The sequence below is a fragment of the Trichosurus vulpecula genome, chromosome 1, assembly GCF_011100635.1.
Source record: "Trichosurus vulpecula isolate mTriVul1 chromosome 1, mTriVul1.pri, whole genome shotgun sequence".
Lineage (NCBI taxonomy): Eukaryota > Metazoa > Chordata > Mammalia > Diprotodontia > Phalangeridae > Trichosurus > Trichosurus vulpecula.
In genome coordinates, this window is record NC_050573.1 from 80,637,187 (window position 1) to 80,891,309 (window position 254,123).

Below are 254,123 nucleotides of genomic sequence, written 5' to 3' on the forward strand. Positions count from 1 at the left end.
ATATTACTACCCTGGTTATATATCTAGTGCATAGGACTGACCATGACACTCTTACTCAAAAACCTTCCAGGGCTCCCCCATTAGCTAAAAAATACAGACCCATTAGTCTGACAGTGAAGGCCCTCCCTCTTCTCTTCCAAAGACTTTTCCTAGCATATCTCACACTAGTTTCCTTCACACAGCTGATGTTGTAGCCAAGCTGGGCTACAAATTATTGCTCACTCTCATTCTTATCTACCCCTCGTCCCTCTCCATGCATCAAACAGACTCCAGCTTCGTCTTGGTCTACTGAAATCCTTTTGCTTCAGGTCCAGCTTTCTTCCCCCTCCCCAAACTGAAAGTGATCTCTCTTCTCACAAGTTTCATGTTACTTTTGCTGGATCTCTTCCTTGTCCCTAGTCATACCCTACCCTTATATCATACTTAGCTATGTCTGTGTGCCCTTGTATTAAAGAGTAAGCTCCTTGGAGGCAGTGACTTTGTGCTGTTTCATCTTTACATCTCTAACTCCCAGCACAGTGTTCCTGTTTCCTACTGTTACACATAGTAGGTGCTTAATAAACATTTGTTTAGTGGAATTGTTGAATCCTTCCCTGTTGAGAGACCCCCTTAATGGAGGAGTGTTGTGATGTTTGCTAATTAATGATGTTGTGTGTGGGGTTTTGCTGCTAATAATGGTGCATGTGGAGTTGACTTGTTAAGGGGGAACTCATTAAAGGCAGACGCTGGGAACCTTTTAGGAGCCCCATAAACATGACTGTGACTCCTGGGGTGGGGCACTGGGGGCCATACTTCCCATTCCTCTTACTAACAACTATCTTCCTCAAACCAGGGAAGTCACCCAGTCGTGTGAAAACTGCTGAGAATAGAAAACAACCCTTACCTTCTGTTCCAGATAAACCCGCTCCACCCAAAGGTAAGAAAAGTACAGAGTTATCACAAATGTGCCATGGCACCCTGAAGGCTCCGGGAGTGCTAGGCTGTGTGCTTACCCTTAGAGTGAGGGATCCCCAAGTGATTCACTGCTCACTGGACAGAAGAACTCAGTCTAGGTGAGGTAAATGGGAATTATGTAAAGGCAGATTCAGGAGAAGAAGTGTCAGGGTGCTTTGGGTCTGAAACTCAGTCTTCTGTTTATATATGTGCCTAGGTAGATATATATGTATATCAATGTCTGTGTCTCTGAGTATATGTCTGTAAGCATCTATGTCTTTATGTGCAGTCTCCCTCTCCTGGCTGGGGAGAGAAATAACCACCCAGCTCTGGGCTCCGGGGATCCATAAGACATATTGCCAAGTTTTCCCTAACTGCCTTACACCCCCTTTTAGCCCTCTACTCAGAGGCAGCTGGTGGTGCAGTAAATAGAGCCCTGGGCCTGGAATCAGGACGACCAGAGTTCAAATCCAGCCTCAGGCATGTACTAGCTATGTGAGCCCAGGAAAGTCATTTAATCTCTGTTTCCTCATCTGTAAAATGAAGATAACGATAACACTTAACTTTCAGGGTTGTTATGAGGCTCAAATGAGATAATATTGTTCAAGTGAGACAAAACAAAAGATACTTAGAACAGGGCCTGGCACACAGTAGGCACGATATCAATGATTATTCCCTTTTCCCCTTATACCCTACCCTGGGCATTGACATATCCATTCACTTCTTCCCTCTCCGTCCCTCTATATCCTGAGACCCTTTTCTCACTGAAGCTCAGGCATCATACTCTTCACATCTGGATTAACAGTGAAAGGATTTGTGCCTTTGCAGGGTTGAACCTGGACATTGGAGTAGAAGGAAAGCTTCCATATTTCAAGGAATAATGTTAGCAATAGAAGGGAATGAAGAGGTAAAATTGTCTTACCCCTTTATTTTAAAATAGAAAAATGACACTCAGAGTATCTCCTAGAGTTACCTAGGCCTAGTCTGGCCCATCATTTTTCCTGCTAGGCCAGGCCCATCTGGCCACCTAGCTCTTAACAGGAAAATGTCCTCTGCCCCAGAATCCTTCCCTTTCCCTGCTTTTCCTGGTTCCCTCTCATCCCCTCAAGATAAAACTGATTTGGAATTTGCTCACCTGGGCTCACTAGATCAAGCACATTGGCCAGTTCTAATTCCAGGCTCAGTGTCAGCCAATCAGGAGGTCTCCTGATGACATGGTGGGCTGTGGTGCTTCATCAGTAGCACTATAAAATCACTTGGCTAACTTCCCATCTAGTGGGAGGGGGGGAATGTGCTATTACATAATTTTCCCCTATTACCTCAAAAATCAGAATAATTAAGACACACAGGTTTACATCTCACTCCCCACGCCTACACGCACCCCCACCAAGGGTAATTTTATGTGTTCACAAAAGAACAACTCCTTTCACATCCTAGGTACTACAGGCTTCTATGGGATAGAATCACTTCATCTTCCTACTTCACCTCTGTCCTGATTGCCACGTGGCTATCAAGGATGCTTAGCTGCCATGTTCCTCACTTAGTAACTCTATAAGAATATTTAGCATGTGTTGTAGACTGGGCCTGTCTCAGCTTGATCCATGCTTCAGCTTCAGAATTGGAATAACATGTGACCTTTGTAGACTACCTAACAATAAAAGGAAGTTTACCTAGTTTAGCCAAAGCAGGGAAAGGATCTCAAGCAAGGAGACAGCATCAATTCACTTGGTTGCACCTTCCTTGCCTCTGCGTTGCTGATTTAAAGCCTAAGGGAGGAAATCCTGACTCCTTGTGTGGTGGCCACCAGGAAGCAATATCAATCGTTCAAAACTAATTCCCTTTGGTCAGTTAAGCCTCAAGGACATTTTCAAATACTTTAAATGAAAAATTAGCCTACTTATTTTATTCCTCATTATTTTATGTTTTTCTAAAATGAAATATCGAAGAATAAAATGAGCTGAACCAAGAGAATATTGTATACTGTAATAGCAATATTGTTCGAAGAACAACTGTGAATGACTAAGTTATTTTGAGTATTATAAATACTCAAACCAATTACAAAGGACCTATGAAAGAAGATGCTATCTACTTCCAGAGACACAACTGATAAATAGAAGTATGGTTTTATATGTATGTGTATGTGTCTGTATACATATATATATATATATATATATATATACATACACACACACACATCTGTATCACATGGTAGCCTTTTCTAGTGTGGGATGGGAGGGAGGGAGAAAAAAATAAAAAGTGCACAGCAGAGAACAAAAAAAAACTCATAAGGAAGCACAGAATAGCAGGGTAGTTTTGAAAACTATGTGTAGTATTTATTACATAGTTTGGTCTTTTTTAACTAAACAGTGTGAAATGGAGATTCATAGTTTCATACTAAATACTCTTTTGTGTTGTGCTTTTTTTGTCTTTTCATTCAAAATGAATAAAAAAATTTTTAAAAAGAAAGAAAGAAAAACTAGCTTAGCCTGTGTAGGGTAGGACCTTAGGATATTATTCTTTCCATAACAGGAGAAATAAAACTACGGCCACTTAGTAAAGAGATCTGACCATGGGGTCCCCTGAGGCTCTATCCTGGCACCTCTTCTCTTTTTCTTCTATACTATTTCACCTGATGATCTTATCGGCTCCCATGGCTACAACTATCACCTTTATGCAGATGACTCTCAGATCTTCTTTTCCAGCTCTAACTCTCTCTCATGCTCCAGTTTCCCATCTCCAACTGGCTATTAGACTTCTCAAACTTGATGTCCCATAGACATCTTAAACTCAACATGTCTAAAACTGAACTCATTAGTGTTAAACCCTTGCCTCCTCTTAATTTCTCTGTCACTTCTGAGGATACCACCAACCTCCCAGTTTCCTAGGCTCAAAGCCAAGGTGTCATCTTCAATTCCTCAGTCTCATCCCCCCACCTCCCCACCCATATCCAGGAGGTTGTCAAGTCCTGTCTTTCTACCTTCAAAATAGCTCTTCCAATATGTTCCATCTTCTCCTGTGACATACTGCCAGGCCCTCATATTGTTATTGGTCATCCTTCGTTCTCAAAGTGGATCAATGACATCATGAGCATGATGTCTTGACTTGCCTATGAATTGGATTTGAGTGAGGCAGAGCTGTGCAGAGTCATCAGCCTCACTCTCTCCTCCAGCGTCATCAAAGTCCAGCAGCAAGACAAAGGTCAAGGCCACTGGTGATGGCCCAGGATGCAGTAGGTGACCTTGGCTTTTTACATTAAGGTCTCTCCTAGGTTCCAGTTTGTCTGCCCTCATAACCCCATGCCTGGATTATTGCAACAGCTTGCTGATTGGTCTCCCTGCCTCAAGTCTTTCTTCACTCTAATACATAATAACAGCTAACATTTCTATGGTGCTTACTACGTGCCAGACACTGTGCTGACTGCTCTACATCTCATTTGACCCTCACAACAATCCTGGGAGGCAGGCACTATTATTATCCCACTTTACAGACGAGGAAACTAAAGCAAAGAGATTAAGTTACTCGTCCACGATCACATAGCTAGTAAGTGTCTGAGGTCAAATTTGAACTCAGGTCTTCCTGACTCCAGGAATACAGAATATCCTCCACTCAGCTATCCAATTTCCTAAAGTGCAAATCTGACCATATCACCTCCCTGTTCAGTAAACTCTCATGGCTCCTTATTACTTCCAGGATCAAATAAAAACCCCCTGTGTTTGGTTTTTAAAACCCTTCATAACCCTTCCTATCTTTCCAATCTTTTATACCTTCTTCCCCTCCACTTACTCTACAATCTAGTTACACTGGCCTAATTGCTGTTCCTTGTATGTGGCAGCCTGTCTCCCGGCTCCAAGCATTTTCACTGGCTGTCTTGCATTTCTGGAATATCTCTCTCTTCCTTTTCCTAGCTTCCCTGCCTTCCTTCAAATCTCAGTAAAAGTCCCATCTTCTACAAGAAGACTTTCTTAGACTCCCTTAATCTTAATGACTACCCTCTGAGACTGAAATAATATTTGTAAAGCACAGAGCCTGGCACATAGTAGGTGTTTAATAAATACCAGTTGACCAATTAACTGACCATGCCTCTTACATAAGATGTACAGTGAAGCTGGCTTGTTACCACTGAGCCAGCCAGGAGGAAAATGTAAGAAACAGCAATGGGCAGGAGATGGAATTATTCAAGAAGGAAGGAAGGAGAGAGGGAGGGAGGGAAGGAGGGAAGAAAAGGGAGGAAGGAAGAAGAAGAAGGAAGGAAAGAAGGAAGGAAGCACTATGGTGCTTGCTATGTGCTAGGCACTGTGCTAAACAAATATAAGCAATTTTTTTAAAGACACTCCCTGCCCTGTAGGAGTTTACATTCTTTTGGGAGAAGATACCACACAAAAAGAAGTTGAAAAGTAAGGGAGGGAAATTGGGGGGGAAGGAAAGTGCCCATTAGGAACATAGTTTTGAAGTTCAGAAAGCCAGGAACAGGGCTAGGAGAATGAAACTTCCCTTAGTACCTAGTGAAAATTGGAGGCTCCAGGAGGAACTCACTAGTCAGAGAAAAGGAGAGGCAGCCTTTCTGAAAGAAGAAAGGAAACAAGCATTTATTAAGTGCCTACTATGTGTCAGGAATGATGCTAAACACTATACAAATGTCAATTTATCTGATACACTGACCCTGGGAAGCAGGTGCTATTATTATCCCTGCTTTACCGCTGAGGAATCTAAGGCAGACAGGGGTGAAGTGCCTTGTCCAAGGTCATACAGCTAGTGTCTGAGGAGGGATTTGAACTCAGGTCTTCCTGACTCCAGGCCTACTCCTCTTTCCACTGCACCACCTAGCTAGGAAGGATAATTTCAAGGTGAGCCGACAATAGGAGTGGTAGGCTGTTCCTGATCAAGGTGGCCTCAGGTAGTGAGGGAAGTTTCAGGTTGAGTCAGTATGGCTGAGTAGAAGCTGCATGATTTTGAAATCCAGAAAGCCAGGAGCAGAACTGGGAGGAGAATGAAGGTACAAAGAATAAAGCAATACCAACTCACAGGAAGGTTCCATTCTCATGACATAAATAACTTTATATAGGATAAATGTAAAACAAATAAATAGCTACATCTGTACATGTATTCATTGTAAATATAAGGTGAATAAATACAATTATATACAAAACGGTCAAATACAAAGTAGTTTGGGAGGGAGGACACCAGCAGCTGGGATCAGCAAAGGCTTCATGCCGAAGATGATGCCCAAACTGAATCTTAAAAGAAGGGAGGGGTTCTCTGAGGCAGAATAAGAAAAAGACATGGGAGGTGGTCAGTGCAAAGGCCTGGAAATAGGAGATGGAATGCAGATGAGGAAGGCCAATCTGAATGACTTACAGCATGTAGGGGGCAGAGGTGTCCAGTGTAACTGGAAAAGATGGGCCGGGATCGGGTTATATAGAATTTTAGAGGTAAAATAGAGTTTAGAAGCAATAGGAAGCTGCTGGAGTCAATTAAGTAGAGGAGTCACATGGTCACACCCGCGCTTAAAGAAAAATATTCCTCCAGAAGTGTGTAGGATGGACTGAAATGGTGAGAGGCTAGAGGCAGGAAGACTAATTGGAAAGCTTTTGTAATGACCTGGGCAAGAGATGATCAGGTTCTGAACTAAGGTATGCAAGCAGAGAGGAGGGGTTGAATATGAGAGATGCTTAGAGTGTAGAAATGGCAAGATTTGGCAACTGATTAGATATGTAGAATGAAGGAAAGTGAGGAATCTAGGATAATGCCAAGGTGATGGTAGTGCCTTCAATAGACATAGGGAAGTTTGAAAGAGGGGAGGGTTTAAGGGAAAAGTTAAAGGAGTTAGATTTTAGACATGTTCAGTTTGGGATGACTCTGGGAGATCTAGTTTTGAAATTGTCCTGAAGCTCAGGGAGAGACTAGTGATAGAGAGTGTGTGTGTGTGTTTGTGTGTGTATGTTCACACATCCTCAGTGTATGTGTACATAATATGTATATACACACATCCTCTTCTCTGATTCATCTCCATGGCAGAGCTTTCCAAGGAAGATCGAGCAGCAATCACCATTCAGTGTGCCTACAGGAAGCATCTAGCACAGAAGGAACGAACCCGTAGAATAAAAGAGAAGGAAGAATACACAGCCTTGATGGACCAGTTACAAAAGGAGGTAGGACTCCACATGTGAGGGAGTTGGGTAAAGTAATACGGGGTGAATGGTCCACTTAGAAGGAGAGTGATGCATGACCAGGGTCAGTGACCTACACTCTTGTGTCTGCCACATCTCTCCTGAAATTGGCTTTTGGGGGCTGGTGTCACCCAGAGGTGAGAGGAAACCATACTTTGGCTCTCAGGCCTTCCTGGCTATGGTGAAGCGTGAGCAAGAGCAGGCTCGTCGGGAGCGCGAGAAGGAGGAAGAGCAGCGGCGAAGGCGGCTGGAGGAGCAGAAGCGTCGGAAGCAGATGTTGGAAGCTGCATTTGAGGGAGATGTAGAGGAAATGAAGGCTGTGCTGAAGGAGGTCAGCATGGGGCATTCCAAGCATGAGTGAGGGGTCTCATCCATGGGTCAATTCAAGATCAGCCAAGATTAACTGCTAGGTCATCCAGGTGTAAGAATGGGGTCCAAATGGTCAATAAGAGGCCATTAAAGATTCATCAAGAACCAGAAAAAAGTTAGAGTCTGCAATGAAGTCAGGTCCAGGGAATAGCAGCAGGGGCTTATCAGGAACCTGTTGAAACTTATTTCCCATATTCTTGTCTAGCTTATTCCAAGGAATATCTCATATTCCAAAGCAGAGCTCAGAGAGGTTATGACCATGGTTGTGTCTCCCTCACTTCCTGAGGTTCAGAAGTCTTCCCAAAGCCACCTAAGGGTGGTCTCCCATCCTCAGACCACAGTGTCCCAGCTTTTATATACTCTCATGGTACCCAATGTTCCACTATAAGAACAGGCAGAAGACATAAGATTATACTTACTGCTGGGACTGAGAGAGAACAGACATCAGAGATGAAACACTAAGAGAGACAGGATTATCTCTGCACTTGTCCCCTGCTTCCCCCTATACAAGTGCTCCCCTAGACCTGACCCCTGTATGTGTCATTCATACCTTTCTGTCCTTGTCCCCTCACACATACCCAGTGTATATCCCTGTCTGTGTGCCCATTGCAACTCCATTATCCATTAGTCCCTAGGCATGTCACTGAGGAATGTCCTTCTGTCACCCTGCTTGTGTGTCACCAGGCTGTGTCACATGAGCATTTATTCCCATGTGGCCCCTGGACATGTTTTCTCCTGGCACTCCCTTTGTGTCACTGGGCATGTTGTGGGTCTTTGTGGAGGTAGGGGACGTGCTGAGCCGGGAGGGCGTGGGCCATGATGACCGGGGGAAAGCAGTGAGGCTGAAGAGCCACGTAGCCATGGTGGAATGTACAGATGCCAATGGGAACACACCACTGTCAGAGGCTTCAGGAGGAGGCCATCCTGCTGCCATCAAGTTCCTCATAGAAAATGGTGCCCACCCCAACTGCAAGGTATGGAGGGAAAAAAAGGACTTAGAGGAAGAGAGGGAAGTAAATGCAAGAAGGGAAGTTATAGGCCCTAGTTTAGGGAGTTCTGGTGATGAGACGATAGGATGGGGTGGTGGATAGTTGTGTGGTAGACCTGGACCAAGGAGTCCTGGGAAAGAAGGAAAGAAGGAAGTATGGAGACAGGGTAGCCCCAACATGGGAAGGCCTAGGCCCTTTAAGGGCTTAGGGAGTCCTGGGAGGTAGGGAAAAGAGAGGCTGAAGAGCCATGGCTGGATGACAGGAAAGAGAAAAGAAGTTGAAGGGATCCTGCTCAGGGAGTCTCTTCCCACCTAGGGAGCCTTTGGTCGGACCCCTCTGTATAGAGCTGCCTTTGGTGGACATCTGGCTGCAGTGGAGATGCTTTTGCAGCATGGATCAGACCCACGGATCTATGCAGATGATGGACATACTCCAGAACAGGTGTGGATATAAAAAACCCCTTTGCTCCCCCTTCTCCCCTACCATGATGCCTACTCTCCCTATGGAATCATAGACTCGATTCTCCATACCCTCTTCCTCCTAGGAAGGGCCCTGACCTTCTGCATTGTTCATATGAAGACTGAGCAGCTCAGCCTCCAGGCTAGGTACAGTGCCAGCACCCCAAATGGCTGTATAAACAAGTGTTTATACGTGTTTATACAGTGTTCAACCACGAGTGTAGGCTCCCCCTCTAGACCCTTCTTTCTAAGCCCCAGCTGAGACTTCTTCTTATCCTGGATAAGACCCTGCCCTCATTTTAATTCCTCTAGTACCAGCCTCAGCCCCCTGCTGAACCTAGCCCTGTTTTGTTTTTTTTTAATTAACATTTTTTTTATTCAACGACAGTCTGCCTTCTCTTTCTCCCACCACCTCTCCCATAAATCCCCACTCTCCCCATCGAGGGAGAAAAAAAATTCCAAACCCTTATTTTACAAACAAGTGTAGTCAAGGAAGGAAGGAAACAAGCATCTATTAAGTACTTACTATGCACCAGACACTGTGCCAAGTGCTGAAAATAGAAATAGGGGAAGGGAATAGGCATTTATTAACTACCTACTATATGCCAGATACTGTACTAAGCACTTTATAAATGTCCCATTTAATCTTTGTAACAACGCTGTGAGGTAAATGTAATATCCCATTTTATAGTTGAGGAAACTGAAGTAGACAGGTTGAGTGACTTGTCCAAGGTTGTAAGTGTCTGAGGCTAGATTTGAACTCAAGTCTTCCTGAGTTCTTGCTCAGCACTCTATCCACTTTGCTATCTAGTTGCAAAGTACAAGAGGGGGAAGAAAAAAAAATTGCTTACCTCAAGGAGTTTACTTCCTAATAGCAAACAGAACAAACTCCTACACTGGCCAGTCTGTTTCCCCACCCCCACCCCCCCAAGTCTCATTCCGCACACTGAGCCTTTAACCCCTTTATCAGGAAGTAGTTAGCACATTTCATCCTAAGTCCTCCAGAATTTTGATTGGTCATCGTGTTAATCAGAGTTCCTAAATCTTTCAAAGTCGTGTGTCTTTACAACATTGTTGATACTATATAAATTGTTTTTCTGGTTCTACTCACTTTACTTTACATCAGTTCATACAAGTGTTACCAAATTTCTCTGAAACCATCTCCTTCATCATTTCTTACAGCACAACAGTATTCTATCATATAACATGTTCAACTATTCCTTTATTGAAGAGTACCCCCTCAGTTTCCAATTCTTTTGACACCACAAAAAGAGCTACTATAAATATTTTTGTACATATGGATCTTTTTCCTCTTCTTTCAATGTACAGTCTAATAATTATGGGGGCATAGTTCCAAATTGCTTTCCAGAATGACTAGATCAGTTCATAGCTCCATCAACAGTATATTAATGTACCTATTTCCCTAATTTTTTTTGGTAATTTTTTATGTTCACATGACTGATTCACATCACATAGTACATCCATAGTGGCTTGCCCTAACCCCATCCCTAGGTGAATTATCCTACTGTCCCCTAACTCACACTGTTCTTCAAAACTTTCATAACATCCCCTGTCCTCCATACACAGTATCTATGCCAAACATAAGCATATTAATATTATGTACATTAATATTTGCATTCACAACAACTGATATATAAGATTCTCCTCAGAATTAGACATAATTGGGCTTAATTCAGATTTCAACTCAAGTAATAAAACAAATAATAATTATGAAATTATAACAACAAAATCAATTTTTAAAACCCAGATCGTAAATAAACTCTGGAAATATTGATATCATGAGGTCTTATGCAGTATGGGGGGAAAAATGAAAAAGAGAGAGGAAAAAAATGTTGATCCTGGATGAGCTCCCATAATGTGACTTTGACTCAAATGTATAAGGTAGATTTTTAATATTGGGCCCAAATTCATAGCAGTTCTACACTTAGAAAGGAAGTTATGAAATGGCTCATACTTATGCCCCCAGATAAAGAGCAAAACTCTAACAATGAGTTGGAATTAGAGCATGCTCCTTCACTAGGAAAGGTCTCTTTCTCTTTCATGGCTCTGATTTCACCCTCATGCCACACCTAGTAACATACAAGCAGAGTTGACCACAAGTGTTTACAAAAAATAATGTTAAATCCAGCGAATGTGTTTTTAATAGAATAAATTTAAGAAAAACACAAAAGAAAGGCTGAGGCAGGGTAGGGTCTACCCCTGCTACCTTGTTTCTCTCAGATGAGGACCTGAGATGAAATATACACCTCTCAATTTATCCATGTAGAGGTCATCTCTCCGGGTTTTGAAGAAGAGAAATGCAGATGTGGCAGACACCAGCTGCTGTTACTATGACACACAGCTACTATGGGACAACTAATACCTCTCCTTGTTTTCCTTGGGAGTCCCCAAACTCTGGCCATTGTTGTATATGCAAAACCCCCACACCCGGCCTCCCCACTCACCAGCAGACCTTGTATTAGCTTCCTCTTCCCAGACTAGAAAGAGCTACAAGCCCCAGGGGCTTTTGTGGCCAGCCAACCCCTTTACAGATATTGTTACACAAATATTTGAAATGCTGGCATGTGGAAGAGAGATTAGAATTGTTCTGTTTTGCCTCAGAAAGTTGAAACAGGAGCAACTAGTGAAAGTAGTAAAGAGACAAATTTAGGCTTGATATTGGGAAAAACTTCCCCACAATTAGAGCTTCTCTCTCTATAGCTAGAATGGGTTGCCTCATAAAGTAATGGGTTTCCACTCATTGGAGTTCATCAGGACAAAGTTGGATGAGTGCTTGTCAGGAATATTGCAGTCCAGGATTCTTTAGGGTTTGCACTAGATGGTTACTGAGGTTCATTGCAATGCTTAAAATTCTGTGATTGTTTGTTACAAAGTAGAATTCTTCTGAGATTGGGAGGATTGAGAAATGATACAAATGTAAATGTCACCTATGGGTTCAGTTCTACCAAGGACTCTGGCCTCCAACAAATCAGGTTCATTTCTGAGGGCATGACCCCAAAAGGTTAGCTTCACTCTTTGACTTCTTATGCTCCTATCCCAGAATAAAACTTCAAGAAAGTCTCGAAAACAAAGCTTCAGTGTGCACTCCCCACATGCAGAATAACAGGTTGCCAATTTCTTCACAGGCCCTAAATGTATAATAGAGGCATAGGGTATGGGGTATGGAACAACATTTATTCTACTCACCAATGAAAATGCATAAAATACAAGGGTATACAGGAAGCCATGAACAAATATAGAAACATAAAAGATTCAAATAGCTCATTAGCCTGATTAGAAACACTATCCCCTTCCACTCCCAGAAAAAATGTTCCTTGTAGGCACTGCTAAATAAATATTCCCCTTTCATCTCAGACATACTAAGTGACTCATTAGAATGTCATAGATGGTTGGCAGGGTGCAGATCTCCACTTTCATGTCCTGGTTTTGATCTTCTAGCTGTAGGGTGATCCTACTGGAAGCACTTATCTTCCTCTGATAAAATCTCTGTTAGGGAAATCTCCCTCTGGGTGGACAGATCTTGGCTCAAATCCGTGAACTTTCAGACTTTAGAACACAAACTCAAGATTACTTATAAGGTAATCCTTAAGACTAGAAACATCCATTCTCAGGGTCACAAATCTTTAAACTGTGCTCAGAAAAAGAAACAGAAAAGTAGAAGGCATCTAGAAATTGGAGATCCAGGAATGCCCATCTTGGGCTCACCTAGGCAAGCCTAGTCTGGTTGCCATGTGCTTCTCTTGCAAGATATCCATTTCTGCTACTTCAAGGGGTGAAGGTCCCCTCTATTCTTCCTTGCTGCACTCTGGTCTACAAATCCAAGGAAGAAAAAGCACACAAAAAAGGAATAGGTAGGAAGGATAAGTTGTTTCACAACTTGCTTTTATAGACCACAGAACAGGGACAAGCCACTTTGACCAGAGTTTGTTTCTCCTGATTCTCAGTAACCAGTCATCTTTTAGCCATCCCCAGTCATTGAGAACCAATCAGAGGAATTCTTTATCACCTCACCAAGGAATTATAGTACTGGTCTGCCTTCATGAGTCACGCCCCATCCAACACAAGTCCACATGCTGAAGTCTCATCAAGCCAATTGAGGGATTCAGCAGATTGATCAGGGCCTCTCCTAAATAGCATTAACAAAACATCCTTCTTAGAAAAAAGGAAAAATGGGATTGAATAAGGTGAGGCCTGGAAGCAGGGACATCAATTAGGATCATAAAAGTTTGCTTAATTGAAGTTATTGTAATTGTTCAGATGAGATGTAACGTGAGATGCCAAAGTGTTCCATGAAATGGTGTTTCTTGTCTCTTTGGACCTATGATAAAACCAATTCCATCAATTCCTTTATTTGCTTCTCCAAGGAGAACCTGTACCTGTAAGTTCAATTTCACTACAATTTCCTCATATCTTTTGGGTTTATTTATATTGAGAGTTTAGGAATTGATATAATTCAATTCATTCTATAATATGGCTCACTGGTCATTAGATAAGAATCTCACATTTAGGGTACCATCAGGAAATTTAATATGTATAATCTAAAAACTGGGAGTATATTGGTGCTGAAAAGAAGAATTTTTGTTTCAAGGAATAACTTGTGATCATTGAAAGTATTATGCAAATACAGACCAAGCCAGTCTTCTTTTGTTGTTGTTCAGTCACTTCCAACTCTTCATGACCTTATTTGGGGTTTTGTTGGCAAATTTGTTCTCCAGCTCATTTTATAGATGAAAAAACTGAAGCAAACAGGGTTAAGTGACTTTCCCAGGGTCACATAACTAGTATCTGAGGCCAGATTTGAACTTACGAAGATGAGTCTTCCTGATTCCAAGCCCAGTGCTCTATCCACTCCACTACCTAACTGCCCAGCACAGTTTCAGATACAGGATTTATCCAAGACACATGATAAATTAATAACCTAGTGGGTTGCTGTCATAATCTGGTAAATATGTAATCTCCATCCACTTGACTTTTACTATATAGTTTGCTGGACCAATTTCTTTTAAATGCCAGTGGATCTCATTGGAGTGGCCATATAGTATTCTGGGGCATGATACCACTTACAAAGAGAAGTATTTTGTGGAAGAAAAAACACCCCCACCCCATATTTGAGCCGTATCTTTAAGGGGAACATTTTTATTAATGTGCAAGCATTCTGCTTGGATAATAATAGCTAGCATTTATATAGCATTTCAGCCTCTTTGAAAGTGTCCTCCGTATCCTGCGGCTCTCTTCAATTCTCTCTCCTGGAGTTCCTTTTCAGAGAGATTTTTTTTAAAAATGTGATGTAAAACTCCACCTTCCAATTTTGATACTAGGATAACTTTATCTCTTCCTGAACTGAGAAGAACTTCAACACCCAGGATCTTTAGCAACTTATGCCTCCTCAAAAAGCAGCCAGTCAATCCCAGTCTTGTTGATGTAATAGGGGCTTGAGAGGTTGTTGTTGTTTGTCCTTCGTTCTGGAAGAGGACCATGACATCAGGGAGGTGATGCCATGACATGCAAGTGAATTGGATTTAAGTGAGGGAGGGCTGTGCAAAGTCACTGGCCTCACTTTCTCTTCCAGAGCCATCTAGGTTCAGTGGCCAGATCAGGACAAGTGGAGTTGGCCCTCGAGGGGGAGTAGGGGTTTGAGAATTGAGAATATCAAAGTCTTTGATCCAGAAGGGAATTGAGTCATGTCCTGGAGTTCTTAAAGAGACACAGTCTGTAAGAGACAGACTGAGAGGAAGGAAGGGGACCTCAGCTGAACAGAAGAGGCAGTGGGGCTAGGAACCCCACGCAGGACTTGGGCTGAGCTAAAAAGAATCTGAGACAGAAGAACAATGGGCAAAAGAAAAAAAAAGTATGACTGACATGTGACAGAGAAGGGAAAAATCAAGAAAGGCTAAAGCCATCAGTTTTACCCATCCCTTCAAGGACTGAAGGAAATACCAAGAAAAGGTCTGCTCTTTCTCCAACTTCTAGTGAGCTCTCATCTATTAGTAGACATTGTAGTATACTCTTCTCACTTCTTTCTGGTTTGTCTCAATCAAAAAGAGGTCAGGACTTAGATAAAGATAAATTTAAATAAATACAGAGAGCCAAACCTTTACCTAAATGTTAGGAGCTTTCTAACTGGGGGCTCTGAGCTATTGTAGTCATTCTATTAACTTTCTGTTTAATAGAAACTTTATGAAGCAGCAGAAGAAGGAGACCATAAGGTGCTGTGGGGGCCTTTATATTGTCTCTATGTTAAACTATGAGCAAATTGTTTAAATCTCCAGAGATAGAGGAGGTGGGGAGGAGAAGGCAGTGAGGAGCATCTGTTACCAAGTGCATGCTCTACAGCAACACTATATACCTTTAACCACTAGTATTACACCAGAACAACTGTTACATTGGTGAACATATATGTCAAGGATATGTTTCCTTTCTTTATTCCTACCTTAATATTAATTATCAAGGATTATTTAACAAAATTATCTAATTTTTCTTGTACCAAGGAATCTTGTATGTTTTTAACACATCCATGGAAGACACCTTATTAGAGCTGCATTTTGCACCTTAAAAGTTGTATTTTGCTGTACTGAGCCAAATGCTTTTTCAACAAATTGAAATTAAAATTTCCATACTTTCATAGTCAATTGTGTGACAGTGAAGATGTCTGCTGTAGGAAGTGGTCTGAGAATACCTGTTGGTTCTCTTCTCATATTTTCCTAAAGAATATTCTCAATGTATGCATAGACTCTCATAAAAATTTTATAGAGATAGAAGTTGCTGATATCTTTGCAGATGCTTTCTTGGGAAATCAGAATACTGCCTGTTATTCTTTATGGGTAGGAAGGGATTTCTGACAAGTATTTATTAAGCATCTATTATGTTATATGCCAGGCACTGTTCTAGTTGCTGGAATTAAAGTATAATGAATGAAATAATCCCTACCCACAAGGAGCTTATAGTCTAATGGGGAAACAATGAGTATATTCAAAAGTATGTACAGGATAAATATGAAGAGAATAAATACAAAGTAATTAATATAAGGTAGTTTGGGAGGGAAGACATTAGCAGTTTGGATCAGAAAAGGCTTTATGGAAGGTAGCACTTGAACAGTCTTGAAGGAAGAAGAACTGAGATGGAGGTGAGGAAGAGAATGCATTCCAGGTGTTGAGAATAACCTGTTTAAAGCCATGGCAATAGGAAATGGAATGTTGTGTTGGAGGAACAATGAGTACATCTGTGACCAGTTATCCTGTATGTGTGTGTTAAAAATATGGGCATTTTCATTTTTCATTGTACTGTTCAGTGCTTATCATGTCCAGTTCCTTCTGACTCTCTCCCTGAAGAAAGTATGTGTGGGGGCAGCTAGGTGTTGTGGTGAATAGACTGCTGGGACTTGAATCAGGAAGACTCATCTTTGTAAGTTCAAATCTGGTTTCAGATACTTAGTAGCTATGTGGCCCTGGGCAAGTCACTTAGCCTCTACTTTCCTCAGGCCCTCTTCTGTAAAATGAGCTGGAAAAGGAAATGGCAAACCACTCCAGTACCTTTGTCAAGAAAACCCCAAATGGGGTCACAAAGAGTCTGACACGACTGAACAACAACATAGACAATGAAGTAAAATCATTTTTTTTAAAAGTATGTGTGGATATGCACCCATGATACTTAATAACCTACAAGATTTGGTTCCCTTTATTTCCTTAATCCTAACCCATATTTTCACTGCCCTTCTGTATACACACTTTCACTTTGGAGTTGTCAAGTATGTGTTGACTTAGTTTGGAAGACTCTATCAAGTTTTTCCCAGAATTTCTATACTTTTTTTGCTTATGTTTAGCTGGAATGTTGAAATATAAGATGACAAAGCATCTCATAAAATGATGTTGTCTATTGCCTCTGGATGCATGAGGAAAACAACTTTTCCAGTTGTCCAAGGACAACCTGTGAGCAACATTTCTATTTAGTTGCAAATTCTTTGTCTTCATCTGCAGCTAAAACATGGTTCATGTGGTTCAGTTCTCCCAATAGTGTCAGTGAGTTGGAAATGGAATTCACATTGATAGTACCAAGAGTTAAATTAATGTTTTTAAAGGGTCTAAACGCCATGTGATTCTTAGCCCTCTCTGCCCCCTTTTTTGGCTCTCTGCCCCCATCACTGTGTAAGCTGAAAGGGTCAGGGCATATCGACTGGGGTTCAGTGTGTAATTGATTTATGTTGTGGGCTACCATGGCCAAGGAATTTTTCAGCTTGCAACAAACCCTATACACGCTAGGCTGAGTTCTCAGCATACAGTCTGTCATTGGGATTGTCTTCAAAATCTCTTCCACTTGGTAGAACCTGCCAAGGCTTATGATCTACTACCATCATGTTAGAGGGCCCAGGATTACCTACATATCACCATGAAGTATCAGAGTAGAATGTTTCTGGAGTGAAAACATAAACAGTGATGATGCACACACTAATGACTATGATGATGCATGGTATGGTAGAAAGAGGATTGGATCTAGAATCCAGATGCCAGGGTTTTCATTCTGGATCACATACTAGTTTTGACAAGTTGCTTTGTTTCTTTAAGCCTGTTTCATTATCTATGACAGGGCTGTCCAAAACATGGCCTGTGCACCCCCATGCAACCCACCTGTATCCACCACAAGCGCAGAAATCGACATAAATGCTTTAGTTAAAGCATTTATGTCAATTTCCACGCCCTTAGTAAACACAGGCAGGCTGCATAAAATTGCACTGCAGGCCACACTTTGGACAGCCCTGATCTATGAAATGGAGATAAAAATGTCTGAGCTCTCTATCTTACAGGGTACCTAACATGGGCATGTATATCCACCTGCACGTATAGGCACCTTTGTGTATTCATGATGTCCTTTAATCTATTCTCCACATGTAGGTAGCCTCCTTGGATGCTGTGGTAGATGTCTTGAGGTCCTGGGACATTAGTCTCACAGATGCCATGCTGAAGAAGATGGAGGCTGAGCAGCAACGTCGGGCCCAAGAGGCCCAGAAGCAGAAGGAGGCAGAAACCAAGCGGTGCCCATGGGGAAGGGAAGGGTGGGGAGAGGGGGCCACTTCAGGTGTTACATGAGAGGCACTAGGGTGGGTTTTGGGGTGGCAAGTGAAGGCTGGAGTTAATGCATAGAGGTAATGACTAGGGAAAATCACCACCCTCACTTCCCCTATCCATTCCTACAGAATGGCTGCCAATGTGCGGGAGCTACAGAAGGAGCAGGAACGATGTCAAAAGGAGGCTAGTATGAATAGGACCCCAACCCCATGGTCCCTCAAAACCATGCCCCCCAAACAAACCCAGAGCCCAAGTTCCCATATGGGTTCCCAAACCCATTGAGTTCAAATGGAAGGGTCCTCAGAATGTATCTAGTACAACCCTTCTTTATCATGAATCCCCTCAACAGCAGCCCCAAGCATCCACTGTCTGCTCTGAGACTTCCTGAGAGGGAGAACCTGCTACCTCCTGAATTAGCCATTCTACTTCTGAACACTTCTAATTGCTAGGAAACTTTGTCATACATCAAGCCTGCATTAACCTATCGACAACTTCCATCCGTTATCCATAATTCTGCCTTCCTAGGGTCAAGAAGCTCATCTAACACCTCTTACACATGACAATCCTTCAGATACATGAAGGCAGATATCATAACCCTTTTGGGCAGCTAGATGGTACAGTGCATAGAGCACCAGGCCTAGAGTCAGGAAGAGCTGACCCGAGTTCAACTCTGACTTCAGACACATCCTAGCTATGTGACCCTGCGCAAGTCACTTAACCCTGTTTACCTCAGTTTACTCTTCTGTAAAATGAGCTGGAGAAAGAAATGGCAAACCGTTTCAGGATTGTCAAGAAAATCCCAAAATGGGATCATAAAGAGAAAAATGACTAAAGAAAAAAAATCGCATCCCTCCTAAGTCTCTTCTTCAGATTAAACATTCTCAGTCCACTGAACCAGAAGGACCTATTCTCCAGTGCTCTCACCACCCTTTTCTGGATGGTTTCCAATTAGGCAGTGTGGCATTAATCACAAGAGGTATTCTGGCCATGGAGACCAAAGCAGGACTATTCCTTTAGTCTGTATGCCAGAGCTCTCTTAATGCAGCTTGGGCAGGAGGGCATTAGCATAAGGGAGGCCATGTCTGCCATTCACTCCTATTGGTCACAAAGTCCACTAAGACCTCCATCCATAGCTTTTTCACAGGAACTCTAATATAGTCGTTGCTCCCCCACTCTGTACCTGTGACGTTGGCTTTTAAATCCAAATGTAGGAAATTACATTTGTCCCTGTTGCATTTTATCTTGATTCACCCCATTGTTCTAACCTATTGAGACCTTTATCAATCCTAATTTTATCATCAACCATAGAGATTCCTCTTAGTTCCCTGTCATCAGAAAATATAATAAGTATGCCTTTCCTGGTTTCAAGGCATTGATAAAAACATTGAATATCACAGGACCAAGAGTAGAACCCTCAGACTACCCTTCAAGCTGACATGAGGCCATTAACGATTACTCTTTGAGTCTAGTCATTCAGCCAATTCTGAACCTCCCTCATTGTATTATTATCAACAAGCCCACATTTCTCCATTTTGTTCACAAAGATAACATGAAATAATGCATTGAATGCTTTCTTAAGTATGCTATGTCTAGAATATTCCTCTTACCTACCAGTCTAGCTACTGTCAGAAAAAGAAATGAGGCTTGGTCTGGCATAACCTGTTCTCATTGAACCTGTTGTATTCTGATTGTGCATGCATATGTGTGTGATTTTTCTTCCATTTCTAAATGTTCTCAGACCATCTCTTTAGTAATGTCTTCCAGAATTTTGCCAGTAATAGAATCAAGTTCACTGATCCTATAATTTGCAGACTCCACACTTCTCTTTTTTGAAAATTGGGACAGCTTTTCCATTTTCCAGTTCTGTAGCAACCTTTACCATTCTCCAGGATCTTTCAAAGATCATGCACAGTACATCAGCAGTCACATCTGCCATTTGGATTTGGTTTTGGTTTTGTTGTTTTTTGGTTTTTTTTCCAGTACAATGGGATGAAGTCTGATCATTGGCTTGAACTTGAGGAAAACTGGATTCTCTTTTACCATCTCACTTATCTTGAATTTCTACTCCCTGCTATTCTTTTGTTTGTTCTTTTCCAACTAAGGAATGCTTTTCTTGGAAGAGGAAACAAAAGCAAAATAAGGGTTGAATAGTTCTGTCTTCTTGCTTTCATCCATTGTCATCCACTTAGATCAGCAATCCTTCCCAGTTTTTAATGCTCCTCTTGGGGACAAAATAGCTTAAAAGCCTGTTTTATTGTCCTTCACATTCCTTCCCAACTCCTTCTGTGCTTCATCCCTCTTGACATTCTTCTTATAGGACAGTACTGTCCTTTTGTATTCATCCTCAGTTATCTGTTCTTGCTTCCATTTTTCTATCCACATCTCTTTAGAATTTGAATCGGTTAGTGAGGTTACCTGTACAGTCACATTTGTTTCTTTAGTTCCCCCTCAGAATCATTATGCTTGTTTCTTCTCCCAAAAATGAGTCCTCCCCAAAGCTATGTGACCCATTCCATGCTTCTCAAGAACCCAGCTTTCCTCCCAAAACCCAGATCCACATATCCCAGGCCCTTTAAACACCAATGTAGCCCTCCACTCCCAGGTCCCCCTAACCAACAGTCCCACAAACTCAGATTTCCTGAACCTAGGATCCTTAAATCCAGAGCCCTCCAAACCCAGATCCCCACTATGAGCCTCCCATAGAGAGCAGGCCAAGACTCAACCAACCTTCTTCCCTTCCCCCAACAGCTGCAAAGAGCCTACTGTGAACTTAACAGGAGAATCACAGAGCATGACAAATGTGAAAGGAAAAAGATGGATAAAACAGAGATTACTCTGCAGGTAGGAGAGGTGCCATTGCTGGAGGAGAGGGTCACACTATATGAGGGACAAGTCACTGCAAAGAGGGGCGATGAGTCACTGTGGAGGCCTTGAGGGGTCGCCATGGGTAGGGAGGCATGAATGACATAAAAGGGAGGGCCATCGCATGGGAGGGGTAGCTGAAGCAAAAAAGGGCACACTAGAGGGACTGTCACAATGAAGAGGAGAGTCACACAGGAGAATCATGGATAAAGAATTCAAAAAAACCTTGGAGGTCATCTTGTCCAATGTTCTTATTTTACAGAGAAGCCCAAAGAGGCTAAGTGACTTTCCCTAGATTATGACAGAGCCGGGAATAATAAAACCCAGGGCCTCTGACTCCAAATCACAGGATTTGAGAATTAAAAGGGACCTCAATAGCCATCTAGCGCAACTCATACATGAAAGGGATGTCCATCTAACAAGTGAAGACCTCCAAGGAGGGGGAACTCACAACTTCTCTAGGTAACCCATTCCACTTTGGGACAGTACTAATTGTTAGGAAGCCTTTCCTGACATCATATGGTGTTTTGGGTCTAGATAGCTGCAATTTTAAGGAACTTTTTTCCATTGGATCTGAATCAAGGGTCTGAATATGGTTTTGTGGCAATCTCATTTCCCCCATCACTTTCCCTAAGCTAGATATGCCTGTCAGATCCATCAGTCACTGGAATAGACATTTATTGTTTACTATTGTGTACTAGGATTCTGCTAAATTCTGGGGATAAAAAGAAGCAAAGACTGTCCCTGCCCTCAAGGAGCTTGCATTCTTTTGGGGAGACAACATGTTCAAGATGCATACAGATAGAAGGCAGTCTTGGAGGGGAAAGCATTAGCCAGTCAGAGGAAGATACAAAATGAGCAGACCCAGTCCCTAATCTTGGGGAGTAGGGGTGGAGCTGGATGGAGATTAGACACAGAAAGCTTAACAATAACCCAAAACAATTCATGACTATTGCTGAAATGTATGAAACAGACTGGTTTTCTCTCACATAATATATCTTAGTTTGCCTGCCTTATTGAGGTCAATTATTCACATAGATTCCAAGTGCTTCAGGAATCTCCAGGATGGGGAGACCTCACTGTGGACTGGGGTGAAGGGTGCAGGGAGGATATGAGAGCGGAGATGGGCATTGGAGGATTGGGAGTTGGAGATATGAGGAGGGGCAGAAGAAGGGGGAATATCATAAGCTAAAGTACAAATCTAGGAATGAACCCACTGTCTGGTGTGGTTGGTCATTAGGAGAATGGGGATGAATAGTCTGCTTTGGCTGGAGCCAAGGGTGGGTGTGAGGGGAATAGGTGGAAATAGTTGTGGAATAAGACTGGAGAGGCAGATTGGGGTGAGAGGGAGAGGGAGTTTGAATACTAGGCTAAAGAGTGGGCATTTTATTCTATGGTCAGTGGGGCACCGTTGAAGTTATGAATGATGTGATCAGGGCTTTAGAAGGACTTTAGAAGCACTAATCAAGCAGACTGGATTGGAAGGGAGAGAGAGCAGAGGACAGGAGGCTATCTGGAGGACAGGAGGCCATTGTCCCAATGTAGGCTAGCAGACCTGAAGCCTGAGCTATGTTAGAGGTTGTTGGGGATATTGAAGAGCAGATTGTTGTGAGCACTATTGTAGAGGAAGAATAGATAAGGCTCAGTGATTAAATGGCTGTGGATAAAAATGGTGGGAATGGGACTGCACCCCAGGCTTTCCTTGGTTCTGATGCCTCAACCCAACTCACAGAATTATAGAAGTTTGGCATTGGAAGGGACCTCAGAGACTACCTAGCCCAACCTGAGCAAGCATCTGCTCTACAACAAGAGACCCAGACACTGAGCCTGGCATTAGGGATACAAAGACAAAAATAAAATGATCGCTCCCCTCAAGGATCTTACATTCTATTGGGAAAGATATAACATGATAATATCTCCTTTTGAGTTTTTTGTGTCTTCTCTCTTGCTTCTTCTCTTATCTGTCGGATCCCACCCAGTCTCTTTTCCTGGGTCTTCATTCAAATCACACCCATTGAGTGGGCATGTCCAAGTCTGTGTCTTGGACCCTTTTGTCTTCCTTTATTCTCTCACTTAGGGATCTCATCAACTCCCATAAATTTAATTGTCATCTCTATGCAGATGATTCCCAGATCTATATATCTATCCCTGATCTTTCTCCTGAGCCCCAGTCCTACATTACCAATTGCCTATTGGATATTTCACAACTGGATGTCCCAAGTGCATCTCAAGCTCAATATAGCCAAAACAGAATGTATTATCTTTCCTCCAAAACCTTCCCCTTTTCTGAATTTCCCTATTATTATTGAGGGCACCTCAACATAATCCTTCTAGTTACTCAGGTTCAAAACCTCAGTGTCATCCTTGATTCCTCCCTCTTGTGCACCTCATATAGCCAATCAGTTGCTAAATCTCATAATTTCTTTCCCTACAATATCTGTCACATATGTTCTCTGCTCTCTGCTCACACAGCTATCACCCTAATTCAGGTCCTCATCACCTCTTGCCCAGGCTATTGCAATGCCCTTCTAATTGGATTCCCCACCTCAAGTCTCTCACCCCACTCTAACCCATTTTCTCTTCCACTGCCAAAGTGATTCTCCTAAAGCATGAGTCTAGCCATGTTATTCCCCCTGCCAGCCAATATTTTTTAGTCTGTTAAGATCTTTTTGGATCTTAATGGGCTCACCTCCTTTCATTAACATCCATGTTCTTGATGATGTCTTTTATAATTGCTTCTCACTCACAAATTATCCCTGTTAATATGCAACTGCCTGCTAGTGTGCTAACAAACAGTTCACATCTTTCAAATGCCCTTCAGGTTACCGGAAATTTTAATTCTTCTGAGAACATGGTGCCATATTCCATGAATCACAATCATATAACACCACCAGGAAAATACTGGCATTAAAGAGAGTCTTTTAAGCATAAAGAAACTTGGAATCACTGAGCATGCTTCACAGTTTCCTATATTTGATAAAGCATAAGTTCTTGTGATTCTAGCTCATCATCCATTGACAGGGCCTATCCCAAAGGTGCGCAGTAATAGAGCAGCACAGAGGACTGCCTGGTCATTAACTTGACAATATGCATTCTTCATCTCCTTGTTTTTTTCCCCTGTGGTTTTCTACCTGAACACTTTTGAGTAGCCTTTAGATCTCATTGAGGAAACTCTAGTGTTTTGGGAGCCTGATAGAGTCAGCACAGTGTCATCTATAAACAGTATTTGGAAAACCTCATCATCTATAGAGAATCTCTCTTCCATTGGGACTCTGAACAGGACATTCTCCATGACTATGGTGAACACCTTAGGTGAGTTACAAACATCTCATTGATCTATTCCCTGCTTACTGTTAGTATTTAAGTGATCATTGAATAAAATTCAGCAATCACATTTGTCAGGTTTCTAATTAATATATGCATGGTAGATAATTTATTGGTAAAGGACCCTTAAAGCTAAATTTTGTTCTCCTGAATGATATGCTTTTTAAAAAAATAATCAACAATTAAGAAGTATAATGGGATTCTATATTCTCTAAACTCAGTCTTATCATATTAAGGAAAATCTCTATACCTGTGTTTAAAATTTTTAAAAGTTGTGAATGGATGATGCATCTTATCAAAGGCCTTTTCTTTTACACTTTTTATATTATTTTTATTATCACTAAGACTTATAGTGATCTTTTCCTACTATTGAATATACATTCATGGTATAAGTACCATTTGGGTTATGAACAACATTTTGATATGTTGTTTAATTCCATTTGTTATTGTTTTGTTTAGTATATTTGTGTTAATATTCTTTAACACCTCCACAAAATCCTACTCCAGTGCCTCAGTGTGGCACAGAGATGATCGTTCATTCTCAAAGTCTTTACCAGCAAAGCATAAACCTGATAGCAGGTTCCACCATGCTGGAAAACACATTAAGTACAGTCCTGCCAAAAATGTATGTCTGCTTTCTGGAGACCAACCTAGTTAAGTACATAGAAGCTCATCATCATTAGGCTGGCCATTAAGTGATGAAATATTTTTCCTCAGTAAAGAAAAATGCAAAATAGCCCTCAGCCCTATGTGGCCACCATATGCTTCTGTCATGACAGAGGCAGATGCTGCTCAGGATCATAAAGCTTTTAGGTCATCTAAAAACAATAACTTAGTTATTGGCATTCAAAGTATCTGACTCTGCTCCAAATGAGAAAACAAAAAATAATCCCACCATAAAGAACTATTATGATGACAGAGACACCCACTTTGATGATGAGAATGACTCCAAAATCTCTACATGCAAAGCCTCAGAGAAAAACACAGCTTGAGTACAAGTTCAAAGAAATGAAGCAAAAGTTTTAAATGATTTTATAAATGAAATGAGTGTGTTAGAGAAAAGAATTGGAAAAGAAATGAGTGATGTGAGAGAAAGACATGGAAAAAAGAATTAACTACTTAACACGAGTGGTACAAAATCTTACCCAAATTATGGATCCCTTGAAAATTAGAATGAACCAAACAGAAATTAATGATTCCATGAAGCAACAAGAAATATTAAAACAAAAGATTTTAAGAATAGAAGAAAATATAAGATATCTCATATCAAAAACAACCAATCTGGGAAACAGATCAAGGAAAAACAACTTAAAAATTATTGGACTACATGAAATACATGATCAAATGAATAGTCTAGATTTTAAGAAGTCATGGAAGAAAACTGCCCAGACATATTAGAACAAGAAGGTAAAATGAAAATAGAAATAACCACCAATCACTTCCTGAAGGAAACCTCAAAATTAAAACTCCCCGGAACATGAAAGCCAATATCTAGCACTTCAAAGTCAAAGGAAAATTCTGTAAAGCAGCTAGAAAGAAAGCTGAAGTTTTGAGGAACTAGTCAGGATTAGAGCTAATTAGAATTTTACTTCCTTTTAGTCTTGAATTTATTCATATTATTGTAGTAATTGTCAATAGGCAATAAATATTTATTAAGCACTTATTATGTGCCAAGCAATGAGCTTCAAGGAGCTTACAACCTAATGGGGGAAGATAATAGACAAAATAAAAGGGGGGAGGGGGAAAGTTACTTCGTATGGAGTGTGGGGTGGGGCTGGTGAAAAGATAAAGAATTCCAAAATGAGGGCAGCTGGGTGGGAAATGAGGAGATGTCTGTCCCCTTCCCTTTCCTTAAAAATGGGGGAGTTTATGACTCCACCCTCCAAGCAGAGGGCCAGAGGGTACTGATAAGGTGTGAGTGACAAGGCTGGTTGGATCTTGCAAGATGGTGAGATTTCTTAATGATGAGTTTGCTGGGGTCATGGTGAAGAAGTCAAAGAACTCCGAAATGGGGCATGGGGGTGGGAGGTGGTACGTATGTTGTAATTGTATATGTTGTTCTGATTTTGTTTACTTCATAAAAGTCTTTCCATTCTTCTCTGAATCCTCATATTCATAGTTTCTTATAGCATAATAATATTCTATTACAAGAAATAGATTATATTTTAATTGACAGGTATCATAGGAGTAATATCTATGTCACACAGGCTAGGCTAGTTTTTCTTTAAGAGGTAATAAAACCATGCCCAAAGACTTACTTGGTACAGGAGACCACTCAGACCACTGATGTAGTTTCCCACGTGCACAAGGAGGTTGGGGTTCTTCAAACTTGGCACATGCTTCCTACTAGTATGCTTCCTTAGCCAACATGGAGTCAGGGAAGTTATAGCCATCTGAATCAATTCTACATTCTTGCCAAACATTCTTTTCATGCTATTGTTAAGTCTGAAATGATCTGTGAGTATCTCATTTTGTTCTAGTTCTAAACAGGCCTCTCCAAAATAACAGGTCGCTGATATCTATGTAATTTAAGAATCAGCCATCTGTGTGTAGTCACACTGACTCATTAAAGCAAAGCTCAAAATCAATATCAACTTAAAGAAATAATAAAAATGAGAAAACTATATGGCACCCCAATTGAGGCAGCCTTAGTCACATCTACCTAAACAGTTAACCTACTTAAACAGCAGTTAACACTAAAAAAGAAAAAAAAAACAAAAATTAAAAGAAAGGCAATCAGAACAGGTTATTGCCATTTCCTAAGGAAGCTTAACCAATATAAATAACTCAGTTACTATATGAAGGAAAACAATATGTTTTCCACAAATTATTTCCCGGGTATATGTTAAAATCAAAACTTAAGCTTATGTATAAGCTTATTTGAAAGATAGAACATCATTTTGTTTGGCAACACTTTGGTTATTAATATCAAATGAGGCATGAATGAGGTAGACATATGCTCACCCAAGATCTTTGCCATTGTCTAGAGAATATCCAGCACAGAGTACAAGTAGCAGAGGGATTCCATATAAATTATGAGGTCCTCCAAAATGCTCCTGTTTTTGAATGACATTATGCTAATTGCTTCTAACCCAGAAATGTCTGCTGAGATCTATAATCACCCAAAAGAGTGTAATCAAACTATGCAGGAAAAAACAAGTAGATAAACAATGACTTTTGTACATATTACATTAGGCAGTTGGACAGTGTGTGGGATGAAAGACCCTCACCAATTAAAAAGTTAATTTATAGTAAGGAGCCATCTCAGGGTGGGAACAGAAATAAATTTTATTCAGTTCTCGAGAATAGGGCGTCCTCTGCCGGAACAGATCTAGCAAGGGAGGCAAATTACAAGGTCCAAAGCATCAATAATTATAACTAACACAAGAGAATTCCTGCCCACCTCTGACCCTTCTCACTTACAATCTGAGCATGAAAGCTAGACAAAGAACTGGGAAATTGAGGCACAGAAACTCCAATTCCTATTCCCTTAGTTAATGATTACAACTGAGGTGACATCTATAAATCTAAAGAAGGAGAATAGGATAAGGGGAGGGGGAGACCCTCTCCATTCTTCTACAGTACTTTTACAGTAAAGGAAAGCAGGTCACAGTGACCCTATTCTTACTGAGCAAATCTTTAAACCAGAACCATAAGAAAGAACAAAAAGTTTCAGGGTAAACTTTCCCAGAGGCTAAGCCATCAGACTCCCATGGCCTCAGAGTTTTTCCACTTCCCTATTTCCCTATTTCTTGATTTTTAAACATTTCTTAGTAAAGATATAGATATATATTTATACATATCTTCCCTGTGAAGTCTTCACATTTTATTTACCTCACACAGATAAGCAACCTATAAATCTGCTCAGTCAGAAAGTTTTGTGTGTATGTATGTGCACACACATGCATGTACATGTGTATTGGACACTCTGTGGACGTACAGTTATTTGAGTCTAGAATTGAAAAAGAGGAAGAAACTGAGCTAGATTTCCTTTGGGAAATGATGTAGAACTTTTAATGTCCCCAAGCTTCTCCCTGAAATAAAAGCCAGTCTCTTTTTAACACCAGTATTCTGCTGATATTGTATGGATTTGAGTCATGGACTACCAAAGTCCTGGAAGAAAGTTGAGAATGATGGTAAATGGAGAGTCATATGAACACAGTAGAGATTAAAAATTGCTCAAGAGGAGTGGTATAAAGGATATCATAAGAATGAATGTGACCAGAAAAGGTGGCCCATCTACAGGGAAAAGGAGAGAAGGCAGATGGATAGCCCATTCTCTTTCTCCTTTCACTTCATTGACAGGAAGCAGAATTGCTTTTCTCTCCTCCCTTTTTCTTTTACTCCATCCATTGCTACTGCTGATGGTGATGATGTCAACTTATAATGCTAATGATGGTGATGCTGATGACAATGACAGTAATGCTGATGGTGGTAGTGATCAGGGATACAGTAGATTAGTTCAAACTGATAAGCAGAGGGTAGCTCACCTGGGCAGGAATGGAGAAAGGGAAGTAAAGGGGTTAAGGGAGGGTATGTCCATCTCACCAGTCTCTGTAATCTGCTGGCTTCACTCACACCCAGGATTATCTGGTCCTCCCCACTCCTCACTCTGTTCTCATCCAGACCTCAAGGCTCCCTTGAGTCTGTCAGATGGATGGTGACCATGGAGAATTATTTAGCCCTCTGATCAGACAGTCCAGGGTGTGGTCCCATACAGGGTTCTGTTCAGATCCCGGATCTCCATCATAATTGCAACTCCTCCTTGGAAGACTGTCAGATTCAAAATCACAAGCATTTGGAGGATTTTGTATAATGTCTGTCCACCCATAAGACAGGCATTTCTGATGCCTTGTTTCCATGGCAATGCCTCTGGAAAAGGACAAGTTCAGGATTAAGCTTTTTAAAATTTTCCATTTTTTATTGATACATTTTGTTTTTACATCACCTTCTTCTCTAATTACTATCCCCACACACACACACACACACACACCCCGAAGAAAAAAAGAGAGGGGAAAAAACATCTCAGGAAAAATTGAATAAGCATATGGACCAAGTTTAACAATATATACAACGTCTTTTTTTTGGAGGGGGGGCGGGGAGTTAACTATAAAATAAAAATCATTTTATTTGCATCCAACTTATGTGTGCAAGAACTAACTAGATGTAAATTATAAACCTGCCAGGCAAGCTCAAGCTTTCTGAATTTAAGTAAGCAAATTAATTTACCTAGAATATGATATTCCTTTTCAAAGCCATTAAAGTAGGTCATAACTAAATTTAGAACTTCTCAGAAGGAAAAATGCTACATCTGCAGTTCAGTATTACAAATGACCCTTCAGCTAATAGTACAATCTGTTTCAAACTACAGTCCCACTCACTTACAACATCATAGCACAGACTGTATTAAGGAGAGAAAAGGGACATTTGCATCTGTAGCAAGTCGACTCTGGTGTCAGTCTCTCAGTCAGGGTGCTACATCTCTCCCTCCAGGTTTTTAAGAGCTTCCTATTTGGTATTATCATTGTGAGCCCCTTTCTGGGTGTGTTACCCCATTGTTAACCATCACTTACTAATACCCCAGCTTCATATAATAAATTAGCATCAATTAGCTTTTAGAAAGGGATGTTCAAAGATTTAGCAAAAAATAAGAGTATAGACGTATACCCTTATAGCCTCCTTAATCTCCAGGGAGAGTGAACTCAGACTTAACACAGTTTAAACACTGGTCCCCCCCAAGTCATATCCAAATGCAGTATCACTGCTGGATGAGTCTTCGTCTCCACTACTGATGGACTGGGTCCCTAAGGTCATTTGTCAAGATATTGATATCAGACTGGCTTCAAAATCTGTCATGGATTTGACCCCTGGACTCCCAGATGACCTGTTCTCTCGACCCTTCAAATTTGTAGTTATATCCTCCAACTTCCTTCATCTAAAACAAAAGGGGAAAAAATGCCAAGGCAAAGAACTGAGGGCCACATGTAGCCTCAGAGGAAGAGGGCCCAAGGCCTCTCCCTTTATAGGATTTTCTTTTACCAGAAGTCATCAGTGAAGGAGTCAAACTAAGAGAAAAGATCCAACTAGGAGGGACAGAGAGCCAAGTCCAACTGCAGTAATTAAAGGGACTGCTACTCAACATGTGCTTGGCAGACTAGAACCAGTTCTATAATGTCTGCACATTTCTAAATCTCTCCACAGCACTTCTGTTGTATGCTATCATAACTCACCTGGGAAAGAAAGCTTGTTGAAAGATACAGCTTAGCAAGGTCAGCCCAAGAGCATTCAGAGATGAAAGAGGGAGGAGGACAACACTCGAAATAAAAAATGGAAGAGCTCCACAAGGAATTTTTATAACAAATACTTTTCAATAGCAAGGAAAATGGGAACCATCACACTTGGCCCTTAATATGACAGAACTAGATGTCTTTACAGAAGAAGAATAAGAGAAGGAAGACAGGAAAAGCAGCTGCCCCAAAGGTTATACAGTTTTGAAGATGTTGAGGGATTGATTTACAAGGGACATGAAAGAGGATACCAAAGGCATCAGAAAATATCTCAGACACTATTAATACAAAAAGAAAAAAAAAGATGGCTGAGAACACCAATGACTACAAGCCTAAATGCTTGTCTTCTGAGTCTTATAAATTTTATGAGAATAATCTACACATGCATCAAGAAGGAGCTAGGTGGTGCAGTAGATAGAGCCCTGGCCCTGGAGTCAAGAAGATTTGAGCTCAAATCCGGTCTCAGATATCTACTAGCTATGTGACCCTGAGTAATGGAGATAATGATAGGGACTACCTCCCATAGCTGTTGTGAAGATAAAGTGAGATAATAATTGTAAAGTGCTTAGCGTAGTGCCTGGCGCACAGTAAGTACCATACAAATGTGAGCTATTATTTTTTTTGTTGTTTTTTTAATTTTTTTTAATTTTTTTTTATTTTAGTTTACAACACTCAGTTCTACATAATTTTGAGTTCCAGATTTTCCTCCCTCCCTCTGCCCCTCCCTCCCCAAGACAGCATGGAATTCCATAAATTTCCACATATAACTTCGCATTGAATTAATTTACACACTAGTCAAGTTGTGGAGAAGAATTATGACCAATGGAATGAATCATGAGAAAGAAGAAACAGAACCCCCCCCAAAAAAAACCAACCCAAAAACAAAAGAGAGGAAAAAAAAAAGCGGGGGTGGGGGGGGAAGGCGAGCATGAAGTATGCCTCAATCTGCATTCATACTTCATAGTTCTTTCTCTGGATGTAGATAGCATTCTCCATCATGAGTCCTTTGAAGTTGTCTTTGCACCTTGTGTTGCTGAGAAGAGCAAAGTCTATCAGGGTCAGTCCTCACGGAATCCATATATCTGTGGTTGTGTATAATGTTCTCCGCTCACTCAGTATGTATTCTCCCTCCCCCACTACTTAATAAACTCCACTGCCCCGCTATTTCCTCCAGAATCAAATATAATATCCCCTGTTTGACTTTTAAATCCCTTCACAAACTTGTCCCTTCCTATCTTTCTAGTCTTCTTACATTTCATTCCATTCCATGTAATCTTTGATCCAACAACACCTGCCTTCTTGCTGTCCCCCACACAGCACTCCATCTCTCAACTCTGTGCTTTTTTACTGGCTGTCCCCTCATGCTTGGCAAGCTCTCCCTCTTCACCTCTGTCTTCTGACTTCCCTTTCTTCTTTCAAGACTTGTTCAAATTCCACCTTCTGGAAGAAACCTTTGCCAGTCCACCCCGCCCCCCTGCCCCCACTGCTAGTTCCTTCCTTCTGAGATTTTATGCCCTTTACACTGTATATATGTTGTATGTACATAGATGTTTTACCTATTTTCTCCTCCATTGGAATATGAACTTCTTGAGAGCAAGAATTGTTTTTGCCCCTTTTGGTATCCCCAGCACTTAGCACAATTCCTAGAAATCTAATAAGATTTTAATAATGCTTGTTGACCAGTTTATATCCCATTGTGCTTGTTTTTTTGTTGATGATAAAAAAAAAACACCCTTTGATTCAGTAGAAAAAAGTACTGCCTTAAAGGCTCCCTTCTAACAAGGTGTCTTCCATGTGTTCATCAGAATTTCCTAAGATTCCTTGATAACTATAACAAGAAAAGTGACCTTAGTCAGTGGCCCTCTGGTCATTAATATTAGATTACCTATAAAAGATATAGACATATGTTCACCAAAGGTATTTGCCTATTTCATGTAGGAGATCCATGGCAGAGTCCAAGTTTAAGGGAGATTCCAGATATTGTTTGCAGATGACATTATTATGGTTGCATGAAGCCCCAAAACATTACAGAGACTCCTGGACCACTCAAAACAGTTAAGCCTAACCATCCATGCAGGGAAAAAATATTTATGAATGAAGAATGAATGGATAACCTATATGATGGATATGATGGATAACCTATAAGAATGAAGACGGATAACCTATAAAGTTTACCCATCAGTATACAGATCTAGGATAAATAGTGTAAATTGACAACAAATTGAGTTCAGAATTGAGGAGAGCCAGCTATACTGCCTTTGAGAAATTGCAGTGTTCCTTTAATGACCTTAACATTCTTCCAGAAACAAAGTTCTATCTTCTTACCATCTGTGCTTTTGAAGGTTATGTGGCTATAAGTCGTGAAATACTTTAGTCTCCAAAAACTTAAAAACAAGTGTCACTTGAAGGACAATGGTGGGTGTGAGCAGGCTGGATCATATAACCAATAAGGAACTATGAAGAAAAACCAGAGTAAAAGATGCCTTCCAAACAAGATCTGATCAAAAAAGATGAGCTGGTCAAGAGGTAGGAGCAAGAAATAAACAATGGACAGTCAATGAGCATCGCTGCTCTTCTACTGATGTAAAGAGAATAAGAACCCTGCTGCGCCTGCACAGTGGTTGGATCCCCTGTGCTGAACTTATGGGAGTTCATGAACACACACTGTGCAAGATGGGTAGGGCGTGAATGGGTGGCAATTTGCACAGTTGAGGGAACATCCCCTCAGCTGAGAGATCCATTTGAGTGTGGGGAGTCAAGTACCAGAGCAAAATTCTCATACTTCAACTTTGTGAATATGATTAACAAGAGATTGGCCTTAACCTGGGTATTCCTAGGCACACCCCCTATGTAATGTAGATTAAGATCACATGAGCTTTTGTGTTGCCAGGTCAAACTGTTGATTAATACGAAGCTTGCAAACTATAGTCTTTTTCTGAGACTAGGTTATTTAACTTCTCTTTTCTTATTTAGTTAAACTGGACATTTTATAGTTTCGTAAACATTCATTTTATTTAATTTGTTGGTTTTATTGGTATATAGGTGGGCAAAATAATTCCTTAAAATTTCCTTTGTTTCTTCATTTGTTGTGAATTTTTTTTTCCTTTTTGATGCTGTTAATATGGTTTTCCTCTTTGTTCAATCAAAGTAGCTAACGGTTTACCAATTTTATTGATTTTTTTTAATCTAGCTCTTATTTATTTTTCAAACTAGCTCTTACTTATTAATCCGTTCCTGTTGGCATTTGTCTTTTGTTTCGGTTTGGTTTGGTTTTTTGCTTTTACCATAATCTTTTCTCAAATTTAGACAATTTAGCCATAGCCAATTTTCTTTCCTTTGTCTCAACAACTTTACACCCACATTCTACTTCTCTTCCCTTTAACTAACCTCTTCACTCACCTTGGCAGCATACTTTCCAGGGATGTACACATAGATGATGAAGTCGATACATACATCACCAGAGCTAGCTCAGTGTTTGGGAAGCTCCAAAGGGAAGTATGGGAAAGAAGAAGTATTAGGCTGCCTACAAAACTGAAGGACTACAGAGTCATTGTGCCGACCTCATTGTTATATGACTGTGAAACCTTGACAGTATACCAATTGCTGGGAAATTGAACTGCTTCCATTTGAATTTTCTTAGGGAGATTCTGAAGGTCACCTGGCAAGATAAGGTACTAGAGACACTGAGGTCCTTTCTCAAGCTGAACTGCCAAGCATTCAAACTCTACTACAGAGTGCAACTCTGATGGGCTGGCCGTGTTGTTCGCGTGCCAAATGTACATTGCCTAAAAGACTATTTTGCAAGAACTCACACAGGGCAGGGGCTCACATGGTGGTCAGAAGAAGTGATATGAGGACATTCTCAAGGTCCCTCTTAAGAACTTTGGAACTGATTGTAAAACATGGGATACACTGGCACAGGGTCATCCAGCATGACATTTCTACACCAAAAAAGGCTCTTTGTTCTATAAGCAAAGCAGAATTGAAGTAGCTCAAAAGAAATGTGAGATATGCAAATTTAGAGACATCTCCACTCCAAAAGTTCATACGGACTATTTGTGCCCAACCTGTGCTAGAGCCTTCTGAAGTCATATTGGTCTGATCAGCCATAGTCTGACACGCTGTACCTTGATCCCAACATTGCAATGTCATTTTGGTCTTCTTCAAGCATGAAGGACTAACAACAACCTCTTATTTTTTCCACTTTACCCATTTGTTGCCTTACTAGCTACCGTGTTATCTCCTACTCCTTAATCCTGCTCTTTCTCCTATAATCTTTTCTTGCAAAAGCCTAAAGTAGAATCTAGATCTGACAACTGTTCTCCTTCAAATTCCTCATTTGTCCCAAATTTCTCCTCCAAATCAATCTCTGGCCTTCTTTACAAGGCCAGTTACCTCTTATCTTGCCCTTTCTCAGACAATTTTCTTCCAGAGAATCTGATAGTAGAATATGTCCCTATTGAATTTCATCTTATCTGATTAAGCCCAGCGTTTTAACCTTTTGAGATTTCCAGTACTGACTTTGTCATCCAGGGTGCTAGCTTTCCGTATTAGCATCATATCATTTGCGAATCTGATAACTGCGCCTTCATCTGAGTCATTAGCAAGCATGCTGAATAGCGCGTCTCTCAAAAAGATGTAACCTTGGAGCTCTCTTCAAGGGAACTTCCAAGCTGATGTTGAGCCGTTGATCTCTACTCTTTGGATCCTGTCCAAACTAGTTCCAAATTCATCTAACTATATTATCATCTATTCCTACTTCTCTCTGTAAGGACATAATGGAAAATCTTGTCATAAACGTGAGGTCCAGGAACACTATGTGTTTGGCATTTACCTCATTGACCATTATAATAAACCTATCAGAAAAGGAAATTAATTTAGTCTAGCACGTCTTTTTCTTGATGAAACCAGGCCAGATCTTTTTTTAAATTTTTTTTGATATTTTTTAGTTTTCAGCATTGATTTCCACAAGATTTTGAGTTACAAATTTTCTCCCCATTTCTACCCTCTCCCCTACTCCAAGATGGCATATATTCTGATTGCCCCATTCCCCAGTCAGCCCTCTCTTCTGTCACCCCCTTCCCCTCCCTGCCATACCTTTTCCCCTTACTTTCTTGTAGGACAAGATAGATTTCTATGCTCCATTGCCTGTACATCTTATTTTCCCGTTGCATGCAAAAACAACCTTTTTTTTTTGAGCTTCTGCTTTTAAAACTTTGAGTTCCAAATTCTCTCCCCTCCTCCCTCCCCACTCACTCTTCCTAAGAAGGCAAGCAATTCAACACAGGCCACACATGTATCATTGTGCAAAACACTCCCATAACTAGTCATGTTGTGAAAGACTGACTATATTTCCCTCCATGCTATCCTGTCCCCCTTTATTCAATTTTCTCCCTTGACCCTGTCCCTTTTCAAAAGTGTTTCCTTTTGATTACTTCTTCCCCCATCTGCCCTCCCTTCTATTGTCCCCCTTTTTTTAATCCCCTTCCCCCTACTTTCATGTGGCATAAAATACTCAATTGAGGTATATGTTATTCCCTCCTTAAGTCAAATCCAATGAGAGCAAGATTCACTCATTCCCCCTCACCCGCCCCCTCTTCCCTTCCAACAGAACTGCTTTTTCTTGCCACTTTTATGTGAGATAATTTACCCCATTCTATCTCTCCCTTTCTCCCTCTCTCAATATATTCCTCTCTCATCCCTTAATTTGATTCTATTTTTTTTAGATATCATCCCTTCATATTCAACTCACCCTGTGCCCTCTGTCTATATATACATATGTACATATATATACATATATATGTATATATGCATGTATATATATACATATTCCCTTCAGCTACCCTAATAGCGAGGTCTCATGAATTACATTCATCATCTTTCCATATAGGAATATAAACAAAACAGTTCAACTTTAGTAAATCCCTTATGATTTCTCTTTCTTGTTTACCTTTTCATGCTTCTCTTGATTCTTGTGTTTGAAAGTCAAATTTTCTATTCAGCTCTGGTCTTTTCACTGAGAAAACTTGAAAGTCCTCTATTTTATTGAAAATCCATATTTTGCCTTGGAGCATGATACTCAGTTTTACTGGGTAGGTGATTCTTGGTTTTAATCCTAGCTCCATTGACCTCTGGAATATCATATTCCAAGCCCTTCAGTCCCTTAATGTAGAAGCTGCTAGATCTTGGATTATTCTGATTGTGTTTCCACAATACTCAAATTGTTTCTTTCTGGCTGCTTATAGTATTTTCTCCTTGATCCTCTGGAATTAGGCTACAATATTCCTAGGAGTTTTTTTTTTTTTGGGGGGGGGGATCTTTTTCAGGAAGCAATTAGTGGATTCTTTCAATTTCTATTTTACCCTCTGGCTCTAGAATATCAGGGCAGTTCTCTTTGATCATTTCTTGAAAGATGATATCTAGGCTCTTTTTTTGATCATGGCTTTCAGATAGTCCAATAATTTTTAAATTATCTCTCCTGGATCTATTTTCCAGGTCAGTGGTTTTTCCAATGAGATATTTCACATTGTCTTCCATTTTTTCATTCCTTTGGTTCTGCTTTATAATATCCTGATTTCTCATGAAGTCATTAGTTTTCACTTGCTCCAATCTAATTTTTAAGGTAGTATTTTCTTCAGTGGTCTTTTGGACCTCCTTTTCCATTTCGCTAATTCTGCCTTTCAAGGCATTCTTCTCCTCATTGGCTTTTTGGAGCTCTTTTGCCATTTGAGTTAGTCTATTTTTTTAAGGTGTTATTTTCTTAAGTATTTTTTGGGTCTCCTTTAGCAAGTCATTGACTTGTTTTTCATGATTTTCTTGCATCACTCTCATTTCTCTTCCCAATTTTTCCTCTACTTCTCTAACTTGCTTTTCCAAATCCTTTTTGAGCTCTTCCATGGCCTGAGACCAATTCATATTTTTCTTGGAGGCTTTTGATGTAGGTTCTTTGACTTTCTTGACTTCTTTTGGCTGTATGTTTTGGTCTTCTTTGTCACCAAAGAAAGATTCCAAAGTCTGATTCTAAATCTGGGTCCGTTTTCACTGCCTGTTCATGTTTCCAGCCAACTACTTGACCCTTAAGTTTTTTTAAAGGTATGACTGCTTGTAGAGTAGAGAGTACTTTGTCCCAAGCTTTAGGGGCCTTGTGCTGCTGTTTTCAGAGCTACTTCTACACAGCAAGCTCTGCCACACCAGCACCCCTCCTCCCCCAAGAACCGCCAACATGGACTACAACTCAGATCCAAGAATGCTCTGCACTCCCACTCTGATCTGCCGCTTAATTCTTCCCACCTGGTGGACGTGGGGCTGGAAGCCACTGCAGCTGGAAGCAGCCCCAGAGCTGCACCACTTCCACGCCCCTCCAGGGCGGTCGCCGACCACGTACTCCTTTCACTCCATTCTAGCAGTTCTACCCACTAACTTTCTCTGTTGTCTTTGGTGTTTGTGGGTTGAGAAGTCTGGTAACTGCCACAGCTCAATGATTCAGGGTGATAGGGCCTGTTCTGCCCAGCTCCCAGGTCTGGTTGGTCCTGGCACGGGTCACACTGGGCTCTGCTCCACTCCGCTCCCAGCACCCTGCAATAGACCCTTCCCCGTGACCATCCAGGCTGTCCTGGGATGGAGCCCTGCTTCCCTCTGTTATTTCATGGGTTCTGCAGCTCTAAAATTTGTTCAGAGCCATTTTTATAGGTATTTGGAGGGACCTGGTGGGGAGCTCACACAAGTCCCTGCTTTCCAGCCACCATCTTGGCTCCACCACCTCCCCGCCCCATACTGGATCTCAATGATCATTGCTTTCCTAAGCAATCACAAACCATCCTTTTAATAATACTTTCTGAGAGCTTGCAAGAAACCAAAGCTGAGCTCATCAGTCTACAGTCTGAGGAATCTACAACTTCCATTCTGAAAGTCAGAACACCTGCCCTTCTCCAGCCCTGCAGCTTCTTTCTCCTTCTCCAGTTTTTCAAACTCACAGACAGTGGTTCAACACTCACATATTCCAGTAACACAGGATAGAGTTCACCTAAGCCTGGGACCAAATGAATTGAGGGCCACTAGGTTCTCTCTTACCATCTCTTCACCGATATTGTATTCCAATTCCCTGTTAATTGTACTTCTCTCTTTCCCCATATGAAGATCATCCTGGTTGGCAGAGAAAGCAAAAAAAAAAAAAATAACAGTTGACTCATTCTGCATTCTCTTCACTGTCTCTTACCATCATTCTGTTCCTTCCAAGGCATTGCCTTTTTCTTCTCTGATCATTCTCTTTCTCCCACAGAGGATCAGAGGCTATGGGTATAGTCACTTCAGTAAGCCAGAGGATACGTGGCTGGGGCAGTGGGGGTCACACAGCTGAAGTGTCACCCAGACGATAACGAGAAGTCACATTTGGGAATAATGCAGCAAAGGTCACAGTTTAAGTGGTCACTGAAGGAGGACACCCAGGGAGGTCAAAGGTAGTCATATTGGGAGATTCGTCATGCAAACTTTTTATCTTGAGGGTGGACAGAAGGTTACAATGGAAGGCTGGGGATTTGGTAGGAGAATGGGCCGAGGTAAGTATGGGCAAGTTTAGGGATTTCTGGGTCAGGGGAGTTTTAGGAATCACAGATATCACAAATCTTAGGCCATCAAAGATGCTGAGACTGTGGTAGATGAGTTGCGGCTAGCAGCAGAGAAGGCAGAAGAGAAGCTGGCACTGGCTCGGCTGGAGCTGAGAGAGCAGACCCAAGAGGGTGGGTACCTGGGCCTCAAGGCGCTATGAGCCTTGCACACTTGGGGACTTAAGACCCTGACTGTGCTGGGGCCCTTTGGCTCTCCCACTGACCCATCAGAAAGAACTGGAGGGAAAAGCTGGGGCCTCTAGAGGGAATGTTGGCATTCCGGGGTGGGGGGGTGTTGGGGCAAGGCCTTTGGATCTCCATTCTAATCATCCCCACAGAGGAAGGAGAGCTACCCGGGCTGAAGTGTCCAGTGGCTGAACTCCACGATGTGTTGCTCAAGGATGTGGGTGACCGGATCCAGAGTGATGGGAGGTCAGTGCAGGGTGGATAATGAGTCTTGGCATATTGGGGTGTTCAGAAGGGTTTGGGGAGTTGGGAAGTTATTTTAACTAAAGGGAGGTTAGTATGACTCGGTGATAGGGGGTAGAAAACAAGGTCAAGGGCCCGTCAAAACTATGTTGTCATTGGCCTCCCCAGGTGGCCCCTGGTTGTTGATCCCTCAAGCCAAGCAGCCACATTCCTTCGCTACCAGGACACCAACTATCTGGACACCCTCAACCCAGCCCATATGCAGCCTGACCGTGTGCGCCTGGCACTGCTTGGGGCCCTCAGGTGTGGCGAGAGGGAGGCACAAACCCATTCCTGTTCAAACGTGTATGCCCACACACAAACCCGTCCACATCCAAAAACCCAATTAGTTCCCAGGGCAGCTTCTCCTAAGGCTCGAATGACCCCTTCCCCACCTTGATTCTGGCCTCACCACTATGACTAGAGCCCCTTTGTTTTTTGCTATTCATTCTGATACCTCTCTTCAAGGGATCCCCTATTCCTTCTTCGTCCTTTCTTTCTCCTGATAGTAGCCCTCCCAGGTGCATAGGCTCCAGGGAAAGGGGTAGAGGAGACATCCATGATATATGCCTCCTCACCCCTAGTACTGGCACCTAGGTTTGGGAAGCCCCTGGTGTTTGATATGCGTGAGATTGACATGTTTGAGGTGGTGAAAAGGCAGCTAGACGCTATCCAGCCTGGACTGGCCCAGGAACTTCTCTCCAAGAACCTGCTAAAGAAGGACAAGTATGAGAGAAGGAGTCTTAGGGAAGCTATGATGGGAGGGACAGAGGGGAGAAGGGGCAGTCCTTCCATAGATTTTTGCTTATCCTCCCTCCCTCCCTGACCCCATTGACCCCAGAAACCCCCTAACCCAGCTAACCATCCCTTTCCTTACTGATCCTCTTTGACCCCCATAACCCCTCAACTCCGCTGACCATCCCTGACCGCACTGACCCCTTACCTCCAGATTCCTGTCCCTGCTTCGTCCAGGCGATGGTCCTGAGTATGACCGTAACCAGTTCCAGATCTCTAGGACCATTCACTTCAAGGTCTTCTTCCTGACAAAGACCCGAAGGCCACCAGACTCACAACTGCAGGTCCTACTCCCCATACAGGTGCTACTGCCCAAGGACAAATACTAGGCAACAGGCAATAAGAAGGGGAAGGGTGGGGCTGGACAATAAACTGTGTGTACAGGCCTTGGGCACCATCCGTGGCTAGAATTGGGAAGAGGAGATTCGTAGTAAGGAGGAGGATGGAAGATGCATGTATCTGGATCAAGATAGGTGCGTCATGGGGAAAAGTGTGTGTGTGTGTGTGTGTGTGTGTGTGTGTGTAGGGCACTATGTATATACATGTCAGAATGGGGGGCAGTGGAACATTGTGTCACATTCTGGTCCTGCTTTTATTTCAGGAGGGAGGGGGCTGCATTTGTGTGGGTATCTCTACATTTGGGGTTGAGGGGAGGAGGACACTATGTATGTGTAATGGGTTATTGGCAGCTCACTTACTTTGCCCAGCCCTTCCATGAACCTTAGTTACAAGACCAAATGGTTTTCCCTCTTAATTTCCTGCCCTAGGAAATCCTCTACTGGCCACTAGGTGGCAGGAGGCATGCACAAGCCAAACATACTGAAGGTGATGGTAGTCTTGAGAATTTCTCATTTAACTTGTGCCTAAGGAGCAGAGTCCTGCAGACCCTACCCTGGCTCTTAGAAAGACCCCCCCAAGCCCTGATTTCTCCATCCTCTCCACCCAACCCTTAGTGCTGGCAGCACCAGGGTAAATCAATCATACATGGTCACAGCAACAACTTTGAAATACAGAATTAGAAGCCATAACATGTTTTTGAGGGCACGAATAAGGAACATTTCATTGTTGACTCCACCAAAGGAGGTGCCATTGTGCCGTTACAGAGAGTCATCAATTCTGAGTTAGAAGGAAAGAAGCTAGATCACCTAGTTTAACTCATTTTACAACTGGAGAAAATTAGGGCCTAGAGAGGAGGAGTGACCTGCCCTAAGTCCCTAGCAGAAAAGGTTGAAGCCAAGTCCTCTTACTCCAAATCTAGTGTGTTTTTGACCGTTACACCAGCACAAAGCATTTCATTGCCAGTTTCCTCATCTGAAAAATGATGGGGTAGCTAGGTGGTACAGTGGATACAGTGCTGGCCCTGGCGTTAGGAGGACCTCAGTTCGCATCCCTCCTCAGATACTAGATGCGTGACCCTGGTCAAGTCACTTAACCCTGTTTGCCTAAGTTCCCTCTTCTGTAAAATACGCTAGAGAAGGAAATGGCAAACCCCTATAGTGCCTTTACCAAGAAAATCCCAGATGAGCTCACAAAGAGTCTGACATGACTAATCAACCAAAAAAAAAATTAAGAGGATGGGCTCTGGGATGCCTTCCAGTCCTAAATCTTGGGCACCATCCATGGCTGGGATTGGGAAGAGGAGATTCATAGTAAGGAGGAGGATGGAAGATGCCCAAAACTGATACTTATTGTAGCGTCAACAATCCAAGATGAAACCAATTACACAATAGAATCAATTTTATTTTCCCACAACAAACTAATCATTTATTGCAAAAAAGGTTCTGCCATAATTAGAAATGCTTTTGCCTGGGGAAAAAATGGTTGAATGGATTTGGTGTGATAGTAGACAGTCTGACAGAGTGCAGTCACCTGAGGGGTGGGCCACCGAGGACCCAACTGTGGAGATGTGGGGAAGACCGACTACCATGAGGAGCCCTGGGCCCTAACCCTTGGATGTAAATACCTTGGGGCAAAGTCCAGGTTGCCCTGATTCTGATTACAACTCTACTGAGATCATGCATTGGAGATACAAAAACAAGAACAAAATGATCCCTGCCTTTGAGGAGTTCATACTCCACAGATAAGTAAAACTAAGATGATTTGAGGAAGAAAATACTTGTAGGGATCAGAAAAAGGCTTTGCAGTTTAAAAAAGGGGGGCGGGGTGCGCCTGAGCTGAGCTTTGAAGGAAGCCAAGGATTCAGGGAGGTAATATGAAGGATGGATTGGAGAGGGAAACTACTGGAAACAAGAGCCCCAATTAGGCTATAACGATAGTCCCAGTGAGAGAAGAAAAGGGACTGAGGCAGGATGGGAAGAGAGGAGATATGAAGAATATTGATAGAGAATACACAAGTCTTATCAACTAAGCGGATATGGGGGTGGGAAGGTAGAACCCTGCCACGCAAAGGAAAGTGAAGACTGGGCAACTAGAAGAATGGCAATTCATTACCAACAAGGACTAAGTGTTGTACAGTGGCAGTGACAACCAAGGAGGTGATCAGCCTTTTCCAGTCTTAGAAGTGGATTGGGAAACTTAATTTCACAAGTGAGGCATGGCAAGACAACAGCCCATATGAAAAGACTTTAATGAACATATTCCCCTACTCCCCTTCCCCTGCCAAAAAGAAAAAAAAAAACCAACCACTTTCTGAGGATCCATTAATAGAAGTCTAGTTTTCTTAAGGGAAATGATGATCCTGCCATATATACTTTGCCTTGGTCAGACCACTTCTGGAGTATTCACTTCTGGCCACTATTTGGAATTGTAATTTTAGAGCTGGAAAGGCTTGTACAGTTCATCAAGTCTAACTCCCTCATTTTACAAATGAATTAAATAAGTCCCAGAGAAATCAACTGACTTGCCCAAAGTCACACATATAGTAAGTGATGGAGGTAGGCTTTGAACTCAGGATTTGTGATTCCAAAACCAATGATTGTTTCCATGTACATGTGTTTCAACAATCCGGCTAGCAGCTGCTGTGGGGGTGAAAAACCAACAACAACCAGCTCACAGGACACTGCAAGCCCAGGTTCTTTTGATCTGCTTTACCAAGGAAAGCAACATTAAGGGGTTGACGATCTTACTTTAATCCAGCATACAAATACCATTCACTTAGTTCAGGGGAAAAAGTCAGCACCCTGAACTTCAGAGCAAATACAAATTACAAGCATTGACAGACTGACCAAATACAATTCATAGTTACCAACATCTGAGTTCGGCCAGGGAGCTCATAGCAACTACTGGCCCAGAGTCACACGCACCACTACTGCTGTAGGTCAGAGCTCTGAAAAAGGAAAGCCAGCCCCTGGTTTTATATCTTTTTCAGGGTCAAGGGTGAGTCACACATGTGACACACCCATGTGACCTAAAGTCATCACAAAAAATGCAACTTAAACCCACGTGGTCTAAAAGCCTCTGATGTCACAAACATTTCACTCAAACCCATGTAAACTAGGCTTTCCCTTGAGGCAAGGAGGTCATCAAGGACTCCTAATTTAATCAAGGAAATAAAGGCCAAACTTCTCAAAGGCACTTGGTTGAATTAAGTGCTAAGAGCCCATTTTGATTGCCAATACTACATGTCACCTCATTTTCAAGAATATTGACAAGCTAGAGAGAGTGCAACCAGGATGGTGAGAGGTTTGGAGACCTCCCCCTACTACGATTATTGAAGGAACTGGGAAATGTTTAGCCTGGAGGCTTAAAGGGCAACATAATAGTATCTAAGTATTTGAAGGATGGTCAGGTGGAGAGATTAGACTTGTCCTTCTTGGGCCACAGAGAGCAAAACTAGGAAGAATGGATGAAGATTTCAGTCAGATTTAGGCTTTATATAAGGAATAACTTTCTAACAAAGCTAGCCAAAGTAGAATGGGATCCCTTGGCTGATCATGGGTTCTCTCACACTGGAGGTCTTCACCCAATGACTGGAAAAAGGTGAAACAGTTTATGGAGTCCATAACTGATGATTTCTTAAGTGTAGGAATTTTAACTTGACTCACTAGGTCGTAGTGGTCAACACAGCTTCCATGGTTAAACCAGCCCTGTTCTTAGGGTCCCTCACTTTTAAATCTCCCTCCCCCTGCAACATGTCTTCCCCGTACAGGGCTGCTATTTACCACATGACCTCAACCACTCCCACCACCCACACATGTACTCTAGAGCTATATCTACCCACTACTGGCTCTGTTTCCCTGCTTTCTACAATTCACCAACAGCAGCAGGTGATGTGGTTAACCAGCTAGTGGGATTGTAATAGATTATTTGGCCATCAAATAAGCTACTTCTTTCATCAATTTCTCTCAAGCCCATGAGTTGCTGTACCTGGCTCCCAAGGTTCAACAGTGATCCAGAGATATGACCTAGAATATGCCCCTCCCCAATTACCAAAAAACAAGAAATCCTTCATCTCTTTGAGCCCCATTCCAATTTTAGAATTATTCTTCATGAGAATTTGTAAATCCACTCAATGACCATGTGGTTTATTGAAATAGTCAAGCTGATACAGTCTAGGAGTGCTAAGAACCATGAAATTCAAGTTTACAGGGCAGGGGGTCTGCCTTGAAAGAATTTGACCACTCAAGCAGTCTTTCAGTCAGAGAGAAGGTTTATCGTATTTCCAAGAGAAGCGGGCCAGACTCCTAGTGAACCTGTGGTGTTTGTGATGCCAATACAAATGGGCCAGATTTTAAGAATCTGTACATTTGATTAGGGTAAGATTGATATTTTATACAGAAAGACTGTGGGAAGATCTGGATGGGATCTAGGAGTGGCAAGTAGCCTGGGATGGTCCAGAGATAACAAAGAATAGCTCTAGATGGGATTAAGGAGCATCAAGTAAGCTAATTAAGTATTCAAGGTGGGCTGGGGTGGGCCAGATGCCTTGGGCAGAGGCACCAGTGATCTGGGGTATTGAAATGTATGGGGAAATTCAGAGACTGGGTTGCTTTCAAAGACATGGTATTTTGCCTTTAGGCGTTCAAATCCCATCCGCATCAAAGTAGCCTAAAAACACAAACTGTATGAGGTTTTCAAATAAGTTGCAGAATGGCCCTTGGGATCTATTCCCCTTCCCCACCCCCCACCCCTGTCCTTTATCCCAGCTAGTAAAGGTGGCAGGGGAAGGGGAGGAGGTAATGCAAAAGAGAAGGGATTTGGCAAGTTTTAGAACTTGAAATTTCCTGAGTAAGCCCTCTAATGGAACAGGGAGAGGAAGCACTGCCTGGAATAGAGTCTGCATCTCACCATGGCTATGCTTCATGTTAGGTATGCCCTCCTCAAGTCAGTCAGTCTCAAATCCCACTCCATTGTGGTCCATCTGCCCCTTCTTCCCATCTATTATAGGTTCATAGTTCCTGAGGTCTCTGCATAGGTCTTCATTTCAGAGCACTCCAAGAACAAACTCAGCTCTTGCCATCACCCTAGCTGCTACTGGGCATTGGATATCCCTCTACTTCAGGGTTCAGAAGCAAAATCCAAGATGGAGCTTGAATGGATTTCTGGCCCGAAATCCACAAAACTCATTTCAGGGAGTCTCCTTAAGGACCAGAGAACTCTGGAAACATTTCCTTGTCTTCCCTAAACTACCTTAGCCACTTCCTGGAGGGCTTAGAAAAACCTGGTTACACATGATTTTCTCCTACAGCGAGGAAAGGGAGGTTCCAAGGGAGGTTTCCATTCCACCTAGTCAAAGGAGATCAGAGATAAGAGGAAGGAAATGATACTCTCCCCATGGTGTGATTCAATGAAATTAAACATTCTGTGCTATGGGAAAAATGGAAGATATTTATGAGATACCATCCCTGCCCTCATAAAGTTTGCAATCTAAGGAGGTGGGGGATGGGAGGGGCAATACAAAATATGCACAGATAATAGGAGAATTTGCCTCTGCCTTTATAGAAGCTAACCTCAAAGCAGCTTTGGTTTGCTCATAGTACCAACATTAACTCACTGATGAATTCTCTGACACAACATTCCCAGGGTACCTTATTCCTGTACACCGTGGGTTGTGTCAAAGATAACTATGTGGAGAGAGTCCCCGGTGTAGCCAATGACTCTAATGCAGATGTGGACTCTACCCCCAAACTGAACACTCTTGCCAGCTGCTGGCCAAAATGGAGAAGAAAGAAAAGAGACTACTTTAGACACCATACCATCTATTTGAATTCATATGGCCTTCTCTAGCTATGTTGGAAGGACAGGAAAATTAATTGGAGGAAATTTGCTACATGATTCACTTGTTATTATCTTGATACCACTTAATGCTTTTTCTTTAAGTGTGAGCATTATCTAGCTTGGTCTAGAAGAGATTCATGGCATGTAAGGCTCAGTGTTGCATTTTTTTTAATAAGTGAGGAACCCAAACAGGTTATCAGGAAGCTATGCATAAATAAGAATGCAACCACCTTTCTTAAGCTCTGCTTCTCCCCACATGCACCATTCATATCCTAGATAGCTAGGTGGCTGGAAAATTCTGACAAAATTGGTTGCGTAGAGAAGTTCATCATTTGTGTGACAGTTTCATAATGGCATGCTTGCCCAGGTTCTGGACAGTGGATGATGCTCTCATTGTTTTCCCAGGCACCATTGAAGTGAAGCAAAGCTGTGTGCTTGCTTCCATGCTTTTTAGCAAGATGTTTTCAGAGATATTGTCAGACGCCTTCAGTGACGATGAACACGCATCAAGGTTAGCTACTGCACTGATGGTAAATTACTTAACTTGAAAAGACTACAAACCAAGACTAAAGTTGAGGGAGTGTTGGTGCATGATTTTTTATTCACAGATGATTATGTGCTCAATGCAACCTCAGAAGTTGAGATGCAACAAAGTATGGATTGATTCTTTTCAGCTTGTACTAATTTTGGCCTAAAAATTAACACCAAGAAAACACAGGTTCTCCACCAGCCAGCACCATAATATCCATGCCTGAAACCATCACTTACAGCAAATGGAAAAGTTTTGAAAGCTATGGATAAGTTCACTTACCTTAGTAGTGCACTTTCCAGGGGTGTACTCATTGATAAGGAGGTTGCACACGCATTGCCAGGGCTAGCTCAGTATTTGGGAGGCTCCAAAAGAAAGTGTGGGAGAGAAGAGGTATTAGACTGTCTACCAAACTCGAAGTCTACATACCTTTTGTGCTGACCTCATTGTTATATGCCTATGAAACCTGGACCATACCATACCAGAGCCTTGCCAGGAAACTGAATTGCTTCCATTTGAATTGTCTTAGAAGATTCTGAAGATCACCTGGAAAGATAAGGTACCAGTCACTAAAGTCCTTTGTGGAGCTAAACTGCCAAGCATTCAAACTCCACTGCAGAGACTGCCATTCCAATGGGCTGGCCACATTGTTTGAGTGCCAAACATACATTTGCATAAAAGACAATTTTACAGAGAGTTCATGCAAGGAAAGTGCTCACATGGTGGTCAGAAGGAGCAATACAAGGACACTCTCAGGGTCTCTCTGAAGAACTTTGGGATCGATTGTGTGGCACTGCAGACACTGGCACAGGCTCTTCCAGTGTGGCATGCCTTCATCAAAGAAGGCTCTGTGGTCTATGAGTGAAGCAGAATTGCAGTAGCTAAAAAAAAATGAAATGCACAAATTTGGAAACACCTCCACCCCAAATGTTCATATGGACTATTTGTACTTGACCTGTGGTAGAGCATTCCAAGCTCATATTGGTCTGATCAGCCACAGTCAGACACAGTATACCTTGATTCTAATATAGTGATGTCATTTTGGTCCTCTTTGGAAAACAAAGAAAAACAACCAACCAACCAGCTAGTTGGCACAGTAGATAGAGCTCTGGGCCTGGAGTCAGGAAGACATCAGACACTTACTAGCTGTGTGACCCTGGGCAAGTCACTTAACCTCTGATTGCCGCAGTTTCCTCTTCTGTAAAATAGGGATAATAATAGCACCTACCTCCCAGGGTTGTTGTGAGAATCAAATGAATTAATAATTGTAAAGCCCTTAGCACAGTGCCTGGCACATAGTAAACTCTATATAAATGTTAACTGTTATTATTATCATCATTATTATTGTTAAAGGCACCAAAAAGAAAGTCAATGCAGAGTTGAATTTCCCGGGGCATTTTAACTCAAAGGGAGTTACCTAATTCTTTCTATAATAACCCATAATGGGCTATTTGAAAGCATCACTTCCTTTACAAGAAATACAGCAGACAACACAAATAACGATGGTACCCCCGCAGATTGTCTAGAAGACCATTCTACCCTAGATCTGGGGACAATATTTGGTAATGAAACTTCCTTATCTGATCATAATCTGCTGTCATTCTATTTCTTCCTTTCCCTTGCAACCCCAAAACCCTGTTCTTTGTCCTTACCACGTCCTCCAATCCCTATACCCATCAGTTCTTTTCCAAACTATCACCTGAGCACTGACTACACTCCTCTCCTTCCATCTTGACCCTTTGTGAAGCAGTTCACACCATCTTCTTCTCTTGCCCCCTAATGATGCTGGAGAAAATGATGAGACCATGCCAACTGCCTCTAGTTTAAGTCTGTTACATACTCAACAGGATCCTCACCACAGCAAGGCAATCCTTTCATATTCCCTAATGGAACCACTTTCCCACTTACCACAGTGGTTCTTCCAAACCTTTTCATCCTTCCTCTAGCCTCCCATAGCTCACCTTCCCTTTACTCTCTCAGCTGAAAATTTCACTTCATATTTCACTGAAAAATTGAAGTAATTCACCTTTTCTCCTCTCTTCCTCAACACACCATCCGCCACACAGATGTCTTCTGCCACTGTTTCCTCCTTCACTACTGTCTCACATAACAAAGTGGGCCCTCCTCCTTGCCAAGGCTAACCCCTCTGCTTTCCAGTGTGATCCCATTCCATCCCCATCTTCTACAACAGATTGTCCCCTTTATCATTCCCACTCTTTTATTCATCTTCAACCTCTCCCTGTCTAAAGGCTGCTTTCCTGCTGCCTATAAACATGCTATTTGTAAATATAGGTCAGGTTAGACATTGGGATGAAATGAGGCATCTGCTCAGGCAGTTACCAGGGCATGGTGACTCACATAGTCTCAGGCACCCATCATGTTTGAGAGGAATGGAGTCCTCATGGCTTAAGATTTTTAACCCCAGCAAGAAAGCTGTGTCAGGAAGCTGAAGTCAATCAGATTTCATAGGGGGAGGAAGCTTCACCAGGGAGGTCACTAGGGAAGGGGGCGATGAATGAAAGAAGTTGTGGGGTACAGGTTATGTGTGGAGAGGAAGCTATATCAGGAGTATGGGAAACTGTATCAGGAAACTGCTGTCCTACCACACATGTCTATGTCTCTCCTATCCTCAAAAAAAAAACATTCTCTTGATCCAGCCTTCCCCGCTAGCCATTATCACATTTCTCTCCTGCCTTTGTGCCTAAACTCCTTGACAAAGCCATCTGCAATTAGTGCCTCCGTTTTCTTTCCACTCACTTTCTTCTGAAATCTCTCTAGTCTGTGAGAGATAAAAATTAATATTACCTCTGATTTCTACTGTATTGATTCTGATTTTATGCTGTACTAACTTTATGATTGGGTCTGCATCCATCTGGTTTCAGTTTAGCTCAGAAATCCAGCTGAGCTAGCTCATAGTTTTGTTTAAAAGAAATGTTGTTATCTCTCCCCTCCTGCCAGTATCCCCTAGGATAGTTAATAGTTCATAGTCCTGCAAAATTACCATCCCCAAAAGATATGGTCCGTCCTTTACTGGTTTTTGTGTAGTTAAGAGAGTTTTTATATCTTCCAAGGAGAAAGCGATTCTGCCCCTATGGACCCCCCATAAAGTAATTAACATTCTTTAATTGTTAGAGAGAGGCAGTCTGACCCAATTTAGTATGAGTGACCCACTTTATTAACAGCTATATGAGTCACTGTTAATAAACTGTTATCTTGCCCAGAAAACTTGCCTCGGTGTCACTTTACCTGCCGCAAGTCTGATTTCCCACCTCCATCATTCAACTGAAACTGCTCTCTCCAGAGTTACCAGTGATCTCTTAATTACCAAATCCAATGACCTTTTCTCATTACTCATCCTTCTTAAGTACTCTGCTGCCTTTGACACTGTTGATCACCCTCTTTCCCTTGATATTCTCCTCTCCCTTGGTTTTCAGCACACCACTCTCCCCTGTTCTCCTCCTACCTATCTGACTGCTCCTTCTCTGTGTCCTTTGTTGGATTTTCATCCAGATCCCCCCACATCACTAACTGTGGATATTCCACAGTAGTCTGTTCATAGGCCCTCTTCTCTTCTTCCTCTACACCATTTTACTTCATGATTTCATGACTGCCCATGGATTCAATTATCTCTATGCTGATGATCCTCCAACCTACTTATCCATCCCCAACCTTTCTGTTGACCTCCATCCTCACATCTCCAACTATCTAATTGTACATCTCAAATTGGATGTCCCATAGACATTTTAAACTCACCATGTCTTAAACTGAACTTATCTTTTCTCCCAAACCCTCCTCCTTTCCTTACTTGCCTCTTACTGTAGAGGGTACCACATTCTCCTAGTCACCCAGGCTTACAATCTAAGTTTCATCCTTGCCTCCTTCCTCTCTTTCATTTCATATATCCAATCTATTGCCAAGGCCCAGAGTTAATTTAAAATATGGTCAGAGAAGGCTTGCCAGTGGGAAAACAGAGGCATGCTTGTGTAAAAACAAAGAGAGAGGGGCCCTATACCATCCCTCTTGACATAAGTGACTCCATCTTTAAACTAGTCAGCATTTTACTATAAATGAGCTGGCTCATCTTCTCCTTTCTGTTTAGATTTTCTCTCTACTCCAGTTCTTTTGTAAAGCTGACTCTCAGAAGAAACGGAAAATTCCTTCCTAACTCCCCTCCCTCCACCCCAGGCCAACACTGATTTACAATCCACTGTTCACCCTACACACACTGCAAAACAAAATGCCCTTCCCAAGGTCAGTTCAGAACACTTGTGATCCAAATCACTGATCCTCATTCCTTCTTGATACTTTATATATTCTGTTTAATCAGGGCTTGTGGACTGTGCTTGTTGTTTGTTCTTCCTTCTGCAGGAGGACCAATGGCATCAAGAGGGTGATATCTTGACTCTTAAGTGAATTGGATTTAAGTGAGGCAGAGCTGTGCAAAGTCATCAGCCTCACTCCCTCCTCCAGAGTCATCAAAGTCCATGGCAAGATAAAAGTCAAGACAACTGGTGATGGCCCAGGGAACAATGGAAGACCTTGGCCTTTCAAAATTAAAGTCTTTCCCAAGCCTAACATTTACATGGTGTTTACTGTGTGCCAGGCACTGTGTTAAGTACTTTACAATTATTGTCTTTTTTTTTATTAGATCTTGGTTTAGTTCTATTTTAAGGTAATTTTGTTCTAATTAGGAGGTATTGAAATTGAATTTTTGGGAAAACGTAACTGACTCCATTTTGTCCCGTATCTTCTATTTTTCTTATTCTTGTGGTGTGATGCCTTTTTGACAGTACTGAATGTCTCCTTCACTACTTCTCCTGTTCCTAATTGATTTATGATTATATAAAAAGACTCATAGGACCACAATAGTTTCAGGAACTCATCTATTTCTCATTTTACCTAATAGAACACTTAACATGTTTGATTAACTAACTGGCTGATAAAAAAAGGTACTGTTTCCTGTAGTCTAGACTAAATGGCTATGCTAACAAGGGCAGCATTTCCTTTGTAAAAATTTAAGCATCCTCCCTTTGTTTTAATAAGTACCTTCCCCTGCCTACAAACCCCACCTGAGGTTAATAAAACTGCTTTGTAAGAAGCTGTTATTTTCGTTTGAGTAGCTCAGGAAGAGAGAATATGACTATGTATGTATAGGTGTAAATGTAAGGTATAAGTGTAGGTGTATATATGCATAGATATACAGATATATACAATATACACATAGATATAGATACGTATTGTGAGACCCACTTGAACCCTCCATCACCCAAAGGAGACAACCACAAGACCAGATGAAACTCACTAGGATCATTCTTCTATGTATGACTGATAAAGATCAGAAGCTTTGAACTGGACACTATCTTGATTAATGGCATTTCTCTTGTTATCTCATTGTTTTATAGACACTAGGCTATTATGACACTCTCTTCTTGTTATTACATTCCCTTGTTTTAGAAACCAGACATCCTGAAGGCACTCTCTTGTTCTATGGGAACTGTAATTTTGGCTGACAAAAGACACAAGTCTCCTGAGTTAGGGGAAAGGGAGGAGGGATGGGTATATATTATCTGTGCAGCCTAACCCCAAAGTGAGCTCATTTCCAAGTGAACTCCTATGCATGGACACATGCATGTCTGCCACTTTGAGAGAAATAAACATTTAAACATATGAATACAACCTAATTTTGTTTGTCTTAGGAAAAACTCTGTAAGGTTGACAGTGTATATATATATGTATACGTATGTATATGTCTCCTGAGGAATTAAGACACACACATCCATCACCTACTGACAGTGTTTATCATACTCTTGAATAAGCAAGGACACTGAAAATTCTTGAAAAAGGGGGATGTTTAGTTTCACTTTTGTATGTGAAATCATTATATTGCTGTATTCTTTAAAGTTTGTATGTTAGTGTTGTTCATCCTTCATTCTTGAAAAGGACCAATGACATTACGAGGGTGATGTCTTGACTTGCATGTGGATTGGACATAAGTGAGGCAGAGCTGCACTCCTCCAGAGTCATCTAAGTCCAGTGGCAAGACAAAGATCAAGATGACTAGCAATGGTCTTGGATGTAGTAGGTGCCTTTGGTGTTTCTAAATTAAGGTCTTTCCCAGGACTCAGTTTGTCTGAGGCCACACCCATTCTATGAGTAAAGGCTAGGTAAGAGTTGAGACAAAAGATGGCTCAATTCAATTTGGAACTGTGCCATACACACACACACACACACACACGTGTGTGTATACATATATATAGAAATATACATGAATACACACACATATATATGTATATGTGTGTGTGTATGTGTATATACATAACTGTGCATACCCTTTGATGTGGGAATACCCACTACTAAATCTGTATTCCAGATATCATAAAAAAGGGAAAAGGACCCACATGTACAAAAATATTTATGGAAGCTCTCTTCATGGTGGCAAAGAATTGGAAATTGAGGGAATGCCCATCAACTGGGGAATGGCTGAACAAGTTGTAGTATATGAATGTAATGGAATACTATTGTGCCATGAGAAATGATGAGCAGGCAGACTTCAGAAAAACCTGGAAAGACTTATATGAACTGATGCTGAGTAAAGTGAGCAGAACCAGAACATTGTACACAGTTACGGTCACATTGTACGATAACCAACTCTGATAGACTTAACTCTTCTCAGGAATGCAGTGATCTAAGACAATTCCAAAAGATTCATGATGAAAAATGCTATCCACATCCAGAGAAAGAAAGTTGGGGTCTGAATGTAGATTGAAGCATACTATTTTCTCTTTTTTTTTTCTTTCTTGTGGTTTTCCCTTTTATTCTGATGCTTCTTTCACAACATGACTAATATGGAAGTATGATTAATATGATTGTACACATTTAGTCTATATCAGATTGCATCCAATCTTGGGGGAGAGGGGAAAAAATTTAGAACTTAAAATCTTTTAAAAATGAATGTTGAAAACAAAAAATTAATTAATGTTTTTAAAAAGATGGCTTAATTTACCATCACAAAACTATCTATCTGTGAGGAGAAGACCCTCAGAGTTTCTGGCCAGAATAGAAAACAATTGTTATTCACAGTAATTCTAAGCCATCAAAAGCTGAACAATGAGACACAGAGGCTTGGGTTGGGCCTATTATTGGCCATTCAGAGAAAGCCAGAGTGGTTTGGGCTTAAAGGGTAGTCAAGTAGCTCCATTTAAAACACAATGGGCTTTTTAAAGGCCTGTCTTCTCAGAGATATAACATACAGGTTTACGTGGTTTACACTCAGAAACAAACCTAGACATCTCCTCACAAAAGAGGAGAGGAGTGCTTCGCTACTATACTACAACTGCTACAAATTAAGCATGTGAGAGATGGAAACAAGGGAAGGGACATGTTACATTTTGAGGTTTTGAGAGGTTACCTTTTTACCTTGGCCCCTATAACATTTTTAACATCAAATACTCAACTATAGACCTTAGGTAATTGCCCATTTACCCAACTTATCTCTTATTTTGTTTCTGTATTATTAATAACATGATGAAATGTGAGAGGGGAATAATTAGTTCTAGACCAATTGAATGGATTATTGATTACTGATTGACTATTGTGTTCACTGAAGTTGGATTATTACCGAATCCTTGCATAATAACTGAATAATTATGGGATACTTATTTTTCCTTGTAATAATTGTTTTCCTCACTCTAAGGCAAGAAATTATAAGTTGCTTCATTGCCATCTGCTTATCATATGATGTTGAGAACTGAGTCAAAATAAGGAAATAGAAAATTACTGTTTTCCTTTGTATAATATTTTTTGATTGATATAATACATTTATTATTGTTAAGTGGTTTTTCATTCATGTTGTGAGAAACATACTTAGTCTAGAAAGAACAATATTCGTTGTGAAGCCAAGAAAGTTTTCATTTTATTTTAGCCAATTATTCTACATTCCTAGTGAATGATTACTTCCTGAATGGAGAGTACACTTACTCAGACAAATGCAAACCCTTTTATGCTGTTCCCAATTCAAATTTCCCTCCTGCCTCCCATTGTCTAGGTACTTGAGGGTTCCTAAATCCCACCCCCTGATTATGTGTTTCCACATTTCAATTACCCCCTTTTCATCCTCACATACATTTTTCTTTAAAAGGAAATGCCAATCCAAAATACTATTAGTCTCTTCCCCATTTGTCTGCATCAGATAGCATGAGAAAGGATCCCTCTCAAATGCTAAGAGAATTGCCAAAGGCAAGTTTGAAGATTAGAACCCAGGATATCAATGATAAAAGGTCCCATTATCTAAGACCCCATCTGGGCCAACAGACCTAATCTAAATCCTTTGTGAGTGACACCTGGCCTGGCAGTTCTTTAGATATACAGGAAAAGGGACTTCTTAGAACAAAGAAAAGGCTCTGCCTTTTAGATACATTAATTATCAGGTGGCCCACAACCCCTCACTGTCCCCTTACAAGCAGTTCTCTTACATTAGCCACCAGTGTGACTTCAAATTATATAATTTCTGTGGAAACAAAATTCAGTCATCTTTTACAATGTCCAACTCTCTATGACCCTATTTAGGGTTTTCTTGTCAGAGATACAGTAGTGGTTTGCCATTTCTTTCTCCAGTTCATTTTATTGATGAGGAAACTGAGGCAAACAGGGTGAGGTCACTTGCCCAGGGTCACACAGCTAATATGTGTCTGAGGCCAGATTTGAACTCACAACTTCCTGACTTTAGACCTGGCACTTTATTCACTGTGTCACCTACCTGCCCCATAATCCATTAATACGTGTTAAAGATTTCCATTCACACTCCTGTAATCTCCACTTCTAGGTCATTAAAAAGAGTAATTGTCTGAAGGCTTGCTGGGAAAAGATACCAGGTAACCCAGACCTTCAGCACTTCACATAAACATCAATTATGAATCTGCAGGTCCTAAGTTAAAAGACTCTTTTCTCTCTAGAGGTTAAAATTAAACAGAAGGGCAGGGTGACTGTGTCAATAACTCTCACCTTCTTAAGAATGAAATGAAAACAATGCCATCTTAGAGATATTAAACTATTTTTGCTTAGTCATAAGAAATGCCTTCCTGGTTTTGAAAGAGCCTCTATCACTTCTCTGAAAAAATCTCATGGAGTTATTGATTCATTTTGTGATCATTACCTATTTCCATTGATGTTGGCTTTATAATGTGCTAAGAATGATGGTGTTTAAAATATGAATGGGGAATAATGCAAGTAACACCAAAAGAAGAAGAAGCTGAAAGTACTTAAAACACTCTATTAAAAGCTCAGTAGACACAAAAGATGTGTCATTGTATTACCATGTATTGTGTTACAATGCAAAATAATTCCGATGCCTTGTTGAACCCCAATTTTAATTGTGAACCCCAAAACCCCAAACCAGAGTTTGTTCTAAGAAAGAGGCAATTAGGTGGGGTGCACATTTTTATTTCTTTCAAGCTGGCTTGACATGCATTGTGTGGGAGTTCAGTACAAAACTGGGCCCCACTAAGGGGGCCTGTTCAGAACTTTCTCGTTTTGGCATTTGGGGGTACAGGATTATACACCCTTCGAAGAGTAGGTGTTCCCAAGGGGTGCCAATCAATTGTGATTAGTCAAAACACTGGGAGGTGGGCTATATTAAAATGAGGTCTTGAGCATGTGACTAAGGTCACTTAATACCTTTTCAACAGGGGCTAATATCACCTGCCATCATTCTATATTCAGAGGAAATACTTATTCTATCAGACCAGCTGCCCCATCATGCCAGACCACTCCCAGTCTTAGGCTATCTAGGCAGAAGGATCTGTCTCCTCCTAAAGCTGAGCAGATTAAATCAATTCAGTACAATGTCATCATCAGTAATGTCCTGCTAAAGGAGAGACTGAATTCGTAAGGGGGAGGAGGCTAAGGGGAAACTCTTGAGTATCCAAGTTGATTGCTAAGATTTAAAATCATTTTTAAGAGCCTTGAGTTATCACTCTGGTAAGCAGTAGAACTTCCCTGTGTGAGGTGGACCATCTTTAGACTATTAATTTGGCTGGATTGATTTATGATCTCACTTGATTCAGGTGTAAATATTGATAGTGATAAATCAGCAACTCCTCACATAAGGGGAAATATGAGTCATCTCTAGTGGAATGCTGAGCAACATACCAAAATGAAATGAGTTTTGGGTAGATATTGTGAGAAATGTGGTTTTGGAGATCACTGGACTTCCTAGGCAGGGCCAAAGTATTGAGGAAGAACCCTATGATAATCCCTAGGGAAGGCTGTACAGACCACAGGACTTTCCTAGGAAGACCAAGTGGTAGCCCCCCTTAATCTGTGGGGATCACAGGGCCTCCTAGGGGTCAGACCCTAAGGAGGACCCAAACGATGGCCCCTTAAGAAGGCTGTGCAGGCTATAGTTCCCCAGGAAAATCCGGAGGGGTTGCCCTCTTAACACCGCAGTGGGGATCACAGAACTCCCCAAGGCAGGATCAGGAAGTAAGCCCAAAACAAGCTTCCACCACTCATTGCTTTCCTTTCCTTAACCTTAGAATCCATGTGATTTGCCCATTCTCACCCAAAAAGAACTCAGGACAAGAGTGGGAAGAGGAAGGCATTTTATTACACTCCTCAAGAGAGCAAGTGTAGTACTCTCCAGAACACTCACACTGATACAGCTGCAGGAGCAGGGGTAACCATTCACTCCACTGCTGCTAGAGTTATGGTTAATTTACAATCTTTACTTTTCACATAGTTTTCCTAGGTTATACAGTTTATATAGGTAGGATAATAAGGATACAGAAGCAAAAGTGAAGTTAATTAGATTTTCCTTGTCTTAGTTTAGGATTAAACTATATTCTTTTACTTCCCCTACTTTCCCTCTTTAACATATGCAAATTATGCAAATCAGTAGGCCTGCATTCTTAACCAAGACCAGACCCTAGATGAGCTTGAACTGGTTCAAGCGGTTTGGCCTCTCTAATTCCCCTGACTGCCTTCTCAAAAAGCATCTGCAGCATGTGTACAAGCCTCTGACCTCTCACCTGACCGGCCTTGAGGCCTGGTTTCTGCTAAAGATGGGGGAGGGGCAGGGGGGGGGAGTACACCTTTAGTTCTGTGGAAACAATATTCCTCCTCCCATTTCTTACAATATAGACCTGGGAAGACTGGGATGGGCAAATGTGTGAAGATAAGGGCAAGACCACCCTGATTCATCTCCCCATTACTTGCTTCTCCTGACTTTGAACCAGCTGTCATACCTTTTGAATATGTGAGAAACGTGGTCATTCTGGAAAGAATAATACTTGTTGTGAAGCCAGGGAAGCTCTTATTTTATTTTACATTCATCGTGAATGAGTAACTCCCTAAAGGAGCACACTTGCTAAGGCTAATACAAGGCTATTTACTTCCTGTTCCAGATTCAAATTTCCCCCTCTTGTTCCCCACTGGCTGAATGCAACTTCCTGAACAGCCTCTTCTATGTTCTTCTTGTTTCTCTTCCCTTGTCATGCATGGCATGTGCATTTAAATTGGCTTACTCTGCCCTGGGAGTATGTTGGATAATATTAAACAGTTCATTAAGCATGCATGCGACTTCTGACATTTTACTAGATCAGAAGTCTGGTTCTGCTAGGTCACAGCTCTGATTAGAATCAGTTACCTCTGACTTACATCTGGTTATCACTCCTGCTATCACTCCTGCAAGGCTGGGAGTAGTATTAATCCTGTGGAAACAGAATTCCTTCTTTTGTTTCTCACAAATATGTACCTTGAAAGTACAAATGTAGGCTTATCCAAAACTTTTTTTACCTTAACTCAAACTTAAAATGGTTGCTACAAGGTATTCATTCCAACAAGTTCACTTCCAAATTCAGCATGGCTAATAGCTAGGATCACTTTCTTGCTCTGTAGGCCCTTGGCATTCTGGCTGCAGTGGTCAATCCACTCTTGGGCTGGTTTCCAGTCATTCCTCATAGCTGCACAGGTGGACTGGGCTTAGCTGACCACAAACTCCAGCACAGACAGACTCCAGGTGGTCCTAGACCTTCTCACCATCTGCTGCTTCTTGTGTTGATCAAAGTTCCCAAAAGTTGTCTGTCTTCACAGTAGCATTGTATTATATAAATTGTTTCTCCTGCCTCTGCTCACTCCATTTTGCGTCAATTCATACAAGGCATTCTAGGCTTCTCTGAAACCATTTCTGATGGGGTATGGGCCCAAGCAGAAACCTTTACCTCTTACCTCAAAAGAATTTGAGTCCCATTTGTCTATGGGCCCAGGAAAACCCCACCTTGACCTCTCCTTGAATCTTCCCATTTGATCTGGCATTCACTTGAGGCCATAAGCTTTTCATTATCGCTATGCCCAAATCTCTGTTACCCTTAACCTAGCCTAGCCCTCCATTATTTGTACCTCTGGATTGCCCCCAGCTACTTCCCACCCTTGAACCTATCAAAATCCCATTCTCTTGATTCCTGGCGCCTGACCTCTAGTCACCCCAGTTACTGGCCACTCCCATCAAGACCCTTTGCTAAACCCCTCCTCTAGTTGCCCCAGACTACTTGGCCAACCCTAAATCCTTCCACAATCTTTCTGTATGTAAGACCCATCTTGGCCTCCATGAAAGTGCTCAGATTCCTTAAGAGTGTAGCCAATACTGAGATTTCTTAAGAGTCTGGCCAATATGGAGGATTTTCAATAAATTTTGTTTTTCTTTGACTGAAAGAAGGCTTGGGTTAAATTCATTTGGACAGGACCCATGTGTCACTATTTTGGGGCCCCAGCACCCCTAAATCTCAACATCCCCATCATCATTTATTTTTTTTAAGCACCTACTGTGCCAGGTCCTCAAGCACCATACTTTCTTTGGTTCTTTTATTTATTTTTGGTTTTCAACATTCACTTCCATATGATTTTGAATTCTAAATTTGTCCCCCTCCCTCCATTTGTCCATCCCCAAGACAGCATGCAAACTTACATGGGCTTTACATATACATTCATATGAAACATATTTTCACATTAGTCATGTTTTAAAGATAAATTAGTACCAATGGGAGGAACCATGAGAAAGAAGAAATAAAATTAAACAAAAATAGCAAAAAAGAGAGCAAGCAGTGTATTTTGATCTACATTCAGATTCCACAGTTCTTTTTCAATGGCCTGAATGCTTTTAGAATTGTTTCACTTCCAGCATACACTTTTTTGTATGTATGTGTTCAGGTCTACACTGTACGTATAAAGTCAGATCCTCTTTTCCCAAACTCCTCTTAGATCACAGCTTTCTTCACAAAGTAGTAGACAGCTAGGTAGCACCTGTACGTAAAACTGGACCTCTTAGACCTGGAGTCAGGAAGGTCTGGGTTAAAAATCTGGCCTCAGACACTTAATAGCTTTGTGCCCCTGGGCAAGTGACTCAGCTGTTGCCAGCTTCAGTTTCTTCATCTGTAAGGGCAACACTAGTTTAGAGAGCAGATCATTTGTAAAACATTATGGAGGAGAATGGACGATTCCAGTATTACTTCACACCACAATAAAAAGAAACCGAGGAAAAACAAGCTTGCAGAAAGGTCAGTAGGTGTAGTCTTAAGGATTTTTATAGATAAAAATGGGAGAACAACTTAATAGTAATAGAACAAATTGGTCAGCATTTTAATGACAATCTTTTCATAGCAACGATGATTATGTTACCATGGCATTTTGTTTTAATATCATTGTCCTGGTGCATAACAATAATAGCAGCCATAGCATTTATGTAGTGCTTTAAGGTTTGCAAAGTGCTTTAAAAATATTGACTCATTTTATCTTCCCCCAAGTCCTGGGAGTTATACTTTATTATTAAAGCCTAGGAGCAAGCATCTAAAAATTAAGAAAAAGAACTCCAGTTCCATCACTGAGAAGGCACCTCATTGTTGAGACAATGGCTGAAGTTTGAGCTATGTGATAGAAGATTGTACCAGACTAAATTATTCTACCCATGGAAGGAAGAACTTAGCGCTACCCTAGCTTTCCTGGCTCTCCTCCTAATTTATCCTGTCTATATCTCATTTGTGCATAATTTTTTCTTTGCTGCCTTCCCGATAGATTGAGGACAGGGACTGTCTTTCACCATTCTTTACATCCCTAGTGTTTGGCCAGTGCCTGGTAGATACTGTGCTTAATAAATTCTAGTTGATTGACTGATTGGCTACCCACTGCATATCACTCAAAGGCCAGGAAAGCTTTACGTGATGACTATGGACAAATGGATTAAGAGAAAAATGTCTCATAAGAAACAAGTTTTATTGGCCCAAAATGGTAGCAGATGTCACTACAAAGTGTGAGACTTTTGCCTGATAGAATCAAAGGAGAGTATTACCAACTCCTGTTGCATATGTGAAGAACATAAGTACCAGCAAACGTTTGGGATTTGTCTTCATTGACTTTTTAATCTCTGGAAGGAGATAGTAAGACCATAAACCACATCTTAGTGGTAACTGAACATTTCATCAGGCATACTCAGGTACATCCAGCTAGGATCCAGAAAACTTCCATGACTGCTAAACTATTGTGGGGGTATTTCTCCAGATATGGATTTCCCTGCCAGCATCCAATCAGAACAAGATAGAGACTTTGAGAGTATGCTACTCAAGGAAATGTTAGACTTGCCAGACATCAAAAAGTCTAGAACTATCCTTTGCCATCCTCTAAGGAGACTCACCATCTGAGCATTTCAGTCATATATTGATAAATAGTAATACTGAGGCCAGAACAAAAAACAGTAGAGTCAACCTATAACACTTCTAACATATGTACAACTCCACCAGGAATGCCATCACTGGCTCTACATCCTACTTAAAAATGTTTAGGTGAGAGGCATACCTATCCATTACCTTGTGCTATGGCATTTCAGAAAACAGAAGATGAAAATGCTTAAAGGCAGTACATTTCTTAGCTAAGAAGCAGAAAGTAGTCTATCCATTAGGCACATTTTCAGCTCAGAGGAGCTCTGAAAGAAACAAACTATAGTATGATGCCCATGTCCAATGTCAAAAACTTTGGCAAGGAAGTTACTGTAAAGATACAGAATATTCACAATGCCACAGCTCTCAATAATGTGCTCTAGGGAAGACTTAATAGTAGCACCGATGGGGCTCTAATGATGGACCCCTAAAAGGCCCTGGACTTTCCCACATGGCCCAGATCCCTGCAGTTCACCTGAGGCATCACCCATCTCTGTCAATAATCCTTTCAACTGCCCCCACCCCCACCCCCAAACACACACACAAACACACATACACATGCACACACATGCCCTCCACATACCCAGCCTAGCTCTTCATTTTCTGTTACCTCCAAACTACCCCAGGCTTTTTGCCACTCCTTAATCCCATCTAGACTCCCTCTCTGTTACCTTCAGACCACCCCCAGCTACTTGCCATTCTTGGATCCCATCCAGATCTTCCCACAGTCTTTCTATATAAAAATGCCAATCTTGCCCCTATTAAATTGCACAGATTCTTAAAATCTAACCCACTTTCATTGGCATCACAAATATAGCAGACTCACTAGGAATCTTGCCTACCCCAACCAGTGTCTTAATAAACTCACCACTTGGATTGAAAAAGGCTTGAGTGGTCAATTCTTTCAAGGCAGACCGCTCTCACTGTACCCTTGCATTTTGGGATTCCCACCACCCCTAGACTGCATCAGTACCAGACTGAATAACAATGAGGTAATCCAAAGAGAAACTGTAATAAGTGCCTTCATACAGTCCAGGACCAGACAAAAAGAAAGCCAGAAGCTGGAAAAGGGTCCTGCCAGAAAGGCCAACAGGAGAATAGGCATACAAAATGTAGCAGTTAGAGGCACCTTGAGCCTATGGCACTCTGTCTATGAACAAAACTAGAGCGCTAAGATGAAAGAGCTCTAGGGTGGTCACAGCCAGAAGCCTTAGGTTGTAGCCTCAGTTGGAGTCCAGAAGCCTTGAAGCCAGAAACTGTGAATTTTAGTGCATTAGCATGGCCTCAAACTTGGAATAGGAACCACAGCTGTGATTGTAGCATGTGGGTGAGCCCTTGGATATGGATCAGGAGCCAGCAACACCCAAACTTCCCAGGACTGGGAAGTCCAGAGTACTCTGACATGACATTGGGGAAGGGGAGAATGAAACTTATTAGCACTTTGAGGGCAGATATAAGGGGAAGTAGTAGCCAGCAGCAGAAACCACCCCACATAATCAAGACCAGGAATAAACAATGCCCAATTACCCCACTCAAAGGGGCAGAAGGGAGCAGACCTTGACCCTGGCACATAGTCCCAGTTCAGGAACTGAGGCTAGGGATGTGAGTAAACAAAAGAAAACACCAAATATATATCAAGAAATATTACAGGTGCAACTAATACACTGTTGATTGCATTGTGAACTGATCCAATCATTACAGAGAGCAATTTGGAACTATGCACAAAGGGTTACAAAACTGTGCATTCTCTTTGACCAGTGATACCACAACCAGGTCTGCATCCCAAAGAGATTTTTTAAAAATAGAGAAAAGGACCTATTCGTACAAAAATATTTATAGCAGCTCTTTTTGTAGTGGCAAGGAATTGGAAATTGGGGGGATGTCCATCAATTGGGGAATGTCTGAATTGGTTGTGGCATATGATTGTAATGGAACACTATTGTGCCATAAGAAATGATGAGCAGGCTGATTTCAGAAAAACCTGGAAAGACTTACACGAACTGATGCAAAGTGAAGTGAACAGAACCAGGAAAACATTGTACACAGCAACAGCAATACTGTAGGATGATCAGCTATGAAGGACTTAGCTATTCTCAGCAATATAGTGATCCAAGACAATTCCAAAGAACTCATGATGAAAAATGTCATCTGCCTCCAGAGAAAGAACTTAAGAAGTCTGAATGCAAATCAAAGCATACTATTTTTCACTTTATTTTTTTCATAGTTTTTATTTCTGTGGGTCTGTGTCTTCCTTCAAAACATGACCGATACGGTAATAGGTCTTGCATGATTGAAAATGTATAACATCTATCAAATTGCTTACTGTCTCAGGAGGGGAGAGGTTAAGGAAGGAAGAAGAAAGTTTGGAACTTAAAATATAAAAAAAATGAATGTTTAAAATTGTCTTTCCATGTAATTTGGGGAAAAATAAAATATTATTTTTTAAAAAGTAATAATATAGGTCAAAAGAAACCTAAGAGTCCAACTCCAAAGAAGAAAAAAGAACTCCACAACAATAACATACAAATCTTCAGAGAAGAAAATGGCTTTGCCAAAGGGACTAAAAGATTTTCTGGAAGAAATGAAGCAAGAGATGCAAAATGTGATTATAAATGAAATGAGAGCTATGAAAGAAAGAATAAGAAGAATAGTGAGTAGTTTATCATAAAAGTGGTTAACTTTCCCCAAGAAATAGAATCTCTGAAAATGACAATGAACCAAACTTAAGTCAATGGCTCCATGAGACATTAGGAAATACTACAAAATAATCACAACATTTTGAGGGAGGGGGGACAGAAGAAAATGTAAGATATCTACTGTCAAAGACAACTGATCTAGAAAATAGATCAAGGAGCAATAATCTAGGAGTCACTGGACTACTAAAAAACCATTAATAAAATAAATAAATAAAGCCTGGATGCCATATTTCAAGAAATCGTAAACGAAAACTGCTCAGATCTATTAGAACCCAAAGACAAAGTGACGATAGAAGGTATTCACTCATTGTCTCCTGAAAGAAACCTCAAATAAAATGTCCAGAAATGTCATAACCAAAATCCAGAACTTTCAGGTCAAAGAAAAAAAATATATTGCAAGCAGCCCAAAAGAGTTGAAGTAACAACAAACAACAGTCAGTATCACCCATGATTTGGCAGGTGTCACTATAAAGAAGAGATTTTAGATTATGATATTCCAGAAGGCAAAAGATAAAGGCTTGCAACCAAGGATAACTCATCCTGCAAAACCATGTATAATCCCAGACAGAAAAAATGATTCTTTTTTTAAAAATGAAATGAGTAGGGGTTGCCTCAGTGGTAGTCCATGAGGCCAGAACTTGAGTAGGGCTCCCTTCAGGGGAAGGGGCCACAGAGGGAGGCACCTCAACAAGACCCTTGGCTGGGACCTGAGCAGGGGTTGCCAAGAGGGGAGGGGCCATGGGAGGAGATGCAGGGTAGGAGACTTGGACCGTGAAGGAGGCAGGAAAAGAGAAGGGTTGCACTACAGGAAACCAAGAGAAAGAGGGGATGGCCATGGAAGGGGGAGCACAGGAAACAAAGGTGCTCCAGGGAGGTTGGGGAGCAGGAGGAGGGGCTGGGGCTGAAGCCCTGGGGGCCATAAGGAGGCAGTTACCCAAAATGTCCTGTTTACCCCCATTGCCCCTTTGTGGGGGGGTGCTAGCTATGAGCATCTTACAATCTTTTCTGAGAACGGGGTTCTGAGAGAGCTCCACGAAGGTCATTATGTAAGGAATTTCTGTCCATTTTCTTTCTCGCTGACAATATAATTTTAACTATAAAAGAGTATTATATTGTAAAATCCCAAAATAAGGCCACTCTTCATGACCTTCTAGGTGATATTGTGGCCAAGCAGTATTGCAAAGGTATACCAGCTTTTTCCTTTTAAGTTCTTTAGAGAACTTAAATTTTTTCCATTTTGTAAAAGACAGCCCAATGGTGAATTTTTGGGGATTGAAGAGAATTGACCCATTGCGAGCCCGGGGTGCTGGAAGTCCCTTCCTCTGCAAGGAAGATCTGGGGGTAAGTCTCAAAAAGGAACTAAGCAAGACAGGAAAAAATAAACACAAAAAGGTACCTGAGGTTTTCCCATTCCCTAGCGCTGAGAGAATTGGGAAAATTGGGGGTGCATTTCCGGATAGGGCATCCGTCCTTGTCCTCTATGCTTCAGAAGGTGTGCCCAGGTCCAAGGCCTCGAACATAAACCACTGGACCAAGAACCTGAGAGCATCAGGCTGAGTCCAAGACAGTGAGCAGCTGTCTGACCTACTGGGGACCTGGGGAGTCAGGCCCGAAAAACACTTCCAAAGTGCTTGGAGAGCAAGAAGGGGTTTGGGATAGGGAGAGGCTTACCTTCCAGTCTAGAGAAAAACTTGAGATGAGCAGTATTCCCGGTCAGGGAACCAAAATATGAAGAGGTTATTTGTAGGGAACTATATGTTTCTAGGGGTACTCGTGACCCCAAAATACCAACACGCCGGTCCAGCTGAAAGAATTCGACTCAAGCCTTCTCAGCCAAGGGAAGAAAGAAAGTTTATTAGGGATTCACCATAATGGGTTGTCTTAAGAAATCCCACCCTTTGTGACGCCTGTTTCCACAAGCGGGCCAGATTCAACCTACTGAGCTAGATTGAACCTGAGCCCCTTCATGGAGGCAAGATGGAGATTATATACACAAAGACTGTAGGAGGGATTGAGGGATGGTCTGGGGTGACCAGAGGAAGGGTTTAGGGAGGGTCTTGAGGAGGAGTCTAAGGAGGACCAGGTGAGGTCAGAGTCCAGGAACCAAGAGAATGGAATAAGGATTGGAAGTAGCTGAAGGCATGGATATTGATAATATCAGGGTTGGGAAGTAACTGAAGGCATGCATATCTATAGTAACAATAGAGGGCAAGGTTTAGGTAGAGACTTGGGCCTAATGATAATGTAAGGCTTATGGCCTTAGGGAAAGGCCAGATCTAGTTGGAAGATTCAAGGACAGTTCAAGGGGGCTCCCAGAGACTGTATTCCAGATTCAAGGGGGTTCCCAGAGACTGTGCCCTCATCAATATCACCTAAATTTTCCCTTGTATCCTTTTCCCTTATCTCTTCCCCTCCCAGAAAGCTATCCTATATAACCAATATTTTTTAAAGAAATAAAAAGAGGAAGAGAAAAAAAAACAGCAAAACTAATCATTACATAAATACTCCACCCCCTCCCCCCAACATATGCAATGTTCCATATCTATGGACCTCCCATCTCTGCAAAGAGGTGGAAGGAATTATCATCTCATCTTTCTTCGTGTCCACATTTTGCAATTTGTTCCTTGTAATTTTGCAATGTTAATTTTCAACTGTTTTTCAGTTCTTTTGAGACAATGCTCCTTTGATGGAATAGAGGTCTTCCAGCATTGCTGATAAAAAGACCAGAGCTAAGTAGATATTATGAAACATAATCACAGGAGTCAAGAGAAACCTAGAAATATTAAATACATCTGAGTTAATGGAAGGGGCATTAGGATGATAAAGTGCTTAAGTTACAATGGAGGGAGAAGATACAAGTGCTTCTTTAAAACCTTAATGTTTTCAAATGTCATAAAGGGAGATAAATAAGACATATGGGTAGGTCTATTTTGTTTTAATGGATGTAAAAGAGAAAAGGGAGGGATCATGAAACACATAAAGGAAGAAACGAGGAAGAAGGAATGGCACTTACTATTTCTCATATTTGAGTGAGTGAAAAGAGTATGTGAATATAGAAAAAGGTTCACCCTTATCTGAACTGGAGAATTCAACGCATCTACACATATTACCCCCTGGGGCTCGCTCACCAAGCTTATAACACTGTAGTGAATAAAACCCCAAGAGACAAAGTTTCCAGGTATTATTAATCGATTTATTAATTAGGCTAGCTAATAATCAATAAATTGATGGTCAATAGTTCCTCTCAGTAACCAGACACCAAGGGAGATTGAAGCACCTAAAATTGTGTACCTTCTGATAGGAAACTCCTCTGACAAATGAAACTCAACCCTGATTGATGGACATTTAATGAGGAGGTAGGCTAAAAGTCTTCAGCTCCTTCTGCTGAGAACATGACTTGATCCCATTTGTATAGGAGAAGTCATTTCCATCTGGACCTCACTACTGGCAAGTTTTCTCTTTCATGAACTGGATCACCCTAGACTGGGTATACAAGATCAAGGACTAGGAGACAGGTCCCTAGGAAAAGATCTAGCAGAGGCTGTTTGTTTACACAGTAAATAAAAACAAAAAGTAAGGGTCCCTGTCCTTACTTTTGTTAATGAGTCCCTACCCAGGTAGATGCCTGGGGCTGGGAGATTACCTTACTCAGAGTTACACACTTCAGAGACTGACTTAAGTTTTCAGGAGTGGGCTCTTAACAAAAATAGGAGGAAAAGGTTGGATCACAAATTAATAATTAGTTATCAGTATGATAGTATAATATTGCTTTCTCTCACCACCAATGGTCAGTTGGGTACCCAAAGGGGTGGCTACTATTATTCCCAGGGTGCTAAGGGTGACCCTGTAGGTAGTTAACCTCCTAAACATTAATTTGTGAGCCCCCCATCAGTGCACTTCACCTTAACAACCATCCAGATGACTCAGTTCTTTAGCAAAGGTATTTATTCACTAAGTCAATGGCATTTAGCCATTAGTTCTTCAGCAAAGATATTCACTCACAAAGTCACAGCAAAAATAGTCATTATGAATTATATCCCCTAATACTAAAGGCATATTTCCATATATATATATATATATATATCCAGAATCCAAAAAAAGGGCGGGGAAGAGTGGGCACATACTTGTGGTACAGTGGTAGTGAGGCACATGTGTAGGGTAGGGATGTCAGACTGAAACAGAAACTAAAATTGACTTAGTTTTAAAATGTGATGTTGATGGGGTTTAGACTGTGGGAATCCCCTTGAACCCCACCCTGAATCTTCCCACTTGATCTGGCTTTTCATGCCCAAATAGCCTAGCCTAGTCTTCCATTGTCTGGCTACCTCTGGATTGCCTTCTGGCTGTTTTCCACCCTTGATCTTGATCAAAATATCTGTACCCTAGCTCTGTTACCCTAGCTGTCTTATTGTCTGTCATCTCCAGGTAGCCTTCAGCTATTTCCCACCCTGGAGTCTGACCTCACCCCAGTCTGCTCTAAACCCCTCCTCTAGTCATCCCAGACTACTCAAGACCACCCCTCAATCCTTCCCACAATCTCTCTGTATATAAGTCTTATCTTGCCTCCATGAAGGCACTCAGACTCAATCTAGCTCAGTAGATTGAATCTGGCCAGCTTGTGAAAACAAGTGTCATAACTGGTGAGATTTCTTAAGACAACTCAATATGGCAAATCCTTAATAAACTTTGTTTTTCCTTTTCTGAGAAGGCTTGAATCGAATTCATTTGGCAGGACCTGGTGTATCGGTATTTTGGGGTCTCCAGCACCCCTCAACCCCAAACCTCATCGATGTTATCTATGTTTTATTGCAATTTTATTTATTTTGTCAAAATTTTCCCTATTACATTTTAATCTAGTTCCCTGTGCACAAGACTTGTAGTCTCATGTTTTACATCTTTGATGCAGGGAATACATGTCCAAGGCAACTCACAACCATGAAGCTGCAGGGGGCTTGCCATTTTTTCTTTCTCCAAAGCCTCTTTACAAAGTTTGCTATCAGTCACTTGGTTGTTCAACTGGGCTGGCTCTTTGCAGAGTTCAGTGTCTTAGCTAGATGGGTTCATTGGCCCGTGTGACAACTCAAGTAATATTCAGAAACTTCTCATAGAACTAAAAAGGAGAAAAAGGAGTCTTTATTTAGGATCTCGCAAGAAAGGGCGGTCTCCCAACTGATAGAAGATAGGTAGGGAGAGGCTGGGCCCAGAAAGCAGAATTTAGTTATATACCTTAATGCAAACAACCCCCAACCCACCACTAACCTTTATTCTCAGTGGTGGAGTTGTAGCCATAATGGCTTTTGTTTTCTTTGAATGGCTCAGCTTGCCTCATTGAGCCTCTGGACACTGTGGCTTGCTCTTCCGGGGCAGGAGGCCCGGGGAGCATGCCGGGAGGCAGACGGCTTCCTGTGTGGGGAGTCATGGGGCTGGCTGAGGGGAGGTGTTAGCTCCAGAACCTGGTCTACCCTAGGGGGAGGAGCCAACTCAAGAACCAATCAGCCCTGGTCATTTGGGCGGAGCTTGATGATGTCAGAGACCCTATAAGAGGGGAGAGGACAGCTCGGAGAGTTCTCTTCTTCTTCTCTTTCCTTTTCCGGTTGGAGCCAGCGACAGTTACGACAGTTACAGCGACCGTTACATCGTCAGTTACAGTTGCAGCTTCAGTTTCAGAAACAGACACAGCTGAGGCAGGAGCTGCCAGTAGCAGAGCTGATCTACGGGAGGAAGCTGAACAAAGACTTCAGTCCAGTGGGTAATCTTATTACCATAAAAGGGGGAAACATGATTTTGCTTTACGCAATCATGTTTCTCTGTAGCCTCCTGGTTACTCTTTCAAGGCGTACTTATTGGGCCTGGAAGATTATGACCAACATATCAAAATGGGGCTTCTGGTTCATGGGTTGGTTACTGTGGAGCCTAAATAAATGTTTTGATTCTTCTGCCTTCTACTTTGAGAGTTTCTTCTATCCGGCGATTCCGAACCTTTCAGACATGTTTATGATCCTCTTTGAGATTATAAACTCTGCCCTCCTGATACAGGAGTTCAGGCTCACAATCTAAATGGGGAAATCTAACCCAGGTACAAGGAACAAGGAAATGCTAATTTAGGCAATACCAACTCATAGGAACACTTTTATCCTTATTTGGCAGGGACATAGTTCAGGTGATTGTTAGTAACTTGAAACTTAGGCCTAGCTGTCAATCAGAAGCCCTGAGCCACGCTGAAAAGTCCTGACCTCCATTTATCCCACTCAATTCACAGAAAGGCTGAGACCCAGATTCCATGAGAGGTCTTCACTATTGTGTGGGATGTAAGACCCTCACCAATTTATAATAAGGAGCCATCTCAGGGTGGGAACAGAAATAAATTTTATTCGGTTCTCGAGAACTGGGCTTCCTGTGCTAGCACAAAGCAGAACCAGCAAAGGAAGTGCTTTACAAGGGGCAAAGCACCCATAGTTATACCTAACACAAGAGAATTCCTGCCCACCTTTGACCCTTCTCACCATTGGCTGGGAGGTGGGCTTACAATCTGAGCACGGAAGCTAGACAAAGAACCAGGAAATTGAGGCACAGAAACTCCAATTCCCATTCCCTTAGTTAATGATTACAACTAAGGTGGCATCTATAAATCTAAAGAAGGAGAATAGGATAAGGGGAGAGGGAGACCCTCTCCATTCTTCTACAGTACTTTTACAGTAAAGGAAAGCAGGTCACAGTGACCCTATTCTTACTGAGCAAATCTTTAAACCAGAACCAGAAGAAAGAACAAGAAGTTTCAGGGTAAACTTTCCCAGAGGCTGAGCCATCAGACTCTCATGGCCTCAGAATTTTTTTTTTTTTTACTTCCCTATTTCTTGATTTTTAAACATTTCTTAGCATAGCTATAGATATATATTTATACATATCTTCCCCGTGAAGTCTTCACATTTTATTTACCTCACACAATCCCCACTTCTTCTTGACATTCTTTTGAAGACTTCACACACCATTGCTGATATGTATTATCCACCCACCTATCTTTTTCATTCATCACACTTTTATACCACATTTTCTTTCCCATCATGCTTGTATCCCCATTACCCTTTTTGATAAATATGGGAAGGATTGATCAACATATTGACAAATCAAAGGGGGCAGTCCCCTTTATAAGTACAAATACAGAGACCCAAAAGAAAACTACAATACAATTGTCCCTTTAAATTTCAAGTCTCTTCCATACAGCTGTCTGGCAAGGAGCATCAGTGAAGTCTTCTGGTCCTTGGTTGTTTCAGCCACTTCCACAGCTTCTTCTTGTAGGAACTAGCTTTCTGTCCATTCTCCTACAAAAGTTACCTTAGCACAATTTTAAGTTATCATTTCTAATAATTATACCCTGATCATTTTTACAAATTCAAAATTGAAACCTTGGCCAATTGCCATGTTTAAGAAATTCACATCAGAACCCAAATTCTCATACTTTACATTGACTCATTATTAATTTCCCCATCAGGAGGATAAGACTCCAGTACATACATAAATACATTAAATAACATTTAAAAAAAAAACAGCACATATAAATCTCAACCTTTTAGTCCTACCATGTTTCTTTGATGGCATTACAAAATAAGCCACAAACCATTATTCTTTTAATATTATTACTTGTAACAAAACCTTAGACAAGCTTGATATTAATAAATAACAAAATAATATTCTCACCACTACCACTACCAAAAATATAAACTTGCCTCACTTATACAGGGCCACACACAGGAACACTAGTCCCAGGCCTATGGTAACCTAAGATGTTCCATAGTCAATTATTTTAATAGATTTGTTACTGTACTAAAAAACCTTCTGATTGTAGAAATTTGCTACCAAGAGAGTAAGGACATAGAGTAAGGGGACCATATTTCCCCAGCTTCCTATCAACTCCAGGCAGAGGTGGTGTCAAACTGCAAGCTGCATTGAGCCAGGCCTAGTCTGCCAGGTTTCAGTTAAGGGGATCAAGTCAAGAGGGTCCCACCTCAGCGCATGCTGAACAGTTGCCCTCTCAGCTTTGCCAAGAAATCATACCTCCAGCTCATGCCTGCCCTTCTACAGGGCTGCTGACATCCTGGGTCAGCCTTCCTTGATACTCACACGTGGAGTTAGACTCAGAAAAACAGTCAGTTAACAGTCCCATTAAGTCTTTGAATAGCAAGTTCCAATAATCGGTTTAGAATATGACTAGGATCTCACATTGCTTAAGGAACATCCTTAAAGCTAGCTCTAAATAGCTTGCATGCATTTCCTCCCTTGTTCATAAAATCTTCCCATTAAGATCATAAGTTATTGCTCTAACACATTTGCATCAGTTTCTATTCTTCTCTAATTATGCCTGATCTGAAAGAATTAAACCATATAACTTTATCTTTATGTTTTAGATGATAGGATGAATTCAAATCCACATTTAACTTTTCCCACCAATACAAAAATACTCTACAGCTTATCTCTCTTAAAGAGACTTACACTGAAATTTCTAGTGATTAATTACTGGTAATTAATTACCATTTGTAGTAATACCTAATTGCTCTTATGTCACTTTAAAACATTTAACCTTATCCTACATAGATACAATGTAATGTTAAATCCCAGGCTTAATCTATAGAATAGTAATTCAGCATTACATTCGTATCCTTCTCCTTTTATCTAGCTGGTCCCATTAATATTAAAAAAAATGTTATCCTTCACATGACTATACAAGAGTACCAATTTACCCAATTATTTGACTAAAAACAACAAGATTTCACATTTTTTGCATTAATCAAATTTTTTCATTTCCCCCCATAAAACCTTCTAGCTAGGTCTTTGGGTATCACAACTTCACAATAATAGCATTTTCTGACAAATACCTTTCTTTTCAAAGCTTTACTAGGACCTCACAATCAAATTTTAATTTTTAAAAGAATGTCCTAAAAGCCAATTAGTAAAAATTAGTCCTACTGACTTTAAAAGCCAGGTTCAGAGGTCAGCTAGTTTCTGACCCCACTGTTCTCTCTATTTCAGTAAAACTTCCAGGCTTTCCCAACTTATTGTACAAATAGGGATCCCAGTAACTGCTGCTACAAAACCTGGAAGTTTATAATTTCTTAAATTAAACTTTTTTTAAAGACATGATCAAATAAAATAACTTAACAGTTTCCTAATCCCTTCATTATTTTGACAGTACAATTGTCACCCTAATAACATTTAGAGAAATTGCCTCTCTAACAACACAGATGATACAGTTCAGTTGTTTAATTAATTACCAATCTGGCTGGATGTGTTTCTACCTTCATCTTATCACCATTGACATAAACTTCACATCTGAGAAAATCCACATATGAAGGAATTGTATTTAACTTAAACATTTGTTTTTGCCAATCACTATGCCAAATACTTTTACAATTATATGATTCCCATATTATTTCTAGGAGTGAATTCCACCCTCATCCCCTCACTGAACAGTGAATTAACGTTCTTAGGGCCAAACAATTCTGATACCCCTGGCCCTTAAAAAAATTATTATCCACAATTTCATATATTTCCTTAATTTTTCAGTTCCCCATTCATGTCCACATTTTCTTGCAAAAGTTTTACAAACAATTTTGAATCACCTGTTATAACCAGGTCAGTTTAAAGTGACATACTGGACCAATATTCATATTAAATTTAATAGAACCCACTCACAGATCTAGTCCAAAGGGTGGGTGGACATAATCCCTTCCATCTCTTCCATCTCTCTATAAATTCATCTATTGGGTTTTTAACTCAGGCTATCAAGCCTTTTACTCTAAGCTGCCTGCTCCAGATTTTTTTTTTAATCACAGTCTCTCCTTGCCTTTTCCCATAAACTTGAGTGACAAACAGTAAAATGAACTCTAATTTATCTTAAGCATTAAATTAAGAATGACACATCTTCATTTTTCACATTTAGTTCAGTTCTTTTCTGGTTGGGTCACATTACACAAAAACTTTTCTCCTTTATGTAGGCAGAAAAAGGGTTAAAATACTTGTCTAGCCTGCCTCCCTTTGATCTGAGGGAAAAGTTCCCCCCTCTTCTTTCTTCCTATTTTTTTTTTTCTATCCAAAGCCCTGAGAACTCAGTCTAACACTTCTTAGGCTTTCTTTCTCACATACCGTTTTCTCCCCATTTTCAACATAAATCAATCTCCACCCCCCCCACCCCTCCCCCCCCCCCTCACCCCCCACAACTAGGCTTTCACTGACAATAACTTGTGGGTATTTTTCCTTATAATGGTAAACTTTAACCAGACCACAGACACATAGAACAAAACTGAATTCCCTGCTCTGCTCCCCCTCACTCCTTCCCATTGCTGCTGCTCCAACCTGATTCCTCAGGAATGCCAGTGGGATAGGGAAGGGCAAGGGGGAATTTACTGACCACTCTACCGCCACCGTTCCTCTTGCTGCTGCTGCTGCCGCTGCTGCCAAGCTACACTCACTCATTCACACAGACACACAAAAACACAGACAGGTAGGTACAGAAATTCAAAAGCTTTTTCCCTAAAAGAGTATCTACTGGTATACCTGGAAATCTTCGCTCCGAAATAATAGACTTTGATTAATTTTTCCCCATTTCAATTTAGATGAGGTCCATCGCTGGAGCCTCCCAGTCAATGACTCTCAAAACCACAGAAGCTGGTCACCCAGCTTCTCCCAGTCACCCAGGGGGGTCACTTGGCAGCACCCAATCTAATTAAGACTCTTGGGCCCGCAAGCTCTTGCCCTCCCCCGCTGGGTTATATGCATATAACTTAATGTGACTGACCTCTCTCTGATGAGGGCACAGTTTCTGAGAACCCCCTTGAATCTGGAATACAGTCTCTGGGAGCCCCCTTGAACTGTCCTTGAATCTTCCAACTAGATTTGGCCTTCCCCTAAGGCCATAAGCCTCACATTATCATTAGGCCCAAATCTCTACCTAGCCTCACCCTTTATTGTCCAGCTACTTCCCCACCCTTGATATATCAGTATCCATGCCTTCAGCTACTTCCAATCCTTAATCCCATTCTCTGGGTTCCTGGACTCTGACCCCACCTATCCTTCTTAGACTTCCCCTCAAGACACTCCTTAAACCCCTCCTCTAGTCACCCCAGACCACCCCTCAATCCCTCCTACAATCTTTGTGTATATAATCTCCATCTTGCCTCCATGAAGGTGCTCAGATTCAATCTAATTCGGTAGGTTGAATCTGGCCCGCTTGTGGAAACAGGTGTCACAAAGGGGGGGATTTCTTAAGACAGCCCATTGTGGTGAATCCCTAATAAACTTTGTCTTTTCCCTTGGCTGAGAAGGCTTGAGTCAAATTCTTTCGGCAGGACCCGGTGCGTCAGTATTTTGGAGTGTCGAGCACCTCTCAACCTAAAACCTCTTCATCTCCACCGGCCAGAGTTTCACTTAGGGGATTTTAATTTTAGAATCGGTGCTCTTTGGTTTCTGTTCCCCTGAGTCTCTCCTTCTTCGGGACTTTGCCCAGCTGAAGCGAAACTACCTGAACAGTTCTAGAGACTATGGGAAAAATCTCCGAGGGTGCACCAGTCTTGGAGCCAATCAGGAGTCTTGCTTACAAAATGGGCAGATCCCGGGATGAGTCCCCAAAACTGTGTGGGATGTAAGACCCTCATCAATTAAATTTATACTAAGGAGCCATCTCAGGGTGGGAACAGAAATAAATTTAATTCAATTTTCAAGAACTGGGCTTCCTGTGCTAGCACAAAGCAGAACCAGCAAAGGAGGCACTTTACAAGGGGCAAAGCACCCATAATTATACCTAACACAAGAGAATTCCTGCCCACCTCTGACCCTTCTCACCATTGGCTGGGAGGTGGGCTTACAATCTGAGCACGGAAGCTAGACAAAGAACCAGGAAATTGAGGCACAGAAACTCCAATTCCCATTCCCTTAGTTAATGATTACAACTAAGGTGGCATCTATAAATCTAAAGAAGGAGAATAGGATAAGGGGAGAGGGAGACTCTCTCCATTCTTCTGTAATACTGGAAAAATTAGGAACCCCTGAGAAACCCCTAGCTACTGACAAGCACCCCCAGAAAGAATGGACTCAGATCTCTTCGGCATTTAGCAGATATCCCTGGGGCTCTGTGACTCCTCCAAGGAATATCAATAGATAGGACCATCCCACTGAAGGATAACCTGGCAGACCCTTTCTGTCTAGCAGATATCGCTGGGGCTCCGTGACTCCACCAAGGAATGTCAATAAGATTATCCCACCTAACCGATAACCTGACTGAATCTTTTGATCAGCCAGGACCTTTGTTCCTGTTCCCCCACCCTGTGACCTGGCCTGTAGGTTCCAGGAGATAATTAACCACTGTACCCCCACATGTCCTATATAAGTCACACTGTCACCCCAACACGGGGCCGTTGATTTGGCTTGCAGCCCCTATGGCTGCCGGCTAATAAATTCTCCATTTGAAACTTATACTCTGTGGCATGTCTCACTCGCTTCTGGTACATTTCTACAATACCTTTACAGTAAAGGAAAGCAGGTCACAGTGACCCCATTCTTACTGAGCAAATCTTTAAACCAGAACCAGAAGAAAGAACAAAGTTTTAGGGTATACTTTCCCAGAGGCTGAGCCATCAGACTCTCAAGGCCTCAGAATTTTTTTTTTACTTCCCTATTTCTTGATTTTTAAACATTTCTTAGTATAGATATAGGTATATATTTATACATATCTTCCCTGTGAAGTCTTCACATTTTATTTACCTCACACACTATCCCACTCAGGCTGATGGGCAGGGTCAAGCAGGTCACTCAGTGGCAATGCTGACTCCTTACCAGGCTCCACAGCCGCTAGACTGGACCGGGCAAGGGTTGAGCAGACTGCTATGCCACTTGCTGATGGGTGCTGGACCAGATTGGGGAGACTACTATATTACTGGGCAGGCTGCTCTGCCCTGAAAAGCTTCTGCCAAGCTGGGCAAGATGCTTAGTTGCTGGGATCTCCCTGGGGTGCAGCACCTCTGCTGAACCCCAGTGGATTAATCTATTGGTTTACTGGGCTTGATCTCCAATGGGCAGCTGCAGTCTTCTTCTACTGTGAGCCACTGATTGGTTCTTTAGCTGGAGTGAGTGCCCTTTCTTTAGGACTGGCAGAAGCCCCTTCCCTTTCATTCCCTGAGCTCTGAAGTTGTTTGTCACTTCCAACTAGGAGATGGAAGCAGCCTTGCCTGTCCTGAAGACAAATTCTCCCTGGCTCAAAAGTTCATTCCCTCCAACCACTTAAAGTTGCCTTAGTGATTAGTTTCAGTTTAGTCATTTCTGCCTCCCATCCTCCTCTGTGAATCTTATGTAGATGAGTGGCTAGGGACAAAGGTGTGAATTTAGTCTATGCCCCAAGGCAATTCACTGCTTGGCTGGCCTCTTCATATGCAATTAGGCATTCAAGCCTTTTCTATTTTGCATCTGAAAGCTTTCTCCTTTACCTTTCAATGTTGTAGTTTTTTTAACCTCTAAAGACTTTCAGCTTAGGCTGAAGTAATGGTATTCCACCACCCCACCCCACCCCCAACTTACCACACTTTGAGAGTTGTATTTACATTAAACTCAAACAAGAAACTGGATCAACGAGGGGTTAAGAGGGAGGGAAATATAAGGGAGAGAATAGTCACAGCTGAAACAAAAAACTTCAAGGGGTGGACAAGGAAGAAGGGAAATTGGGGCAGTGGGGAGACTACTAGGTTTATACCCTGAAGAGTTGTGAAAGAGGAAAAAGACTTCTACACACACACACGCACGCACGCACGCACGCACACACACACTTAGTGGCATTTTTTGTTGTAGCAAAGAACTGGAAACAACTGTTCAATTGGAAAATGTCTGAACAAATTGTAACATATGCATGTAATGAAATATTATTGCATCGTAAGAAATGAAACAGAAGGATTCATAGAAACCTGGGAAGATTTATGTGAACTAATGCAGAATGAAATGAGCAGAACCAGGAGGAAATTTATGTTATAATAACAACACAATAAAGTCAAACAACTTTCAAAGATTTAAGAACTCTGTTTAATGCAAGGAAGAACCAAGATTCCAGAGAAGGTGGAAGATTCAAGGTGCAGAAACTTTTGGACATGGTCCATGTGTGGATTTATTTTGCTTGACTATACTTATTTGTTACAGGGGTCATTTAGTTATTAGGAGGTGATTTGGGAGGGAGAAAGGGAATAGTAATGATTTTTAAAAAAGAGGATCGCTATGGCATTTGAAAAAAATGAACAGATTGATGTGGATGTGATGAGGGCACAGTCTCTGGGAACCCCTTGAACTCTCCTTGAATCTTCCCACTCAACCTGGCCTTGGCCTGAGGCTATAACCATTAAGCCCAAATGCCCACCTTGCCCAGTCCTCTATTGTCCAGCTGTTTCCCACCCTTAATCCTGTTTCCCATCCTTAATCCTGATCAAAATATCTATACCCTAGCTCTGTTACCCTAGCCCTTTATGGTCTGTCATTTCCATATAGCCTTCAGCTATTTCCCCCACCCTGGAGTCTGACCTCAACCCAGTCCCTTCAAGCTCCTCCTTAGACTCCTCCTTAAGTCCCTCCCTAGACCCCTCCTCTGGTCACCCCAGACCACCCCTCAATCCCTCCCACAACCTTTGTGTATATAATCTCCATCTTGCCTCCATGAAGGTGGTCAGATCCAATCTAGCTCAGATTGGTCTGGCTTGCTTTCCTTACAGGAGTCGCAAGGGGTGGGATCTCTTGGGGCAGGCCTATGTGGCTAACTCTTAATAAACTTTATCTTTTCCCTTGGCTGAGAAGGCTTGAGTCGAATTCTTTCGGCAGGACCCAGTGTGTTGGTACTTTGGGGTGTCGAGCACCTCTCACCCCAAACCCTCATCATTTATGGTTCCCTGAACCGGGAAGCACTGCTAATCTCAAGTTCTTCTCCAGTCAAGACTGAAGGTATGTGAGCCTCCCCCTCTCTCAATCCCCCTCCTCGCCCTCCAAGCATTTTGGTTGTGCTTCTCGGGCCTGACCTCAGCAGGTCCCAGTGGGTCGGACAGCTCGGTCCAGTGGTCTCAGTGGGTTGGACAGCCAGGCTGTCCTGTTCAACCTGATGCTATCAGGTGGTTCTCGGTCCAGTGGTCATGTCGGAGGCCATGAACCCTAAGCATGGGTTCTGAGGCATGGAGGACATGGACGGATGCCCCATCCGGAAGCATGTGCCAGATCCTTTCAATTGTTTCGGCGCTGGGAATTTGGGAAAGTTTCAGGTACCTTCTGTATATTTTGTTTTCTTGTTTTATTTTGTTTGTCTCCCGACAATTACTCCTAACTTCTCCTTTACTAAGGAGAAGGAATTTCCAGCCGAAGGGACCGCTACTCAGGTTTTGGCCTCATGGCCTGCCTCTGCTGCAGGCCCTGCAACATCTATCACCATGGGCCCTACCCCCAAGGCAATCCCTACTCAGGTTCCAGCCTCGGGCCCTGCCCCCACGGCAATATCTCCTCCCCTAGCCCCTCTCTCTGAGGTAGCACCCACTTGGGTCTCTGGGGTATCTTCCCCTCTGACCTCTATCCCTCCTCAGGTACTAGCTGATCTCCCTTGCCAGGCAGATGCCCCGGCCTTGCAGTCTAATCTGGGTCAGCCGACAGCTCCCAGCCCCCCCCCCTCACCAGAAGTGGGGCTTCCTATATCCCTCCCCAAGCTCCAGGTCCCACCCCGCCTTCAAGACTTTTTCCCCTGAGGGAAGTGCCTGCCTCTCCTGCTGGGACAAGGAGAGTGCATGCTCCATTCTCCATTTCAGATCTCATCCAAATTAAAGAAAAACTGGGGAGGTACTCAGAAGATCCAACTAAGTTTACTGAGAGTTTTAGGGATCTGTCCCTACAATTTGAACTTTCTTGGTGTGATTTGCATATCCTTTTCTCTACCTGTTGTACCACTTAGGAGAAGAGGAGAATATGGGAACAAGCTCAAAAATTTGGGGACAGTTTGGCTAGCAATAACCCCATAAAATATCCCCCAGGAACAGCTGCTATTCCCACTAGTGACCCAGGATGGAATTATCAAAGGAGTGAGGATAGAGAAAAGAGAGACCATATGGTAATTTGCCTGTTAGAAGGCCTAAGAACCGCATTTCAAAAGCAAATAAATTTTCAAAAAATTAGGGAGATTACTCAGGGAGAAAAAGGAAACCTTGCCCTTTTCCAAGCCCGGCTAGTAGAAGCTATTAAGAAGTATACAAATTTGGATCCTGGTTCTACTGAAGGGGCAGCAATGCTTAACATGTATTTCATTAATCAGTCTGCCCCAGATATTAGGAGGAAACTGCAGAAATTGGCAATGGGACCCCAAACACCTCAGGCCCAATTACTGGGTTTGGCCCTTGGAGTCTTCAACAATAGAGACCTGGTTGCAGCAGAGGAAAGAAAACGCAGGGAAAGAGCTAGAGACAGAGAACATGCTCAATTCTTGGCTGCTGCCATGGCCAGGAAAAGCCCCAACGAGCGCCCCTCCAGGGAGCCCTCTTGGAGGAAGCCCTGTGACTTGGGCAGTGGGGAAACCTACTTTCAATGCCACAAGGAGGGTCACTGGTCTAAGGAGTGCCCCTCTAGGGCGCCCCCCTGGAAGAAGCCTCCAGGACCGTGCCCAGCATGTAACCAGGAGGGACATTAGAGGAAGGACTATCCCCAAGGTTGGAAAAGTGGTAGAGCCTCCTCCCAGTACCCTGTCCTCCAGTCTTCTCAAGACTCGGAAAGAGGGGAAAGCCTGGGGCTTGGTTGTGCTCCCACTTTCTCCACCTCTCTCACGGAGCCCGGGGCAAAATCGAGGCAGAAGGTAAGGTTACCCACTTTATCACGGCTATGTTCTCTTGTTTTAACTAATTGCTCTGGCCCCACATGCCCCTCAACCCATCAGGTCATGGATATCAAGGATCTGTTGTCTGAACACTCCTTCTCTGGCCCTGCCCCCTTTTGGGGAAGGGACCTGATGGTGAAATTGGGAAGCCAATTTTCTCTGGTTAAACCTCATAACTCCCTTTTCCCTCTGTTTCTCAGACCTCTCCATGTTCCTCCAGAGGTGTGGGAGAGGGTTGAGCCAATTGTTTGGGATCAGGGAATTCCTGGGCAAGCTACTTCTGCCACCCCAGCCATAGTTCCCCTCCATTGCCTTCAATATCCAATTAAGCCCAAGGCTTGGGAGGGACTGCAACCATTAATTGCCACTCAAGTCCCTGACTCACTCCCTCTAGAGTGGGGCCCCTACCCAGCACAAGCTTTTGGGACTTTGAAAACTAAACTGACCACCACTCCAGCATTAGCTTTACCTAATCTAGAAAAACCTTTCACTAACTCTGCTGATGGAAGGAGAGGACAGGCTTTGGGAATCCTAATCCAGTCCTTAGGATCTGACCCCTGTTTTCCAAAACAATTAGATTCTCTGGCTGCTATAGCCATTCCAATTGAGAAAGCTTCTAAGCCTCTAGCAGACCAGCCCCTAGAAGCTCTGACTTGCCAGAGCACCCTGGAAGCAGAGGGCCACCAGTGCCTGGCTAACCACAGGCTCACCAAACATCAAACCTTGCTCTTAGATATCCCTGACCTAATTTGGATGTGCTACACACTTGTGAACCCCGAAGCAGTGTGGTACACAGAACAAGTGATTAGGGGAGATAGGTATGAAATAGTCATCTTTAATTCCCACCAGGGATATTGTCCTTTCTCTGTACTCCTGTACTGTCTGTTTTGTTGTTTGCTTAACCTCCTTGCCAGGTTTGTCTCCTCCAGGCTTCAAGCCATTAACTTCCAGATGACTGTGGACCCCTTGAACTGGACTCATCAAGCCAGCTGTACACCCCTTGCCAGCAGGAATCAGTTTCAGAAGCTGAGATCTTCGTCCCTGACCCCAAAAGAATTTGGGTCCTATTTGTTTGAGGGGGGAATGATGAGGCACAGTCTCTGGGAACCCCTTGAACCCTTGAACTCTCCTTGAATCTTCCCAATGTGGAAAATATACTATTTTATATCATTTTTGTAATTTCAATAAGACTCAGGGCCTGAACTACTTAATCAGAAGAAAAGCCTGATCCTAACAGTCTCTTTGTTCTCTGAGTAAGCTCAGAGATATCTCTATCTTATATCAACAAAATCCAGATGGAGCATTCCTTGCTCTGTCCATGGCCATTAAGGGTGAAAACCTTGACCAAAGACACTATCTTGAATTATGTGACTTTTCCTTATCTTAATATTTTATGGGCATATACTATGTTGTGGAATGTTAATGGCCAATTAAACACAGAGATCCTGGGGTTGCAAATCCAATTGACACTTTGACAACTATCTAATTTGTTGTATTTACAATCTATTCCATTAAGGAAAATCCTCTTCTTGTATCATGGTTAAACATACATGGGAGTCATAAAAAATGAGGTCATACAGGCTTGCTAGCTCTGCTAAAATAACATATATAAGTTTTCTCATTGCTTTGTTGAGGCAGCCAGAGTTTATACTCTGACTCCTTGTACGTACAAGTAAGCTAGCTCCGCTATGCTTTAAGGGAAAATAATAAACAACATGGATTTTTCTATCACCTAGCTCTGTTGTTTCCTTCAACCAAATTTTCAGGTTTAACACCACTCAACCTGGCCTTGGCCTGATGCTATAACCATTGTTAAGCCCAAATGCCTACCTTGCCCAGTCCTCTTATCCAGCTGTTTCCCACCCTTAATCCTGTTTCCCATCCTTAATCCTGATCAAAATATCTATACCCTAGCTCTGTTACCCTAGCCCTTTATGGTCTGTCATTTCCATATAGCCTTCAGCTATTTCCCCCACCCTGGAGTCTGACCTCATCCCAGTCCCTTCAAGCTCCTCCTTAGACTCCATCTTAAGTCCCTCCCTAGACCCCTCCTCTGGTCACCCCAGACCACCCCTTAATCCCTCCCACAACCTTTGTGTATATAATCTCCATCTTGCCTCCATGAAGGTGGTCAGATCCAATCTAGCTCAGATTGGTCTGGCTCGCTTTCCTTATAGGTGTCGCAAGGGGTGGGATCTCTTGGGGCAGGCCTATGTGGCTAACTCTTAATAAACTTTATCTTTTCCCTTGGCTGAGAAAGCTTGAGTCGAATTCTTTCGGCAGGACCCAGTGTGTCGGTACTTTGGGGTGTCGAGCACCTCTCACCCCAAACCCTCATCAGATGCAAACAGTGCCCTTATAAAGAGGTTAGGGAACCATGTTTCTTTAGGGGTGCTGCTTGAATGAATTCAACTGAAGCCTTCTCCACCAAAGAAAAACAAAGTTTATTACAGATTCACCATAATGGGTAGTCTTAAGAAATGTCATTTTCACAAGCAGGCCAGACTCAATCTACTGAGCTAGATGGAATCTGAGCCGCTTCATGGAGGCAAGATGAAACTTGTATACAGAAAGATTGTGGGAGGGATCTAGGGTGGTCCTGGGGTGATGGGAGGAGGAGTCTAAGGAAGAGCTTGATGGGACTGGGTTGGTGAAGTCAGACTCCAGGAACCTAGAGAATGGGATTTAGGGTGGGAAGTAGCTGAAGGCTACCTGGAGATAACAGACAATGTAGGGCTAGGCTAGTTTAAGGGTAACAGATTTGGGCATAGGCACTTTGATAGGATCAAGGGTGAAAACTAGCCAGACAATGGAGGGCTAGGCTAGGTTAAAAGAAACCTAGAGTTTTGGGCTTAGTGATAATGAAAGGCTTATCGCCTCAGTCAAACACCTCATCAAGAGGGAAGATTCAAGGAGAGGTCAAGGGGGCTCCCACAGTCTAAACCCCATCACTAAGGGTTCAAAATAACATTAAAGGTTGTTTCTACAATACTTTATTGTAGCTTATTCTGTAACTTGGAAGTATCTTAAAGTCCTTTCCCTCTTATCTTGAACCTGCACCTCTAAAACTATGTCATCATTCTGAAACCCCTATATAACCCCCCCAAATGTCAGGGTTTCACTTAGCTTTCTTGCTAAGGAAGCCCATCTTTGCTTATACGCTAGAGCTCCCAATGGCTACAGAGAAGGTCTATTCTTTCACACCTGAACCGCTCTCCCAACTCTAAACCTCAACACGGATGAAGTTTCAGACAAAGATACAGACCAGTAGGACACCTGTGAAACTAACATGTCAAATTTCTTCAAAAAGAAAAGAAAACTATATGTAATAGAGATATGAGATTCCATATGTGATATTCTATTTCTTTGTTTATGGAATTGCTCATACTGGTTGTTGTTTGCCACTGTGAAAAATGATTTTAAATTTTAGTAATCAGTGTCTTAGAGACTCAGTTTCCCCCCAGCCCCTTCCCCCTTTACAGATTCAGGCTCTCCTTTAGAAGGACATTACTGATGATGAGAGTGCATTGAATCTTCTTATCCAGGTCAAACCTGACCCAAGCCAGAGTTGATTTTATCCTACTCAGGCTTGGGTGGAGACAGATTCTTCTGCATGGATGTCCCAAGGCTGGGAGTGGTCTGGTATGGTTGGAGGGTGGGGGTGTGATCTGCTGGAAGAGGTATTTCCTCGGTCAGGAGGTGGGGTGATATCAGTCCCTGTTGAAAAGGTATATAAACTGGGCACCCTGACTTTCGAATTGATCCAGTTCTGGACTGTAACTCCCATGCAATACATGTCAAGCCAGATTGAGAGAAATAAAAATGTGGACACAACCTAAATCGTTTCTCTCTTTCTTAGAATAAACTTTTGGGGTCAACACTTCATTCAGAATTAATGTGAACAATTGCAGAGGATGGTGGGGGCCCTCTCAAGACAATGCATTGCAACCTACCTATTGCTCCTAAAAGTTAGTCAGGATTCCCGATGAGCAGGAGGAAAAAGAAAAGATAGGTAATTAGATAAGCGGATTATAAGGAAAAGAAACTACCCATCATTACAAAAAGGCTGAGCCAGATAAAGAATGTATGTATGTCTATATCTGTGTATATGTATATATTCCTATACATACACATGTACATATATACATATACATACACACATATGCATTTACAGAAAGAGATAGAGAGAGAGAGTTAGTTCCTATTAGGTGCCAGGCAATGTCCTAAATGCTTTATAAATATTATCTCATTTGATCCTCACAACAACCCTGGGGCTTCAGTGCTATTATTATCCCCATTTAACAATTGAGGAAACTGAGGCATACAAAGATTAAGTGCCCAGGATCACACAGCTAGTAAGTGTCTGAGGTTGGACTGAACTTGGGTCTTCCTGACTCCAGGCCAAACCTTCTATCCGTTGTGCTGCTATCTAGCTAATAGCTTTACAACTAAGAAAATGGTGTTTAAGAGGATGGTTAATAGCACCAATAACCTTGTTTCAGACAGAGGACTTCAGTTCAGACTCGGTTAGAAGAGGGATGAACCCAGAGACAACTTTCCTGACTTCAGCTGTAGAAGCCCTTTAGAACACAGAGACAATTCCTAAAGTGCTGCTGGCCAGCCTTGGCCTTCAGCAAGCTCAGGTTGGAGAATGTAAGCCTACTGATCTGAGGATAATAATGGTCCATCCATCCATAGGTCCCCAAAGTGGGCAATACTGCCCTCTGGGGGTCTCTGGAATGATCCAAGGGCGGGGCAATAACAGCCTCAGGTAAAATTGGGGGGGGGTGTTGTATAACAGAGTTAAAGTTGTAGTAATTACATTATTTTTGAAATAAACACACAAAATGTAAATTATAACCCATCAGTGGTCAAGTCTGCCAACAAATCTTAACAAGCAAGTGCTGGCAGGCAAGCTTGTAGCGCGTTGTCAGAAAGTTCAGCATGCACCAACAGGAATATGTGAGCCTGTAATGACTTGTTTACAACACAATACTACATGGTTGCATGATGCAATATTATGTCATCAAGATTTCAATGCAGGAAAAAACCTACAAATTTACAATAAATTATTAAATTTAAGATGCACCACAGTAAAAAACGTGTATTTTTTGGAAATGACACAAATTTCAAAAAGAAAAACTGTTAAAGGGTTAAAGAAAGTAGATTTCCAGGGGGTGCTGAGTAATTTTTTATTTTTTGAACAAGGGGCGGTAGGCCAAATAAGTTTGGGAACCTCTGACCCATACCATAAGGCAGCTCAGATATAGGTGCTGAAAGGACAGTGGTTGATTAAGAAGCTTGAACCACCGGACCTGTGACCAATTTAAGTTAGGATGTTGTATGAGAAACAGACATAGTTATTCATATAAGCGGATCACAATACTAACTTAGCTTACTGTAATGGCAAGCAGGGTGAGACTTTTTGCTGTTTTAACTTCTTTTGGAGTGCTTCTCAGCACTAAGGCAATCAATTGCTCTTGTGTCTTGCCTTTGTTTCAATCAAGAGTCTTTGACTGAATCAAGTCTTTGATGACCTGCTTGAGACACAAGAAAGTCTAAGTCACATGAGTTTGAGTCACATAGTTGTGATGCCCTCTGACCCTGAAGAAGTGGGTGTAGATGTGTATATATGTATGCGTGTGTATATATATATATATATATTTATACATATATCTATATATAGATATATGTAGATATATATACTCAGAGGTTAGCATTTTGCTTTGGAGGCTCACTCACTGGAAGAGCATTCCTGTGATTTCACCAGATGAGACTCTGGGTAGCTGTTATGGAACCCCCCCACCCTGCCCTCCCACCCCCCTCCCCGGCCCCCTGGCTTTGAAAACCCAGATGTCAGTGCTTCTCTCTCTGGTAACTATGTATGTATTACTATGGACAGAGGATTAGAAACCCTGTCTGCTAATTTGCGTTATTTGCTCTGTTTATATAATTTATGTTTTCTCTGAAGTTCAGAGTGCTGACTTTTTCCCCTGAACTAAGTGAATGATACATGTATGTGTAATTAAAGAGAGACTGTAAACCCTTTAAAGTTGCTTTCCTTAGAAAAACAGATCAAAGAACGTGTGCTAGCAGCCCTCTCGTGCGCTGGCCTTATACCTCCACAGCAGCTGCAAGCAGCATTGTTGTTACACTTGCCCATGTAATGTATGCCTTATATGCAATTGCACGTTGACATATGTTAATGTATGTGCTAATTATAACATTTCTGAATTGTTTTATTTTCTTGTGTTTTTGTCATACATGCACTATAGTTAAAGGTATCTATGTATATTTATAGCTAGCTAGCTATCATATATAGATATAGATACAGATACATATTGTTTAGCTGTATACATATACGCCAAGCTTACATATGTATTTCTACTATATAGGCCTATTGATATTGTTGTCACTAGTTGTACATTTTCCCACTGATTATAAGTAATTAAGTTATAATTATAACCAGCAGAGAAGTATAAAACTCAGAAATGTAATAATTAGCACATTATTGACAGCAGTTGCATGTAAGATATACACTATATGGGCAAGCTAAATTAATACTGTCATATAGTTTTATATATAACTACTTCAGGATGGCTAGAAATGGGGGAAAGAGAAAAAAGAGTTGATCCTGGCTGCAATCCCCACTGCAATCTAATATGTTGTTTTAGTGGCTATCATCTTATTCCCTATACTATTTGACATTGCTAATTACATGGTCAGTCATACTACTCTACTTTCATCCAATTAGTTTGGAGGTGTGGGATTGAGAGGGGGAAGTCAACCCATGTTCGAAAATGGGGGCATAAGTCAACAATACAGCTTTCATTTTTTGCTAATTTCTATGTATATTCCAGGGCGTGCCCACAACACTTGCCTTGAGCATAGAATCTACAGTGCAACAAGTACTATATACAATGATTGTCAGAATCAATTATTGCATATTAATGTAGTAGAATATTATGGTAATCATAAAAATGATTTTTAAAAAGAATAAAGGTAACATGGAGAAACATATATGAAGTCATCCAAAATGGGATTAGCAGAACCAGAACTGGATATACATTTAATACAACAATGTGGGATAAAAAAGCCAGAGAGGATTTCAGTTTGACTTGGATACATTTTTTGCTTGTTGTCAATTCAGTCAATTTCTTTGGTTAAATGCTAAGCATTTTCTATTCTTTTATTGCTTATCGTGCATATTTATTTGATTGTTTTGTTAATGGTTTTTATTTTTAATAATTTTTTTTTTTTAGATTAAGGTAGGAGAGAGGCTAGACCTGACCAAATGTGTCCTGAAGAAACCTGTGCTGGAAGTGATCCAATTTTATCAAGGATTAATTTTGAAGATAATCTCAAAAAGGAGATTTTAAAACAAGATATTCTGCATGAATGTCAAAAATCATACATGAGAATCTAAACTTTTAAGGTATAAAATAGGAAGACATGTTTACCAAAGACGGGAGCCAGTGTTATAGAGGATGTCCTGCACAGAATCCACACAGAATTACCTATTTATGTGAGATTCTTTAAATGCTATTTGCAGATGACATGATGGTAATTGCATGAACCCCAAGAACACTGCACAGCCTCCTCAAAGAAATCCATAATTATTCAAGAGAGATTAATTTAGCTACCCACACTAAAAAGACAAGATGGATGAGAAGTATAAATTGTTCAAATGATAGCATACTGTTAGACGGACATCCCAGCAGATAGATCTTGGCACAGAGACACTACGGATAATGTGCTAGGTCAAAGCTGAGAGGGACCTTAGAGGGAAGCCAAAATATTGCATAAAAGCCAAGTGCATATACTGTAGTTGCTAGCCTTATATATATGACACTCATTTATGTCATATACCAGGGCTAATAAGGTCAAACAATATTAAAACTTTATAGTGGCTGGGCCCAGTTGCTCCTACAAAGGGATGTGGTTCTAATTCTCTTACCTAATTATCTGACCTATAGTCAGGCCCCCTAAATACTTTTATTATGAAAAGTTTTCATAATTGGAATCAGTGTCTCAAGGGAAATTGGAAGGAATTCTCTCACTAATACCTGTCTCTGCAGACAGGCCACTAAACGTTCCAATGTCAAAAACCATCTCAGTCTTTTCCCAACGTCTGTTACTTCATACCCTATTGGAGTTTCCAACATCACCTAATATTGTTCCCAGGTTCAGGGTCCAAGACCAATCAGAACAAGCAAGTACCTGCCACGTTGGAACTGCAAACGTAGGGTGCACCCTGTATTTCTGGGGCACTTTTGTTCTCTATTTTAAAACATTGCAAATAAGACTTTAGGTGACTTCCTTTATAATAAAATGCCCCTATACTGCTCAACTTTTTTTTGGCACTCTCAAGATTGGAACTGCAGAAGTAAAATGAAACATTTGGCCAAGCAGACTGACATTTTTACTCACCTATGTATATGATGCTTCTGCAAGTAGAATGTCAGCTCCTTGAGGATGAGAATTGCTTTCATTTAGCCTTTGAATCCTCAGCACCAAGAACAGTGGCTGGCACAAGGGGCCTAGTAAAGGAGGTGGGGAGCTCAAGGGCTACCTTGGTACATTTTATATTTTAAAAATGCTGTATTGATGCCTTTCATCTTTACACCTGTCATTTCAAACATCCCTCTCCCAACAGGTTCCTTCCCCAGTGACAAAGAAAAACGAGCAATAACATCCTATACGGATCTTATCTGACAATGTATATACAACACTCATAGTTGTCCCTCACCACACCATACATTTCATTATCTGTACTCCTTTAAAGTACCAGGAAAAGGCCTTCAATAAATTGGGTGGATTCTTTGTGGGGGATTTATGAAAGTACATGGTCAACAAACACACAAGGAAGATAGGTGCTTTTATTGGCACCTTTGGAAAGAGTAACTATACTGAAAAAAGCCAAGATCCAAGTATTTTTAAACTATGGTGGTATTCATTTTTATAAAATAAGTCTCTTGGGAATGATGTTGATGCCTACAAAGAAGCAATGGCCACCAGGACTGGAGGAGCCAGCTGGTCAGTTAAACATTGCTCAGGTACCTGTAGTCCTGAGAGCTGAGGACAAGTGAAGCTTGGTATGGAGGGCTCAAGATAGCTACAATTTCTTTTATTCTTTGCTCACTCCAGTGCTTCCTGGCAAGTCTCATGTCTTCCCACTGCTCCAGGTGATTCTCCAGGGAGCTTTGCTGACTCACACTAACCATAACCCAGTTCTGACTGGGAAGACCTGGAGTTCACCAGCATATTGTAGCAGGGGACAAAGAAGACAGATGCAATAAAATGTAAAGTAAACTTTATTATCCTTAAACCACAAAATAGATTTCTTTGGTTGTACAAATGTCACTAGTTACAGTCTTGATGCTAGCTTCCCTGGCGTGTGACACGCCCAGTACCAGGTATTTTTTTTTTTGGGGGGGGGGTGAGGGGGCAGGGTAAGGGAAGACACAAGTTAGTTACTGAAGCTGAGCCAGGGGGCTCCCAACAGTTTGAGTTAAAATGCTAAAACCAAGTTAGAAAAAGCTCCCAGGGATAAGGGGAATGGGGAGGGGGAGCAATGAACAATGATTTGTGATAAATGCCTGCCCCACCACCACCCCCAATCAAAGGGAAACCAAAATCCCATTAAAATGATCCAGTTTCATGGGGATAGGAGGTCACCATTGATTCAGCTCAAAGGAACAGCCACAGCTAGGGGAGAAGGGAATCCAGAAAGTTCTGAGGCTGGGGGCTGAACCTTTTCATCCCTGCCCCAGGGGGTCTAACATGGAGCCCTGACAAAGCAGCATCCACTGTGACCCTACCATTGGCTGGTTCCCTTACACACCAGATCGGACACTGAGGAAGGGGCCAGCACAGTGTGGCTGGCTCTTGTCAGGATACAGACTTTTGCTCTCTCATTCCCTAGACAGTTTACAAACTTCCCAACATCTATAAGCTCCTTCAGTGGGGATGGGGGAAGAAAGTGTGCCCTGGGAGTCTAGGAGACCATGGGATCTAGACCCTTTCCTTCCCCCTACTCCAGCTGAGTTTCTGGGGCCAAGAGGTCCCCGTTACTCCCCTCAAACCTCTTGGGGTTTTAGGAGGGCACGGGTTGAGGTTCCTCTCCCCTTTTGGAGGGCCTAAGAGGACATAGGGTCCAGGGCCCTCCCCCAATCGTTCTCCCCTTTAGGGGGCCTAAGAGGGCACAGGGTCCAGGCCACGCCGTTCATGCCGAAGTTTCCGACGGGTGCTGCAGAGAGTTACTTCCTCCAGGGCTGTCGGACTGGGTCCAGGGGGGCCCAGTAACACTTGCTCTACCTCTCCATCCTCTTCCTGGAGGCCTGAGAAGGAAGTGTGGGTCAAGGCAGGTCTGGGCAATCCCATAGCTTTTTAGGACTAGTGGGGTGGCGGTGACAGGGAGAAGGATCCAACAGCATGAAGGGTAAGAGAATCAGTTTTCCCCTTTCCTTCTTCACCCCTACCCCCACCCCCATTCCAAGGCTCACCAGGACTGAGGCTGTCCTCCAGGTATTTCAGCTCCTCTGGCAAATCTGGAGACTAAAACAAACAGTGATAAGGCAGGCTTGGAGAAGGAACTAATAAGGAGTTATAACTGAACACTTCTATCTAACAAAACTATTGTAGGTAGGCCCTCTTCACCATCAATCCCAAACTAAGGTCTTCAGCCCAGGGCTCCAAGCAATTATTTTGATTCCCAACACCCTCAAAATGTCCCACCTGTACTAGTCCTGTTCTATATCCTAATCCCCGTAAGAAGGTGAGGACAGAAAAGAGAAAGGACACGCTAGCTACCATTAGAACCTGTGTTCACTTTTGTCAGATTCCATTCTGATACAAAAGGAGAAAGGTGAGAATCAGAGGGAAGACAGCATGAAGTGAGAATCTACCTGGAATGGGCTCTGAACCCTAGTCTCAACAATGAGACTTTGAGGGTAGCGGCTCGGGGAAGAGTTCACATGAACCAATAAACCACTCTGAAAAAAAGTGGTGGTCAAGGTTATCCAATCAATATCAGTCTTTGATAAGAGGAAAAGAGGAGAAGGTGAGAGGAATAACCACGAGGCTGCTGAAAAGTGGAATGGGCTACTTAGAAAGGTGAGGGGTTTCTCCCTCCTTGGAGATCTTTAAGCAGATAGTGACTGACCACTTCTAGCATTTGGGCTTGGATTAGTGATTAGTTGGCAGCCATGGTCCCTTCCAACTCAAATCCTATGACTCTGTGACCTTTGAATCTAAGAGGGATTCACAGATGACACCAAGATCAAAACCATCTGCTACTAGACTCAGGAACAAGCATCATGATGGTAGACGACGGTCTGCTAACAGGTACAGAGGCAGTATGCGAAAGTATGTGTAGATTATTACTGATGTCTAAAAAAATGCCGTCATCTTTTAACTTCTCTTCCAATATTCTTTTAACATATATTGAACCATATCTTTTTTTTTTTTTTCAGGTTTAAATTCTCTCCCTTTAACTCCTCTCCCTCCCCCTCCCCCTTGGCTCCTGCATCAAGTAAGAAAATAAATCCCACTGACTACGTTTAAAAAAAGGAAGTTTCAGTCTGCACTAAGTCCACCACCTCTTGATTTGGAGGTGGATTGTTCTCTGTAATTGTGGTTACTCATCATGTTCAGCAGAGATCCTAAGTTTTTCAAAGCTGTCTTTACAATACTATTGTTGCATAACATAAACTGTCCTCCTAGTTCTACTCACTTCACTTGGCATTAATTTATATGAGTCTTCCTAGGTTTCTCTGAAATCATCCCCTTCATCATTTCTTGGGGCACAATACCATTTTATTACTCTGAATCCTTTAAAATTGTGTCACTTCCAGTACAAATATTTTTTGTCTTATGTATACAGTCAGGTCCACTCTATGTATGAAGTTAGGTTCTCGAACTTGCCAACCTCACCATCTATCACTGCTACTTCCTCACAAACTGGTAGTGTAGTGGATAGAACTGGACCTCATGGACCTGGAGTCAGAAAGAGCTGAGTTCAAATCCATTCTTAGACACTTACTAGCTTCGTGACTCAGGCAGGTCACTTAAGGCTCTGCGCCTCAGTTAGCTGTAATAATAGCACCTACATTCCAGAATTTTTGCGAAGACAAAGGCCAGATTCAAACTCAGGAAGAAGAGTCTTCCTGAAGCCTGGCCCTCTATCCACTGTGCCATCTAGCTGCATGTATTCATGCTCAGTTCTATTTGCTGTATGTCTTTAAAAAAAACTCAACCATTTGTAACATTTGTAAAGCAGGTTGCAAACCTCAAGGGGTTGTATGCTGGTTATTATTACTGTTTAACGTTAGAGTACATCAAGTGCTATAATGAAACAAAAATGTGGTTGCATGGTCATCACTGCTAAGAACACATTATAATTAAAATGGGGATAGCTGTGCTCCTTTCCTAATCTGTTGTCCTCCTCCCAGTTTCATCTAAAATGCTCTTAGGAGTACCTAGCTTAAGTAGGTCTCATTCTCACCTCTTTGAAAGCTTACTTTTCCCTCAGCTTCTTTACTGTCTCATCAAGTAATATTACTTGTAATTTTCTGTTCTCTGCCATAATGTTTTGTAAATGAGCTGTCATCTAAACCAGTGGTGCCTAGGGCTGCCATGTCTTTCAGCTTGGTGTTTGTTGAAATGGTTTGTTTTTTCAGCTTCCTTGTTGCTTCTGCCTTCGTCACACTTCTCTAATAAACTGTGGCATTCAGAGTTCAAGTTTACTTTTGTCACTTGCTCAGTTTTGGGAGTTGACACTTGTTTAAATGAGGGAGAGTGGAGCAATAGCGACCTGAAGACACATAAATAGCTGATTCTGAAAGGACTTCCATGTGGTTAATGTTATTTCCTGTCCTTTAAGAGAATCTTGTGTGTGCGAGATGTAATTTTTGCTGCTTGTTTCCTCCAGTAACTTTTAGCTCTTCTTAAAGAAAATATTCATGATGTACAAGTGAAAACCTTCTGATTAGTTAAGATTTTGATCACCTTCATTTCTTGATCTTGAACGGTATTTTCCAGCATTTTTTGCCATCCTCCCTGTCCATCTTTTTACTAAATGCACCACATTATCAATGTATTGACCGTACTAAAAACTAAATATATTGACTGGTTTTGAAGGCTCTTATCAAGTTCTTCAGAGAACTTCTCTACTTGACCATCTGAAACAGCTGTCACGGGTTAGTGGAAAAAGTACCCTTCCAAACTGGTACATGGCATGAGCAGGGGATGAGCACACTCAGGTCTTCTCTGTATTTACCTGCTTCCCTGGTCACCAAATAGCCACACTGCTGCCACTGAGCAGCTCCATACTCAGCTAGGCCGGTCCACAGACAACAAACTTTGTCACCAGAACCATTTTCAAGGTGCTCTGGCTCCTCAGAGGAGCCCGTGAGAATTTGTATTTTGACTGGCAGGCTTTGAGAATCCAAAGTAGCCTTCATACTGTAAGGCACTAGACCTTCTGTGAAGGCGTCAACCAATTATGTATATATTTTAAAAGACACATGGCAAACAGAACTGAGCATGAATACATGCAGCTAGATGGCACAGTGGATAGAGGGCCAGGCTTCAGGAAGACTCTTCTTCCTGAGTTTGAATCTGGCCTCAGACACTTCCTAGCTGTGTGACCTAGACAAGTCATTTATTCCTATTTGCCTCAGTTTCCTCATGAGTTAAAATGAGCTGGAGAAGGAAATGGCAAACCATTCACAAATTCAACCACTGTGAATATAATGTAGACCATAGAAAAGGCAGGTGGCCTAATTCTTACTTTTGCTTCTTCTTCTTTACCAGAAGAATGAAATAATTAGTTTCAAGGTAAGGGAGGAGACAAGAAAACTCAACTAGCCACTCTCAAGTTCAAGCCACTAGGTCCTAGTGAATAACTACACCCATGGGTAATGAAAGAACTTACAGGCAGAACTACTGAGCTGCTTTAAATAATTGTTGAAAACATTGTGAAGAAGAAAGATAAATAGCTATTAACTAGATATTAAAAAAGGGAGAAGCAGATTCATTCTTTAAACTCTAAGACAATGAAATTGATTTCAATTCCTGTCCCACAAGGCGAATGCAAAATTATGCCGCCTTAAGACAAGCAGTATATCCAGAATGAGGCAAGTGGTAATACCACTGTACCTACTTCCTAGTTAGACCACATTTGGAGCTAAGGGAGCCACATTTTAGGAAGGATACTGACAAGCTGAAACATGGACAATGGGCAACCGTGGTGGAAAAGGAACTCAAAACTACATCATATGATGTTGAAGAAACTGAGTATGTCTTATCTTGAGAACCCTTGTTTGGGTGGGGGAAGGGAGGAGAAAAGGGAGAGATGATAGCTGTTTTTAGGGATCTGTGAAGCTTTTATATGTCAGAGAGATTAGATTTACAGGGAGAACCAAGATAATTAGGTAAAAATTACAGGAAGGCAGATATTAGCTCAATACAAGGAAACAATTCCCCTAACAACTAGACCCATCCCAAAATGAAATGAATGGCAAGTTCCCTGTCATTTGAGATACACAAAAAAAACCTGGAGGACCACTTGCCTGAGGTGTTACAGAGAAGATTCTTGCTCAAGTAAAGGTTGGACCTAGAAAAGGTAACTGTGCTAGGCACTGGGGATACACTGGGGAAATACAATGAACTGAAACCATCCCAAAAAGGGCTTGTGATGGGTGCGAGTGCCTTGCAGAGAGAGTGAGAGGATATAGGGCCTAAGCCTGCCTTTCTTCTAGAAGTGTGCCCTGAATTCCAGGCTCAAATAGGAGCATAGTGGGCTTAGAGCACAAAAGTCAAGGCATAGGATATAGTTATTAAAGAACTAGAGGCCTAGCAATCACACTCAGATCCTGAAATTCATTCCAGGAAGCAGATTTTCTGTGAAAATTTCTTACATTTGTTGCCCACTCCCCACCTTGTCGGGGTGGGGGGGAGTGGAATTTGTTTTCCTATGTTTAAAAACAGTAACTCCTCTCAGTTACTGTGTGCTGTGTGCTGCCTCAGGGACAGGAGGAAAAGAGACATATAGATTACATTCTATTCGGTTCTGTAGGGGTCTAGAAGGAAGCCTGAGTGGTAGACTGGGTAGTGGAAGCTGGGATGGAACAAGTGGGGCAGCCTAGGGCCTGTAAGTTTCTCTGACAGCTAATGTGTCAACAGTCTTGTGCTTGAGTTATGGGGAACAGGAACAGAGACACTAGGAGAGAGCAAAGGGATGGGACAACTAAGAGTATCCTTGCAAACAGCAATGGGTGGGACTAGGAGGGACAGACAAAAGCATAGTTAAAGAAGGGATGACAGACAACTCTGCTGGTACCTGGATGTCATATACAGGCCTGGAAGAAGGAAGGGCAGCAAATTCCCGGTAGTCAAACTTCTTTTCAGACAAGGACTTGAGAAGACAGCGACAGTGTGAAAGGGGGGGGGGGGGGAGGGAAGGAGTTTGGAGGGGAGGGGAGGGGGAGAGGGAAGAGAGACAGGTATGAGAAAAAGGCTGCTCAAGGCCAAAATAGTTAGGGCTGGGAAAGTCATTGCTCTAACTACTGAAGGAACTCTGATGACATAGTGAGAGAGAGAGTGAGTGAGTGTGGAGGGGGAGAGGGGTAGATGCAGCTAATGTTTTGGCCCCATTGGGAGTTTTTCCTTGGATACTGCTATCCCTCTAGACCACCTCCCTCCACCCCTGCATCCCAATACAGATTTTGTTTCTCAGACTAGGACTTCTGGGGGTGATGTCATGACTTTGGAAACACGAACCTGTACAGAGACACAGAAAAAGTCCTGAGAAAGAACTAGGGAAGGCAGAAACAGTAGATACAGAGATAATAAACACAAGAGTGAAAAACATAAGAGGCATCAATAGAAAGGCAAAAGATAAGGGGAGTGAGGAAGACAGAAAGTGATATAAAGTGGGAGGCAAATGTGTGGAGCTGTAAGGACAAGACTCATCCTTACCAGCCTGCCAGGTGAGGTGACGATCCTGGGGCTAAGATCTGGAGGAAGAGAAGAAGAAAGAAATTAGAGCCCCTCAAACATCTCTCCATTCTCTAGGGGACAGTGATTCATCTTCTTCCTCCCTTCCTCTCCCTGTGACAAATGATGCCTCCCTCTATACCCTGAAAGACTTGTCTTTGACCCCTTACTTGGATTGCCAGCCAGTCCTATTTTTTAATACTGTTGTCCATTCTCTGGTCTTTCCCAACCCCCAGCCCCAGACAATTTAAACTGACCACTTTCCCCACCCCTACCACCTTCAAGTGGCGTAGGTGAGGGAGTGGGTGCAGGTGAAGGGGCCTCTGTCAGCTGGCCAAGGGGGCTCCGTTTTCCCCTTCCTTCTTGAGATTTGGCGATGACCATCTGGGCTCGTAGTGCATCCTGTTCCAGGGACTTCATCCTGGAAAGAAAGAGTCAGGGTGGACAGGGGAGACAAGAGTTAGGACTGGGCTTTTCCTTAACCCCAGCCCACTTAGGGCCATGGACAAGAAAAGATCCAGTGGTGTTGGGGAGCCATGGCTTCTCCCCTGTCCCATAGCCCCCATGGAGTACCCAAAACCCTGGCCCAGAACCTAAGGCATGCAGCTGGGAGGCAGGGCCATGCACACCTTGGGGCAGGACTTCCTGGCCCAGCTCGGGGGGTAGGTCTGAGCGGAAGCCCCTGCTGGCGGGCCCGGTAGAGTCTACGGGCCAGGTCCTGCTCGTAGTCCCTAAGGCTGTCGTCCAAAGTTGAGGGTCTGAGGGGTCATGGGAATAGAGGTACAGAGACAGAGACAGAAAGCAAGTGAGAGACAGAGAATAGAAAACAATGCAACCAGGCCAGGGCCCTTTGGGTCAGTTAAGGGCACAGTAAGACCAGAGACCTGGAAGGAAGATCAAAATAAAGCAAGGAGAAAATAGAACAGGGAGCAGAGCAACCAAATTTCCATGCCCCGCTAATAGTTACAGCCAATCAGTCATCCATGTTGTCTTACACTAGCTTTGATTCTAGCATCTAGCCCCACATTTAGGAGTCAAAGAAAGCTTCAGCTTTAAGAAAAATAAATTTAAAAAGCGGTATGTGACCAAAGACAGGTTCATCACCTAAACTGGCAACCAAATAGGGTCATAAAATTCTGGAAAGATTTAAAGAACCATGGACATCTGGGCATGGTACTTTTTGAGGCACACAGAGTGACCAGAAGCCGCCCCCGCCCCACCAACTGTTACCTCTCTTTCATATACACTCTCAAGTCACCAACCCCAGGTAAGGAATGTTCTTCTCTGAAGAAACAGTGTATATCTTTTGTCCTGGTAACAGCTCAGAGAGGAGCTGGAGTTGTATTTCCACAAGGGGCACATTGGGACAATGTAAATATTCATATTTATTAACGAGGCTATTAACATATGGAAAACCACAGTGTCCACAGCTGGACAGTAAACCTCAGGTCAGGGAGGGAAGAAACAAGAAGTAGTGAGGGGGCACCCTGAGTCCCAGAAATGAGAAAGGAAACAGAACTAAACCAAGTTCCTAAACCAAGAGTAGAACAATACTTGGACACAAAACATTGTGGATTTAGAGGATAGGAGAAGAGACCTGAACTGGCCTTGACTAGCTCAGACCCATAGCTCAGACCCAAGGAGAGACGGAATTGCCATGACACATTAAGTGAGAGTTTACACAGAGGCTGGGAGACAAGAGAGAACAAGGGGACAGGAGTTCTTTGAGTCAGAGGTGAAATGAACCAGCAAAGGATGGGGATAATCAAAGAAGGGAATGCAGTATCAGAGTGATCTAGTCCTGAAGCTGGGGAGACTGGGAACTGGGACCCAACAAAGACAGTCAGAAACATTTCTGAGGGCAATGAAGACAGAAAATGACCAAGACTGTCTGGGCAATTCTGCTTTATGTCTGGAATGAGCTATCCTGTCAACATTCTATGCCCTGAAATGCCTCAACTACTGGCACAACTGTTGGTGCCCTGGAGACACTGGGCCTGAGGGCACAAGACCATAGCTACTGTCTTCTACTGAGAAGTAGCCAGAAGCTACGTTTCTGAGGTCTGACCCTTAGGGTCAGAGGCAGAATTAGATTTATAGGACCCAGAGGCTCAGAATCCAAATAATGTACTAGGCACCCTAAAATAGTCTCTTAGTCAATCTCTTCCTCCAATCTAAGGCTAACTCCTACAATTACACACCACTGACAATCATCTCCAGGCTTCAGCATACTCTTCCAACATCCATATTCTTCAAGAGTCATACACATCTCAGTCATGCCCCAACTCAAATACTTCTGATAATCATCACTCAATAGCCACATCCTTTGCATTCAATTTCTCTGCTACACACACACACTCCAGATATCCCATGCATCACAGACATATAATAAGGCATGCCCCCATTGTTCATTCAAGTATTAAGTGTGCTCAGATGCTCATGCCTATAGCACCACACTGCCAAAGCCATCACACTTCTCCTACAGTCACACACCCAATAATATTCCCCTGGAGTCACTTCATTTCAACATTTTGGTCCATACTTGTGACTACATTGATATGTCTTGATGAAGAAATTGTCTAACTTGTGAGTACACTGATATATCCTAACAATGCACGATGACAACTATTCTGTAACAGTCACAGTGAATTGCAGTGACTTGCCCAGGGTCACAGAGCCTGTCAGAAGTAGGACTCAAACCCAGGTCTCAAAAGCCAACTTTCTATGGCATATTACCATGCTCTCAGCTCAAATCTTATATACCTTGAAACACTTATTTATCCAAGTAATGAGCACTGAAATAAGCAGTTTCTTATATTCAAAGCACCTGTCATCCCTCCTAGTCCTAACCTAAACCTAACCTAACATGGTGCTAATCAAAGGAGTCCCTTCTGACCTGCTGGCATCCTAACCAGCAAAGTAAGGCTAACCATGCAGCAACTCCAGCAGAGACCAGCTTTCTTTTTCCCCTCAGGGTCAAGTTCCTTTGAGGTACCATGAAGAAGGTATGGGGTTATACAGTAATCTGGAAGGGGGTCAGGCACCTGGCTGCCCGCCAGAGCGCCCTCTTCTCTGCCTCCAGAGCTCGTCGTTCGGCTGGGGATAGCTCCCGTTCAGGCCCACTCAGGAGTTCTGGACTCTGCATGCGCAACCGTTCCTGCTGCCGTCGCTCAGCCTTAGCTGTCCGGACTGGGGCTCCCAATTCCCCGCCCCCCAATGACATGGGGCTCAGCCTGTAGGCGACACAAGGATCTACCTGAAGAACATTCATGCCAAAAAGGCAGCAAGAAAGTTGATAGCATTCCCCAACCTCTAGGCTCTTAGGATATAATAGATGCCCCAACCCTGGGCACCAGATCCTTCCTGAGCCCATCCCACTTTCTTCCCAACTGTGGAAACTTCCACAGCCCTGCTTACCTAGCTGGGCAGTTGGGCCGTGGCTCTTGTTGGGACCCTTCTTCCAGTGAGTTCCTCTGGGAACTGGGGGGCTCAGTTTGAGGAAGGCTGGAAGGGTAAAGGAACAAAATCTTACTACAGCCCAAGCTGTCTCTAAGTTCTTTTCTTGTCGCTTGTGGATAATGGTGAAGTCTCAAAGCATTAAACCTCTAGCAGAAGTCGATGAGCGGACTCTCACCCTGGGCTGATCTGCCAGTGGTTGTGACAATTTACAAAGAGTCTTTCAACTACCAAAGGTATACCCCCAGACTACAGAAGATAATGAGTGCAACCTGAACTCTGACTGAAGCCCTTTGTCTTGAACAAGGCATATGTAACTTCCTCAAACAAGGAACAGAGAATATGGGTCCCTCACCATACTTCCTTCTAGCCACAAAAACAGGGTTTTGCCTGTCCCAACCAAAGAATTCTCAGGTCAACACAGTGACCAGTTTGCAAGACAACTAGCAGGGAACGGTGAGATGGGAGGCCTACCCCGGATTTCATGGGTTTGAGTCATCCTGCCAACCCTAACTACCACGTCAGTGTCTACTGGACTGATTTATTCCACAGGCCAAAGCCCCAGGCTCTCACCAGCTCTTTTGTTCTTCCAGGGACTCTAGACCCTCCACTGGGGCAGGGGCAGAGGCAGTTGCTACAGTTTCCTCTGCCTCTTCTTCTTCTTCTTCCTGAAGAAGTAGGGCCCTCTTCTGCTGTAGCTTCCGTGCTAGGGTGGAGAAAGGAAGAGAATGATAAAAAGGTTCAGTGGAGACTTCTAGACTACCTCCCACCCCAACCAATCCCCCAAATTAGACTTTCTCCCAACTCCTTCCCCTCAATTCCTTCTCCTACCTTCTTCTTCCTTCATCTTCTTCAGGTCATCCTCACCAACCAGGGATACCCTCTTTGGTGGACCATCAGCCTGGGGAGGCCTCACCTCCAGCTCAAAGTATTTCTGTCTCTCACGGAAAGACAACTGTTCTGGGCTGGCAGCACTACCAGGAGGTACCATCTGGGGAGAGGGGAAGAAGACATCTGATTCCAGTCACTATAGGACCCACTTAAATCCTCATCTTTCACCCACAGCTTCCACGCTCACCACTTCTCCATCTGCTCCCTCACCTCTGGGGAAATTTGGAGCCACTCTGGGCCTGGCTGCTTGAGCAGCTCCTATTGGGAAAACCAGGTGGAGGGGAGGTGGGGAGTCAGTGGGAGGGGGTGCCCAATGAAAACTGAAAATAATTGGCTACTTGGGTGGGACTGGGAAGCCTTAAAGAGAGGGCAGAGCTGAAACTAGACTTAGTTCTGGAAGTTCCCCAAGGGTCAGGCCATACCTGAGCCTCTGTCACAGGGTGAGGGGGGGGCACAGCTGCGAAAGTCCTGTAGGCCTGCTTAACATTGACAGGGAATTCACTGGGGGAGGGTGGGGATGGAGGACAGGTACGAGGCTGTGGAGGACAGGAGGACAGAAGGAGAAAGGAATAGGTAGAGTTGAATAGGGGTAAGGAAAAGAAAAAAAGAGGGAGAAGGCAGTATAAAGGAATGCAGGAGTAGGAAGGGAAGGAGAAGGCAGAGGAAGAAGAAGACAGGATGAATAATAGGGCAATGAAAAATTGTTTCCCGAGCCTAAATCCACAGCCTGATTGAAGATTTCTACAATGTCTCTCTTCATGTCCCCTGTAAGTCCTTCCCACACAACATCACCCTCTCTAGCGAAGCTCATCTCCAGCTGCTTTGTCCTCAGAAAAATGACTCCTTGGATCAGGCTCTGCCTCTACCTCCAGTTTCCTCCATTTCCCAGACATTCCTAGTTAAAGGCTCTAATCCTTTCTTCAAATCATGCTCTCCTCCTCTCTCTCCCCACCAACCCCCAACCCAGACCCAAATTCCCAAGGCAGATATCTAGTTCCTCATGCATCTGTGCTAAATGGGAGTAGGGAATGGAGAAGAGAACCTGCCTCCCTCAGAGTGATGCCTCCCTTCCTCAACCAGTAGAGTGAGCTGGCTGGGAAACTTACGGAGCTGGGGCTGTAGGCCCGGGGCAGGGGTGAAGACTGGAAGGGGTTGGGGCTGTCTCTACCGCCAGATGCGGTGGATCCCACTGGCCATGGCCGAGGCTGGATTACCCCAGGTTTAGTCTGTATGGGTAGTAGTGAGAAAGAAAAGAGGCAGGGAGAGAGAAAAGAAAGGAGGGAGAAAGAGAAGTTGGAGTGAAATGGAAAGGCTGGAAAGAAGAGAGTACATGATGGTGGGACACAGATTGAGAGATAGGAAGAAGGTAATATAGGAAGAAAGTGGGGAGAAAGTGGGTAGAAGTTGGACAAACAGTGAGGAGCTGTCAAAAGGCATCCCCAAAGCCTAGGGGCAGGGCAGAGGGCAGGAAGGACACTCACGGATTTGTGCTCCTCCTGGGAGGGCAGGAAGCTGATGGAGGCCTGAAACAAAGGAAGAACTGGTAGGCTTCTCCTCCTTCAATGTGCCCCCCCACAAGCTAGCAGCCAACAGTGCAGCCAGCCTGCCACCCCCCAAGCTGTACCCTGTGCCCACTGGGCAAAGTTGGGGTGGGGAATCCTAAGTCACCTGTTCCTTGCCCTCCCCACAGCTCCACTAATAAAAGGGCTGGAAAGGGATCATATTAGGCTCAGAAGGGAGGCCCTGGCCTACCCTGAGACCTCAGGGGCCAAGCCCCAAAGCACATGCCTTGCTAGTAGCTTCTCCCAATCAAGTGCCAGAGGGAGAAAGAGGAACACACACACACACACACACAGACAAAGGCAGGGACAGAGAGGCACTGGAGACCGTCTGGCAGAGGGAAGGCCAAGCAGAAGGAGCTGCAGCACATAAGACACTTACAAAGCGGGTCTCCCTGCCCACCAGGTGGAAGGGTCGGGGGGAGGCAGGTGGCTGAGGGCACCAGAAACAGGTACAGAGGGATCCATGGGAGAGAGAGGAAGAGATCAGAGGGGCCCCTCCCTATGAACCACAGGGTCCCAACTAAGAGAAGCCAGAAGGTAGAGAGCTATCTGGGAATTGTCTAACTCTGATCCCTACTACTACCTGTTCAAGCTAGATCTTCGAGACTAGCCCCAACTCGGCCTTTCTTAGGCTCTGCCTCTCAATGGCTCAGGTTCACCCCCACCCTCCAGACCATTAGAATAACTCCCTCAAGCCAACCCTACTGGTCCATCTCTCTTAGGGGCATTTGGGGACTACTGGGAGAGGCCACAATTGGCTTCCCTGTTACCTCCCAAACATCCTCATTTCTCTTCAGAACCTGCTAGGGAGCTATGACAATTTTGTTGCCCTCTCAAGAGCAGCTTGAATATGGCCATCAAAGACTTACTCTGAGGAGGATGGGAAATGTAAGAAGGGTTAGGAGGGAAAGGCATACCCATGAAACTAGAGCGCAGGAAAAGGCTCAAAGGGCTCAGGTGGGTAGGAGCAAATGCTTAGGGTCTGGCTGAACTGCCAATAGTGGTCCTAGGTCTTGGGTTTGGTAAGCAAGTGCAAATTTCCCCCAGAACTACAGACCCTGAAAGTACCAGAGGTTACTTAGTTCAACCTCTTGTCCACGGCAGGATACATTCCTGACAGGTGACCATCCAGTTTTCACTTGAAAAACTCCAATGACAGGAAGTTCATGACCCTACAAGGCAGTCTATTCTATTTTTGCTCTAAATGTAAGAAGTTGCTTCTTATGTCTAACTAAACTCTACCCCTCTGGGTACCTTCCACCCCTGTTAGCTCTCCAGGCAATAGCCTTTTTATGGTTTTATTACTGTTAATTACATTTCTTCCTCTCAGTTTGGGTCCTCCTCCCTGAATGAGGAAGCCTAATCTTTTTAGTTCATCTTCACATGACATAACCCCCAACACAAAACCAATTCAACCAAGAAGATTCATGCTTTGGATAAGGTTTGGGCTTGAGAACATCTGAGGTCTCTGACTTTATCACTGGGGTCATGTTAGCTGCCCCTTTCCTACTGTTCTGTCTCCAGTTAGGTGTGTTAGCCAGACCCGCAACCTACACTCCAGGTTGTATAAGGGAAGAAATTTGTAGTTCTGGTCTTAAATCCTTCCCGAGAGGGCCTAGCTCTTTGCTGGCTCTTTGGACCCATAAGCCCACGTGTCAATGTCTCCAATGATTCTCAGGTTCCTACGTAACTAAAGTTTAATAACTCGTCCCCCAATGTATGACAGTTGTTTTGCCTCTCTCTGACCCCCTTATGACAGTTCTCACCGCCATCTATCCCACTATGCATGAGTTTATAGCCATCTGTACCCATGGAGGCCTTGGTATGCACTACTTCTCCCAAATCATTTATAAAAATGCTAAAAGAGACCAATCCTCATTGTAATCCGAAGGGACCTATCCTACTGCTCACAACTATCCATCCAAAGATGTGCCCATTCACCCCTAGACTTTACTTCTTTAGGGAAGCCTCTGTGACAGACAGTTCTACACCTTTGGCGTAGAACCCCATCAAAGGCTTTTGGAAAGTCTACACGGATTACAGCTACTGGTTCCCACCTTGTTCACATAACTGTTTAGCTTCCAGAGAGTGCTAAGAGATCAGTCAGGAAGACATCTGTGCACCTTTGGCAAGGTTGTCCGTAAAAAGGTTCCACATTTTGGTTGGCGGTTCCATAGTTTCTTCCCTGAGTTTTTTTTCCCCAAAATTCTGACACTGATATCACAGTTGAGGGAATTTAAGTTATGTAGCTAAGTCAGATCTGAAATGAACCATGCCCTTAGAAGTGGTTGACATGAAACATGATCTAGCTGTTCACAAGGCATGTAGGGTTCAGGAAACTCCCCGAGATCATCTTCACTAAAGTCAAAGACAAAAATTTCAGTGATGCCATCCCTTTCTAATTCCTAAGCTCATCTTGGGCAAAGGGTCAATACTAATCTGTGGGACAGATCCTCTAATTGGCTTCCTCCTTTTTCCAGTTAACGCCATATAAAGTCTTCTTTTACTGACTCTGGAGTTGCTTGTAAGGGCCTCCTCATCATACTTGCTGGCTTGATCTGTCCTGTCCTACTTAATTTAAGTTATCCTTTCCTAATCCATCTTTTGTGAGACTCCTTCTTAACATACTGTTTTCACATGGAAAATACTGACATTCTGTGAAGTGAACTTTTCTTCCTCAGGTGCCCTCTGACTTTGTCAATAGGTGTGTTCTTTCCCTGCCTAGCCTCTACAGAGATCTCTATTCTCAAGCTACCAGAGCAAGCTCTTTATAAATGGTCTCCTCCCATCTACCCAGGGTCACAGCGTCAGGGGCCCTATTTATATACTTTGCTCTGTCCCTCTGTCTCCCCCATGGCTGCTATTGGTCTGGCCTCTTTAAGCCACAAGTGTGGGTGTGATGTGAGTTGCTTCACCTAAGGCAGTGTCAGTGAATGGATTTCTTTTAGCCTGAGGCTTGACCTCAAGAACCACTTTGGCTTCTGACACTCCTCTCTACAGACAAGGTCATAGCATATCCCACCTACAGTCAGCCATCTTTAAAGACAAAAAGCCTTTATTGAACACTTGGTCCTTGTGCCTTTCCTGAATTATCCTCCCCATTCCTTTTTACAAAGACTATTAGTTTCTAATCCCTAATGGGCTGTACAAAGATTATTTTTTAATGTGATGATAATTATTAAAGGCACAACTCAAGGTATGTTTCTTCTATTAAGTCTTGCCTGATCCCCAAGTGGATTTCCCACTTACTCTGAATGCTTCATTGTGGTATAGGGGAAAGAGGCCTGGGAGTAGGTCTCAGCTCTTCTACTTACTGCCTTGTGTAAAGCTTAAAGCTTAGACTTCAAGGCTGTTCTCTAAGTGTCAGTTTCCCCCGTCTATAAGACAGGGGTAATACTTGTGCTACCTACAGCAGTGCACTGGTAAACGTTTTAACAAATGACTCTCTGGGGAAAAAATGTTAAGAAGGGCACATTTTTAGGTCTAATCTGCATTATTAACATTTCCTCCATCACTTTATGTCTAGATGATTGTAATGACAATTTAGATTTGAAGATCTTTCCCACCCATTAATAGGCCATGTGACCTGCTTACATCACAGGAAGCCTAAGTCACATGTGGTGGAAGGAGCTTCCTAAGGAAAAGGAAAGTGTGTCACAGGAGCTGAGGGAAAGAACAGAAGTGTGCTATGCTGTGAGTGCATTTGTGGGAAGGCCCCAGCAGGGGGGTGGATGGTTTTGGGATGGCAAGGCTCCATGCTGTGATATTGTGTTTTAAGTTCCTTGCTGTTATGATAAAGTGGGCTTACTGGTTTGGGGAGTTGCTTGCTGCTTGGATGAGATGGACTGGTTATGGGATTTGGTCCTCTGGTGTCTGAATAAATGTTTTACTTCTTCTACCCCCTGTATAGAGAGTCTCTCATATTTTGTGATACAGAATTGCATAGGCATATTCACAATCATTGTCAATGTTATGTTTATTGCCTTGCTAATACAATGTTCAACAAAACAATTAAGTCCAAATTTGTAGCATTTGCCTATGTCCCAGATAGAAATACTCACATTGAAAGTTTAACAACTGGCTGTTATGACTCAGAAGAAGCTGGCTCTAGTACACCCTTGACTACCTAACTACCTGAGACAGCAGGCAGCTAGATGGTGCAGTGAATAGAGCACCAGCCCTGGAGTCAGGAGGATCTGAGTTCAAATTTGGCTTCAGACATTTGATACTTACTAGCTGTGTGACCTTGGACAAGTCATTGAACGCCAACTGCCTCACTTCCCCCCTCCAAAACAAGGCTAATGTCTCTACCTGTGTCCTGGCTCTTCCAGCATCTTGCTTTAACGTTTATTCCCTCCCTCAAGTTGTAGTCTTCAATCTCTCCCTTTCCAATGACGTTTCCATTCTCTGGCACATACATTCTGGCCTCCCCAGTCCAAAAGAGCCATTCATTCTTTTACCCTTTGTAAAATCAGAGAATCACTCTTTGATTCCACCAAAGTGTCATCTCACTTGTCTCTTCCCCTTCACAGCTAAACTTCTGGCAAGTTCTACCTTTGTCATCCCACCTCCTTAATCCCAAGCTCTCCTGTTTTTGTCTCCAGCCTTCAACTAAAACTTGTCTTTCCAAGTTTACAATGAACCTCTCTTTGATTTCTCTGCAACACTGGACACTATGGGCCACCCCATCCTTCTAGAAAAGTTCTTTTCTGGTTTTCCTCTTGCCCCTAACTTCTCATCTTCTTCTCTTTTATCTGACCAATCTCTTATGAGGTGGGTGGTTCCCTAATGGTCTGCACTTGGCCCTCTTTCTCATTCACTCCTATAGATTCAATGACCATCTATGAAGTTTACCTATGAAGGCACAACTCAAGATCCACCTCATTTATACTGATCACTCTAACACTGATTCTGAGCTCTCTATATCTATAACTGAAACACAGAAACTCAGCTTTGGAAGAGGATTCAGAGATTATCTAGACCAACCTATACCTGAATAGGAGTTTTCTCTACTGCTTCTCCAACCACTTGTTGGAGATCCAGCCTCTGCAGGCAGTGAGGTGGTACAGTGAGTAGAAATGTCAGACTTGAAGACAGGAACACTTGAATTCAAATCCTGCTTCAGACACTTCTTAGCTATAGGACCCTAGGAAAGTCATTTTAACCTCTTTCAACCTCATCTGTAATATGGGGATAACGATAGCACCTACCTACCTCACAAGGTTGTTAATATGGCTCAAACAACACATATAAAGTGCTATATAAATGCTAAGTAATATTATTATCATTATTATTATTTAAAGATTTCTAATGAAGAGGAACTGCTTTTATAAGACATTTCCACCTATACCTTTAACCCAACATATTCCTCTTTACCCCCTAAAATTGCTCTTTCTTCCAACTTTACAATTTCTGTAATCATTCACCTCATCATTCATGTTGGAAATCTTGGGGTACCTCTCTGAGCCTATTTCCTAATCTATAAAATGAGGGGACAAACACTATGACCCGTACTGTTCCTTTCAAAATTATGATCTTTGACTCCTCCCTTTCCCTTAACCCTCAATTCCAATCAGTTACCCAAATCTGCCAATTCTACCTCTTCAGCCCCTCTTGACTTCCCTATTTCCACTGCCACCATCCTGGGTAACGGTCCTCATTACTCTCTATCTAGTACTGCCTTCTGATAGCTCTTCTTACCTCTACCCTATGTCCTTCCTCTCCTCTCCGCAATCCATCCTTCATTACTGCTACTGGTCTTATCTTTTTCATGCAGAGATATTAGAGCATTTTCCTCCTTAATTCAATCTAACAAGAATTTATCATTTCAATACCTAATATGTTCAAGATAGTGTACTAAGCACTTGATATAAAGGAAAAAAATGAAAGAAAAAACAACCAATCCATCCATCTCAAGGAATTCTACAACATATTAAAATCTTCAATGGCTTCCAAATGCCTATTAAATAATGGCTGAATTCCTCTGTCACAGAAGGTGGCTGGTGCCAGGCAACTCAGATCACCACGACTTTGACCATCATCTCCCCTTGGCAGCATTCTCTGCCTGCTGCCCCACCCTACTCCCCATGCCCCCTGCTCCCCTTAATCACCAGTTCTGCTTCCAGCCTAGCCATCAGAGCCATCATCTAGGAAGTAAATCCTGTGGAGAAGGGGAGAGCTATCGGCACCAACTGCCAACCAACTCACATGGCAAGCGAGACAACTCAGCTGGAGTAGCAATGTACTCTGAGGCAGAGACAGGAGGCAACATGGGTCAGATAAGCCAAATGCCTACCGCTACCCTGGCCACTATCTTCCCAATTGATTCTGCATAGAGGGTGTCCTAAAAGCCTTAGTGCAGTTAAAAGACTTTTGGGACACACTATATCTTATCTGTAAATAGTTGTTGGCACAGCATCTCCTCCATTAGACTACAAATTCCTTGAGAGCAGAGACTGGAGACTTTTTTGGCCTTTTTTTGGTTGTCTCCAGCACTTGACACAGTTCCTGAAACACTACAAGTACTTAATAAACGACTGTTGACTGACTGAACCCAAGAACTTTGGGAATAACAATGCTTCTACTCGTGTCTACAGTCACCATGCAGGGAAATAACACCTCTGAAGATGCAGATGGGCAACTATTCCTGCAGGGGCTACAGCCACAGCTACTGAAAATCCTAAAAAGAAAGTTCTTGCCACCAAAGTCTTGGTGATGTCAAATGGTTCGGCATAGGCATGACCATTTGTTGTACCTCAAGGATCTCCATCTGATCTGCAGGTGAAACCTTCCATGTGTGTTGTCTCCCTGTAAGAATGTGAGCTCCCTGAGAGCAGGGACTGTCTTATTTTTCTATATTTGTATCCCCAGTGCTTAGCATAGAGCTTTGCACACAATAAATGCTTCATTTGTTCATTGAAGACCCTCTGAAGTCTTGTGCCAAACTATTCTTTTAACAGTCTCTCCTATGACTTTTCAGTACATTCTATGCTGATGCCACCCCTTTGCAAATGACTTCCAGATCTCCATTTCCAGCCCTTGTCTCTCTTCTGGACTCCAGTCTCTCATCACTAGCTGCCTCCTACATATTTTGAGCTGGGTCTCCTCTAGGGAGTCAAGTTTAAATGTGGCATCTGTCACTTGTGCCCTTCTGGGACTTGGGTCTTTCCTTGTCTATTAAATCTGGGGCTGGCCTACAGGAACTGAGGTCCCTTCTTCTAGCTCTAAATCTTGGATGCTTTTTGAACCTCCAGCTCAAGTAATCCCTCCTCCTCCAATTCCCTCAGGGGCTAGTCTCCCTACCCATCTCCCCAATACTGTATATTCTGCATATGGTCAGTATTCACTTACTGTAAACATATTCTATTCTACCAGTACCATGTAGGACAGAGACCGCCTCACTTTTCTAGTTGTACCTCCTACACTGGCATATAGCAGCATTGGTTAGTCCCATACTCCAATAAGCCGGATTACTTTATTATTCACCAAATATGCCATGTTTTCTCACCTCTAGATTTATGCCTACACTGTTCCCTATGCCTATGCAGCCAGTTCTCACTTAATGTAAGTGGACCATTCTGCAGACCTACCCCTCTCCTCATGGCCCCCCCACTGAAGCAGCTTCTACGGGGCTGCAAAGGTGCTGCTGTCACTACTGTCGCAGCTGCCATTGCTGTCCCTGCCTCCAGCCTGCCAGGAAGGAAAAGTGGCATAAAGAATTCTGAAAGAAATCTACATTCCAAAAAAAAAACCACCTATGTTACTTTACTGCACAGTACTGTGCCCTTTTTCTCCATTCTTGCCCCTTGGCTTAGTGATCCAGAGCTTCTCCCCCTTCCCCCTTCCCAATTAAAAAAAAAAAACCCTCCAAGTGAAAGCAAAAGAACCACCACCACCATCATAGGGGTGCTTGGCTTGAGATCTCCAGCACTGAGAGAACAGACCTTTGCTACATTTGCCTACCCACCTTCATATCCACCTTCCGTCAGTCAGCCCTCTGGTACCACGTGTCTGTCCCCAACTTGAACTGTGTGTAGCCCTCTTTCTGCCTTCCTCCCTCCCACCCTTCCCTACTTCCATGGGCAAATTCACATTAAGTAAAAATGGCTTTAAGTTAAAGTCCACTTACATAAAATAAGGACTGTCTATAATTCCCCATCCGCTTTGCCTACTGAATCCCTCACCCACCAAAATGCCACCTCTTCCAGAAGAGCTTCCCTGATCTCCCCACTGGCAACAATGTTCTTTAAACTGCATACAGCACTTTGCACTATTCCAATGAACTTTTCATGAAGTACATACCTAACTAATCCCTGTCAATCTCCTTTGCCACCCTCCACCCCAAAGCTCTTTCCTGGACCCTCCTCTTTTTATATATTCTCTCTACCTCAGTGGTCTCATCAACTTCCATGAATTCAATTATCATCTTGATACAAAGGATTCCCAGATCTACTCTTATCTCTCTCCTGGATTGCATTCCTAAGACACCAACTACTTGTTAAATATCTCCAATTGGAAGCCCCCACCACAGGTATTTTAAGCTTAATGTGTTCAAAATGAAACTCATCATCTTCTTCCGCTAAACCAGCCTTTCCAAATTTCTCCCTTTCTAGGAGCAGCACTATCCTTCCAGTTACACAAGTGTGCAATGAAGTGATCCTTAACTCTTCTCTTCCTCCTCCCCCTATATCTAATCAGCCATGTTAATTCTGTCTCCATAATACTTCTCACGTTCATTGTTCTCCAGCCCCTCATATGGCCACGACCCTAGTTCAGACCCTTAGAATAGCCTAGGTGGTCTCCCTGTTTCTAGTACTCCCCCACTTTGACCTACTCTCCACAGAACTGCCAAAACAGTTTCACTGAAGCACAAGTCAGCATGTCACACTCGTCTGCCCAAAAGTCTCCAGTGGCTCCCTACTACCTCTGGAATAAAACAGAATCCTCAGCTTGACATATAAAGACCTTCTCCATCAGGTGGCTCTAGCCTACCTTTCTAGCCACTGCATATGGTTCCCTCTCACACACTCCATGCTTCAGACAAATTGGCCAACTCAATATTCACTGAACTTGGCCATCTACCTCCCCACCCCAATGCTTTTGCATAGACTGGACTCTCTCTTCCCCTTCACCATTCAGAATCCCTAAGGCCCAACTCAGGGGCTGCCCCTAGGAAAAGGTATCCCTGGTATGCCTAGGTTGATAATGCTCCTAACTCCTCAAATTATCTTTTATTGACTTCTCTTTTGTCTCTAGATGTAGGGCAGCTCGCACCTACAGTTGGTGCTTCATAGATGTTTGTGGAAGTGACATGAAGACTGTGCCTTTTCAGGCCCTGAACTGTGAAGTACTGCAGGAGGGCAGGCTCCGTGCCTTACCTAATCTCTCTATCTCCCACAACACCATAGTCCAGTGTTCTGCACACACTAGGCCTTCAGTACAGGCTTGATGAAGGGAGTTTCACAGGTGTGGGCAACTGGAAGTTACTTAATGACTGTTCTGTCATTCCAATCACATCAGGATTTCCTGAAGTGAAAGGCGGCAGGCCTCTGCCATCCCACTCAAGGCTCCTGAAGAGTGAGGGGTCTTGATTAAAGATGTGTTCAACTGACAGACCCTAGTCAGGAAAAAAAAAAATTCTCCTGCCAAGCTCTCCCTCCCACTACTACAGACTTCCCAGTCCAATGTCGTCTTCTGGTCTCATCTCCCAGTGAAACTTACCTGTTGGCTACTGGGAGAGCGGGGTGCATCAAGAGGGTTTCCTATGGCCCCTGGAGAAACCTAGAAAAGGAGACCAGGTTGTGAGGTAATGGAGGGGAGAAGGGAGAGGCAGGAGGATGGACACATGGATACAGTCATTATAATTTCATCAAACGGGGGCTATTTCTATGCATATGTAGAAATGTATATGCATATATCAATATATGTCTTTATGGGTATGGAGTTAAAAGGCTAGGACAGAGAAAAGTATAGGAAGTTGGAGGAGGTGAAGAGTCATGAGTAGGCTAAGTGATTTGGGGATGGGACAGAAAAGGCTTTAAGTATCTTCTGCAGGTGTCTTCATAGATAATAGGGAAACAAATGAACAGGAGGAAGAAGATACCATGAGACCTATAGATGAGGGAAGGTGTTGAAAAGTCATAGAGTTCCCCAGTTTCTCTCCTTCCTCTAGCCCCTTTTCTAGGGCTGAAAATTAGGGATCACAATTACTGCCTCTTACATTCACCCTAGTCCCCAGCCCAAATTCCCAGGTTAGTCTCCATGACACAGTTATTGGGGTAAAAGTGAAGGGCTGCTTGCCTTGGGGATGCAGAGGCTGGTCTTCAGCACCCCTCCCTGGCCATATCCCAGGGGAGGGCCCCCTAGGCATGATGTTCCCCGGTTGGCCAGCACAAAAGGGTTCTCCCCAAACGGAATTGACTTGGAATCCACCAGGCTCTCCCCCTCCCCCAAAGGCTCTTCGGGACTTCTTGGGGAGGCACCCATGACTGGGGTAAACCCAGTGGGGCCCTTGCTAGGTTGGGTCAAGGCTGAGACCTCTGAGCTGCCCTCAGCTCTGTGCAGGCCTGCTGGGGCTCTGTCCATCGCGCTGGGCTTGGGCTCCCAGAGATTGTCACGCAGGAGAGAGGAAAACTGGAGCTTCACATGAGAGAGAGATGGAAGACAGACCGACAGAGATGAGACACACAGAAAAGGAGAACAAGTGAGGAAGGGAAATGGAAGAAGAGATGAAAGATGATGGACACAGTATAATAAAGCTCAAACAATGCTCTCCCTTCCCCTGGTATCAGTCCCCTGATTCAGCCAGCCTAGCACTCCACTTCTGTCCAGGTTAAAGAGATGGTTTGGAAAGACATGTTGTTTCTGAAGGTTAGAGGCATCCCTATAGTCCTCTCAACTGGACACTGAACTCAACGATTTATCAAAATTCTATTTGAATCTATATTTCCAGCTTGATCCAACTTCTGGGGTTGCTATTTGTTACTTTTTTTTTTTGCTACTGTTACTTTTTTGTTTTATGTTTCTACCTAAGTCCTTCTCTCAGGCTCCCATAATCTACTGTCTGCATTCTGATCCATCAGTTTATATGTGCTCTATTTATTTTAGGAATTTACTGACTTGGATCTTGTTCTTTCTTAGCCTTCAACTTCCCAAAATTAAAAGGCCTGAGCTTTTCACCTTGTCTTCAACAATCTTTCCTCAATCCTATTCTCTTGTCCTTTTCTGAATGTCCTTTGGCCCTGTTAGATGTCTACCAATCAGGCCTGCACTTTGGGCTAAGAGGAGCTAAATATTAGCACCCCTATTCCCTGCCCTTGCTGATACTGGCCACGCATGTAACCACTACATTCTTAGCACATATCCTCAAGGGACAGCCACAAAACTGGAAGGGTCTGTAAAGCCAATCCAAAACCAACTCTTACCTGAACAAAAATCTGCTCTACAACAGATTTCGGTCTACAATGATTCTTAGGTCCTTCTCCAGGGTAGTCTCTGTGAGCTCAAAGTTCAGAAGCCTAGAGTTTGAATGGCTTCTTCCCAAACATACTAATGCTCCCCCATCCCCACATTCAGCTTCAAGAGTTCTCAGTGCAGTCTGTTCTACTACAGCAACATTTCACTCCCCATTAAAGCTGAGAATCATCTGCAACCATGACTATTTTTTTAAATGTTGGCTAGGATCTGTCCTTAAACATCCATGTCTGGAAGACCTTCCCCACCAATCACAGTTTTCCATCTATGGAATACGAGTTTCAACAACAACACCTCTTTTACGTTACTGCCTTTGGAGGCTTTGAGCTTTCCCTGTAACAATTGACTTAAATTATCACATAAATAACAATGGGCCATGGAAAAAAATCTTCTGTGACCAAAAATGTACATTCATTTAAAAAAAAAAGGACCAAGTATGTCTGACTATGTCCTCCCTTTGTTGGGCCCTGGACTGCTGCCTGCCTTGTCTCTCCAGCATCCTGGCTCCAAGCATCATCTTCAGCAGGAGGCACGATGGCTGTGTGCCAGGCCTCCTGAACAGTGCATGTTTTGTCAGAACACATTACACATTTTTAACAAGCCTTCCCCAATCTCACCCCTGAATTCCTCTGAAACCTTCCGATGCCTGTCTAGGAGAATTTACTGATATCTAATGTGTTAATTAGGTCTAGAATATCTTGCACATTCACCGCTGCTTGATCTATTATTGCTGACTCAGCTGCTCTCCCAAAAGGCAATTTAGAACGAATCTCCCTGATACTTTCCCTCAGTAAAGACCAGGGCACATATGTGACTGAGCCTGCTGCATGAAATCTCCTTTCCCACTCAGAAGCCCACCAAATGCCTGCTTCAAATATCTTGATGGCTTCATGGACCCTCTTTCTGATGGCTTTGGAGTTCTGTGCAAGGTCCTCCTCAAAATCTTTGTTTTATTACCAGCAGGAAACATGGACAAAGGAATGAGCAGGAAAAAGGACAAGGAAGAGAAAGGAACGGGAGAAAATGATCAATGGGAAAGAAGGAATAAGTTTTGGAAAAGGAGATATGGGAATAGTGCAGAAAGATTGGGGAAAAGAGAGAGGAATATGGGGGAGAATGGGAAATGTATAGGATCAGGCAGAGTGATGGGAGGGAGTTAGTACCAAAATTAAATCCCTAGCTTCTTTGCATCAGAACCTTGCTTATGTCCCCTGTACCCTTCCCACTTTTCCCTTCATGCATCTTCTTTTACTACTCACCTTTAATCTGACCTCACTCCCTGCACCCTACTGTACATGTACCCACAAGATCCTCCCCCCAAACTAAGTCTCAGCAGAGCCCCCCAACAGAGCTGTAGTCTCCTCACCTCCTCTGGAGAACACTGGTCTCCAGGACTAGAGCTGCCCTGGGCTACACCCCTTTCACCAGCCCTTCAACATTCCTAAGGGTCCTGGGCTTCCCAGCTGTTGGCTTGACCTTGGTCACACCCACCCAGCTGGCTATTTTTATCTGCTGGGGGGAGGGGAGAGGAAAAAAATGAGGAGAGAACAGAACTGTGGGAGAGACCCTATATGGAAGGAGAGGCATTGAGAACTTAGTGGACAAGGTCACATTTGGGAAAACAGTGAGACTTTGGTAAAACCCTGTAACATTTAATACCTTCTCGAAACTTTTCTTCGTCAACCTCTATAATATACTGTCCTGGCTTTCTCTGACCTCACTCTTTTCCTGATACATCTTCCTTCTCCCAAACTCCAGGTCAGGTTAGGACTTACGGTTGTGCCCTAACAGTCTCTAATCCTCTGTTCTCTCAACTTTTACCTTCAGCACGTAATTCACTATTTTACATCACTAGCCCTGACCCCTCTTCTAAGTGCCAAGGCCATTGCACAGCTTAGTTGCTCCAGCACATGTAGTTAATGTTTCTGTTGTATGCTAAAGTGGAAACATCAGGGTCACCTGGGCTAACACCATCAGGAGTTCTCTTTGACTTCTCCTTAAGATCCCCGGTTTAGAGCTGCATGGGACCTTAAAAGTTGTCTAGTCTAAAACTCCTCATTTTATAGAGGAGGAAACTGTAGCCCACAGAGGTGAAGGGACCTGCCTGCCCATGGCCATGGTTAGTGAGGAGTCAGGGGCTGAGCCAAGCCCTGGTGGCCTTCTACACCACTCTCTAAGTCACCAACGCCACCACAGTATTTCTACCATTCATCCCTTCACAATCCATCTCTCTACCTCGTTCAAAGGACTGACAGGGAAAGGACTTGCTTGTCTCTACTGTCAGTTCCAGGGCTCTACATACAGGTACTTATTATGAATTTATTGTTGCTGTACCCTCAGACAACCCCTATCAGTGCCTCTTACTCAGGCCATGGCACTAGCTTTCTAACCTACTCCCTAACTCCAGTCTTCCTCCTTCCCAAGCCATTTTAAAATACTATTTTTACCAGGCCACATCCAGTTAGAGAATCTAGAATCAATCAACTAATACCTTCTATGTGCCCAGTGTTTTACTGGGCTCCCCATTGCCTATTAACAGATCAAATCCATATCCTTCCTCATCCTGGCATTTAAAACCACCAGCAATCTGGTCCCAGCCTACCTTTTTGGATGTCTCTCCTCCCTGCCTTATACTCAGCTTCAGGTGGCCAGTTTCCTCATTGTCTCTTTATAACATGCCCTGTGGATTCCTGACCTCACATTTGCTCATTTTATTCCTCCAGCTTGGGAAATCCTTCCTACTTCTAGCCATCCTATATCCTACTTATCTTTTAAGGCCCCAACTCAAGCTCATCTCTACCCAGAAGCCTTTCCTAATTGGTTCTCCTGAACCCTTTGCAGCCCCTCAGCATTCGCTGACATTATCCATCCCCTACTCTATCATGCTTCCTATTCATCCCCATACAGCTTATTGTAGAATTTAGGGAGATGGGAAAAGGAGAGAGGAGGAAGGGGGAGGGAGAGATAGGGAGAGGGAAAGGGAAAGAGGGAGGGAAGATGGAGAGAGAGAGGAAGAGAACAGGGAGAAGGAGAGAGGGAGAGGAAGAGAGGGAATGAGAGGGAGAAAGAGATAGAGAGAGGGGGAGAGGGAGATGGGGGGAGGGGAGGGAGAGGGAGAGAGAGAAAGAGGAGAAACCATACAAGTGCTAAAGTGCTGAAGTAATAGAAAAGGAGGAGAGACAGCAGTCACTCACCCTAGAATTGATCCTCTGGATACTGCTGCTCCCGGGCAAAGCAGCCAGGGTTCGATAATCCAGCCTCAGAGGTTCTGGACTAAGAGTCTGCAAGAAAATCCAAAGAAAATGTACCTGTGAGAAGGTGCATGTGTCTATATGAGAAGGAACGTGTAACACTAACCAGAATGATAAGAAGCTTAGAAAGCTTGCAATCCAAAGAGTATGGCAGAGGGGAAGCTTGTGTACATGTGTTTCCCTAGAAGGAAAGCTCCTTGAAAGCAGAAGCTATTTCAGTCTTGTATTAATATGCCCAGACCTAGTATAATAGTTTACTTGGAGAGAGTGCTTAGCAATTGTTTGTTTAATTTAACTGAGAAGATCTAGTGGTGGTGAGGGTATGTATGCATGACTGTTGCAATGTTGACTATCATGACTATCATGTCAAAGAGAGTAGAACTGCTCTGCTTGTTCTCAGAAGAATTAGGAGAAATAAGGAGAAGTTGCAGAGTTCAATTCAATATAAGAAAGAATTTCCTAACAATTAGAGCTATTCAAAAATGGAATCAGGGCTAACTTGTAGGCTACTTAGTTCCTCCATTCCTGGAGGTCATCAAATAGAAGCTGGATAACCCTTTGACAGTAATGTTGTCAAGGGAATTCCTTTCAGATAAGAGTTGGATGCTTTATCTTCTAGAGTCCTTTACAACTATGAAATTCTGTGGTTCAGAGACCTTTCTATAACATGTATAAGTATATAAACAAAGTGCATGAGTGTATGTACGTATGAAGGGTGGGGCCCAGGAATGGATCAGAATTTCTAGGAATTCTTAGGGAGAGTTGGCATTAATCTTTGACCAAGGGCTAGCTGTTGTCTCTAGAACACAGGACACGTGAATAAATCTACTGAGAAAAAAGTAGAAAGCAAGATCTCAGATGGAAAGACAGTGGACAGACAAGTAAGAGGAATCATGGGATAGACCCACAGACTCGGCCCAAAAGATTGAGGAATCTCTCACTCTTAGCACATACTCTCTCTCATTCCTTCTCTCTCTCTCTCTCTCTCTCTCTCTCTCTCTCTCTCTCTCTCTCTCTCCATACACACACACACACACACAAAAGAATATGTGTGCATGTTCCGATACACACATACGTGTGTATGTATATATGCATGTTTCTTTTTCCTCAAAGGCCTATAAGGCCACTCCTGTTGCCTATTTCCTACCTATAGGCTCCTGCACCAATCCATGGCCATAGGATTTAGGCAGCAAGGGTGTGAAAGCAGGGGGGGAAGCAAAAAAACTGGAGGTCAGGGGAAAGGGCAGAGCCTACAATAGCTATTCCTTGCCCTTTGCATATTTTGTGTGTGTGTGTGTGTGTGTGTGTGTGTGTGTGTGTGTGTGGTATGGGTGTGTGGGTGTGTATGAGAGAGATGGGGTAGGGGGAGGGAGGGGGAAAGCGAGAGAGAGAAGAGTGGCGGGGGGGGGGGGGAAGAAGGAGGGGGAGAGAGAGAGACAAATAGACAGACACAAACTAGAGGTCAAGGAAGAGGAACTGAGCTTGCAATTAGGTGGCTCAGCATGCCCCAAACCAGCACTGACCATTTAGGCCAATACATTAGGAGACTGAGGGAAAGGGCAGTAAGAAAGGTAGAGAGGAGAGTGGAAAAGTTTCCTTCCCAAATAGCCTTGAGGATTTTACCTGAATCCACTGTGCTCATCACTGATTCCAATTTTCTTTTTTGAGCATCTGTCTCCTAAGAGCAGCCACATGGATAACGACTAAACTCACCAACTCATCAGCAAATCTGCTTGCTCATGTCAGTCAGTGGGAGGAAGTGGGCCACTCAAGGGACCCTGGGGAGGCTGACTATAGGGTATACTGACCTTGTCCAGGTCTTCAGGGCTCACATCTCGGTCGATGGATGAGATACTCTCCAGGCTGTTTTTGCGCCCAATACCAGCAGCAAAGGGGTTGGCAATGACACCTGGGGACATCTGGGGGAAGGGAAGGTAAAAAGTAAAGGAGGGGTATGTGAGCACCCAGCTCCGGGAAGGGAGTCTGGTTTACAACTGACCTCAAGTCAAGGTCGGTACTACTGCACAGATGTATTACTCCAAGTGTGTAAACTCTGCCTTGTGTGCCAGGTTAATTCTGATACCTTAAAATGTTCAACTCTAATAAAAAATAAAAACAAAAACTCACTGCTATAGCACTACTAGATTAACAAAACACTTTCCTCAAGACTGCTCTCTGAGGTAGGTAGGTAATCCAAATATTATTCAAAGTATTATTACTTTGCAGATCAAAGGTTTAGTGACTTGCCTAGAGTCATGAAGTAGACAAGCAGTGCCCAGAATTCAAATGTAGGTCTCTCCTGACTCCATGCCCACTTTGTACATTTAAAAACCTAATTCTGAACAGGGGCCCATGGGCCTCCCAAAACTGTATAAGGGGTCCTGACACAACCAAGGTTAGGAAGTTCAACACCTTGATTTTACAGAGGAAGAAACTGAGACCCATCTAGTTTCAGGTTATACAAAGCACACTGTGGCACAGCTGAGTCTGAGCCCTAGGGCCAGGTGCTTGTCCAAGGCCTGTCTTTCACCCCACTTACATGCAGCTCATGGGTGTGTTAGGCTACTTCTTCTATATGTGTACACAAGGAAAGAGGCTCTCTGAGGAAAGGGCTCTGGAGCCTAGACTGTCTGGCAGTGTCTTGTACATAGCAGATGCTTAGTAAGTGTTCAGTTTGAATTTGGTGATAGGAATGACCTCAACAGCAGGAAAAGAACCTCCCAGAGCTACTGAAATGCCTTCTTAGGCTGAGGGACAGCCCAAGGGAGCTGAGCCTAGCCAACGGCAAATCAACAATCAATCCCAAACTCTTCCTTTTCTGTCACTCCACATATCCAGAGTTACTAAGTCTTTCCAATACTACTCTTAACAGCATCCACTTTCATCTCCTTCTTTCCACCGAGTCCAGGCCCTCATCACCTCTCACCTCAATTATGGCAATGCCATCTGAACTGGGCTCTTGGTTTCCACTCTTTTCTCTTTTTTAATTCAGTCTCCCATAATAAACTTCCTGACCATGATAGCCCCTGCCTCAACCATCAGGGGTTCCCTCTCCTTTAAGGTAAAATACAATCTCCTCAGGGTGGCATTTAAAAGTCCTTCACAATCTGGTTCCAGTCTGCCTTTCTAGAAATTACTTTTTATTTCAGCCAAACTGGCCTATTCTAATATTACTGATCAATGGAAGCCTAACACTTGTACAAGTAAATTGGAATCTGAATCAGTAGGTGGGCAGGCACCTGGGTTATCGATTAACAGTGTGGAACACGGTGTATGTTGAGGGAGGGACACTGGACCTGTGCCTATCTTGTGAGCAAGTTGGCGGCTACTGATCGTGAGGATTTTGAGGACTGTTTGGAGGCTCAGGTCACTAAGTAAGTATCTGCTAGACGTATTCTTTCCCCTGTTTTACAGATAAAAGATGGAGGCTCCTCAAAGAGGCTAAATGACCTCGCCATGCTACTTGGTCAAGTCCTCCCTAAGACCAAGGTGTCTCCTCTTCACCCTGACACCTTTTGCCACTTTACTCTCTTAACCAACCCCCGTAGCCCCTCCAGGGGTTTTCTCCCCCATTAAAACTTAAACTCCTTGCAGGCAGGGACTTTTGCATTTATACTCATAGCATTTAACATAGCTTAGCACACAGCTTAATAAAAACCCTCCCTTCCATGTCATTGGCTGGGTGACTGACCTCAAGGGCGGCAGCAGCAACAGGGTCAAAGCCATCACAGACGAGCACTGTGAGGGTGTCTCCAACACCACGAAGTAGCTGCACTGCCTCGGTGTGTGTCAGGCCCAACAGGCTCTGCTGATTCACCTCGAGCAGCCGCATCCCCACTCGAAGGCGGCCATCTCGCCCAGCAGCACCTGCTGGGCTCACCTAGGAGACAAAAGGAAATTGAAAGAATAAGAATGGAAGTTAGAGATATCAGGAAGTTGAAGGGAAAACTCAGCAGACTGCCAAGTGTGGGTGTCAGTGGAAAAATGTTACAGCACATGGCACTGGGGGAGAGTGTCAGGCTCTGACATTAGGGAGCACAGGGCAGAAAAAATATCAATATAAGAAGGGGATCCTGGGGGTGAAAGGGGACTCTGAGAGTAGATTTGCTTGAAGGGAGAAGGGGAACCTTTCGCCAGGGTTTGGTGGCAAAGAGCAGGGTAAGAAAAACTCCCAGGATCTTGGAGATATTTGTTTTGGTGGAAGATTCCTCTAGGCTCCAGGAGTTCTCACCTTGGAGATGAAGACACCTTCATCAGTGGGATCAAATGGGTTCCCAGCATGACCTTTGGCTCCACCTCGTATGCTGATCCCCAGCTTCTCCCCAGGGGTCTTTTCAATGCAGATCTCCTAAAGGCAGTAGGGGTAAAAAATAAAAAAGAGGCCAAAGAAGCCATCCATCACCATCTGAAGGTAGCTCCTATACTACCACATTTCTCCCGTCCCAACAAAATCTCCCTTTTACCCTCAAACTCAGCCCTCTGCTTGGTTAGAGATAAATACCTTCATGCCTGGTGGGGGAGGATCCCTCCGCACCAGCAGACACAACTCAGGGGTAGGGCTGAGTAGGGCATTCACAGCTTCCTGGTGTGTAGCCCCTCGAATATCTTGCCCATTCACTGCCAGAATTCGGTCACCTACACGCAGCCCACTTCGAGCAGCCAATCCCCGAGGAAGCACCTGGCAGAAACATAATAGTAGAGGTACAGGACAGTACAGGAAGTCCAACAGGATAGGACAGGCAGATAAAACTGGATGACAGAAAACCAGGAAGGGGAAAGATACTTGCACAGGCCTAGCTGAACAGAGTATCAAATGGCATGTGCTGGCTTTTTTTGGATCTTCTTTACTCTAGCCTCAGTTTCTAGACATTGTTTCCTCAGCAATTCCACAGACATCCCTCAACCCAGACGGTATACAACCCTACTCATAGCACATATGTCTACCATTTGCAAACACTACCCTCATTGACAAGCCTGCATGGGGTTGGGTGGGGTGTTCCTCACAGGGAAGGGGGCTGAGACACAACCCCACCTCCCATAGACACAACTTGCTCCAGTGCCCCCTAGTCCCACTACCTTAGAGATGAACACACCAGGCTCCTGGATCCCAAATGGGTGGCTGGAATGGTCAGAGCCTCCAACAATACTCAGCCCCAGAGGCCCACCAGCCTTCACCAAGCAGATTTCCTGGAGATATTGAAGGGGCAATGAAGAAGGTGTGATAAGGTAGCTACGGAAGATTGTGGCTACTGGGTCACAGATGGGGAATTGTCTTTGAGAAAATAATACAAAAGATAGGTAGGGTTCATGTACCTAATACAAGCTCACATCTTTGTAGCACTTTTATAAAAACAAAATACTTGATACAGATTACTGAGTTTGAGCTTCCTCTGGAGAGGGAAGAACAAGTCAGACTTATTTTTATGAATAATCTGGCAGAGAGACTACACAATGAAATTTCCAAGGTTGTAGATGACAAATAAGTTCTTCTAAGTGAAATGTTAACCCCAGTGGAGATAAACATCAATAAAAGCTTTTGAAGTTAGGTAAAGGAGCATAAGAGTGGCAAGGAAACCTCAATTTAGTCCAGTGTAGGGTAAAGTATCTGGGGATATCATCCAAACTACTTATAGGAGGAAAAGACTCTACTCTTTGTGATAAGAGGGACCTTAGGAGCCACTGGAAACTTCTGGCATTAGAGTTGGAAAGGCTCACAGAAATCATCTAGTTCATTCTGCTCATTGTAGAGATGAAGAACCTGAAATGAGTGACTTGCTCAAGGCTTCAGAGCTAGTTAGTAGCAGTTTCAAGACTATGTCTCCCAGTCCTCAATTTGGGACTGTCTTCCCAAGACCATCCTCAGCCCAATGGACTGTTGGATCAAAAATGCTGGGTACTACAAGGAAGAGAAAGGAAACAGACATATCCTCTACCCTTCATACGCTGGGGAGTCTGCGTGCAGGTCTAACTTCTAAACCTCAAGGAAAATACAATAGGTGGGACAGAAAGATGCTGGGTATGACAAGAACACATAGAGACAGACTGAAGAATCTCAGCCCTTTTGAAAGACCAAAGCTAAGAGTGCATCCAAGTCCATAAAAATCTGAAAGGCAGGGAGAAGCAGCTCATTCGTCAAATTCCAGACATTAGGACCATGCCTCTCTGTGCATGATGGGAGGCAGATTTTGGGTCAAATAACAGGAAGACCTACATCACACACCACAGAGTAAATTTATGGAACTAATTATACTGAGTACTGGTACCAGCTGAAAACAGAGATACAAAAACTTTAAATAAATCTCTATATCACTGTGGATTATTAAACAGAGCAAGAGATGTGTGGTGACATCTTTGACATAGGTGGGGATGTAAGGACAAACATACCTTCCCCAGGCCTACAAGAGACAAAATCCTGGTCTAAGGGGTATATAATAGGGATAATCCTGAGGTTTAAAAAAAATTTTCATAGGATAGAGAGGAAGGAATAATGGACCTCCTTAGAGGGGCAGGTGAAGGGGAAACATCAGGCAGGGGGAAGTGGGAGGAAAACAAGATGTGTGTGTGGGGGAAATGAAGGTAGGTGGGGACTGGGGAACAAAGAAGGGGGAGGGTTGGGGGCTCCTCACCTCCACAGGATATGGTCCTTCTAGAGTGGTGGCCATGAGGCTAGGAAGGGGCCCAGGCTCCCCAACTGCCATGGGTGTGACAGGGCTGGGGGGTAGAGGGGAGCTGAGTGGTGGGGCAGGGGTGAGAGGGCCATCAGCCTCTCGTTCCAGCAGCAGCGTGATGGTGGGGGAGGCAGCAGTAAGCAGTGCGACTGCCTGGTCATGCCTGGCCTCTGTCATGTCTACCCCATTGATCTGGAAGAATTGCCCCCAGGAACGGAGATCAGGGACCAGAGAAGCCAGACAGCTATCCCTGACCCCCCATCCCTGTACAAGGGCCAGAACAGACAGAAGCAGCGCTGAAGAGACAGTCCCAGCTCTTACCACCCTGGTCGGCCACAGAGGCTCCAACAGACCTCCCCTCCCAACTGGGCTGGTTCAGCCCTTCAATGCAGCCACACCCCTACCCCATAATCTTGCAATCCCAAAGCAGAGAGAGATAGAGAGATTATTATAAGAGCCCATGTGCAAGTTCTGAGGAAAGAAGAGATCCCTGGGAGCTGGCCACTCACTGAGATTACTCGGTCCCCAACCTGCAATGTGCCTGCACGGTGGGCAGCCCCACCTTCAGCAATCCTTGAGATGAAGATTCCCTGGGCAAAGGATAGAACAGTTAGCTCCTGCTCTATATCCCTCACACCCCCCTTTCACACAACTGCATAATCATAAGGAACCTCAAAGGCCATCTTTCTCTTACCTTTACTTACTCAAGATTCATTCCAGCCCCTCCCTGCCTTCCCAGCGGACTAACCCGAGTAAGAGCTTTGAGGAAATCTTCTCTTTGAATCACTGTCCCAAAATACCCTGTGAGCGGGTGGGGAAGGGGGGGATCCAATGTCACTAGGGATATTCCCAGCTCCTGACTCAGGACTCAGGTTCCATGGGAATATAGGAGAAGTGACTATCCTGTTCTCAGCCTCTTCCTCTTCTCACAATTATCTACTGACCACACCCCTAACTATAACCTTCGCCTCTCACTCTCATCCCAGCCTTACATCTCATCTCCTACAACCTTGCATTTTATCTTCTCACCCCATCTCCTGCTCGGTAGGGTGTGGAGCCTTTTCCACCAGCAATGCTGAAACCAAGGCCTCTTTCACTTCGGACCAGAAAGGTAGTATGTCGTTGTCGAGGAGGGCCAGGGGGGCTGGAAGGCTCAGGCATACGAAGGCCACTCCCCCGCCTCTCACGGGGACTGTAGTCGTCCTCAGGACGCAAAGGAGTGACTGTGATCGCATTCTCTGGCTCCACCATCCGTTCCCGCCAGACTCTCATCAAGACTGCCCCACCTGCACCCCGAAGTGCCTCCACTGCCTCGTGATGTTCAGCCCCTTGTAGGGTTACACCATTCACCTGTGCAAGGAAGGACAAAAGGGAAGTCAAAGAACAGCCGCAGAAAGAATGACATACATACATTCCCCTCATCACTCGACTGAAACTTTTTAATCTTTGCATTTGCCTTCTGCTCCTAACATCCTACTGAAATTATACTTTCAAAGTAGCCCAAAGACCTCGTTTTTCCCCTTCCCTTGACACACAACAAACTGCCTCCCAGGCCAATGGTTGACCAGCTGTGAACCTAGCACTGTGTATATCATATACTTTCAAGAAAATCTCCAGTATTCAGAAGCCCACTGGCCCCAGAGAGATAGATACATTTCTCTATGTGTCAACTGATGCCTTTCTGTCCCTAGGCTTTTGTAACAATGTATAGAATAAACCTTTTACTGACTTGTATTCTCAAATATAATAGAGGGTGTTTTCTTGCCATGCACAAAAAAGAAAAAAAAAAGACTTTCCCCCAATAACAGTTAGGGAGATCAAGAAAAGACTAATAAGGAAGTTGAGCTGGGCCTTGAAGGAAATTAGGGATATATGGCAAAACTATTTCTATATGGCAGTTAAGTAGGAAAAAGGATTAGTGGCAGGGATGGGGAACCTGCAGACGTTGGGGCCACATATGGCCCCCTAAGTCCTCATCTACAGCCTTTTGACTGAATCCAAACTTCACAGAACAAATCCCCTTAATAAAAAGATTTTAATAAAACTTGGACTCAGTCAAAAGGCTGTACTTGATGACCTAGAGGGCCACTTGTGGCCTCAAGGCCACAGGTTCCCCAAACCTGTATTAGCCAGTATAGGATACCATGTTCATGCTAGATTCAGGATGTCATAGGACGCAATACAACTGTTATATAATCTATAAGTAATAATAAAGGTAAGAAGAAAAAACTACTAAAACAATATGATGCAGCTATCCATTACCAACTTTGATTTTATTCCTAGTCATTATTCTGTCTGCCAGGAACCTTAATATTTTTTGTATTTCTCAACATCATTCATTTTCTTGAGTATTATATAATAAACCAGTTTCTTCCAAACTATAACTTCTTAAGAAATTAATGATTATAATTGTTTGAAACTCTCAATTAAATTTAAATGTCTTAAATTTTTAAAACTAAAATATCCTTTCATGAAAGATCAATACATAACCATTTGAAGAGAAAATCCACTAGAGCAACTGAAACTTTTACTAGATTAAAAAAAAAAATAGGTTAAGTGGTTGAAAAACGAATCAATGACCTATTAATGGCCAAACTCAATGACTTTAGTCTTCATCCTTGATCTCTGCTTGACCTTAGCCTCTACAATAGTTTTGCCTTGGTTCTTCTAATTAACTTTCTCTGCACTGATAATTCCTTTTCTTCCTCCTTATTTTCCACCTTGCTCAAATATATATAGAGAGCTTCAGAAATGCCCTCAGCCCTCTGCTTTTCTCTCTAGAGACCAGCTTTGGCCTTTGTCACCCGCAGGAACATGACTTTGAGATGTTTATCTCCAGCCCTGACCTCATTTCTGAGCTCCACAACCGCCTATAGGCATTTCTCACTGTCTATAGGACATCTCCACTTTAATGTTCCACCAGAAGCTCAAACTCAGTGTCCAAAACTGAGCTCATGATTGTTCCCACAGGCCCCAATAGCAATTGTCAACTTGAACAAACACTTATTAATCACCCAAAGACTACAAAGAAGTATGTGCCAGGGTGATAAAAGAAAAAAAAGACAGTTGCCGTGCCCTTTTGGTGTTCACGGTCCACAAGACCTGTGCACAAATAACTAATATGAAATGATATATGTAGAAATGCATAAGAAAAGTATGAATCAAACATCCGTGTAAACTCAAAGAGAGGTATTATGGTGGCAGGGTGGGGGGAGAAGAAGGAAGAAAGAGGAGATATTTCTGAGATATTTCAAGGATAGAATCAATAGGACTCAATAAATAATTATATGTGGGGAGTAAAATCAATCTCTCTCTCCCTGGGGCTCCTGGTCAAATCAAGACAAGTATTTATTAAGCTCCTACTACATGCCAGGCACTACGCTAAATTCTGAACATCTGAGATTACCTATCTATCCCACCAGAACCTCAAAATTCAACACGTACAAAATGAAATCATCACTTTTTCCCAGAAACCTGCCCCTCCTCCCAACTCCTTTATTTCTGTTGATGGTACCATCATTCTCCCAGTTATCAAGTCTTAAAACCTCAGGCATCTTTCTTCTTTGCCTCCCCAAAACTCAGTTTAAAACTCCTATGGTTTTACTGCCTCAATTTCTTGCATCCATCATTGTCTCTGATGGTCACCCTTCTGGGCATGTGACTTCTCTGTTGATCAAAAACTTTTAATGCCTCTTGATCCCATTCAGGATAAAACACAAAACTCACTAGGCAAGCACTCATCTCCTGCAACTTCCTTTCCCACTTCAGTCTCCCTCACAAGCCTCATTTCCTAATAAATTGGACACTTTGTTCTCATCTCAGCTTTCCTTCTCCCATCTCTGCGGAGGTCTTTCTGCTTGCTTTAAAAAAAATCTCCACTTCAACCTTCCTAGTTGAAACTCTCCTTCCTTCAAGGCCCACCTCTGGTGCCACTACAACAAAATTCAAAGGCCATTCATTATATGCCTACTAAGTGGCACTTTCCTTAATAGACAGCTAGGTGGCACAATGGATAGACTGCAGGGGTGGGGAATCTTCAACCTCGTTCTAGGTACTTGGGTGTGGCCTTTTGACTGAGTCCCAAGTTTTACAGAACAAATCTATTTATTAAGGGAATTTGTTCTGTAAAGTTTGGATTCAGTCAAAGGGCTGCACTTGAAGACCCAGACAGCCACATGTGGCCTCAAGGCTGCAGGTTCCCCATCCCTGGATAGAGTGTGGGTCTGAAATTAGGAAGACCTAAGTTCAAATCCAGCTTTAAACATTTACCAGTTGCGTTACCCTGGACAAGTCACTTAACTGTCTGCATTGGTTTCCTCAACTATAAAATGTGTATAAGAGCAATAACAATGACAACCTAGGGTGGTTTTGAGCATCAAATGAGATATTTGCAAAGTATTTAGTACAATGACTAGAATATAGTAGGCACTTAATAAATGCTTATTTCCTTCCTCTCTATTATGAAGCATTTATTAAGCAATTACTTTGTGTACAGCACTGGAGATTCAAATAGAAAAGACAGTCCCTGCTCTCAAGGAGCTCACAGAAACCGACAAGTCAGATGGAAAGGTCCGACAGTCCTTGGGGTGCAGCCTCTCATTTAATATCATTCCCCCTGATAAATTCCTATCAGTTTCTGATGCTGAACCACTTGACAGCACCAAGGCTTTGGTGGCAAGAACTTTCCTTTCAGGTCTTCAGTAGCTGTGGCTGTAGCCCCTGCAGGGGCAGCTGCGCATCTGCATCTCCAGAGGTGTTATTTCCCTGAACGGTGACTGCGGACACAGGGCTGGAAGCACTGCTCTTCTTCAGGCTCCAGGGCTGTCTCCATTACGGTATGAGGGGTGAGGGGAGTCAAGGCGGCGGTGGCAGCTTGACTTGTCTGGGCCAAGCTGCCCCACCTCTCCCTCCCAGAGGGGCCCTTCAGCTGGGCCAGCTGGCACTTGTGCATTAAACCTCCCTCAATCCCATCCTAATAAAGGATTTTTCATACTCATGCTTTCTTGGTCTGGATCTCTTCTTCCCTTATCACATTTGATACTGTTTCATATTCGTTTATGTACAAGTCAGATGTCCCCATTAGGATATCACTAATTGGGGGACTGGGAGGGGGCAGGAGGGACTGTTTCAAGGTCTATCTTTTTTTATCCTCAGCACTGGGCAGTGTCTGGCACATGGTAGGTACTTATAATGTTGTTGCTAAATGGAAGCCTATGAGAAATGAAAGACAGGAAGAAAATAACAAACTTGATTTTGGATTGGTGAAAACATTGCTTCCTTTCAAACATTCTACGGTCCAATGAAACTGGCATTCATTTTTTTTCCTTTGAGCATTTTCAAAGACTGTCCCCTATGCATTCTCTCCTTACATCACTTTTTTTATTTAAAACTTTTTAAATTGTTCAATAGTATTTTTTCTAATTACATGTAAATATAAATTTTAATATTGATTTTTTAAAAATTTGAGTTCCAAATTTTCTTCCTTACTCCCTTACTTCCACCCTCCCTAAGGCATTTTCATAAGTAATTTGATATAGGCTATATGTATGCAATCACGTAAAATGTATTTCCATATTAGTAATGCTGCCTCATGCCACTCTCTAAGCATTCTAAGTTACCCTCCGAACTGAGTTCAAACACCAGTTGCTACATGAGATTGTTCCTGATCCCCTCAGCCCTCCAAAATTACCTTTAACTTTTTATTTTCTCCCATGTGCACATACTTTCTCTCCTTGGAATATAAGCTCCTTCTAGACAAGGACTGCTGGGTTTTCATCTCTTTATTTACAGTGCCTCATACACAGTAGAGACATAGAAGTTTGCTGGCTGATTTGATGGCTCCCCTAAGAATTTGGAGACTTGATTCTGAAGCCTGAGTAAAAGATCAGGGCTAGAGACATATCTAGGAGAAATCTGTGGAGCTTGTGACAAATGGAGCCACAAGAACAGACAAGGCTGCTGAGGGGAGGACCTAGGGCAAGGTCTTGAGGGACTAGAGAGCTCCAGAGTGGAGAACAGGAACAAGAGGTGCAAGTTGAACGGGCAGATTTCAACTGTGCTACAAAAATTTTCTGACAATTTGAGCTATTGAAAAGTGTAATGGGTTATCCTGGGAATTACCAGGTTCTCTCTCACTAAAGCTTTACAGGCAATGGATGACCACTTGTCAAGTTTGCAGAAGGAATTTATGGATTAGGGGGTTACTGAAATTAAAAAGTTGGGATGAGGATGAAGAAGCAGCAAAGGAGAGCCTCTTGCATCAATCACTTCCCACTTCTAGAATGTAGACAAGCATCATACCACCATATTCCTCAATAACTACAGTAGCTTTCAACTAGTCTCTACTCCTCCAATTCATCTTACAGATCACAAGAATATTAATTTTATTTAAAGTCCAATGTCATCATAATACTCCCCTGCTCCAGAATCCCAATTCCTATTGCCTATATCAAGTTGGAAGGGATCTAAGAAGCCACTCTGTTAGTCCAACCTGTACTTAAACAAAAACTACAACATGCTTGACAGGCCCAACAAGTGGTCATCCACTTTTTGCTTGTAAAACAAAGGTGAGGGGAAAACTGTTAATTCCCAAACCAGCCCATTACACTTTTCAGTAGCTCAAATTGTTGGAAAATTCTTCCAACAGAATTGAATCTGCCCCTGCAACTTTTTCTTGTTTCTTGTTCTCCACTCTAGGACCAAGCAGAACAAGACAATTCTCTTCCATATGACAGTCCTTTAGATATGCAAAAGCAGCTATAATGTACCTAAGTCTTCTCTTTTTCATGCTAGACCTCTTCCATTCTTCCCTATTAATATGGCCTAATCACATGGCTTTCCACCATCCTGGTCACCCCTCCAACTTATAAACATGCTTCCTAAAACATGGCCCTCTGAACTGAACACAGTACCCGAGATGTGGTCTAACCAGGACAAAGGACAGTGATAATATCACCTGCTTAAGTACTAGAGCAATGCCTTTCAATACGCTCATTTTTTGGCTTCCATATTACACTTGTGATACCTAGTGAGTTTATAATCTACTAAGTTTGCCCACAGATACAGCTCCTAAGAGAACAAGGATTAGAACTCACATTTTTCTGACTCCAACTCTATCACTGCATCTACTATGTGACATGACTTTTGAGCCCAAGTTCCTCACTTGTAAACTGGGAATAAAAATAGCACCTATCTCAAAAGGCAATGATTAAATGATGTATGACACATAAAGTACTTTTTTATATGTAAATGTCAGCTGTCACATTCCATAGGACAGCCAGATTTTAAAGGATGAGTTCATACCTCTTCTATGAATTCTTCCCTCACTTCTCTAGCCCAAGAGACCTACCCCCTCCTCAGACTCTTGTAATGCCTTAGTCATAACTCCCCAACCAAATCTGGAGCTCCCCAAGAGGGGGAACTACGTATTAGACGTTTTCATTTTCGGCAAAACCAAAGCATAACAAAGATGCTCAGGCAAGACTTGATGGATGAAGACACAAAGAGAAATATAACCACAGACGTATGAAGAGAGATGCAGAACTTATGTATATGAACATACAGGCATGCACCCAGTAATATGCCTATGGATAGACATGCATACTCACTCACAGTCTCACCCTTCATATATCCATTCCTCACCTCTAGCAGTTTGTCCCCTACACGAACCCCAGCCCGGGCTGCAGGACCTTCCTCTGACACTCGAGAGATGAATATGCCCTGAAGAGAAGAGAAAGAAGGTTTGGGGAATGGGGTCATCTTCTAGGAGTGAAAGAGAGAAAGTCACACTTCGGTTTATGTGTAAGTATGAGAGGGAAAGGTTTCAGTTAACCTACGCCACTGCCACATACCATGCCATCTGATCTGTTTAGGCCCTTCTATTAGCTTTATTTGAGCAGCTGAAGAGGTAGAAGGATGGGGGCATTGGAAATGTCATGAAAACAGTTTAAGCCTCTTGCCTCCTTGAAAACATGTTACAAATTTCGGTTTGTGTAAGGAACTCTTAAGGCTTTCTTTAAAATCATTCTGCAAAGTGATGTGTGAATAGTTGTGAACTAAAACTACTGCTAGAAGTAAACTCTGCCAAGGGATGGAAAGCCATGGCCTGGAGATGTTACTAATTAAGCAGTCACTGAAGAACCAAGCAACTGAAAGTCTATCTAGAATAAGGGCCCTCATCACTAAACTTTGCTGCTATTGGCAGACACGCTACCGCAGCTTTGCTCAGAGGTTTTCTGTCACCATAAGAGAGGGTATAGGAAAAACATTCTCCTGGGAATCCTAAGGGCAGTAGATTCTGAGTATCAGATGGCAAAAATAAGGCTTTCTCTTTGCTCTGAGAATGGTCAGGACTCCAGGGTAAGATAAAGGAAATAAGGCCAACATCTAGGATGCACCAAGTCAAGATTCAAGGTGAGTTTATAAAGTAAAACTTAGAAAGGTACCACATTGTATATATCATATGCATTTCTTTAGAAGTTGCTCTAAAATACAGTATCCATTCAATATGTTTTAGGTACCTTAATAAAATGTAACATTTTGGAGAAAGAGGAGACTTTGTGGCTCTAAGTGGTATGAAGATTCTGTGGTTACAAGTGGAATCTCAGCAAAGCATATATTATGCAATGAATACCACAACTAAGGTACGTACTTCCAAATGATGGCAGCTTAACTCAACCACAAGAAAAGTATCTTTAAAAAAAAAAAACCCAGCCTCAAGTTCTAGAGATGAAAATCTAAATTATTAAGTGATGGCAAAATGCTATAGGGTAGGGGGGAGGGTAAGGGTGAAAGAAGAGAATAAAGGGCTTAGCAGGAGCAGTATGGGGCAGAGAGAATAGAAGGATGAGAGAGGCAAGGGGGTGGTCAAGGGAGGAGGCATTTGGGGTCCTGCTTGCCAGCCCAAGATGGGTCACAGATAGAAGGCCCAGGCCTCCCTTACCTCGTCGTCTCCCTTGTATGGGGTGGAGCCCTTCCCCCCTGCGATGCTGATCCCCAGGCCACCTGTCTGCCGCAGGATTGTTAGTGTCAGCTGGAAGCAGAATTACAGGCAGAGGTTACACACGGCAGGGAAAGGTACTGGAAGGGAAGCAAGGTGCATGTGTGTGCATGTGTAGATATGAGCCTTGGATGGGAAATGGGGCATGTTCAGTGCATGAGCAGGACGGGTGTGAGGAAGAATTTGCATCCTGATGACATGTGACCTATATGTGTAAGTCTAGTAACAACATTCTCCCCAGGTCATGCAGCTCCCTCTCCAGACACTTGTGAACCATCCTATACTTAATGTTGTCATCTACTATCCCAACAACGGCTCCCCGGACACAGACCTTCCTCTCTATACCCACATGACTAGGCTCTCCCTCTACCCCTCCCTCCCCCGCCAAACCTCTCACCTCGGCCACCCTCTAGCAAGGGGAGTTCTGCAGATACAACAGGAGCTGAAGGAGAGGAAGTCTTAGGCCTGGGCCTCTCCACTCAACTCCTCTGGACAATGTACTAAGGCCTCCAGGTATTGGTGGGGTGGCCCAAGGGCTACCAGCACAGAGGCCAGGAGCCCCCACAGGGTCTGGGAGGCAAGGGGAGGATATGGGCAGCAGCAAGAAAGAGGGTTGAAGGAAAAGAGGAAACAGTGATTTACAAGTTAAGAATCTTCAAGCAAGGGAGATTTATTAGGGCAGAACCCAGAAGTGGTAAAGATAAAGAGAAAGGAATGGAGAGACTAGAGATGACAGTTGGAAAGTGAGTATCTCTTGGGACAGAGATCTATACAAGGAGGTTCCCTGAGCTCAAAGCAAGTAAACCTAAATAACTGTTGCAGAGCTGGTGATGCACACCTCAAATACACATATACATACAGTCCCCCCTTCTCTTATAAATGCTTACAAAACTTGCTAAAATTGTGTAGGGTTGTGGACAAAAGGCACCTTTGATATAGAATGCTCCCACTCCTAATACTCAGGCAATGCTGAAATCAACTTGTGCCCCAGCAAGTTCTTAGCTACAAGATCCATTTTCCCATCTCAGAGACTGTACTAGAGTGAACAGAGGGAAGTATATTTATTGAGGAGCTAAGGCTCATAGACCTGTGCTTATTCTTTATCCCCTAGTCTTGCTCTTCCAGATGTGCTTTGGTGATCAGTCAGACATTTTCCGATTTTCCTGGACTCTATACTTGTTAGACCAAGACATTTTCCCCTCTAATATCTCCAAAACTCATTTTCATTTACCTTCTGAAACATCTTCTCTCTCTCCAGAGCCAAGTATAATGCACAGACCACACCCAGGAAAGGAGACAAATGGGGGCCCTAAGAGTCAAATTCCCCTCAGGACCACCTCCAAATAAGGGATGAAGGAGTATTAAAACTAAGACTCAAACAGGGAAGACCAGAATGGGCCTACAGTCTAGGAACAGAACAAATCCCACAGGAGGAAAGGTTAGTTAACAGAAAGCTCAAGGAAGAGACTAAGGAAGAAGTCAAGTCTATCTCCTTTAATCTGTTGTAGTATGGGAAGCCAAATACCTACTGGAGGTTGGGGGTATGGGAACCTGGGCCGAAAGGCCAACTCTAGCAGTAAGTTCCTGAGTTATCTTGTTGGTCAGTCTTGGTAGCCATGGATGCAACAGGTTCTACATGCCAAGCTGATTACCTACTGACATTTCTCAAGGGCCTAGACACAAGCTGACCTCAGGAAGGGAAGCAGGAAAAGAGCCTAGCAGGAAAAGAGATACATATTCAGTGTGATCAGGAAAAGGGGACAAGAGGATTGGACGAAAGCTTGTCATCATCATCGAACTCAGAAAATAGCATATGTTATATTGGATAGGACAGGGCAAGGGCCCTAGCTAGAGAATAGGAATAGTCAAAATTATTCTCTTCTTTCCCACAAGAACAAAAATCAAAGGCTTTGATCAACATGTTCAGCACCAACTCTAAAAAGGAACATCCCAAAGGCAAAAAGGTCGTTTCTAATAAGGGACAAGGATAAAGGACAGGAGATTGGAGGTGGTGACCCTGAATTGATAGAATAAGGGATAATAATTCAGGGAATAGTAATGAGAAGAGGAAGAGCAATAATAATAGTAGGAATGTATAGAGATTTGGATGGGGTGGAGAAGAAAGAAGGATGATATGGTAGGACAATGATAGGACAGAGGGGCAGTGATCCTGTTTAACATTTTAGGTATCTATATTTCCAATTAGATAACTTTGAATACAGAAATGCATGCATCTCCAATTTACTGTTTATTCTGTATGTTGACCTTCTGCTTCTGAGCAGACAAAAATAATTATCAAATGTAAAAGGGGGTCTCAGAAATGCAAACATCAGAGGCAATAGGCTGACAGACTAAGAGATATGGAAAAGTTGAGGAGACAAAGAGCTTTCTCTTCTCCTCCAATCCTTAACTCTTCCAATTCACTGGTCTTCCAGTATGCTTTTTGAATTAAACAAAATAGCAAGGAGGTATGGATGTAGAATAAAGATGGGCAACACTCAGAGAAGGACGCTCAGGAATATCCCTAAGAATTAGACCCAAATGTGGGGTGACTGTTAAGGCTGGGATTCTAAGGGAAGGAGACTAGAACAGTCTGGGCGAAGGGCCTCAGAAAAGACCAGATAAATGAGAGAAATGAGATCAGCAAGACTCTAATGAAGGAGAAAGCAACCAGGAAGAGTCCATTAAAAGGGTTACTAAGGAAGCATTACTTCCTCCATACCTTTGCTTATAATATTCTCCATGCTTAAAATGCTCTCCTGATAATTAGCCCTAGGATTAAGAAGACCTGGGAGCAAACCCTGCCTCTAACACAGAAATGACTGAGTGACCTAGGGTAAAGTACCTCACCTTGTAACCCCAGGCAAGTCTCAAAAACTATCAGTGAGAGGGCAGGTAGAGAGCTGCATTGGTCAGGAGTTAGCTACAGTGATGAAAGCACAGACCTGGGTTCTCTTCCATGCCCCACTCTCCCCCCACCCCGCCCCCGGCCCAGCTCAAATTCCACCTCCTCAATTAAATTTAGTAGCATGTCCTGCACAAAGTGACAATGAATGAAGGAGGCAGTGATACCTTGTAAAAAGCCTGACCAGGTCATTAAAGCAAACCAAGCAGAATTCAAGACTAAACTCTGTAATTTCCTAGCACATACACGTTTGAAACTCAAGATTTTATTACACTACATGAAACTGTGCTTGCTTCTTAACTAGTTGATTAAGCAAATGTGGTGGTGAATTTAATTCAGGAAACATTTATTAATTGGCTAGTATGTGCAAAGTACTGTGCTAGGTACTGGGGAAGATACTAGGGTTGGATCAGTTATCTTCCTGCTCTCAGGGAGCTAAGAGACCAGTGTTGGACAATATACAAACACAAATAACTACAGCATACGATACTATGTGTTACATGCCTCATAGAGGCGGCAAAACAAAATGCTATATGAAGATACAGGAGTGCTATACTTGTGGAATCTGTTAGAGGTAGGGACTTGGTAAGGTAAGTGGTTGGATAGCAAAGGTCATGAAGACAGAGGAGTGAAACACAATGCCAAAGTTTCAAACACGGGATGCTGGGTGCACTGACAGAAGTTAAGAGGAGCATGCCTAGGGGGAAAGATGATGTCCCTGGATTTAGACATGCTGAATTTGTAGTGACAGAGGAGACATCATAAGTAATTGGAGATGAAGGTATGAAGTTCAGATGAGAGAGGTAAGGGCTGACAAAAATTTAGAAGTCATCCACAAAGAGCTGGTCATTGAAACCAGGGGAGTCAATGAGGTTACCAAGGTAGAGAGCATAGAGGAAGAAGAGGTCCAAGACCCTTCGAGAACACCACCAGCCTTAAAGGTTCAGGAAGATGAGGAGCCAATAAAGGAGACAGAGAAGGAATGGCTGAACGGGAATCGATGAAGCCAAGGGAAGAGAAAATAGCCAGGAGAAGAAAGAAGCCGACAGTATAAAATGTTGTTAAGGAAGGATGAGGAATACCGGAGAGAAGCAAAGGCTTTCATGAGGTCCCACTGTCTTCCTAAAGTAAAACACTGCCATTCCTTGGACTATGACAGTAGAATGATGCCAAATAGGTTTGAAAAAGGAATGAGCGGCCTTGGGAACTAATTTTCCAATTAGTAAAGGTCTTCAAGCAAAGTCTGAATGACCACTTATTGGCAATTTTGTGGTGAGGATTCCTGCTCAGATACAAAACAGACTACCTAAGTTTAGGTCCTAAGCTCTGAGATCCCCGCTGAAGCCTGCAATTATATAATACTTTTTCCTGGTGAAGGAAGGAGGTTATGTGGTAACAAGGAGGAGAGCTGAGGGTGTTTTATTTTTGTCACAAATGGTCAGGAGAGTGGCTATTGGGCTCAGACTATACTCTGCTCAGGCAAATTCCTGGTAGAGCCAGAGTGTTAAAACGAAAAGGAGACTCCTGCTTCAAGGAGGAAAATTTGACCCCAACACCTAGGAAAAAAAGGACTGAAGTGAATCACTCTCCCAATAGTTCAGAGGGCAAATTATGGCCTGAAAAATAGGTGAGGGAATGCTGACCCTCTCTCCCCCGAGTAGCTCCCCAATACATACACACAACAACCCAACTCTGCAACAGCTGCTGCTGGCTCTAAATTTTCAGGGAGAGAAAGAATCATTTGGAAAGGGGGGGAAAAGTACAAGGAAAGACAGATCACTGTGCATGGTAGGCTCAGAAAAAGGGCCAGCCTGCCAGAACCCCAAGTAGCAAGTTAAGCGGTGTGAGGAGTTCGGGGAGAGTGAGTGAGTGAGCCCAACAGGAGCAGTACAGACCTCTTCCTCCTCAATGCGAGCAGGCTCTATCAGCAGGTTATTGGCCTGGTCAAACGACACCCCCTGTTAGGACAGGACCAGCAAAGAGGCATGCGGATTAGTGGGGCCCAAACCAGCACCATCACCGCCACCACCACCACCACCAGACGCCCACAGTCATTTCTGGAGACGTTGCTTGGGGCCTTGTTTGTTCCAGCACCAGCTCCAGCCACGAGGCAGAAAGGAGAGGAGAGAAGGAAAACCACCAAGCTCACCCATGCCAGAGTGTAAAGTGTTGCTACCAGTATCCTAGGGCCCAAATCCCCTCCTCCACCAGAGGACTGGCTCGCCAGGCTCTTTCCTCTGTCAAACCCCATTGCGGGAGATCCAAACACAAACCCATTTCCTAGCAATAGGCCAACTGAAGGAAAGGTTAAGGTTCCCTCACCCTTATGACTGTTTTGATAACTTAGGGATTATTGATGCCAATATAAGTGGGGGGAGGGAAGAGTGCTAAGTCTAGGGATAGAGGGGCCAAGTGCAACAAACACTAATATAAAGATGTATCTCAGGCAATCCTGAGTGACCACAGCAGGGTTTTATCTATAGCCAACATTGAGTAAAAACCCCAAATAGGGATGTGTCTCTGAATAAATGACCCAACACAAGAATCTCTCTGACTAGCCCTAAGGGGTTCCCACAGATATATGTCTCTGTCATTCTCTAAAAAAGTGACAGACATGGGGACATGTCTGTCACATGATCATCTGTTAAGTGACCAAGTGGACAACACGTGTCTAGTAACCCTTCCTGCTCCCATACAGCTGACAGCTAAAATGTTAGGCATATGGTAGATACTCTAAATGTTCACTGACTAGCAAGAAGAATCAACAATCTTGCAACTCCTCCAATCCTACTCTCCTAGTTAAGAAAACAGAAGGCTTGGGGAGAAAAAGTAATTAGCTGCCAGCACCATCTTAGAGAGCTAATCTCAGAGAGGGGAGGGCAAAGGGAAAAAGCAAATTAGAGCTGGCAACAAATGGATGAGGAATAAGGATCCTCAATACAAAAGATAGTGCCATTCAGCAGTACAACTAGCCAAGGGACAACAGAGGCATCCCACTGCTGGCAGATCCCACCTGAGTTGTCCCTTTCTACCACTTAAAGATGGAAAGGCCTCCCAAGAAGAGCCCTGGTGTCTCTAGGGGAGTGAAATTCCCAACAGAGCATGGTAGAGTTTTCAGCCTTCGGGCTTTCTGCAGCATGACAGCTATTCTCCAGAGCCTTCTCTACCTTAGAAGCCCCCTGAGGGTACCCAGGCCCTTGGGGCCCTACCTTGACAGAAGGTGGGGCAGCCACTGCCCCATTCTTCTCTTCATCAGGTTCATTATCCTCTTCCTTGTTCACTTCAGCATGCTGACCCCAAGGGAGAGGCCGCTGTTCATGTGGCGCATGGGGGCCATTACTACAGCCTGTTGGGGCTAGCTCCCCATCTCCATCCCCTGACAGCCCCTGAAGCAAGGCCACCACAGCTTCAGGCCTGGGCAGCTTGGTGATTTTAAAGTGCTTCTTGTAATGGGGAGTATCTTTCCGGATCAGCCTTTGCCTTTCCCCAGGTGGGGGCCGCAGTTCCTCAGCTTCATCCTCGTCTTCACTTCGTACCAGTGTGTCCTCTGCAAAGTGCACGGTGGGCTGTAAGAAGACCAGAAATGTGAAACCTGACTTTGTGACCATGAAAGCTATACTCTCTTCCTTCTTGATCACAGGAGCCTCCCCTAACTGAAACCACTCCTGCTGAAGACATGGGGATTGGCTGAGTTGTGAAGTGATCCTCAAATGTTTCCCTCCGCTCCATAATCCCCCAAGCCCACTATCTCTTCCTTCTCTCATAAAATTTTCAGGTCTATACTTTACAATACTATACAATAAACCAGAATTTATTATTTATTTCATTATGAACCCATAATCCCCAATCCCAGCTTCTTTTATCCTCCAATTCAATGCAACAAACAAGTAAGTACATACAGTGTGCAAAATGCTGTGACAGGTACAGAGGGCAAGAGAGCACCTTTAAAGATGAAAAAGGACAAGCCTTTAATCCCAAGAAGCTTACATATAGTGGAGGAGGGAGGAGAAGATATAGAATATTCACAGATGACTATAATACAAAGTAGGAAATAAAGGTTGCAAAGCAGACTCAAAATACTCCAGGAAATTTTGAGAGAGGGAACACAGGCACTGTTCTTCCGCCTGCCACTGGCTCATCCCTTTGTTCTCATTAGAATACCAGCCCTTAGACTCTCCCATCTTCCTGTCTATTACTCCCTGTCCAGCTCTCACTTTCTCACCTACCTACCACAAATGAGATATATGAACTTGGCATTACTTAGCTACCTCAGCCCTGGGATGAGTGGCTCTTACCCCAAGGCATTTTGTAACAGCTAAGCATAGTGTTTAGCACATGGTAAGCACACTTAAAAATTTTTTATTCATCCATTTCCAGATCACAGTGTGAATTCACAGAAGAAATATTCAAAATCTTAAACGCAAGGCAACCATGCATTCCAGGAATGAAAAAAAAAAAGTCACTAGCCTAGTAGTCAAAAGGCATGGTTTTGTCCTGGTTCCCTCACTGACTAGTTGTGCAATAAAAGATAAGCCAATTCCTCTCTGAGCCTCTATTTCTTTATCTGTAAAAACTCAGTATGTCCCAAAGAGAATTCCTCATCTCCTCAAATCTGCGCTTTGTCCAAACTTCCTTAATTCTGTTGAGGGCACTTCCATCTTCTTAGTTCGCCAAATTCATCGCCTTGGAGTTATCAATGAATCTTTTCTCTCTCCTAAATCCACAGCTCCTGAATTCTCTCCACTCACACAACCACCTAATTCAGGCCCTCATCACCTCTCATCCATTCATTCAATCTTTCTCCTCTCTAATCTATGCCATACAACTGTGAAAATAATCTTAAGTACTTGGCATACATACGCACTTAAATGCTTGTTGATCAAGGCCCAGGTCTGACGAGACTTGTTTAAAAACTTGCTGTGGCTCCTCACTGACTCCAGCATAAAATACAAATTTTTTTAACCAGCCTTCTACGTCCCTGAATAACCTACCTCCCACCTACCTTATTTCATAAACTATCCATTTCAGCAAAACTGGATTGGCCAGTCATGCCTTGACCTCCTAGTCTCCTAGCACTGACCCCAGCCACCCCCAATTCTTTTGGTTGCTTCCAATTTCCCAAAATGAGGACTCCTCTTTTACAAATGGCACCCAGTGTCCCGGGTGTTGCAGGGAGGGGAGAGGAGGAGGAGAATCTCTAGGTTACAGAGCCCATTTATAGAGAAAGGCACAGAACCTTGAATGCCATGCCAGTCAAGCCCATCTGTAGCAAGACGCTGCTCATGCCAGAACGATATGCGACAATGTGTTTGCTCCAGCCTTGCCCATTCTTCTGCTTTGCTATTTCTGCCTTCTTTTCTCTTGGTTATTTTGTGCAAGTTCCTTAGGAAGAAGACTAGCTACACCTTGGCTAAACTAAAAGGGGCTCTGCTCATTCCTAGTCCGCCTAGGAGAGGCAGGGTGTGGATGAAGGCAATAGCTGCCCCAATTTCCTGGACTAGGACAGAGGGAGAGCTGAAAATTCAGGAGAGGAAATAGGAATACAAATACTTTCCTGAGATTTCCCTCATATTAACTGAAGGGGAGATGATAAAGAACAAACCCCCAAGAAAGGATAAAAGCCCCTTAGCACAGTACCTGGCACATAGCAGGTACTTAGTATTTAATGAACTGAATGAACAAAGACAACACTTAGGGTTTAAAAAAAAATTCTACATGCCCACACTCTGGCCTTATTGGGACAGGTCCCTCTCCCCTTCCTCACCACCCCCCTCTCCCCACAAACTGTTCCTACCACCTGAAAAGAAAACAACCTTTATATAGAGGTGGACCAACTTGCAAGTGCTTTCTCCTGTCAGGACTTCGTTCCAGGAAGCCCAACCCTCAGCAGAGCCTTTCACACTAAGGAATCAAAAACCTCACACAATCATGGAACGAAAGCTATAAGGTGGGACCAGGGGCAAGGCAGATAGAGATAGGATACCCCTGGCTATAGTAAGGGGCAGAGGAGTTTGCCAGACTAAGCCACCAGTACCCCCTTTAACTGACACTAGAACCCTAAGAATACAGGCCTGTTCTCAAAGAAATTCCCAACATCAACTGGATTCCCACTTGTAAAAAATATTAGACATGTAACAATAGAAAACGAAGTCCCTTCCACTCTAATAGGCTAGGGTGAAAAGCAATGCTGCTCCCCACTCCCCTCCCTTTTCCTATCCCTTTCCCCACCCCCTGTTCTTCATACCTCATCATATTCCTCCTCCACTTCCTCCTCGTGGCTAGCTGCCATAATTTCCACCTCCTCCTCACTGGCTCTGTGACTTGTCTCCTTTTCTGTTTGCCCCTGCTTCTGCTCCACCTCTTCTTGTTCTTCTTCTTCCTCTTCCAGGAAGCCTGCTGAGGCTGTGCTGGTGGACACATGTGAGTCCATGCTCTGGTGGGACTGAGAGCTCAGCCTCTTCTCCTGCAATATAGAAAACCTAGAGATTACACCTTCAATTACTCCTCATTCACCTGCTTCCTAAACATGAGCAGATGCAGCTCTTGGCCCTCTGTTATTCTTGATCTAGAATCTCTGTGTCACAAAGCTGGGCAACAATCACATTTTCAACTATTAGCAGGTTGTGAAGGGCTCATAAATCTTAATCTCTAGCTCCAGTTCCACTCAAAGAGATGCCAGAAGCCGCCTAATCTAACCTCGATGGCCTAAATTAAATCCTCTCCCAAACATGCCCAGCATGTGGCCACTGAGATGCACTTGAAGACTTCAAGGAAGGACAGGAGGAAAAGGGAAATGAGAGCTAGAGCCCACTGCACTTTTAGAGAGCTCTCTGAAACTTCCACCAACTGCTCCTCGTTCTGCCCTCTGGGGCCAAGTCAAACAAGCAAGATCCCTCCCACACGAGAGCTCTTCAAATATTTGAAGACAATTATGTCTCGCCAGAGTCTTCTCCGTGGGAAACATGCCCAGTTCCTTCCACCAATCCTCCTTCTTCTGACAGCTCCTCCTCTGCCTCTTTCAATGGCTCCTCTAAAGCCTCCAGTTCTCTAAAGGTAGGTTTTCTCCAAGGCTCTGTCCTCACTCCTCTTTTTGCTAAATATCTCCTTTTTTTTTTAACACTCTCTTCTTTACCAACTCCCAAGATTTCAACTACCACCTCCATAAAGAAAGGTCCCAGAGAGGCGTTGTCTCCTGAATTCCCATTCTGCATTACCATTTGCTTATATGACATCTCTAGCTTGATGTTGTAGCGTTTCAAACCCAACATGTCCAAAACTAAAATCTTTCCCCCATCAAAACCCACTTCTTGACTATTCTGATTCCAGTAATAATTGTACCATGAAGACTTGAAACCTTCGTATCATCTTTGACACCCTCCATTCTTGTCTCCAACATCTGGGAGTGACTACTACATCTTGTTACCCATTCATTCATCGAATATTTATTAGGCTCTTATATTAGGTATTTGGGGAGATAAACAGTTAAGATAAAACAGGGAGGGGATAAACAGGAGATCTGGTATTCCTCTGCATAAAACTGGCAGTTGAAGTCAAGATGAGTGTGCTAAGGAAGAGGGGATGGAGAAACAAAATAGGGCCAAGGACAGAAGATTAGTGAACCCTCTCCTTAAGGAAGAAAAGAGGATAAGGAGCCAGCAAAACAACTTAGGAAAGAGGAGAACCTGAGTATATAGTGTTCCTGAAGTCAAAGGAAAAGAAAATATCATTTAGGATGAGCTGGTCAATAATACCAGAGGCACTATTAACACCTCTACAAAATCGTTTGCATCAGTTGCCACTGCCCTAATTCAGAGCCTCAATACCTTCTACCTGGACTGCTTGCCTCATCACTTCAAAGCTTACCTCCCATAGCTATCATGTTATTCTCCAGATCCAAACCTTTATTGATTCCTAAATGCCTATCAAATAAAAGTCCAACCTTCTTAGTCTGGCTTCCAAGGCCCTCTATAATCTGGCTCCAATCTCATTTTCCAGCCTCACTATTCCACACTTCAGGCAAAATGACATATTGGTTTTTGATCATTCAATGCTTTCTTATACCTAGAATACTCTGTTCTCCCCCAACTCCAGCCTTTTAAAATCTTTTCCTACTTCAAGGCCCAGAAGTAGCTATCGTATATATGATCATCTCTATTATAGTTATTCATATGTATGTCTTATTGCCCCTATTAAACCACAAGCAATCTCCAGAACAGCAGGGACAATTTATCATACATCTTTATGTCTTTCTCTGTCTCAACATCTAGAAGTGTCTTTCCACACATGGCAGGCTCAAGTATTAATTGAACTGAACTGTACCACTATCCAAGCTTGGCAACCTCAGGACTATCTTGGACTCTTACTCTTTCAGGTTACCAAATCTTGTCTGTTTCCAAAAGTCTCTCATCTGTTCTTACTACCATCACACTCATCTAGGTCCTTAACATCATCATCATAAAAGTAATAATAACCATAGCTAACATTATATATATTTATATTACTTATAGAGCTAGGCACTGTGCTAAGTACTTTACAATTATTATCTCACTTGATCCTCACAACAACCCTGGGTGGTAAGGACTACTATTATCTCTGTTTTACAGATGAGGAAACTGAGGCAAAGAGAGGTTAAGTGACTTACCCAGGGTCCCACAGTCACATTTGAACTCAGGTCTTCCTGATTTCAGGCCAGTGCTCTATGTACCATGGCACAACCTGGGGGACCTGACATCTCAATGCCTGAACTACTACAAATAGCTGTTTTTCTTGTTTCCCTTTCACCTTCACTTTTTTGAAAATCCTATACAGTGTCACTAGACTGCTGTTCCTTAAAAATACTTTTATCACACCAAAGACCTGCTCAAAAACCTCCATTGTCTCTCCTCTGCCTAAAGAGTAAAATCTGAACTTCATAATCTAGCATTCAAAATCTACCACTTGATACCCATATACCTCTCCAAACTTCTTTCTCAACTACCAGCTGTGATCTTGTATAAGATACTTCCTCTCTCTGGGACCTTTCAGAAACACAAAGTTTATTTTAATCAATCAACAAGTAATTATTAAATATAATTAAGCCGAATATCAGGAACTATTCTAGGTGCTGGATACAAAACCAAAAATGAAAATAGTCCCTACCCTTGAGGAACTTCTTATTACTTAAGGAGCCTACTATCAAAAGAAACAACATGTATGCACATAAGTAAATATAAACTATGTATAAAGTAAATGTGAGACCTTTTTGGTTGTTAGAGGTAAAAGCAGCTGGGGGAAGATTGAGAAAGGCCTTATATAGAAGATGGCACCTGAGACTGCAAGGAGGCATGAGGACAATTTGTGCATAGGCACAGAAAAATGCAGAGTGTGAGGAACAGGAAGGAGGCTAGATGGGCTGAACATCAGAGTGTAAGAAAGGTAGGTTAGAGTAAAGGTTTGGACCTGGCTTATAATGTAGCAAAGGAGACTTAAAAGGAGTAGCTAGACTAAAAGGAGAATGGAAATAGCAGTGTTATGAAAACCCAGAGAGAGAGAGTATCTAGGAGAAGAGGAATGTCAACATTATGAAATGATGCAGCTACGTCAAGAAGGATGAAGTCTGAAAAAAGGCACTGAATTTGACAATTAAGAGGTCAATGATAATTCTGGAAAGTGCAGCTTCAGTTGAGTGACAAGGGTAGACGAGCAAGAGGAAAGGAAATGGAGAAAATGAATGTGCTTGTTCAAGGAGGTTGGTGTGAAAAGAGATATATAGAACAACAGACTAAAAGGATGGGAGGGTCAAGAGAGGGATCTTTTTTTTCAAGATGGGAGAATCATGGATATATTTGTAGGCAGCAGGGAAGGAGAAAGCAGGTGAGGAGAGACTGAATATTAGAGAGAAGGTAAGATTTCAGAGAGAATGGAATCAAGAACACAAGTAGAGGGTTGGCCTAGGCAAGTAGTACTACATGTCCTTCAGAGGCTGGAGTAAAGGAGAAAAAGAATGGGGGATGAAGTCAAAAGGCTTTAGGATAAAGAGGGAGCTCAAATTGAATAATTTATAGTTCAAGTCCTCTTCTGAGAAGGAAAGGGAAATGAAGGAAGGGATGAGGTCTGAAGGACTGAGAAAAAAAGATTTGAAACAGCCAATGTGGGTAATGTGATAGTCATTAAGGAAGAATAAAATGATTGGCTAAAAGCAGGTGAGGCAATAGGGAGAGAAGGAATGAAAGGTTATGGTGAGATCCAGAAACTCAAGATTTCTTACTATTTGAGTGTTATACTTGTGGGAGACAGTGAGATCAAGGGTGTGACTGCTCCTGTCTGTGGCTGAGGCACACTGAAGGCATAATCATGGGAGTTGAGGACACTGATGAATTGGAAGGCCAGGAGGATCCAGAGAATATTAACAAATAAGCTTGAAATCCCTCAGTGCAAGAACAGGGATTGGTGTGGAGAGAAGACTATAAGCCAGGTACCAAACTCCTTGAGAAAAGAGAATGACCTGGAAGTTGGTAGAGAGCTGCCAAGAGGATCTACATCAGGTGATGTATACTGAGAGTGAACATCAGAGGAGAAAAGGCTGCTCAGTGATGGGGAAGGGGGAGGATAAAGTCTTCAAATACAGGTAACTTATCTTCCCCTTAGCTTGTTTTCCCAACAGTGTAGACAAACACATGGCCTCAAACACAGAAGGTATTCAGTAAAAACTAATGGAATTAGTCTCAGTACAAGGGAGCAACACAAACCTCAACCATGCAGAGGGGGAGTGCAAGTAGACACTATGCTGGCAGGTACTCAACTCAACACCCAAATGTGGAGGCTATGGACTAGGCTAGAAGAAACACAGTCCCACTCAAGAAACACTCCTAAAGAGGGAGTCATGGTCCATTGGCCTTTTGTAGTAAGCGGGTGAAGACATGGTCCTCGCCCTAGAAAAGCCTTCCACCTCTAGAAATCCCCTAAAGGGTCTGAAAGGGGAGATATAATCTCTGCCTTCAGGTTGCTCCAATCCTGGGCAGAAGTGAAAAGAAATCCCTTTCCTTGGTGAGGGCAACTCAGACAGGAATTTTGGAGAAGCTCAAAGTTCAAGGGGCAAGGGGATAGCTAAAGCACAGGCTATTATCTCATAGGATATAAATATGAAAAGAAAGCCCGGGGCGGAGGGGGGGGGGCAACGACCCTGCGGCCTCAAGGCCACATGTAGCCCTCTAGGTCCTCAGGTGTGGCCCTTTCACTGAATCCAATATTCACAGAACAAATCCCCTTAATAAAAGGATTTGTCCTACAAAACTTGGACTCAGTCAAAAGGCTGTACCCAAGGACCTGGAAAGGCTACAGGTTCCCCACCCCTGATGTAGCCTCTCTTATTTTATGGCTAAGGAAAGTTATTGGGTTTTTTTGGAGTGGGGAAAGCACGGCAATTGAGGTTAAGTTACTTGCCCCAGGTCACATAGCTAGCAAGTGTGTCAAGTGTCTGAGGCCATATTTGAACTCAGGGCCTCCTGACTCCAGGGCCAGTGCTCTACTCACTGCACCACCTAGCTGCCCCTGACTAAGGAAATTTAAAGTCCAGAAGCAATGACATGAGCAAAGAGATGAATGTTGCCAGGAAGGGCTTTAATGAGGAAAACATTACCAAAAGTCAACGTGTCTCTGATGATTGCTCTGGCACCTACAGATTCAAAGGGCTCAATAAGTGGTGGGCTCAGTGAAACACACCAAATAATATCAGTATACATGAAGGCAGAACAGAGCCACCTTAGGGGAGCACATGAAGGCTATAGCCAGGAAACCCAGGGAGCAGCAGCCACACAGGCAGTAAGGGGAGGAAATGAAATGTCTAAGAATAGTTCAAGACAGGAAAAGATCCACATAGAATAGTGGCAACAAAACAACTACAGAGAGGAAGAGGCTCCCCGCCCCCCCCACCAGGTGCCAGGTCACCAGATTTCCCGACGCTTCTAACCACGTTCTCCTTCACCTATATCCCACTACTCTTATGCCTCATCCCTTTACTGCCCTCATACCTTGTGAGGGAATAACTGTTTCTTCATTTTATAAAATCTGAGAAGGGTAAATGAGGCAGAAGGACTCCTGGCTCTTTACAAAATTTACTAATGCATAAAAGTAGGTAACGTTAAGGATAAATGTACTCTCGCACCTAAAAAAAAAGTCAACTGCCTAAGGATGAGATGGTGAAAGTGTGGCTGGACAGCAGTTCTGAAAAAAGATCTGTGGGTTTTGGTGATCTGCAAGCTTAATCTGAGTCAGCTAGAGGGCACAGAACACTGTCAGACACAAAGTCAGAAAGACCTAAATTCAAATCTGGCCGTGACCCTGAGCAAGTCACTTAACCCTGTTTGCCTCAGTTTTCTCATCTGTAAAATGAGCTGGAGAAGGAAACGGCAAACCACTCCAGTATCTTTGCCAAGAAAAGCCCAAGTAGGGTCACAGAGTCAGACGTGACTGAAATGACTGAACAACAACAAAAGCTTAATCTGAGCCAACAGTGTTACAGCAACCAAAAACAAGAAGGAGATCTTGGGCTGCATTAATGGGAACACACTGTTTCAGAAGCAGGAGGGGAGAGTCTTACTGTTTTCTGCAATCTGGTCAGATGACCCCTGGATTACTGGGGTCAGTTCTAGCTAGCACACTTTTAAGACACTGAGGAACTAGCGTGTACACAAGGGATGGTGACCAAAATTGTTGGGGCTCAGAATCATGCCATATGAGAAAAGAAATGGAGATATTTAGCTTGGCAGAAGAGGACTTAGGTGAGGGCATAATCACTTCAAGTAAAGAGTTATCATGAGAAGATGGCAGCCAGAAAGCAGGGACTAGCATGAGCTCACCACCCCCCCCACCCAAGCCCCTCCAAAAACCTATAAAAAATGGCTCTGAACCAATTCTAGTATTGCAGAACCCACAAAATAGCAGAAGGAAGCAGGGCTCCAGGCCAGGACAGCCTGGATGGTCTCTGGGTGAGGTCTATCCCGCAGGGAGCTGGGAGCAGAGCCCAGCATGGGTGGCGCAGACCAACGAGACCAGGAGCCGGGCCGGAGCGGGCCCTAGCGCCCTGTATCAGTGAGCTGCAGCAGTTACCAGACTTCTCAACCCACAAACACCAAAGAAAACAGAGAAGGTTAGTGGGAAAAGCTGCTGGGGACAGTTTAAAAAGGAGTTCCTGGTTTGGCCACTGCCCCAGGGGCAGAGGAGGTGGGGCAGCTACAGAAGTACAGCCGCAGTTGCTTCTGGCCCCAGGCCCACCTGGTGGGAGGAATTAAGTGGCGGATCAGAGCAGGAGTGAAGGGCCTGCTGAACATCTAAGTCCAGTCCGGGTTGGGGGTTCTTGGGGAAGGAGGAGTGCTGGTGTGGAAAAGCTGGCGCATCCCCCCAGGCTTGGAACATAGTTCTCTGAACTCTACAAGCAGTCATACCCCGCTGAAAAACTCAAGGGTCAAGTTAGATGGCTGGGAATATGGCCAGGCAGCGAAAACGCACCCAGATTCAGTCTCAGACTTTGGAATCTTTCTTTGGTGACAAAGAAGACCAAAACATATAGACAGAAGAAGTCAACAAAGTCAAAGAACCTACAACAAAAGCCTCCAAGAAAAACATGAACTGGTCTCAGGCCATGGAAGAGCTCAAAAAGGATTTGGAAAAGCAAGTTAGAGAAGTAGAGGAAAAATTGGGAAGAGAAATGAGAAGGATGAGAGAAAACCATGAAAAACAAGTCAATGACTTGCTAAAGGAGACCCAAAAAAATACTGAAAAATATACTGAAGAAAACAACACCTTAAAAAATAGACTAACTCAAATGGCAAAAGAGCTCCAAAAAGCCAATGAGGAGAAGAATGCCTTGAAAGGCAGAATTAGCCAAATGGAAAAGGAGGTCCAAAAGACTACTGAAGAAAATACTACCTTAAAAATTAGATTGGAACAAGTGGAAGCTAGTGACTTGATGAGAAATCAAGATATTATAAAACAGAACCAAAGGAATGAAAAAATGGAAGACAATGTCAAATATCTCATTGGAAAAATCACTGACCTGGAAAATAGATCCAGGAGAGATAATTTAAACATTATTGGACTACCTGAAAGCCATGATCAAAATAAGAGACTAGATATCATCTTCCAAGAAATTGTCAAGGAGAACTGCCCTGATATTCTAGAGCCACAGGGCAAAACAGAAATTGAAAGAATCCACCGATTGCCTCCTCAAATAGATCACAAAAAGAAATCTCCTAGGAATACTGTCGCCAAATTCCAGAGCTCCCAGGTCAAGGAGAAAATACTGCAAGCAGCCAGAAAGAAACAATTCGAGTATTGTGGAAACACAATCAGAATAACCCAAGATCTGGCAGCTTCTACATTAAGATATCGAAGGGCTTGGAATACGATATTCCGGAGGTCAATGGAGCTAGGATTAAAACCTAGAATCACCTACCCAGCAAAACTGAGTATCATGCTCCAAGGCAAAATATGGATTTTCAATAAAATAGAGGACTTTCAAGCTTTCTCAGTGAAAAGACCAGAGCTTGAATAGAAAATTTGACTTTCAAACACAAGAATCAACAAAAGCATGAACAGGTATACAAGAAAGAGAACAAGAAAAAGAAATTGCAAGGAACTTACTAAAGGTGAACTGTTTTGTTGACATTCCTACATGGAAAGATAATGAGTATGATTCATGAGACCTCAGTATTAGGGTAGCTGAAGGGAATATGCATACAAATATGTTTATGTATATATATGGGTGAATGTGTATGTATGTATATATCTATGTGTGTGCATATATATATATATATATATATTTAGAGAGACAGAGAGAGAGAGAGAGAGAGAGAGGGGACACAGGGTGAGTTGAAGATGAAGGGAAGATATCTAAAAGAAATAAAATCAAATTAAGGGATGAGAGAGGAACATACTGAGAGAGGGAGATAAGGAGAGATAGAATGGGGTGGATTATCTCGCATAAAGGAGGCAAGAGCAAGCAGTTCTGTGGGAGGAGGGGGAGGGCGGATGAGGGGGGAATGAGTGAACATTGCTCTCATCAGATTTGGCCTAAGGAGGGAATACCATACATACCCAATGGGGAATCTTACCCCACAGGAAAGAAGAGGGAAGAAGATAAAAATAAATGGGGGGGATGATGGAGGGGAGGGCTGATGGGGGTGGAGGTAGTCAAAAACAAACACTTTCGAAAGGGGACAGGGTCAAGGGAGAAAATTCAATAAAGGGTGATGGGTTGGGAAGGAGCAAAATATAGTTAGTCTTTCACAACATGAGTATTGTGGAAGTGTTATACATAATGATACACATGTGGCCTATGTTGAATTGCTTGACTTCTTAGGCAGGGTGGGTGGGAAGGGAAGAGGGGAGAGAATTTGGAACTCAAAGTTTTAAAAACAGATGTTCAAAAACAAACAAAAATGTTATTGCATGCAACTAGAAAATAAGATACACAGACAATGGGGTGTAGAAATTTATCTTGCCCTACAAGAAAGGAAGGGAAAAGAGGATGGGAGGGGAGTGCGGTGACAGAGGGGAGTGCTGACTGGGGAACAGGGCAACCAGAATATACGCCATCTTGGAGTGGGGGGGAGGGTAGAAATGGGGAGAAAATTTGTAATTCAAACTCTTGTGAAAATCAATGCTGAAAACTAAATATGTTAAATAAATTAAAAAAAATAAAGTAAAATAAAGATTTCAAAAAAAAAAATCAAAAAAAAAAAAAAAGAAATTGAAAGAATCCACCGATTGCCTCCTCAAATAGAACCCAAAAAGAAATCTCCTAGGAATACTGTCGCCAAATTCCAGAGCTCCCAGGTCAAGGAGAAAATACTGCAAGCAGCCAGAAAGAAACAATTTGAGTATTGTGGAAACACAATCAGAATAACCTAAGATCTAGCAGCTTCTACATTAAGAGATCGAAGGGCTTGGAATACGATATTCCGGAGGTCAATGGAGCTAGGATTAAAACCAAGAATCACCTACCCAGCAAAACTGAGTATCATGCTCCAAGGCAAAATATGGACTTTCAATAAAATAGAGGACTTTCAAGCTTTCTCAGTGAAAAGACCAGAGCTTGAATAGAAAATTTGACTTTCAAACACAAGAATCAAGAGAAGCATGAAAAGGTAATCAAGAAAAAGAAACTGCAAGGGACTTACTAAAGTTGAACTGTTTTGTTTACATTCCTACACAGAAAGATGATGTGTATGATTCATGAGACCTCAGTATCAGGGTAGTTGAAGGGAATATGCATATATATATATATATATATTATATATATATATGTATACATATGTATATGTGAGTGTGTATGTGTGTATGTATGTACATATATATGTGTATATATATATATATATATATATATATATATATATATATATACAGAGAGAGAGAGAGGGAGAGAGAGAGCGAGCAGGCACAGGGTGAGTTGAAGATAAAGGGAAGATATCTAAAAGAAATAAAATCAAATTACGGGATGAGAGAGGAATATATTGAGAGAGGGAGATAGGGAGAGATAGAATGGGGTAAATTATCTCACATACAAGTGGGAAGAAAAAGCAGTTCTGTAGGAAGAGAAGAGAAGGCAGGTGAGGGGGAAATGAGTGAATCTTGCTCTCATCAGATTTGACCTGAGGAGGGAATACCATACATACTCATTTGGGTATCTTACCCCACAGGAAAAAAGGAGGAAGAAGATAAAAAAAAGGGGGGATGACAGAAGGGAGGGCAGATGGGGGTGGAGGTAATCAAAAACAAACACTTTCGAAAGGGGACAGGGCCAAGGGAGAAAATTCAAAAAAGGGGGATAGGTTAGGAAGGAGCAAAATATAGTCTTTCACAACATGAGTATTGTGGAAGGGTTATACATAATGATATGCATGTGGCCTATGTTGAATTGTTTGACTTCTTAAGCAGGGTGGGTGGGAAGGGAAGAGGGGAGAGAATTTGGAACTCAAAGTTTTAAAAACAGATGTTCAAAAACAAAAAAAAAAAAGTTTTTCCATGCAACTAGAAAATAAGATACACAGGCAATGGGGCGTAGAAATTTATCTTGCCCTACAAGAAAGGAAGGGAAAAGGGGATGGGAGGGGAATGGGGTGACAGAAGGGAGGGCTGACTGGGGAACAGGGCAACCAGAATATACGCCATCTTGGAGTGGGGGGGGAGGGTAGAAATGGGGAGAAAATTTGTAATTCAAACTCTTGTGAAAATCAATGCTGAAAACTAAACAAAAAAAAAGAAAAAAAAAGAAAATCCCATTTCTCACCTGTAAAAAAACAAAAAAAAAAAAGAGCTATCATGAGGGAGAAAAGTACTTTTTAACCTGTGCCTACATGGCAGAACAAGGAATAATTGGAAGGTGCAGAGAAGCATATTGCAGTTCAACGTAAGGAAAACTTCCTTAAAAAATAAAAAAAAGCTGTTGTAAAATAAAATCAGTTGCCTAGGGAGGTAGGCATTGGAGAGGTTACAGAGGATGCATGACCACTTGCAGGGGATGTAGTAAAGGGATGCTGCCTGAGGTCTGGGTGGGAAAAGACAACCCGATTCCTCATTTGGATTCCAGTATTTAGTCCCTGAGGCCCCTGAAGTTGTCCAGGGCTGGGTCCCAAGAGCAGCAGAAATAAGGTCCTCTGATGCCTCTCACCTTAAGACCTCTTTTTAGGACACTCAGTGTAGCTTAGTGGGAGAGGCACTGTGCTTAAGCATCATTAGACCTGAGTGTCGTTACTGGCTCTTGCACTTGTTATATGACCCTGGGCAAGTCACTTAACCTCTCCAAAGCCTGTTTCTCCAGCTACAAAACGGGGATAATCGTCCTACTAATTTCTACCTCATGTTTGCTCTAAGAAAAGTCCTTTTAAATCATAAAGTGCTTTGGAAATGAAAGCTATTATTTTTCTCACTGTTGTGCTCTGGGTTCCCCAGGAGAAGACACAGGGATGGGTAGTATGGATCAGGCAGGAGGGGACACACATACTAACAGTTGTGAAGTAATGACCCCAGACTCTTGACAAGAGTGAAGGATGAGTCCTGAGGAACAGAAGTCAAGATTCACTATATTATGAGACCCCTGCTGGGGAAGGTACTGACAGACACATTGAAGGACATATAGACGAAGATAAAATGAAATGATATTTTTAAGTTCCTTGCAAAACGAAGTGCTGTGTAAATGCTAACTATTATTTTATTTTAAAAATTTTATAACATATAATAGTTTCTTTCTCCAACATGGGTCTACATTCCCACAAAATGAAGAACCAGAGCACTAGTCTGAGGACTTTTCTTAGGAAAGACAAAGTGAGAGGAATAGAAAATGCCCAAGGTTTAAGAAAGGTGCTTTTGGGCACAGATCCTCAGAGTGGGAAAGAAACTAGGACTCAGTGTCTCAGGAAATGTCTCCTGCCCAGCCCAGCTGATCCATGGTTAGACTTTAGTCATGGGAGATTCAGATGGCTGTATTCTGTAAACTCCCAGAATCTAAAAAGTTGGGAAGGGGTCACCAGGTCAACTTACTGATAAAGGAACACCTACTATAACATTTACAACAAGTCTTAACACAATCTCTCTCTGAATATCTCCAGTGACATGGAATTCAGCACTTAAAAAAGGTAGCCTTTTTCACTACTGGAAAGCTAAAAAGTCTCTCTCATATACACCAGGGATCTGCCTCCTTGTGTAACTCTTAGTCATTGGTCCAAGTAAGAATCACACATGGTTAGACCTGAAAAGGATATATGTGTTGCCTTCATGACATCCCTTTAGCTATCTGAAAATGGTGATTTCCTGCTCTCCTCCCCACCTCCCTCCCCAACCAATAAAAAATACCCAGCTCCTTTAATCTTCAAAAACAGGGTTTCCAGTTCCTTCACCATTCAAATCATTCTCCTTTGCACCTGCTACAGCTTATCAATATCCTTTCCTGAAATGTGGGGCCCAGACCTGAATAAAACACTGAGGTGAGGTCAGGGAATAGCGGTATTATTCCCTCCTTCGCTTTGGACACTGTAATAGTTCATAATGTTGCACAGCACTTTAAGGTCTGCAAAGCACTTCACAAACATTACCTCATCTTATTTGATCCTCATAATAACCCCAGGAGGTAGGTGCTAGTTTTACAAATGAGGAAATTGAGGCAGACAGCAGTGAAGTGGCTTGCCAAGTATCACACAGCTGACAAGTGTGTGAGGCTGGATTTGAGCTCAGGTCTTTCTGACTCCAGGCCCAGAGCTCTAGCCACTGCACCACCTAGTTACCTTTCCTTCTGAAAACATAGCCAAAAATCACTCTAATTCCATGTCTATGTTTTTGTTATTTTCTGGTTTCCTTTGGTTTTGTAGTAAAAGTTTCTTTTGAAAAAACTCTAGCCCTGCCTTAACAATATTGGAATAAAAGAAAGATCTGTGATTTCATTAGCATGGGAAATTCCCTCCATCAAGACAGAGTACAATCTGTCTGTGATAGTCCTAGGAAGGTGTATGCTGATAAATTAACATTTAACAACTCTCTCTCCAAAAATGTACAACAGACTTTTAAATTTAATCTACATCATTTAAATTTCATCACTTTCTTAAATCTAGGCAATCAACAAGACAACAAATCAAGCCCTGATCTATAGCTTTTGTTGACTTACAAGGTGTAAATGCTCACACTGAAAATTTATCAGCTCCTGCAGGACAGGAGTTAGTTCTAGCATACTTCTGGTCCTAGGGAGTTTGATGAGGTATAGACAGGTTACTTGAGTTGGCCAGAATTACACAGCTAGTGTCAAAGGTGAGATCTGAACTCAGGTCTTCCTGACTATAAGACCAGCACAATGCCACACTTCTATTGCACTTCATATTGCAATAGAAATGTAAACTTTCAAGTTTGTGGAGCCTCATTCTAACCTTATGAGGCAATCAACACAAATTGTATTAACTTCATAGTACAAATGCAAAAACCAAGGCCCAGGAAAGTTTAGCTGACTTGCTCAAGGTTGGATAGCTAAGTCAGTGAAAGAAATGGACAAGAATCCAGGATGCCTGCCTTCAAATACAGCCTTCTTTCCACCTCACAATCCTGACTGACGCCCAGAAGGAAAGGGTTTCTATACTTCATCCAAGAAAGAAAACTACTTAAGCTGGTATGCATCAGATGCAGAACCAGGAGACTCAGGTCAGGCTGGGACAGAAAAGGAAAAAGAAGAGGCTAGTAGGGGATGCTGGAGGACCTTCTTGGATGAACCAAGATGTATCTCCCAACCACACTCCTACTCTACGTCCTCTTACTCTTGATTCCCATCTCTCCTAACCCCACACCTTTACAAAATTTTCTATCCCCCAATATATGTGCCTCCTCCCACCCCCACCCCCCAGGATTCTCTCTTCATACCTCCTCAGTGGGCAACATCTGCTCTGAATCAGGCTTTGTTGCGTAGGCCTCATTACGTCGATCCTCAATCACTTTCTTCATAACCTTCAACTCGCTGGGGTGAGGGGTAGCTCTTCGCTGCAGACCCTAACATAAGAGTGACCATAATTTAAAAGTGGACTCTGCCCTGGGCAAGGAGAGAAGAGTGAGATGGGAGGGAATGGAAGGAGGACAGTGACTAGCAAAAAGAGTGGCCAAGAATTAGTGCTGTTAATGTTAAGACAATGATAAACACAAAGAAGTGACCACAAATGGAGTGGGGGGTGGGGGGGGCGGTGGGAATTTAGTGACTGGTGTAGTTCTGGGAGACAGCTGCTTAACAAGTAAGGGGGAATGGAAACTTGTCTTCCAAAGTATTAGTGCTTCTCAAACACTCCAGCCCCTCAACTCACCCTCTTCTCTGCCCCAGGCTCCTCATCCTCCATACCCACAGGCTCCTCCAAGAATTGGATCACACTGACCCGGTTCACATGACTGTGGCTGCCACTCCAGCTCTCATCCAGGCTGCTTTGCAGCAGGGTGTCTGGAGGAGCAGAGAGGAAGCAGGGACTGGGCCAGGGGAAGACACGAAGGGAGGGGGACCAGGGCAGATAAGAATTGGACTAGCGGGGGAAAAAACATGGGGGATAGGGTGAGGCAGAGACCTGGTGGGGTAGGGGGGTTGGGGGGACAGGGTGAGGCAAGAAATTGGGACAGGGGAAGAAAAAGGAGTGGAGTTAGGGTCGACTCTGGGGAAGGCGAGGCAGGAATGCAGGGAGTAGTAGGGAGGGGTTGGGGTGAGGAGGAGAGCTGAATACTATCATGTCCTACCAAGGCTAGGTGAGGGCTGCTGGGGCAACAAGTAGCAGGTGAGCACCTTCTCCCCAGTCTTCTGATCATCCTCTGTCTGGAACTTGAGCATGGGCTGAGCCTGGTTCTCTGCCAGCCACAGGGCCTTCAAGTTGAGGTGGGTGAGGGCGAAGGGCAAACTCTGCAGCCTAGGGGGATGGGGACTATTGAGAGAGGCCTTGCTCCCCTGAGCCAAGGGCCCCTCCATTAAGCAAGGGGAAGAGGAAGAGGTGGGAATGAGGAATGGGAAGGGGGAAGTCTGCTTACCGGTTCCCTGCTACATCCAGCACATGCAGCTCAGTGGTGCCAGCCAGTTCAGGGGGCAGAGAGGCCAAGCGGTTGTCACGGAGGGAAAGCACATTCAGACTGGTACAGCCGCCAACCTCGGCAGGGAGTGTTCCTAACCGGTTTCGGTCCACATTCAGGTTAGTCAGTTTAGTCAGCTTCCCCAAGGACCGGGGAAGTGCCTGGCAGGGAACAATATGGGCCATGAACCCAGGGCTTCCAAGTCACTGTCAAGAGGTCAGTGACACTTTTGCCCAACCCGTCAGTAGGATCACAGGGTCAGCCCTCTTCTATTGGAACTTAGAATGAGACCCTGTCCCATGGGTGGTTTCTAGTGACCCAAGTGAGTGTTCAGGACAGGAGGTGTACAAAGGACTTCTGCAGAGACAAAAGAAGGAAGGAGAAGACGAGCGTGGAGAACATTACAGGGATCAGATTTGGGATCAGGATAGGGACAAATGTAGGCACGATTGAGGCCTATGGAGTCAGGGGCAGCACTTAAAGCGTCATGGACTACCAGGATGGAAGTGACAAGAATAGAAGTTAAGAGTGCCAAGGCAGGGATCATGGGGTCTGAAGGCAAGAACCATCACTGGGCTAGGATCGGATCTGTGAGGTGAAGGGCAGGGAATGCAGGGACGACAGATAGGCCAGGATCACAGTCTGGGGAATCAGGTGGGTATGTGTGAGGAGTCCAGGCTCTGTGGTCCATACCGTCAGCATGTTCTCAGTGAGAATGAGCTCTGATAGATTCTCACACTCTCCAATGGCCTCAGTAACCTCACAAAGCCGATTCTGATCCACCTTCAGAATGGAGAGCTGTTTCAATTGACCTGGGGACAGAAAGGAACAGAGGAAATAAAGGAAAGAGATTTTCCCAACAGAAGCAGCTAGCAGCAGCATGAATAGAGTGCTGGGCCTGGAGTTTAGGACGACCTGAATGCAAATTCAGCCTCAGACACTTACTAGCTATGTGACTCTTGGCAAGTCATTTAATCTCTGTCTCAGTTTCTTCATCTGTAAAATGGGGATAATAGTAGCACCTACCTCACAGGGTTGTTGTGAGGTTCAAATGAGATGATATTTGTAAAATGCATAGTACAGTGCCTGGTAAAGAAGAGGTGCTATAGAAATGCTTATTCCCTTCATCTCTTCCCCTACCTAAGCCTTTCCTCACCACCAAAAAGTTAATGTCTCTGGAACACCCCACATACCAATGCCATCTGGGAGCCGCTCCAGCAGGTTCTGAGACAGTAATAGGTCCGTGAGCAGGGTCAGCCCGCTGACCTCAGCTGGCAGCTGCTCTAGTTTGTTCTCAGACACATCCAGGCACACCAAGCGCCGAAGGTTCCCCAACTCCTAGAAAAAGTGGGGAAATGGTAAGAAAGAGATGGACTAAAAGCATAAAGATGTTTGGAAGGACAATGGAGACAGAAAAGCTATAGGCTGAGGAATGCTGAAAGAGAAGAGCTCAATAGAGGCTGGAAGTAAGGATGGGAGGCATGGGTATAGAGGAAAGGTTGAAAGATAAACAGAAGCAAGGGAAAGATGAGAAGAAATAAAGAAAAGCTAAGAAGGGAGAGGAATGGAGGAGTTAGGAAGGACTAGAACCAGGGGAAAGGAGGAAAGGTTGGAGAGTTTAGAAGGAGAGACACAAGAGAATAAGAAAATTTTGAAAAGATGGGGAAGACAGAGAAGGAAAGGGGCAAGAAAAGTGAGAGAAGACTGGTAAAAGATGAGGAAAAGTGGAGGCTCAAAGGAAGGTAGGGGTTAAGTAAAGAAAAGCAGGGAGCAAGCAAAACAGGGGGAGTCAGGGAGAAAGTTCCTGATTTCAGTCTCCCTTTTGCTCACTGGAGGCAGTGTAGACAGCTGATTTCGGTCCAGCCACAGCTCTCGCAAATTGGGAAGGGCTCCCAGAGTGTCTGGCTATAACAGAATAGGACAAGTAAAGATCTATCAGTGAAGCTGAGGAATTCTCTTGCTTCTGCCCAGACATCCCCACCATGACCACCACCTTCAGTCCCCAGGGCTTAGACCCTGCCCCTTACCAGCACTTCCAAGTCATTGCCACCTAGATCCAACTGTTCCAGTTTGACAAGGAAGGACAGGGACCTGCAGGTAGGAGAGCAGGAGTGTGGGACAGAATAGGTTAAGCGTTTGGTGGAGGGCAACTGAAGGGATAGGGGACTAGAGAGAGAAAGAAAGAGCTCAAACTGCATCCCAAAGAACTAAGGTTGTGAATAACCAAAGCCTTAGAGACTAGGAGGAGAGGGAATCTCTGGAGGCAGAAAAGAAGACTTGGCTAGGATAAGGGGTCTGCTGAAACTCACGTGGGAAGGGACTTTAACAGGTTCTCCCGTAGCTCTAATGTCACCAAGTTAGCCAAACTGGAAGAGAGATTGGAGTAAGAGTAAGAGATGGAAGGTGGTTCCTACTTTAGCCACACTGCCACTCCCCTCTCCCAGAGAATCCCATCATCTAATTCCCCTACCCTGCCCAAATCCCCTCATTCACTCACTTGCCCACATCTCCTGGCAGCACCTGCAGAGATACATCATTCAGGGCAAGATGAGCTAAGCTGCGCAACTGGGTGAAGCCATCAGGGAGCCTACAGAGGTTGGGAGAGTCAAGGAGAAGAAAAGACCTCCAGACAACCCTCTTTAGAGGAAAAGATTGATCCTTAAATACACCACCACCAGATTAGAGAATACTTAGCTTCCCATCCCACTGCTGCCCCACAGGAACAGGACCCTCAGAAACCACAAAAAACCACTTCTCCCTAGTCCTTTCACCTGGAGAGGGGGTTCCCACTGAAGTCTGCAATCTCCAGGGCTTTGCAAAACTTGATGCTCTCAGGTATCTCAGGGATGTCTGCATGACAGAATATAAATAGCTAACGTTTATATAGCACCTACTATGTATTAGGTACTATGCTAAGCACTCTACAACTATTATCTCATTTGACCTTCACAACAATCATGGGAGGTAGGTGTTGTTATTATCCCCATTTTACAGATAAGGAAACTGAGGCAAAGAGAGGTTAAGTGACTTGCGTAGGGTCACACAGCTAGTAATTGTTTGAGATGAGATTTGAATCTGTCATCCCAGTAGCCCTCCTATCATTCCTATCGGAGGAATGTCCAGACAGTAAGGGCATCTAGGAACCACAAGTGACCCAAACTCTATCCCTCTTGTTCCCAATTCCATTAGATCTGACACTAGCAGTTACAATCCAAAAACTAAAATGATCCTCCTTCCCTATACTGATCCAGATGAGGGAAGAATTTAAAAAAAATAAAAACCCAAACAAACCCCACCCAATTCTATTTCCTCAGTTTCAACTTTTTTTCAACATTTTAATGTACCCAAAAAATTTTTGCTGAGAAACTGAAAAAAATGAAAAATCACAAAACACATAGAAACAGATGAGCATACAAAACACTACTATATTAAATAGTCCAACAATGAAAAAAAGTTTGTAGCTACAAACGGCCTGCTGGTAGAGCTGAGGTACCCAGAGTGCATCTGTAACAGCTCCTAGCACCAGGCTCAGCTGCAGATCTGTAAGTTTCCTCGCTTTGGTGTTATCAATAAGCCCTGACCCTTTTTAAACTGCTGAAGTAATACCTCCTCCGGGAATTCCTTTAGGATTGATGTTGGGTGTTCTTTTGTGCACTGTACACTTAGTAACCTGGAGCCCAGATCAAAATTTTATTAATCTTCCCATCATTACGAAGACAACGCAAGCACCTCCTTTCATCGATACCTACTATTCTCAGTCATCTTGCCCATACCCACCCTCCTCTCACCCATATAAATCTCCTCTCCCCACTCCTGAGCCCCTTCCCCAAGGCCTCTCACCATTGCGGGAGACATCAAGCTCCACCAGCTGCATGAAGTTGGCCACCTCGGGTGGCAGCCTCTGAATCTCATTGTCACTCAGGCCCAATTTTCTAAGATTCAGCAAGCGGAAGAAAGGCTAGGAAATGAAAGAAAAAAGTATTTCATGGGGGCCTCATTAAGATTGTGAGGCTAAAAGGAAAAGTCAAGGGAACAAGTACATCTCAAAAGCAGCCTCTCAAGCCCTCCCACTTCACAACCAATCCTACAAGCATCCTACACGTTTCCCACCAGCTCCCCTAGAACCAATGCCCTGAAGAACCCTAAAGCCCATTCCATCTTAAGAGACAAATAAACCAATAAGCTTCCTCAATCTCCTGCTCTCCCTCTCAGTCTGTTACTACGACTCTAACAGACACAAGCTCACTTCCACAGAACTGAGACCACAGGCCCCAAGAACACAGATGGGGAAGGTAGGAAGTTTGTGGATTGCCAGCTCAAGGCCAGGGAGTCGGCTGTTTGTCCATTGTGATGTACAACACACGGATTTCCGGCCATTTAACACCGAGACTTAGGAATCTCAAAGCTCTTTGGAATCTGCTTCTCCAACAGTGCCCCCTCCCTCACAAGACACTAGCACAACAGCTCCCACCCACATCTCTGGTACACAATGGCCCGACCAAGGTAGTAAGTAGGCAGAGGACAACTGGACCTCTAGCAATGGGAGCCAGGGTAGGCCCTGAGAACAGGGGTGCCAGAGAGGAGCTGTAGATGGGGACAACGTAAATGAGGGGGAATGTCTAGGCACCATAAGTAGACATGCAAGAGTTTGGAACAAGAAAAATACGGGAGCCGAGGCAAGGAATCCAGGGCACTAGACAATGACACCAAGGGGAGAGGGGAAGAAACAAAAGGGAAAAAAGCAGTGGGGACAGGATAGAACAGTTACAGGAATATTGGAGAAAAGGCTGGTACTGCATTGGAGGAGGGGAAGTAAGGAAGGAAAGAGAGCCAGGCCAAAATCCCAAGGGCCCAACCCCTATCCTGCCTGGACAGGCTGAGGCTTCCCTGCCCCAGGGACGGAAACCCAGGCAGCCCAAGAAGGAGGGGTGGGACTACTGGGAATAGACTTAGGGCCTCCCTAGATGTAAGCAAATTAAAAGCTTCTTTTAATCAGCCCTGAACAGAAGATTTGCTTAGGACAATCACAGCCTTTGCCTGCCTGACTCCTGCTCGGGTTTCACATCTCAGTTCCCTCTCTCCCCTCCCTTCCCAGAGAGATGGGCAGTGGCTGCCTGGTGACAGGTGCCACCTGGTGCCTTCTCAGCAGCAGGTAGCCCAAGAAGAGGGGGGAGGGGAGAAGGAAGGAGCTCAGGTGGAACAGGAACCAGTTGGACTTGGCAGGGCTGGTTCAGTAGGGCCTGCTCTGACTCAAGCTCCTCCAACACCTAGGACGAGGAGGTGACCCTCCTGCCAGTGTCTTCTACAGACTCCTCAGAGATCAAAGGACAGGATCACATACTTTCTTCCGGACTAAAGCTCAATGAGGGACTCAACCTAAGGACCCTCAGTTGAGTGAAAGTGAGGATGGTGGAAAGTGCCCAATGATTTTCCAGGAGGTCCTCCCCAAATGAAATGTGGATGACTGACAAGTGATAGACGATATTGGTGTCAGATAAAATACCCAGACAACCAGACGTGGGAGTCTCCCAGAAGAAGTTCCTAGTATAGCTCCTCCTCGGAACTCCCAATTATTACCCAACCCTCAGTTCCCCAGGGAGGCCCTATTAAGAATAGGAAGCTCCCTACTGAAAGAGAAGGCAATTTACTCAAACCATCAATTGGCAAGCCTCTTAGAATCCAACAATAGCCTAGTCCCAATGACAGCAGAGCGCAGAACCAGTGGAACCCCTCCAGCCAAGATATATGGCTCTTGTGGGATCCAAAAAACTGTGTGTTGCTACACAACTTTGTCATCACACATGGATTACCCTTTGTTCCAGGGGTTCAGAGAAAATGATGCATACTTCCAAGCTTCCTAGCCTGGATTCCACAGTGACAACGAAGGACACTTCTCAGTGTCCCACATGGTATGCCCAGCATACCATAAAGGAGCAGATAACTAGCTATTCCTTCCCACATGCATGCTGGTAGTAGGGGTAACAGGAACAGGACCTAATGGGTTGATGATGCTGTGCCTCCTAGGATAACTATCCAACCCCCTCACCTTAGGTAGTTCCCTCAGCTGGTTGGCGTCAAGCAGCAGCTCCTCCAGGCTGCGGCTGTAGCGATAGATCTCTTCTGGAACCGCCTGCAGCGAGCAATGCCTCTTGTCCACTGACTCCACATGCCGGTTACACCGCCACAAGGGGATGCACTTCAGCATGGTGCTTCAGGAAGGTTCCCCTCCCCCAGGATGGAGAAGAGGGAAGAGAGCAGAGGGACTCCGGCAGGCAAGGAAAGGTCAAAGAGGCTCAGGCCAAGGGGCCCCTAGACAAGGGTTACAGGAGCCAAAACCAAGCAGGTCTGGGCAGGAGGCATCAGGAGAGGCACGGAATAGGAGCTGGGGGCAACAAGCAGGAGCCCCTGGCCTCTCTTATCGGGGAGCAGGAAGGTGAGGCCAGGCCAGGATCAGCAAGGTCTGGCAATGGCACTGCCTTGGGCACAGGTGCCCTGGGCAGCCTCTGAGGAGGGACTGGGAGGCAGGGGGCTTCGAGAGAGCTCGCGGCTGCATGCGGGAGAGCAGGTGGGGGCCAGGCCTGAGCCGGCTGGGAGCTGGACCCTATGAGGTGAACGCTGGGACCAGAGGAAGGGGACTGGGGTCAAGAAACCCCTGATAGGAGTTCAAAGATTCCCCTGAAAGCACCTGATAGGTGATGGGGAAGGAAAAAAATGGTAAGGCAATGATCTCTGAAGAGGATCCTTACAAAGAATATTACTGCCAGGAGAGACCTAAAGAAGTTCCTGGGAAGGGCTTGGTTCTCTATAGGAACTGGAATGAGAAGCGTTCTCTATGTGATATATGCAACTCAGTTCTCTTAGAAAATTCTTCAATTAAAGAAAAAAAATGAAAAAAGTGTTAGATTTCAAGAGTAAAAACCCTAGGAGGGAGGAGTCTCTCTTAAAGCTGATTTTAGGAGAAGGTATCTTAAGAATCTCCACTGAGGAAGGGACTGAGAGAAGGCTATCCTAGTTAGAAAAAGAGAAATTCCCCAAGCTGAAATGTTGGTTTGTTTTGGGGAAGGGGGAGGAAATGTGTGAAAAAAAAGTCAGTACAGGAAGGAGGGATTCCTGTGAGAAAAGGGAATCTTTGAAGAGATGGGGGGCGGGCCTGTGAAAAGTGAAGAGGCAGGTTTCTGATGACAGCCTGGGGAAGGAGAGGGCCAGTCCCTGGGGACAGTTAGAAGGGATTTCCCACTTCTTTGGAGAAAGGAGGAGCGGGGTGTATCTGAGCAGCCTAGGGAGTGCAGTATGGGCGAGTGGGGAGGGGGTGGAGAGTGAGAGTGTGTATGCGTGTGTAAAGGGGCTGAGACCTCAGTCTAGGACAAAGGGGCAAGTCTTTGAGGAGACCAGAGGCAGAGGCGAGTCTCTGCAGGGAGACTGGAGGAGCTCCGGGGGATCCCTATCGGGCGGACTTCGGGGGAGGGCTAGGAGGTTTGCGGGGAGAGCCAAGGACTCGGGACCTGAGGCGAGGATTCTGCAGACAGCTGGGGGGAAGGGGATCCCGGGAGGGGCGGGGCGACGTCTCCGAGGGGGGCTCCCCGGGAAGGCGGGGCGGGGGCGTCTCCTCACCGGCCCGCTGGGCTCAGCTCAGCGAGGCCCGGGAAATGGGTGGGGAGAGGCCTGGGGCGGGGGGACGGGGGGCGCGGCCCCGACTGGGCGCTCAGGAGCTGAAGCTCCGCTCCCACATCCCGCCAGCTCTCGGCTCTGCGTTACTCTCGGTTCCCCGGCGATGCCTCGGCCTCGGTCTCGGTCTCGGTCTAGGCTCCGACTCCAGCCGTCAGTGCGGCGTCCCTCCGTCCGTCCTCGCCGCCGCCGCTGCCGCCGCCGGAACCGCCACCGGCCGCCCAACCGCCTGCTTGCCGCGCCGCCTGCCGGGAAGGCGAGTCCCTCCCCCGCCGCCCCAGTCCCAAACCCAGTGGAGGACTGCAGTTCCCAGAACACCCCGCGGCCTCTCCTACGTTATTGGCCCCTCCAGGGACCCATACCCCTCCCCCCCCCGCCCACTCTCGGTCCGTCAAGTTCTCTAAAGTCCTTCCCATTCCCTTTCCTCATTTTGCATGCAGGGAAATGTAGTCTGGGCTTTCCAGCCAATCCAAGGGGAGCGACGCCAGAATGCCGAGCATTATGGGAACTATAGTTCCTGATGGACAAGGGGCGGTAAGGGGGAGGTTGCAGTAGGGCGGAGGTTGCAGTAGGGCTCTGGTCACTACCAGTATCTTGATCTTTATCTTTCTAAAGTAGAGAATGGGAGACATACCAAGGACAACAAAAAGCATTTTTAAAAAGTAGCTGTATTAGGGGAAAAGGTGAAGCTCAAATTAGGAATGGGACAAAAATAATGGACAGAGGGAAGGCAGAACTTTTTTTGCTTGTTTCATCTTGGAAAAAATTGGACTGGAAATGGCTTAATAGGGAGCTCTGATGAGTTCAAGTTGTCAGATTCAGATCTCCATCCTGGGGTACTGGGAAATGTGGTGGCTGATCTTAAGATCGTGGAGAATGGGAGAGATGTTAATGACTGGAAGAGAAATCTTGCTCACCTGCCCCCCACCTTTTTTAAAAGATAGTGGCATCTTCAAACTAGTTCCCTGCTTCTCGAGTGTGTTAAGAGGGAATTTTTCATGGGTTTGTCAAATCATTTCAAATTAGCTACAGCTTTACCTACTTTCACAAAGAATTTAGCCTGCTCTCATGTTACTCATGTGGACAAGAGAACTATGGACTAGATGGGATGATGGCCTTATTAGAGGTCTTCCTTATTAGGTGGCTTCCTAATTAGTTGAACACCCTAAGAGAGAGAGATGGATGGGTGCTCAGTAGTCACGTAGTCCAACCCCTCACCCAGGAAGTAACTCACCCAGTCACTGACAACATGTGGCAGACCCAGTTTTGAACCTAAGTCCAAATCCAGGACTTCCCCCTGTACTATGCTTTGCAAACTAATCTTAAAAGAGATAGCTAAGGCACTGGATGATAATAAGAATCCCAAATATATCTTGATGGGCTAGTATGTTGGGCTTACTTTTAGGAGGCAGTTCATCTGAAAAAGGCCTGGAAGTTTCAGGAGACGGTAAGCTCACACTGAATCAACTGTGTGCTCTGGCACCAAAAAAATCCCTAACAATCTTAGGCTGCATACAGATGGGGTCTAAAGTGGTGGAAATAAATTGTCCTGTCTGGAAAATAAACTGACCATGTCTGGAATAGTTTTCAGTTCCAGATGCATCTTAAAAAGCCATTGATAAATTGGAAAATATCAAGAGGACAAGAAAAAATGGTGAAGGATCTGAAGGATGGAACACTTGGCCAGGAGAAAACTTTGGGGAGTGAAAGAAGGAGAAGGGGTTCCCTCATAAGGAGTCTTCCCAGGGGTGGGGAACCTGCAGCCTGCTTCAAGGCCACCTACTGCAAGCAAAGGCTGAATTACTTCTCGGGATACACCACAGAAGTGAGTATTTGCAGAAGGGACATTTCTTTGCAGAGTTGGAAAGAAACCTCACAAGGTCATCTGGTCCAACTTATGCCTGAAAGAAATGTTTTTCCCTGATAGGTGGTCATCTAACCCATTTGAAGACTGCTAACAATGATTATTATTTAGCATATTTTTCTTTCTTTGGCTACATTCTTAACTTCAGTTCTATAATGACTGTCATTTCATTAACATGAGTATTCCCTTCATTAATGCGATCTCGCTCCATCCACACGCTCTTATAAATTCACCACAGGTGATCCATCCAATGTGCTGAGTGCCTCTTTCAAGTTCTCACATTTGCAGGAAATGAAAGGAACCTGCAAGCTGTCCCTTAGCCTTGACCTTCATTCTTGTTATAAAACTAGCCCATCTTTTTCTTCACTGGGCATCTATTTCTCTGATGGCATCTGCTTTACATCAGGAAAAACTGAGGTAGAAAGGGTGATAGGTTTGGTGAGAAATGGTTTCCAAAGGAAACACAAAGCTAATGTAATGCAACATCACAAAATGTCACATAAAAGCTTCTCAAGTATGTACATATTATTTCAATTAAACTGTAGTCTCCTTGAGGGGCAGGCACTTGGTTACTTAAACTGACCAGGTAAAATGATGTTACAGGGGCAATTAGGTCCTTAGGAAATCTTCTAAGTGAGTAACTGGTAGAACTATGTGACAAGACTTCTGTAAAGCCAAATGACATTTGCTCCCAACATAATGCTATTGGGAAATGATGATCAAAGCCACACTCTTCTGGGTATGCCTACACTTTTAATCCTTGAGCCCCTAGAAGTATGTCCTTTTCATAGTAAACACTCATGAATTACTTGTAGATAGATTCAAAAGTTTAGGTCAACCCTACATAGAACCAAATCTTGAGGCTCATCTGAGGATCTAAACCAATGTTCCTGCCCTCAAGCCAGTCAGTAGGAGAGTGAAGAAAAAGCCATACACAGGGGATGAGCCAATCCCATGGCAGGATGAGGTCCCTGGTGAGGGCTCTAACAGCTGGAAAATAAAAGATGGTGAGGAAAAGAGCAGGCAAGGGAGCTAACACTAGAAAAGGAGGAAAGGAAGGGTGAAGTCAGAGATACAGCAGCTCTTGGGAGGAATGTGTCCACTTCTTAACTGCTATAATCAGGTGAGGCCGAGCCTTTCTCATCCCACCTACCTATGAATCTTCCCCTGTGCTTCCTTTTTGCTAACCTAGATAAGACAAGGTAGTCCTTTGCTATAGGTATTAATAGCCAAGGAGTTGTTCCCCTAGAAGCCAATTTCTCTATGGACTTGTGTCCCTCCCTCCAGGAGACAAGTCAGCAACATTCTCCCTCCTTTTCTATACCTACCCTATTGCTACCCCAAGAATGCTGCTTCTGATCTCCAGTAACCAAATCCCACCCTGACTTCACATGACTGGAATTCTCTTCCTCTGTAAAGCCTTCCTTGAAATGCATTGACCCAAACTGTTGCCCCTTTAAGATTTCAAAGTATGACCCTCATGGTTTTATCTAAACCAGACAGGACTGGTAGGGCTGGGTCCAGTCTCAAAGGGACAGTCCCTTACCTTTCTGCAGAAAACAGAGGGAAAAGATACTATTTTGCATCATTCTATTTCATTGTGTGTGCATTATTTACCCAGTTATGGGGTCCTTGAGGAGAAGACCATATCTTCCCGTCTTACCCCAGCACAGAGCAAACGTTTGCTGAACTGAAAAAAATTGACACAAAGGGTGAGGCTAGATGGCCCCTCAAAGCACCACAAGGGCCACAAAGCTCTTGCCAAAGCCTAGGAAGAGGCCCTGGAAGATAAAAGTCCATGGAGAGTTGGGGAGAGCCGGCAAGCATATGATCTCACACACGGTGTGTACAGGGGGCCAGCAGCATCCGTACTTTTATCCAAACTACACAAAAAGGCCAGGCAGGGGCTGAATTCAGCCCCATATATCTTTCTACACAAACTGGAGGGGAGAGACAAGAGGAAAATTCAAGTCTGTGGGAGGTTGGGGAGAAGCAAGGCCGAGGTCACGCAGACAGGTCACTATTGTCAAAGCGCTCTTGGTCATAGACCTCAGCCACCACCTTTCGGCCAGCAAACCAACGCCCATTGAGGGCCTGAATAGCCTTGTGTGTCTCTGAGGCCATGGAGAACTCCACAAAGATCTTGACTATAATTTCAGCGTCCTCCTCCTCACCCTGCTTTTCCTGGTAGATGATGACACGGTTGACAGCCCCAAATTTGCCACACTCCTCTGTCACTTCTCCCTCCAAGTCATCATCAATGTCTTTGGGGTCTACCATGTTGCGTAGAACCATCACTGTGGACTGTAAGAAGAAGAGGATGTGAGTACTGGGACTAGGTGCCCTCCATCTCAGAGGTGCAGGTGGGGAGGGTTTCCTCTCATGCTTTTATGCACTGCCCCACCTGATATTGGCAGTTAACACAGACCTTCATGCTGCCCCTCCACTCTGACTGTAACTCTCTTGCCACACACCTCACCCCTTCCCTATCCTCCTCCCACACAGCTATGGTTAATTCAATGGATTCCAAAGATTCCCAGCCTGGTTCCTAGGAGTTAACATGGTGCCTAGAGTCATTAAAAATCAGGACAAGAGTCTATGGAGGTAAAGATAAGCCTCTGCAGTGGGAGGGACACAGACCCAGGGTGATGGCAATGGGATGGGATAGAGAAGTAGGGATAGGCTGAGCTCTGGGGGTCTCATTTACCTCCTGCTTCCGCAGCAGCTTTTGCATGACCATGTGGCGGGCACTACTGCCTGAAATGCTCATGTGCTCCTGCTCACTTAGCATCTCTGGCCGCTCTGACTCGGGGAACAATTCCTCCTCTTCCTTCTCCTTCTTGGGTTCCAAGAGGCCTAGTGTTGGAGGGCTTGCCAGGATGGGGTTCACCACCCCCACAGAAGGAATGGTGACAGGGATGGGGGGTCTTGCAGGGGTCACACCTGTCACACAACAACATAACTATGGGTTACCAGTTAAAGTTATCTTCTCCCCAACCTCCCAGTCAGGAATCTGATCACCCCCACGCCACATCTTCTCCCCCTAGCCATTTGCTCAAGTCCTAACAGAAAAAAACTGTGGTGACATTGGATAGGAATAATGATGGAGCCAAGAGTGGAAGTCTATTAAAAGCAACAAAGCTGGGGAGAGAAAGAAGTAGTTCTGGCCCAGAGAGTACAGGGAGGAGGGGGATCCTGCAACAGACTGGAATGGGTGGCTGGGGTGCTTACCTGTGATGACTCCAGGGGCCTGGGCTGCCATGACAGCTTGTGGTAGAGCCCCTAGTGGCTGGGCCAGAGTCAGTGCTGGTGACACCAGTCCAGGCGTGGCTAGAGTGCCCAGAACAGCTGCACCAGCCACTGCTTCCTACAACACGATAACAAGAGCTCAGGCCCCTCCTTAGCCCCAGACCAGCTCCATACCTCACCTCCTTTCCCCAACTCTAAAGTCATCCCTTGGTCTCCCCAATAATAAGACAGAGATTAAAAAAACCAGACCCCCACACACAAACCACATCCCCCCCACACACACCCGTTTTAGTTCTGCTGACATGTCTCTTACCTGAGCAGTGATCTTGGCTGTTGCAGCAGCAGCTGCTACAGCAGCTGCAGGTGGAAGGCCCCCAGGGGTGGCAGGTGTAAGCAGGGGCATAGGTGGTGTAACTGCCTTGCCTACCCGAAGGTACTGGCCCCCCAGGTCAAAGAGATTCATGGATGAGACAGCGTCCTGAGATGACTGGGCCTTTTCATATTCTGCAAGGACAGAGAAAACAGTAAGACCTGTAGCAGTTTATCCATGGCCCCTACTCCACCTTTCCCTTGAGTCAGAGCCTTGCTAATAATGGCCCTTCTCCCTCCCCTTATACTCCCCTGGGCTCACCGATGAAGCCATAGCCCTTGTGTTTGCCTGTGGTCGGGTCCCGGGCCAAAGTACATGACTTGATCTTGCCGAAGGCCTCAAACACACTCTTGATGTCATCATCTGAGAGGTCCTGGTGCACTGAGGCCACGTAGATGCGGTTAAAGGCTCTGGCTTCTTCAGCCAGCTGGTCAATGATGGGCTGGGCCTGTCCGATGTTACTGGGCCTACCCACCTGAGAGTGGGTGGCATGAATGGGCAGGTTAGGCAGACCATTCAAAGTACTGATAGGCCAAGCAGGCCATAACCCCTAATGTACTTCCTGTCCACCAACTACCACAGAACTAGGCCTCAGGAAAGGCAAATCTTTGTGGTCAGAAACCCCATCTTCTATCAGAGCAGGCCAAGGTAGTAAGGAATCCCAGAACTATCAATGTGGCTGCTATGTCAAGCCCAGGTTCCAAGGCACTCTACTCTGCCATTTTTTGGGTCTCTCCTATTCTGTTTTCCCTCTGAACTGAGGAACACTGATTCCACATATGTGCATTTAACTACCTTTGAAAATGCTCCCAAGATATTTCACATAAAGCTGTGGTTGTGAAAGTCTGCAAGCCCCCATGAGACTTAATGTCAGTATGAAAGAACAAGGATCTTGCCCACGTAAGTCCAGGTTTGGAGCCTAAGTTTCAGCAAGGAAGGGCCCTCTATCATTAGACCCTTTCCAGTGCATCATTCCCCCTGTCCATTCCCTTCAACCCTCCACTCCCAATAAATACTAAGTGATGAGCTTTTGGTCTTATTCAGGTCTTTCTTGCTCCTGAAAGCTTCCCTTCTTCACCTACCTCTTGGACCTGGTCACCCCATACTAAGGGGAAGGCTACTCCCCTGAAATTCCTCACCTTAATATTCCTTCCTCCTAGCATCACAGAGTTCATCTGCTCCAAGGCCAGCTGCGCTGCTTCTGGCACCTCATATTCCACAAAGGCAAAACCCTAATGCAGGGGAAAAGCTGGGTTATGGGGGGATGGGAAGCCCTGGACCTGGAGCCAAGTCCCAGCATACCCCCTGGAGACAAAGCCCCCTTCTTAACCCACCCAGGGCTAGAAGTGGAGCATGTAGGCCCAGGCCCACCTTGTGTTTCATGGTGACTGAATCCCAGGACATGTCTATGCTCTTGATAGGCCCGAAAGGGGCAAAGGCCTGGCGGATGGTATCTTCTCCCAACTCATAGTAGATGGAGCCCACATACACCCGACACATGATTGCCAGTGCCCTCTGCCTCTGAGCTGCCATCTAAAGGGGAGAAAAAGAGAAAGAACCACTGACCCATGAGCATGGAGGAAGCGTGAGGGAACCAGGAAAAATTTCTCCCCAATCCTCAACTCTACCCCAACACCCTTTTTCAGAGCTGTGGGAGACAGCTCACCCTGCACACACACACAGCAGCAGGGGCAGGCTCTGGCCAGGCTGTGCAGGGCAAGGTGGCAGCAGGCTGGCGGGCGGGCAGGCAGGCCCCCAATCCACCCTCCCCCCTGCTAGCCCCCACAAGGGCCAGCTCCCAGTCACACATTGATGCTGACCAATCACCTCTGCAATGGCTGCTTCAGGTGGCCAGGCCTGGGATCTCCATACCTTTCCCCCATTCCCTACTTCCTTCCCACGTTTATGGGGAATTCAGTACAACAGTACTGCTCTGGCTCAAGAAAATGAAGCCAGGACTAAAGGAAACCAGACTGGGCAGGGAGAATTCAACAAAAGCACCAACCACCACCACTCCCCCACCCTCTTCCCCCCCCAGGTCATCAGGCCCTGATTGCCCAGGACATAGGCAACAGACAGGCAATGCTGAGGCCCTAGCCAGAAGGAGTTGAATGATTTGGAGGTGTAGGGCAGTCCCAGGAGCCTTATCCTTCAGTTCTGTTCGACAGAGCCCTACTACACTTAGGCTGGGAGATCCCCTCTGTCCAGCACTCTCACCTTAGGAGGCTACCTCTGAAAGTCGCACAATTACAGCCTAGGGTTTAAAAGGGAGAATCCAGAGCCCCAAGGGCCTTCTCCAGAAGTTGGGGTACTATAGGCTGAGCTCTAATTTCAGCAAACTATAGGCCCAACCCCCTTGCTTTCTCCTTCTCGTCCAGGCTCACTGTACCCAGCTTAAAACAGACAGAAGGAACAAGGGGTGGGAACGGGAGCTCAAAGCAGAAACCTTGAGCTGGTCTTGGCCCTGGCTCTAGCCAACACCTCCTAGTAGCAAGTCCTCTTGAGAAGTAAAGCCCACAGAGAGGACGGAGGGAACATGGCAGCAGAGCCCAAGTGGCTTTCCCTCAGCTATGTCCTTTCCAAGGATTCCACAGCTACAGAATCCAGGAGGATTAGGGAGGATATGGGGAGGAAGGCTGGCCAAGGGGTTTGCACTCTTCACGTCCACAGCACAAACCACACGTACGCCAAAGCCCAACCCTGCACAGGGCCCCATTAAGCAGAATCAGTCTTTGCTGGGGGTAGTGGGAAGGGCAAATGCAATCCCAATAGGCCGGCTCCCCACCTCACCCTTTAATGACCCAGAATGACTATGTAGCAACTGCCTGCATCAAGAGCAGTAAGAGGTTTGGGGAATTCCTTTGGTGAGGTGGAGAGAGGAGTTGGCATCCTACCCCCTGGGGTTGGCAGGGTTGTCTCTATGGGTCAAAACCTCACAATGTGAGAGCAGTGGACTTCCGTCCGGCAGCTGTGGGGCTAAGGAGATCGACAGACAGACAAGACAGTGGCCATAGCAAGAGGAGAGGAAAGGTCTTATTCCTAGGATATGGCTGGGGCTGTCACTAACACTGGGGCTGAACTGTCCATTGGAGATCCTTGATTGGGAGACATCATAGACTCACCCACACCATCTTCTGAGATATTACAATGTCTCTTCTACCTCCACCCTCATCCCCCAAATCACCAGCCTAAGCCAGGCACAATGCTGCTCTTGGGAAAGGGCTGGGAGAACCAGCTGTGCTTATTCCTCTCTCAGTGGGCTCAGCGTACACCAGAAATGTGGGGGAGGAGGCAGGGACGCAGGAAAGGGACACCTTTCCCTCTCTCTTTGCGCCCAGCTCTGCTGCTAGCCCTTTCCTGACTGAGGAGGGCTACCCTGGGAAGAACAGGAGAGTTGGAAGCCACAGATAATTCAGACAAGTGAATCCTTAAGTGCATTCCTCACCTTCAGTTCTGTTTATGTGCTCTTGGCACTTGACCTATCTACCCCAAAGGTACAGGGCTTGAGACAAAACCATAGTGGTTCTTGGGGAAGGGGGAAAGAAAGATCAACAGGAAAGGGGCAACACCCAGGGCCTGGAGGTCATTATAAAAAAGTGACCAACTTAATTGTTTAGATACTACAGGCAAATTCTCCAAAACAGAGGCCCTGTCTCTTCCCAGACAGGCAATATGCCGCCTTCTTTAAAATTGAAGCCCCAAGATGGGTTTATCTTTCCCCTTCAAACTGAAGGTTCCTCAAGGAGAGGAACTGTCTCACTCGATCAGGTTGGAGGGAAGTCACCAACGGCAGAAAGCTTATTTCTCATCAAACTGAGATGCCCTTTTCTCTCTCCAGACCAAGGGCACTCCCAGAGGGCAGGGACCACAACCTCCCTTCCAGGCCAAGTCTACTTTCTCAGAGGGGAGACTCCCTAAAGGCTGGGGCCATGCCTTCTCCCCCTGAGGGCAAGGACCAAGTCTCTCATCAAATTGAGAAGGCCTCTTTCCCAACTGGAAGCAGGGCCTCCCTGAAGGCAGGGGCCACATCTGACTCAGATCAGGGGCTGCCTGAGGGCAGAGGAAAGTTCCCTTATCAAACTGGGATGGGAGCCCTCTCTTTACACCATTAAAGCAAGGGCAGTCTCTCCTCCTGAGCCCAGGAGCTCCCCCAGGGAACAATATCGCTCAGCAACCAGGGAGCTGTCCTTTCCTTATCAGAGCAGGGACATTTTCTCTCAGACCAGGTGGGCTCCCTAAAGTTAAGGGCCACATCGCTCAAACTAGGGTCTCTCCCCCACTGCATCTGACCAGGGGCTGTTTCCCTCTTAGAATAGGGGCACCCTGATGGTGAGGACTCTACCTTTTCCGGTCTCTATCTCTAAAGCTCCCCCAGCCCAGGGCTTTGCCTGTATTTCATACTGAGGCTGGGGAGGGGCAGGCAGAGGGTAAACAGGGGAAACAGAGGGGAGGTGGAGGGGAATGGGAATGGCTGGTGGAAAAACTGCCTTCCTTCTTATAAATTCCTATCCCCTAAGGGCCAGGTAAGGGTTTCCACTTACTGGGCAGACCCCAAAGAGGGGCTGCTCCTGGCCCAGTGGTGGCCTCCTCTGGTGGCTAGGCAACTCTCTGTTCATGACAACCCATTAATGGAAGCCCACAAAGCCCAAGGTCAATCCTCCAGTATCTTCATTGCTCCCTTACCCTCCACCCACCTCCCCCAGCCCCTGGGTTGGTTATGTTTCTCCCACCCATCCTCCCTCCCACCCAGGACTTAATATGATGCCATGGGGTCCCCCCTCTCTCACCAGAAGCCCAACCACGGCCCAAGAGACAGGCCAGCCGGGAGGGAGCGTAGTTGTGCAGGGAGCCTGCCCTCTGCGGCCCCAAGTGCGTGCGTGGCTGGCTGCTGCCCTCCCAGGCGGCTGCTGCCCCTCCGGAGTTACCTGGCCGGTTACTTTTAAGGCGGGCCCTCAGAACGGAGGCATCCCTAGGGAAACGGCTGTCCCCCAATGTCCCGGGGGGTGTGCTCCCAAACAGCTGGCCAGCTGCTGCCCGGGCCCGGCCCCGCCCGGCTCTCTGCTCGGCTCGTCCAGAGCTGGCGGGCTGGGGGAGCATGGTCCCCACCACGCGGGCCTCACTGCCCCCCTCTAGGCCCTGACTAAGGAAATGTGCCCCAGAAGAAGTGAGTATTTCTATTGACCGATTGCAAAGGTGAGAGAGGATCTCCAAAGCCCATTGTCACTGCTGCCATCTGAAAGACAGTAAAGACAGAGTTCAGTCTGTTGGAGCTGAGCATTCTCCCGCTATTGTCAACAACTCACGCAGACAGCGGCACGGAGACCCTGCCTGCTGGAAGGGCCTGCCTTCCTTCCCCTCACCGCCGACCGACCGACCGCCTGCACCGCCTGCCCCCTCAGGGCCTCCTGAGCCCCGGGCTGGCCGGGCCCAATGTGCCAATTCTCCAAGCCTGCCCAGCCAGGGCAGGAGGGAGGTAGGTAGGGAGGGAGCTGCAGTGGAGGGAGCAGTAGTCTCTCCCAGCAGGGGAGGGAGGGAGAGAGGGAGGAAGGGATGGATGGAGAAAGGGAGGGAGAGAGGAAGGAGGCAGGGGCTCAAGGCACTATGGCCCTCGGTCATCACAGCCTTTGCCTCACCCCTGGCATTATAAGAAGCCCCTCATACAGTCATCACAACCACCACACCAGCCACCTGAGAGCAGAGCAGAGCAGAGCTGCCTCTCCTAGGCATGTGCCTTGGCCCCAGAATCCAAACTGGAACTTCCCATCCCAGGGAGAAGGAGAACTTTTGGGGAGAGGCCAAGCCCAGACAGCTCTACCTCCTGCTAAGGGGAGGGGGGCAGGCAGGCTGAGGGACATAGCTACATTACATAGAACTCAGCCCTACAGCCCAAGGCTTGTAGGCAAGGAGAGCCATTATACACACCACATGTGCCTGCGGGCCATGCATACAGCCCAGGAAAAGGAAAAGGGAGGGAAGGGAAGAGCAGTGAGCACTGAAGATGAGATGGCAGCAGATGGGGACAGAAAAAGTAGAAGAGTGGGACCCCAGAGTGATGGAAAAGAACAAGGGTACCATGGGCTCAAACAACACAGGGCAGAGCCAATGTGAAAAAGAAAAGTAGGGAGGAGAACAAGAAAGGAGGGCAAGAAGGAGAAAACATCAGGGAGAAGAAAGTCCATTGGACTGGGGGAAGTGGAGATGAATCAAGGAGGTGAATCAATCTCTGGGAAGACCCAAGAATCTCTAGAGTGGGCCCCAGGAATAAGGGCTAAAAACTTCTCAGGATTCAGCAGGAAGGGGGAAGGGGGAGGAGAAGAGGAGGAGGCAGCAGCAGCTTCCCTTCCCCAATCTGGGTGGTTGGGGCACTTTTCACAGCACACTTGGATTTTACTGTGGAAACAGCAATGAGAGGCCTGGGGCCTGGGGGCCAGCCAGCTGTTATGGCTCCCTGGGACCTGGGCTCCTCAGGGCAGGGAAGGGAGGTGATACATGAGAAGGAGGGTATCTCACCTGGAGGTTGGTGAGCTGCTGCTGCTGGTGGGCGATGGTTTGCTTCACCAACACACTCTTGATACTCTGCTCCATGGCATACTTCTTGGCCTATCGGAGAAGCAACAGATAGTATAGTCGTAACAGATCAAGACCCAGAGTGTCTATCATTTACTCCCCCCACAGATCCAGGCACCAAAATTCAGGCACCCAATAGCTACAGGAGTGAAAGTCACATTTGTAGAAAGACCCATCTTGTCCAAGGGGCCCACAATGGGAGGCCCCATTACCAGCTAGATCTCATCCTGGTTTGCCTATATCCTTATGCAGGGGTTCTTAAACTGGAGTCCATAACTTGTTTTCTTTAAAAATATTTTGATACATACATTTCAGTATAACTGGTTTCTTTTGTAATCCTATGTATTTTATGCGTTTAAAAAGATTTTTCTGAGAAGGGTTTTCTGCCAAAGGGGTCCACAATATAAAAGAGGTTAAAAATCCCTTTCCTAAAGCTTTTCCCTACCCAATCTACACCCAAGATAAACTGTAAGGGGGCCAAGGCTGTAACATTGCAGATGGACTCCTAGACCATCAAAGTTTAAATGGCTTCTAGAAGGCATCTAATTCAAATTCCTCATCTGATAAACTGTGTCCATCCCTTCCAATTTTGTGACCCAAGGCCAGCTCCTTCACAATTTGGCTAGGTGGGAGATCTACCACCTCAGCTCTTGTCAACAGTCTCCACCAACCCCCTTGACGTCCTTTCCTTAGTGGATGTAGAAGCTTAAGCCACCATTTTGTAAAGGAGGTCAAGGGTAAGGGAAAGACATCAAAGTTCAAAGTTGGCCCATACAGTGGGTCTACAGGGCTTTGATCAGTTACACAAGGGACCATTTCTGGACTAGAGGAAGAAAAGGATTACTCACCTTCTGGAGGGCCTCCTGCTGCTCAGGTGTGAGGGGTGGCAGCCCCAGCTTTGCTGCTGTGCTCTGCCCATTTTCCATTTTGATGGAATCTGTGCCCTGGGAGACACAAGAGCCATGATCAGCTGTCCCACACTCCTCATACAGATATACAAACCCTAGGGGTAGTGTTGCTGCTTTCCTTACTCCCCCCTCTCCCACCCCCCAGACAAGAGACTATACACATTCACACTCTTAACAACCCCCATCTCCCTCAATTTTTATTCCTTTGGCACAAATACAGAAATCTCTATTGATGTGGACAGGTGGTATCACGATACATCTGCCTGGGTGCATGCCTTCTATAGTCCTAAAACCAGAATCCTTAGGATCTGGACATGCCTCTCCTGACACCAATCCCTCCCCTTCCCCTCTTCCCACTCTCCTTCAACCTCTGTTAGACATTTCTTTTTCACTGCTAACATGTTCAGGATGCCTTGATGTCTTCTCCTCCACCCCAACGCTTTTAGCTTTCAGGACAGTAGGACCTAGTATTTTAGACATCTCTATCTCAGCCAGAGCTGAGCCCACCCAGACCTAAGAATCATTGTTGTGGCCTCCTGACTAGATGATTTTTATACAGTCTCAGCCCATGCCACTCTCCCTCCACCCAACTCCAGCAGAATCATTCCACAGGGCTGAAGCCCATGCAAACAGGCAACACACACAGACTTTCTTTCTCTCTGTTGCTCTCCTTGTCCTCATCCACAGGTCCCTTGGAAAATAATGAAGCCAGTGTGACAACTGTCTGAGGACACAGACCATCCAATGGCCAAGTCAATCAATCAATAAACATTTATTAAGTGTCTACTGTGTATCAGGCACTGGGAATCCAGCCTGACCAAAAAATGGCTAAGCACCATTTCTTTTCTCTCCTCCAAGCATTGGGATAGGTGGTAACACATGGAAAGGTAGGCCACTCAGATGTTGACCCTTTACTCAGTCCCCAAATCCTAGGCAACTGAAGGCTGTTTCACGCCACATGAAGTCAGAGTAATCCAGAAGGGACTGGGAGAAAAAAACTGATAATATGCCGCAGTCGTCCCCGCCCTCTTTGTAGTCCCAACAACGTTATGACCAAAGTGGGACAAAACCCAGGCCTGGAGAAGATAAGGTCATAAGTCCCACCTCCTTACCATTCTCCAGGTAGAGGTTAAAAATATAACATGAACTCTCTACATGTACCTGGCCAAAATAAGTCCAGGATGAGCAATGAGAGGGTTGCTGCATACCCATACCCTCTAAAGCAATTTGACAGTTCCATACCTAAAAGAAGCCACCAGGGGCCACACTGCAACGGGAAGTTCCAGGCTCTGCATAAAACCTCAAACCCTTCTCACCTAGACACTTTCTTTTCTCTAGAAGAAGCTCGCAGACTTGGCCTAAAGCCAGGGTGACTGGAACCAAAGCTGAAGAGCCCTGTTTCCCTGGTCTCTGACCCAAAGACCAAACTCCCACTCTCTTTCCATCTGTGCTTGTCCCAGAGAATGCACAACAAAGGCAAAGTGGGTGGAGGGAAACAGGATTAAGGGGGTATAGCACTGAAACAAAGAGCTCAAAAGCTAGGAAATAAAGATGAAGATTTTTGTGTTCCATGGTCTCTCCCCTGACTCCCACCCGAGGCCTGAGAGGGAGGAGGCTGCTAATTTGAAGGAAGAAGAATGGGTTAGCTTACTTTGAGGGATCAAGAACAGGCATAGAAGGGAAACATCCATCTCCCTCCCCAATCTCCGAGGAGCCAAGAAAAGGAACATTGTCTCCTTTGGGAAATAGAAGAAAGAAACCTTATTTCCAGCTATATCTTCTCCCTTTCATGAACTTCTAGAGCCAACCTAGATTATTAATCCCTGAACCCAAAAGGGAGACAAACCCTGTTCTCAGGATTATATTCTATCAGAGAGGTCCTTAGTCATAGATAACGGAGCGTAAATACAAAATAACTACGACTGGTGGAACATTAACAACTGGGAGAAACAGAAATGTTCTCTTTAGGTGGTACCATGTTGGCTGAACCTTGAAGGGACTAGGAGTGCCTCCTCACAATGAGGTGGGAAAGCATCCCAGGTATGGGAGACAGCTTGTACAAAGGCATGGAATAGTAAGTTGGCCAATTTGCCTGGAGTAGAGTGTTATGAGAGGGATGTGTAATCAGCCTGGAAAGAGAGGCTGGAGCCATACTGTGAAGGGCTTTAAATGTCAAACAGAATTTTAATTTTATCCTAAGGGGAATGGGGAGCCACCGAAACTTCTTGAGGAGAGCATTAATAACAAGTGAGGTCACAGTAAAACAGAATATCCTTGAAGCCCCACCTTAGTGGGGCTTATACTATATATAGAAGCCAATTCCTAGGCTCCACAGTTGTCCTCCAACCTCTTCCCTGAGATGGACATTACATAAAGAACAGTACCCAGAATGCCCATCCCCCTAAAGCCAACTGTTCCACTTACCCTCATTTAGACATTTCTGTTCCCTCTACTTATCAGTCCCCATTCCAAACCACCTTTATTTTTCTCAGGAATGTATACCTATCAGTTCAGAGCCCAGTATAGGATGTATACCATCACCATGTTTGCTGACTGAAAATGTCTTCACTGAACACCTCTGGGCCTTCACCACACTGAGAGGGAAGGGAGGGAGGAAACTGAGTTTGAGCCCTCAAGGAGCTCACAGTCTAATTCGAAAATAGGCCTCACCCAGAGGAACAATTAAAGAATAATACAAGACATCATACGATCAAGGGCTAGAGGATAGGAGGCAGCTAAGAAATGCTCTAAACCTTCAAAGGAGAGATTTTTGTGGGCTGGAATAGAGGAAGTCAGCCCTGGATCCTGAAGGATGATAGGGAGAAATCAATATTGGAAGTCATTTAAAATTGGTCTATTTAAAATATAGTTAAAATCGTTAGAAAGAAAAGACAATAAGCCCTTTGTGCTTGGAGCCTTGTAAACATCGAGAGCTTTCAAAGTCATTCACAGCATGCAGGGCTCCCTGAGCTCTCAGCTTCCAAAGGACAGGGAGGGACAGTGATCCAAAAAGTAACTAAGGAACACTTGAATCTCAACAGGGAGGAACAGGCCAGTGGTCAGTACTATGTGTGTCTGCCAGGCCTTTCTTTAGAGCTGCTCTATAAGCAGAAAAGAAAGAAAACAGAGGGAGAGATAGGAAGAGAGCCAGCAAGGTGGGCCAGCCAACAGGCCACCTGGCTCTAATCAGGCACGCAGAAGAACAAAAGCTCATTTGCTAGGACTCTGCTGAGCCCGCTCACACCAGAAAGGGGAGGGGGAGGAAGACTGAGCCAAAACAGCACAGTACATGACCCTGGAGAGCACTGAGGACAGTCCTGAAAGACTTCAAGTGCTGGGTGAGACAGCGCTCCCGTCTTAGGAAGGGATCCCCTCTCTCTTCTACCTCCCTGACAAGTCATCCATCCACTCTTCTGCTTGAATAACTCCACTGATGGAGACTTTATCCACAAACTCCTCTAGGCATCCTGTTTTAGTGTTAAAGTCTTTCTTGCAACTGACTCCAAATAGGCCTCCTCAGGACCCCTCCCATCCCGCACTCCCAAAATGAGTCCTTGTCCTGTATTCTGGGACTAAAGAGAACAAGCCTAATCCTTCTTGCCCATGCCAGTCCTTCATATACTTGAACACAGTGATTGTGTCCTCAAGTCTTCATGTCACCATTTCTAACCCCAAAAAGAGTAAATATGAAACTTATTGATATTTTTAAAGTAAGAAAGTACCTATCTGTGCCTAGATGTTATTTTTCTTATCCCACTTCCAATGGCATTTTCTTTTAATGTTAATACATCAATACAGGCCACCAATGCTTAATTAATATGAATACTGTTAGGAGTTTTTCAATTGAAAAAAGGAATTCACCAAATGACATATCACTCTGAGATTCTCTTTTGCAACTCAGGACGTTCACATTGCCTTCCCCAATATACTTAAGGATAACCAGATTGCAGGCAGAGTGTTCAAAAGGCACGTGTTGCAGATCTGAACTTTTTTCAGTCAAGTTACTGATAAGTGGAAAAGGGCATCCCATACAGATGAATAAAAGCACAAGAGCAAGAAAGGGCAGGGCATGTGCTACTGGGGATTAGTGATTTGGGGCACAGGTTCTTCCCAACAATTATCAACCACCCTTGTCAAAAGTGAAAATGTAGATAGTAACACTGGTCCCCATTGTCCTTGTTAGTGCTAATCCTGGGTGCTGAGAAGAAAATGGAAAGAAGGTCCTAGGCTACACAAATTCAAATTCCAAACCTTCAGGCAGGAACAAGAGCTGCCTGAAAAGAAATTGTGCTGAGTAGTCCAGGGTAATATAGCAGGAGATTTCAGGCTCCGAAGAGCACACCCAACCCAGCCATTGTCTATTCCCACATACTGCCCTCCCTGCCTCTTGGCCTACAGGGCATATATTTCACAGGCAGAAAGTGATTTGCTGCACCTTAAACAAACAAAAAAATACAACCTGTACATTCCTTTTTCCATGTGGTAAAAATGTGGTTGTGGCCCTGCACCCTTGGGACCAGCCTAGGCCCCTGCCAGATTCCATTGTCATCCAGTCCAGCCCCTCACCAGTCTCCAAAGTCAATTCTGCCTCCCTTTCCCTCTCTATCCCTTCTCTCCCCTCCCTCTCTGACCTTCACCTGCCTCTATCCCTTCACTGTTCTCCAGCACCAGTTTAAGCCTCAGCTCTGAGGCAAAAAAGCCCCTCACAGCTAGGTGGGGGCTACAGGACAGGGGCCATTCACCATGGTAACCAGTAGCCAAACCCCATAGGGTTGGAGGATTGAAATCCTTCAATTCATCCTTTGTCTTGGGAAACAAAAGGCCCTTCTGCATTCAGCCAATAGACAGAGTGCTTCAGAGGAGATCAGAGGAGTGATGAAGCAGACTGACACTCCCTGCTGCTGTCCCTGCCCCCATAAGGAGAAAATTGGGGTCTCTCAACTACAAAGTTTAGGCTTATGGTAATACTTCCCTTTACCTCCTCCTTTTTCCTTTCCCCTCCCCCTTCGGACAAAGAGCCCAGTCCCATGTACTGGCTTTCTTTCCAACATATCTCCCAATTGTCCCTACAAAAAAGCACTTGGCCTCAAATTCCTCCTGAGGCCCAGACCTCCAAGGCTTTCGATTTCTCCTCTCCCTTTGAGCTATCCAGGGGCTTCCTGAAGGGATTCCAAGGTGGCACCAGGGCTAATGGTGCTAGGCAGAAAAAGAGGCACTGGCATTTGCATGCTAATAGGGATGGGTAAACAGACCCCAAGTCCCAGGAAATCAAAACAGCTGCAAGAAATTTCCCTAATGTATAAAAATGAGCAAAAAAGGGGAAAGTTCCAATCTCCTTAACTCCCCAAAAGGAGCCACACAGAAAGGGTTTCGGGTGCAGCTCTTTCGAGTGCAGAACAGATATACAACAGCTTTCATACATGAGGAGTAAGTCATTTTCTGGACATCTGAGCCATCAGAGCTGGGCTTTAGGAAGATTAATACTATGCAGGAATAATTAGGGAGAAAGAGCATAGGTGCGTAGGTTAATTTAGGAGGCTGCACTAGCCTAAGTTAAGAGTAGGAAAGAGAAATAGTCTTGAGCCCTTGAGCTCAAAAGAGGAGACTGGAGAAGACAGAATAAAGTATGGCCCAGAACTGCAGGAAAGATAGAGGTTAGAGGCCAGAGAACTTAATTTCTTGTATTAGCAAATGGCCTTAATGTAACCAGATTCTAGGAAAGAGGCTTCCTGAAAAGGCTTCAGGTCTTAAGGACCATACAGCTGGTATGAATCTTTGAAGGTTTTTCATTTGTCCCGCTGAACAATTCTGACTTGAGAATCTAACTTAATAGAGCCCTGGAGGTCGATGGCTGCAATGGTTGGTAAGAAACAGCCATTCTTCTGCACTGCCTGAGAAGGCCTCCAAGCATCCCCCACTGATAATAAGTCTGTGCTCCAAATTGAGAGAGAATATGGTAAAGGCAATACCTGTGGAGCTTTCCACTTGTCTCCCGCTGCCGATGGCTCGGGCCCCCCTCCTTGCTGGCCATTCACCTGCTGCAGGCAGGAATGAGATGTTGTGATAGGTAGGCACTCAATCACTGTTCACAGAGCCCAGGCACCCAGAGCCACCACCGCCACCACCACCCCTTGTCCCAACCCAGCCCTTAGCCCAACCCAGCCCCCACACTCAAGGACTCATGTAACCCCAACCCCACCCCCACCCCCGCCCCTCATACCAGCCACTGCAAAAACAAGCACAGCCCAAGCACAGACAGATGAAGGGGTTAAAGAGGTCACCAAGTCATGAAGAGCTTCAGTCAACCCAATCAAAATCACACTCCTCATTGCCCTGCACTGACCACTAAGACCACAGACCTCAGCGATAACCAGCGTCCTTTGGGGGGCCTAGACTCCTCATCTTGATAGGTGCTATCTGTCCCTCCCTCCCTTACCCTGGTGCTCTGTCCCTCATTTTGACAGTCATCACTCTCCCCCAGTGGTCCCCTCATCCTGAGAAAGTTTAAGGGGAAACACGTTTCCTTTCCCCACTTAAGGCTGACAGACAACACAATCCTATAGATACCCCCAACACCTAAGAATTAATACTCACACCATCACCCTTACCCACTGTTTACACTGACAGATACTATCCCAGATAGTATCTGGCTCCTGATCCCATCTACCTTATGCTTGGGGTCAAGGAATCTAGGAATATTCCTCTGCCCACTGTCCAGGAGCAAACATAGAAGAGGCCAGGGAAGGAGTAGGGCAAGTTAAAACATCTAAGAACAAGATGGGCCAGGAAGCAAGGAGGTACACTTAGTTAAGTGTCCTTATACTGGGGAGGGGTTGCACTGGTTCCTTTACCAGCTCCTTATCCTCCTCTTACACTTTAAATGCAGATTATTCTTACCATATCAAACCCTCTCCTGGAAAATTCCATTTATCATCATGACTCCAATTATCAAATGACTTCCAAATTAACATCTCCAAATCTGGTCTTTCCCTGAAGCACCAAATTCAAAATTTCCAGCTACTTACAAGAAACATTCAGCTTAGTTGTCTAATCAGCAACTCAAACTCAACAATCCAGGGCTAAACTAATCATTTCCCCCTCAAAATCTACCTCCAAAATCATTTTATTCCACCTGCTTTAAACCTCAGAGTGACCTTCGACTTTCCCCTTTCCTTCCCTCTGTCTCAGTCACCAGGTCTGTTGATTCACCCTCTGTCTTAAACACCAGGCCTCTCACAGACCTCACAGAGTGTTAATAGAAAAAGCACTTTGTAAATGTTATAAAAGTATAAAAATGTTAAGTGTCTCCCTGCCTCATGCCTCTCCCACTGCAGGCCGGCCTATACACTGCTGCCGAAGTAATTTTTCTTAAATACAAAACTGATTTTTAAACTTCCCTACTCGAGCAACTCCAGTTGCTTCCTATTTCTCTTTTGATTACTAAAGTCCTTCAAACCTGGCACCTACCTCTCTTTCCAGCCTCAATGGACATTATCTCTGCCCACAATCAGCAACACCGCCTCCCCACCCCCACAACACACATATACTTTATGATCCAGCCAAACTGGCTTCTCTCCATGCACCTTACATAAGCCACTTTCTCTCCCGTTTCTCTTGTGTCTTTGAAATGGTCATCTCAAGAAGACTGAAATTCACTCCCTTCTTACCTCAGGTTTTAATTGCCCTGACAGTGTTCTCCCTCCCAAACTACCTGAGATTTGTCTGGATGTGTATCTATGTAAAACTTCCTATTTATGCCATTTGTTTTTAGCTGGACTTGCCTCTCTCTGTAGAATGTAAGCTCACTGCAGTAAGGAAACATTGCATTTCTTGTACCTGAATTCCCTGTGTTTAGCACTGTGCCAGGCACATAACAGCTGTAATAAATACTTGTTGATTAATAACAGCTTCCTGTCTGGTCTTTTTTCCTGCCTCTAGTATCTTTTCTCCAATTCATCCTCCTAACAGCTACCCAAATACTCTTCCTAATGTAATACTCAGATTACTAAATTAGACTCTGAAGTTCCAAGGATCTCAAAGGTCCAGCGCATACCTCAACAGTACCAACAACTCCAACAAGTGGTCTTCCAACCTCCAATGAAGGGGAACCCACTATACCACCCTAGGTGGCCTATGCTACTTTTGGAAAGCTCTATTAACTTTTCCTGATGTCAATTCTAAATCTTCTCTGCAACTCCCACCCACTTGTCCTAGCTCTTACCTCTGGGGCCAAGCAGGACAAGTTTAGACCTTCTTCACCACCATGAGAAACTTTCAGATAAATGCTTATTGTATTCAAAGCATACCTCCTCCATCCTGCTCTCACTTGTACAGCTTGACAGTGAATCCAGCTCTGTGATTTTACATTCATCCCTATTAAATGCCATGATAGATTTGACACATTATGTCACTCTAAGAAACTCCAATAGTCTCCTGTCTACCAAATAAAGCATAAACTTCAGGTGTGGACACTGAAAAGTCTCAATAGTCTGTGTCCAGCCTACTTTTCCAGTCTTACCTTAAACTATTCTCCTCCATTCATTCCATTTTCTTGCCAAACTGGACTACTTTGTATTCCCATTCTAATCTTGCCTCTGCTAACACTGCTTTCCATGCCTACTCTAGAAGGGACCCCCCTCCAATTTCTGCTGTTGAAATCTTTTCCTTTTTTTAAGGTTCAATTGCCTTAATTGCCATCTGGGCCATGAAACCTCCCTTCCCTTCACAGGTAAAAGGGATCACTGCCTCCTCAAATTTCTCACAGCATTTTGTCTCAATCTTGTCTTTGCCTTTATCACATTCTTCCTTGTTTCAGAGTTATTTGTACATATGTATTTTCTCCTCTTTAGATTAAAAGCTTCTTGAGATCACACAGTAGTCTATGTGACATTAGAAGACTAGGATTCAAACCCCACCCAACCACCAAGGTCACTTCAATTCTCTCTGAGGTCCTTCCAACTCTAAATTCACAATCCTATGATCTAGTATCTAGCAATGCACCTTGCCTAGAGAAGATTTGCCCCTCTACTCCTCCACTGCCTACCCCTCCATGTAACACCCTCCACTCCCCTTTAGCTACCATTTGATGAAACAGGGGCCAGTCTCACCCCACTGCTGTTCTCCTCCAATCTACCTGTCCTTCATCCCCAAGAGAGCTGATGCCTTACTTGTCCACAGCTCTGAACAGGCTCAGGATCACCTCAGAGGGGATAGGAGGAATCGAGAGGCCAAAGGAAGAAGGGAGAATGATGTATGTGGAGAGGGGTAGTTTGAGAGTAGAAGGAGGATGGGGAGATCACATAACTTGCAGGTCTAATTCACCAGGTCCCTATCCTCTCTGCTTTCCTCTGGAAGACAGCCACAAAAATCAATCCACAGCCCTACCACAACTACAAACCCCAGGAAAGGAGGGGTACTCCACCTTGCCAAACCCTGACCAACCTTCAGCTCCAGGCTCACCCTCCTCCTGGCCGACTTTCCTGACTGTCTTAGTGTATATTGTTCCCTTCCATCTCCAAACTATTACAGTAACTTGACACTTTCCCAAAAAATACAAGGCAGTTTGCTCTTTTACTTTTTCTCTGTCTTATCTTCCCCCACTAGAGTACAAGATCAATAATGGCAAGGAGGCAGCTAGTGGCTCAGTGGATAGAACACTGGGCCTGAAGTTAAGAAGACCTGAGTTCAAATTCGGCCTCAAACACTTACTAGCTGTGTGCAAATCACTTAATCTCTGTTTGCCTTAATCCACTGAAGAAGAAAATAGCAAACTACTCCAGCATCTTTGTCAAGAAAACCCCATGGACAGTATGGTCCACAGGGTCCTGAAGAGTTGGACAGGACTGGACAAATGGCAAGAGAGAAGATTTCATTCTTCTCTGCTTTTCTCATGGTGGAACTGATTAAGGGACAGGGCAGAAAGGGCAGGATCTGTGATTGTTATGGTAGATATCCTTCTTTCCAGACTAATGGCCCCAGAAGGGATAGCAGCACCAATTTAAGAAGTCTCTCCCCAACCCCTTCTATTGCTACCTGCCTCCTAAACAAAGTAAGATAGGGGCATAAGGACCAGGCTGATCCCTGGTGCTCTACCAGCAAGCAGCACTGTCCAGAGTAAGGCTATTTTAGAACAGAAACCAAATCCAGAACAGACAGGCAGACTTGTCAAGGAAACTGGTATAGACACCTCTGACATGTTTGGGTCCCGTCTCACTCTATGGGATGATACTTGAGACCACAGCAGAGGAAGGAATAGTAGTAAGGAATTCAGTGTCCAACCTCCTAACTGATTAACCAGTTTTTGCTACAAAGATAAATGCATATGTTTCTAGTCATGTAAAAAAAGATGGAAGACCAGAAAACTGAGAAGGAACACAAAAGAGTGGTGCGGTAGCACATGTCAAAAGCACTTAAGAAAGTTCAAAATGAGCAACGGCTGGCAAAGAATACTAAGAACAACCAAACGGGCTTTTAAAGATGTGCCAGGGACAAAAGGAAAAAAGCTCAAAGAAGAGATACTATCTCGCTGCTGATCAGGGTGTATGAGAAGCTAGAGAGTCCTTCTTTGCTCTACCAAGGAGAATGACTTCCAGACTGGGAAATACCATTCGGATGACTTTGCCTGGCCAAACAACATCCCAAGATATGGAACAACCATGTAGAGGAAATTACAGAGCCACTGTCAATAATCTTCCCTAAATGAGGAAGATAGATCTCAGGGCAAGAGAAAGGTAAATGCTGGAACAATTTTCAAAAAAGGGAAGGGGGCAGCTTTTCCAACCGTAGCCCAGTGAACTTGCCTCTGACTCAAAGAAAATTCCAGAATGTATTATTTTTAAAATGGCTTTTGAAGAGATGAAAAGGGAAATGGTGATCATCAGAGCCAACATGGGATCATAAAGAATAAGTTGTACCAGACTAACTTTATTTCCCTATTTGACAGAGTTCTTTGCTAGATTTGGAGAATTCCAGAAACAGACCTTATAGACAGATGATGACACATGAGCTGATCATGGTTTCCGAACTCTACAAATTGAGGAATCCTTTAAAAATGTATAAAAAGTTTAAAGAAGCCTCCATATAACTCTAGCTATTGACTGATAAAACACAACAAAAAGATAAATGAAATTAATAACATTTAAAAGCTAATTTGGAGTTTTCATTCCTATAGCACTCATGCACCAAGAATGTGTGATTCTGTTGGTTCAGGAACTCACTTTATGTAATTTACTAGCTAAATCTCGGAGAGCTAACTGAGACTCAGAAATTAAATGACTTGACCATGGTCACTGGCTAACGTCAGAGGTTGGATATGAAAAGCATCTGTATGTAAAATACTTATTCCATCTAAAGAAGTTGTGTTTGCTTAGCCATGAATTCATATATGGATACCAGTCCCCCTGCAATAATTCTGTGGTGCCTAGGAGTCTGGGGCCCACAGGTTAGGTACCAATGGGCCACATGATAGTAGCTAGGTAGATCTAGACCTGGCTGACCTGACTGGACCCAAAGGGCACTGGATCAATGTCATTCTGGAGGAAGGTTTCTAATATAAGGGTTCCAGTGATCTGTACTTAGCACTGCTCTGTTCAACATTATTAATGGCTTCTTTGATGACATTCGTGAAGTTACACAGGTCATCTAACATGCTGGATGAAAAGATCTGGGTCCAGTAAGATTTTGGCAGGCGGAAAGGATAAGTCAAATCTAATAAGATAAATTTTCAAAGGGGATTATAGAAAATCCTACACCTAGATTCAAAAAACTAATGGTGCAAGTACAGGATAGGAAATGAGTCAAGACAACAGTTCATGTGAAAAAGACCTTCTCTACCTCCCTTCCCTCAAAGAAGTTTTAATATGGTTTGATGCATGACAAGCTAACAATTTTAGGTTAGATGAAAAGAAGCAACTGTTCCAGAACACAGGAGTGGACAGCTCCATTGTACTCTGCTCTAGCAAAACCATGGAGGAACTACTATGTTTGGTTCTGAGTACCACATTCTAGGATACAGAGCCCACCACAGATGGAGCATCTTCAGAAGAAAATAACTAGGATAGTGAAGGGATTCCAAACAAAGTCATACAATGTTTGTGGAAGGCAGGAAGGATGACTGGCCTAAAGAGAAAACCTAAGGGGAACCTAATTACTGTCTTCAAACACTTGAAGGGCTATAAAGTGTAAAACAGATTAGATGTCTTTCTTACTTGGTCCCAGAGGGCAGAAGTAGAAAGAATGGTAGGGATTAGTTAAAAGATAAAATTTTGGCAGTATATAAGGAAAAATTTCATATCAACTCCTTTTTTGATAAAAAGTGCTGGGAAAACTAGCAAACAATCTGGCAGAAATTAGGCTTAGACCCACACCTTGTACCATATTCTACAATATACACAATATTATTTTCAAGATCATACTATAAAAAAATTAGAAGGGATGGAGATCATACCACTTTCAGAGCAATAGATAGGAGATATATATTCTGAAAAAAATAAGAAATACAGGCAATTACAAAAGATGAAATAAATCGCTTTGAATATATGAAACTGAAAAGCTAATGCACAAATAAAATGCATCTAGGATAAAAATGAAGAAAAAAACTTTCTTTCAAAATTTGTGTGATATATGTACATACAGAGATATATTTGCATTCATATCTATATCCATCTATCCATCCACACACATATAAAAGACCAGAAGCCATTCTCCAATGGATAAGTGGTCAAAGATTATGAACAAATAGTTCTCAAAAGAGTTGCAAACTATTAACCACATGCAAGAATATGTTCCATATCACTAACAATAAAAGAAATGCAAATCAAAATAACTCAAGGTTTCAACTCATACCCTGCAAATTGGCAAAGATGACAAAGTATGGCAATACCCATTGTTGAAGTAGTTAAGAATAGGCACACTGATGCACTGTTGATGACAGCTGTGAATCAGTACCTATTTTCAAACTTTTTCAATGTATTCATCAGTTATACTGATTCTTTCCTCCTTTTCCTGTCTTAAGAAAACTGTTACATGGATGGGACTCCAGGAAGGAAAGGAGAAGCATATAGGGAAAACTATGGTAATGTGAAAAAAAACTAAAAAGCCCAAAGACATTAATAAAAACATTAAAGAAAAAACTTCCTGACAATTAGACCTGTTCAAATTCCAATCCAACAGTTGTCAAGCACCTATAGTGTGCTGTGGAACAAATGAGATATTTTAAAGAGCTTAGAACAATCCCTGGAACATAGTAGGCAATAAAAGCTTGTTCTCTCTCATCCTCCCTGTATTAGACCCTGGGGATACAAAGAAAAAACAAAGCTTGCATTCTAGAGGGTGAAGAAATATAACATGTAAATAAATAAGCATATAAATGATAATTTGAGGAGGGAGTAAGCACAATCAAGGAGATCAATAGAGACTTTGGGCTGAAGGAAGAAGTGAAGAGAGACTGCCTAGATGGTATTCTAGTGAAAAGGTTGCAAAGGTGTGAAAGTGATAGATAAAATGGACTGAACAGGAGGTTTTCAAGAAAGGACAGAGTACCAGTCAGAGATATAGAGGGTTATTTCTGCTCAGATAAGAGACTGAACTGTAAGACCTTGAGTTGCCTTCCAGGTGTGAGATTCTGATTCTGTGACTAGCTCTGGATCTAGCTTCTAGCAAAATGAAGCCATGCAGACGCGAATCAGCCCCTATGCCATTTCTCCTGGGGAAATCCTTTACCACACCTCACAGAATATCCCTGGCAGGAGAAGGACAGAAGGAGTAAGGTATGCCTTTGATACCTTTGTTGGGAAAGTCACTTAGCTCAAACTGCAATTCAAATGGCTGTTCCAACCACTCATTCCTGTAGCCCTGCCAGTCTAATCACTAAAGGCTGAAAGTAGCTTTGTTTCCTCAAAAGGCCAGCTCCCACGTGGGGGCCCACAGAAATCTTCTGAATGCTCTCCAGCAACAGCAAGCTGTCTCCAAATAAATCTCCAGAGAACAATACCAGCAGCTGTGGAAAAGACCTGGGCATAAGCCACCAGAAGCCTTTCCAAACACTGGCCAGAGGCTAGCAGCCTGGTTCAAAATATCCTAGTTTCACAAATATACATGTAGATGGATCAGTGCTCTCAAAAAGGAAGCAAAGAAAGGAAGGAAAAAAGCAGTTATTAAGTGCTTACTATAGGCTCAGCAAAAAGCTAAGCAACGGGGACACAATTACAAGCAAAAAGACAGTCTCTGCCCTAAGGGAGTTTATAATCTGAGGGAAGAAAACATACAGAGAAGAAAGAAGGTGAAGGATGACTGGGAGGAGAATGAAGGCAGGCCAACCTTGGCTGCTCCATAAAATAGGGGTCCCAGGAGGAACTCACCAATGGGAGAAGGGGGCAGGCCTTGCAGAGGCCATGTTGAGTGGGCTGATGGGATGGTATGCTGTTCCAGGTTGAGAAGGCCCAAGGTACTGAGAAATTCCAGGATGAGACCCATAGTGCCCCTGCCATTTCCTATAATGCTAATACTGCCCACCCCCATCCCCCACATACCCTCCAGACCAGTTTCAAGCCTTCAGCATTTCTGTCTTCTTCAGAACTACCTTACTGGACAATGTTGGGTTGGGTCCAGAGCTTTGTATACCCACGAAACAAGGAAAGTACAGGCTCCCATTCAACAAATAAGTGCTTGGGAACTTTTATGGCTTTTGACTTCTCATAACACCCAAGGCATGAGTCTAGTCCTCCATCTTCCTCTTAGCATGTAGATCTAGGTGATTCCCATTCGATCAAGGAAAACTCCAGAAGGATCTGATACAAGACAGGAAAAAACAGGGGCAGAGTTGAAATGCAGGTGTTCCTTGCTGGGAAAAGATGGGACCATTACCACATCATGACAAAAAAAGATCTGGGGCCTACAGTCTAAAACCTATATTGTAGGGGTGAGATAAGAAAGACAGAAAGAGAGGGAGGAAGGGGGAGAGAAAAAAGGAGAAAGAAGGGAAGGGGGAGAGGGAAAATATATCCCACGGGAAGTCCAAAACAAACCCCAGACTCAAGATTAACATCTCCATGGCAAAACACTTCCCACTCTTTGGGTCATGTGGGTCACTTGTCAAATGAGAATCTAGCAAGATGAAAAAAGTTCTCTGTAGTCTAACCTTTTGGATAACACATACTACTAATCTACAACCAAAAGTCTAATGTTCCCACTCCAATGCATGCCTAAACTCAAATCTCCCTGGCTATTCTGCCACAGGACTAGTGCTTGGTGTTCCAACCTTGCAAAGTTAAGCAAACATATGAGAGCAGAAGACCAAGAAAACAAGATGAAGAAAGCCAGGGCACAATTAAATCACTGGTGACATTTTGTTTTAGTGTCTATCAAAACAATACCTAACCTATCCAGAGATGCAAAAAAACAAGAAAGCATTATCTCAGAGGATATGATGGGTGACAACAAGGAACACTCAACCTTTAAGCTCACTGTCCCTCCCCATCCGACTGAGTATAGCTCGGTAGCCAAAAGGAAAAATGTTTTCATTAGCCAGAGCAGAAAGACCAAATCACTCTGGCACAAAACAAAAAAAAATTTAGCTGAGAGACAGGAAGATGACAGATGAGAGAAAAGAAGAAAACAGAAGTGATAATAGCAGGAATGGTAAACATCAAAAGCTAGTAGCAGGGCAGAAAGTTGGTGAGAAAGACAAGAAAAAAGCACTCCAGAGTAGAGAGACCAGTGGTTATTCAGATCTCAGTCAATAAACATTTATTAAGCACCTACTATGTGCCAAGCACAGTGCTAAGTTCTAAAAAAAAAAAAAAAAAAAAAAAGAGCCCTCAAAGAGCTTACAATCAAATGGGAGAGACAACCTGCAGACAAACATAAACAAGCAATATACAGGAAAAATAGGAAATCAAAGAAGGGAAGGCAACTAGAATTAATAGGGGGTGGGAAAGACTTCCAGTAAGATGAGATTTGAGTTGGAACTTGAAGTCAGAAGGCAAAGATGAGGAAGGAGAGCATTCTAGACATGAGGGACAGCCAGTGAGGATGTACAGCCAAGTGATAAGTGTACATGCGAGGGCACTAAGAGCACACCTTGATGTACTGTTTTCCAAAAGCCAAGATCCCCAAGCCATAAGGGGACAGAGAGGGTGAGGTCTTTAGGGAAAAGTCAAGCTAAGTACTACTCACTTCACCAGTCTCTTACAGTATAAATGGATTCAGGCAGTATAGTACTTTTGGCATACCCACCAGATCAGTTTAGAATCTTAACCTCTGGGTCATGACCCCATATGGGTTTAAGAAGTGCTGAACCCCACCATTTAAGAAGCACTGAAGAGGTCATGAGTGGAAAAAGTTTAAGAAGCCCTGGATTAGATGAAATTGGGTCAGCTATAACATAGCAGAGTACTGTAGACCAAATAGGAGTATACACACAGGCAGGCAGATAGCAGAACAAGTCCCTATTGTATCCTTGGCTACCTATTTTACTCAACCTCTAGTGAAAAGGTCAGAGAGCATCCTGACCATCTCTGACTCACTGCTCAAGTAAAGACAAAAGCTTACTTGGAGGAAATGGGGCTCTCTGAGTTATGTAATCTACAGGGTAGCTTTGTACAGTGAGACCAAGCACTGGAAGGCTGGATCTAGATGGTTTAAAAAAAAAAGAACCCCCAAACACCCAAAGCCAAATACATACAACAAGGCTTAAACCAGGAAGCTGCAGAAACATGTTGGAGCTGTTTCAGAGAGCCATACCTGAGCCCAGTCTCACATCACTGACCATACACACATTTGTGCTGACAAAACTGGCCTGCCCAAAAGTATTGAAAGATCAGGCACCCCAGGGTAGGTCTAACTCAGAATCCTTGGCTGTTCTCTTTATGTATGTGCTGATACTATAGGTTCCCATATAATAAAACCTTTAGTAATTAAAAAACTTAAATGTCTTAAGAGTTTCCAAAAATGTCCCACATTTATCAGTGGTTTATAGAAAACAAGCTAGTGTTAGGAAGGGTTTCCAGAAACACTTTCTTGTCTGTTTTATTACAGTGAAAGATCATTTCCAAGGCAGTCTTACCTGGGGATGGCAGGGCTATTCCACTGCTAAACTTACCCAGAAGACTGGTGGCTGGAAATTTACCCTCTTTTATACCCAAATCCAATGTGACCTCACAGAATCAACCTACAAAACAGGTGTTAATTCAAAAGTTCCTACAAAAGAGATTTCATGAGAAAGCAAATAAAACCTATCTTAGCAGCACCAGATAGGTCTTTGGATTTCTTGGTAATATGATATGTAAAATTTGTAACGGTGCATACTTCTCACTTGAACTATTCTACTAGTTTCCTAATTGGTCTGCCTGCCTCCAGTCTCTCCCCTCGCCAATTCATCCTCCACACAGCTGCTGAAGTGATTTTCCTAACACACAGATCTGAGGACCATGTGGCTTCCTTGCTAAACAGAACTCTAGTGCTCTCTACTACTTTCTTAATCCCCCTAATGCCAGTGCCTTCCTTCGACTGATTATATTCAATTTATTCTGTATCTATCTTGTTTGTATATAGTTGTTTTCATGTTTGTCTCCTCCATTAGACTGTGAACTTGAGAGCTACAACTGTCTTTACCTTTTTTGAGTATGCTCAATGCCTGACACAGTGCCTGGAAAATAGAAGGTGGTAAGTGCTTGCTGACTAATTCAGCACCTAGGGTAATGCCTGGCACATAGTAATTTCTTAATGTACAAAATCAAACTTGAAGAAGGGGAGCTCCCTGTTATCCCTGCAAAGGGATTCTAGTAACAGAATTTGCAAGCCCTCACATGCACTCAATTTGTGATAGAGGAGAGGAAAAGTCTAAAATGCACCCTGAGTTTTGGAACAGAAGATTTCAAAGGATTTAGGGGATAGCTGAAATCCCATGGGACCAAAATTCAACGATTGTTGTTTGTCCTTAATTCTCGAACAGGACCATGACATCAGGGAGGTGATGCCATGAGTTGCAGGTAGATTGGATTTAAGATAGATGGAGACGAAGGGGCATGGAAATATTATTAAAAGGAGTAAAGAAACAGCAGAGGACAGTATAATACAAGACAGTGGGTAGTCCCAGCTGTCTGGAACACTGAATAAGGGAATATTAAGGGAAAAGGGAATATTATGAGAAGGCTGGAAAGGTCATTTGGACTCAGGTTGGGGTGGTGAGGAGGTAAATGACAGAAGTTGGAGCTTAAATTTTATGGACAAATATTTTAAATAAAAACTTCCCCCAAATAAAGCTAACCAAAGTGCAATGGTCTACCTCAAGCAGATGCTAGAAGATCACCAGATCTGTCAAAAAGAGGCTCAATTCTCTTTAGATCTGACTTGGACCTTATAGCCCCTGATGGTCCCTTGCAATATGACTTGCAGCCCTCCCTCCAGACTTAAGGTGTTCTCTTCTAAAGTACCTACAACCTTTTAACTGTTCAATTCAATGGCCTTTTCTCACTCCTCATTTTCTTTTCTTTTCTTTTCTTTTTTGGAGGGGGGAAGGAAGAGCAATTGGGGTTAAGTGACTTGCCCAAGGTCACACAGCTAGTAAGTGTGTCAAGTGTCTGAGGCCAAGTCTGAACTCAGGTCCTTCTGACTCCAGGGTCGGTGCTCTATTCACTGCACCACCTATATCCTCATTTTCTTTGACCTTACTGCAGTTTTTGATACTGTTAACCATCTATTCTTTCTGGACATTTTTTTCTCCCTTTATCAAGAGCCACTGCTTTTACTTTCTGCTTGCCTAACCAAACTTTCTCAGGTTTTCTTTGTAGAATTATCTTCATCTTCTGTGGTTTTCCCCAGGGCTCTTTCCCTAGGCCTCTCTTCTCTTCTCCCTCTCTAATTTCATCAACTATCATGTGTTCAAACATCACCTCTTTGTGATGACTCCCAAATCTATACACTGAACTTAATTTCTTCCCTAAATTCCAATCACATTGTCAACTGTCTGTTGAATATTGTCTCCTGGACATACCACTGGTATCTCAGACTTAGAATGTACAAAATGGAACTCATCTTCTTTCCAAACCTGCTCAACCCCCTTCAACAAACCTCAATTTCTGATGAGGGCACCACTACAGTGCCAATTACCAAGCTTTGTAACCTCAGGATCATCTTTGACTCTTCATTCTCCCTTTCTCACTCTCGCCCACCCCCTCCCCAATATTCAACAATTGCCAAGCCTTACAGATTCTAACTCTGTAACATCTCTTGCAGCTGTTTCCCTTATCCCTGCCCACATGGCCACCGTGCCAGTTCAAGCCCTCATCAAGTACCACATTAACTATTCTAATAGCTTGCTCCTAACTGGCCTTCCTTTATCTTTGCCCTTTTCAATCTATCTTCCACATAAATGCCAAAACAATTTTTCTAACAAAATTCTCACCATGTCATTCTCTTGCTAAAAATTTTCAATGCCTCCCCACTATTTATAGGATAAAATACAGACTCTTCAGCCTCTCATTTAAGACCCTCCACAATCTGGCTCTCACTTCTCATTTCAGCCTTATATCATACTAATTCCACTCATGAACTCTTAAACTGAAGCCAAATTGGACTGCTACCTTTCCCCCAAAGGTCCTCTCCTGTCTCTATATATATGATTCACTTCAGAAGTTACTTCCTCACTGAAGCCTTCCAGGAACCCCATCCTGCTCTGGGATTAGGACTCCTCAATTTTCCTTGTAATGTACTTATTTGGGTATTTCTATTCTCCTGCCAGTAATAAATAAGCTCGTGGAGGGCAAAAATTCTTTAATTTACATCTCTGTAAAAACCTAGAACAGTGACTTGAGCAGCAGGAATTGAATAAATGCTTGCTGAATCTCTGAGAACCTGGAATTAATTCTTTCCTCTTAAGGCAAAGAGAAGCAATTTACATAGAACTAGGGATATTTCAATATTGTTCCACATGGGATAAGATGACTATGGCTAGACAGTAAGTTAAGAAATGGCCAACAACTGAATTAGCTGTTCTATTCAGAGTATTCTATCTAGACCAGAAGGAGTTGACCAGAGTCTGGTGGTGATTTACTTGGACTACTGCTGCTAGCTCCCCCACCCCAGGCCATCTTGATTCCCTACCACCTCTCTTTGGGAAAGGAAAGGTTTTCTCAGCATAAATAACGACCTCTTCATCTGTACCCACTGAGATCCTTCTCTTCCATTAAGGCCTCCATCAAAGCTCTTCTTAAGGCCTCATTGTGGTGTGGAGGTGACCACTATAAAGTGGAGATGAGTTTTTGGAGAATTTAACACTGGAACACAAACTCTGGCAGGCTCCATCAAGCTGGAATACAGTTTTCTGCCCAAGGACTAGCCAAGCTAAGTACAAAGGGGAGCAGCACCAGACTGACCATTAAATGATGAACTTTTGGGGGGGGAGGGAGGGAGGGTATTGCCATAGCCAAAGAAAAATGAAAAACAGTCCCTTAGCCCTCTGTAGGGAGTGTTAACTACAACATTTGGACTCTTCTGTTTCCACAGCAGAATGACAGAAAAGGAGGCAAATGTGTGCTAAGAATCACAATTTTTAGTCCAACTATAAACATTAATTTTACTTTTAATGCTTAAACACACCACCTTTGGCCAGTGAGCTGATACAGTGTTGAAGGAAATAAACGATATTTGCATTATTATTCTCATTATAAATGAAACCGGAAGACATAAAGAATGTACAACTAAATTGAAGAACAATTTAAAAGTTGTACTGTAAACTGTTGTGTAGCAGAAAGAAGACTAGTTTACTAATAATCACTTGTGTGCCCTTACAGCAAGTGGCTTCCTACTTTAAGGACCTCAGTTTTCTCATCTCTAAGATGAGAGAATTGGAGTAGATAATATCTAATTTACCTGTGAGCTCTAAATCCTAGGATCTGGAGTTGGCCGAGTTCATTTCAGTATATATCCAAAAGCAGTAAGAAACACCTTCTTAGGGGACATTTGGTCATCTCACATTTCAGTTTTCAAGATATAAACACATAGATGACAGACTTAAACAACATTTACTACAAAGGATAATGAAGTAATAAAATTCTATTTTGATGGGATCCTCCAAATGAATTTAACATGTACTTTTGGATTCAATGACTTTCATCTACAATGAAGGAATAGCACAAAAAAAGTTGGGCTACAGCTCAATATCAAGAAATGAAAGATCCTGAAAGATAATTGAGAAGCTCCATACCTATATACATCACGACTACTCTGTTTAATGAGAGCTAGCAGTCAATGGATGTGGCAAATACCAAACAGTATCACACACACAAAAAAAGTCTTGACAGGAACCAGCTGTTTATAAGCACTGAAATAATTTCACATTCAAGCATCTTCAGTTAGATAATCCACTCATTATGGCAAAGGTCAAAGCGAATGACAAACAGAAGGAAGAGGTGAGTAGATCATAATACATCATACTCACCCTATGCAACTCATCCATTTCTTCCCATAAATCCTTCACAAGTGGGCCACTTAAGATGCTGAGGGCCATCTAGATGCATAAAAGCTTCATCTCTTACCCCTCTCACTATCTGATGAGCCCATATCCTTTTCTGTTTGTACCCATCTCTCTGGAGTCCTCTATTCACTTATATATTTTTGTGTTCATCCCTCTGATTCTCTATATTCTGCATTCAACTTCCTTAAGATATTAGCTTTTCCTATGAAATCCTTCATTATTAATCACCAAAACAAAAGAGCGCAAAAAAGTTCAGTCTCGGTCCGCAAACATTTGATCTCCTCCACAGACTCCTTCCCTTCAACAGTACAGAGGAATGCTGATTTATAGTACAAGTTCATTTGCAAAATATCATGCAAGAGGATGATAAATTAATAGTACTGCTGCCTTGCAAAATAGCAAAAAGCAATCGAGGGGGGTAAAAAGTCAAAAGAAAGAGTAAGAGATTTATATCAACCTTCCCAAGAGCATTGCAGAAATTGGAAAGAAATGAAATACATACAACAATGTTTCTATGTTAATATATTGTCATCATTGATAAAAGTGTGATTATCACATTTGGACTCATTCTATTGTACCTGATGTGCTTGCTATAAGAAAATGAAAACTACACTTTAGTGAAATGGGGAAGTGGTTTGGATGTAACCAAATATATAGGGAAGAAAGCTATGCTTGAAGTAACAATTTTAATGGCATTCAGGGATTGATTTTCAAGTTAATTCATAAAAGATATTCCTAAATAACAAAAACTATGGACCATATTATTTTCCCAAAACAACTATCAAACCAGATGATGCTCTTATGTCTACAAAACTTTTATGAGAATGGTTTATACAGATATTGAGGGTATTTTAGATGAAAGAGAAGGGGAAAAGCAGGCTTCTGAAGGCTATTTTTTTTTTTGAAACAGACCACATCTTCAACATCAAAGTTAAGATATAGGAAACAAACTTTTTGATTACAAAAAAGCAAAGTGACTCGCAATTACAATATGGTGCCTCCCCTATGCGTATTATTCAAGATCCCTTAATAACTTCAACCAAAAAGATATCTTTGTTCAAAAATTTCTGCATACAGTATTAGTATCAAGCAAGGTATGAAACAAAGAGAAACACATGCTCACCACAGGTGTGCATCTCTCTTATGGGCATAATCCAGACAAAAGGCCTCTCCACATAATTCTTTCAGATGTCTTTATCTGCTAAAAAGGGTCTCTCAATATGATTCATGAATACTCAAAAAGGCTGGCCTAGCAATCCGCACAGAAAAAACAAAGCAGATGAATAAAAATTGTGTAATTATTAGGATCATTTGTCCCCTCTTCCATCACTGTCAATCAAGATGAAATTTAATGACTCCCTAAATATAACTAGCAAGTGAGAAATAAAACATGGTGACATCAACATATCACAGAGGATGTCCTATTCAAAGCAAATGGATTCCCCAAGTGGTTATGTTCTCCAGATGTTCCTGTTTGCAAATAAGATGCTAACTGTACTGAACTGCAGAATACTAAAGGCCTTTTTCAGTGCAATCCATAATAACATAAAGGATACTAGCAACTTAAGCAAGGAAAAAAAAAGTTAATGAAGAATGAATATTGTCCAGATTAACTCATTCGTTTTATTAGTACACACCTAGAAATGAATAAGAAATAGACCTGAGATTGCTTTGGGGAGACTGTTCAACACTTTTAGTGATCTTACTTGCCTCCTAATACAAAGGCTATGTTTTCATTTTTCAATAGTCAGTCAACAAATATTTATTAAACACTTACTATGTGCCCAGGCAAAAAGACAGCCTCAGTACTCAAGGAACTTACATTCTGAAGGGAAGACAACACATAAAAGAAAGCTGAGGGTACAGAGGCATGATGGAGGAGTCTAGCTTGTATCCTATTGAGAAATGAAGGGACAGTTGGCCTGCATGCTCTCTTAAAACAGAGGTTTTGGAAGGAACCATCCAGAGAAAGGCCCAGGGCCTGAAGGTACTTCCCAAGATGTGACTTCCAGAGTTAAAGTGATCTTTTAAGATGAAGAGTTTTTAGGGTGATCTACCATGCTTTAGAAACCTGTTCACCCAGAAAGCTCACTCTTCTTGGAATATTTTTCACATTGGAAGTGCTCTCTGCCCCTGAGGAGTCACTTTCTGTTCAGCTGGTTCCTCCCAAGTAGCCCAGGACAGCCAGATTTTTCATTCCTGTCCAGGCGGCACTGAGCAATTTTCTCCACAATATTTTCTCTACCAAGGATCTCACCAGGTACCATCATGTACCACCACTACCACCCCTTCTTGTATGGTCAGCATTGGAATGTAAGCTCCAAGAGCTTGACTTTCTGCTTGTATTTTGGAGTCCCAGCACTTGGCACAGTGCCTGGCACATAGTAAGACCTTAATAAATGCTTGCTGACTGCCTGATTTTCCCAGTAATAATAGCTAGCATTTCCAAGTAACATTGTTAAGACTGACTGAAAGTCATGGAACATCATCCCAGAAGAATCAAAATTCTGGCTTAGAGGAAGTACCATCATCAAGACATCATCAAAGATGCATGACTTTTTCTAGTCATGGGATGAGCCAATCAGGTATGGAAAGCAAAGGATCAAACAAATAGATGTGCTAAATATTGCAAATATCAAAAGACCTTGAAGAAGGCCGCCAATCCACTGGGTAGATAGCCACTCCGTGGAAGATATATGAAAAGGACAGACAAAAATCAATGGAGGAATGTTTATCTGCACAGGCAGATCACAGAAAATAAATGCCTTCATCCAGTGTTCCTTGATTGTGAACTCGCCTTCCTCAATTTCCATAAATGACTTCGAATGAATCTCTCCCTTGCCCCTATGGCATTTTACTTTTTGGATCATATTTGTGTGTACGTGTGGTAACATCTCATTTAGACCCTAAGCTTCATGAGACCAGATTCATGTGATCTTCCTGGGACTCAGACAAAATACCTACTTCATATGTGTTGAACTTAACGGCTTACAGTGTTAAGACACGGCCAATCCACATCTTTTTGCTGGGGATCCCTGGATTCCCTAGCTGGGGGAAGGAGGCCAGTCGGCCTCCCTGTTAGGCTCATATAGAGGGAAATTAACACAACCAGAAGAAAGCCTCTCTTCCAAGCCTCGTTGCTCACGTGGCAGCGGACTGCCTTCAATAAGATCATCCCCACTGCAGCCTCCTAGCATGCAACTGGGATCCCACAGACAAAGCTGTTAGGCACAAACGGGAGGGTAAGGGGATGGAGAGGTAAGGGGCACCGGAACATGCACTATTGGACCCCACCCCTGCAGCCCGATGCCCATCCCAGGATGCAACAGGGAGATGGGGGCGGGGAAGAGCATGACTCGTTCCAGCATGCCCCGCGATGGCCAGCGAAAACTACATTTACCCCCCCCCCCCCACCCCCGGCATGCAAAGCGGAACGACAGGGACTCGGTGCCCCGACCGCTCCGGCGCAAAGAAGTCTGGGCGTAGTAGTTCTAGGCCGCCGCCGTCGCCGCCGGGAAGCCAGTAGCCCTGCCCCCCCGTCGCCTTCCCGTCTCCTGGAGGTTAGAGATGAAGGAGATCCACGCGATGGACCCGCGGACACGGCGGCAGCGCCTGCCATGGACTTCCCGGGCCCTCAGCCGGCCCTCCCCCCACCCTCCCGCGCCCATCTCGCCGCTGACTGCACTCCGGGAGGGGCTCACTTACGAGAGTAATGGTCGCCGTCGCCATCTTGCGTCCGCCGCGGCCGCCGCGCGCGCCTCACTCTTCCCACCACTCTGCTCACTCTCGCGAGAGCTCTTCCCAGCCGACGTAACGGAAGGTGAAACTGGTGGACAACTCGCGAGAGGTCCTTGGCTCCGCCTTGGAAAGGGAGAAGAGAGAATAACCAAGAGCCCACTTCCGGCCCGAGACTAAAGGCTAACGTCTCTGAGCAGGCGGGACAAAGAAAGAGTGGCAGGAGGAAGGCGGGGCGCTGGGAGAGAGGGTAGGGCGCCCGCCGAGGGAGAAAGAGAGAGAGAGGCGGGGGGCACGGGCCGCTTCTGGCACGAGCCCGTCATCTCGCCCCCCTCCGGGGAGCCCGAGAAACTCAGGCCGTCGCTCACCCGGGCTCGGCCAGCCTCTGTCCCAGAGCCCCTTGCAGACCTCTGATGGCAGCAGCTGGAGATGGTTCTAATTCAGAGGTGCTTAACCGTTTATGCGACACGGTCCCCTTCTCAAAATCATGTTTTTTAAATGCATAAATTATATATAGGATTAAAAAGGACACCAGTTCCACTGAAATGCAGAGGCACAATTACAGAGAGCCCCTGGTCTGAAATCTGTAAGATCCAAGTTCAAATCCAGCCTCAAAAACTTGGTGTCAGTGTGACCGTGGGCAAGTCACTTAACCTCTGCCTGCCTAACTTTCCTCATCTGTAAAACGGAGAGATAATAATAGCACCTTACTCCAGGGTGGTGAAGATTAAAATGAATTAATATTTGTGAAGCTCTTTGTAAATCCTAAATTGTGATAATAAAACTACATGAGATATTTTCAAAGGACGAATTCATGGATCCATGGATCTAACCGTCAAGGAAGTTTTTCCCTGACAACAGGCAAAGTAAAAATACTTTTAAAAACTCACATTCATGTGTGAGTTAAGGTTTCTTTTTTAAAAAGCTTTCCTTACAACTACCGGCTGACAGCTAGGCAGTACATTGCTGAGCCTAGAATCAGGAAGGACCTGAGTTCAGATTCAGCTTCAGACACTTAACTAGCTTTGTGACACTGGGCAAGTCACTTGACTTCTGCTTGCCTCAGTTTCCTCAGCTGTAAAATGGGGATGATAATAATAGCACCTACCTCTCAGGGTTGTTACAGAGGTCTAAATGAGATAATATTTGTAAAGTTCTGGGCACATGATCGATTGAGTCAGTAAATATTTACCCAGCACCTGTTATGTGCCAGGCTAAGCACCGAGGATACAAATAGAGGCAAAAGAGAATCCCTGCCTTCAGTGAGTTCACAATACGATGGGGAAGACTACAAGCAACAACAAAGCACAAACAAGCTGCGTACAGAATAAATAGGCATTAATAGGAATTAGCCGAAGGAAGGCACTGGAATTAAGAGGGGCTGGGAAAAGCTTCCTCTAGGAGGTTGGGTTTTAGTTGGAACTTAAAGGAAGCCAGGGAGGGAGGTCAGTAGTCAGAGAGGAAGAGAGAGAGTGAGTGTTCCAAGCATGAGGGACAGCCATAGAAAATGCCCAGAGATGAGAGATGAAGTGTATTGTTTGTGGAACAGCCAGGAGACCAACGTCACTGGATTGACGAGAACATGCCCGGGAGTAAGGTGTAAGAAAACTGGAAATCTAGGAGGGGGCTAGGTTATGAAGGGCCTTGAACGCCAGAGGGTTTTTATTTGATCCTAGAGGCGATGGGAAGCCATTTGAACTTATTATGTGTGTGGGGGTGTAAGCCTTTAGCTTTAGGAAAATCACTTTAGATTTAGAGGTCCGGGTTTTAAATATCACCTTGGACACAAGGTGGCAAGTTATTAAAATTCCATGGGCCTCAGTTTCCTCATCTGTAAAAAGAGAGCGTTAGATACAATAGCCTTTGACGTTCTTTCCAGCTCTCTACCTATGATGCAATGATCTCTGTTAACTTTCCCTCCCAACTTCCTGTTATCTGCAAATCTGCTAAACAACAATGCCTCCCAAAGTAATTGCCAGTATAACAAAAAGCCAAGTGAACAGTGTAGATGGTAAAGTGGAAGGGCACACCTTAGCTGGCTACTGGGAAAAGTTGGTTTCACATTCCTTCTGAGCAAACTTAGTGCCTCCACCGCCTTTCCTCTCACTCATTAACTCTGCAGTCGGCCTTCCAACTGAAGCTGCTCTCTACAAAGTTGCCAATGATCCCATAAATGAAAAATCTAGTAGCCTTTCCTCAGTATTCTTCATTCTTGACATCTCTGCAGCCCCTGATACAGTTGAGCACTCTCTTTTCTTTGACAGTTTCTTCTCTTTAGATTCTCCTCCCATCTGTTTTGACTGCTCCTTCTCAGTCTCCTTTGCTGGATATTCATCCAGGTCCAGCCCACTAACCACAGGTGTCGCCCAAGGCTCTGTCCTGGGCCCTTTTCTCTTCTCCTTCTATTACTGCTTCACTTGGTGTTCTCATCAGCTCCCATGGGATTCAATGATAATCTTTAGATGATTCTCAGATCTATTTATCCAATCCTAACCCCCCAACTCACTTCAACTGCCTATTGAACATTTCAGATTGGATGTCCCTTTAAGTCAAAATATCCAAAACTATTTTTTTCCTTTCCACACCCTCCCCTCAAGGGCCACCATCCTCCATCACTCAGGCTTGCAACTTGTCATCCTCAGCTTCTCACACTCTGACACCGTCCCCTCCCCTGCCACATACAAAATATGATAAGCCTACTATATGCCAAGCACGGTTCTAAGTACCGAAGACACAAATTAGACACAGTCTCTACCTTCAAGGAGTTCACAGTCAAATGAGGAAGACAACATACAAAAGGAAGCTGAAAAGGTGAGGGGGAAGTGCCAGAGATACCTGGGCTAAGTCATGGTGAAGATGATGATGGAGTCAAAACCTAGCAGAGCAGCTGGTGGCAAATGAAGAGAAGGATAGTATAACTAGCCTCCATAAAAGGCTCAAAGGGAGCCCTTTAGGGATGCTGTAGAGCATTTTTTTTTTTTGCTCTATCCTCCAACCCTCCAATCAGAGTCAGAAGGAACTGAGGGTGCTAATAAGGCGTGAATGGCAATGCTGAAGGCAATCTCCACGATTACAAATTTCCTGGTGAGTTTATCCTGGGAAGAGTGGATGGAGTTGAAAGCAGAGTAGCTGGTAGCAAATCCAATCTGTTGCAAAGTCCTGTTGGTTATACCTTGGTACCATCTCCCTGCATGCTGCCTCCTCTCCTCTGATATGGTAATGATGCTGTTTCTTATCACCTCATACATGGACTGTTGCAGTAGCTTGCTGGTTAGACTTCCAGCCTCAAGTCTCTTCCCACTCCAATCCATCCTCCACTTGGACACCAGAGCAATCTTTCTAAAGCATAGGTTTGACCCCCAACTACTCAAAATAAACACCAGTGGGTCCCTATTACCTTTAGGATAAACTGTAAAACCCTGTTTGACTTTTAAAGTCCAGCATAACCTGGATCTTTCCTATTTTTCTTCTTACACTGCTCCACATCTTCAAGCCCCAGCTAAAATCCTCCTTTTAAGAAGCCTTTTCTAATCTCCCTTAATGCTAGTGCCTTTCCCCTGAACTTACCTCCCATTTACTCTGTATATATCACATCTCTACATAGTTTGCATGTTGCCTACCTCATCAGCATTTGAACTCCTTCCTGCAGATTTCTGCATTTCTCTGGATCTTCAGTATTTACCTTAGTTCCTGGCACATTTTACATGCTTAATAAAATGTTTGTTGACTGGCTTGTTAATGACTAAGTTCATGCTCATAGCCACCCCCTACCTCCCTAGCCCATCCCTTTTCCTCCCAGAACTCAGCCCTGATGATCCCACTATAAGATTGCTTCGCCAGGAGCTGCTTGAGATATGAGGAAATCATATGGTGCAGCATTCTGTAGCTCACAAAGTATTGATATATGAGGATGCTATTTACTAATATTGCTGAGGATGATCCTTCCCCCAAGGTAGCCAGGAGGTTAGTGAAGCCTCAGGGAAGGCAAGATCTGGGAGAGGTGCATGCTACAAGGACTGTACATCAGTAGTGGTATCAGGAAAGCAGGACAGTCAAGAGTTCAAATGCGAAGAAACACTTGGGTACTGTATTCGATGTGATACGTTGTCAGAAATTCGATGTGGCTGCCTAAGACCAATGACCTTGGGTAGCATTTAGCTAATAATTATAACCAGCATTTATGTAGTGATTGCTATGTGTTGCGTACTGTGCTAAGTGCTTTACAAATACCTTATTTGATCCTGGGAGGTAAGTAGCCATCATTTAATAGTTGAGAGAAATAAAGCAGGCAGAGGGGAAGTGACTCACCTAGGATCACATAGCTAGCGTCTGAGGCTGGATTTGAACTCAGGTCTTCCTGACTCCAGGTTATCTGCTGTGCCACCAGCTACATTTAGGACCAGAATGAGGAAGGTGATTTCCTCACTGGAATTCAGTCCTGGTCAGAACACATCTGGGGCACTGTGGCCAGTTCTTGGGGTCATGCTTTAGGAAGGGCATTGCCAAAGGAGCAAATTCAGAGGGGGACAGGCTCCTCTGCAACGCTCTCCAAGTAGTTGAAAATTTGTCCAGGGAAGAGGGATCAGACTTGTTCTGCTCACCCCAGAGGGCAGGACTAAGTAATGGGAACACATTATAAGGAGTCAGATTCTGGCTTAATATAATGGAAACCTTCCTAATAATCAGATTGGTCTAAAAGTGGAACAGACTGCTTTGGGTGGTAGTAAGCCTCCTGTCACTTCACATCTTCAAGCCAGACACCTACTTGTCAGGGATGCTGCAGATGAAGCTTCATGCTCAGAGACAGGTTGAACTGGCAGACTTGAGTAACTTTCCAGCTTTAAGATCCTGTTAACTCCCTGATAACAAGGAGCTATCTTATTTATTTTTATCTTCCCTAGTGAAGCTTGGTATGTGCTAGGCACACATGGGTTCCTCAACACGTACAATTTCTATCTCTGTCCAGACCGTACTTACAGAAGTGCTAGGTAGGACCTCCCGGTACACCAACTGCTTCCACTAGTGCCCATCAGAAACTATTGTGTATTTCAGACTGAGAGCAGCCTGGGGGCACTGGAGGTTTAAGGGACTGGCTGACCATTGGCCACACTAGAAGTATGGGTGGGAGGCAGGTCCTAAATGCAGGTCTTCCAGACTCTGCCTACTATACTATACTGCTTCTCTTTTGACAGTATGCACAAGATTTTAAATACCTTGCAAGCAGCCTGTGAGGTGCAGAGGGCAAGAATGAGCATTTGCCATTGTCCACCCAGAGGTCAGGTGACTTGCTTGAGGAGACAGGTGTGTGGCAAAACTGAGCGCAGCACCCAGGTTTGCTGAATCTCACATCTACCCTCCTTACCCTGTACTCTGTCACCTGCTTGGAACTGACCCTTGTCTCCAGCTCCCCTGTCCCCAACAGCCCTTTTTCCTCCCTCTGCAGACCCTCCATCCAATCCCCTAGAAGAATGGCAGGCCTTAGGATCCGTGCAGGTACATTGTTTATTCACTGTCCCGTGAACAATACATGGGACACCCCCTTGTGAATGAGAGCAAAGGGGGAGGAAAAGGACACCATTGGTTTGTCAGGGAGAAGGACAAGCCCCCTCATCCCCCAGGATAGGCCCTGAACAGAGGTGGATAAAATGACAGGGCCAAAGGCATCCCAAGTCTGCCACACAGAAGCCTGGAGAGGGAACAGATTCTTGAGGGAGGGGGAGGTGTTGGTCCCAAATAGTTGTGTGCATTGGGGCGTGGGGGAAGGGAACAGGAACTTCATTGGTTGAAATTCTTTGGGAGGGGGGTGGGGGACAGAGGAAGTCTAACCTCCGCCAAGTCTTTCACCAGGGAGGAAGCATCAGGTATACCCCCTCCCCACCTCCTCTAGGGGACACTCCCACACACCTCTAACTCACCTCATCACTCTCTTAGCCAATTCCAGCAGCATAGCCCTATATCCCCCATCCCCATCCCCAAGTCCCTTTCAGAGTTGGGGAGCAGCAAATTGTGGCCCTGGACTGGGGCAGGATGTGAACTTCCTGTGCCCTCACACTCCTGGGTAATATCTGGAGAATGCTTCCCAGGCTACAGGAAGAAGGGGCCCAGCAGGTAGACAATGGGGCCCAGGTCAGGGTGGGGCTGAACGATATTTGTGGAAGGTACTCTCCAGAAAGGCAGCCAGTTTTTCACAATCATCCTGGGGGAAATGGGATGAGGAAAGCCATGGGGAAGAAGATAAGGGACGGAGAAGTTTCTTCATCTCCTCCCCTAAACCCCTTTCCCATGGTCCCTTCCCACCCTCCACCCCTACCTGTTCTGGGGCCCTGTGCAGGTTCCACCCCACCCCCCTTACCTCATGAATGAAGCCATAATGAACCAGCTCTGTAGCTAGATCCTTGGAACTGTCAGCTGGAGGGAGCAGAAGACAGAGTAAGGACCCTTCCCACCCTGCCAAATTCCACCCCCCCCCCCAGCAACCCCACCAAGGCAAACCAGGCAGAAAGGGGTAGGGAGAGAGAAAGTGCCAACACTGAGCCAGGGAACCCACAGCTAAACTGGGATTGGGCAGGAGCAGAGCCAAAGAGCCCACAGCCAAGCCTGGGCTGGGAGGGGAAGAGAGGGACAAGGGTAAGAAGAGGAGGAGGGATGTGGCTGAGAGGAACAGGGGCAAGGAAAGGAGGAGAGCAGGGCATGAGAAGGGTAAGGGCAAAGTGCCTACTTGGCAGGAGATCATAGCTCAGCTGTCGGTGTAACTTGTCTTCCAGGACCAGGAGCAGAGTGAGCTAAAGAAATGGACAAAGAGTCAGTCCAGGACACATGTTGGTGGGATCTCAGAGGCGGAGCTGAAGTCATGTGAGTGCTGGGAAGAGTGAGTGAGTGAGTGAGTGAGTGAGTGTGTGTGTGTGTGTGTGTGTGTGTGTCTGTGTCTGTGTCTGTGTCTGTATGGGGGGGGGGCCTCTCCTGGATCCCACTTACGTGCCACTGAGCTCTGTCCTCATTCATCTCCATGTTGCACTGCATTTGTACAACCTGGGGGAGGAGGGAAGTGAAGGAGTCACTGTACTCCCTGCCTCACTCCCCTTAACAAATCCTCCCTCCTCCCCTCCCAGTGGATTCCCCTTCACTAAGGAGGTCTTCAAATAATGGGCTGGATGATTCTCTGTCAGGTATAGGTAGTTGTAAGGACTTTTTGAACTTCCACCTCCAACTCCTGGTACTCTTGGGCAGCTAGGTAGCTACAGCACTAGGCCCATGGTCATGAAGACACATCTTCCTGAGTTCAAATCTGGCCTCAGGCACTTACTAGCCATGTGACCCTGTGCGAGTCACTTAACCCTATTTGCCTCAATTTCCTCATCTAAAATAAACTGGAGAAGAAAATGGCAAACTACTCCGGCATCTTTGCCAAGAAAACCCCAAATGGGGTCACAGAATCAGACACAACTGAAAAACAACTGAACGACAAGCGTTCTATTAATGGGAGCAGATGCTGATGTGGTGAAGGGGGTTCTCCTGAGGGAGAGGGGATGGACTAGAGGCCTCTGAGGTCCCCTCCATCTCCGAGGTTCTGGGATCCTCCCAAGCTTACCTTCCTGGTCTCTACATCAAAAGGCTCTGGGGTAGGGGTCTTGGCTTTTCGGGCATCCTCAGGGGGAGGAGCGAGTACTCGGGGAAGCCCCAGGGGCCGGGAGGCAGCAAAATTCATGAGCGGGTAGATTCCATTCCTGGGGAAGCCGGGAAAGGCCAAACAATGACAATGAATTCACTAATCTCTCTCCTCGACCCCCTGCTATCTACTTACCTAACATCTTCTAAGAACTTGTCCAGCTCTAAAAATGAGACCTCAGAGTACCTGGGGGAGAGGAAGGGTATACGCTCGTGGAAAGATGAGAGAGTTCTCAGAGACAAAAACAGACCTCAACCTTCCCCCTCCCCCTTCAGGGCAGTCAGGACCTGAGGCCCGGAAGAAAACAGAGATGGAGAGGGAGGGGGAGAACACTCACCGCCACTGAACCCTCGGCCGGCCCGTCCGATGAATCTCAGCCATTACCATGTTGAGGTCAATCACCTTAGTCTTTTCCTCTACCACATTTTCTGGCATCAGATCTGAAGAGGCCTTTTATGGTCACTCACACAGGCCATCAGTACTCCCTGCCAACTCACATGTGCCAACCAAATACCTTTCCTACCTTCAGTCACTCTCTTACTTAGGTGAATCCAAAATCCACTCCTCAGCCCCAGTCACTCTAACCCTTCCCCCCATATCTACCCACTCCAGATACTCACATACACACCCCCTCCCCCCCCATGCCCCCTACCCACGATGGCTGCCTTCCATCCCCAGGTCATTCCCGAGAGTTACTGGACTGGACCATGCCCTGGGTTACTCACATTGGTGCTGGATGAAACAATGAGCTGCCAAGAGCTTCAGTGAGTGAACTTCAAAGAGCACTCGGTGAAAGAGAAGGTTGTGAGCAGAAGGTCGGCAGGCTGGGTCCAAGACAAGGCACGACAGGATGAACTCCTGTGGGGGGACAGGGCACATGAGCGGCGCAGGAGTGACAGCTGGAAAGCTGAACGGTGAGACGCTAGGAAGACTTGAATGAATTGGGAAGGCAAAGAGAGATAGTCTGGACTCCTGAGATAGAGGTGAAATTTGTTTTCCCCAAGGACCCAATGTTGGCATCACTGAACACCTGCCTTTCCCTCCAGAGTATGGGTTCATGAGTAAAAAGCTGGAAGAACTGAAGATGGGACCTTCCTTAAAGTCCAGGCCCAGTCAGGCAGCTATAGAGAGACTGGGCCATTCCCACTCCCACTCTCAGAAGAATTTAGGGAGCTCAGAGTAGACCAAGCTCCCTTCACTATTCCATGAGACCAACAGGTGGCACAGTGGACAGTTTGGAGTCAGTCAGGAAGACCTGAGTGCAAAATCTGCCTCGGATACTATCTCTGTGACCCTGCGCCAGTCACTTAACCTTAAATTCAGCCTGTTTCCTCATCTGCAATATTGAGATAAAAATGCCTAATCCACATGCTTATGGTGAAAGTGAAACCAAAGGAAAAAAAATAAGTCAAGTGCTTTGCAAACCTTTTAATTCATTGTAGAAATGTTAGGTATTATTATTATCATCATCAGAGACTTTCTAGACTTGTTCTTCTGTAACTCTCCCCAACTGTGTATCCTTGTAGCATAGGGGAAAGAGCCTATGATTTGGAGTCGGGGCCCAGATTTGAACAATTCTGTAACCTAGGTCAGGTGGAGGAGCCATCATGGTAGGGGAGACAAAATGGTGGAGTTAGAGACAGGAAGACACAAACAAGTCTTTAATCCTGAGCTTCAGTCTTTTCATTTGTAAAGGCTCAGATGAAAGGTATGTAAAGAGCTTTGCAACCTCTCAAAGTACTCTATAAATGGTAGCCGTAGTTATCATCACTGTCTGTTAGAGCTTCAGCTTCCTCCTCTATAAAATGGTGTTAACCCCTGTACTCCCTGCCTCAATGAGCTTAATACGTAATAAAGGATTCTAGAGTGCTAGGGGCAACAGGGTCCTGATAGCGGGTGCTCCCAGCACAATTAGGAAACCTGGTGCTCAAGCACTTACCACCTGGCCAAGGGCAAATTACTTCCCCATCTCTGAATCTGAATAGTACTAATACCTGTGGGGCTGTCCTGAGGACAGTACTTTTTTTATAAAAGTGCTAGAGAAATGGGAACTCGAGGGGGTCCAGCCTTAAGTTAATGCTCTAGGGGTTCTTACTTCTTGGCTCATCCCATTCAGGCGGTAATCCTAGGGAAACCATACACAAAAGGCATTCACTTCTGGATATAACAAAGTCCCCACAGGAAGGGGGCAAAAAACTGGGAACAAAGCAGATGCCCATCAAGTGGGCCATGGCGCATGGCTCATGGCTCATGAGTGTAATAGAATATCACTGGGCTGCAATCATAATAACCTGTGTTTATAGAGTGCTTTCAGGCTTGCGAAATGTTTTACCTGTGTTATCTCATTTGGTCCTTACTACCGTCCCCCCGCCCCCGTTTTAAAGATGGAGAAACTGAGGCTGAGGGGAGTTAAGGGATTGCCCAGATTCCCCAAGGAAGGATTCAAACTGTTCTTCCTGACTCCAGGTACAGTATGTGACCTAGCGGCCAGTGAGAAATGACGAATGTGATGAATGTAGAGAAGCACAGGAAGACTTGTATCACCTGATGCAAGTGAGCAGAACCAGGATGCAATATACACAAGAACTACAACAATGTAAATGGAAAGAACAACAAAACGATCAGAAAGGAATGCCAAAAAATTATAATGAACAAGCCTGGCCCCAGGAAGCTGTGAATAGATACCTCATCCCCAACCCCTCCTCTGCCTTTGAAAGGGTGAGGGGACCAGAGATGCAAATCTGCATTGAATGTCAGACTTGTCTGGAATGTTGGTTTGTGTTGTGGAACTTTTTTCTTTTCTTTTTTACTCTTTAGCCTAAGAAATAGTTCTCTGGGAATGAGTGGGGGAGGGACTCAATGGAAAACGTAACAGAAAGAAAACCCAAAATGTATATTTAAGAACAAAAAGAAAAGAGGACATGGGAGAGTGAGGAAAAGAGATGCCAAACTTTTCCAGAGAAGCCCGAACTGGAGAGATGACTGGACATTCTGGCAGCCCCTACGTGGCATCCCATGTACCAAAAAGAGGTGCCAAAGGGAAAGCACTGAAATAGTTTCAGAACCACGAGGGGGAGGGGCAAATCCTTGGGCTTTGCGGTTTCTGGATCACTTTGCAAACACCATCCTTAACCAAGTGTCTCATAATTTCCTTTTGGACAAGACAGACAAATGGAGACAGAAGATAGTAAGGGTAGGCAGCTTCAGAACTCCTTGGGTGACCAGCCCTAAAGATTAGTCACTAACGGGCCAATGTCTCCCTTCCCCCTTCTCCATCAGACACACATGTACACACATACACACAAACATAATCAATAATGTGCTAAGTCTTGTCAAGTCTACCTCCCCGACATCACCTACATCCATTCCCTTCTCTCTTCTCACAAGGCTATATCAGCTAAATCAGGCCCTCGTCCATTCTCACTTGCACTACTGCAATAGCCTCCCAATTGGTCTCCCTGCTTCAGGTGTTGCCCCTTTCTAATCCATCCTCTACACAGCTGCCTTATTGATATTCTAAAAGCACTAGTTGGACCATGTCATTCTCCTGCTCAATAAATTCAGTGGCTCCCTATTACCTCTAAACTCATTCCATTTGACATTTAAAACCCTTCACAAGCTGGCTCCAACTTCTCTTTGCAGGCTTCTTACATATCAGTCTTCACATGTTATAGTCCAAACCAAACTGCCATCCTGGCTGTTTCAGGCGACATTCTTTTCTGTCTCTGGACTTTTGAGTTGGCCGTGCCTCTTGCCTGAGGCCACCTCATCTGCTACTGCCCAATATCCTAAATCAATTAGTATGGCTATGCTGGATAGGCTCACATATATGCACACTGTCTCACCCCACAGAAGGTAAGCTCTTTGAGGACAGAGACAATTTCATTTTTTATCTCGGTATTGCCACCTTGGAGCACAGCACCTGGCACTTAGGGAATGTTTATTGATTGTTTGAGTCAATGTCAACTTGGAGGACTTGTCCTTGACAAGTTAACAATTTGCTCAATGATTAAATTTGCAGATGATGGAAGAACCATAGGACCAACCAACACCGGATCACATACTTAGGAGCTAAAAAGCTCTTAAAAGAAAAAAAGAGTCAAATCGAAAAAAAAAGAAATTTAATGGATATAAATCTATACCTGGGTTAAAAAAAATCAACTTGATAAGTATAAGGCAGGAGGAGGTATGGTCAGACATTACAGTTCATCTGAAAGATCTCAGGTCTTAAGCTCCTTAAAGCTAGGGAATGTGTCATTATTCATCCTTGGACTCTTAGTGTTCAGCACCCCAGCCTCGTAACATAACAGGGGCTTAGTAAGTAAGTCACTGTTCAAGGAATGATTAGCAGCGTAACAAGGCAGCAGTATGAAAAGTCACTTGGGACAATGAGGTCATCAGTTCGCATGTAGGGAAACAGGCAGAGCTATAAATCCCAATCAAGGTAACCTAGAAGAAAAAGGCACTGGACAGAGGAGTCAGGAAACCTGGGTTCAAATCCCAGTTCTGACACTTAATAGCTGTGGGACCATGGCAAGGTACTTAACTTTTGCACCATATCGAAAAAAACAAGGAGAGTAACATTTGCATTACAGCCCTGATAAGGTTGTTGTGAGGGGGAATACTTTGTAAGAAGGGAAGGCATCATTTCTTTCCTATTTAAGAGTTATCAAAGTGAAAAGAAAATAGGCCACAATGGAAGCTGTGATCTTGCTCATGGATTCTGGGCAGATTGCATCAGGGTGGCTCCCCAGAATGAGAGAAGACTGACCACCCCGATGAACCACAGCCAACTTTAAGAAGTACAAAAGGACTTTTAGAGAGGCAAGCCAGGACCAAAGAAGCAGGAAGTAGGGAGAGAGCACAAACCAAGGGGAAAAGAGAGAAAAAACTCTAGGAAAGGAGTGTCTCCAAGAAGCTTATTGGTGGCCTGAGGATAGAGGAATGAATGATCTTGGAGCCCAGGTGGGAAATAACTGTTTTCCAGAATCTAGGTTTGGGAAAGGGACCCCAAAAAGGGGACAAAGGAGCCATCTTCACAGACAGTACAAAACGTGAGGCCCACAGGGAAAGCCTGGGATCCAGGTAAAAGAAGGTACCTCTTCAGGTTGGCAGGAGTTAACTTGTCCTATTAAGGACTACAGGAAAGAACTATGGAGTCAGGTGAGGTTTGGGAGGGAATGATCATGATGGGAAATACTTGGGCCATGATATTCTTAAATAGGGCTAGGGAAGGGGCAGGTAGGTAGTGCAGTGGATAGAGCACGGGGCTCTAACCTGGAGTCAGGAGGACCTGTGTCTAAATCTAGCTCAGATACTTACTAGCTGTGTGACCCTGGGCAAGTTACTTAATCTCAACTGCCTCCCCCACCCCCGAAATAAGGCTAGGCAGTAGTCAGGGCTGCCCTTGACCACTGAAGTGATCAGAGATACAAGGAAGTATCACCAAAAGCAGGAACATAAGTGTGTGTAGCAATGTTTCAGCAAATAATAAATCTTATGAACACTCCAGAGAGACTGTACATGTGACCTGGTAACTGGGCAGGAAAGAGAAGAGGAACCAAAGGGACAGAGAGAAGAGTATGTTACAATGGAATCTGAGGGCCTGGGTTCAAATACTGACTGCACATGTTTGACCTTAAGCAAGTCACCTAAAATCTCTGGGATACGGTTTCTTTATCTGAAAAATGGGAGGGTTGGACCAGATTTCCCTTAAGATTCCTTCCAGACCTAAATCTATGATTCCTGACTACTATGACCCTCTTGTGGCCATTCTCCAATACTGGAAACCAGAAAGAGATTCCACCGGGAAAGAGAAAAGCTAAGCCATGTTTGACACTCAATAAAACCTAGAGATGATATATGACTGGTGGAACACAGGAAGAACGCTAAGGAAGAACTGGGAGGGGACATAGGCTCTTACTCGCATATTAGGGTCACTCAGTGAGTGCCGGGCACGGGCAATGGCCTCTTCAGTCACCCGGGTGTCCCCATTGGACTGGATCTCTAGCACAGCCATCTGAGAAGGGGAGGAGACCAGAGGCAGAGCCTAAGTGAGAGCAGTGTAAAAGAGAGAAATGGGGGAAGTAGGGGTAGGAAGCAGGATAATAGGGCAGGTATGGGAGTTTAAGTAGAGGAAGGACTCTGCTCAGGGTGAGGAAGGATGGTGGAGGATCCTAGGGAGGGATTGGAAAGGGCATGCTGGGAGGAAAGGGCATGGGCAGGGTAGGATATGAGCAAGAAGGCCATGCTGGGGAGATCAGGGGGAGGGGAGCCAATACCTCCAGTGCACACATCCCGAATGAAAAGATGTCCACAGCTGTCCCGTCAGCAACCTCTAAAATCGAGGAAGCAAGGGTAGGGGAGGAAGGGTGTATACCACAGGATCAAAGTTCAGGGAGAAGGTATCACAGGGTCAGGGATCAAGGAAATGGTTCGAGTACTAAAGGGTTAGGGGTAAGAGAACAAGGGAGTGCATATGGAGAACTGTAAGGAAAAAGGAAGTCTGGAAGAAGACAGCCCTAGGGGTCCCAGTGGTCACTCACGGCCATACTCCGGGGGGAAAAAATGCAAGTTTCTCTGTTCTTCTCGCTCAATTCGAATGGGGCTACGGAGATCATCTGGAATTGCTGGAGGAACAGATTGAGAGAGAGAGGTAGCCCCAAAAGACTTTCCCCAAAAAGGCACTTGATCTACTTCCACCCATCCCTGCCTCAAACTCACCGTTGGAGAATACCCTATGCCAGACTGAGGGAGAAAGAAAGAAAAATGTGAATGGGTGGTGGGGAGGAGCATGGCCAGCAAAAAGGTAGGCTTTCCTTCTTCTCTGGCTCTCCCCCATCCACGGCCCCCCAGTCCAGCTCACCAGAACCAATCTTGATTAGGCCATTATGCTGGATGAAGATGGTGTCGCTGGTCAAGTTGCCATGAATGATGGGAGGGTTGCAGGAGTGAAGAAAGCTGAGGAGACACAAGCCCCAGCTCAGAAAGAGCTAGAGACTAGGGGATATGGTATTAGAGGGTGTGTGTGTGCGTGTGTGCGTGTGTGTCCATGTATTTTCTGTGAGTAGGGTTCCAAATCTATGATTTCATTGGTGTGAAGAACTCACAGTGAAGAAACTCTATCAATGCAGATCGGCAACTCATCTGTAATACATTATTTCAGAGAGTTTTCTGGAACACTGGGAGTCCAAGTGACTAGTCCTTGGTCACATGGCTTGTATCTGTCAGAGAAGGAATCAGATACTGGGGGAAACGAGAGACTGGAGGGAGTAGATAGGGGACTAAAAGCCAAGTAGAGGAGTGAGCTGGGGATATGAAGTAGTGTGAGGAAAATACATAGTAAGCGGGCTGGGGGCTGGGGCCACCTCACCTGAGAGCAGACAAAATCTGCGTACACCAGCGTTTCCAGGCCTGGAGGAAGAGGGAAGGAGAGGGCTTAAGTCCTTGCTGCTTCAGGGAAACATCCGGCTTATTCCCCACCAGGCACCAAGCACTTGAGGGTCTTCAGAGATGGAGTTAAAATCCTCTGAGCCCAGCTCCTCAGCATCAACACCAACAGGCCCCTCCCCCTGAGCCCCCATACCCGGGCATTCATGGCCTTATGGTTTTTTTTTGTCTTCTTCAAAAACTGCTTGAGGCTGCCAGAGGAGACGTACTCAGTGATGAAGATCACCTAGATGGGCAAGACCAAGGTTCAGTTCTAGATACTCTCCTCATATTCCCAGGGGGCTTGGGGAGCTCCTTGACAGTGAGGACTGACTTAGTCAGTGAGCAGTGGCAGCAGGAGGAGGTTAGGTGGTAGTCTAGGCTGAGTCTCTAGCCTTGCCCCTCCCCACCAGTGGCTCAAGAACTGGGGAAAAGGGAAGGGAGGGGGTCCAGCTTGGAACAGGTCCAGAGGCAGTCTCTGTACTGGGCAGGACACTAGGCTCACCCGGGCCTTGGATTCTGGCGTGTCCAGCCAGTACTTGTGCAGCTTGACAATGTTGGGATGGTCCACGAGCACCAGCTGTTCAAACATAGTCTGGATCTTCTCCTGGGGGACCAGAGGGTGGAGGGGGAGATGAAGCACAGACTAGGGGAAGGAGATACCAATCGATACTGGGGGGGAGGGAGGGGTCACCTCATGGGCCTTGAAGGCCTTCCTGTCCGTGAAGTGCAGCTCATTCCACACAACCTCCACACCTTCCTCTGTGTCCATGGCTAGGAAAGTGCTCTGGATCCCTGGCATGTTGCCCTGGTTGACCTGGAAAGGGAGTGGGAGCATTCATGGTACCAGAAGCCAGGAGTGTATAAGGCAGGGGCTTGGCAGGTTAGGGGCTCAAGCTGGGCACACAGTGAGGTGTGGTTATGAAGAGGGCCAGTCAAGTCAGGGATCAGGGCCAAGAGGAGGGGAGTTGGACAAGTAGCGCAAAGACACAGGCCCATGCCAGCCCCACCCCCCCCTTCCCTTCCCTGGCCCCCTTGGGTCACACAAAGGCTCCTCTCATCTCTAGCCCAGACTCAGAAGGGAAGGGGAGGGGAAAGGAGGGAACAGAGCAGTCGCCTGATCCAAAAGGGAAAGCTGAAGTAAGTAAGGGACAGGGGCCCATTTGGTCCCCTAAGATACTGTCTAGATATAAGACCCTGCCTTTTACCTAGAGTGCCCTCATAAAGGTGGCTTCCCCTGGGGCCTCAAGTTGTACCCATCTTCCCTTCACCTGCCCCCTAAACCACCAGCTTCCCTAGAACCCAGGAACTTGGATAACAGCAGGAGAGGAGGATTAATCAAACTAGGAATGTCTGCTGTATATATGCCTCCCGATCCCCCAGCCTGTGACGGATCCGGACCCACCTCCACCCCCCACCCCATGGTATCATGGCCCTTCCTCTCTGAATACACTGCACGGCATCGCGGAATACTTTTCTGTCTGGCCCTTTTTTCCTCCCTTCACTGGGAGATGTCTGTCCCATCTCTCTCCCTTTGCTCTAAAGGGAGTGAAGCAAAAAGAAGGGGCCTTACTGAGATTCATCACCCTAACCCACTGTGGTACTGAGCAATTCCTCCTTGTACACCCCGAAAAAACTGTGTCTGCACCTCTCTCCCCGCACTCGATTAGGATAATGTCTGTCTGCCTGTCTTTCCTCTCTCCCCGTTCTAAAAGGTGTGAGGCAAAAAGTAGGGGCCCCGCAGAGCTCAGGGATGGGAGGTGGGGCAAGTAGGAGCTGGTATGGGACTGAGGGATCAAGTCCTGGGCACTGAGCCAAAGCAGGCAGAAGCCTACCTCCCCATCCATCCGAGCCCCTCAGGGCCCCACCCTGCAGCCCCTCAGAGTAGGTTTCTGCTGCTGTTCCCCTCCCATCAGATAATACTTTGAACCCCCGCCCCAAAGGCACAGCAAACAGCAGCTACCTTCTCTCCTACTCTTGGACCCCGCCCTCAGTGCCCCAACTAACCCTGGTTCCTATTGACCCCTATCCATAAGCCGGCAGCCCCGGGAGAGCCCTGACCCCTCCCTCCCAGCCCCTCGAGTCCCACAATTTGCTTTTCACTGAGGGCTCTATGATCCCGCCCACGAACCCCTCGGGTCCTAGAATCTCCTCGTAGCCACAGCTCCCCTTCCTCAGCCCGAGGCTCACGTGTCCCCAGGGTCCTAGCGTCTTCCTTTTCCCGGAGCTCCTAGTCCACAGCTCAGGGCCCACGAGTGCCCCTGGGTCCTAGCGACCCCCCGAACTCCCCTCCCCCCCCCCCCGCCCTACACACACACACTTCAGGCAGCCCCCTTCTTAAGACTCCAAGTCCCCTTAGTACTAGCGCTCGCGCCCACCCTGGGCCAGGTCCTACTCAGTCTCCGCCGCGCGGCCGCTCCCAGCCCGGGGGGCCCGGGCCCCACCTGCTCCCGGCGCTTCTGCCAGCGGCCGCACGGACTCTCTTCCAGGATCTCACTCTCGTCCTCGCTCTCGTCCTCCCGCTCCCGGCCCCGCCGCGCCGGCTCCGGGGCCGCCATGGCTGCGGCCGCCCGGGGAGCGGTGCGGGGCCGGGGGCCGGGGCCGGGGCTGGGGCCGGCGCGGGCCAGGCCGGAGGCTCGGAGGGCTCTGCTAGCTCAGGGTCACGGTCACGGCCACGGCCACGGCCCCGCCCCTCCCTCTCCTGGATCTCCTCTGGGCTCTTCTTGCTGCGCTTCGGCCGCAGCTGCAGCGGGGCGGAGGCGGGAGCCTGGGAGCGGCCGCGGAGCCCCTCCCTCCTGGTCCCGCCCCGCGGGGTCCGCCTAGGGCTGGCTGGGCCACTTCGTCCCGCCCCCGTCGCGGTCCGGGAGTCCCTCCCATTGGCCAGCCCCTAGCCCGCGGCCCCACCCTTGTGTCTGAGTGTGCCCTAGTGAGTGTCTCTGTTCCTGGCGGGCGTGGGCATCTATTGAACACACACACACACACACATACACACACACATACACACACACACACACACACACACACGCACACCCACTTTGCACGGGCTTTTTCTGAAACATAACAGGAATTCTTCCTAAATGTCAGTGCCCCCACCCATTACCTTGTTTACATGTCTCCCCCAGCAGAATGTAAACTGCCTGAAGGCAGGGACTGTTTCAGTCATATCTTTGTATTCCCGGTGTGTACCACAGGCCTTGGCACATAGCACGTGATTAATACTTATTGATGGATTGATGAGGAAACTAAGGCCAAAAGGGGCAAAGTGACTTGTCCAAGGTCTCACAGCAATAAGTGGCAGGCAGAATTAGAGTTTGAATCCACATCTTCGGATTCCAAATTGAGTGCTCTTTCCAATATAAGATAGCAGAAGATCATTTAGCGACAGGGCACCTCTGAAACCAAGTTAACAAACCATCTATTAATAACAATAGTAGCTAACATATAGCACTTTAAGGTTGGTTTGCAAAGCACTTTACAAATATCCCATTTTATCCTCACAACAACCTTCAGTTGTAGGTGCTTTATAGCACTTTCCAAGATACATGTTTCTATTGCTGTCGTTGTTCATTCTCGTCAGACTGCATGACCCCACCTGGGGTTCTCTTGGCAAAGATACTGGAGTGTTTTTGCCATTTCCTTCTCCAACTCATTTTACGGCAGAGGAAACTGAGGCAAATAGGTTAAGTGACTTGCCCAGAGTCACACAACTAGTGTCTGAGACCAGATTTGAACTCAAGAAGATGAATCTTCCTGAATCCAGGGCTGGCATTCTATCTACTACACCACCAAGCTGCCCCATTTGTTATTATTATGCCTACTTTACAAAAGAAGAAACTGAGGCAGACAGAGGCTAAGTGACTTGCTCGGGCTTGTACAGCTAGTAAGTTTCCTAGGCTGATTCCGGGGCCAGAACTCTATCTACTGTACTACTTAGTTGCCTCCTACTATATGTCCCAGGGATACAAATGTAGCAGGAGTGATCAGAGAAACCCTGATGAATTTAGTTCTTGCCCTCAAGAAACTTATAGGGGAGTGAGGATATGATGTGCACAAATAAGGAACGATACAAGGTAGAATATGATAGGAACTCCCGCCTCCAAAAAAGAAAGAAAAATTTGAGGATAGAAAGAAAATTTTCAGCTGGGGGACATTGTCACCCACGTTCTGTCCTCAAATTTTTCTTCTTTTTTTCCCCCTAAATAGTTTCCTCCCTACTCTCAACTGTACATTTTCAGTACATTGTATATCCACAAGTGACCATAGGAAGTGTGGCTGTAGCCTTGTGGGGCTGTCTCCCCCGGCTCCTATATCTTCCTGGTATAGAAAGAGGTTAGAACTGGGCTGTGCTACACCCTCCCTCAACAGAATTTTAAGCTCAATGGGGAAGGGTAACCTAGTAATCTAATCACATGGAGAGGGGTTGGTTAGATACCTTCAAAGTAAAAGGGGTTGCTTCTGTAACTGCTGATAGTTCAGGAAATTTTCCTAAATGCAGAAGTAACAGCAGATGAGAAACCATGTGGAAGCATCTACCTCCCCAGCTTGGTCTAGCGGTTGAAATGTAAAATTTTTATTAACAGAATATATTTCAAAATTTATCACAAGTCAGATCATCTCCAAATATAGCTCATGCTTCATTTCTCATTAATATCCTTATGTCTTTTCCCACTTAGAACCAAGAGAATAAGACATTCCAATTATAGTCCAGAATACCTTTATGACAAGAAATCCTAATTTAAAAAGACATAGTACTTCAACTTTTAACTGCCACCTGCCACTCAGGTAAAGGGTCAGTCACTTCCATTCCCAGAACCAACAACAACCCCTGTAATAGATAAGTTCACAACTTCATTTTCCCTAAACTCTGCCAGAAGCCTTTGGTGGGATAAATGACTTTACTGTAGCCCAAGTGGCTCCTAAGATACTTCCTCAGAGGATCTAAGGCATTAAGGTGAGTAGCTGTCTTCTCCCCAGGATAGCTGTTTTCTGGTTTCCACCCTGCAATCTTTGCTCAGCACTGGGGTCATACCATCTCTGCCTTGCTTCCCCAGCCTGGCATTAGAGGTCTCTGCTATCTATGTTTCCAGAGGAGGATTATGACTCCGACATAGTGAAGGAGAGGGAGAGATGGAGTACCCTACCCCACCACAAGGTGAACACACCCTCTCTATGTGACTTCTTTCACGTATGTTGCCACCTGGCTGCCTGATGGGACTTTTCCTCTCTGGCCTAATGTCCAAAAAGCAGCTCAGGTCCTTGGGCTTTTAACTGCTGTGACTGGCATGATAATTAACAACAATATTCTTGAAACTTCAGTTCCTGACTTTAGCAGTTCCCATCTCCTTAATGCAACAATCTGGGTACAGACCAAGAAATTGTCCACCTGACTAGTCATTGGCTATAGAAGACCACTGGTTCATAGCTGAAAGGAACCATAGAGACCTAGTTGTAATGGGAGGTGAACATCTGATCAGTTTGATGAGTTTCCCCAACCAACTTGATGGGATCATGTGTTGTGGACCTATGTTGTAAGGGAGCACTTTCCATGAAAGTGCCTACTCCCTATGTGACCTTGGGTGAGTCACTAAATCTCCCTGGGCCTCCCTTCCTTACCTGTAAAATGAGGAAGTGGGACTAGATGGCCTACGAAGCCCATTCCAGCTATAGATCTGTGATCCTTTTGTGCCCTAACCTCTTGCTGAGAGGACATGGGCAACCCCTCTGAGGATTCTCCAGTGACTGGGGTTGCTTCTTGTTGACCCTCAGGAAGATGGAATTTTGTCAGAGGAACTGCCTTCTCTTCTCATACTACAGGTAACAACCTCATATGGGGTCACCGAAGGGGTCACAAGTGGAAAAAGTTTCAGAAGCCCCAGATAAGGTAGTAATAAATCATCTCTTTTAAAAATAATTTAGTTTTTGTTCCATTTTGAGCTCCAAGCTATCTCTCCCTTCCTCCCTTTCAACTCCCCACAAGAAAGGCCAACATTTCACACACACACACACACACACACACACACACACACACACACACACACACATATATATATATATATATGTGAAACCATACAATACTTTCTTTCTCTTGAGGTGGATATCATCTTCCTTCATAGGTCCTTTGTGGCTGATTTGAATATTCATCTTGCTCAGAATAGCTTAGTCATTCACAGTTACTCTTCAAACAATATTGCTACTTTGGTATACGACATTCTCTTGGTTCTGTTCATTTCACTCTTCATTATTTCATGCAAATCTTCCCATGTTTTTCTAAAATTAACCTACTCCTCATTTCTTACAATGTAATAGTATTCCATCACATACCACAACTTATTCAGCCATTTCCCAGTTGATGGGCATCCCTCCAAATTCCAATTCCACCACAAAGAGAGCTGTTATAACTATTTTAGAACATGTAGGTCCTTTTCCTTTTTTCCTGGTCATCTTGGGAAACAGATCTAATAGTGGTATTGCTGGGTCAAAGGATGTATACATTGTTTTGCAACTCTTTGGGCATAATTCCAGATTGCTCTCTAAAACAGTTGGATAAGTTCACAGTTCCATCAACAATGTATTAGTATCTCAATTTTTCTCCATCCCCTCCAAAATTTGTCATTTTCCCCTTTTATCATTTTAGCCATTCTGATAGGTGTGAGATGGTATCTCAAACTTGTTTTAATTTGCATTTTTTCTAATCAATAATGACAAAACATTTTTTCATATGACTACACGTAGTTTTGATTTCTTCTTTCAAAAACTGCCTGTTCATATCCCTTGACCATTTATCAATTGGGAAATGACTCTTATTCTTATAAATTTGAAAAAGTTTTCTATATATTTAAGATATGAGGACCTTATCTGGGAAATTATCTATAAAACTTTTCCCTGGTTTTTTTTTTTTTGCTTTCTTTCTAATCTTGGCTACATTGGCTTTATTCGTACAAACACTTTTTAATTTAATGTAATCAAAATTATCCATTTTGCATCCCACAATGCTCTTTATCTCTTGTTTTTTTGTAAGTTCTTCTCCTATCCATACATGTGATAGGTGATATGTTCTACCTTCTTCTCATTTATTTATGATATTTCTCTTTATGTCTAGGTCATATGTTCATTTTGACTTTATCTTGTTAAATGGTGTAAGATACTGGTCTATACCTAGTTTCTGCCAGATTTCTTCCTAGTTTTCCCAGCAATTTTTTTTCACCATGTGAATTCTTATCCCAAAATCTTAAATCTTTACATTTATCAAACACAAGGTTACTATAATAACTTACCACTGTGTATTGTATATCTATCCTATTCTACTGATCCACCTTATTATTTCTTAGCTGGTACCAGCTAGTTTTGATAATTACCACCTTATAATACAGTTTAAAATCTGGTACTGCTAGACCTCCTTCCTTTACATTTTTTTCATTAATTTCTTTTATATTCTTGACCTCTTATTTTTCCAAATAAATTTCATCATTTTTTCTAGCTCAATAAAAAAATTTGGAGGAGGTTAATTGTATTGGAATGGCATTGAATAAGCAGATTGAGTTTAGTTAGAAATGTCATTTTTATTATATTGGCATGGCCCACCTATGAATGATTGATATTCCTCTAATTATTTTCTGACTTTATTTGAATAAAAGTGCTTTATAATTATGTTCATATAGTTCCTGAGTTTGTCTTGGCAGGGATACTCCTAGGTATTTTGTATTGTCTATGGTTATTTTAAATGAAATATCTCTTACTATCTCTTCTTGAAGGGTTTTATTTGTAATATATAGAAATACTAATGATTTATGTGGGTTTATGTTATATCCTGCTACTTTGCTAAAATTAATTATTTCAATTAACTTTTTAGTTGAATCTCTAAGATTTTCCAGGTGTACCATAACATCATCTGCAAAAAGAGATAGCTTTATTACCTCACTGCCCATTCTGACTCCTTCAACTTCTTTTTCTTCTCTTATTGCTATTGCTAGCATTTCTAGTACAATATTGAATAATATCGGTGATAATGGGCATCCTTGTTTCATTCCTGATCTTATCAGGAAGACTTCAAGCTTATCTGTCTTATATATAAAGTTTGCTGATGCTTTGAGGTAGATGCTTATTATCATTTTAAGGAAGAATAGATTTATACCTAGGTTTTTAAGTGTTTTTAATAGGAATGAATTCTGTATTTTGTCAAAAGTTTTTTCTGCATTTATTGATATAATCATGCAATTATTATTACTTTTGTTATTGTTACAATCAATTGTGTTAATAGATTTCCTCATATTGAACCAACCCTGCATTCTTGGCATCAATCTCACTTGGTCACAATGGAAGCATATGGATATATTGCTATAGTCTCCTAGCTAGTATTTTATTTAGGATTTTTGTATCAATATTCATTAACGAAATTGGTTTATAATTTTCTTTCTCTGCTTTCACTGTTCCTGATTTAGTTATCAGCATCATATTTGTTTCATCAAAGGAGTTTGGTGGGAGTCCTTTGTCTATTATTCCAACTAATTTATTTAATATTGAATTAGCTGATTTTAAATGTTTGGTAGAATTCTCTTGTAAATACATCTGGCCGTGATGTTTTTTTTTTCCCCTTAAGAAGCTCATTTATGGCTAGTTTAATTTCTTTTTCTAAAACAGGTTTCCTTATACAAGGAAGCAAAAAAAAAAAAAAAAAAAGGACAGCTCCCAACACAACACTTAGTGTTTATCATCTAGGCTTTCTTGAGTTGAAAACTTATCGTTATATACTTTGAATCCTCTCTTATGTTCTGCTATGCATATGACATGCTTTCCCCCCCCCCCTTTTCTTTGTATTTGAATTCCAGTATTTAAGTTTATAACTTTTTTTTCTTTGCTCTATTCTGTATTTGTGTTCTGGCGTTTCAGTCTGAAATTTTAAAAAAAGAAAATGAATAGATAGAAAAAATAAAATAGGTTTATTTAAATATCCTATTTCCTCTTCTGTTAATCTGGAAGTTTATACTTTTGCAAGTATTCTTCTGTTTCACTTAAATTGTTAAATTTATTGGCATATAATTGGGCAAAATAAATCCTAATAATTTCTTTAATTTCATTTTCATTAGTGATGTATTCACAACTTTTCATTTTTTGATACTAGTGATTTGGTTTTCTTCTCTCTCCTTTTAAATCATATTAGCCAATGGTTTATCTATTTTATTGTTTTTTTTTTTTCATAAAAACCAACTCTTAGTTTTATTTATTAATTCCATGGGGTTTTTTATACTCAATTTTATTAGTCTTATTCTTAATTTTTAGGATGTCCAATTTGGTGTTTAATTAGGGATTCTACATTTTTTCTAGTTTATTTAAATTGTATACCCAGTGTGTTGATCTGCTCTTTTTTATTGATGTAAACATTTAGAGATATACATTTTCCTGATTACTGTTTTTTGCTGCTTCCCATAAATTTTGGTATGTTGTCTTGTTATCATTCTTTTTAACAAAATTATTGTTTCTATGGCTTGTCTTTTAATTCATTCATTCTCTAAGATTAGGCTATTTGGTCTCTAATATCTGATCTGTGTTTCCATAGTCCTTTCTTAAATGTCATTTTTATTACATTATGATCTGAAAAGGATGCATTTAATATTTCAATTTTTCTGCACTTAACTATAAAGTTTTTATGTCCTAATATATAATCAGTTTTTATAAAGATGCCATGTACTGCTGAGAAACAGGCATATTCGTTCCTATTCTCATTTAATTCTCTCCAGATGTCTATCATATTTAACTTATCTAAGATTCTATTCATCTCCTTGACTACTTTCTTATTTATTTTTTGGTTAAATTTATCTGAGAAGGGAAGGTTGAAGTCCCCCAATGCTGTAGTTTTGCTATCTGTTTCCACCTGTAATTTATTTACTTTTTCCTTTAAAAATTTGGATGATATAGTATTTGGTGCATATGTTTAGTATTGATATCACTTCATTATCTATGTACTTTTTAACATAATGTAGTTTCTCTCCTTATCTCTTTTAATTAAATCTATTTTAGCTTTAACTTTGTCTGAGATCTTGATTGCTACCCTACTACTTTTATATAAGCTGAAGCGTAATAAATTCTACTCCAGCCCTTTATTTTGACTCTATGTGCATCTCCCATTTTTAAATGTGTTTCTTGTAAACAACATTGTTGGGTGCTTATTTTTGATCCATTCTGCTACTGGTTTCCAATTTGTGAATGAGTTCATCCCATTCACATTCAAGGTTATAATGACTAAGTTGTGCATTTAAGTCATTACTTTTGATCCTTTTTCTTTATTTTGACTTGGACTTCCAGAGTGCAGCAGGAGGGTGGAGTAGAGGGAGAGATGATTTATCTTTTGCATGTTCCCTCTTGCTCCCTCCAGTGGAAAATAGACATTTTCAGGAGACATACAGGGAAAGCAACCTAGGCTAGCCTAGGTGAGTTTGAGAGGGGAGTTACTGCCCCTCCAGGCCTGGTTGCCTTATCCTGCCTTTCTGTTTCCTTTTCCAAGCCCAGGTCCAAGACTCAAGCCTAAAGATAAATGTTTCCAACCTTGGGGATTACCTTATGGGCAATTTCAGTTTCCAAAGTTGAGTACAAATCTCCTAGAGGTAGGACAACCAGTAGCGTCTGGTAAATGTTTAATAATTGGTTCTCTGGGTGGGGTGGGGTGGGGAGGGAGAATGTAGCATGACATATTTTTAAGTTTAATCTGTATTATTAGCATTTTCTCTGTCATTTTCTTAAGTCTGGGGACCCTGTGACCTCAAGACCACATGTGGCCTTCTAGGTCCTCAAGTGCAGCCCTTTGACTGAATCCAAACTTCTCAGAACAAATCCCCTTAATAAAAGGATTTGCTCTATAAAATTTGGACTCAGTCAAAAGGCCATACCCAAGGACCTAGAAGGCCACATGTGGCCTCAAGTCCCACAGGTTCCTCAACCCTGGTAGGTAATCAACAAAACAACCAAGCTCTGAGTTGTAGCATTAACTCATTATACTCAAGCTGGCTCCCCCACACCCTTGGAACAGCTGACTTTTCAGAAAAGTAGGAGGGAGTCCTCCAAAGAGGATGGGAAACTAGCTAAGGTCTCAGAGATCTTGGCCTTGCCTCCCATTATTGTGGGATGCTTGGACTCTGCAGGTAAGAGATGACTGTGAATGGGAAATATTTGTAGCAGACACCATAGTAGTCCTATAGTACAGCATGCCTAGAATGTCTTTTTCTTCAGCCTAGTCTGTAATCTCTAAGCATTGATTTAATGTCTATTTGTGTTTGTCTATGTTATTTGATGCTGCTAATATATTACATCAGCATTAATTTGTATAGCACATATAGGGTCTGAGCTCATTTTCCTAACCCTCATTCCAACACCAAAACCTCATTCCCTTGTTAATTTTCTCTTGGGTTCAAAGGCAATCCAGAGGTTATACTCTGGAATGTATGTGAAGTTACCTATATGAGAATCTCTCTGTCTCTGTCTCTGTTTGGTTCTTAGAGAAAGACTAATACTCTCTAAAAGATCTAAGAGCATTGTAGGGTTTCTGTCTACAGCTCATGTTTCTATAGCTTATGAGCCCCCATCTAACATATTTCTTCTAGTATCATTATCAGTTAATATTTCCCTAATATCATCTAACCAGTAACTATTGCCCTAATATCATTCAATATCATTTCTTCAATATCAATTAACCAACTAATACCAATTAGTTTTTACAAAGGGATATTTACTGAAAAGATAAAGCAAGACCTGAAGTACAAAAACATCTGCCTAAACCGAGGTATACTCCCTCCTCTATTCACCCACCCACTTGGGCCCTGGGAGAGTGGGCTCAAACTTAGAGGGCTGCTACAAAGCATTCTACTCACTTCTGAATGTGGCATACCTGGTGGATGAGTAACTCTTTTGTAGGAAAGCAGAAATGTGGTATCTCCACTGCCAGATCAATTCATAGCTGGGCTAGATCAATCACGTCACTACTTGGAGCTTGCTCCTCACCAGACTTGGCTGCTGTGGCTGCCAACAGCTTCTTCTATGAATTCTAGCTTCTGAAGCTTTGGGAGTTATTCTGACTATTTGAAGTTCATAAGGTCATAATCTGGTCAATTTTATCCTCAGTACTCATTTACCTCAAATCAGGAAAGAATTGGAATAGCTGAGGTAGAAGAAGTGTAGGTGCCTTGCATTCATAGCCATGTGGCATCCCACATGTGGAAAGTAGGCAGTTTGTGCTACCTCTTCCCTAACTTGGAGCTTTCTAGCAGTTCTTGTTTTGCTTTCTACCAGCGCATACAGAAAACTTTCATCCATTCAAGCCCTTTGTATGTACATTCTGTTCCTGCACAGCAGCAAATTAAAAGGGTTTTTTGTCAAGACAGTATGCTGACAGAAAATGGAGAATGCATACATTTGAACTGGCAAAAGGCCTCTCCCTCATACATTTCCAGAAACAGGCTCTCTAAGCCTCCATGTAAGTTGATATCAGGTGGAGCATATTGTACACACTCTAAGGACTGGACCTCTATTGCCCAGTCCCCAATTATATTTGAATATCCTATAAATTTGAGCATTCAAGATTGGAATGGGATGTCAGTTCATGGAGGAAAAAAATGGGGGTTCAGAAAGAGGAAAGGAGGGGAGGGAGAAAGGAAGAGAGAGAGAGATAGAGATAGAGACAGAGACAAAGAGATTCTCAGATGGGTAATTTCACATATATTCCAGATTATAGTCTCTAGATTGCCTTTGAACCCAAGAGAAATTTAACAAGGTGACGTTTTGGGTGTAAACTTGGTGGGGGTAGTGATCTCACTAGGAGATCAAGGTGATAGGGGAGAGTATGCTTCTGGTTTTGAATGTTTTTGTACTTTGGTCCTTGCTATACCATCATCTCTTTGTAAAAATTACATGTTATTAAAATACTGATATCATTTAAAGAAACAATAATTAGTGCTACTTGGTTAAATGATAATAACTGGAGATAGATTATGGGGGGAACACACTGGATGGGGGCTCATGATTTTCAGTTAAAAAACCACAAACAACCCCTAAGGGTTACCCCTAGACCCTGAGAGCTGAAATAGCTAGCCAAACTCTGGGGATCTAACTCATCAGTCTAGTGGGGGGTTAGGAGAGTGACCCCAGAGCCTACGTACTACAAGAGTATTAAAATAGATTGTCATCAAAGTCCCTTTTATTTTTTAGTGGAAAGAAAATTGGATTTGGAGTAAGAGGAATTGGGTTTGAATCTTGCCTCTCTCACTCACTACCTCTGTAATTTTGGGCAACTCACAACCTCTTTCTGCTTTAGTTTTCTCATTTGTAAAATAAGGAGGTTGGACTATAAGACTTCTAAATTTACTTCCTATCCTAAATCTTGGATCCTGGGACTCTATGTTATTTTTCAACCCCATGTCCCCAGGGTAGCTAATCACAGAGTCCTGTATATAGTGGGTGTTTAATGCTGCTGAATTGAGTTAAATGATATTGAATTCTCAAAAGAAGCCCCTCCAAAGTCCAGTTGTATCTGTATCTTCTTTGCATATCCCACAGCACCCAGGATTTCAGCCTTGGTTAGGTGGAGAGGAGTGCTCAGTCTCCCGGGAAAAGGGAAAATGCAACATAGAAGCAATCTAATCTTCTTAGGAGATGAGATACGTCTGGCTTCAAGCCTCCAGACCTCAAAGACATGTCCTCAGCCACCTGTGGGTACTAGCTGTTTGTACTCCCAGAGGACAGAGGACCTTCCTAGTGGAAGTCACAGAGGCCCAAGATGAATAAGGAATTCAGGCAGGTGCAGAAGAGCTAAAGGGCTCCCTCCCTCTCTCATACTGGGGAGGAACTAGGGAAGGGAGAAACCAGGCTGAGCTCCCCTCATAATCTAACAAGCACAAGGGAAGTCTTAATGAAAGACTTTGTCAGACTCCACCCCTTTTTTGTAACCACATGCTAACTAGTGCCTTCCTTCTGTTGATTATCTCCCATTTATCCTATCCGTATCTTGTTTGTACAGAATTGTTTGTGGATTATCTCTCTCATTTGACTGGGTGCTCACCAGAGAGCAGGGAGTATCTTTGTCTTTCTTTGTATCCCCAGTGCTGGGCACAATGACTAGCACATAATAGGTGCAATACATGCTTATTGATTGTGTGACCTTGGACAAGCTGCTCAACCTCTATGAACATGAGGGTCCTATGTAAAATCAGCTGAATGCTTAAATTACCTACCTTACAGGTATTCTTCACCTTTTTTTGTGTTATTGACCCCTTTCGCAGCCTGACGACACCAAAGGACTTGATTTCAAGATAGTAATAATTGGTAGCATTTATATAGCACCTTCAGGTTTACGATGAATTTTACATATGTCATTTGGTCCTCACAACAACCAAGTCAGGTAGCCGCTATTATTATCTCTACTTTATGGATGAAGAAACTGAGTCAAGCAGAGGTTAAATGATTTGTTCCAAATCACACAGTTAGTAAGTGTCTGAGGTAGGGATTTGAACTCAGGTCTTTTTAACTCCAGAAGTTCGGCACTCTATCCACTTTGCCACCTTAAATGCACAAAATAAAATAAAGCATATAGAATTACAAAAGGAAATCAAAATCCATGGACCCCAGGTTAAGGACCCTACTTTAAAACAATCTAGAAATAGGAATAATGATGATTATAATAACAATAATAATTATTTTTGTTACTACAATTCGACATTCGGAGAGAACCAATGCAGTGGGAGAATGAGAAAGGGAACAGAAGAAGGACAACAGGAGGGTTGAGGTTCCCCTTGTCTCCCAAGAGTCGTAAGCAAGGGCAGGCACACAGAGTGGTAAGTACAAGGCTGGGGCGGGAGGCTCAGGCTGTGTTCTGTGCCCCTCCTGACCAGGGACAGACCTCCTAGACAAGTTTGGCCGGGAGAAGGGGAAGGATGACGATGGTTCCTGGTGGTGCTGGGGCAGATGTGGGGAGGTTCAGTCTTAGATGAGAAGGAAATGGAGAAAGATGAAACCAAAGGAGAAGGGTACAGAGAAAGGGAGGGAGGAAGCCCTTCCCTCCTTCTTATCTACCTTCCCATAAATCAAGCTTTTCCTGACTCGTGTGATGGGGAGGTGGGGAGGCTAGAGCACAAGGTGAGAGGGTTATTAGGGCTTTAATACTGAAAGCTAACACTGAGGCTAAGTCAAAGCAGGGACTGGGGCCTCTAAGATTAGAGGGAAACCAGGGCATAGCTCCAGGTAGGCACCAGGGGGCAGCCTGGCCTCACTCAGTCCGTGTCTCCTTCCAGGTTACCCCCCACCCCCACTCCACTTCTCCCATATTATCCAATGGACTCCAATAACCTCCTAGGTCCTCCTATTTCTTGTTCCCACAGCCCCTCCCCCAATACCCACTCTTCTTCACACAAGACAGAGGATACATGAAGTGTGCAGTTACCACATACCCCAACCTTCATAGGTAATATCTCCCCCGACTTTCATCACCTCCCCACCTGTGTGGGTGACTCCACCACCAAAAAGTTCCCTCCCTCCCAGCACCCTTTCTACCCAAGGCCAGTAACCCCTCCTTCCTTCACATACACTTATCCCCAGCACACTCTCCTCCTTCTCACCCTTACCAAAGTATACCCATCCCCCTCGTGCTTACTTTTTCCCATGCTCTTCAGCCCTCAAGTACAAGCCTCCACATCTCCATGAATACATTCACACATACATACACACATAACCAGCCTCCCATAAACTCTCCCTCCTACTATCTCACGGGTTTATTCCTACCCCCTCCTCCCTCTCTCACCTTTACCCCACTTCCCAGTGCTCTATCCTTTCTTGTCTCCCTCTGCCTCAGTGTCCTGACCCTTCTTCCTTTTCCTCTCCCCCTCCCCTCTGTGCCACGTCCCTCCTCCCTTTTTCCTTTCTCAATCCCCTCTATGGCCTGTGCCTCCTCCTTCTCCCCCCTTCTCCCTCTATTCCCCCATCTTCCCCCTACCTGCCACCCCCATCCAGTGACAGGGGTGGGGAGTGGAGGGTAGAATGGCTGGAGGTTGTGGTGAGGAAAAAAAAAGAAGAGGTTCAGGACTCTCTGACTTCCCTGACTTCCTTTAAGTCTCAGCTAAAATCTCAAATGCAAGAAGCCTTTTCTGGTCCCCCTCAATGTAGTACTTTCCCTCTGAGAGTACCCCCAATTTATCCTTTACACATTTTGTGTAGGCATAGTTGTTTGCATGTTGTCTCCCCCATTAGATTGTAAGTTCCTTGAGAGCAGGGATTGTTTTTCCTTGAGTTGTATCTTAAGCTTACCACAGAGCCTGTCGAGTATTCATCAATGTTTGTTGATTTGACTTGATTCAAGTCAAAACTCCTCCTCCCATTTCTTACAGTGTGATTAAGGGTGGGAAATAGCATGAGGTGGTCCAGGGATAACAGACAATGAAGAATTGGGGGGGCGGGGTGGGGCGGGGAACAACACAAGGAAAGGACAGTTGAAAGGATTACTGGGACGGGAGACGCCTTAGGCAAAAGCCAGTGACTTGGTTTAGGGGCTTTAGGGTCCAGGTCGCAAAGACGTGGTCTTTTCCTTTTAGGGGTCCAGTGCAAATCCCATCCCCATCACAGGGATGCACTATCATGGGCTGTGAGGGAGTTGTGAAGTTCACAGTGTTGGAAGGAGGAAAGAGCAGGTAGAGGATGGTGTGTGAATGCAATGGGGAAGATTAGGAGTTTGAAAGAGATGGAGGAGAAGAGTGTGGGGACATGGGGTTAGAGATGAATGTACAACGAATATCAAGAGGGTGACAGAAACTGAGACAAGAGTCCTTAACCTTTTTTGTATCATGGACCCCTTTGGCAATCTGGGGAAGTTTACGGACCCCTTCTTAGAATAATCTTTTTAAATGCATAATATAAAATACATAAGATTACATAGGAGACCAATTATGCTGAAAATATTACAAAAATATTTTTAAAAAACAAGTTCACAACCCCCTTATCAAGGGTATGAGGGGGATTAGGAAACATGGGGTGTGAGGGGGCTGTTGGAACAGAGTCTGAAGGGGAAGAAGGGATATGGAGTATGAGGGGGATGTGGGGACAGAGGGTGTCAGAAATTCTTCTCCGTTTCCTTTTTCAGGTCTTCATGCTCTTCACCCACTGCAATACTCCTGGGTCTTTAAAGATTAGATTACAAAGAGCTTTTTTTCTCATTAGATTCTCCTCTGGCTTCTTGTCCTTTCCTGAGCTCTCCTTGTTCCATGGTGATGACCCTGAGGTTTCAGAGACTGTGACAGGGATGGACAGTGTGTCCTAGGGCTCTGTGGGTGGAGGCTCATCACTGGCCACTGGGATGGATTTTTTTCCCCAGTATCCTCAGCTCATTTAGACTTCTAAGGTTGTATGTGTGACTACAGTAGTAGGAGGGCTTGCCGGGTAGAAATCTTCAGCATTGAAGGACATAGGGGGTGAGGGAGGGCAGGTGGGCGTGGATCTAAGTCCCTACTGTAGTGGCTAGGAAACTGAGACACATACAAGCCACTTGTGAAATGTCCAAGGCCACACAAGGGAGTCAGTGGTAAAGCTGAGATAGGAAGTATATGGGAGCGCTTTCTCTTTCATTGGCCTTCCTAGGCAGGAGGGCCTTCACCCCACAGCTCTTTGCTTTGGAAGTGATCAGAGACTTGAGCATCCAAATCATCCTTCTCAGTTTCTCCCAGAGCACTAGGGCTCTGCCCTACTTAGGCTGACCTTCCTTCATTTGGGGTGGACACAAACCACAAATCCTCCCCTACTATCTCTTAAGCCAAGCCCTCCTTAGCCTGTTTTACCCTCCCCAGACCCCTGGAATCAGGCCAGGTCTAGCTGAGGCTTCCTCAAGGAAAGGAGACACCAAGGAATGTGGTGCAGAGGAGGGAGGAGGGAGCCAGTCTGGGCAGGTAAGAACGGGCCCAACAGTGCTGGAGTTGGGGGGGGGGGCAGGGTAGAGATGAGAAAGGCATGGGGAAAGGTCTACTCTATCCAGAACTTTCCTTTCCCATCCTCCAGGGCCTAAAGAGCTCCTCCCTAAGACAAATGGAAGCCATACTAGAAGGGGTGTCCCTCAGGCTTCTGGTCAGATTCTTTTGTCCTCCTCTCCTTTCTCTCCCTCCCAGTCCCAGAACCGTTTCAATGAAGCAATCCTGTCCCTCAGTCCTCTTCTCTTCCTCTCCTCTCCCCTCTGATTTAATTCTGAGGGTCAGCCATGAGCTAGAGGACTTGGGTTGGGGGTGAAGCAGCTACTTGCCTGGGGCGGAACTAAATTCCTGAGTCAGCCCTTCCTTCTCTTGAACCCCACACAAACTGACACCACCAGATAACACCACTGAGCTCCCCAGGGCCCCTATTTTGTGGCTGAGTCGCTGCAGATGTAACCTGGGTATGGCCCAACTTTGGCCTGCCTGGATAGGTCCAGAAAACTATCTGCCAGAGGAACTGACTAGTCTGGGCAAGAGGCTGAACCATTGGCATAGAACTATCTGACAACAGTTCAACAAATATTGATCAAATGCCTACTATGTGCCAGGCATCTATTGATTTGAATTGACTCAGTGCTATAAGTATTCATTGAGTGCCTATTGCTTGAGTAGTCAGGTGGCACAGTGGGTAGAGCACTGGGCTTAGAGTCAGGAGGACCTGAGGTCAAATCTGGCCTCAGACACTTACTGCCTGTGTGACCCTAGACAAGTCACTTAACCCTCCAACCTTCTTTGCCTTAGTTTCCTCATCTGTAAAATGAGTTAGAGAAAGAAATGGCAAGCCACTCTAGTATCTTTGCCACAATCAACTCTCTTCAGTACAACATAGGTTAAGTTTAATCTAATTTAGTCCAACAAGTATTTAGTGAATATTTACTATGTACAAGTATAGCCAGAGTGGCCTTTGTTTTCTTTGAGTGACTCAGCTTACCTCATTGAGCCTCGCTGGGCTATACCTGGGAGCGGAGAACTTCCTGTGTGACCTCTTACAGGGCAGGAAGTCCAGAGACTCATGGCCTGTGAGCAGAGAACTTCCTGTGTGATGAGTCATGGGGCTGGCTGAGAGGAGGTGTTTACTCCAGAGCCATGCCCTGTTGGGTGTTAACCTAGTCTGCGCTAGGGGGAGGGGCCAGCTCTGGTCATTCAGGCGGCGCTTGATGATGTCAAAAACTCTATAAGAGGGGAGAGGACAGCTTGAAGAGCCCTTTTTCTTTTCCAGTTGGAGCCAGAGACCCCTACAGCCGAAGCTGAGCCGCTGGTAGCAGAGCTGACCCATGTGGAGCCAGGAGTGCTGAGCCAGGACTGGAGGCCAGTGGGTAATCTTACCATAGAGGGGAAGCATGTACACGATTTTACCTTATACTATCTTGCTTCTCTGTGGCCTCCTGGTTACCCTTGTGAGGCGGACTTATTGGGCCTGGAAGCTTTTGATGAAAATATCAAAATGGGGATGCTGGTTTGTGGGCCGATTACTGTGGAGTGTAAATACATGCTTTAGTTCTCCTGCCTTCTGCCTAGAGAATTCCTTATATCCTGCGGTTCCGAACCTTTCAGGTACATATGAGATTCTCTTTGAAATCATGAATTCTGCCTTCCTAATAGATTTGGCGACGAGGTGGATGGGATCGCTAGGTATAAGGTCTCTATTCAGAAGCAGAAGAACTTCAGAGGAAGAGATGAATATCCCAAGGTGGGATGATCCATTTTATTCCTGCCTAGCAAAGGAATTGGCTAAAAAACCCGGACCCTGTGAAAACTGGGAACCAAGGCTACAGAGAGGAGATCCTAAGGATTTGGAAAGGTGTTTAGAAGAGGTTGGGATTCAGTCAGGGGCATCACTATCTAGGCAAAGCTGGATAGTGTTATCAGCCTACCAGCTAGTATATGAAAGATTGAGATTAAGTGAAAGAGATGGGGGCACTCCTACCCCACGGCAAGAAGGGGAATCTCAGATAGCAGGAGAACAAACTGCTGCTCAAGAACCCACTGACTCAGATGAGAACTTTTCTATTAATGTGGCTAGGAGCAACAGGAGGCCAAATAAGCCAAGAGTGCATCCCAACTCAGCCCAGACCAAGCCTGACTGCCTGTTTTGTCCTTGCCATGGTGGCAGGGGAAGCGAGTGGGGGGAAAATGAGACAATGTTAGGGGCTGAGACAGAAAACGCTACTAGGGTTCAGGACATCCCTCGCACAGAGAATGGGAGATGGTTAAATACTCAGACAAGCATTCGTCCCGTAGAAAGGAGGAGGACAGAAACCTGAGGTGGCAATTTAGTTACGAGGGAAATTCAGGAAGATTTCTCACAGCAAGAGGTCATAGATATTTTGAGTAGATTCAGCCAAAGAGTAGGAGAACCATTAATATCTTGAATGGTAAGACTCAGTGATCAAGGGGCCGGTGGAATATTAGTAGATAAGATGGACTGTACGAGATTCATAGGTATCAGCCATGATCCTCTAGTTCAGCAAGCTTTTAGGGAACATCATCAGCAAGGAGATGATGCTAGCAGGACTACTCTGTTGGCCTTAGCTGCTGCGGGATGCAATAAGAGATATACTAATAATTCTATGTGGCCCACTGAGCACAGACCCTAGTATTCACTTAAAGATTGTATCACGAGACTAAAGGAGGAGGTAATGAAGACTGCTATCATGACAGGAACTGCAGACAAATATTACAATGATCCCATAGGAATCCCTCATAGGAATTTAATAATTAGGACAGCTCCCCCTGCTTATAAACAACTAATTTTGAATCTGTTACTTGGGGAAGTAGGGAGCCATCTTACAGAGGTGATAAATAAAATTTTACAGTTACATGACTTAGGTGACTGGGGAAGGGATAGATCTCCTCGAGAGAGAAGGGTGAATAGCCAGCAAACTTGGCGCCAAAATGGAGTGACAAGGAAAGAAATGTTCACTGCTCTATTGAGAGCAGGGGTAGGTTTTGAAATGATAGATGGCATTCCAACCAATGAATTGTACAGAATATACCAAGATAAAGGACTTGATAACAGGAGAGATAGGGAAATAAGAACTGTTCCTGCAAATGCTACAGATGTTGAATCTTCATACCCAAGTGAATCACATGCTAGGGAATACTAGGAAACAGGCCAGGCCCCAGCCCAAATTAAGGAAATACGCAAGCTGGATTGCAGACCTCACATTAACTTGACCATATATTGGAAAAATGGGTCAAGTACAGTAACTAGGGCATTAATAGACACTGGGGCTGAGGCCACCCTTATCTATGGGAATCCAGACAAGTTCAGCCGTGGAACTCCTATTACCATCACAGGACTAGGAGGGACTGAAATATCAGCCAGACAAGTTAAATTGATGATGAAAATTGGACAGTTGCCCAAGAAAGAATATAGTGTGGTTATTGTGCCTATTCCTGAATACATCATTGGAATAGACATTTTGAAGGGTATGACCTTAAATTTACCTGAAGGGAAATATCAATTTGCTGTGAGGAAAATAGGCATTAATGCAGTCTTAGTGGGGAAAATCAAGACAGATCCAATCACTTTGCCCGAACCTTCTGAAGTAATTACTTTGAGGCAATATCGTGTGCCAGGTGGGCAAGATGAAATTGCCAACACTATAAGAGAATGTGTTGAAGCAGGAGTGTTAGTCCCTACAACTACTCAATGGAACAACCCTGTCTGGCCAGTCCGAAAGTCATATGGGACATGGAGGATGACAGTAGATTATAGACAGCTGAACAAAGTGACTCCTCCCTTGCATGCTGCTGTTCCAGACATGGTTACTTTAATAGAGAAAATACAAAAACAGTGTTATACGGAAAGCAAGCAAGACACGCCACAGAGTATAAGTTTTAAATGGAGAAGTTTATTAGCTGGCATCCGTTAGGGGCAATTAGATAAGCCCAAATCAAAACGGCCCTCCATAGAAATGGAAGTGTAGTTTATATAGAGAATACAGGGTACAGTGGTTAATTATCTCTTGAAATGTCATTTTGCAGACTCAGCATGCCTGTACCTTTTATGACCATTATGAAAGGAACCTCCTTAATAGATTGTAGATACAACATATCAGATAGCTGACAAAGTGTCAACTGAAATTACAAACCAGGATCCCTGTGTCCGTCTTGCCATAACTCCCACAACTAGGAAGGCTCAAGATAAGGCAGAAGTCATATAATTCAAGATAATGTCTAGGGCTGAGGCTTTCATCCTTAATGGCCATAGACAGACCAAGGGACTCTCCAGCTCAGTCTGTTGACATAAGATAGAGACATCTCTGAGCCCACTCAGTTAGACAAAGGAAGATCGTTAGGCATTAGGCTTTTCCTGGTAATTAGCTTACATTCCTTGGAAAAGTCTTGGGGGCCCAGGACACTCGCCAAATGGCAGGAACTCAGTCTGTCTTTTTTCTTATGCAAACTGGGGTTTGTAGTTAGGGGTTGGGGGCAGGGTTTTTCTAGCAATAGCTGGCAGTTCAGGTATCACATCAGGAAAAGGGAATAGAGTGTGCTAAGGTGTGGGAGAAGAAGTTGAGATGCCAACTTTGGGGACCAGAAGTGGGTCCTGCACTCAGAAAGCTCACCTGGGAAAAACAGGGAATCAGAAAACCAATCTTATTCTGGGAGAGCTCATAGTCTGAAGGAGACAGACTTGCAATCTTGGAATGAAAGTGCTAACACAGTTTATTTATTTATTTAGTCATTCAAGCTTTTAATAGATGAGTGTTGATTGATTTATTGACTAGCCAACAAACATAAAATGTGTCATAGTTAAGGACTGATAAGACTCACTTTCTCTTAATAATGCTATTGTCCTGAGGTTATGTGTGTTGATCAGAGGAGAGCTGGGATTGATAAGGGGAGGAAGGCAAGCCTCTGGTGGTGAAGGCAGTGTCCAGGATTCAGAGCACTTATTAGGAACTGTCAGCCAGCTGGGTAGGGCTAGCAGGTTGCTGGCATTGAAGAATATTTGAGTAAAGCAAAACATTGGAGCTATGATGCAGAGGGCTGATGCTGAGAGACTGAGACTTGCATGGGCGTAGATTAGGTATTTAGATCCTGGAGCAAACAGGAGGGCAGAACTCCTAAGGGGAGCAAATACAGGACACATGCAGATGCTTCCTTCAGGCCCCAGCTCCATTCTCTCTAGTGTGACTTTCCTTAGGAACCCTGAATTTGTTTCTACATGGATGGGATGGATGTCCTGGGAAAGAAGGGATTCTATTTACACACATTTCCCTAATAGGTCCCTGTCCAAGCACCACTTAATGGTTACTTTTTGGACCCTCCTGGCTCAGAGTGAATGAAAATAGTAAGTATTTCTCTTTTGGCCAGCATCCCTGGCCCTCCCACTTTAATTTTTTTTTTTTAGACTAAAGGAGCCATCCCTTGACTAATTTCTTAAACAGGCCTATTAACTGAATGGGCATTACCTCGCTCAAAATGAGACCTTGGAAATTCCTTAGCTTAAAAAGGCCAAGGCCTCCCACTGCATCTGGGTCATCTCCAGCGGGCCTGATTTATATCTTCCCACTGGAAGATATGGCTCTAGAGAAGATGGGTCTAGAGAAGAAAGTGAGGCTGGTGACTTTGCACAGCCCTCCCTGACTCAAATCCAATTCATTTGCAAGTCATGTCATCATCTTCCTGATGCCATGGTCTACTTCGAGAACAAAGGACAAACTACAACTACCCAAGAGCTTGGATCCAAATCTTATTTTGATTCTGTTTATATTGTAATAACTGTTCAAATGTATATTAGGAACTTATTGTTTACCCCAGGGGAGAGCTAGAAATGTGCCAAATTCAGATATTCCTAGAGATGACTTCTGAGTGGGGGCACACAGAAAGACATACTGTTATTAGAAAGACATTCCTTTAGATTGAACATAAACCATCTACCAAGAATACTCTGGACAGACCACTGTAGTCTCCAGCTCCTTCACCATCTTGATCACCTTCCTCTGAATGGTCTCCATCTTATCAATCCACTTCCTTCCTAAAATGTGGGATCCAGAAATAAACACAACCAGGGAAGCCTATAGCAGCTCCTCTAATCAGCATGTATACCACAGGATGACAGAATTATCAGTTCTCTGTGCCATTACCCTTTTAATTCAGCCCAAGATCCCGTTAACTTTTTTTGACCATGTTGCACCATTGACACTTACTAAGCTTGCAATCCATTAAAAAGATTTTTTTTTTTTTGGAAAAAAATGATTGTAGCTCTACATTTTGCATTTGTGAAATGGATTTTTTTAACCCAAATGTAAGATGAAATTTTTTATATTAAATTTCATCTTGTTAGATTTGGTCCCATTATTTTAGCTTTTGAGGATGCTTTCGGATCCTGAGTCTGTCATTTAATGGATTTAGTAGCTCCTCCTCTTAGTTTTTCATCAACTGTCAATTTGATAAGCCCTCCACCTATGTCTTCCTCCTAGCCATCGATTAAAATGACAAAGCACAAGGCCAAGATCAAAGCCCTGGGGTACCCTGCTCAAAACTGCCTTCCAAGTTCATGTGGATTCTTTGGGTCTAGTCATTCAAAAGCTAATAAAGTCACTTGGACTGGGATGGCTGATGTTCAGTCCTATCTCACTCTTCATGACCCCATTTGGAGCTTCCTTGGCAGAGACGCTGGAGTGGTTTGCCATTTCCTTCTCCAGCTCGTTTTACAGATAAGGAAACTGAGGCAAACAGGGTTGAGTGCCCAGGGTCACGAAACTAGTAAGTGTCTGACGCAGGATTTGAAATGAAAATGCTGATTCCAAGCCCAGTACTCTGTGCACTATGGCGCCACCTAGCTGCCCCATAAAACCACTTAGCCACTATTCTGTATCTCATGGTCATGTCCTCAAGATTAGAGTATGTGTGCATGTATGTGTGTGTATATGTGTATGTGTATGTTTATACACAAATATACATGTATGTATACACATACATGCATTAAGTATATGCACAGATATATATGCATATATGGTAACAAAATGAAACAAATGTAATATTCAATATTATGTGTTAAGTACAAAATAGATGTCTATATCAGGCCCTGGGAAAAAAATTAACAACGGGAGATCAAGTAAGGCTTACTGAAGGAAGTGTGATTTTAATTTGGCTTTAATAAGTGGATAGGAATTCAACAGGAAAAGGACTGGTTGAAGAGGACATTCTGGGCAAACAAAACAGCATTAGCAAAGGCATAGAGGTAGGAAAGCATAGGGTGTGTTTCAGGGACAGAGTAAACCAGTTTGACTAAAGCACAGAGCACATGGAAGAGATATGAGGTAAGTAACATGAGAAAGGAACGATGGCCTCAGACGGAAAGCCCCTGAACATTATCCCATGGACAACAAGGAGCACTGAAGATTTTCGAGCAGAAGAGTTACATAATTAGATCTGTGCACTAAAAATATTATTTTGGCACTTGTATGTAACTGGGAGGGTGGAGGTGGGATGACCTGCTAGAAATCATATAGTTGGAGAGTTGGAAGGGACCTCAGCGCTTATCTAGGCCAGCACATTCAGAAAAGGAATTCTTTCTGTAACTTATTGACAAGGAGGTGACATGCTAGTCTAGGTAGGTGGAAATAATAGTCTGTGCTATGAATGGCCTGTTTGCAAAGTTAGAATCCTGGCTAGGCTGACAGATGCCCTGGGCCATATGCCCTCCTGCCTCCTGACCAGGTTTCTGGAGTCTTTCAGGGCCACAAGTCTGCCAGGTCCTGATCATATTGGATTCCAGGACACACCTGCCTACAACACTAGTAGACAGTGCCTCCTGGAGACTCCCTGGACTTTTCCTTGCTTTGATACTGGGTTTCTACTTGGGCATACCATGCCATACCACCTTCTCAAGATGCTTCTGGAAGTCTCTTCACCTATAACCAACCCCTCCAGGCTCCAAAGATAGAGTAACTCCTGCCTCCTAGCTGGGGTTTTGGACACCTGGGACATATCACCTCCCGCTCATTCTAGGTATGAGGTGGACTTCCAAATGCTTCCTAGGATACAGCAGCATCATTTGCCCTGAAGCCAGAAAGTTAGGAGCTGCCTAGGGATTTCTAGAGCTAACCATGAACTCTCTAATCATCTGCCTTCTGTTCTGTTCAATCATTTTCCAGTTATGTCCAACTCTTTGTGACCCTATTTGGAGTTTTCTTGGCAAAGATATTAGAGTGATTTGCCATTTCCTTCTGTAGCCTATTTTACAGTTGGCAAACTGAGATGAACAGGGTTAAATGACTTGCCCAGGGTCACACAGCTAGTAAGTATCTGAGGCCAGATTTGGATGCAGGAAAATGAGTCTTCCTGTCTCCAGGCACTCTATCCACTGCACCACCTAGCTGCCTTTTGTTACAGTTAAATAATAAAGTCAAGTATCATCCAGACAAGCCATTTATTTAGCAGTGCATGAGGTGGTGAAATAAATCGGGTTCAGGGCTCTTGGTAGCCAAGAACCCACAACTTTGTTTTTTACCCATATAATGTACAGGTTGGAGGAAATGAAAAATAGGACAAAAGGGTTAAGACCCTGGTTTCTTATTGGAGGAGGAAATCTGGAGACAATTAAGTAGGCTGGAGGGGATTGGGAGATAATCAGGAGACACTGAGGAAAGAAGGAAAAAGGCTAGCTTTGTGACATTCTTTAAGTTGGGTGACTTTTTGAGGGGAAGTAATCTCATGACTTCTTCAAACTCAGGTGACTTTGAGAACTTTACAAAATGATGGATAAAGGCAAAATGGAGTCACTGATGCTGTTTCGATATTACCGTTCATCCACAAACTTTTCCCCATCTGCGGAGCCATAGCCTACTCTCACCCCTTTCTGACTTTCTCTGTCCTGGTGATATTGGACCACCACAACCCTGTCCCTCTAACCTCAGCTGTTCATTCCTTTTTCATCCCTCCTTCTACTGTGCTGCCCTGAATGCCTGCTCCATAATTATCAAATTTCTTTTCATTCTAGACCACTTCCTTTCTTGCTGCTTCTGTCTTCTGGTTCTCACTGAGATCTGGCTCTTTTCAGATGACACTGCAGCCTGGCCATCCCTTCTGCTACTAGCTTTGCCTTTTTACATCCCCCTTGACTGCCTGATGTCTATGGAGGAGTCAGAATATTCCTTGTACCCCGTTGCTACTTTCATATTCTCCTTCGATTGCATCCCTCAGCAATCCAAACTGATCACTCCATCCATATCCTAGTGGCTGGTATCTACTGACCTCCAGGGCATTTTCCCTTCTTTCTCAATATTAATAGCTAATAAGAGCTAGCATTTATATAGCACTTTAAGATTTCTAAAGCACTTAATAAATATTCTTTTGTCCTTAAAGCAACACCGGTAGGGGCTATTATTTGCCTCAATTTTAAGGATGAGGAAATGGAGGCAGACTTAATGTCTTAGCTAGGGTCATGCAGCTAGTAAGTGTCTGAGGCCAGGTTTTAACTTATAGGTCTTTCTAACTTCAGGCCTGGCCTGCTATGTACTGCACCACCTGGCTGTCTGGCTCCCATTCTTTTCTATCCCAACTCCTACCCTCATACTCAGGGACTTCAACATACATATTGATGGGCCCCCAAATTCCCTAACATGCTGGTTCCTCATTCTACTTATCTCCTATGATCTGCTCTTTTCCATCTCCACTACACACAAGATACAACATTGTCTCACCCTGAATTTTCTCTTTTTATGTTAACCCTGAAATTCCTTTATCTGATCATAACTAATTATCTCTCTATACATTACTCTCTATTCTTTACTCCTAATCCTATTCATTCTCACCTTTACCTCCAATACTTCTGCCCCTTATCACTTTCTGAGGCTATCACTCTTATTCTGGTTGCACTTTTCTCTGATCCCAATCTCATGCTCTTGGTGAAGTAGTTCAACTTTATATTATTCCTCATTCTTGAAACCTTTGTCTGAATCCTATAGAGCTCCCATCACCTGCTGCCTTTGCACCTACTCATGCGTTAGGGAAAGAAGCCAGAGCAAGTCACCAAACCACTCTGACTGGGTCTGCTACAAATTTATTACATTATCATAATCTTATCTATCTACTTTTCTATTTATATCTGTCTAGATATTATCTAACATATCTATCTAGACTAGTATATTTCTAAATATATACATATAAATGGATGTTACATATATCTAGATATACATAGATATGTTCATATATATACATATATTTTTGTGTATGTATATGTGTATATATATGTAAATGTTACATATATCTATAATATCAACTGGGCCTTCACAGCAGCAAGGCAATTCTCCACCTCCTCCTTCTGACTCTTGATCCCTCTCACCATAACAGGTGTCCCATACCTCCAGTCTTCCATGCTATGCCTCTCCCCACACTCTTGAGAGTGATAATCTTGCCTCATACTTCAGCAAAAAAATAAAACCACAGCCTGAGACCATTAAGTGAGAATGCCTTCTTTTCTACTTCTCATAGCATATTCCTAACATCATCTCCCTCTGCCCCCAGTCTCTTCATTTACTCCAACTTCCAATGAAAAAATGATCCTTCTTGCCGAGGTCAGGCCTCTGCATACTCCCTTGATCCCATCTCTTCCCAACTTCTTCAGCTTGCTGCCATGATTATCCCAATTCTCTCAATAATCTTTGGTCTCTTCCTATCAAATGGTTCCTTCCCTGCTGCCTATGTGACTGAGCCTCCCTTATTTTTTTTAAAACTATTTGTTTAAACGTTAATATTTTGAGATTAAACACTAAAAAAATAGTATTTACATGCACATAGCAGGCCATTATAAAGAATATTCTTTATCAAACTAAATCTCCATTTCATATCACTTAAAAAAAGTATACAATAAATTCTGCACATTACTTTCAAAACGGTCCTGCTTATCTGTAATTCCTTGCACAGAACTTCCTTCTGATTTTTCCCCTGTGTATTTTAAAACATGTTTCAGTTTAGCAGTCCCCTTTTACTTGGCATCACTATTGCTAACCCTGATTCAGTTTCCCCATTCTTAAAAAACTCTCACTATATCCTACCATCCCTACTAGTTATCTTCCTGTATCTCTCCTTCCCTTCTTAGCTAAATTACTTGAAAAACTCCTTGGTGCTTCCTCTTCTTTGCCTCTCATTTTTTTTCTAAATCCTTTGCAATCTGTCTTTTGACCTCATCATATGCCAAAAACTGCTCTCTCCAAAGTTTCCAATAGTTTCCTTTTTCAAAATAGTTAAAAAGAATTTTTTGATGTTAAAAATGTCAAGTAAAACGAGTATTTTTATAGATGCAATAGAATCGAAAAAGAGGCTAACATATGAAACGGTGAACCTTTATTGTGTACAGCTGGCTTTTAGTTTAAGCATGTAATAAATTTAACATGCTGAAAGGACTGGGCCCTGTTGGCCAATCCTCCATCATAAGTATAAAAATGCTGGCTTTTGGTTTTAAATAGATTCTATTTAACTTTATTAAGGCAAAATCCATTTATTCCTATGCTTCCCAGTGTTTATAACACAAATAGGTATTTAATTTTGTAAAAAAAACACACACACAAAAACCCCAAGCCCTCCCTCCCCCCCAAACTCCCTTTTCCAGCATCTATTGATATAATTGCGTGGCTTTAAATTATTTTGCTTACTAATATGATCTATTTTGTTTATAGTTTTCTTTATATTGAACTAACACAGAATTCCTAGCATAAATCCCAGCTTTTTTATGCTATTGTAGTCCCTGTGCTAATATTTTATTTAATACTTTTGCATCAATGCTCATCAGGGATATTGGTCTATAGTTTTCTTTCTTTGCTTTATCCTTGCCTTCTACAGGAATTCTACAGGGCTCATTTTCAGTTTTGGTCTTGTCTCCCTCTCCATCTCTTGAATCCAGAGTGGGCTCCATCGCTTGTTGTAACCCTGACAGTCCCCAGACTGATGTTTGTTGCTGATTGTTTTGGGAGCAGGACTCCAAGAGACCCCATGTGCTTTGCCTTCCAGGTAATGCTTTGGCACTTTCTTTTGCTGGGGTTCCTACCGTGGCTCAGCTATGCGCTACCTGTGTGCTGAGTTATCCAGGCACTGGCCTGTTTTGGTCTCCTTCTGGGGTTCAGGCTGGGCTGCCTGGGCTTTAGGTTGGACATGGGCTACCTGGATGCTGGGGTTAGGCATAGGCTGCTTCTGTATTCTGTGGTGGTTCTAGGTGGGCTGCTTCAGATGCAGGCTGTCCTGTCTCCTGCCCTGGCTTTGTCTTGCCTGCACACTCTTGCTTCCACCTACCTTGGCTTATCTCCCACTCAGAACTTCCATAGGATTCTCTAGCCATCTTTCTGTGCAGACTGGATGGAGAAGCTATTAACTGTCTCTCTTGTTTTCTTTATCATTGTTCTTACCAGTGCATTCTCATTTTTAGAGTTTTGAAGGAATGTTTATGGGGCATCTAGGCTCCCCTAGGTCCTAATATGCCACTCTCTTCCCTCAGTTTCTTCCAATTGATTTCTTATACCTAATGGCCTTTTCTCAATCCTCACCTTCCTTGGCTTTTCTGTGACATTTGACACAGCTGATTACCATCTCCTTCCTGTCTGACCACTGCTCATTTTATTTTTGTCCTTGTCATATCCACTAACTGTGTGGGGTGGGGTGAGGTGGGTTTCTCATGAGGCTCTGTTTTGGGCCCTCTTCTCTTTTCTCTCTATATCATCCCTTTTCATGATCTGATGGTCTGTATTTTTCTGAAACTGAACATGGGTTCAGTTATTATGTCTACAAAGATGAAGCTCAGATCTACGTATTTAGCACTCTTTCCTGAGCCCCAATCTCCACATCACCATAGCCCATTGGATATTTCAAATGGGATGTCCTATAGTATTCTCAAACTCAACATATCTAAAACAGAACTCGTTATTTCTACCACCTCCAATCTATCCTCTTTCTATTACTGTTTTTTTTAAATGACATTTTCAAAATTATAAAGACAATTTTTAACATTCATTTTTAAAAATTGAGTTCCAAATTCTCTCCTTCCTTCCCTCCTCCCCCCTCCTAAGATGGTAAACAGTTTGATATAAATTACTGGATTTTAAAAAAATTTGTTTGTTCCAAATAACAAAAATTCAACTTCTCCCCCTTCCTCCCAAGCCCCTTCCCAAATGAGAACAAAAGAAAAATAAAACCCATTACGAACATGTAAAGTCAATCAAAAGAAAACAAATTTTCACATTGGCCACATCTCCTTTCCCTGTTGAGTGAAAAGTATTTAGTACCCAACTCAGAGTGTGTGTGTGTGTGTGTGTGTGTGTGTGTGTGTGTGTGTGTGTGTGTGTTTATCCGTCTTTTGCTGGTTCAAATGAGAGTGAGGTTCAAGTATCAGTTGTTCCTCTCATCCCCTCTCCTTGTTTGTATATCTACTTGTGCACCCTGATTACATGAAATTTTTCCCATCTTTTCTCTTCCCCTTATCCCAGTGTATTCACCTTCTCTTTTGATTCTTCTTTTAAGATCATTAAGATATAACAAAACCATTCCCAGGCTTTTGTTTTATTAGACTCCCTCTATGTCCCCTGATGATGATAGGGTTCAGTGGCTACCCATGAATCATCTCCTCATATTAGAATGTAAGCAGTTTATCCTTTATCACTGTTCAATGGTGTTTAGCTTTTTATGTTTCTCTTAACTCCTGTGTTTGAACTTCAAAGTTTCTCTACAGCTCTGGGCTTTTCATCAGGAATACTTAGAAGTCCTTTATTTCATTTCATTTTTTTCCCCTTTAGCATTATACCCAGTTTGCTAGGTAAGTTTTTCTTCGTTATAAGTCTAAATCCTTTGCCTTCTGGAATACTATATCCCAAGTTCTCTGCTCCTTTATAGTGATGGCTGATAAATCATGTGTGATCCTGACACATGATTAATAGCTCATTAGTACTTGAATTCTTTCTTTCTGGTTGTTTGAAGTATTTTTTCTTTGACTTGGAAACTCTGGATTTTGGCTATCATGTTCCTGAGAGTTTTCATTTTGGAGTTACTTTCAGCAGTTGGCCAATGGATTTTTTTTTCCTATTTCCAGTTTTCCCTCTGATTCTAAGAGATTTGGGTAATCTTCTATTCAAATTTAATGAAAGATGATGTCTAGGATCCTTTTTTTAAAGTCATGTTATTCAAATAGTCCAATGACTCATTTTTTTCCTCTTCAATCTTTGTTCCAGATCAGTTTTTGTTATGTATATCTACTTTATATTTTCTTCAAAATTTTCAGTCTTTTGACTTTGCTTCTATATATCTTGTTGCTTCACTGAGTCATTGGCTCCTATTGGTTCATTCTAATTTTCAGGGAATTTGTTGCTTGGTAAGGTTTTGCAGGGTTGTTAATTCCCTTTCCACTTCTTTCTCCTGTAGCTCTCATTTCTTTTCCATTTTTTTTAATCAAGAGTTCTCATTTTATTTATAAAAACATCTTTAACTTAAATAACCTCTTCATTTTTTCCAGGAATCCTAGTTGTATTTTTGTACCAAGCTGTGTTTTTCTCTGAGGCTTTGATTATAGATGTTTTGGAGTCGTCCTCTTCTTCTTGGTTTGTTCCCTTTCACCATAATAGAGTTGTACGGTGAGATCCTTTTTTTTGTTTTGGTCTGCTCATTCTTTCACAGTACCTCCTGACATTGGACTTGAGTATTATGGCTGGGCTCTGCCCCATTTCTGGAGGGAAAATACGGGCTGGTCCTATTGCTGTTTTTTTGGAATAGTGAATGTTGTATTATTTGTTCTAGGATCTCAAGGACATACTGGTGATCTGCCAGCTTTCAGTGTTCCCAAAACGGTCTAATCAGGGCTAAGTCTGATTGCTAGTGCCTTGGTCTGAGCTCTGCAAGTTCCTGGCCTGGGTTTCAATCTGAGCACAGTAGAATGTTGCTGGACTCAGCCTCTATCAGTTATCTGGAAAGCTCTATTGGTTCAGAGAGACATCATTGTAGGCTCCCTTTTGGCCAGGGATTTCTGCCCTGGTTATTCATCTGTAGACTGTGCTAGATGGTGGAAGTGAGATGACTCTTCTCTTAGAGTCTGAGTCAACAGTTGCTGTTTGCTTCTCAACTCTCTCCTTTCTTGGTGCAAAGCCCAGGGTCTCTCTACCTAGAATTGCCACCCCCATGAGCAGATCCCCTTCTCCATCCTCCCTGGATTTGTGTCCCAGAACTGAGTAGGAGGTGACAACGCTGCCAGTTGACACCTGTCCCTGTTGTAGTGTTGAGTCTGGTGATACCTTGGTATGGATCTAGGACCTCATCTTGCCCTGGTATACAGCCTCTTCTTGGGCACTAAGTGGGCCCTCTAAGTGAGGCTTGCTCTTGGTCTGACCCCATATCCTGTGTATGCAGACCTCTCTGTCTGTTTCTCTACACTGAGCTAGGCTGGACAAATGATTCATTGTGACATTTTCTGGATTTCTCCATCTGGATTTGGTCTTGTGCATTGTCTAGATCTGTATAGAGGAGTTTGTGGTGGAGAACTTGACTATACTGTTTCCTACAACTCTGCCATCTTGGCTCTGCCTCTTTCTCTATTGCTACTGAGGATACTATTATCCTTCCATTCATTCTTGTTTTGAGTCTTGTAGTATCACCTCAAGTTATCCTTGACTCCTCATTCTCTCCCAAAATGCATATCTATCAGTTGCCAGATCTTATTTCTTTATCTACAACATTTCTATCATACGTTCTCTTATTTCCACTCTCTGGTGCAGAGTCACATCAATGGAATTGTAACAGCCTCCTAATCAATGTCTCTGCCTCATCTCTCCCCCACTCCAATCCAGCCTTTAGACCAGAGATTCTTAACTCTTTCATGTGTCATGGATCCTATTGGCAGTGATGAAACCCATGGACCTCAAAATCATGGATTTAAATCAGTAAAATAAAATATATACAATTACAGAAGAAACTGATTACATTGAAATACAGATATTGAAATATGTTTTTTAAAAAAAGTTCATGGACTCTAGGTTAAAAACTCCTACACCAGTTACTAAACTGATTTTCCTAAAGTATAGCTCTAACCACGTTATGCCACTCAGATCAATAAACTCTAATGACTCCCTATAACCTCTAGGATCAAATATTAACTCTCTTGTTTAGCATTTGAAGTTCTTTACAACCTGGCCCTTTTCTGTTTTTCCAGTTTTCTTACAATTTACTCTTCTCTACATATGCTATGGTCTACCCATCCTGGCCCATTTGCTATTCCTCAGGCACAATACTCCATTTCTGGTGCCCATGCTTTTGTCCTGGCAGTCTCCAATGCCTGGAATGCCCTTCCTCTTCAGCATCACCTCTTGGAATGCTTGGCTTCCTTCAAGGCTCGGTTGAAACGCTACCTTCTCTAAGAGGCATTTCTCAATTCCCTCAGCTGCTAGTAACTTCCCCTCTAAGGTTACTTTTCATCTACTATGTACGTAGGCAGTGTGGTAGTAAAGGCCTGCGTGTGAATTCTACCTTAGTCACTTGGAATTGTTCAGCCCAGGCCAAGCCAGTTAACCTCAGTTAGCCTCAATTTCTTCATCTGTACCTACCTCAGAGGGTTACTGTGAGAGTCAAATGAGATATCTGTAAAGTGTTCTGAAAACCTTAGAGTGCTACATAAATACTAGCTATTTTTGTGTCTCTTCTATTACTTCCCTATGTATGTAATGAGGTTGGTAACTGTCATTTGTAGGTCACTCTTCATCCTGCTATTTGACTAATTAGCATATTTATTCTCAGATTAAACACATGCCTGTGTCTTTCTTGGTCTTGAAAAAAAGTACAATGTCTTTGGTTTAGAGTCCTGAAATGGATAGGAGACCACACAGACTGAAGGGGTAAAGGACAGATGTAGGAAAAAGGCAAGGGGTCCTAAGGGATAAGTTGACTACTTTTAATCTCACTGAAGTGAAGTGAAATGAGTGGTGAGATCTAATTTGCTATGTGACTGTGGAACACCACTATGTAAGAGTTGCCCCTGTGGTATATAAAGGTGAGCTCAAATGCCAGTTGTACCCTTTTGTAAGCGCTTTCCTTTTTGGACTTTAAGAACAAAGGGCATCAAGGTAAGAGGAAAGAATTTTTTGGCACAGTTCTGCCTTTCTGTTTAGGTCAAAGACCAGAGTTCCTAAAATAATCTTTTAAAATTTATTACTATTATTATTATTAGCAACCATGGCCTACAACACCTACA

General features: G+C 43.8%; 4 protein-coding genes across 25 annotated transcripts; 1 reads left to right on the plus strand and 3 right to left on the minus strand.

The window, feature by feature from the left end:
- The first annotated feature begins 6,941 nt into the window (after nt 1–6,941).
- Nucleotides 6,942–40,664, plus strand: IQANK1 (IQ motif and ankyrin repeat containing 1). The gene is made up of 12 exons (XM_036741046.1): nt 6,942–7,082; nt 7,267–7,431; nt 8,252–8,443; nt 8,774–8,899; nt 17,823–17,962; nt 18,125–18,179; nt 20,745–20,837; nt 39,096–39,204; nt 39,411–39,504; nt 39,670–39,804; nt 40,138–40,266; nt 40,490–40,664. Exons 1-12 carry the CDS (start codon nt 6,942–6,944, stop codon nt 40,662–40,664), a joined length of 1,554 nt encoding a protein of 517 aa, XP_036596941.1.
- A 49,926-nt stretch (nt 40,665–90,590) lies between these two features.
- On the minus strand, nt 90,591–165,937 carry SCRIB (scribble planar cell polarity protein). Of its 18 annotated transcripts, none has more exons than XM_036756821.1 (43): nt 164,089–165,582; nt 161,883–162,000; nt 160,814–160,892; nt 160,540–160,629; nt 160,352–160,408; nt 160,070–160,133; nt 159,873–159,947; nt 159,236–159,380; nt 158,736–158,854; nt 158,004–158,203; nt 157,719–157,885; nt 157,301–157,431; nt 156,870–156,995; nt 142,741–142,959; nt 139,706–140,062; nt 138,392–138,454; nt 133,535–133,624; nt 132,235–132,312; nt 125,623–125,943; nt 125,103–125,183; nt 124,552–124,785; nt 123,002–123,112; nt 122,427–122,603; nt 122,157–122,273; nt 121,617–121,805; nt 119,734–119,844; nt 117,869–117,955; nt 113,502–113,840; nt 112,923–112,982; nt 103,582–103,632; nt 103,122–103,163; nt 102,747–102,866; nt 102,063–102,176; nt 101,581–101,740; nt 101,323–101,455; nt 100,711–100,797; nt 100,338–100,526; nt 97,923–98,051; nt 97,572–97,714; nt 97,276–97,313; nt 96,638–96,712; nt 91,800–91,851; nt 90,591–91,634 (listed from the first exon to the last, which is right to left on the minus strand). In XM_036756821.1, exons 1-43 carry the CDS (start codon nt 164,245–164,247, stop codon nt 91,489–91,491), a joined length of 5,643 nt encoding a protein of 1,880 aa, XP_036612716.1. In that variant the 5' UTR covers nt 164,248–165,582; the 3' UTR covers nt 90,591–91,488. The 18 variants fall into 18 exon arrangements, with proteins under 18 accessions (XP_036612716.1, XP_036612709.1, XP_036612734.1 ...); XM_036756814.1 differs by having other exon boundaries at nt 97,551–97,714; XM_036756839.1 differs by lacking the exon at nt 138,392–138,454 and having other exon boundaries at nt 97,551–97,714.
- A 2,374-nt stretch (nt 165,938–168,311) lies between these two features.
- Nucleotides 168,312–203,925, minus strand: PUF60 (poly(U) binding splicing factor 60). Of its 5 annotated transcripts, none has more exons than XM_036763702.1 (12): nt 203,843–203,925; nt 184,635–184,703; nt 178,606–178,701; nt 177,701–177,790; nt 176,373–176,423; nt 172,562–172,723; nt 172,330–172,422; nt 171,452–171,665; nt 171,134–171,324; nt 170,803–170,938; nt 170,279–170,514; nt 168,312–169,875 (listed from the first exon to the last, which is right to left on the minus strand). In XM_036763702.1, exons 1-12 carry the CDS (start codon nt 203,864–203,866, stop codon nt 169,576–169,578), a joined length of 1,662 nt encoding a protein of 553 aa, XP_036619597.1. In that variant the 5' UTR covers nt 203,867–203,925; the 3' UTR covers nt 168,312–169,575. The 5 variants fall into 5 exon arrangements, with proteins under 5 accessions (XP_036619597.1, XP_036619622.1, XP_036619614.1 ...); XM_036763727.1 differs by lacking the exon at nt 203,843–203,925 and adding an exon at nt 193,194–193,451; XM_036763719.1 differs by lacking the exon at nt 184,635–184,703.
- Nucleotides 203,926–209,356: 5,431 nt separating this feature from the next.
- On the minus strand, nt 209,357–221,558 carry NRBP2 (nuclear receptor binding protein 2). The gene is made up of 18 exons (XM_036742127.1): nt 221,411–221,558; nt 219,661–219,783; nt 219,472–219,573; nt 219,124–219,213; nt 218,911–218,951; nt 218,404–218,498; nt 218,262–218,285; nt 218,084–218,167; nt 217,820–217,875; nt 217,462–217,557; nt 212,264–212,396; nt 211,876–211,978; nt 211,674–211,724; nt 211,461–211,596; nt 210,848–210,901; nt 210,591–210,654; nt 210,225–210,280; nt 209,357–210,068 (listed from the first exon to the last, which is right to left on the minus strand). Exons 1-18 carry the CDS (start codon nt 221,522–221,524, stop codon nt 210,000–210,002), a joined length of 1,491 nt encoding a protein of 496 aa, XP_036598022.1. The 5' UTR covers nt 221,525–221,558; the 3' UTR covers nt 209,357–209,999.
- Between the last annotated feature and the right edge of the window lie 32,565 nt (nt 221,559–254,123).

What these genes read in the sequence shown, in the direction of transcription:
- IQANK1 (XM_036741046.1), top strand. Translation starts at nt 6,942, where the DNA reads ATGGCAGAGCTTTCCAAGGAAGATCGAGCAGCAATCACCATTCAGTGT. An exon ending in AAACAGAGATTACTCTGCAG is followed by an intron (nt 20,838 to 39,095) that starts GTAGGAGAGGTG and finishes CACAAATCTTAG; the next exon opens with GCCATCAAAGATGCTGAGAC. An exon ending in AACCTGCTAAAGAAGGACAA is followed by an intron (nt 40,267 to 40,489) that starts GTATGAGAGAAG and finishes CCTTACCTCCAG; the next exon opens with ATTCCTGTCCCTGCTTCGTC.
- SCRIB (XM_036756814.1), bottom strand. Translation starts at nt 164,247, where the DNA reads ATGCTGAAGTGCATCCCCTTGTGGCGGTGTAACCGGCATGTGGAGTCA. An exon ending in AGATGTTGCCCACTGAGGAG is followed by an intron (nt 142,960 to 156,869) that starts GTATGAAGAGAG and finishes TCTATATTGCAG; the next exon opens with GAGAAGAGGCTGAGCTCTCA. An exon ending in GAAGATGAAGGAAGAAGAAG is followed by an intron (nt 101,456 to 101,580) that starts GTAGGAGAAGGA and finishes TCTCCACCCTAG; the next exon opens with CACGGAAGCTACAGCAGAAG.
- PUF60 (XM_036763702.1), bottom strand. Translation starts at nt 203,866, where the DNA reads ATGGCGACGGCGACCATTACTCTC. An exon ending in ACAAGTGGAAAGCTCCACAG is followed by an intron (nt 178,702 to 184,634) that starts GTATTGCCTTTA and finishes TGTGTCTCCCAG; the next exon opens with GGCACAGATTCCATCAAAAT. An exon ending in CAGCCAAGATCACTGCTCAG is followed by an intron (nt 170,939 to 171,133) that starts GTAAGAGACATG and finishes ATCGTGTTGTAG; the next exon opens with GAAGCAGTGGCTGGTGCAGC.
- NRBP2 (XM_036742127.1), bottom strand. Translation starts at nt 221,524, where the DNA reads ATGGCGGCCCCGGAGCCGGCGCGGCGGGGCCGGGAGCGGGAGGACGAG. An exon ending in GCATAGGGTATTCTCCAACG is followed by an intron (nt 218,168 to 218,261) that starts GTGAGTTTGAGG and finishes CTGTTCCTCCAG; the next exon opens with CAATTCCAGATGATCTCCGT. An exon ending in ATTATGGCTTCATTCATGAG is followed by an intron (nt 210,069 to 210,224) that starts GTAAGGGGGGTG and finishes CATTTCCCCCAG; the next exon opens with GATGATTGTGAAAAACTGGC.